Source organism: Vanessa tameamea, chromosome 29 (genome assembly GCF_037043105.1).
Source record: "Vanessa tameamea isolate UH-Manoa-2023 chromosome 29, ilVanTame1 primary haplotype, whole genome shotgun sequence".
Classification (NCBI taxonomy): Eukaryota; Metazoa; Arthropoda; class Insecta; order Lepidoptera; family Nymphalidae; genus Vanessa; species Vanessa tameamea.
Genome location: NC_087337.1, coordinates 2,469,889 through 2,758,246, shown reverse-complemented (window position 1 = coordinate 2,758,246; position 288,358 = coordinate 2,469,889). Strand labels below are relative to the sequence as shown.

Below are 288,358 nucleotides of genomic sequence, written 5' to 3'. Positions count from 1 at the left end.
ATCTTAATCAAATGAGGGCAGCTGTTATGTAACGCTGATCCTGAATGGTTTTGGGTGTGAGTGAAACTTCATTTCTAGTGCTCAGTGTTCAGGGATTTATGTAACTCAGTAGGTAACAGTGAATGTGTGAGTGGACCGCATTAATATTGTGAATTGTTCCTCGGTGTGAGTTTTTTGAATAAAATTCATACAAAACGAGTGATTATAATATGAAAATTTTATGTGTTTTTATTACTGTTACCTACTTAGTTATCCTTAAACTTTAGAACATTACTGATGTCTCTGTTAAGCAAGCAATACATAATTAAATAATTGAAACTTAAAAATCTTATATTGGTATTTAAATTACCTTTAATTTACAAAATCATCCCTTTATTAAATTGATCAACAAAAGAAGAGTTAAATGAAAAGTAATAGATTTTCAAGTGTTTAATATAATTCAAGTAAACTTACAATATATTATAAACATATATGATAATCAATTTTCTTAAATTATGACGCTTCTTACATAACAAGCTTTTTTTTTAAATTATCAATCTAAGGATATTATTATAATGTTCAAATAAATATACTTTACTACACATAGCATTAAAAAAAAATTAAATATCGAAGACGATTTTTGGGCAGTATCTATGAATGAATTGCTTACGTCATACATGAAATACGGATCCAGGATTGCGGCTGCGTGGTGACCGGTGACGTCAGATAGCCTTGAGTAGGTATGAACTTTGATCCTAAATTCTGAAAACATCAATTTGGCTATGTAGAGCTCAGTTCATACTGTGAGTTTAAAACATTGTTTATTAAATTAAAAGAACACTTGAATATGAACTCTTAGATAAATTATTATTATACATACAGATAGTAAAAATTATATATTTTATTCCAACCTGATCATACTTTCGTGATATATGCTAGGACTTAAAGCATATAACTCAATTAAATATGTACTTAAAAGATCACCTTCAATAAGTAGGTTAATTACATAGCATATTAAACTAGAAATCAATGTAGACTTATCAGTACTTTGTCAGTGTACGTCTTTATCACCAGACCAGGCGCCATTAGAATTTTAAGAGATCGATAATCACCTTAGTTTTTTAATGTCTATCATGATTATTATGGTGACTAGGGCATCCTTTGTAGATATTATTATAAACTTAATTTCATAGGAGAGATCTTAGAAATTATCATAATATATTGAAATATACTAGTAATAAAAAGGTTTTAATGATATATTGATTTGATTGGAATAATATACTAAATAAGATATTCTATTGACGTTTTTGCTTGAATGACTAAAAAACAATACTATTTACGCTTATTGATCATAATATAAATTATTACAAATAGGCATAAGGTCAAGAATCAAAACAAATAACATGCATATATAATAAAAGATTGTCTGTACGTGATATTGGCCTGTAAGACTGGAGATACACCATCTTTGCGTATCGATTATGCAGCCTAACGTAAAAAAAAAATTTCAAAACCGTTAGCAGCTGATCTCGTTTTTTTAAGCAGTCTTATTTCTATTATCCACGACGTATTGTCCGTGCGTTCGCTATTTTTTTCTATTATTTTGATTTGTTTTTTTTTTTATTTCGTCAGCATCATATTTGAAATTTTCGGATTTCTGTGGTTTTATAATTATTTTTAATTAGTTAAGCTAACTCTCTTGTTATGTGCCAATATCACCATTGAAGGAATCATGCTTGCTTATAAAATATGTGCGAAAGTTTGACTATTATACGTACTTAAGGCTTATGCGCTTTGTTAAGGCTGGATTCGCCATGTTGTATTGTATCAGGTGTTTGGTGGTAGACTATCTGATGTGTGGCAGATACCTACCCAAACAGGCTTGCAGAAAGCCCTATCACCACGTCGAGGCTGCTAGGCACTTCTCGTTGCCACTTTTTACTGTTCTAGCTTCCTAAAATATATTTTATTTATTATAACACAATTTTATCCATAATTAAAACGTACCGCTATCCTTGGCCTTGGTTAATCCGGTCCTGTAGCTAAGACTATTCTACTTTCGATGAGAAGTTGAGGAGCTTATTCCACCATACTCCTCCAATGTGATTTGGGGTTTGATACATTCATCCGACATAAGAATAACTCCATTTGACCTTTTCCTTTACCAATAAAAAAAGTAAAACAAAAAAAAGTCGCCATTACTTGACTCTACATTCAGGATTGACTCCAGACAAAGGAACTAATCAACTGTCAACGGCTTAGATATTAAACTTTGTAAATAAATATTTTATTAAAAATAATAATAGCGAAGGGTTTATTTTGTTTATGCGGACGTTGTGTGTTACTATGAATTGTTATTTTTGATTTAATCTTAACTTCACCTCGTCCAACTGTAGTCTAACTGTATGTTTATGTGCGTTAAGTTTTCTTTTTTTTTTTTTTATATCAATGTATTTAATGACTAAAGCCACGGCGAACTGCTAGTACTTATTTGACATATAAAATTATATTAAATAACTTATCACTTTTACTATGGTATTATCACGTAAAGTTATAAAACATTCAGTAAATAAACGTCACGGCCGTCGTTTGAGTTATATTTAACATGTCTTGTGTACCAAAATTTATTTGTAGTTACTAAGTCAAGATTTTTCGATACTTAACGAGTATGACGACCTCCGTGGTCGAGTAATGTGTACACCGGTTTTCATGGGTACGCCACTCCGAGGTCCCGGGTTCGATTCCCGGTTTTCTATGTTGTCTTGGGTCTGGGTGTTTGTGGTACCGTCGTTACTTCTGATTTTCCATAACACAAGTGCTTTAGCTACTTATATTGGGATCAGAGTAATGTCTGTGATGTTGTCCAATATTTAAAACATATTTAAAAATATTTTCTTCTCTTAATTTATGACGGCTTATTATACAAGTCCTATACAACCTTAATTTACGATTAATAATATCAAAGGCGAGATGGCTCAGGTTTTAGAAGGCTCGTGTCTTAAGCGATAGTTGTGGGTTCAAAGTTCAAACCCAGGCCAGAACTACTGAATTTTCATGTGCTTAATTTGTGTTTACGGCTGTATAAGAAAAAAAAAAACGAAAACGTAAAACTAACTAACTTAACTAATGTATACTATTTGATATTAAAAATTTCATTTAAAAGAGATTTCATCATTTTGGCGCCAAATGTAGATGTTACCTGCAGTTTACAGTGCAATGAAATCAAAACAAAACCCTATGACAGGTTTTATTTTTTTTTTTTCTTTTGAAAAAACGCGAAGTTTCGTGGGAGACCCCACCATATTGTGAGTACCCAAAGTAAACTAAATTGTCAAGTGAAGAGCTGAGCGTCAATTATTTACAATTCGACCGTCCCGCCCCAGCCTGTGTAATCCAGTAACTACTCGAAAGACGTCTCGCGTCTTGAGATTTCAAATAGTTTCCTTTTAACAACACTTTGAATAATCTTAGAAGTGACAAGACGGATTTTTTTTTATGTACGAATGACGTTTTCAGATTCAAAATTTGCGTGATTTTCCTTCGTTTAGTCTAAAATTAGGATTGGAAGAAAGAATTATTGTTAAATTTACAATATAACTCAAGTTAACTCCACTATTAACTAAGATGTAATTGAGTTAATTATTATTTTTCATGAGAATGATAAATCTTTTCAAAATCGTTATCGTTTTGGTTCAGCTAGGTCGATTTTTGGTCTCAGATTAATTTTGATATGTGGGTCTTATATGTATCGGCAACCAACCAACTTGAGGGCAACTGCCCAGGGCCTCCAAAAGAGAGGGCCTATCACAATAAAGAAACATAATTCGGTCGATTTCAATATAATATGCGAGTAGATGTATTAAATATAAAAATTATATGTATTTTAATTATATTTTATTTTATTAATTATTATTTTCAAAGTTACTGATACAGAAAGAAGAGAACGTAAAAAGGTCTTGCAAATAAATGATTCAAAATACTGACTAACAGAAATAAAATAATTTAATTTAATTTGTATAATATTAACCATACCACTTCTGTGTTGCCCCCGGGGCTTCTACACCTCTAAATCAAGCCCCGTCTATGTATGAGTGAAAATTATCGTCGTGGATACGAATCTACTGTTAGATATAAGGTGATTCGATTAGCTTGTGTGATACATCGAAACGTATGGTTTATGGAAATAATTGACTATTAATAATAATTATCTAAATAAAATATTTATTTTGAAGGATAAATCAAACCAACCAATGCGGTCTGATCATTTTGATTTAAGGGGATTTACCTTTAGATTATTAATAAATTTAAAAAATATATGTTCCAACTAGGAAAGCTGAAAATCTCGCCTTTTCTCTATTGTAGGATGCATGTTAATGCATATAAAACTTCCTCTTGACTCGCTTTGTTTATTGATGAAAATCGCATTAAAATTCGTTGCGTAGTTTAAAAGACTTACGCGTCGCGTTGTTTTATAGTATATTGGTAACAGAGTACTCCGGCTTACCCTACTAACATAGCCTTCTGGCGTAATGTCAAATATAATTCGAACTATTCAAAGACGATAAGATTTAGACATAGACAATTATACAATTTTTTTATGATTTGATATCTACCAAAAAAAAAAACATTTAATAAAAATCTGCAAGAAATATCCTGTCTTTAATTTCGTATATGCGTTTGATACGCATATTATTTTTGACGAGGACATCGAGAAGAACTAACAACATATAAAGCACGTTCCGACTAACTGACTTCTCATTAAACGCTCGGTTCGACGTTAGTGTTCATAATAATTCCTACTGAGTTTCTTTCGCCGGTTCTTCTCAGGTCTGAGGTGTTTATTTCCGAACCGGTGGTAGAATTTTCAAAATCAATTAGTGTAACTCCTATATCGAATGAAGATATTTGAATTTGAACAAGCAAAATGTCCACCTAAATTCAATTATTATTGCAAAAAATAAAACGCATAAAAAATCGTACACTAAATTAACGTCATACGATAAAATGTTATATAAACTGATCGTACAAAACTCCGGTTCAATACAAGTCGTGTTACATAACTTTGCTGCGGGGAAGGCGGCGACGGTTGGCAGCGCCGTTCAATCGATGGTTGCGACTGGCGAGGTCGCGACCTGGCGTACATATCCTATTATAGAAGACGTTACATAGTTGGAAATAAATGCCAACTTAATGCTTCTTACCGTTAAGATTACAGTTATTTTTTATAATACTTACAATTAAAAATTAGCAAAGGCTTTTGAGTATAATGCCACAGGATAATATTTTGGATGACGTGTATTTTTATATTAGTAAATGAGCCCCGTGATGGTAGCTCTCCATCACCCATAGACAATTACTTTTTAAGAAATATTAATCATTCCTTACATCGCCAATGCGTTACCCACCTTGGGAACTGAGATGTGTTGTCCCTTGTGCCTGTAGTTACACTGGCTCATTCACCCTGCATACTGGAACATATACTGCTGTTTGGCGGTAGAATATGTATTGTGTAATTTCAGTAGTTCGGGATGGCAATAAAATTATGTTTTTTACAATGATGCTCCAATCTCTCTATATATCTTTACAATCACTCACAATCCTCCAATTGTTTTCCTTATGACAGCTCAATCATTTTTAAAATAAGAAATAGTGCTACATGCCAGTATTAAATGTTATCCCATAAAATAATATTAACTAAAATTGTACAAATTATTGATCAATTAATTACAATAATAATTGTATATATTTATAATATATGATATTATTAATGATATAATTAATTATAATATCCTATGACGTAGCACCGTATGGAGGCTAGGGCTAGTCTCGTAACAATTGATACATTCAATTTTATTTACTTTAGTTATATTTTCATTGTATATAATACATAGAATCGATGTGACATTCAGTTAATCCTTTTGACATAGGTATGTTAGAAAAGATTATTAATAAGTAAAAATAACAGTACACTGGTACACCATAAATAGGGCGAATTAAATATAATTGACGTCTGTCTGTCTGTTAATAGGATTCTCTGACAGAGCGAGTGGTTAGAACGCATGTATTTTAACCGATGTTTGCGAGTTCAAACCAGATACGTACCACTGAATTTACATGTGTTTATATTTCGTTCTCGGAGGTAAAGGGGACGTGCACGTGTCTAATCGATTATATTCTGCATGTGTCTACAACCCGCATTGGAGCAACGTGCTGGGAATAGCTTCAAATCGTCTCGAAGGGGGGGGGGGGCTAAGCCCCGCGATGACACACCAACAGACCGTTACTTTATATACAACAGGTAATAATGAATCGCTTAAAGTAAATAAAATGCTTTGCTAAGAGAGGCCAATAATAATTCATATACTAGTGGGTCGCCCGCGAAACTTCGCGTTTATTCAAACGATTTTATGGGAATTTCGAAACCTATGACGGGTTTTGTTTTGATTTAATTTCATTGTAAACTGCAAGTCACTTACAATTGGCGCCGAAATTATGAAAACTATTTTAAATTAAATTTTTACATTACATTAGTTTACAATTTACTTAAATGTTTTTTACGCTCTTCATTTTTTTTCTTATACAATTATAGTATTGCTCTCTAAAATTAATTCTTTGTTAAATCGTATCGAGCCGAGATGACCCAGTGGTTAGAACGCGTGCATCATAACCGATGATTTCGGGTTCAAACCCAGGCATGCACCAGTGAATTTCATGTGCTTAATTTGTGTTTATAATTCATCTCGTGCTCGACGGTGAAGAAAAACATCGTGAGGAAACCTGCATGTGTCTAATTTCAACGAAATTCTGCCACATGTGTATTCCACCAACCCCCATTAGAGCAACGTGGTCGAATATGCTCCAAACCATCCCGTCAAAGGGAGAGGAGGCCTTAGCCCAACAGTGGGCTATAATAAACAAATACGGTTTATCATTTTGATTTTAATATAACATATAATTTATCTTAAAAATGGTTATTTATTAACGAAAGTTGAAAATAATATTTAATTTATTCAAAAATCCATTAATAAAAATGCATATTTTTAACGTTTGTCACGTGACACCAAACGCTCCTGATTGGTCGGGCTTATGATGACATCACTTGCTTGTTAATCTCGTTTGCCTACTGTATGTGGATTTTACATATGTGCCACAGATTACAATACAGGCAAGTGACGTCACCGACCCCATTGCAGCGCCATATTGTCAAAATAGTGTTTTCGCGCGCTATTTAAATATGGAATTTGTAATTTGATATTTTTCGGCAAATATGGACTAGAATTATAAAAAACAACTTTTACTGGGTTCCTTAACCTCTACTAAATAATATAAAATGAATTTTAAAAGCCAGTCAAATAGCCTATTATTGTAGTCAATGATTCATAGCATCACATTTTGACATATCACGCTCCTGTTCACCGGAGTTTCGAGTTTCTTGTTACAGAATACCAATACTGGGTTATTTTTTATAATCTTTGTTGGTAATAATTATTAAATAAAAGTTCTTTTACGAGGCTTACGGTTGAGTTGAACTTTCAGAAATCGTTACGTAAGGAAGGCGTTATGCACCTCCAGTCAAACTCTCCCTTTCCTGTTATTTTCTTATCATTTTACTTTAAATGGCTTATTTTAGAAGCCATTTTAAGCAATACAGCATTAATCCTCAGGGGCCATTCATTTATTACGTAAGACGATTTAGAGGGTGAGGGGGTGAGGGGGTTCAATCGTGTCTTATATTTTCTTACAAGGGGATGGGAAGGAGTCTCGATAGTACTTATGTAAGATAAAAAAAAATGCGCAAGGTTAAAATTACTTTAAAATGGTACGATTGTCGAGGTTCGCTCGGATGCGTATAGGTATAAAACGATATTTCCATTTTCATGGCAACGGGCGGGCCAAAAAAAATAAAGATTATTAGTATCTTTGAAATTACGAGTAAAAGTTAAAAAAAAAAATTCTTTGAAACAAACATTAAAATAAACCAAACGTGTATTAATTTTTTCCTTTAGATTCTTTCGTCATAAATATTAAACAGGGAGGGAAGGGGTCGGCCTATTCTTTTTTTTTCTTATTATAGGGCGAAGGCGTCAAAAACAAACGAAAATAGTCTTACGTAATAAATGAATGGCCCCTTATCCAATTAAGTACCTTAAATACATTATGCATTTAATATAGATGAATATAGCCCTTTAAAGCATATTATTTAAATAGATATTTTCGAAGATATTACAGATTTAAAACGCAAGGACATAGCGGTTTGTACTGTCTAATGACTGTTAAACTGTGAACGTTGTATATAAAGACATTCGGCAGTATGTTTAGTATCAACGTTGCATTTGTAGCCGTGCGAAGCCGGGGCGGGTCGCTAGTAAATACCTTTCTGCCTTATTTGATTTAACAATATAAGGAAAAGGGTAGCATGATTTTCCGCTAAACAACTAGAAAGTTATTAATTAGTGTTTTTTTTTAATGGTTGGCAGGCTTGCGTGGCGACGATCATTTTTAAAAGACAAAGCTGATGTCTCTTTTTAAAGGCGCTTGACTGAAATATTCCGATACACTTTTGTTTTGAATATCTATACAAATACTAATATTGTAAATGTTAAATTATTTGCATGTCTGTCTGTTTGTTTTAAGACAACCAAACCACTTAACCGAATTTGATGAATTTGGTAGGAACTTTTGTATGCAACTTTTATGCTTAACTCCTGACTACCAACCCCTAAAACTCAAACGAAGCTGCGTGCGATTATTCAAAATCAAAATCAAAATACACTTTATTCAAGTAGGCTTTTACAAGCACTTTTGAATCGTCATTTAACAAACTATATTAAGTGAAGCTACCACAGGTTCGGAACGTCGATTCTACCGAGAAGAACCGGCAAGAAACTCAGTTAATCTTTTTCAACATTTAAAAATACAATCATGTTAGTTAAATACAATTATATACGTATGTAATATATCCTGCCTGGAAGTCAACAAGCTTTAACTCCACGCTTTTTTATCATCTATATAATCTTTACTGATGTATTTTTTACAAATGACTTGAATCTATGAAACGGCAAAGTTAAAAATGTCTGCGGAGTTTTATTATAGAAGCGGATACCTTGCCCCAAGAATGATTTATTGACTCTGCGGAGTCGGAAACTTGGCGTTATAAGCTATTAGATTTTAGAATAACATTATAGTCGTTATAATTATGTTGTGAAAATATTATATTCTTATAAAGCTTTGTTTGTTTATACCCATACAAAGTATGCGAAGTGATTACTTGTAATTTGATCAGAATTGTCGGGAGTTAATTCTACTAACAAATTGTCGCTGGTTTTTATTGCAATCGAATCGAAGCGTAAACGTTACTGTTTAGCTGTTTTCCAATTATTAACGCAAGGATACAGTTGCGGTTCGGACGAAGTTTCCTCTGAATCATAACTGGAGGGAAATTCTACTAATCTATAAGGTTAACGATCCATTACGATCCAACTTCGATGATTCCTCACTAAAACAGGTACAGGCGTTTATTTGTTTTGAGTTATAAATTCGTAGAATTAACCCCAGGATGATTTCTCAGAAGACGTGTGAAGCAAGTGTTGCATTTCGACACGTATTGATAAAAGACCGGATGTTTTAAGTAATCTTAAAGAGTCATTCGTAAATCGCAACTCAAGTTCAAAAACTATAATAATGTACTGTAATTATTGTTTCAAAAGTTATCGATACAAGTAAATATATTACAGCTTACTGATTGAAATTAAAATATTAAAATTAATTCATAATATAATTATTAGGGTCTCCACACCTCTGTTGCTTTGTTGCTCTAGGGCCTTTAAATCCGCTTTCGATTACACCTTAACCTTCCTCATGAAACATTCCATTTATTCGCGAATACGCTATGAAAATCTAAATATAGATTTCGAATTTACCGCGTTCAAACAAATAGACCGCAACCAGAGGGGTTCTAGCCGTTGTGGCGCCCGCGTGCAACCAGTATCCTCTCGCTTCTGGAGCGGGGTCGAAATGGAATACCTGCAGTTATATTTTTAAACGGAAATTCGGGTGCAAATAGTGCAATTTTAAAATATATCGGGAAGTAAAAAGTGTTTTTTAGGAAGGAAGAGGTTTGAGTTTGTCTAATTACCCTCCATAGGGTTGAATTGTATTTTTCGTCATACTTGTGCGAAAAATTCAACTTGTGCCAAACGGGAGTGGGCGGAAATGTGAACATTTCGTACGAGTATGACGAACAAGTTATCATGTAGAGTAGGCAAAGAAAGAGGCAGCTCGTGGTGGCGCGGATTGCTTTGTTACCGCGCGCCCGGCATCGGCGGCAACACAGGCGCAGGGGCTTTGAGGGCGCCGGTGCCGCGAGCGACGCATCTTTGGAGGTGACACATTACAGGGCGCTCGGCGCCCCCTAAGACCCGGCGCCCTGCAGTATAGGTATTGTTATATACATAGGTGTATTGATAATATAATTTATTTATTGATATATAATTTGTGTATTCGATATTTACATCTATTTATTAGTGTTAGTTATAGATTCAAGTTATTTATAACATCAATCGATTAATTTAATTTCTTTTTATTATTATTAGTTTATATATATTTTTATTTATTTATGTTATGTTATTTTTGTTCTAACCTAACCTACACCGTCTTGCCTGGAAGAGATCCCTATGTAGCGATACGGTCGGTAAAATTGTACGCGTCTTTAGTTAAGGCTGTATCCATGTTGTATTTATTTATTTTCTGTGTGGTGTACAATAAAGTATAAAGTAAAGTAAAGGTAAAGCCGCCTCTGACCGCAACCTGTATTTTTTAATATGTTTTGATGTTTATTGGTTTGAGTGTAAATATGCTCGTCTTAATCCTGGGACGTTAAAATTTTGCAAATCGAAGTTATTACACCAAGTACGAGTATATTGTCTCCTTTTCTTATAAACTTCACGAAACGGTTGCAAAGTTATTCTTTACGTGTAATACGCTAGGTAGACATTTTATTGTTTTACGTAAGACATGGCTGTCTGCCCGAAAACAAGATGACGCAACGGGTGCGGGGTTTTCGTGGCGTTGCGTAAAATATCCCCATTGCAGTATATATTAGAATAGATCGTTTTATTACAAGCTCTTACTAGACATATAACACAATTTAGTTTAAGAATAGGGTATTGTCATTTCAGTAGATCAGGACGACAATATATTATACAACAAATAAATTCAAACTTGATAATAATCTCCAAGAAATATATTTCTCGTGATAGATCAATAATTAAAAAAAAAAAAAGCAATAAACGCAGTGGCGCCAGACTTAAATATTCTGCCACATAAAGTAGTATTAATTAAAGTATAAAAAAATATTAAAAAAATAATTACAAATCTATATAATAATATTTAATAATTAGTTTCGATTATAATAATTTTATGCAGTAATAATTAATGATGACATCCTATGATCAGTATGCAAGGGTGGTCATATCTTTTCATTCTATCAATAATTTATGTGTGCATGTAATGTATTGTTTATTATTAAAATGGTCACACAGTTCACATCATTTTTTATATCTAAATATATAAATTAGTATAATTGTAATGTACCTATAACATTTCGTTTACTATATAAGATTTTAAATTAACATGGTTATTTCTATTACTAACAGTATCTAAAACGGGATATTTACCATGTTTTTTATTTTTATTTGGTGGAGCTCGATATTTCGACATTATCTACGAATGTCTTGTTCACGAGACTCTTACTTTTATTTTTATTTTATTTTTACTTTTATTTTTATTTCGTTTACTATTTAATTCTGCTGTAAATTAGCGACCATGTAATCAATTAAACCATTTGAGCGACTATTGACACACCACAGTAACGGAACGACCGACGGCCAATTCGGACCTCGGTCCAAAAGTAGATTTTTAAGTCATTTTCTGCCTGACACAACCACTCTGTGGAATCAGCTTTCGCCGGAGGTTTTTCCGAACTGATACAACTTGGGAACCTTCAAGAAAAGAGCGTACTTATTCCTTAAAGGCCGGCAACGCACCTGCAAGCCCCCCGGTGTTGCTGATGTCCATGGGCGGTGGTATTTACTTTCCATCGGGTGAGCCTCCTGCTCGTTTATCACCTATAACATAAAAAAAAACTTCCGTTCTGGTATGGGGTCGTTTTACTACGCGGTGAGACTCGAGATTCTTAACGATGGCTCTGATGCGATGCGATATTTTTATAACATTGACCTCAAACTCAGGTTCGAGGTCAATGTTATAAAAATAGAGGCCTTTTTATTCACACAGCCCTCGAGGCGCGTGTATCTATTAAGGTAGGCTTGGTTGAGGTTTCCGGGCCTTCGGGCACTTTCTTCAACTAACTAACTTCAACCAACGGCCCAACCAACTCACGAACCGCCCTTGTTAGCAGTTGCCTATACATCGAGAGGTCCTCCCTTCTAAAGTACTTTAGTTTGTCACTATACGCAGTATCATATTTCAATTTATAGTAATAGTATTAACAAAAAGTATTTCAGAAGTTATACTTCTCTTGGCGCAAGGTGACAGGATGACTGCATCATGAAGTCGGTCGCTAAACCGTCAATTAAATGTCAACTCGCTCGAAATAGACAACTTCACACCGTATATTATTTTACAACGTTTATTTTATTACAAAATCAAATTAGAAATGTTTAAATTTGTTCGTGAGTGTAGTATTATAGACAGTAGTGGTGTAAAAAGAAGAAAATACGTTTATCATAATAATAATTATTATTTTATAGTAGCATGCTACTATTTTTTATTACTCCAAAGAAGTAGAACTTCTATTGTGTATATATGAACACGCACTTTTGTACGTCATATGGGTAGTTGAACTGGCAAATCGGTCTCCTGGTGGTAAGTGGTCACCCATAAGCATCGGTACTGAATGAAATTTTAGCATTAGTACAAGTTAAGTTTATGTAATATTTATTTTTAACCGTTTTAAAATGGAAAGGCTTTTGTGGTTTACCAATTTTATAAGTATAAGTTTTTTGTATAATACGATTGTTTTCTATTTTAGACGATGCACAATTCCTAAGTTACTGCGGACGGTTATATTTGTGTGTGTTTTTGAGTATTTTTATTATCTCTGGTATCTAGACTAAATCAATTACCAGATGTGGTCTGAGAGGGTGGAGGGGTTGTGTACTAAAGGTTATGACGGCCCTCCCCCCCAATCGTTCACGTGAAATCGATAAACCTTCTAAAAATAGAAAATTTACGAGACTCATTATTAACTTTTTAACATTAACAAAATTAACTTTACGTTTAAATCGTCTAAATAATTTATTCTAAAATAGACGCTGCAATGTCAAACATTTTCTATGTTAACACAGGCTTAGGTTTCTAAATAATCTAACTCCAAACATTTCTTATCTATTATAAACCGGTTTGTTGTGTAATGTCTCAAAAATTTACTGAACAATAAAGTTTAATTTAATAAATATAATCTCATTTAATCTATCATTGATTTACAAATATACATAAAATGAATAGAACACATTCATTTAAAAAAAATCGGATATTAGATTCTGTCAAACATTAAATTGTATGTAAGTTCAAAATTTTTTTATTTTAGGTTATTTAAAAAAAAAATCTCTATTCATAATCGTAAAAAAAAAAACAAAATTTGAAACCGATTAATCTCCTACGCGTCTTCTCTATGAATCAATGCATTTTTTGATTTCAGGAATTATCCATATTGTCAAATGTAATACAATAAATAAATATTGGCAGAATGTTTTGCGATCAACTAGATAAATCATCTCTAGATTCAAATAAAAAAAAACACACACACACAAAAATATTATATAAGTAGTAGAAGACTATAGAGGAAATTGTCGTAAATCGTAATTGTTTCTGTAGTACGACCTCGTTGAAATCGTTACATAATTTTGTCGTGCGACGCGTCATTGTGATGTATTGAGCCAAAGCAACTTTTATTATTAGGTGGAATTCTTCTTTATTTTGTATTTAAGTTACAATGTCACGAAACGTAATAAATAGATTTAGAATTAAACACGTGCGTGGATTTATATGTGGCGTTCATTGATTGTTCCATTTTTAACGAGTAAAATAAGGTAATTATTCTGTACATGAAATATAAACATACGCTCAGGGCCGGATTTAGGGGAGAATCGGGGCAACTGCCCTGAGGCCTCCATAAGACCCCTGCTATATATAGTACTATAGAGATTCACATAATTCCGACGTGTTAACAATTTTAATGCAATATACGTTTAGATATCTAAATATAGTCAAATCGAATTACTTTTTTAAACGTTACTGGTACAAAGAGTAAATAAATTATTGACAAACCCGATTGACCAAAATTAAAATGTTCAATAATTATAATAATAATAATAGCCTTTGTTTCAGACAGTATTTCTATTTAGTTTTTTTTTATATATTTAATTTCTATATCTAATACTAACACTTATATACAACAATTCTTATATTATTTCGCTTAACTTAAAGCAACGACAATTCCGTCTGTATGCCCCTTAATGGCCCTTAAAGGCCTCCTCCAACTTCCTCCATTCCTCTCATCATTAGTAACTCTCATCCATGTACCTCCTGCTACAGCTTTGATATCGTCCACCCACCTTCTGAGTTTTTCAATAATTAGTAAACTAATAATTAGGGGTCTCCCCTTCAACAAGTTCCGCGTAGTTTTTAAACTACATATTTAATGGTCACAATTGGTGACCATGCTCTAAAGCTATAAATTCTAATAATGTAGTACTAACCTATATTCGTTTAATTTTACTACATATATGAGAAATATATCTAGTATTTAGCCTCGTATATGTCTCCATAGATATATACTATATACCCGTATATTTGAAAAGGTATCCGGTTCAGACTGAACTCATACTTCTTTTCTTAATCCGCTACTTGGTCGTAGGGCTTTATGCAAGTCCGAGACATGATTAAAATTTCTTACAGTACTTATCAAATCAGTTGGCGAATTTGTCAGTCCGCCTGCCTATATACCATAGAAGTAGATCTTCTGATGTCCAAATTTCTATTACAGAGAATTTGACTACTTTTTTTATGATTTGAAATTGTTTAAACGTATTAAGTTTAATGTTAGAAAAAGCCGGTAATTGTTCTGGCTATAGACGCGCAAATTCGTTTTCCTATCGTTATCCAGGTTAACATTATAAATACGAAAGTTTCTTAATGCATTTTTAACGCCTCATTGCCTCCAACGGTGACAGGAGGGTTCGTTTTTTGTCCAGAGGAAAGGAATTGCGATTCAATGGGAAAGTGCTGCTAGCATTCTTGCCACCATTCCACGCGGTCAAGATTTACACAGTAACTATTTTTAATTCATACTTTTATATATATATACGTTTAACCATTCGGTCGATCATCATGAAATTATGAAATCACGTCATCAGGAGTATAAAAAAGGACATACAGTATTTAATACGACCCCCCCCCCCAAACACACATGCAAACTAGTATCGTATAAATTAGCTAATTTTCATATGTTTTATCTATACTAGTATTATAAATACGTAACATGTTTGTTTGTATGTATGTAATCACTTCATTGTTCTGTTCTGTAGGGTATTATATATTTATATTATATATAATTGGATATCATATTGAAACTTGTGTGCGAAGTCGGGATGTATCGCTAGTGTATAATAACTATTGTTACTTCGTTTGGATGTTAGGTGATCCGCGGTTAGTGGCTTATTTTTCCACTGAACCGCATCGATTCTTGCGTAATCAGTAGTAGGAAAACTAAAGCAAATCTCGTGTAAGCGTGACGTACCTGAAACACCAGGGCTGTCAGGCCGCGTATTTACATACAGACAATGTATAATATTTATATATGTATGTGTAATATATACGTGTTATTAACATGTTGTCTTGTATAATAACATACAATGTTTTTTTTTTAATTAATTTAAATATATAATTCCGTAAATTTCTCAGTCCAGCAAATCGTTTCGAATTCATAAAAAACAATCGTCGAATGAATGAAAATTATTATCATAATATTCAAGTCAATGTTACAAAAAAAATCAATGAATTTTTCATTTTTTTTTTTCATAATTAGATTAGACTGTATGATTTCAGTCAGCCAGTTGTATAATATAATTTTGTTACTGGCAACCCTACAAACAATAAGACCTAATAATAGTGTTAATTTTATCTATACGCTACGATAATATGACGCAGTGCGCCATTACATAAATCTGAAATACTTCGACTATCTTTTGCTTATCTTCACTTATCACTCACGTGTACTTGTTACAGGGAAAGATGATTAATCATTCGAATCTAAATCCGGAGACGTTACGTAACCGGACCGGACGGTACTGGTTTTCATTGAGAAAAAAAATGTTCCCATATAGTATATAAAAAATAAAAAAATAATTAATAATTATTTTTATTTTTAGAATGCTTTACAATTTTTAATGTTCTCCAATTAAACGTAATTCGATCATAATCTTTATTTAAAAGAAGAATACATTTTAAACGTATATGCACGTTTCGATTTTTTTTTTTTCATTTATTTCCATTTTGTTTAATATTAGAGATACTCCATTTGTGAATGCGGATTGTATGAAGGATCAATTGATCGTATATTTTTTAATTGTCTAAGCTTCAAGATTGTTTATAAGAATATCTTGCATATGAAGTTTGATACGTTCAGTAAAAATGCTTTATGACGCATTTTTGTTAAATATTAAACTTTTTTTTAATAATTAAAAATATATTTTTTATTTTAATTATCGTATTATTTTAGACATCTACTGTTGTCTCTATTCGTTATCATTAAACACTTCAACATTTTATACCTTATATTAATCTTGTGTGTCATTTCTGTTACGTGTCTTTGACTAAAATATTAAATAAAAAAAAAATCTCACCGACCAGGAGTTAAAAAGACTTTTTTAAAGAGAATACACTAATAACTATGCGTCTTTATAATAATAAATAAAAATCAACAATAATATGAATTACATTACTTTAAATTAATAATAAAAACCAACTAAAACGACAAAATTTCTATGAATCAGAAATAGTCGGTCCCAAGGACCCAAACTTCGCGCCAAATGTAAACATGTGACAGGCGACCGCGCACTCTTTTTTTTTAAATATGTAACGTTCCAAGGTATTGATGCAATAGGCAGTAATAATATAGATGTATATTTCGATTGAATCACGAAGAACAGTTAACGAACAGGTGAAATTGTAAAAATGTTGATTCCCAGTCAATGATAACTGTAGATACACGTCAGAAAAAGAAACTATAGAGATTTAGTTTCTCCTTACGCGGTATTTTTTAGTGACAATTATTACTGTCAAAGCAATATATATTCTGTTCTGAAATCGACTGTATTATGTTCAATGGAATACAAGAAAAAAATGTGTATTAATCGTTCTCATTTTATTACATAAATAAGCATTTGATGTCACGCTATAGAATGTTATTAAAAAATATTTATTTTTAGTAAAATAAATTGCTAGAAGGGCAACCATTTTGTTTTGACTGACATTTCTTTAAAATACAGACCAAATACAGACGACCTTAATGTCTTATCAATAGCGGAAGCTCATTTTTAACCGACTTCAAAAAGGAGGAGGTGATCAATTCTTTTGTTTTTTTTTTTTCTTTGTCGTATGATCCTAGAAGTCACTCATCGCAAATCCAACAAATAGCAATACTTATATAGTATTTTTTCCGGTTTGAAGGGTGAGTAAGCTTAGATTATATACTTATAATTTTATATGTATTGATAATATATATTTTGTTGATATATTATATTATATGTGTATTCTATGTTAATAAAAAAATATTTATTAATTTTAATTATAGATCAATGTTATTTTATTTAGTATTACAACACCACCCGTCTCATATTCTATGAGTTATCACATATAGCTAAGTATAATAATATACGATAGGATCGTTGAAATAGTACGCTTTTTCATTTAGGCTGTATACATGTTTTATTTATTCATTTTCTCATAGTGGTGTACAATAAAAAAAAAATAAGCAAGCCAGTAGTTCCCAAAGTTAGTGGGACATTGGTGATATGAGCAATAATATTTCCTACACCAAAAATTCCATTTCAAGTTCATTTGACAGTCTGCCTACTTACAAGACATAAAAAAGCATGATCGTCTCATCAGACATATTTTTCCTTGACAACAAGTGACAGTATGATAGGGCACGGCTTCTAAGCGTTTAACCTTGATTTATGATAACGAAATTGAGGTAAAAATAGGGCTGTGCTATTATCAAAGAGAATTTAATTACAATTTTGTTTGAAATACCAAACATGCATACATTTATTTAAAGATCGAACGTACTTTTTAATTACCGATTACCAATACATTATAAATGAAAAAGTTCATTATTTTCATTCATGCTAAATAAAATTAATTCTTCTGTATGTGTGTATATCACTGAACTCTTTCTCTAAACTGCTGTGCTGATTTTAATGTTTTTGTGTGATGTTCGGTATTGGTGGCGCTGGAATCAGTTTCAAGAATTTAAAAAAATATATCTTATTTGACTCGTACGATGTTGGTATCAGTACCTAGTTGATTATATGACAAACAAACTCAGAGTCTGTTGTTGTTGTTATAAAAATATTATAAATATTAAATTATATATTTTGAAATCGCTTTTTATTATGTCCGACTACAAGTTTTCCATAATATATAGTTCATATCAATTCAATCATATCAAGCATTAAACTTATTGATAGTCAAATGTTAACACTACCACCGGTTCGGAAAGGCGAAACAAATTAGTCGGTTTCTTTAGTAGGTAACTTCTTTAATATATTGCCTAGCTTTTCATTAAACATATTAAAATACAAATACTCTATTCGAACCGTAACAGGATAGAAGCCAAATAAACAACATTTGACAGAAATTGATGCGATATCAGTGGTCGAGAGCTCGATTCTTGAATCTATGAAAATCACTATGAATTTGCGAAAAAATGGCGTTTTGAACGTCGACGAGACGGTTATGAGAACTTTGAAAGTAAAATTAAAGTGGGTATAAGTAGTGTTCCTTCACCGCTGAGCACGAGACGTATAATAAAAACAAATAAGCCACGTGTTTAATTTGTGTTTATTACGATTTATTTGCAGACAGGCATTTATATTGCATTCGAATAATGTATAACAATTAATAAAAAAAATATTCAAACTTAAATTGTGTTAAATATTAATTAAAATAATGATGATATACACAAAACAATCCGTCTGCACAGCTACAAGTTTAACAATAAAAAAAAAAATTATTAACTTGTCTTTAAAATCAAATTGTTCTTAAATTGGCTTAAACCCGTGATGTACAATTATGATTCACCTGTTCACAACTACGCATATATATAATATATAGATAAATAGGTATCAACAGCAAATTAGTTTTTAATGTTGTAATCTCAGCCTAAATATAATAATCTTTGTAAAAAAAAAAAACTCTTGCAAGTTCATTATATAACCTCTTTATTTTAAAACTGTTTGACCTGAAGTGGTTGAGCGACCTTGTTGGTGTGCGTAGAAATATTGGACGTCCGCCAACGAGCCGCACGCGTTCCTACCGCCCGCTCTGTACATTTGGGCCAAAGATATTTAGGGTGCATTCATTGCCTTAACCTGCCAATGTTAGTTAAAAATAAACTATTGTCAACGGTTATTGGTGTACGATTTAATATTCTATTTTGTTGTTTAACAAATTGCTTTTTTTTTTTTTTAAACGAATTCAAATTTATTGTGCATCAATGAATATGTCTAGAAAATATTTTGTAGACTGTACAAACATATATTATTGCTTCCGTGAAATATCAAGTTAAAAACACTGTGCTAAAGGAAAGTACTTTAATAAATTTCAACGAACAATAAAATTATATTTGAGCTACCGAATTCGTTACGAGCGCGACAGTAGCGCCGTCTAGTCAATAGTGAAATAGCAAAGATATTGAAATGAAAATCTTAAATATCTTTGTTAAACACAAACATTATACTGATTTTATTTTAATAAAATGTATATATATTGGTTGCATCCAGAGGAAAATTGAAACGAAAGCGCGCCACCTAGCGGACGTCGGCTACAACTAGACACTACGTCAAACATCTCGTGATGTCGTCTATCATCTCATCTCGTTTTTTCATTGGATCCATAGGACCCTGACCCATTGGGTCAAAAAGAATGGACGCGGTAGCTAAGGCTACGGGGGAGGAACAGTCCGAGTAAGGAGGGCAACTTCGAGACCCGTACCCAGCTCGGCCATAGGCCAAGCAGGTTGACCATCACCACTACTCTTGTGACGTCGTTAAAGTGTGCTTCGACAGAGTCGTGGTTTTATGGGTTGGTTGAGTGATGCACATTCGTTGGCTGACACCGCTTCGATACAGACGCACAGAACTGTCGTGTTTCATTGCCGACCGGCTATAAATGCACCAAGATTGTCTTGAAGCTGATTAAAAATATTCTACTCCTTCGTTTCAGTAATACCTACTAGGAGTACACTACCCTCGTGTTTCAAGAAAATATACATATTTTTATTTATTTAAAAGTAACATTTATTGCTTACATCACACCAATGCCCCTTAGGAGCTAAGATGTTTGACAGAAGCGGCCTGTAGTTACACTGGCTCACTCACCCTTCGAACCGGAAAACAACAATATTAAATATTGCTGTTTACCGGTTGGGAATATCTGATGAGTGGCTGTCACCCATGGAGATGGGTTTGAATAAAGCCCTACCTGAGCGTAAGAAAATTCAAAATATAATTGTGTCTATATTTAAGTACAATTTATTCAATATAACACGTAGAAAGTGCTGCTGTCCCGATTTCATAAGTTAAAATCATTTCCTGGGACCTAAAGTTAAAAAAAAAATACCTCATATAAAATAGCTAGAATCTCCTTCTTTTTTTCGTCTGTTTTTATGTCGGTTAATATTTTTTATTATTGTCGATTAGTCCATGTATGTTTCCTGCTAGTGGCAAAATATATTACAAATAAAACTATGACTTATTAATTTAAACTAGATTATATTTCCATAAACATAATACGTATATTTATGACATTTATTTATTACTATTTTAAAATGAATATCAGTAACATAAGAAAAAGGTCCTCTACAATAGATATTTGTCATTTGTTTTAACGCAATGACGCGTAGAGGCAATTTTTTTACGTTGTTCTGTTTATTTTTATAAATAGTAAATTTAGAGGCACAATTTTCTCAATGCAACGCTGTGACGGAGCCTTATCCACGATACTGTTTGTCGTATCAATTATTTACAATTGTGTACATATTAATATGGGGTTTATTTAATATAAAGATGTGTCGTATTTCGTGTATGATATTTTATGAAAGTTTTTAAAACATCGGAGTAAAACATACAGTCAAATATTCAAATCAAATCAAATTCCATGTCGGAAGAATTATAAATAGTTTACATAATATATTTTTTTTTTTTATATCAATGAAGTAAAAATTAGTAAAATTGTCTATGTCTATGTTCATGTATATCTATGTCTAGTTTCATATATTTAGTGTATATTTTCTATATTATTTGTCAATACAACAGAAGGTATGTGTAAAGTTAAAGACTCTGAGTAGGAAGGGTAGTAGGATCAGTACGGTCTCTGGCCTTTCTTTCAAGCTGGAAAACCGCATTTACGGGTTCCCCCACATGGAGTGAGGAATGAAATGAAGTGGAATACTCACGAAAACACCATTGGTGCCCAAGATTGGCCTCCAAGATGGTTGGCTCGCCTGTGTAGGCCTCCACTCTTAGAGTTGCTCCTGAGTACAGTGATGCTCCTAGTGCCGGTGACGGTTACGGCGGATGGTAGCAGGTCACACAGCACCGAAGTCTCCTGGTCTCTGCCGATTATGGCTACGGGATGCTCCGACAGGATGACAGGATGCTCCGTATGTACTTTGCCTCCTGCTTCGCTATCTCGTCCAAATACTTAATAAACAGACCAGACCGGTAAGCACTTGTGTAGGGTACCTGGGCCTAGGAGAACTCTGACGTAATAATTACGTTGCTATATTGTGATTAACGATCAAGCAAGACTTAAATTAATTAATTTAACTCTTTAATGTCTTTGATATTTACATACCCTGGAACAGTTACGTTCTAAGGCAGATGTCAAATATGAATTATCGAATGCCATCATCCCTCCCAATTTTATTTGGGGTCGGCGCAGCATGTCTTCTTCCATACTTCTCTGTCTGACATCATTTAACAAGTAACATTATTTCCAGCCAAATCGTCTTTCACACAATCCACCCATCGTTTCTTTGGTCGTCCCCTTCCTCTATATCCATCCACGTCCTTGCTCAAGTCCTCACAACATGCTCATACCATGACAGCCGGCTTCTACATAACTTCTCAGTTACCGTACATTTGGTAATATGAATTACCAAATGTACAGTATTTAATATAGTAACTATAAAACTATATCATAGTTCATTACTAAAATATCTCGCTGCGTGTGGAGTGAGCTTAATAAAACATGAATTATATGACCGTATTACCTAACGTTTCCACGTGATTGTTTCGGACGTGTACTTGACATTTTTCGACTGCTTTCTCGAGATTTATTATTTTTACATTTATTTATTTTAGTTGCCTAAAGACCAACTATTTGACTGGTTTTTAAAATCAATTTTATAATATTTAATAGAGGTATATACAATTATATAATATTTAATAAGGAATACAGCAAAAATTGTGTTTTTTAATTCTAGTACATATTTGCTGAAAAATATCAAATTAAAAACTCATTATTTAAATAGCGCTCGAAAACGCTACTTTGACAATATGGCGCTGCAATGGGGTCGGTGACTTCACTTGCCTGTATTGTAATCTGTGGCACATATAATCCACATACAGTAGGCAAAAGAGGTTAACAAGCAAGTGACGTCATCATAAAACCGATCAATCAGGAGCGTTTTGTGTCACATGACAAAAAAAATGCATTTGTATTTATAGATTTTTAAATAAATAAATTATTATTTTCAACTGTCGTTAATAAATAAACCATTTTTAAACTCATAATATATACTGATTACAATAATTGACACTTTATTTTTAGCATTGTCAAATAGCCTATTGTGAACAGTGATTTAACTCAAAATAAAACGTCAACAACTTCGATAGTTTATGATATTTCGGTTAGGTTAGACTTTTTATAATCTAACTGAAATTTACTTCGATAGATTATAATCTACCGAAAAATAATGCGTTAAATTGTAAACAGTATGTTACGGTTCACAATATTTCGACAGCTCACAACTGGGAGACACATTATAGTTTAACGGTATGTACAATTTTATCGCGACATAAACGAAAACTATATAGTATATTATTATGCATGTACATAGAGAAACGTACAGCGCCTCTAGCGGATATTTAAAACATTTTTTACGCTGAAGTAGGTAATTGCGATAATTTTTCGCCGTTCTTCTTCGCCAAGTCAAAAAGCTAAATTAAAATCACTATTTAACTTTATCAGAAAGTATATATTTTTTTTTTTTTTTTTTGAAATTTAAAAATAATTTTATTTACATAAGAATTATTAACATTAAGTCCTTAAATATATACATATATGAATTAAAATAAGAACAAAAGGTAAAATTTTAATATGGGTTATTTTTTTATAAAAATCTTATATAGAATAACAATAGATGTATATAAAAGGATTTTTTATATTAATTTAGAGATGGCCCAGTGGTTAGAACGCATGCATCTTAACCGAACCGAACCGAACAGGCAAGCACCAATGAATTTTCATGTCCTTAATTAGTGTTTATAATTCATCTCGTGTCCAGCGATGAAGGAAAAGATCGTGAGGAAACCTGCATGTGTCTAATTTCAACGAAAATCTGCCACATGTGTATCCACCAATCCGCATTGGAGCACCTTGGTGATATAAGCTCCAAACCACGTCCTCAAAGTAAGAGGAAGCGTTAGCCCAGCAGTAAGAAATTTACAGGCTTATATTTATCGACAAATAAAAAATGACCATGTTCAATGACACAGTGACCTAGTTGTATTTCTGGCGTCCTTGACAATGCCTGAAGATATCCCTGGCGTAGTATATTTAACTCATCTAAACATACACCGTCCTTCTCTTTGGAGAGCTATTTATAAAGAACCATTAGCGCAAAGCTGTTAACCTACCTATTAAATTAAATCTGAATATCGTTATTTAATTTTACTTTAAGCATTTAAATGTAATTTAAATATTTTCTTTTTTGTTTCTAGAAAATGTTTAGTAAACGTAAAATCGAAGAACTAACTTATGACCCCAGACCATTTATTTAAATTATATAACAGTTAAACAGAAAAAAAACACTTTGTTATTCTTTGAACTAACAATTAATTCAACAACTTAATTTTGATCAACAATAAAGTAAATCTTAATATTATTTTAGACATCTATATAATAAAATATGCACAGACTTACGAAATGATAGATTTCTTTAATTACATAGAATTTTTATTCATAATATAAATTGTAGAATTGAATGACATGCTGACGATAAAAACGTCTAAAAAAACGAGCGCCATCTTTCGAATATAGAGTATAAATCCAGAAACTAGAAATTGATTGATTTCTTTTTTTTGGCTTTTATTTGTGCCAAGAGGGCACAGATGATTTCGTGTTATTCTATGTCACGTGCGATGGAAACTGAACGGTATTGTCGACATTGCAGGCATATAAATTATAAGTTACTCATATTTTCTTCAATGAATTATTCTAAATTATTTTACAAATTATTTTTTATTCGCTAATATCGTTTAGAAGATAGTAAATTTTTTTTAGGTATTATGTAAACAATAAAGATAATAATAATAATAATTAAATACAAATATATTTGTATTTTATTTTAATTTGTGATTAAGTTTAATTGTAATTTAAACAAATATATTTGTTTTTTAGTAAATTTTAATGGGACAACGTTATTTTATGGCCATGTACACTATAGCATAATAGTGCGTGTTCCTTGTCTGTGTATGGAGTTTAATTTTTTTCGATTTATTTTATTTTTAACGTGCTTGCATGTATTTTTTTTTCAGTCACGTGGCAGCATCACTTTCCGCCTTGGTCACCCGACCTAAGACATTTCACTTCGACACTTTTAACGAAAGTTAACATTAACAATTCCCTATAGGTAAGGATGCGCCACAATATATTAAATAAGATACTATATGTCCTATATCTGTAATTACACTGATCTACTTACCTTTTTAACCAAGTAGATACTGCATTTTGACAAATTTGCACAAAGCCGTACTTCTGATAAGATCGTTAAAACCATTATAATTTCTAGCATTTTTATTTGTTATTTTTTTTTTTAAATAAATGTTTTTGTAAAGCCATGTCCTTGACAGCGCCGCGGGTGGGAGAGCGCATTTGCGCGCAACCCCTGGATCCATTTTAGTGATTTTTAATATGTGATTATAAATCCAATATTACGGGTATGTACGATTGTACGTAACACGTGCGGAGCTCCATTCAAATGTATATTTAGCTTCGCCATTGGCATTGCCAGACTATTTGATTCGGTAATGTCAGAACATCGAATTTAAATATTTATGTGGTCAAGTTAAAAACTTTGAAAACAAAGCTTATTATTCTAATTTTATTATTATTATAATTTCATCTTTAATACAAGTAAAAAATAGATCAAAGACTGGCGTGTCATAATTATATTAATATAGTTTTATTTTCTCATTAATATATTTTCTTATACTAAGTACATACAGTCTTCACTTCACTGATATAGGGGCTGTACTTCCGTTTAGCCACTATGTACCTCAGATTGACCAGATTTTTTTTATAGTTAACTATTAAATAATACCTCAAATGTCAAATGTAAAAAAAAAAACGATTGGTGCTTTTGACTTTTATTGTTATAAATACTGATCTTAAGAAAATGCTTACCATTAAAGCTGTTGTACACAAATATTCAACGAAAATTATATGCAAGACGGACATCTTGATATGCCATTTCACTTACTCTTTACTAGATTTACCTAAGAGGGAGCAGTACAACCGATATGCCGACATAGATAAACAAACAAACATAACAGATGTAACAATAGCAGAAAAGATAAAAAATAAATTTATTTTAAATAATATTATATTTTTACAAAAATGCCGAATTTAATTCTTCAATAGTGTAGAATATATTCTCTCAGAGAACAAGTCGTCTGTGGACATACATTTTCTCAAGTAAGTTTTAAAGTAAATCTGTTATGTTAATCATATGCTGTTATAATTATTGTATAATCTACCTAATACCAGTATACTTGTGGCCTTTATTGAATAAAATAATTTCACTACAAAAGTCTCAGAGATAAACAGGGAAACATAAAAAAATCTTGGTAGGACTTTCTTTTAGCTCGTCTGGTTAGGTTCTCATCAGATATTCTACCAATGCCAAACAATGCCAAACAGCAGTACTCAGTATTGTTATGTTCCGGTTTGAACGGTGAGTGAGCCAGTGTAACTGCAGGCACAAGGGATATCTATCTTAGTTCTTAAGGTTGATGGCACATTGGCGATGTAAGGAATGGTTAATAATTCTTACAGCGCCATTGTCTATGGGCGGTGGTGACCACCTATCATCAGGTGGCCTATTTGCTCGTTCTACCTATACCTATATCCAAAAAACAAAAAAACTATCGTGCTACATCTGCGCGATCGTCTCAGCTTAATCACCTCCCCCTCCCGCTTTCTTTCCCCTTTCAGTCACTGCCATAATTATATTGAACAGCTTATCTAGTAGTTTACATATAAGTCAATGATGTCAAATAATAAAAATAGCGTTTCATTAATTTAAAATGATAGGATGGATTCAAATTTTAATGTCTTCAACTATAAAAACCAAAGGCTTTGACTTAAAGATAGCTTCGTTAGAGATTAAATTTTTTTTTAGATATGTATAATTAGTTCTTGTATACACTTGAAAGTAATCAAAGTCAATGATTATAAGGATTTAGACATAGACAAATTTGAATACTTTTATTAATAGTTATACTCCTAACAAGCAAATGTTTATGTTTTAAAATTAAACAGTTTTAAATTTCAGCTTTCTAGATTAGTAGTTTTAGCTGTATGTTGATAGTTTGTCAAATAATTAATAAGTATAAATTGGTTAAAATATTTACTTATATATTTGTATGTATCAGAGGGCAAAAAATAGTGCCTAGTGATTTAACTAGACACATATGTTGTCCCTTGTGGCAATAATACTGGCTCACTCCTCCCTTAATACAACAATGGAAGGCAAAAATTACTTTAGCTATTCAATAAATAAGGTAAAGGAATAAATACTTAGACTTCATTAATTTTTTAATACCAATAAAACACAATTCTGTTAACTAGATTTATTGGAACAAAGTTTATATTTATTTATAATTTAAATATTTTTTACAGAGATGTTAAACTTAAAAATTATATTTAATACATTCTTAATATTTGTTTGAAATGGAATGATCATTATATTTTTAATCTGCGCAATGCATTCCAGATGATAAGTCTAATTTAAAACTTGTCATATTGAAGTTATGCGTCCGTGATGGAGTTGAAGCTCCAATATTTATTTAAATTATTATAATCAGGATTAATAATCAAAGTTGTTTATTTGTAATCACGGCACACTTTTCCTTACATTCATCTTAGCTGAATGGTGTTGCTTATTGCTTGTATGATTTGCCCTGAAAAAAGAATAAGATTAAGAATTTAAAAAATATATTTTTCACTTTGGTTTTGCTAACTTTAAAACTGAAGTTGGTGTATTTTAATTTCGCTTTTAGGTTATTTCATCTAGCTACGCATGGTTTGAATAAGGGTCTACATATCACTTCAAATATATATTGACAGGCAAATTTACAAAGAAAAATTCCTATCTTTGCCAGGACCGTGGATGACGTATGCAAAACATCTCTTCAGAGTTTTATCAGAATCAGATTAAAGGCTTAGGAAATGCATAGTTTAATAACGCATTTTTTATTAACACTGGCAACACCCGTTGGTTCGGTTCAAAGAGGAATTCAGTTTACGACGAAAATATATAATTTAAGTAGTAAAACACAAGTTAAATAGTAAGGTCTAAAAAAAAGTTGTTTAGACGACACTCAAAAAGCCATTTATAACTTTAAAAAAGACAGTTATTCTGGAATCACAATTCAATTTTATTTATTTCTATAGAAGAATAAGTTAATAAATTAAAAAGTTAAATAAATTAAGATGTTTTAGTTTAGCTTTAAATTCAATGAATGATACCGAAAGATTCTTAATTTCAAATATTTCCACTGTTATATAGAAAAACAAAAAGACTGTTCAGCCTATAGTTGATCTGTCACAAGAATAAAATTGAAATCAGTGATTGAAATTATGTGTTTTCTTAAGTTAATATGGTTTTTGCATAACCAAAACATTTGTTAGTTTAAATCTTAAATTGTTTGTCCATATTCAAACCTGATAAAATTTTATAGCTTTTTTGTTTAGTCTATATCACTATTCTGAGTAATATTTGATGTAATGTTTAGTATTTTTTTTCAAAAGTAAACTACTTTATAATAATATATATTTGTTGACAAATTATCTCCATTTTCTAAAACATGTGTTAATAACAGAATAACTAGTTTTTTTATATGAATGCTTATTGGTTGACTATTCACCATCAACCGAAGTCCACTCAAATTATAGCCAAAATACTTCATTTTAATTTGAAGAGCATCTATGACACTCCAGCCTAGATTAGTATTTATATACTAGTAGAATACTAAATAAGTATTTAGTATTCTGCTTGTGTATTTAACTAACTATAACAATTATAGTGATTTTTTGTTCATCATGTTAGGTTACTAGATTTTGTATAAGTAAATAAAATTAAAGTATAAAAATACACCAAGACAAGCAGTTTAATTTTAATTAATTTTATTTTATCCAATTATTGTACTTAAAAAAATTATGACTGTTTTATTTATTTTATTTTAATAATAATGTTTACATACAGATCATTTCCAAGTTGATTTAACTGTACCCCTAGCTATTATTATAAATGCAAAAGTATGTGTAGCCTATTCCAATTAAGTTAAGTTTCATCGACGTTCAAAACACCATATTTTTGCAAATCCATAGTGAATATCATAGATTAATCAAGCTCTCAACCAATGATATCGCATCAATTTGCTGTCAAATGTTGTTTATTTGGCTTTTTTTCATCTTATGGTTGGAAAAGAGTATGTTTCTTTGTTATGTATGTTGTTATATATGTTATGTTCATGTAATTTTGTATACACGTTGACAGGGGTACAGAAAGGACATAGGGTACCTAACACCTACCTCACAAGTGAGCTAAGTAAAGGGAAAGCAGTACAACATAATACGATACGTACCCAAGTCTGTGAAATCCAGATAAGAGTCTCGTTGTCCAATCTGGGTCCAATGAGAGGGTTCATTTGCGCCATGTATGCGCACAGCCAGCTGGAAATTACATAAAAAATTTGATTAAATATCACATATATTATTATTATTACAGTAATATGTTTTAGCTCAGGATTCATATGGGGATAATATACAAGGAAACTTTTTTAATTTTTTTTTATTGAAAAGTGATGGGAACGTCAGCCTACAATTGACCTTGGAAATCCTTATAATCCTTATCGAATATAGGTTCATTAATAATTGTATGTTTATAAGTTATTAGACATAAGGCATTGAATTATGAGTAATCTTTGACATATAATGTAGAAACTACAGGATAAAAATATAAAATATATCTTATGTACATTTTATAAAGAGAAATACTTACAATAACCAACACGTAGCTGCTGTTAGCATCAATACCACTTGAATTATCCTGTAATATTAGAATATAGGGTTTAAAATACAACAATATCATAATATATCTCTAATAGGAGTTGACAAAAAGCACTTGTAAAACTTACCCTCTGTTGGGACCTTTAGGGGCGAAAAACGGGCAGACGATACCCACTACACCCCAGAAAACGGTGAAAACCGTGATGGGAACGAATGAGGCACCCATTTTAGGACAAAAATATAATTATTTTTATAAAATCTTTACTCAAACAAATATCAGCTGCCCTAAAATGGAGACTAAAAAATTAAGTTGGTAGAACTGAATGTCGTAAGTCATATGACAATGTTCGGATACTTGTAACTTACGAAATAAAAAACTTATAATATATTTTCACAATTTATTTTCGAAGAAGACGAGACCTTAGCCCGACAGTGAAAAAATTTATAGGCTACACCTTCACTGATATTACAATTTTAAAATTATTTTATATCAGTGTCACAGAAAAACAGATACAACTTTTCACATCATCATCATCATCACAATAATTTACTAAAATTCTTTCAATAATTTGTATATTTTTTAAATGCCCCCCTATTTTATTTGAAAATAAACTGAAATGAATACAAATTATTTTTATTATTCTATTAATATTATAAGTGATTTAGGACCTAAAAAATAACGTTGTTTTGCCATTGACGTATAATTGAGTTATTTTAAGACAGTAATCAATAATATTTCATTAAATTCAAAAATATTTTTTACTTTTACTATCGTCTAAATGCGTCCGGTGTACATTAGTAGTAAAATGAAACCTAAAATTAATAAAAAGAAATTATCAGAAAGAAAATCGAAGTTCTGTGGTCCACCAGGTATCCTCAAATCTGATATTGAGAAAATTAATAAAATTTTACGTAATAGAGTAAGTATGTTTATTTTCATTTTTTTAGGTGTTTATACGTAATTATATTTATTTCCTTTATGCCGTAATTTAAGTAAAGTAAATTTAATAATATAAAATAAACTTTATCTGATTAATCACGAAAACTCAGAACCCCTACAAACTTGAAATTTAGCAGGTAGGTTCTTTATATGGTGTAGATATCCGCTAAACACATTTACCGGGCATCCCATTACGGCCGAATTTTATTTATTGACTGCCCCGTTGGTCTATTTGGTCATAAGGCTGCATAATCTATATCTCTGTGCTAAAATTCTGGTTAAATAAAAACGCAATAGTAACTGAGAATTAAGGAAGTTCAAAGTGTTAACACTTCCATCGATCGGAATGCACGTAAAGTGTTACTTTCATATGATTCGTAATTGGCGAAATACGTCTCACACACGAGATGTGAATGCCATTAGTAAAAAAAATAAATCACGTAAAGCCAGTGATCGTACGACTGGATTCTCGATCTTTGCGGTCTAACTCATTGTAAGAATGAGTAGTAGAGTACTGCAAGTTTTGTTTGTGCACACATGTGTTCACTTTAATTTATGTCCTAAGCAGTTGGATAGTCACATGGCAGCTCCGATTGAAGTCGTTAAAGACTGCTAAAAATGGAAAAATGAAAATAATTAATTGCCTTTCTAATATAAAAGTAAAATGATAATTTCCTCGAACAAGACGTCCTTTTAAGTTTTAAATGTACTTATGTTGTGATGTTTTTATATACGTTTTTTTTTTTTTTTTATAGAAATTAGAGCTTGCAAGAGGCGGAGGGTCGTGGAGAGTAATGCCTAAAGATTCGTGTGAAGTTTACAGAGAACGACGTCAGCGGCAGCTCGGGCGCAATCGAGAATCGAGCGAGAGAGATAGTGATACAAATTATAAAAAAACTGAGAAAAAGATATCTAAAAGGCCATCGAGAAAAGGAAGATCAAATTACAAACCTGGGAAAGGAGGGTTGGTCGAACTTATTATATGTATTTTTATTAATATAAAGTATGTCGAAACGCTATTTGTTCAGCTTATCTTTTTTTTTAAACTCATCAGTTATTTTAATGTTGGACGAACTTTAAGAAGATTATTTGCAAAAAATCTTATTTAATGAGAGCTATCATGGCTATTAAATTCATAACGGGTAAAAGAGAGGGGGTGGAGCCAATTTGACATGATATGCGAGTTTATTTTGTAGGTCTCTTTAAGCTTTTGGAGCATATTTTATCACGCTGCACCAAATTCTAATGCTGGTGAAAATACACGTGCCAGAATTTTAGTGTAATATAAATAACATACATAACATAAACAGCCTGTAAATTTCCCACTGCTGGGCTAAGGCCTCCTCTCCCTTTGAGGAGAAGGTATGGAGCATATTCCACCACGCTGCTCCAATGCGTGTTGGTGGAATACACATGTGGCAGAATTTCGTTGAAATTAGACACATGCAGGTTTCCTCACGATGTTTTCCTTCACCGCCGAGCACGAGATGAATTATAAACACAAATTAAGCACATGAAAATTCAGTGGTGCCTGCCTGGATTTGAACCCGAAATCATCGGTTAAGATGCACGCGTTCTAACCACTGGGCCATCTCGGCTCGTAATATAAATGTTTTAAATTAAATACATTAAAACTTGGTGCAATATTCTGTTAGGGTTCACGTATTTCTAGCGACTGGGTCGTCTCGTCTCGTCTCGACGACTATAATGAAGTATATTATATTTAGGCTTAAACGGAGGCAACGTTCAACGTGTTCCTGTTGCAGTTCTCAGACACATGGTTCGTCCTCAACAGCAACAGACACATCTTAGCCTCGTAATTATACAAAAACTTGTGGCTGAAGCTGAATTAGTGGATGAAGATATTTTCCTTTCTTTTTTATGGAATTTTGTGAAATTATAAAAATTAAAATGGTTTTCGTTTTGTCATTGAATACTTTACGGAGTTATTTTTAATTTAGATAAGAATTAAATTATTGTAGGTCATATTAATATAGGTCGCATTCAATTAATTCAAAAACAAATTTTATAGAATATTTAAATCTGTCTGTATGTCTTTTTATATTGTACATAATATATATTGTACATATTTACTTGGTGGTAGGGCTTGGTGCAAGTCCGTCTGGGTCGGTACCACCCACTCATCAGATATTTTACCACCAAAGAACAGTACACAGTATTGTTGTGTTCCGGTTTGAAGAGTGATTGAGCCAGTGTAACTACAGGCATAAGAAACATACTTTAATTCCCAAAGTTGGTGACGAATTGACGATGTAAGGTATGCTTAATATTTCTAACAACGCCATTGTCTATGAGCGCTGGTGAGCACTTACCATCAGGTGGTCCATTTGATTGTCCACCTACCGATATATTAAAAAAACAATTTTATAATTATTAAAAAAATAATTAAATAATCAATTACATCTGAACAAATACATTAAAAACTACTTAACAAGATCTCTTATCTTAAATATATTTACATCTGGGATAGGTTTTCTGTATAACTTTCTGTTATTGGCAAAGTAATTTATGGGTTAAATTAATTTCGTCACTGTTATTTTACCGGGTAGGCATATGGCTCCACTCCACCTGATGGTAAGTGGTAGAGGAGTCCAAATGCGAAGGCGGCCAGTACAGTCAGGCAATCATGGCGGCCTCAAGATATTTCTTCACGCCACGTTTGAAGGAACGCAGTAATATAGAAGAAAACAATAAATGTATTATAACAATTTCATATTTATTTGTATATAAATTCTAGGCATTTGTGTATTATCAAAGACTGGCACTGAAATGTCATGCAATATTGCACCGTCTACAGAGAGTTCCGGTGTTTTGATTTTACTAAACGAATGTGATCGGTGTACACCGAGCTTTACCTATTCTTCTTCAATAATATGTTCATGGGTTAATAAAAATGCTGGTTGTTAACGCTTTGATGGTAGCGTAAGAATCAGACACATGCCATAAAAATGACAGTATCCAACACAAAATTACCGTGGTAAATTAGACTTTGAATAAAAATTTTAGAAATGTAGGTAGAAATTAACTGTGATTCTAATGTCTGGGCCGTTAAATTTTGAGGGAAATGCTTCTATTGATTGGATAGGTATCTTTTCTGTGTATATAATTCTTCTAACGGTCACGGCAATTGGAGTAATCTTTATTTTGTAAGTTCTCGATAAGATTTATTTATATAAACAATATAGTCGAATATATATATCCTTTTTCAAGTTTATCTATTTATTTATAAATTAAGTAAAGACCCACGGTATTTTTGGGCTTTTCTAATTATGTTTCATAACATAATTACTAAATAAAAAACAGGATAAAGTTTATCTGGTAGCATATGATTTGTAAAACGTAGAGATAATATTTTCTTTCATTTTATATTTATTTTATGATAAGTTATCAGAAGAATTTACATAGCTTCTTTTAACCTGGACAGTTGCGATATTTGATAATTATCATCATATTAATAAGCAAAAAGTAGTTAATTTTATAAGTAACTATTAATAGTGTTTTCGTATATTTTTTTATTTTCTTTGATCTAATTTACATGTCAATATCGAACAATGAAATCGATATTAATCATATTTTAACATCATTTAGTATTATTCTAAATTAATTATTAAATTAATGATTGTAATCTCTTTTTTGAGACTATTTATACAAAACAATATTTTTATTTATATTATTCAAGGACATACTTCACAACAGATTATCATTCATTTTAACTATATTTTATCTGTAATGTCAGTTTGAAAGTCAATGCCACTTTTGAACAGTAACCGTTTGTGTTTTGATTTGAAAAATAGCCTTCATTTCGTATTTGTATTATTTACACTTACTAAATTGAATACTTATAATGATATCAATAATATTGTGAGGTAAAAAATATTATTTATCCAAAATGGATGATACCGGAGCATCACTAAAGACTGCGGATGGCGCAGCGGCTACGTAAGTCTGAAATAACTGTTACAAAGAAGTTTTGTTAGGAATTCAGTAATAACTTCTTATTATTCATTTTGTATTAACTAATATAATTTGAGTACTGACTATAATCGCAAAGAAATTAAAATAGCAAATACTATTCTATCATAATATATTTTATTTATTGTTTCGTAAAAGAAATTATGAAACAATAAAAAAATAAAAAGATTGACCAATGGTAAATAATTTATTTTAGCTCGTTATAGAATTCCTAATTAATCTTTAATGTAAAATATCAAAGAAACTTCCGAGTACAAATTGATATAGAATACTAAGATAAAATTCAATTGCGCAGAATTCTCTATTGAATCTAGCATATTGGTTAAAATGTATCTTCATTTATAATAACAATAATAATCTATTATTTCAACCACAACACACAGACAATCATTACACATATTGGCAGACACTCAGGGACGGACCATGTATTTTTATCATTTAAAATTGGTAGTATAGACCTTATTGACCTTACAAAATTTCTTGTATTACTTTAAGTGTCTATGCAGCATTGGAGACCTCAAATGAATGTAAGGGCAAGTAGATAGAGGTCTGCAGAAAATGGGTAACGAATTAGGCTGTTGATTGAGTCGATATGGCTCACTTTGTTTATTTTAGTTATTTCAACAGCATAATATCCTATAGGATTCAGGTCTGCGGAAATACAGTCCATATCAATATGATCTTTGTGTTGCAATGTGTAACCCAGGTTCAAAGTTTCAGTAAGAAATTATCAAAATTAATCGATTGCAAAATTAAATATTTCTGTTAAGTACATTCTTGTTAAAGGATATTATAAAACTTATGACTTATTAGATGATAACTCAACTAGGAAATGAAATACTCGTTCGTCTCCAGGCCGTTAACAGAAATATACAAAATAATTGTATTGTTAATATTTGATATTTCTTTGAATAAATACAGAGTCTCTTTCGGTTATTCTCAGATCTACAATGTTTCTGAGGTGTTTCTGTACCAGTGGTAGATTTTTTTAACTATCAGTAGGGAAGTATAATAATGAAATATTGAATACAGATTTTTGATTCTTACCTTTGACTTGTGATTTTATGCAAATGTGTAAACATTCTAGATGTGTTAACTTGTAGTATACAAGTTTTTCAATAGATTAATTGGTAGGAGGAGTAGTAGTTGATGAGCTTTTTAAATAATAATAGGAAATAGGATTAGAATGTTACAAAATATACAAATTTTGCTCTAATTTTAAATAATTATTTTGGTATAAATAGCAACTCTGGACAAACTGGTATTAAAAAATATCTAGTACGTAAATAGAGTTAACCCATTGAATTAGAAATTATTGATATTTATAGCAGTAAAAATGTCTATTGGCAGAGATGATCACTATCTATCAGATAGGCAATTTGTCAGTCTGCCTACCTATAACATTCAACAACAAAAAACATTCCCCGTGAGACGAACAAAAACAGTATTCAAATAAATATCATATTTGCTAAAGTTTTTTCCACCACACTGCTCCAATGCTGATTGTTGGTTACACATGTGGCAAAAGACAAATGCAGTTTATTTCATGATGTTTACACACAAATTAAGAGCATGAACATTGAGGGGTGCTGGCCTTGGTTTGAATCATTAATCATTGGGTAGGATTGAGCTGTATCAGATCAGCTCAGTGTAATTTTTGATTTCGTTGGTAACTTTGCAATTACGATGTGGTTATAATAATATTTTTATATTTATATTAAGTATATTTAATTGACCATGGACGAAATGTGTAACAAATTACCTTGTAGAGAAGATCAGCTTAATAATCTGCTAGATATTTTCGGTGAAAGTGACGAACCTTTACCGGCAAGTTTGTTTGTTAGCGGGAGTATGGCTACAAGCAAAAGTTTGTGTTTAACAAGAGTTTTACAATATTTGAACTACAAACATGTTTTTATAGACTGTATTGAGTATTATTCAGCGAAAATTTTGTACGAATCTATTCCCCCTGGACTGTGACGATTATATGGACGTAAAATGCGATTCTTTGTGAGAATTAGTGAACAATCTTAACACATTAGGCAACCAGGTCAGCTCAGTGTAGCCATCTTGTTGATAAACATTTCGCTTTACAGTAGAAAACGCAGATCATCAATACTCAAAAGCCAGCGACCCCCACGGACGCCATTTTCAGAGTTGGAATTCAACGTAGCCACGCCCACGGACACCGCGAAGAGTCGACGTGTCAGTTTCTCACGGCGTACCGGCGTTGCGTAAGATGACTTTATTATTTTATTGCATTGAATGTATCTGTAGGTCGCAGGTTTGGATGACCACCCGTCGTAGTTTGCACAGTCTTCTAGCCTCAAAACATGACGTAAAAAGAGGTGCGTGTACTTATAATGTACGCGCATTAGAAGCACTTTCTTTCTGTTTATTCATTTGCAGCGAATACTTTCGAACCAATCACTAATTTCTATATGATGTAACTATTTATTACGCATACATACAACTTCAACGCATAATGCTGTAAGGATCATAAGTAGTCAGAAGTAAGATTAGGCAAATTCACATTGTTCTTTCGTTACGAATTTTAAACTTAACTTTTTTGAGTAAACAACTGTACATACGTATAAGTATATAAAGCAGTTTCGCAATTCTCATTTTTTGATGTCATTTCCGTTCCGACGTAAAAATTTTACTTTTAATACACCTAAGGAAGTATAATTCCAAAAATTTTTAATATTTAAACCTTAGTTTTTAATTGACTGTACAAGGAATTATTTTGAATTTTTTTTATATATAAGGTCAAAAAATAATTGGAGTATATCTTATTGATTTCAGTGAATTTGTTACGAATGAAGCAACAACGACTTGGAAGAACTTTTATGAAGAACATAATAAATCATTGGAATCATCAGGCAACGAATCAGCAGCAAACTCAGGCCGTCAGGTCATAGGGCACATCGGGAAGAGAATATTCGATCAGCAGTTTGAGGAAGTCGAGGTCGTAGATATCGGTGGTACTCTACAAACAAATACAGTACTTCAGGAGTTTCAAACATCACTAAATAATGTTAATTTAACACAGCAGCTAGCTGCACTCGAATGTACTGGCGATGATAGGAAGCTAACAGCTCCTGTTCAAAATTTCGATTTAAGTTCGTTTACTGATCACCATAGCAAAGTGTTTGGAGATGATTTGAGTATTCCAGTGATGAATGAAATGTCGAATCAGATTAATATAAATTTCTCGAATCTACAACCGTTAGATAACAGTAAGTGTGATGATTTAGATGAAATGCAACGCGATTTAGAAAGATCGAATCCATCAAATGTTGTCTGCCAGGGTCCTTCTAGAAGTAGAAGGGATCTATCGGAGTATATCGAAATTGATCTAAATATGACTAATGTTGGTGTTAGAAGTGATGAATGTGATATGTCCATCACTGATACAATCCAAAGTCCAAAAGTTCAGGAGGTTATGAAAAGTAATACGTCGAATGTTAATGACGATTGGGCGGTGGACAAAGAAAATATAGTCATGAACCCCTATACAACGCCTAAAGAATCACTAAACTTCGCCGTTAATGAAGTCACTGATGAAGTTCTCGTATTTGATGGAAAGAAACTAACAGTCCAGTCGGAAAAGAAGAAGGTCCTAGATCTAGATAGTCAAAATGCTTCAAATAATACACAAACTCCTAATAATGTCACTCCGAAGAGAAAAACAATAGTCTTGAATATGAATGATGATTTACCTAATTTCAATCAAGATGGTTCACTCGTGACAAGTCAAAGTTATAATATCCCTAAAGATAATGCACAAGAAAAGAAAACAGTCATATACAATGACTACGATTTGTCGATAACGCAATCGGTTGATAACAAAATTGAGGTGCCGAAACGAAAAACGATCGTATTTGAAGACGATATGGGAAACATATCGATCACTCAAGCTGTTCCCGCTAAAGTTATAATTCATAAAGAGGAAAAGAAAAAGACGATACTGTATGAAAATGATTTGACGAATTTATCAATAACACAAGCTGTTCCCACGAACATAATTCATGGTAACAAAAGTATGGCAGATAAAAGAAAAAGTACCGTTTATGATGACGGTGATATATCTTTTACACGTGCGCTACCTTCGAATTTAATTTTGAATGATAAAACTAAACCATCTCAAGATAAAACAGTATATTTCCAAGATGATTTAGACATGTCAGTCACGCAAGCGATACCACAGAACATTATATCTTCAGAAGTAGAAAATATCGAATTCACTAAGAATGATTTAACTAATCTTTCGATAACTCAGGCTATACCATGTAATATAATAATCAATGAAACAAAGAAAAATGATCCGGGCAAAACAATATTTTACGATAATAATCTAGATGCAGATATTGAAACAACGCAAGTCGTCTCTGATGACGTTGTTTTCTCCAAAAAGAGTAACAGTGATAAAAGGAAAACGATTGTCTACGAAGAGGATGCTGGAAATGTATCTATCACGCAAGCTATTCCCTCTAATATTATATTCAGTAGTAAAAATAACGTTTCGGATGTAAATGCATCGAAAATAGATAGTAAAGCAAAAGATACTCTCAAAAACACATCAGCTTTCGATACTGAAACAATATCTGAAGCTATAAAGGAACTAAATACTGAGAAAAGTTCTCCAAAACGTAACGTAACACTTTATGGAGATCAAGCTGAAGTGTCATTCACAAAAGTTATGCCTACTAATATTTTACAATCGAATCTTAATGAGCAATATGACATGGAAACGACTTCATGTGATAATGATATTTCTATGACACGTGCACTGCCTTCTAACATATTGTTGTCAGCTGAAGAACAGGTTAAAACTGAAGAAGAACCATTAAACAAAGAGGCTGATGTTACTATACCTAAGACAGATCTAAATAAAACAGAGAGTAAAGATATTTCAATGAATGCATTAGGTAATATATCGAGAATGTTACAAGAATCTAAATTTCATAGCAACGATTTAAGCAATTTGTCATTGACGAAGCCGATACCGACCGATATATTAAATATTCATAATGATTTTCCGCACACGTCCGAAATAGATGCTGATAAAAGAATATTCAAAGATAACAATGCATCGGTCAATCAAGATATTATGATATATCAGAACGCGGAACAGAATGCGACAATAATAAACGAAACCAATCATAGTAATTATCCAGTAGAAGATTTAAAACAAATGGTTTATGGTTCTATCAGACCTAATCATACATTAAATCAGAGTACAGTCGAAGAGCAGTCCAGTGATAGATCTAATAGTTACAGCATTAGAAAATTTGTCCATAATGAGGAGGGACTTATTGAAAGAGAAAGCTTGAAGGAAATAGAAATACTGCCAATTTGCTCACAGGAATCCAAAGTTATTCTTGCTGAACAAAATTCTAAGCCCAAAAAGTCTATTCTTAGTGAGCTCTTAGACATGTCGTGTGCTTCGTTAAACGAAGCAAATATAAGTGAAATGAAAGCGTTAACTGAAAATGAACGGAGTCCACCAGCGGTTGAGAAAGAATCAAGTGAGAGTCTCTTTTTGATAATAAGAGACAGCGGAAATTATATTAATGTAGAACATATTGGGGAAACTGTGAATAGTAAAAATGACAGTGATATGAGCAGTGACTTCCAAAAAATATCCTCACAGCTACAAGCGCACGGTACCGAAGAATCTGAACAGGATTCGTATTTAAAACAAAAGGTCGAAGAACTTAAAATAATTAATGAAGTCAATACAAAATCGTTAAACAGACATTATGAAAAAGTACTGAGCTCAGATCTCCGAAAAAGTATTGAAGACTTAGATAAATCTAACGTCACGAGAGGCAATAAATCGTTTAAGAATGCGGATGACACGGCTGAGTTGTTAGAAATGCTTTCAGATTTTACAGACGGACAATCTGATGACCAAGGAAAGAATAAAACATTAGGCTCAATAGACGTAAAAGGCTCCGAAACTCTAGTAAACAAAAGTAAGTTAGCGCGTTTAAGTTTCGTTCCAAAGAGGCAGTCTATCGCGTTTAGTCGAGAGGACTTGCTAAATAATATTTCAATGGCTCAAGCCGCATTACAACAGTCTCGATTCGAAATGGACGAAAGCGGAAGTACAGAAGACACACACGACTCACCCGAAGAAGAAGACTCCCAAAGCAATAAATCCCCAAAGAAATCAGTACGAATGAGTACAGAAGTAGTTAAAACATTACAATTCGAAGAAGACGATTCAATTGACGATAACAATTCGAATGCAGTTGTAGAAATATCACCATTAAAGAAAACAGCTTTCGGTGAAAGCACTTATATGAAGGAAGACAAAGCGAGAGTTATACCGACTTATTTGAAAGATGTCTCAGATGGTATTAAAGCTCTGATGCACGATTTGGTAAAGCCAATGGCAGACGTTCTACCTTACGAGACAACTGAACTACACAAGGCCAAGAAATCACCTTCAACATGCAGTACCCAGATACAAGCAAGCCTAGTGACATCGAGTCAGATAGATATCGATGTGGAATTACGATCGACTGCGGAGTCCCTTGATAATATAAAGTCGAATCAATCCACCGTGACAGAAATAGCCATGGGTAAAGAATCCGTGTCACAAACATTAAAAAAAATTTTTAATCCGCCTCTAACAAATATACCCTTGGAAATAAATCGTTTGCCAAAAATAGAAACGAAAATGAATACTTTAATAACCCATCATTCGAACACTGGGCCCGTTATTCTATTCGATCATCACAATCCACTAAACAATATACTATTGACTCAAACGGAATGTACGAAAGTTCACAAATATAACCCATTATCTAAAAGTATTTGCAGTGAAGATGATTCTGTTGATGAAATAAATAAAAATAAGAAATCAGATGTCGCGATGCAGAACACAGAATGCAGTGTTTCGATGCACTATAACGTGGAAAGTCGTTTGAGTCGTAACCAATCAGTATTACAACCTGACGAAAGAACAAGCGAACTAATCAGTAAGGGGTCAAATGTTAGTAAACCTCTGTCTGTCAATCGATCGACCGAAGGCCTAGGATTGGATATGAAACATACAGAAGTCAACACAGTTATCGCTATGAAAGTTAATCAGGAACTTCTACAATCGAGTTCCTCATTAACATTGGTGGATGATGCACTGGCTCAATCAGCGTTTGACTTGAAAGTCGATTTGATTTCTTCTGATGATGATCAAAGATCCTCACTAAAAGTTATTTACAACATGGATACCGATGAAGATCAATTACAAAATATCGATCCAGACAGCGAAGATTTCGAAAAGGAAGATGTTAATGAAAATTCAACCACAAGAAAGCGTAGCTATAGTCCTACGAAACAAGACAAAAATAGAGCGAGTCGACCGAACGTGGAAATCACTCCGAAACCAGTTAGCAAAATGCAAAAAATATCGAATAGTCCGCATTTAAAAAGCAAGGATCGAGAACAATTTAATATTGAAAAAAGTCCCGATAAGACGAAATCCCCAAAGAAAAGGAACAGCTCCAGGCCAGAAGAAGTAATAACTGTTCAACAATTACTATCAGAATGTTACAGGATCACGAAAATGGATCAGAAAAATAAACACGCAAATTTAATAGAGAGTCCATCGGTTACCTTAGATACGGAAACGATATCGCCAACCACTGAGAGCGCGACGAGCGTAGATACTGTGAACGTTAGTGTGAAAGAGAGGCAAGATACGAACAGTGTTGATACCCAAGCGGTTACAGTGGTGGGCAGCGATGTGTCGCGAGTGAACTGGCAGCCCGAAGTCGTTGACGAGTTGAGTTCAAAGAACTTACTAGTTGAATGTAGTTCGAGTGCCAATGTTGTCGCTAAAATCAACACTCTGCCGTTCATGGGGTGAGTTACATGTTTTCTTTTTCATTATAAAAGAGTTAATTAGTTCAAAGAATCGTTATGTATGGATGTGAATATTTTGTATATGCTATTCGTAACCGCATCAGCGGGCGTGGTCAGAGTATAAGATAATATCAAAACGACGTATGTACATTGAAGGAAAATGAAATAATTATTACATTTGACGTTGTCGTTCTGACCGAATTGACAGATTATTTTGTATGAAAGCGATATCCTAATCCATTCATTTTGCGAACTAGTAAAGTACGATATAGCTTTTATCTAATATTGTATCTTTGGTTCAGAAGCCGAGAGTGCGAATGGGAGTCTTCAGGTGGTGACATGTGGATGTTCCGACTCTTGCGTTCCCGTATTCGGTTGACTATCCGTCTCGCTCACTCGCATCACAACGCGTCTCGGTCGCGGGTCCGCGCAGATACGCATCTAGTCGCATTGATGGTGGACCCTGTACAAGGTTGGTGTCAAATAGTAAATGTTTTAAACGTACTGGTACGTAACAAGTACGAATACGTTTCACAAACAGTTTTAAGTATTTATATTTGGAGCTTAGCAAAGTTTAGTCTAAAAACTCGTGGCAATGCACGTAAAGCCGCACCGGATCTCTATTGTCCACTAAAATATCTCCCGTGACTATTCTCTCAGATTGAGCTTCGCGGTCGAAATTCTTTCTGTAGGATATCATTTTAACATCTGTTTTGTGCTAGATTTGTCCCTACCGAACCGCCTTAGGCCCCGTTTTCTGAAACTGAACTGATGTAATAACTACTATCGGTATTTAATACAATTCGTATTACGCGTCGTACTTCAGAAGAGAGCGACCCGCTGGCGGCGCTGTGCGTGCGGCTGGCGGCCGAGGCCATGCGCTACGAGTGCTCGCGCGCCACCAGCGCCGCCGACGTGCCCGCGCTGCTGCGCCGCTGCGCCGCACTCGCGCGCCTGGCGCTGCGCTGGGGCCGCGCCATGCGCGACGCGCGCGCCCGGCTCGCCTACTCCGTCACGCCCGACGGCGAGCTCACGCTCAAGGTGAGTCCGCGGTGCTGTGTGACGTCACAAGCCGCCCCACGCCCGCCTCGCCTACTCCGTCACGCCCGACAGCGACAGAAGATTAATTAATTGAATGTTACTTTCAATTGACGAATTTAGGTCCCCCTCGAGAAGAAAAAATTAATGATCTTTATCGTTGTGACCATCCCGCAGGTGGCGAACGTGCCGCTCCGCGCAGTGTGGGAGGTGCGGCTGGCGGTTGAGCTGGTGGCGGAGGAGCGCGGCGCGGCGTGGCCCCGCGCGGGACACGTGCGCGCCGCCTCCGTGCTGGCCGGCTCGCAGGCCCCCTCCCCCCCGCGCCTGGCGCGCCTGGCCGACAAGCTGCCGCGTGACTGGGGACACGCGCCGGCCGTGCTCTGGTCTGTATCTTTTATTTCCACTCAGATAAACATATCTCTTTTTCGCGAAAATCATCTTCCATCTCGTTCGCTCGTGCTTTGTAACCTAATATCAGTTCAGAGGAATGTTTATAATATTAATATCCGTTTATATTGCAGGAAGGTGTTCAAGTATTTGAAAAATAAGACGAGAGAAAACGATTTACTTGGGTTATAATTATAAAGGACGTCCAAAATTAGCATTTAATTATCTTAAGTTGTTAAAGACTGTAGTTCCAATCCACAAAGCCTTAAGTGACCTGACAGGAAATTAAAAAATAAATTCAAGAGGCAAATATTTAAAAAGGTTTGATATAATTGTAACTTGTGCAAAACTATACATATTGTCTATTTCAAATGCTGTTAAGATAGGGTCGTGCCAATCGAAAAAAGAGTATAATTTTTTATTTAAATATTTATAAATGCAATAATTAAACCTTGAAATAAAATAAAACTTATTTAAAACCTCTTTAAACTGTAAGCAAAGAAGAACTGAAGAACGATAAACGTCTAATCTTTCTACTCTACTTATAGCATACATCTCATTCTTCAAACGGTATAAAAAAAAAAAAAACTAAGATCGTAGCTGTCGGTAATTACTCATAATGACGTCACACTGATCGATTCCACAAGGTCTCCCAGCTATTTGAAACAGATAATACATCTATTTCAATTAAAAACTTTTATTCGGAACCACGTACAAAAAAAATAATATATTTTCTATGTTACGTAATAATTTAGTTAAAAACAATTAAATCAACGTAAGGTAAATTTCGTAAACATAAAAAAAATATTGTCGCTATATTTTTGTTAGCATGCCATCTGGGATATAGGATCCGTACGTGTTATACATAAATATTCCACTGAACTCCCTTAGTTCCGATACCGAATACCATTCATAACGCCATTTTTTCACAAATCCATAATGGATATCACATATTATTAACATAGATCTCGACCGATTAAGCCACATCAATTAAAGATCAAAGTTGTGAATTTATCTCTATTCCTGCCTTTGAAATAGGCTATAGTTATGATAGACGAGTTGTGAGCACCCATAGGCAGTGGTGGGGGTAAGTTTGCGCATGTACTCTTTCAGCCAAATAACAGTAGCTAACGAAAAGTCAAGACTCAAGTATCCAATAGGCGACGAGCATCGTCTAATGGACCAATCGCGAGCAGCCTCGGCGCCCCGACTCCTTCATTAATACAAAGAGACCTGAAATACTACTGCGCAAGTCAAGATTGTGCTAACGACTCATGCCTCTCACTATAAGTTTCATAAACCTAGATAGTACGCTTACAGAAAGAAAAGAAAAAAAAAATTGGATAAAAGTATTTACGAACATTATATTTAAAGAAAGAGTAGTATAAATTGAATTATTCCATGATATATACAAAAAATATTAATATTAAAACCTACTTTTCCATACAACCCAAACGTTCCACCGACAATCATTCATCCTAACATTTTTTATATGATTTACAATTATAATAAAAAAATGTATTCATACATTTTATTTGTAAAGATTTTTTTATTCAATTTACTGTTTTATTCCAACAATAACGGTCGTACTTGTAAATTGTATGTTGATGTGTGATGCTGTCCCCTTCTTTCGAATGTCTAATCAATTATGACGGAAAGAGCGTCGAGAGTTCGTGTTTAACTTGACAATCGGTGCAAAGCGTTACAAAGTAAGGCCGTTAGTCCTTAAAATGAATTTATTTCAATATGGCTGGTCTGACAAACTGACTAAGATTTCGATGTTCCTCAATGATATATGTAAATATTAAAACTTTTTGAACTGAAATTTCCGCTTTTAATTGTACGTATTTAAAGCAGACACGATAAAAGTTAAACAATACCTGTAAGTTTAGTGACTTACGGGACAGGGGAATGATAAATTTAAGGTAAACAATGTAAATACATGTTATTTTTTGTTAAAATTAATCGTGAGTGTAAACTTTAAACCAAGCGCAAATATAAAACTCCGTTGCTCAATCTAATACAACATTATACGCGAATATATTGCATTTGCGCGAATTACCTCTTCCATTTTCAATCAGGCGCTTATCTGCGCAAACTAGTTTGCACACGTAAGCGCGATATATGCACGAGTAAACGTTATGTATGTGCAATTATGTGATTGATTAAATTTCATCAAAGAAATAGAAGTTACGCTGTTTTATTACTTTTTAAGTTTGAAGTTATCGTTATGTATACTATACTATGTTTTTGAAATAAAATTTTATATTGTGTGACTAAAAAGTCGTGTTTTTTTACACAACGCACCCTGTTTTATCCTGTTTTACTGATGTATATTTTCTTTTTATTAGTACTCGATATTTAATAACCGATGGGATTTAAATTTCTAATTTGAAAAAAAGACTAACTTTTCCACAAACGCTGTAACAGCTGATGTTTTCTATAGAAATTTTCATCCCGAATTTCAAACTCTTGGGTGATGAATTGGAAACATTTTAACTTATGTCTTTTACTAATAAGCAGATGAATACATAGCAATTTCCATATTCCTTCCGTTCTGTTGTGTGCAACACACCCTTCTCTTTTATATCTCCGAGAAGACCTGGGACCAGTGGTGTAGCTAGGTGGGCAAGGGCCCCGGTGCATAGAAAAATAATCGGGCCCTCACCACCTCTTTCCACCGCCTCTTTAACTTATATTGCAGATCAAAATTATAGAATACAGGATACAATGAGTTGAACTTACCTTTTGTAGGCTAATCCTTACGACCAAAGCTCTTTTTAAAGCTTAGATTAGAGAGCCCCCTGAGCTCCGGGGCCCTGGTGCACTGCACCACCTGGATCTACGATAACTGCCACTGCCTGGGGCCGGATTTAAAGGTTTGGAACACTTGGGACAACAACGAAGTAGAGAACCTGCATATTGTTTACGCGGCTCACAGTCGAGTGAATTGGTAGACATCGTCAAGTAAAGAAAAAGCGTTACGCCCCCTTCAGCCTCGAATGAAAGAGATAAGACATTGATTGGTAAGAGTGAAAGAGAAAAATAATGTTCGAATTTCAAAATGGGTTATGATTGGGGAATGGATTGATCTAGAAAGAAAATAAATCCATTGTCATTTTTTGAAAGAATAAAATATATTACGTATAAAAGCTATTTTTATTTCCGAAATCTAACTTGTACATGTTTATCTGACACACAGGAGTTAATATAAAATACACAGTCTTTTTTCTAGCAAAATCTTTATCTTCAGCCATCTTTTATTATCATATTATGATTGTTACTTAGTATAATAATATGATTTTACTGGTACTTAAGACGGTTTGTATGTATCAAAGCCTTTTATTTATTTATACATTTTAAAGTTAGTCTGCAATTTTGTGTTGAGAGTTCCTCGTATAAATCGCTTGTCAACTTTTCTTCCTGTAGCCGCTATTTCTATGATAGGATGTGAGTTGAGCGGAGAGCCCAACGTACGGATAACCTCATATGTCGAACATGGGCGGATGATCTGCTGGAAATAATAAATTATGGGACAAAATATCACATGATATTATTATATATGTACTGGTGGTATTATTTCACTTATTTATTATACTTATTATTTCACTTGGTGGTAGGGCTTTGTGCAAGCCCGTCTGGGTAGGTACCACCCACTGATCAGATATTCTAGGGCCAAACAGCAACGCAGTATTGTTGTGTTCCGGTTGGAGGGCGAGTGAGCCAGTGTAACTATAGGCACAAGGGACGTAACATCTTAGTTCCTAAGGTTGGTGGCGCATTGGTGATGTAAGGAATCGTTAATATTTCTTACAACGCCATTGTCTATGAGCTGTGGTGACCACTTACCATCAGGTGGCCCATTTGCTCGTCCGCCTACCGATATCATAAAAAAAAATACAGTGAGTTAAGATTCTGGAAAGACGAATTGATTGTCATAGATATTACTTCCAGACAATTTTTTTCAACAGAAATCGGGTATTCTGAATTTACAAGCTTAGCAAGCATTAACTTATATATACCCACAAGCACCGCACGTGCTCCTTGGTCCAATTAAATAACGCGCGCTTCCCTGGATGAGTGTTACATACTTCCGTCCCTTTTCAAAAAATACTTCTACAGATTGCAGAAAAGCGAGAGGAATAATGTTACAGATAAAATAGATATATAGGTATAAATAAAATTAGTGATATTAGTTTTTTTTTAGTTTTAAAAAAACATATTATAATTACCCTTCCGAATACAACATTTTTTAAATCAAATTGTGGCAAAGGCTTGAACGTTATGTTAAACACTCCACACACGAGTTCGTCTGACATCACGCGCATCGAGAGCAACCCTGGAAAGTAAAAAAGATATTTCTTTATTTTTTTTAAAAAGTCAACAGACTAGCCCTGGTGTGCATAAAATTTACAATAACAAATATAAAGCAAATATTTATTAAACTGAACGCGCCTGGCATGGAATGTGAGAAATGATAGTTCTCAGCGGTGATGGGTCGCACTCGACCGCGCTGAGCGTAACATCCGAATCCGTTGTTATGCACCACATCACCACCGCTCCAATACAAGCCCGGAACTTTCCTGTTAACAGAATACATTATAGTCCGCGCGCTTTGGGAATGGGGCGGGACTTTGTCAAAGTATATCGAATCAGTTCTCGAGTGAAGGAGCGTCAGCGTAGATTCTGAAGAATAATTATTATCAGACTCAGGCAAAGTCAGACCGCGCCTGTCTCAGCTCCAAAAGGTCGGATTTCATTCCAAACGCGCGCAGATAATATTCAGTTCTATTCTTTGTGTATATGAGTCGACTCGATCAATTTATAAATTCGCCGGAAAAGTCCGGCATCATTAATTTCCGATCGTATCGAGCATTGAGTATCAAAGTTACTTTATAGAATAGCGTGGCAATTTTCTCTATCCATACTAATATTATAAGTGCAATGCAATGAAGGCATATTATTCGATACAAGATTATATAAATGATAAACAAGCGTGGAGTTAATGCTTGTTGACTTCCAGGCAGGATATATTACATAATTGTATTTAACTAACATGATTGTATTTTTAGATGATTGCAAAAGTAACTACTGAGTTTCCTGCCGGTTCTTCTCGGTAGAATCTACATTCCGAACCGGTGGTAGCTTTACTTAATATAGTTTGTTAAATGACGATTCAAAAGTGCTTGTAAAAGCCTACTTGAATAAAGTTTATTTTGATTGATTTATTGATTGCAAATGTTGCTCTATCAGTCTGTTACGTTCTCAGGATAACTGACCACTGAACCGATTTTTGTGAAATTTGCTACAAAGCAAACTTAAATCAAAAGGACGTTTATAGGTTTCTTTTTTTCAGTTTTAATGTACTGGCTTACTCATCCTTCAAACTGGACCACAATGAGACTAAGTATTACTGATTGGTTGAAGAATATTCAAATACATTTCAAAACATTAAAAATATTAACCTTACCCTGTATTTACATATTAGAAATTTACAAATTCGTTAAAAACAATAAAAAAAATATAAATATAATTTTGAAATTACAACATCAAAACTGAAACTTCACCAATCGGGCACACATGCTATGTGCATAAAAATTTTTAATAAATTGCCGGAAGTATTTAAGCAAAATATAAATGAACCAAGTTACCCAAATAAGTTAAAATAAATTCTTAAAAAAAAATGCTATTACACACTCGAGGAATATCTGACAGATAAAATTGTGATAAAACGTCCGTCTCTCTAACATTTGCTATGCCCTAGCAGGGTTTATTTCAAGTAAACTAAAGTTTAATTGTATGTGTGAGCATGAAACTGCAAATAAAATAAATAAATAAAATAAATATGTGATTAGTGGGTGGTACCTACCCATTACCCGACAGGATTGAACAAAGCCCTAGCTCCAAGTAAATCTTGAAATATTTAAATAGATGTTAACTCGGTTACTAGTCGGAGGTAATTAGTTCGTAGTCGAAATTATAAATGGAAATTATTAAGATCACATTTATTGCAGTTACGCACTCATGTGTGAGCATGCCGCGCATGTTGGTGACGCCAATGTTTTTGTTCTATTAGTCCTATGACTCAACGCAGCTAAAGAAGATTTAACTTCAAAAATAGATTAACTTGTATTAGTTGATAATCAATAAAAAGTTTCATAATATTGATAGGAAAACTTTGATTAGTGATTTATTAAACGTACATTTCGGAATATCATAAAATAATTTCCAAAACAAAGTAAGATTGAAGTTCACGGCTTCTTTTGCTTTGATGTTGAAGGCTTTGAAGCCTCTTGTCTTTCTGAAAACTGGTTCACAGCGTAGCAGTATTTTTCTGAATGATAAGTCCTCGATATCTGTGATAGCAACGGACTCCCGTGAGGAGAGTTCAACCAAAGGGACGCGTTACCCGTTTGGCCGACCATAGCTATGAACGCGATCAGCATTCTCGTATTCAGAAGGCCACGTTGAATTTGTGGTTGTTTTAATAAAGTCTGGAGGATGGAACCATCTGGCAAACCGTTAATTAATTCAAAGACACTTGACCCCCGTTCACCGATCAGCCAAGACGCAGCAGCTGGTATATTAGATCCTGTAGACCGGAGAGCTAAATCAGATTCTTCTAATGAAAAACCAAGGTCTTTTAGCGCAGCGATAGATTCAGGGTTCGGTGGCTCCATAATCCTCGTTCTCCACAAACGGAACTTCTCCAGGAACCGTCGCAAGTACTCGGCTCGTTTATACAGTTCGTCTCCGACTACCGGTGCTGTTGAAGCGCCTTCCGATTCGGGAACGTTGAGCCTGGCTGCTATTTCTTCAGGGGTTATAACTTGAACAAGAATTTGCTGATTTCGTAGAGGCTCGTCCAAAGCTGCGGAAAGTTGTGCTAATGTCAATTCGTAATTTCTGCCAGCCGCTGCTAATCTCGCTCCAGCTTCTACTAATGATATCAGAATTTTCCTCAATTCGTACGACAGTTCATTGGTCGAAAGTAAAGATTGTAGATTTGGTTGTCGAACGGTGTTTTGAGGAGTAGGTAGTGAAGCGGTGGCGGCCATGATGGCTCCATTTTGCGGAGCCCTGACCGCTCCCAAATCCCATAGAGTTCCAGCTTCAGGAACGCGTCTCTCTATTAACAGCAGCTCTTCGTACATGGCGATTTGTTCCTGCCCGAGTGTTAAGAAATCGTGTAGAGTTGTTGTGTCACAAACACGTACGATTTTATACCGACCGGTTCCGTTTTCGCCGGTCGGATAGAAGTAATCAATGGAACGATTCTTTACATCTTCAATGAGAGTGTCTTCTGGGAAGTAGGTAGTGAACATCTGGCCCTCGGGGCTGACGATTTTTACGAATATATCGCTGTTACCAGTCATAGCCGAGTCCGAGACTAGCATTTTGTTGCTGTAGCTGTTTTAATTAAATGTATTCGGTGACAATAAGTATTAGGAAAAGGAATATGCTTGTGAAAAATAACATAAGGCACAAAATAAGTTTTATCATAATTTTACGTCATTTTCGGTTTCATTTGTCATTTTTGACGTTTTTGTCATTGTTTGAAAAGAGGTTATATACGTTTGAAAAATTAAATTAAATTTAATTCTGCTTTATTTCAGCCAAACAGTATAGAAAAGAAAGTATTATATAAAAAGTCTTTTTGGGACCCAATTAAAAATCTCCCTTTGCCTTTTATGAAAACGAACGTGGACTGTCGAGCGTTGGACGAAAACTTGGTCACCCGGCAGTAAATACCTCAAAGTTGTGTTGTATCGCATGTGCCCAAATTTAGGACACTTTTTTCTTGCGTTTTTTTTTATCTTTTATGTATATAGACGTTTTTATTAAAGACTAAAACACAAAATAATCTATCATTTAATAAGGTGGCTGAATTCGGAGATACCTTGGGCTAAAACTTCAGAGCATAAAACAAATAAAAAATAGAAATTCCAAGAATAACAATGACTGAATTAAAATTACTTGCTTGTGGTAATTAACAACTTTAAAAAGCCCATATACTGACAGCATATTAACAACCTAGCATTTGCATTTGATATCATTTAAATTCGATTGCGATAAAGTAACAATTTGTCAGTAGAATCGAACTAAAAACTGACAAATTTCCATAAAACTCCACAAATCCACTCACTTATCGAATGGATTTCCAAAAAATCTTAGTTCTCATCTACGTTCCATAAAAGTCCAGTTTAGATATCTGTGAAATAAGTTGGTCAGTCATTTTGAAAGGAGATTACCTGAAAAATTGCGTGCCAACGTAACCATACCCCAAGCCGTCTCCGTCTAGCAGTTCCAGGAATAGTTGACAGGTAGCGGGACACACATCCACGAATAGTTCCACAATCATCGTCCCGATAATTGCGGCGTCACGCATTCGTAACGTTATATTCGCTCTACGATATTAACGATAAATATATAATTCAAATTAAACACTATTTCAAAACAAATTAATATGCACTAAAAAGTTAAAAAAATAATCGCGATTTCTTCTACAACATAATAACAAACTTACTTTTTCTACGCATCAATATGTAGATACGATCTATGTGTTTAGTAAGTAAGTGAAATTAAATGAAACACAATATTAGAAAGTCAATTTTTGACAAATATGTTGATTTCAATTTTATACAAGGATAATGCGACCCATTTAAACTGTAAGCCGTTACACAAAACGCTTTATGCTATGACATAACTTTTTAAAATAGTCGGATAACATTCATTCGCATTGCACATTGCAACTTATCAATAGAAATCGGTGGGGCTATTACGGTTATAGCGTAGCAATTGTTGCTGTCAAATCTTGTTACGGATTGATAAATGTTACAGTCGATATATCAGAATTATGGAATATTATGCTATTGCAAGGTCCATAACACTATTTTGATTTGATTTGATATCACCGCAACAAATATTTAATAACGACAGTTGCTAAGCTATAGCCGTAATAACGCTGTTAAAGAATGATCACATGGATGTTTCTCATACAAATATTACTTTTTATATATTAAGAAATTAGAAATTAACCGAGGCCGTTCTACTTCATTCGATGCTTTAAAAGCGACGTCTTCAATCGTCTCGAGTTGTTGAACAGGAAAAAGGATAAATTGATTCTTCGACATACGAATGATATCCTGTTTATTGCGCGTCCATGCTTTATTTAGAGCAGTCGTTGGTACCACCCGAGCGTTCTGGTGATTTGAACGAATCACATCAACAAATACAATCAAATATTTTATTACAGGTAGGCCCTACTTGGCAGATTTGCATTAAATACATAAAGGTTTCCTCACGATGAAGAATTAAACACATTTAAACACACGAAATATCAGTGATGCTAGGGGAAATGAGTGAATATGCAATCAAATTTATGAAGTCAGGATTTAACCTTTAGAAATTACTATTCGTGACTTTAAGTAGCAAATCTGGACACGCGGAAGCGTGTCAAGCCAAGTTCAAATAAAATAACTGGCGAGCAGCACCATGTGTAATATTACACGAACCATTTGGAGCCACTTTTGACCTCATAACTCAAAATCTATTTCATAAGTATATTCGGCAACGCATCTGCTAGCCCCCTGGTGTTGCTGGATGTCCATGGGCGGTGGTAGTCACTTTCCATCAGATGATAAAAAAATGTAGTCCATGTCCTTCCTTGAAGTTCAACTTGTTTTATACCAAATATAATCAAATTCGGCACATTCGTGAAAGCGTTACAGACAGAGTTACGAATTTATAATATTAGCATAGATTGTATTTACTAACAGTCTCCTTAATACGTTTGTATATTTCCTTGTTCTCACGGTTAACTACTTCGTACATACGGACTCTATGGTAGTGGTACTGGTTTCTCAGTGACGTCGGCTTCGACCAGTGGCTATCCAGCCAGCCCTGTGGAATTGCAGCTGTGACAAATTTTATTACAGATACATACATACAAATACTTTTCTACAGGTCATCGTTTGTTTGTATGTGTGTGTACGTGTAGAGTTCACAACGATGATTGATATACAAGCAGTCAAATCTGCTGGCGATCAGGACAATCATGTTGATCGATTCATAATTTGAGACGTGAAGCGTAACAAACACACAAACTTTTTCATTTCTAATATTAGTTTGGATAGAACGTAGATATGTACAGCGCAGCGAACGAATTATCATTTGGATTGTCTGAAATTATACACGTGACCTTGAGATCTGTATCCTAAGCGTGGGGAATCAATGGGGTAGTTTATTTACCTGAAGTACCACCCACTCATCACTTACACTACCGCCTAACAGCAATACTTGGTATTGTTGTATTACGGGTTGAAGACTGGGTAGCCAATGTAACTACTGGCAAATTCCTTATGCCTGTAGTCACATTGGCTTACTTACCTCACTCACCTTCTACATATCATTTTACTGCATAACATTTTAGTTTTCAAGGTCGGTGGCTAGTAAGGATTGTTAATGATGGTGACCACTTACCATTACCAGTCAGCCTTCATATTTCATAAAAGAAATATATCATAATTTCGTTACACACAGAAATCTTTATAATATACGCCTCATTATTGAAATATATAACTCACGCCATTCAAATAAGCCTTGACGATGGCGAATAATATTCTAATGTTGTCCAGATATATCTTCTGTATTCGATGTTTCCAGTCGCGTAGGGAGCGGTACATCTGTAACTCGTTGTAATACGGCGATGAAGAGTCAACAATGGCACGCACACGAGCTTCCTGATATTAAAATATCATTACTACCTTAGTTTTGAACAAAAAGAGGAGAATTTCTCTGTTTTCCTATTCTAGTACCACTTATGTACCACATATTATAACGCCAAACAGTAATACTCTCTATTGTTCTTATGGTTTGAAGGATGAGGCAGAGTAATTACAGGCACAAGGGATATAACTCAGTTCTCAAGGTTGGTGGCGCACTGGTGTTAAGAAATTTCGACACAATGGTAACCACTTTACATCGTGTGCCTCATTTGCCATCAATAACCATAAAGATCTGGCGATATTGGCCAGGGCACTTAAAAGGGACCAGTCTGCTGCGTGACACATATACCGCAAAAGTTTGTACTCGAACACAATGGCAATGTCTATTCACGAAATATGATGGACTACGAATGACTAATCCAGCATGACTGCATCTCTACAGTTCAGGCGCACCATCAACGTTTACGTCCTTTTCGAGATACGGTATTGTTTTGCCAACTTCGAAACTTTGGGCTACTACCTGCAGCCTTATGATTTAGCAAATAGGGTCGGCCGTCAGTTGCTACGCATTAAATTAGCCTTTCTATGGACCTTCCTTCATACCAAATTTAATCAAATTCGTTTCAGTGGTTTGATCGTGTTAGAGAAACAGACAGACAGAGTTATTTTCACATTTATAATATTAATAGGTATAGATTATTGTAATGATAATGTTAAGACCTTCACCTTCTTTGTTCGCTTTTTAATTTTATTTCGACGCAATAAAGTTTCGTCTATTTCCGGGGGTGGCGAGCCGTAATCATTGCCCACAGAGTCTCTGGACCGCACCTTCTTCAAGATCACACCCATTAAAGTCATTTTGTATATTTACTAACAATAATGTACCAATAAAGATATTTCTACGAGAATTTTGTGATTTGATATGAATTTATAAAATCTATAAAGCTAAGATATAATGACGGCGATGTTATATGCAATCAAAATTAAAAATAAGAAAGGTGACCTTGACGGAATTTAACGAGATTCAAAATGGCGTCGCTACTATTAACCTCACTCGCACGCTTTCGCATGAGATAGAGCGTGTGCAAGCGAGAAGTAAATAGAGGCGACGCCATTTTGAATTTCATTCTTTTCTGCATGGTTATTAGTTTTTGACAGGACAATCTACGATCGTTTGATATTTTTTATGCGGGAAATGATGACACAATAAGGAAATAATCATTTAATTAAAAAAAAGTTCGGGTTCCATCACAGGATACTAATTATTGTAAAAAAAACAGCATTGTAAATCTTAGTTAATCTGTTGTGTTGTGTTTCTTCTCGCTGGAAGCTGTTTTCCGAACCGGTGGTAGAATTTAAATATTGACGATTCAAAAACGCTTCATTGTGAAGTTTACATGTGCGATATTTGGATACGTTATTTCGTGAATACATTTTTTGTTGTCGATCATGGTCGCAATGAAACTCGTAGTTTGATGTATTTCGGTGCATTGGAACCTGTCTTGAACTTGGATGCGGTATAATTTTGTTACATAGAACTCAATAAAACTTTAGTGTGCGCTAAACGCAGCGTTATTAAACCCTAATAATACATTCATTGATAGATTTTTTGATAATCAAAAAGCAAGTGTAACGCTTCTTTTTAAAAAAAAACATGACTTGATTCTTTTATATATCTTAAAGTTTTAATCTCATTTCTTTATGAATTATTATTTATTAATGAATCAGATTAAGTCCGTCCTTAAAATAGTAAAGCGAATTAATGATTACTATCAAATTATATTTGTATATATTATATAAGTTTTTGTTTTTTTTATATGGTTTTTCAACAATGTTTGCACTTATTAAAATAATATAACATTAACATACACAGAATATAGTTAAATAAGAACACAGCATGCAGTATATATTCTTAAAATAATGATGTGTTCATTGTCTACAACATTCCTATTACAAGACTAAAATAAATGACGAACTAATTACTTGGACTTGAATTTTCGTACACAATTAACGTCTCTTGCGTTTTTTTCTAAAATTGTAAAAAAGTTTCTAATATATTTTTTAAAAATCGTTATCAATAATTCTCTGTGCCCTACTGCAACATTTTAACAGTAAAAAAAATATTTAAAAATGGAATGCGCCCGGAACAGATTTATAACTGAGTTTAAATAATATCGGTATTTTAAATACTAGCAACATTTAATTTAACTGCCAACTTAATTTTCTTGTTTTATTATTCAAATCTAATTAAAATAAAAATTGGTAAAGAACTTTCTTCTATCTAATCTAAAATTTGATTATTTATTTTTCTACATATTTCATAAGCCTGAAAACAATATCGTATAATAATGCCCGCATTCACTTAAAAACATTACACAATTTTAAACTATACTTGTGTCGCGGCTCTATCCGTAATCTAGTCAATAAAAAATAGCAATCTAGTAACTGCATTAACTACCACACATACTTTTTCAAAGAAATGATTAGAATTTTTATTATAGTTTATTTAATCTTTAAATTAATTAAAAATAAGATTAAATTTCTAATTCCATAAATTTCTTGGGCCCATTTTGCTTTTTTTTTTCTTGTACCTCGGAATAATAGTGCAAAAGCCTTCATCAAACGTATACACAGCGGTGACAGGAGGGCTGGTATAATTTTTTGTCTTGAGGATCGGGAGGAGGAGGGAAAATCAAAGGGGATTTCGCGTGTTTGATTTATACAAAATAAAGTTAAGTTATCATCGAGTTACTTAAACTAAATACTGAATTTTTTTTTTTGCCTTCAAAATGCATTTACAACGTTAAGTTTTTGTTTCATCAAAATCGGTTCAATCTTTCAAAGACGAAAAATTATAACAACTTAAAGTTTATTATACCCGTGTAAAGCCGAGATGATAGTTTAATATAATTCTGTAAAATTACAATTCAATATTAACAGCCTGTAAAGTTCCGACTGCTGGGCTGAGGCGTCCGCTCTCTTTGAGGAGACGGTTTTTAGCATATTCCACCACGATGCTCCAATGCGGGTTAGTGGATACACAGTCTCGCAGAATTTCGTTGAAATTAGACACATGCAGGTTTCCTCACAAAGTTTTCCTTCATCGCCGAGAGCGAGATGAATTATAAACACAAATTAAGCACATGAAAATTCAGTGGTGCCTACCTGTGTTTGAACCCGCAATCATCGGTTAAGATGCACGGTTTAAAAGTGCTCGTAACTCACTCGATTAAAGTATATTTTTGTTTGTTATTCACAATATTCGAATATATTTTATATACGGACAAAAGTACATAACTCTTTATGTGTAGTTATTGATAACTAGCGAGAGATACGTAACAGGTATAAAAGGAAGTCAACATAGTATATTATTATTTCAAAATGTGTAGATTTATAGTACTTTTGTTCGTACTTGTGTGTTTTCAACAAATATTGCATACTGTGAGCCATACCAGACAAAAACGGTGAGAATGTTAAAAGTTTGGAAGTGATTGCTTCTTATGGGAGTGTAAACCGCTTCGTTACGTAACGCGTTACGGGCGTTTCGACGCCAATTTGTCTGGTATCCCTTTCTCTTACGCATACGGAAGCCTATCGCGTTCCTCTCTCCCTAGCCAACGGCGCTTATATTTCGGACAGGTGTTTTTTAAAATTATTTTTTAAGTTACTTCAGCCCGAGACGCACACGTTTTTTTTTACGTATTGTATTAAGACTTATTGTATTTAAACAAGGTATCTTACTCTAGAAAGCCTGATAAGTTAATAAAGAGAAAAGGGTTTTCCAATGAAGCTTCGTACACATTCCACACATATAGTTTTTTCACAATGTTTTCCTTCACCGCCGAGCACAAGATGCAAGATAAGCACAGATTAAAAACACGAAAAATCATTGGTATTTGCCCAGCTTGAACTAACTAACAATTATTAAATACGTAACTATTAATTTGGTTTATTAAAAAAATATTTTATTAATTCTCGTGTCAATAAGTCATTGATAAATAAGGCATGTTACACAATACAGGATTATATTGAAGATAAAAAAGCGTGGATGTTTTTACTGACTTTAAAAAATGTTCTTTACTGACATACTTTGTATTTAAAATGGTGGTAGCTTACAGACAACATGATGATTTAAAAATGCTTCTATGAGCCTACTCGAATAAAATATATTTTGATTTTTTTAACTGTTTGTATTATAATGTGCCACATACTGCATGGAATATGTAAACCTATGGTTTGTGTGTTTGTACCTGTGTTACAGAACTATCGATAGTACTATCGATAGTTGACCTCGAAAACTATTTAGGATATCGATAGTATTATCGATAGTATCGTTTTGACCAATACTATCGATAGTATCTACTATGTATAGAAAAATAAATAATAAATATTAACAAATTCTGAGTATTTTGCTTATTTATTTTTCTACTAATTCTATTTTCTTTTATGGATTGGAATGCTGTGTTTGAAGTATTTGACGTCATACATTTATATATGTATATAGGTAACAAATATCGTGAACAAAAAAATCGATTTAAATCATAGCCACACATAAACATATATACGTAAATTAAATAAATTATATACTTAAATAATAATCAGGTGTACATACAAAATTGTTTTGCTACTTCTATCTTGTTAAAAAGTCCACCAATTGTGAAAGACTAATACATACATATCTACTAAATAATAAGACGTATTTTTTTTTTAATAAATAATTGAAAAATATACTAAATCAATATAGGTTAATAACTTTGCATGTGACCGTAAATCATGGTATTAATGGAAGCCAAGTTCAAAATGTACTGCATAATTTTATTAAAAATGAAATGGTGACAACACGTGTTTGGTTAAAATTAAAGGCGATGTGATTTTTTTTATAAATTGTTCAAGGAGGTTGAATTACGTTTAATTACTTTTTAGTTGTAATTTCATTTTAAATGTCAATTAAAATTTTGTACTGTTACGCGTTTTATCACATCAAATTAGAATATATTTTTTATCTATCTGAATATTTCTAAACAATCCGTGTCACGATTTCATCCGGCATGTGTAGGTTATCTCTATTTGGTTTTCTTCGTCAATTTCGAAATGTATCGTACTTAACTAATATAATAATTGCGAAAGTGATTTCGTTTATTTATTATATTTTCAGACAATTTCATGATCGGTCGAGTAGTTAAGGAACTGATCATGAAATTGTACAGGCACGTTGTCGGAGATACAGATAAGAACATCAACTCTACACCCCTCAAACGTGGACGGAAACAAATTATAAACAAAAACACTTGCATACACATTTGTGTTACCTGGATCCGAACTAAAGTTAATCCTTTAGCACTCCCTCCCCTTCCCGGACGCTCCATGCTACGTATGAATGAAATAAACCACAATACAATAAACATTATCTTTATTATACAAATTCTGCATTCCACAACACACAATACACGAATCAAATACATCATAAAAGGTATAACCTTTTCGTTGTTTCCGTACGTTTTCGACGGACACAAAATAATTATAATATATCAACAAAAAAATGTAATGAAAAAAAAAAAATTATGCCGTTGTTAAATGTTGCCACAGAAAATATTATGACACATAATTCATTATTAAAAAAATAAAATTAAATGAATTCGTTCACGATCGAATTAAAATACTAATCAATATAAATTCGATACCATAATGAATGCAGTCTGTTAATAATTAAATTAAATTATTTCTGCTTATTTATTATTTATTGTTTGCTATAGACATCGATAATCCAGTCCTCATATCTGTCAAGTAAATACGGATGGAAAATCTGAGAGAGACAATGAGATTGATGATACTGTATTAAAACGAGACAGGTATAAGTAACAAGCTTTCGACTAGGTTTTAAGTTGTGGTATGATCTTGTAAGAGACACATATTAAACCCGTAATTTACGGTTATGATTTATGTGTTTGATTTTAGTATATTTTTAATGATATTTAGTCAATTTATAAATACAACGAACATACTGCCATTTCTTGAAATGAATTTCTTTCTTTTTCTGAAAATAAAAAAAATATAAATGTCCAAATGACAGGCGAATAAGTATAAATCAATGAACGTAATTAATTCCACAGATTTACTTCAATTGAATTTCATTTTAAATCCTATTTATAATAAATTCAATAAAATAACTTTGGCACAATATTTGTATACGATTCGAGGAAATATTTATTTACAAAATATTTTAGTATAGCCATACGAATTTGTAACAATAGAATATACATAATTATTTGAAGGGGGGCGAAGTATTATGTAGCCGGAAATTGGCGCATAATGACGTCATCAGAACTATAAAAACCAGAATTCGTTCCGTCGTTTCAAGTCAAATTAGGGTCTTTTATTTAATACTAGGAACAAGAATAAACTTGTTACTCCAAGTACCCGATTACACAGGGTTAGTAACTCGTTTTTGGGGCAATGTATACGTTCTTACAACAGGATCCCAGAAAACGTTCAAAATTATTCAATTGTAAAATTAAAAAGAATCGTTAAAGAGCGTTTGTGTGCTAAAGGATATTACAACACTAATTACTTTTTAGTTGACTGCACACCTTGGGAATGACATCGCCTCCAGGCTGTTTCAAATAACTAAAATATATTTATTATTATACAAGTAACATGAAAACAAAAATATATATATATCCCGCTGAGTTTCTTTCGCCGGTTCTTCTCAGGTCCGAGGTTTAAATTCCGAACCGGTGGTAGATTTTTGACTGTCAATAAGCAAGTGTAAACACTTCTATATTGAATAAAGATTTTTGACTTTTGACTTTGACTTTACCAAACTGAACGTGGTTATACTTTGTCTATGAAGAAGAAATGTAATGACTACATTAAAAGAAAATATACATATTTTTCGCTGACATAATACTAGACCGACCCCCCATAACATATGTATATCAATATATAACACTAAGACAAATTAACGCACTTTTCACTATATAATCTATATTTAAGTATAAAATTTATTTTTCTATAAACTACTAGTAAAACTATTGTATCTAGCGATTTTATTATAAATTATAATTATCTACATTAATATATAACCTTAAATAATAATATATTCGGATAAAGTTGGCTCACGCACTGCAATGCGTCTTGCAATGACAATTAAAAAAATAAAATTACGTACTTATTTACTCCAAAAAATTAAAAGTAAAAACATTTCAAAGTTGTTCGTTATTAAATAAACAATTTGTATTATGACTTAAACCATAAATGCCCTGATTTTATTTGTGGTACCTTTTGTTAAAATAAAAATAAAAGCCCCACTGTCTGTAAAAATGTTTGTAATAGTCTTTTTGATTATGAAATGTCGTGAATGATTACGTCATGAGAAGTTTGAAAGTATAATCCGCGCGCCCAGACCGGATTTAGGGGAGGGCAACCGGGGCAATTGTCCTGGGGCAATCACAAGAGAGGAGCCCCCACAATGGAGGTTCCGACGAGTTAAGAATTTTGATGTAATATATGTTTAGATATCTGGATATATTTAAATTATAATAATATTATTAACTACTGTTTTAAAAGACTAATACAAAGGGTACATTAATTATTAACAAATTTTACTGACAAAAATGAAAATCTTCAAATTAATTTCTAAAATAATAATTAGGGGCTTCCACTCCTTTGTAGCCCTAGGGCATCCACTTCCAAAGCCTGTGCTGCCGAACGCCTTCTTAATAGGATCCGATGATTCCGATGTTTTGTAACTGAGACACGCGTTGAGGCGTTGCTACCAAAGTTACACAGTGCTCTAAGAATATATATCCTATTCCAATCGAAATAATAAATTAGGTATAAAGATAAACAAACCTTAGATTTACGTATTTCATGCGATTTGCTAATAACTCAGCTATATTGTGCTCTACTAAGAGTTTATGATTAATATATCTTTATTTATAATACAACACTATTACACTTAACCACTTATTTCCACTTTAATTTTACTTCCAAAATTCCGATAACGATTTCGTCGACGTTCAAAACGACATTTTTACGCAAATCCATAGTGAATATCATAGATAAATCAAGCTCTCGACCAATGACATCCCGTCAATTTGCTGTCAAATGTTGTTTACTTGGTTTCGGTCCTCTTATGGTTGGAATAGTGTATATTTAAGCTGTTAGCTAATTTCATGGAATACGTAGATCTAAATGTTGCTAATCCCTATGATAATAAATTAATAGAATTCGTTTGTTTGTCATAATTTTTATCACTACATATCATGAATAAATTATAAGAAATATTATAATATTTTTTTAAACCATATGCATGTCTTAAGGCGGGACACATCCCAAAAATAAATATTCCTGTTGACTGGTCTTTAAACTTCAATTAATAATAGTCAATATTGTATGTGTATTTAAAAATTAAATGAATAAATCTATACGTCAGCAAAGATACTACACTTTTAACTCCTTTTTCTAGTCATGTGAAATTCTGATCACGGTTTGAACAAGATTATGGGTTTTAGACGAAATTAAATTGAACATAATACCGTTTGGTTCGAATGTAGATTCTGTCTAGAATAACTAATAAGAACAGTTTAGGATGAATAGTTACAAATTTAGGATTTAGGCAGAATAATGACAATCCTTGGCCTCTTGACTTATATAAAAATTACTAGGACATATTCTAAGAGGTATGTTTAATATTTATACATTAATTAATTATATTACAAAAGTACATCACTATATATTTACAAACGACTAGCGGAACACGATTTATTTGTATTATCTTAAGACTAGATTATGTTTTTTAATTCTTCAAAAAAAGAACACTAAACTGTCATTTCAATTAGGGTTGCAAGAACTAAATATAAACCCATACATGCTCGGAACATTCTTTCTTAACAATTGTAATTTACGCATGTATTTTTATATTTATTTATTAAATGCCTTATATATAAGTATTTGCAGATTACAGTTGGTTTATTTTTCAGTGGAGTGAAAACAACCCGTTTGTGGTAGATAAGGGTTAAAGATAATTTAAAGCATGAACATCGTAGTACAATAAAATGAAGTTCCGTTCATTCCAACGTTCGGAAATATCCAATTGTAAAATTTAAAAAAGTTTAGGATCGTTTGTGTGTTAAACGATATTATAAAATATAGTAAATAAGAATATAGACATTAAACGATCGCCTCCATACTGTTTCAAAATATATAAAGTATGAGCAATAATTGTAGAAAAAAAAAACCGCTGAGTTTCCGTCTCTGGTCGTTTTCAGGTTATTCCCGAACCGGTGGTAGATTTTTGACAATCAATAAGTAAGTGTAATTCAATTTAATAATGAGTTTCAATTTATACATTTTACACATTATCTCGACTTTGAAATTAAATCAAATCACTTTTAATTGATTTTTAATCGGTTGTTTAAATCAAATATACCGTCAAAAGAACTTAAAAACAGTTAAGTAATATTTGCAAACATCCCACGGTTGGCAAATGCACTCCCCGTTTAAGTAACAAGTTTGAAGCCTTATATAATACACCACTCTACTGCGGCTTAGGGTATTTACCTGTTGTCAAATGCAGGTTTCCTGACGATGTTTTCCTTTACCACCGATATTGAGATCAATTATAAACACAAATTAAGCACTCCAAGGAACATTGGTTTGAATTTAAAAACTTACGAATTTCGTCTAACATAAGAAGGCCAAATCGACTCTTCTGTAAGAGTTCAGAAGCTGAGAAGTACTTATAGAAGTACTTTCTTCATTCTTTAAGAACTTATCAATGACAATGTATTTGGGGATTATAGAAAACACATATGGCAACCCTCTAACGAATATAAAACAGAACTACTTCATTATTACACACTTCAATACAAAAGTTAAATCTGCCTGTTAAACGGTACGTGTCGTGAGACATTTAACATGCATATCGCAACACACTCGGTAACAAAATCCCCCGATATTAGTTATAAAAATATTAATAGCACATTTGACTCACAATATAAATTTTGCAATTGCACAAAAAAAAACACAAGTAAAAATAATGTGCGTGCGTTCGCACACAGGAGATGTGAAACTTAATAATTAAATTAAGTTTTTTGAGTTTGTCTTTTTACCGTGATACTTTTTCGTATTATCGAGTTTCAAATCACAGCGATTCTAAAGAAGTTTCACTTCAAGAAATCTACCCGTACAATGCATGTTCCCCGACAGTACGTTACGACATGCATGCAACGCAACACATCACAATCATATACATGTTTTGTTAAATGTTAAAAATAAATCGTTTTTATAATAGTTGTAATTTAAATAATGAACACCTTAATAGTCTCAGAGCTCAGTACAAGTGTAAATAATATCTATCGATACAAAATCTACTCTACGCTTATATTACGCTACGATCTGAACGTGTTTCTTCTCTCTGGGCTCTTTCAGCACGTACGAAGTTGTTCTTCTTATAGTGCCGACCGAATCTGTAACATTAAGAAGATTAAAATAATAATCTCTGTTTTCAAGGTTAATGGTACAGGGCATGGTTAGTTACTATAGAGTACCAATCTCTATGGGCGGTTGTAACAAGTTGATCAATCTCAAATCCGCATATAATATTGAATAGAAATTAATTTAAAACACACGTGAATTACATCGATACAAAAGTAAAGCACGATGTTTTCCTTTACCGTGCACGGGATGTATAATTACGTAAAATTCATATGTGTTCGGATTTGAACATCGGAAGTGTGACGTCAAAAGTATATGTGCCTGCGTAAACAATTATAGGTCGAAAATGATGAAAAACAAGAGTGTATGTTAGCTAGTTTAGTGTACGTGTGTGCGTTTTTGCATTTTTTCGTGTACGTCACATATTTAATGTGCATGTGTGTACATCATGACGAAGCGTACGATTGCATGTGTGCTGTGCACATACGCTCATGCCCGCGTTACAAAAGTAATAGATAAGTAGTGTCAGGAAAATCTGGCTCTATGTATGAGTGAATATGTTCGTATGCATATTTAGATATGTGTGCATAAAGAGTGCGTGGTGTGTGTGGCGGCACTCACGGGGCGCGTGCGCGGGGCGGCGCGGGGCGGGCGCGGGCGAGGCGGGCGCGGAGCCGCCCCGCCGCGCCGCGCGCTACGACCAGCGGAGCTCCTTCAGCTCCACCGTGCTCGACGCGTCCGTCTGCACACGAGACACTTTACAATGAGTCTGGGACGTGATTAACGGTCGAACTTATCGTCCGATAACCTTATGGGTTTCGGACGATTTAAAAAATATATTGTACAATAGACGTTGTTATCCCGATTTCTGCTTATGCATAATAATAAATCGTGTTCTTATCGTAAGTAATTTGTTTAAGAAATAAATGAAAAAAAAACGTTTTCCGGACTGATTTTTTTTACAAAAGATTTATATAATATGACCTATGACTTTTACAGTACCTCGTATCTGGATGGTGCTGGTGGCACATGCGTTCCCGGAGAACACCTGGAACATCCAGGTCTCAGAACTGTTCTCGATGAACCTCCCCTCATTGCTGTTCTTAATTCCTGAATAATGTCAATAAATAGGATTATCACTAACATGACTAAAAATGATACTAAACGGCTGTTCTCTACATTACATCATTACATTAACAGGTTGTAAATATCCCACTGCTGGGCTAAGGCCTCCTCTTCCTTTGAGGAGAAGGTCTTGGAGCAGATTCCACCATGCTGCTCCAATGCGAGTTGGTGGAATACACATGTGACAGAATTTCGTTGAAATTAGACACATGCAGGTTTCCTCAAGATGTTTTCCTTCACCGCCGAGCACGAGATGAATTATAAACACAAAGCGAAAATTAAATTTTAAGCACATGAAAATTCAGTGGTGCTTGCCTGGGTTTGAACCCGAAACCATCGGTTAAGATGCACGCGTTCTAACCACCGGGGCATCTCGGCTCATGTTGTTCTCTACACTAGTTCAATAATATAGGTCTCGATGTTCTGAATTCAAATCGGTAGCGGCATTATCTGCTGTTCCTCGAAAAGCACGATCAGCCGTTGGTCCAGCGTGTCGCATTTTCATCACAACAGATTATGATTGTATATATGATAGTTTGTACACACAAATTTATGCAATATAGTATATTTAAGCAGTTGGCTAGTTTCCTAAAGAATGATCAGCGTGGTTAAAGCTATTCAAGGTGACGTAATAGTTAAAGTCGTTACAGACCTGACCCATTTCACTGCAGAGCGACTGACGACCCTGTGAGGCGTTTTTCCTCGTATTCCAGCAGAACTCCAAGATCGCTACCACAATAGCCAGAACCAACCCACATAGTAACGTCACAAATACACCCCCTGCAATTATAATGAGGATTTAATCGTGTACAATGCAAGAGCTACACTAAGCGTTGTACCATTTTTGAAAACCGTTAATACATTTTACAAGCCTATTCAAAAAGTGGTTTCTAGCGAAAAAAACCAGCAAGTATCCTACCATTTCTTTCGAGAGATTGATGTCTTAAAAACGTCGAGAGATTCCATTACACAGATACATAGAGATCGAGCCGATACAAGCGTGTAAAAGTATTATAGTTTTAGCATGTGATCTAAAGTACAGTTAGCACTCACCAATATTTTGCACACCTAAAGGATTCGCTTTACTGTCCTTTCCGTCCCTGTTGCAGACATCCCCCGTGTTCTTCCACCACTTGTCGTAAAGTATCTGTATCACGCCCTTCTCTTGTAACTCTAATATTGCCAAGGAAATCTTATCGCGCCAAGGACTGCCCTTCCATGTTGCTATACCGTAACCCTAGATAAAATAACAAAATATGTTATGTGATATTTTGTCACTTTATGTTTATTGTGCTCCTACCGTCAGTACGAAGGGTAATATTTATCGTAATATGCATCGAACTTGAGTTGCTTAGGATAGCCGTTTATCATTTTTAATAACTAAAAGTTACGTTTTCTACTGTATTTATATAATATATATAATAATTTTTACATGTACTTATTACGTCTATTTAGTGTTAAGATAAGTTCTTAATGACTTAAAACAAATAAACCAAATAATTATAAAATAAGACTAACTAATTAAATAAATAAAACTAACTGATTTTAAAATCCGGCTCGAAGGACCAATATTGTATGATTTACGCATAGATATTTATTTAGACAATATGATTTTATCTTTTATATAATTGTCTCATTTTGTATCTTACATCGAATGCAAAGTGATTAAGATAAAATAAAGGTTAAATCAATGACCCCAAAGTGGTTTACATCATTCGTAGAAGGGGTCTATGTGAGCGAAAATAAAATTGGGTGTCCGTGAGATGTAAATTCGGTGGATAGTGGCCGTTGTTTAAGCGGGTCATGTCTTTAACTTTTCATAACCAAATCGATCAACAACTATACTATAGTACTTGTACGAAAATAAGTTTATTTACAAAACCTACTACAGGTTTGTATGTAGTAGTTTTTGTAAATAAACTTATTTTCGTCTATTTAATTTTATAATATGAATCGCCTCATATATATACCTGAGAACATTTTATAAGTTAGTAGAATATTCGCTATTTGTTCACGATAGAATTTTCAGAACGAAATTGGCTAAGCTGAGAGTCTACTGAAAACCGAAAACTTGACAAGCGATCTACGTGCAAAAATGTTTCGAGATTTCTACTTTTAATCAATTTCAAAAACGTTCAAATGCAACGTTTTTACGTTAAACGATTTAGACGCGTAATTGTTAAACATAAAAAAAAATCATATGTACTGAGTTTTATAGGGATGTATCGTTAAATAAAATTAACGATTTTATAAAATTTATGAAAAACTAATTTTATTTTACAAAACATTTCACTAACCATCACAATAATCGAAAAGTCATTACCTTGGAATCTAGAAGACCTCCAATCTGCGTCAAATTGCAGTCTCTCTGTACTCTATGGTCTAACATGGTTGACTCCATAAGGAACGCATAATTCCCCATTAGAACTCTTCTGACTCCCTCCTCATAGGAGGAAACGAGCGCTGGTGGGGTCGCAGTCGACATGTGCTGCCACATCTTCTGGTATATATCTATGTTTGAGTCCTGAAAGAAGAAATAAATTTACGGCGTTATAAGAATGGCATAGATGACCCATTAACGCTTCCAGATTTTTCTAGAACTAAAAGACGTACACATAAAAAAATCTCTAAGTCTCCAAGTAACAAATAATAAACAGAACAAAAAAGAAAAAAATATCGCGCTAAGAGATTAATTGCAGAGGAAGAGTAGTCATTAACTAAAAACGGATATGTTAATTACTTCAAAAGACTTTCGTAACTCCCTACTCAATAATAAGCTTTACAAAATAATAATCTTTTCTAGCAGTATTTCTAATTTCTAGAAGTAAATTCCCCTGAAAGATACTCAGGCTACGTACGAGTAAGTAAAATGAACAGATGATAAACTGTACTATGGTTACAATCATCGCTCTATACCTTGTACAAGATAGCTTGATCTTTTTGACAGATGTAAATTTTTCTGATCGACATAACTCTGCAATGACGAACATATTATTTTCTTAATTTAGTGATTTTAAAAATATTAAAAAAATGCATATAACACAAAAGCCCCTAAAGATTCAAGCGTTATCAGAAAATTTTAAGACTTTTTATTGCTTCAATGTAAAATTTAAATATGAACACTGAAGATAATATACGCTTGTACAATGTTACATCGGTCGGACGGATGGCACACAAGTAACAGGCAGTAACTGTTACAAATATCGAATACAAAAATCATTATTAAAGATCATTGTTAAGTTATTGTTACAAACGGGGGTCTTTTGGTTGGGGTCTCTTTGGCTAGTGGTTGGGGCTCATTAGCTGATATAACTCTTTTTAAAAAAGTAATTGAATTCTAATTTGAATTACCCTATAATTTATGTCTACTGCAATGAAGAATTTCACACATAATACACCCATACCATCTGGTCACCGTTACAAGTATTTTAAAACGTTTTTTTTTTCGACTATTCGATATTTTCTGTTTCCCATCACTAGCCCGTCTGTCAAAAAGATCAAGCTAACTTGTATAGGGTATAATAGTAATCATCATCATCATGACCAAGTTACGATATATCATGATTCTTTTCTCCATAAACACCGACATAATTAGTGATATTTTCATTGTTATCACGTCACTAACGTTTACTGCATCTGATACTCACCCTAAAGAAGGTCATAGTAGACCCGCCGTTGAGGGTGCCGTATTGCACGCTGGTCTGCGCCGCGAGGTCCGCCGCGCTCTGTATGGGCAGCACGGTGCGTTCCACCGTGAGGAAAGCCGCCAGGTTCGCCGTGTACGACGACAGGATGATCAGCGTAAAGAACCACCATATTCCTCCTACTATACGCGTGGAGGTCGCCTATATAAAGAAAGCAGTTATGATATTCGGATTTTGACTAAACTGAATAAAAAATTCCAGTGATGAATATAAAAGCATCTTAATTCGTTAGTCTCATTAAATTATTGAAATGATTATAATGGTAGACACATTAACGGACTTTAAACGTGCAATTATAATAAAATTGTTTCAAAACTTGCCCTAATAAAATTTTATTGGGAAAAATGTTGAATAAATAATCACACTAATTTTGAAGAAAACGTCCAACTCGACAAAAACGGCTTATATCAAGCTGACACCATTTAAGCTGAAAACTTTTCATTCTTTACAAATTCTCTAAAAGTCCGGCAAAAACTTCCAGGAAACCGTAGAAGTTCTGAACATCAGCATTGTTAATCACGCTCTGTTCTTTTGTTCCTGAGACTAAAGAATACATTTGTCCAGCTGTTTGATGGTTACTATAAATTTCATCTTATACCTTTGGATTTAATCCAGATCCTTGCCTCAAGAAGGTCCCAGTTATGAACCAGAAGGAATTACAGACGCTGAACTGGTTCGTGAGGAGTTTCGTTTCATGGCCACAGACGTGTGTGCTCGACGACCTTGAATATACATTGAGAACATTGCAGAAGAATAAACATGATTTATAGAAGTAATTGTCGAGAAATTGATTTATAACTTTAAAGCTAGAATAAAGTCGTACTTGTGTTTTATAGAACACTAGTCAAAACCCGGTAAGCGCTTTAAATCCACTTTATTTAGTGGCCAGCTTATATAAGACACAGTTCGTTAGGTCCTGATTACTAACCCTATATGGGGCTATTAATAAAAATATTTGGTTAAACTTGATCCTTCACCTAAAATCATCCTGGTCGTGTTTAATTTCCCCCTCATAGAATAATGAAATAGAAATTGCATGTATGTAAATTATTTTACACTGAAATTAATGATGTAGGTATTTCCCCAAAACCCTACTAACTTTGGTACTAAAACTACTTTAGAAATGTTTGTTTCAATTTGTATTTCGAAATTGTCAGAGTAATAAGAACTTACCATTCATATGGAGAAAATCTCGCCATCACAAACAGTGTAAACGACACAAGGATGTAAGCAGCAAGCACGTACAACCATATCTCTATCGCCAGCGGGTTCAGGAAGCTGAACAGCCTCGTGGGTTGAGATGATGGCACCTAAAATATTTATTTCATATTTATAAGCTAAGAAAACATGTATCGGATGAAAATTTGCCACATGTATCCAACAATCCTTATGAAATAAACTGCAAACCTTTTCATCAAAAAGGAAATGAGGTTTTTGGGCAGTAGTGGCATATTAACAGACTGTTACTTGTCGACATTTGCCACAGAACAAGGTCGTGAAATGTCAAAAAGTTGATCACTTTTTGATTGTAATATTTATAACTATTAAAGGAGATACGCATCAAAGTATGGTAATGGGGTATATAAGTCGGTTTATATTTCACGAGTATGCCACGTCGTGATGAACCAACGTACCCTAACAGACCACTGCCCCAAAATCGTGAAGTAAAAATTAAACTTATATTGGATGGGTTTCTTTAAGTTTTTGTTTTAAAATAGGTAGACAAACTGGCGCTGGTGAGTGGTCATCCCCTCTGAAGATTGGCACTATAAGAAATCAAACATCCATTGATCCGTCAATGCGTTACCACTATTGGGAGCTAAGATGTCATATCCCTTGTGTCTGTAGTTACGCTAGCACTCATCCTTCATGCCGAACACAATACCAAGTATTGGTGTTTGGTGGCGAAATACGTTATCAGTGGGTGGTATCCATACGGACTCGCAAAAAGCTCTAAAAAAATATTTTACTTACCTTAAATAAAATTCCGATACCCAAATTCATAAAAGGCTTGGTGAAGTCTATGACTGCTTCCCGCGCATAGTTTATGGTCATAGACGCGACTGCTATATCTGCGTTCTATAAATTGCATCAATTCAATCAATCAATTCATAATCTGCATCAATGTTTAAGATGTATTTGAAATCAAAATTTTAACCAAGAATTCAAACTATTTAGAAAAACTTAAATTTAAACCTATAGTTTAGTTCGTTGACTTCATAACATAAGTGTAAGTTTATATACTGGAAAGGATCATTCAATTGTTTTGGACAAAAATATATTAAAAAAAAATATTACAATAAAAAGAAAGTAGGAGTACTGGTTTTTTTTATACAGATTCTATTCTATTCGAATCGGTTCCGCATAAATCTAATTGGGGTTATTAAACGGTCTCGCTGAATATTGTCCTATTCTTGTGAAATCTTTGTTCTTAGTGCTGCCATTGTTGTGGGCACAGGATTTGTCGCATATACAGCTTTTCTTAAACTGTCCCAAGCATGCTCAATGGGATTAAGATCCGGGCTGCGTACAGCGTGGGGTTGGGCATTATCTTGCATTACAGTAAATTTTTCGCCTATTAATATCATGTAAGGCACCACGTATGTAGCCACCATTGGGGCAGTGTGATAGAATAAGCCCAAAAACTTCTCCTTAAAGGAAGAAATTACATTTACCCAGCAGCGGCACATTTAAATTTACTATTACTTTAACGATATAGTATTAAAACAAAATAAATTAAGACGTTTTAATTTAAACAACCTATTGGCTATTCATATAAGCAAAGCTATCAATAGTCCAACTATCAATAAGGCTATACTTACTCTTTCCATCAACTCCTTGACTATTCCATTCCACTGCCCGGTCTCAGGGTCCCAAGCTCCGTACATGTTATCGGGGACGAGTCTCAACCGGTATTGGAAACCAGCTCTGGCGGCTACACGCGCTAGGAGATCTATGCAGAATCCCTCAAACCTGGCGTTCCCCTGGAGGTTCCAGCCTTCTTTAACCATGACGTAGGGTTTCTCCTATAGAAATAAACGTTGCTTATTTTTCAAGTTTAATGGTAAACTGCGCTCAGGAAGTGGGGGTCAAGACGAACCTGAACTATAACCTACAATCAATAGATTTATATTATATAGTCCATAAATAGGTTATACAGGCCATTTGGCAGTTATAAAATTAACTACCTAGTAGTTAGAAAATAAACACGGATATGGGAGGAACCGCCAAAAAACTCAACTTTTTGTAACAAAAAATAATGCTATTTCATATTTTTTCCGGCCTCGGGAAGTGGTATGCCAAATGGGCCACCTGATGGTAAGTGGCCCATATATATTGGCGAATTGGAAATTTTAACTATTTCTTACATAACCAGTGCTACACAAACCTTGGGAACTAACTAACTTGTGGCTTGCACAAAGGCTAACCACTGATAGATTTATCTTAAATATTTCCCTTCCCATATAAAAATCCGTAAATCCGTTCTCGGTACTTACTTCGACGGTCACGACTGTGAGAGTGACGTTGGGCGGCGGGTCGCGCCTGTAGGCGGCGGGGTCTGTGATCTCGAGGCCACGAGTGGGCGCCCACGCTCCCGCCTGCACCGCGCGACCTCCCTCCCCACCAGACAGACGCATCAGCTGCAGTTGAAAGCTAGTCCGGATACCGTCCGTGAAAGCGATGGGGCCTGTGAGGCCGTGTGCTTGGACCTGCAATATAAAATTATCGCTATAGAATTTCAGCAAAGAAAAAAAGTAAATAAAAGAAAAATATATTCAGGACACGGCACAATTGAGAAAACGTAAAAACACACAAAGAGGAAAAAGTTGACAAAGTATACAACACTTAATCTGAAAGACAACACAACAATAAAGAGAAGAAAAAAAGGAGACTTGAGAAGCAATGACTGCAATGGTGTCCTGAGTAGGTGTACCATCCAGGTTCCAAATCGGGTTCCAAATCCCGACGCTGATTTTGAATGGTATAAAACAAAAAAAAATAAAATATAATAGCCGAGAGTGGCTGTGAACTGTGCTCAAATATGCCATTCTCACCAAATATTGCCATTCTCATGTACTGAATCTGTTTATCTGCGGCGATTACAATGCTAGCACAAAAAATATTATACACCTATGTCCTAAAGCCTAACTCATATTAAAAAAGTAAGTTTGTTTGTAACGCTTTTGCGTCTTAACTACTCAACCGATCGCCATGACACAGAAGAGAAAATAGTACCTAACGGAGCCGGACCGTACTTAGGGGCCCACCTAAGCCATATCTGAACGTATTCTATAATTATTCTAATGACTTTAATGACTCGCAGGGCTGCAAACCATACGATCTGTTTAATTTAATAAAGTTATGGATTCTTTCGCGTTATCGTCTATTTTTGACTTTGACTTGACTTAGCTGGCGCCCCCTTGAATCCACGGGGCCCTGAGCTGAAACTCAAAAAGCCATATGGTAGATCCGGCCCTGGTACCTAACAACTGTGAGGGCACAAACATGTGAAATCGCGAGCGGAAACTAGTTCTGAAAAACTCGGATACTTTTCTCTTAAAATTATATAATTGCAGATCATATGCTATTGCTGAGAGTCCTTCCTTGAACTTCAAGCTTACTTCACACCAAATTTCCTAAAATCCGGTTCATCAGTTTGGCATACAGAAAAAGTTAGTTTTACATTTATAAAATGAGTATAAAATAGATCTCTAAATATCTCCGGCTACCTGACCGGCCCGGCTGGCCCTTATTTTGTAATATTTCGAAAATGGAGACATCGCTCTTCTTGAAAGATTTACAAACACTGTCGTTTTACAACTTACTTTATTAATATTCTCCAACAATGTCTTGCCGTGGGATATGTGCGTTTCAGTCTCGCAGGAGACATTGGTCGCGTGCACCTCCTTGGTGGAGGCGAGCGCGAGCGCCAGCACCTGCAGCGCGTCGTACAGCAGCGCCGGCTCCGTCTGGAACGGACACGGCGCGCCTACAGCATCACTGTCCGGGTAGACAGACGGGCAAATGGGCTACCACTGGCGCTGTTAGAAATACTCACTATTCCTTACATCGCCAATGCGGTACCAACCTTTGGAGCTGGTATGTCCGTTGTGCCTGTAGTTACAATAGTATTGCTGTTTGGAGGTAGAATATCTAGTGAGTGGGTAGAATCAGTAACCAACCCAGTTTTGCACAGAGCTCTACCATCAAGTAAGCCCGGGACTACTACAAATACAGCCAATATAATAAACATTACTGTAGAAAAAAAAATTGCCGCCCTTCAAATGTTACATTAGCAGCCTGTAAATTTCCCACTGCTGGGCTAAAGGCCTCCTCTCCCTTTGAGGAGAAGGTTTGGAGCATATTTCACCACGCCGCTCCAATGCGAGTTAGTGGAATACACACGTGGCAAAATATAAATTAGACACATGCAGGTTTCCTCACGATGTTTTCCTTCACCGCCGAGCATGAGAAGAATTATACACTAATTAAGCACATGAAAATTCAGTGGTGCCTGCCTGAGTTTGAACCCGAAATCATAGGTTAAGATGCACGCTTTCTAACCACTAGGCCATCTCGGCTCTTCAGTTGTGAAATATCGAAATTACGGAGTTCAGACGCAGGACCAACTTCAAGACCTCTTCGAGGCACGGGTTAGGTAATACTGTCAAGTGGTAACTACTTATACTGAATAACTTTTCTGATGGCTCGATTAAGAGACCAATAATAATATCAATAACTGTACATGTGCCTGTACATGTCCCACAGTTGGGCAAAGACCTACTATCCCTTTTAAGAAGAAGGTTTGGCGCTTATTCTACCCCATTTTGTGAGACACTTGTGGCAGAAGTTTATTGAGATTAGACACATGCAGGTTTCCTAACTAGTCTTACCTTAATATTTCCGCCACTTAGTATAGAAGCGCCGATCGGATGAAACTTTTCCATGACTTGTAAAGCGTCTTTCACTTTATCGGAATCGCGATCCACCAGCCTCCAGCCGCTCATGTTAACCCGGTTGTAAAGAAAGTCCTCCAGGTCGAAGAGTTCCATGTCCTGGAAGAAATATTAACGAAGCATTATTTATTTAATGTTACAGTTATGTGATACGTCCTTTTTTTACTTAGACGCACATTACCGTACTAACATAACATGGAGTACATGCCCAAGGCCCCCATTGTCAGAGGCTTATACCACAATTTTTTTTGTAACGTTAATGGCGGAGCGAATGGCGCCCCTTATTGAAACGATTTCCGTATATTATACAATTTTTAAATGGTACATTTAGATCGTTAAAAATTATAATAATGCACATTACATTATAATATACCTGACAAGGCGTTATTTTGTTATTATAGATATTTCTAGAATACTAGAACAAGCCAACGGCTTTATAAGTTTTATAAACTTTATAAAACTTCACAGCACATAAATCTTCACCCCCTATTTTACCCCCATACAAACATTGATTAATACCCGATACAAATTTCTTCAAACAATCAAAGTCAAACTATCTCCGTGATAAATTTCATCAAAATCAGCGGTTAAGTTTAAGGATATATTATATACATATATAATTGTATTTAACTTACATGACTTTGTATTTTTAAGTGTTGAAAAAGAGTAACTACTCGCATGTTCTTCTCGGTAGAATCTACATTCCGAACCGGTGGTAGCTTCACTTAATATAGTTTGTTAAATGACGATTCAAAAGTGCTTGTAGAAGCCTACTTGTATAAAGTATATTTTGATTTTGATCGTGAAGAGGTAACAAACAGAGTTATTTTCGTATTTATAATATCAGTATAGACATTTATACTTTGACGACCTCCGTGGTCGAGTAGTGTGTACACCGGTTTTCATGGGTACGCCACTCCGAGGTCCCGGGTTCGATTCCCGGCTGAGTCGATGTAGAAAAAGTTCATTAGTTTTCTATGTTGTCTTGGGTCTGGGTGTTTGTGGTACCGTCGTTACTTCTGATTTCCATAACACAAGTGCTTTAGCTACTTAAATTAGGATCAGAGTAATGTATGTGATGTTGTCCAATATTTATTTATATTTATTATTATTTATATACTTACAAAAGAAGTAAAAATATAATGGTAGTTCTCGTTGTTCATTTGCAACTGTAAGATCTGAAAACGAAGTTTAAATATCAGAAATATTTACATATTTACAGTAGAAATTTGTCCGTATAAAATAGTCAAATCCTATAAAATTTAATATGACGTCATAAAATGCCATTTGCAATTTATAAACATAGATACATTTAACATTGAATTGATAAGATATAATTGGTCGAGATCTTAAATAGTATATGAATCTATTTAAGTGGTCGAACGGCTTTCTCTCATCAGATATTCTACCGTTGTGTTCCGGTTTGAAGGGTGAGTGAGCCAGTGTAACAGGCCCAGAGAACATAACATCTTAGTTTCCATGGCATTGGCGATGTAAGGAATGATTCTTGCCCCAATGTCTATAGACATTGTCTTACCATCGGGTGGTTCATTTGTCCGTCCGTCTATGATTAATAAAAGATATTCAAGTCCTTGAAATGTTACGTTCTAAATATTCGTAAAATTGTGATCGGGAGTTTGGAAGGAAGATTAAAGTATGTACTCACAGCTCTGGACAGCTGCTTGAGGTGCTTCGGATCTGTGTCGACAATGACGTGCTTAATGTTTTGAGCTTTGAGCTGAGCGAGCGCCCGCCTGTAGTCCCGCGTGTCGACCCGTACCGCGTACATGTCGCGACCGTCCCGAGCCAGTCGCACGATGTTTAATTCACCTAACGCATTCATACAAAATAATTATAAAACTGTATTCTTTTAACAGAGCCGGAATGTCTCACAGGCTAAGCCCGTTTCTGATTCTGAAGAGGTTTAAAGCTCAATGTGGGTTGGTACTCGTAACAGATTATCGTTCGACGTAATATGCAGGTTTCCTAACGATGTTTTCTTTAGCTGCAGATGAATTATTAACATAAAGTACAAACAAATTCGGTAGTTCTTGTCCGAGTTTGAACCCAAAATCTTTGGTTAAGATTCATGTTTTGGTAGCAATAAGTCATCTCCCATCAAGTAAAAACAACAAGAAATATATTAACATACTAACTATTAAAAGTACTAAATATATATCATAATATATGACAACCATTGTTCATTCCACGAAACGAGCTCCCAAAGAACATTGTTCCTGTGCGCTCATTGGTTAATTGAGCATGACCGCCAAATCATTTCTCAGTATCGTCTTAAAGGCGGGATTCGTCTCGCTTATCACTGACCGCGCGCATCGACCAATAAAGCGCAAGTATTTTGTTCCCTAGGAGTTCGATTCGTGGAATGGAAGTACATTTCAATGGAAATACACTATAAAATTATAAATTTAAATTCGTGTAAAATGATTATTCATTCATTTGTGTCTCATCTTTTATATAGGGATTATCTATATTAATATTATAAAATTTGTATGTTTGTATGTAGGGGGTAATCTCGGAAACTAATAGTGCAATTCTAAAACAAATTCGACTGTTACAAGACATTATTCCTCAATGCTATGGGGTATACATTTTATTTACATATATTGTTTTATTTTCTTAATTAATAAATTGCGTGCGAAGCCGGGGCGGGTTGCTAGTATATATAATGTACCAACCGACTCCGTAGTCCTCATAGATGATTCCCATTCTTGTCCAGTTGAGGAAGGCCGTGAGATCCTTAAACGCTTGATCCATCAGTTCTCGGGAGGGGTACAAGTTGATCGTGAAGGAATCTGAACTGTTCAGCGCTGAGGAATAAACAACAAATGATTAAAACTCATCGGTATTTAATAAAGTTTATAAAATTAAAAAAAAAAAGCGATTTGAAATAATACATAGAAAAAATTAAGTATAAACTATCGTTAGATAGAAGTATCGTCAGAGACTTTCGAGTAATTTCCTAAAATAAAAATCACACCAAATCGGTTCATAAATGACAATGTTCACGAGCAAAATTCTACACTATTAAAACTATTATAATCAGTATCTCAGCCCTAAAGAGTCACATCATCGTTTTAAATGTAAAATCCCAGTATAAAACAAAGTCTTTTACCGTTGTCTGTCCCTATGTATGCTTAGATCTTTAAAATTACACAATTTGATGCGGTTTTTTTTAATAGATAGATTGATTCAAGAGGAAGGATTATGTCTATAATACATGCACAATATATCAGAGAAACTGACAATTTTAGAGGTTTCCAAAGAGATGTCGTAAATAAACACATTTTTTGCGCTTACATTGCAAACATTAGCTTAACCCTACGAGATACATCAAAATAATGTACTACAGTAACGAACATCTAGAATGATCTTCAAATAAGTTCCCGATGGTATATATCTATCTCTTAGGGATAACCCACAATAACAATGTTTTTTATCCTTTACTTTTTACGAGAAATAATGGCTTATTTTCGAAGTGATTTTAAGCAATACAGAAATAATCCTTTTCCAATTCAGTACTTTAAATACATTGTGCATTGTGTGAAAAACTGTGAACGTTGTAAGACATTATGTAGTATATTTAGTATCAGCATTGCACCCGTTCGAAGCCGGGCTGAAGTCGCTAGTTGTTAATATAAAATAAAAAAGATATTTCCTTTATATACGAATTACTCCATCCATGCAGGATAAGGGTATTCAACACAATGTCCATACTTACTTTCAACGAAATGTGGCGTCACAGTCAAATATGGAGCGTGCAGCGATTTACACATGGCCGATAGGGTCGACCCTAACAGCGGGCCGGCGCTGCTGAATATGGCTATAGCACCCGACTTGATTTGTGTACAGGCTGAAATAAAAAAAATATATACAGGTTTATTGGTAATTCGACGTATTCCCGTTAGGAGGTGATAGGGGTGACTATTTGCTATAATTTTGACCCCAATATGCATAATGCAAAAGTGAACCATTTTTGAGTCATCAAGTTTTTTAGATTTTTTCAAAATAAGTCAAAAATGCAACTTAAAAATGCATTTAAAAACATTTAGGTATCATTTTACATCAGATTTTTACCTTCTGACTTTTAAAAAAGATTAAACACTGGTTATTTATCAATATTAAAACAGTAATTATCGGTCCAAATTTATTTATTATTTACAGAAAACGATATTATTTCAATATTTTTTTGGATTTTCCTCAAATCCCTAATTTTTTCCATAAAAATATTTTAAAAATAAAAAAATTATCTTTATAAAACTTGTCTTGCAGATTAGATTTATTTATAAATATTAGATTAGATTTCAAAAACATTACCGTTTTCTTAGCTCACCAAAAATGTATAACAACTTGGAACTTTTTTCAAAGCAACCGAAACAAAATGACCACAAATGACGCTGGTGGACATTCGATCGATTCAATCAATTAGGATCTAAGGTTGGAATAGGCTATAAGATGTTATGACATCAACATCAACATGCAAAGCTAACTATAAAAGACAGTGATGTCAGACGATCGCGATCCCATTCGACCAAACATACTTTTAATTGCATTCTGTAAATAGTTTATTATATGCTTTTATGACACAGAAAAATGTTAATTGTATATTTGAGATCCTATATAAAATTTTAGGAAATTGAGTTCCATTTTTTTATAATGGCGAGATGGTCCAGTGGTTAAGTACGTCTTAACCGATGATTGCGTGTTCAAACCCAGCAAGCACCAGAGAGTTTTCATGTGCTTAATTTGTGTTTATAATTCATCTCGTGTTCGGCGGTGAAAGAAAACATCGTGAGGAAATCAGCCTGTGTCTAATTTCAACGAAATTCTACCACATATGAATCCACCAACTCGTATAACCTTCTCCTCTAAGGGAGAAGAGGCCTTAGCATAGCAGTGGGGAATTTACAGACTGTACATTTTGAGTTCCATATGCCGGTTCTACTCAGGTCATGGTATTCTCTTTTCCGAACCGGTGGTAGTGTTTAGTATGTCAATAAATAAGTAAGTGCAATACTCCTATATTAAACAAAGGAATTTGATTTGATTTGATACACGATTGAAGACATTTTGTACGATAGAAAAATATAGCACACGTTTCTAAAAAACATCAGATTTTCACTTGGAACTACTTTTGAAATCATATTTTATTGTTTAAAAAAAAAACATCGCAAAGTTAATATCGTGCTCAAAATTTATTAAACAAAGTGTTTAGGAATCAGTTTTACTTGCTTACTAAAATAACAATCAAATCAAAACACAAAGTTATAATATGCACTCAAATTGAGTTATTCCAGAGGTCAAGTATTTTGTCGTCGATAACGCGTCGCGGCCAATTGAATATAATTATATTTAATTTTCGTATCGTTAAAATTCTTCGTACACTTATCATTTCGACGTTAAGCATTTTCAAGCCAGTAAAAACTGTTAAGGGTCCTCGAATCTACCACTTCCGGTAGCCATATTGCGTTTCCGCCACTCGACATCCGAGAGTTTCCTGTTTCGTGCTCAGTATTATTTTAATATATATTTATTTTATGAATGTCATAGTTACGTACAATAATTTCAAGAATGACAATTGTTTCATTTATAAAATTGTTTAGCTTTAGAGTGAGTACTCAGTTCTATTTATTTTTATTTGAAGATTGGTAGATAGATTGGCAGAAGGGCTTACTGATGGTATGTGGTCACCGCCGCCTATATACTGTGGATAAGTAGCAATTTACCGTCTCTTACATTGCGTAACAACCAAGTTTTTATGTCTATTGTGTCCAAGTTACACTGGCTCACTCACTTTTCAAACCGGAATACAATAATATTATTGCTGTTTGACGGCGGAATATCCGTTGCACTAAATTGAATAAAGAGCTACCACTAAACAATCATCATTAAAATCTTATATATTAATAACGTAAACCGATTTTTGTCCCAGTGATTACGGGACGATAGCTGCATATAAAAAATCGGTTATGGTCTCATTTGAAGAGCTCCAGTCGTAGATGTGCAGAAAAATAAAAAGGTTTCTTGATTGCAATTTACAAAATTGTTACGATTTAACAAAGAATTAATTTTAGATTTAATGTATTGCCAGTTAGAGGTACTACGGGTGTATAAGAAAAAAGAAAATAAAAAACGTAAACGAAATTAAAGTAAATTGTTGTCGACGAACTCCAATTCTAACTGAACTATTTGACATTGAAAATTTCATTTAAAAAACGTTTCATCATTTTGGCGCCAAATTTGACTTGCATTGTAACGCAAAGTTTCGCGTGGGACACACTAGTATTTAATTTAAGTATTGTTACAATTTGATATATGTTGGTTTACCTTTCTTGTAAGTTCGGAACGTGTCCCTCGCCGTGGTGTACTGTATGTCGTACACGAGAGTACTCTCCGGTAATAAACTTCGTTCTTTGTTGATCCTGTATACCGCGTACTTGAAGGCTAACTCTGCGCTACCACCTCTCGACTCCTCTGTGAATATTGCACCTGGAACATACGTAAACGTATGCTAGAGATAATATGCTCGTGAACAAGACATTCGTAGATAATGTCGAAATATCGAGCTCCACCAAATAAAAAAATAAAAAAAAATAAATAAAAAACATGGTAAATATCCCGTTTTAGATACTGTTAGTAATAAAAATAACCATGTTAATTTAAAATCTTATAGAGATAATAATTTTACACGGGTATACGGCCTCATTTATTAGCGTTATTAACTTTATATAGGTTGTCAGTTGAGAGATGGCAATTGTAAGTATAAGACGGGCGCGTATTCGTTACACAGCCGACTGATGGAAATATAAAGATTTAATGGCGTATCTGTCAGTGTGTGTTCCTTTGTTCAGTGAGGCACTTGGTCTTGGGACAGCGTCAGCACCAGACGTGCGTACTGGCTGAATTAGTAAAATCAACATGTCGGAAGACAATTTGATCATTTAGATGGCTATCCATTTGAATCTTCCACATATATATATGTCGAAGCATCAAAAAGTTTATTTACAATTTATTTTATTTTTTATTGTACAAGCTGACAACGTCAGTATTACGTTAAAAAGAAAAGAATCGAAACGTGTCAGGGTTGATTGAATATGAAAAAAATATATGAACAAAAACGACGAGACTTATATTTTTGGAAATAAATATGTCTGATAACGAATTAACACCTATAATATATTGCCCGTTTGCCATATATATATATATATATGTACATAGATAGCATACGGGCAGGAGGCTCATCTGTAACACCGTGAGCTTAAAAGTGCCGACCTTAGAGGAATGAGTAGGCTCTTATCTTGAGGGTTACCAAATCGTATCGGAAAGTTGGTTCCACGGAGTGTGTGGATTTCCGGATATCGAGGTGATCTGGATGGAATTTTAAATTGGAATTTCAAGCCGCTCTACTTTTAATGGAAGAACCTGGTACTGGGCTAGCTCCCCAGTTGTAACTACTGAGTTCCTTGCCGTTTCTTCTCGGTAGAATCTGCATTCCGAACCGATGGTAGATTCACTTAATATAGTTTGTTAATTGACAATTCAAAAGTGCTTGTAAAAGTTGAATAAACTAGTATTTAGATTTTCTATTTAAAGTAGCCCATAGATGAGAGCAGTACGACATGTCGGGCCGAATTACTAACTAAATACATTCCGACTCGACCGCGGCGGCTGACGGCGGCTGACGGCGGCTGACGGCGGCTGACGGCGGCTTTCGATCGCTAGAATCCTAACATCATTCTATTGCACTGGTACAAATCAATTCATTCTATTCAATTCGATTATATTATTAATATTCATTGCTTGTTGCAAATAATTGTTTGTTTCTTTGTATAAATAAAATACTCACCAATTTTGACGACCGGTGACAAAGCAGCTACAGCGTTCAACGTGACCACGAGCCAGCGCCATTCACTCCACATATTGCAGCATCACGACTCCCGCCGACAGTCTTCACCACCTGAAATCATTGTCCAAGCCAAAGCTTTAGGCGGCCCATACATCTACAATAATATTGCACAATATAGTTGATTGTACAGTATTATTAGCAGTGTAGGGATAATATTGAAAAATTGCGCAATGATTGAACAGAAGTTTGAGCGAGCTTAAATTTTATTGCGCAATATTTTTAAAATATTAATATGTATTGAAAATATATATATGACTCCAATGGTTTGTCAATCTTATTGCTAAATCTTATTGAACTTTTGGATCCAAAGAGGGTATTCAATATTATTGCACAATAAAAATATAGTGCAAAATTATTGTAGATGTATGTAGGGCCGCCTTAACTTTTATTTCTTTCGAAATTTATAAAATTAAAATAACATTGAAGAAATATTTAAACTTTTAGCAAATCGCATGGAATATTAAATTTAAAGGTTTTTTTATATCTACTCCTCCGATTGAAATGGACTATAAATCAGACGATCGTTGCACTGTGACGTCATTTCCGCAAGCGGCGCCGTCCATCGCTTCATTCATTCGTGATTGATAGCTCATTACAAAGTCAGTAATGAAGTGAATCATGAATTTTAATAATTTCCAAAAATCTACGATCGGTTCGAAATGAAATACATTAGATCTGAGAGTATATTCCTGATTGACCTTAGCGAGTCCGGCTACGGGTCTAGGGATTTCCCCGTGACCCGGGGAATTCCTCAAACGTTGCCGCGGCGATCTCGTCATTTATGATAAGTAATAAAATAAATTAAATACACACAAAACAGTGTAAAGAGTCACTCCATTGTATGTCGACATACATAATATATATCTATGAACATCTATATTACATTTATTTCAGTAAATTATTATGATTCGTACGTTATTTTGTTTTCTATACAAATAAAAAAACTATAGAACACAAAATATATAACTTAACAGCGTCACATTTTATTGACTGGCTTGACTTTAGTAGTTGTGATTATACACGCATACGTGCTTTTATTTTATTTTTTTATTTTATGTAAAAGGCAGGCAGACGGGCAAGTGGGCCACCTGATGATAAGTGGCCATCACCGCCCATAGAAATTGACGATTTAAGAAATAATAACCGTTCCTTACATCACACCAATGCGCCACCAACCTTGGGAGCGAAGATGTTATGTCCCTTGTGCCTGTATTTACCCTGGCTCACTCACCCTTCAAACCGGAATACAACAATGCTAAGTATTGCTGTTTGGCGGTAGTGTAAGTGATGAGTGGGTGGTACCTACTCAGGCGGACTCGCACAAAGCCCTACCACCAAGTAACACGCACACGAGCTTAAAATGTGAAGTTGACAATGTACAGTTGATCGTTTGCGTAGCTAATTCATTGGTAATCCTTATTCAGATGAATATGTTAGTTGGGCATTTAATATCGATAAAAAAAAACTGGTAAATCTAAAAGTACACGACTCATAGCTCAATTTAGTGTTTTGAAGTTTCACTCTTGATTTTCTGCGGCTGCGACAATGGCTTCCAAGCTGCTACTATGACCACCGGTCGTAATCTGTTCAAGTTAAGTACCATACTTAGTTATGGCACTATTTTGTTTCAAATACGGTGGCAGACTGGGAAATGTTACGTGGTCACCACTTATATACATTGTAAACTTCGAAACTATGATGTTACGCCTGATCTTGTGCCTGACGACCTCCGTGGTCGATTAGTGTGTACACCGGTTTTCATGGGTACGCCACTCCGAGATCCCGGGTTCGATTCCCGGCCGAGTCGATGTAGAAAAAGTTCATTAGTTTTCTATGTTGTCTTGGGTCTGGGTGTTTGTCGTTACTTCTGATTTTCCATAAAACAAGTTGCTTTAGCTACTTACATTGGTATCAGAGTAATGTATGTGATATTGAGCCTGTAGTTATGCTGGTTAAAACGCAACACGACACTAACGAAACTGACCTGCGTCGACTAAATGATCCCTAATATTTATTACAAGAAATGGTCTTTTGAAGATTTAAAAGAATGCCTTGGAACCATGTTTTTATCATCCTCCTGCCCTTTTCCGAATTTTACTTGAGGTCGGCGAAGCATGTCTTCTTCTTCCATACTTCTCTGTCTGACGTCATCTCACAAGTAACATGATTTCCAGCCATATATATCGTATCTTTAAATAAATAAGCCACTATAACGGATATTATAAGTTCAAGTGTCAGTTTGAAAACAGCGAAAAATCCAGCTAGACTTAAATTGCCTAGGCATTTCACCTATGTGATACATCCTATACGAGATATCTTTAAAAGTAGCCACAAAGAGTTCGAAGTTTATAATGATGTCGACTCAGAGAGCTAAAATACTCGGTTATTCACTTCCATGAAAAACTTTATCACAGTCTATCTGTTCAACATCTTCCTATTCTATGCTATGCTATTTTAAGACAGATATATTGTATATAAATATGGTTTTGATTTGACTTTGTCGTACTGACATATATATATTATAGATAAGAATATTTTGATGTATGTCTGTAACTCAATCACGGCACAATGGCTGAATCTAGTGTTACGAGACTAGCCCTAGCCTCCATACGGTGCTACGTCATAGGATATCATAATTAATTATATCATTAATAATATCATATATTATAAATATATAGAATTATTATTGTAATTAATTGATCAATAATTTGTACAACTTTAGTTAATATTATTTTATGGGATAACATTTAATACTGGCATGTGACACTATTTCTTATTTTAAAAATGATTGAGCTGTCATAAGGAAAACAATTGGAGGATTGTGAGGGATTTTAAAGAAATATAGAGAGATTGGAGCATCATTGTAAAAAACATAATTTTATTTTGCCATCCCGAACTACTGAAATTACACTAGGTAAAATTTTGATACACAGATTATATTCTGAAATGGGACGCATGTTACTTTTTAGCCCAGAATAATAAAGTTAAACGAACCCACTCCGGCTCGCGTGCGAAAGTTTATTAATAAGTAAAAAAATCAACGAGTGTAGTCAAGTAATTTCGAGAGAGAGGAAAAAAGGTACTCGCCGGTTAGGGAGCAGTAACTACGACTGTATCAGAAAAAAAATGAGAAACGTAAACAAAATTTAAGTAAATTGCTATCGACAATCTCAAATTCTAACTGAACTAATGTATATTATTTAACATTAAAAATTTCATTCAATAAAGATAACAATTTAGGTCCCAAGATATATGGCACATTTGCGATGCAAGGAATGGTTAATATTTCTTACAGCGTCAAATGGTTATGGGACGGCGGTGACGCCTACTATCAAATGAATCGTCCAATTTCCTATACCACAAAAAAATAAATATTTTCTAAAAGACACGGTGAAAGTTAACAATATGAATAAAATAAACATAAGTTGTTTTGTTAATTAAATAAATATTTATTAAACAAATTGAACGAATATAGAACAAGTTTGAAAACAGCAAACCTAATTCGTATACAATGACTGAGTTCAAGCACATCGCTATTTTTTATCTAGTCTTTGAAATAGTAGACGTATTTCATTCATTACATACTTCACAATTGTCTGTCTGATTGATTTTATTTTAAAAAAAAGGAGTACTGCCTTTAATTAATTAAGGAATTCCTAATATTTCTATTTACCCCTCCTTTTAAGCTTACCACTTGTGTTAGGAGTGGGGACGACATTAGCCCAAGAAGTAAGAATCGATGGCGCGACTTTTAACATTACACTATTGAAGCACGTTTGACAATAATAGTTTAAATTGCGTTATTTTTGAAGGAAAATAGCTTAATCTTAGGCACAAGATACACATTTTAATTTACATATAACTTAAAGCTTGGCACACATTAACTGTTAACAGTTATGTGTAGAATGGTTAATATTTTTAACAGTGGGTGGTGACGGCTCACCATCGCGTTACTCGTTTGTCATTCCTATTTTAAATAAAAAAAAAGGAACTTGGCGCTTTAGCCGTCCGTGCATTATCAACTATATGCAAATATTTGCTCGTACATTCGGATTACATGGCGGATGGGGTCTCGAACATTAATATTTATGACGTCACTAATGGCGTCGAATATTTGGACGTACTGAGTGCTCTTAGCCCGATGATCCACTGGATAAATAGCTTAGTATCGCTTGAGTTATTTTTCAATTGTACAAATTTTATTTTAACATCATAAACTTATCAAAGATTCTTCAATTGGTCGATCTATTTATACATATATCTATGCGAAATATCATTACGAGATCTCCGAAACTGTGGGTCAAGATCGAATTCAAAGGTCTTGAGACTCTGGGGCCACAAAAGAGAGAAGGCCCTGACGCAACAGAGGAGTGAGACCCGTAATAATTATTTTACATATTAATTTGAACATTTTCATTTCTGTCAGTCAGGTTTGTCAATATTATGTTTATTCTATGTATCACTTAACCTCCCCTAAATCCAGCCCTGCGTTCGATAGACTTGAAATTTTACAGTCACTATGCCTTATTGTGCAACGGACACGTAAATCCTCGGGGACAAAGTAATGTAAGCCCTCCTGATAACACGATGATCGGTTGAGTAGTTAAGACGTGAAAGCGTAACAAACAAACAAACATTTTTTTTTTTATATATTAGAGGTGGCAAACGAGCAGGAGGCTCACCTGATGGAAAGTGACTACCACCGCCCATGGACATCTGCAACACCGGGGGGCATGCAGGTGCGTTGCCGGCCTTTCAGGAAAGAGTACGCTCTTTTCTTGAAGGTTCCTAAGTCGTACCGGTTCGGAAAAACCGCCGGCGAAACAAACAAACATATTTCGTTTAAAGTAAAATTCCATACAGAAATTAGGTACGATATATCGACGATGTTGATTCTTAATTTCAATCTGTAAATCAAGATTTGTGGCTGTATGTATTTATGCAAATTATAGCTTCACATAGCATCGAACGGTGAACGACAATCTTTAGAAATATGATATCACATTTATCTCAAATTGCGCAAAAAAAAATAATTCAGTTAACATTTTTGGGTTTATTTTATATCTTAGTAATATTAAAACTTGAGATTTTTGGACGTAACGTATACGTTTGTTACGTAATCAAGGGCGGACGGGACGTTGTCGCACTGAAATTTAGAAGAGAAGTTCGTCTTTGTCGCGTTGTATGCTATTGGCGATGCAAAGATTATCCGCGCGCCTCTGGCAGCGAAATTTAGAAGTTAAAAACGCCACTTTTTAATATAAAGTGGAGGTAACATAAGCATAACATAAGCAGCCTGTAAATTTCCCACTGCAGGGTTAAGGCCTCCTCTCCATTTGAGGAGAAGGTATGGAGCATATTCCACCACGCTGCTCCAATGCGGGTTGGTGGAATACACATGTGGCAGAATTTCGTTGAAATTAGACACATGCAGGTTTCCTCACGATGTTTTCCTTCACCGCCGAGCACGAGATGAATTATAAACACAAATTAAGCACATGAAAATTCAGTGGTGCTTGGCTGGGTTTGAACTCGAAATCATCGGTTAAGATGCACGTGTTCTAACCACTGGGCCATCTCGGCTCGGTGGAGGTAACGTTAAGACGTAATCAGATTGATCACGATTACACACAGATAACTGTTGCTAATAAAAGTAGAAATACGAAACATTGAGGCGTTCCTGAATGCAGTACTTACGGAGATTCGGTAATAAGTTTTCATTTGTTTCCAAAAAATTAAATTATGGAGAACAAAATGGGAGACTGCTTTGAGAATAGGCAAGCCTAAGAGACTGCTTTAAGATCGATAACACAAATATTGTCTCACCCAACAAGGAACCACCTAAATCTAATTTATATTTAATAAATATTTTTTTCCTTGACGTAAATTGTATCGAAACTGTTAAAATGTCGTTCTTGGACAGCCTCATAATTTTTACACTTGAAGTGTCAATTAGAATCTGCATCGTCTATAGTTTTGTTATAAAAGAAAATGCATCAGTCAGCTGAGTTGATTGATTGATTGATTGATTGATTGATTGATATGATAAATAATGAAACAAATTTCAATAATTATATACCATGACAAAATTGGTTCGATTGATACGAAGAAAACAATTATGCATAGTTTTTGAGCTTTCGTTGGGTTATTTTTTGGGTTTGGATATTAGAATGAATGGAGAATATTTTGATTTTGATATATGTGAGCGTATTATGGAACAAACTGCCCTTAGAAAATGAAGTGCTGCTCAGAAGTTTGGATTAAAAAAGTCCTGCGCGCTAGGCGGCTATATTAGTTATTGAAGTGCATATTTTTACATATCAAACAAACCGAGACTAGATTTTTTTCAAAGTGCCGCAGTTTATTAAAATAGTCAATTGTAGTTTTAATATTAATTAAATAACAATATATTATGGACTAGTGATCTTTATACTCCCAAGATATGCTGTCAACCATGAACTCACTAATGGCATAATAACCTTGCACAACAGACAACAGACAACAGAAGCGTTTTGAACGCTTTCTGGGATCCTATGGTAGAACCTTAACATTGCCCAACAAAAGAGTTACAAACTATGCAGTCGACTTACAATAGTAACAAGTTTGTGTCTGTCCCTTGTACCAATGCTATGAGTATCACATTTTCACACAAAACCATTAACATTTACCGTACATACATAACATTACAGGATATACATTGAGAAAAAACAGCTTAGTACAGTCTGACCCCAGTGGCATCTTGGTTCAAGCGTCCTTGGCGTTGCTCGGATTTATTGGGATTTTTGTATTGCTCCAACTCAAATATCAACTATTAATGTGCGGGTACACGAAAGTGTTCCTCACGCAGTTGTGGCAATCACTAGACACTCTACACCTGTGTCTATTACACGGACGATGGTGGCGACGCTATCTTCAGATTCATCGGCCGAGCGGTAAAATTTAATTAGAAACACTGAAAGTAATAGACGCTTGTACAATGTTACATCGGTCGGACGGTAGGGACGCGAATAGCAGGCAGTAACTGCTACAAATATCGATTACAAAAATCCTTATTAAAGATCATTGTTAAATTATTGTTACGAACAGGGGTTCCTTTTGAACTTGAATTCTAATTTCAATTACGCATTCCATCGTTCCATCGATGTTATATTTGTTATATTTTCTGTTTCTCATCACTAGCCCGTCTGTCAAAAATATCAAGCTAACTTGAACAGGGTATAAGTGCGTGTACTTACTGAACAGCTGTAGGTATATATTTTACGACGACGATTCCTTGGTCGGGTTACTTACTTGGATTTAAAGACTCTCATAAGAATATACACTGTTTACTTAAAATATTTTTTTTTAGAGATGTACGAAATGTTAATAAATACTATACTTTATAATCAAGCGACATCAGAATGGTATGGAAGCTTGTCAAAGCGAATCGAAAATTATAACTCTCGAGCGAAGCAGCGTTAGCAACAGAGTTCTGAACAACAATAATCCGACTCCGGCAAAGGTAGACGAAAATGATTTTAGCCGCTATATACATTTACTCCGTTCCAACCATAAGAGTTTAGATTAATCTGTGATATTCACTATGGATTTGCGAAAAAATGGCGTTTTGAACGTCGACGAAACCGTTATCGGAATTTTGGAAGTAAAATTAAAGTGGTTAAGTGTAATAGTGTTGTATTATAAATAAAGATATATTAATCATAAACTCCTAGTAGTGCACGATATAGCTGAGTTATTAGCGAATCGCATGAAACACGTAAAACTAAGGTTAGACATCTATGTATGTTCAGCATGTAGGAAATACTACGTTAGATCAACTTTTAAAAATGTTACCACTCCGTAGAGGTAAAATTCATATTAAGTCACTAACATTTACCCCCATTTGAAGTTGAAATTTTCAAAAATCCTTTCTCAGTTAGTAAGTCGCAAAAGGAGTAACTATGCTACAAGGTAATCGGGCCAATAGTTTCGGATAACTCGTGATAAGTGCCATTTAATAAATATCGGACAACATCACATACCTCACTCTGATCCCAATGTAAGTACCTAAAGCACTTGTGTTAAGGAAAATCAGACGTAACGACGGTACCACAAACACCCAGACCCAAGATAACATAGAAAACTAATGAACTTTTTCTACATCGACTCGGCCGGTAATCGAACCCGGGACTTCGGAGTGGCGTACCCATGAAAACCAGTGTACGCACTACTTGACCACAGAGGTCGTCGTAGTCGTCATAGTCGTCGCCATTTTGCTTATCAATTTTCTGAAAACTTCCAATTCACAGTGAATTTTTCTTAGTTTTTCTTTCAATAACAATTGCCAAGAAAGGATAGTTTACAAAAAAATATATTTTATCGGTAAAGTCGTTCTCAAGTTGTGGCTCAAACAAGGGCTGCGCAAGCGGTGCTGAGACGACCCCGATGATACGGGTGGGTACCGTTACTTCACGTAGGGAAAACTCGCGTTTAAACGTAGAAAAAAAAAAATGGCGTGGCCCATATAAATAGGGGTTCATATTTATATATATAGAATATTTACCTACATAATGCGTTCACATTGAAAGATTGTACGAAGAAAAATTGTAGTAGGTATATTATTGGGCCAGTAACCTCCCGGAGCTAACACAGCACCCCACTTGCCATCACAATCGGTTCACGGTTCAGGAACTCACAGACTGTTTATTTTTCTATTATTATTATATTAAAACGTAATTCAATTAAAAGACGGTTCATTAAATTGTGTCGGTACTGACCAGCTGACCACAGATTACATAAAATTGTAATTGTCCAACCAATATTATTAATCTGCATTTAATATTTTAAACGTATTGTTTATGATAAAACATAATCCTGTTGATGCGTAAGATGCAATTAATTTTTATTATAACAAGAATATTATTCTATGTGCAAAAACTCACGTAATTGTAATAAGTACTGCAATTGATATAAAATCTATTTGCTATAAAATATTTATAATTGACGGGGCATGGTGCGCCATCTTGTTTGTTTATACTTGTCCGAAAAGTGTTGCTATGGGATCTGGACATCGGTATAGTGATTAGTGATGCGTCGAGTCGCTGGTAGCGAGGCGGCCATCTTGGATCGACGGTAACATTTAAGTTTACCTGCGCTCCGCGTATATACGGCCACTGATTTTATTTTATTTTAGGGAAACAAACAATGAGATAATATACAATATTACATAAATCAGCTAAATTTACAATTACATAATTATTTAATCAAAATCAAAATATACTTTATTCGAGTAGGCTTTTACGAGCACTTTTGAATCGTCATTTAACAAACTATTTAAAGTAAAGCTACCATCGGTTCGGAATGTAGATTCTACCGAGAAGAACCGGCAAGAAACTCAGAAGTTACACTTTTTCAACGTTTAAAAATACAGTCGTGTTAGTTAAATACATTTATATATGTATGTAATATATCCTGCCTGGAAGTCAACGAGCATTAACTCCACGCTTTTTTATCATCTGTATAATCTTGTATCGAATAATAAGCCTTCTTTACCAATATATTTTTACACATTATTTGAAATTTACGAAACGGCACAGTTAAAAATTAAAATTAAACAAAGACTTAACATACATAAAATCAACTAGGTAACATTATACAATCAAGGAGATCAATAAACGTATACTAACGTAAAGCTTATAAGCTAATCTCGACTAATTCTTATATTCGAAATAAAATGTCCATATTCTAGGAAGTACAGCCTATATAAGGCCTCGACGAGCTGACCTCGGGGGCATTCGTTCGTTAGTTGTCGGAGGGTTCACTTGATTTTCAATCGTAACGATTATTATTATTCTACCTACACTGTTTAGTTAAAGTTAATCACCTGATGTTTATGTAAAAGAAACTAAAAGACCAATCGACCTCTTCTGATCTCTTACAATATATATTGTTTGGTTTACTACCTACTTTCACCTCAGGGAAAAGAGGCACGCAATTTGGCAACCGAAGATTCGACGCCGCGCCATCAATATTAATCAAACGCTATAAACAGTCCTGAAATATATTTATCAAATATAATATTGTGAACTGCTGTTCTAAAAAAACTTCAAGGAGATTTACTTGATGGTAAGGCTCTGTGCAAGCTCGTCTGGGTAGGTACCATTTATCAAATATTTTACCGCCAGCCGAAATATTTAGTATTGTTGTGTTACGGTTCGAAGGGTGAGCCAGTGTAACTACAGGTACAAGGAACATAACATGGTAGCTCTCCAAAATGGTGGCGCATATGCTATGTACGGAATGGTTAGTATTTCTTACAGGGCTAATGTGATTATGACGACCTCTGTAGTCAAGTAGTACACCGGTTTTCATAGGTACGCCACTCCGAGGTTTCCCGGGTTGGATTCCCAGCCGAGTCGATGTAGAAAGGGCTCATTATTTTTCTATGTTGTCTCGGGTCTGGGTGTTTGTGGTACCGTCGTTACTTCTGATTCTCCATAACGCAAGTGCTTTAGCTACTTACATTGGGATCAGAGTAATGTATGTGATGTTGGCCAATATATTTATATATATATATATTTATCTTTATCTTTATTTTTATAATGTTTTGTGATCAGTGATCACCACTTACCATCAGGGGCCCATTTTGCCGGCCGCCAACTTTAAAAAATATATATTAAAAAAAGAGAAATTCTTAAGGAACAAGGATTGGCAAGGTATGAAGCGCATGTTTCAAATTATAATTATATCGTTCGATCCACGCAAACCCACCCAATCCCAGTAAAGTGAGTTTAGTGAAAATAAATATTTACTTAAATTTAATTACACCGGGTTTGGCGAACGGGAATCGTCTAAATACTAATATTATAAAGTTATTTATTGATTGAGGAACGCGAACAAAATACTTGGTTAAGTCAAGCCTAACGACCATGACACAATTGACCAAATCATAAATAAACGCTTTATGAACGGTTATAAAAATCAAAGATTTTGTGTTTATATTATGTATTCCTGTGTTGTGCAATAAAGTATTTTAAATAAATAAAATAAAAGATTAGACATACTTAATAACTCGGCTCACATTAGCACTTTTGCTGAGTATTCAAAACAAATGAATACTTGGCAATATTTGAGAATTTCCTCATAATATATCAAATTTGGTTAAATAAAAGAAGCTTAAAGCGATTGAACGCTTGAATTTATTTGGAAATTCTTGCTGGGATTTAATATTGTCTCGGTCGAAATATTTTCATATGACTTTTTTCTGTTTATTGTCATATTTACAATCAGTCACAAGTACAAACGATACCCCAGTACGATGACTGATGAACCAAAAATCGCACCGGAAACGGAAGGGACGCTATAACATCGAAACGATCAAGAAACACTTTCGGCATTTTTTATTCAAAATAAGAGAAGAAAAGTTTTGTCATAATTTTATTCTTTCTACCTTTGTTTTTTTTAAACACACTCCAAACATTTTTTTAGTGATATTTGTTGTTGGACGAGTAATTGGGCCACCTGATGGTAAATGGTCACCAATGCCAATAGACAATGGCACTGTAAGAACCCATATTAACCATTGCTTACATCGCCAATGCGCCACCAACCTTGATAACCAAGGTGTTATATCTCTTGAGCCTGTAGTTACACTGGGTCATTCATTCTTCAAACCAGAACACAACGATACTCAGTACTGCTGTTTGCCGGTAGAATATCTCATAAGTGCGTACCTACCTCGACGGCCTTGCACAAAGCTCTACCACCACTTTACTACTAGTAACCACGTTTTTTTTTAAATCACCGATGTCACTGAGTGTTTATTATGAGGTAAATTTGAGTTTTTTGTTGTCACGTTAATAAATTCAATGCGTTTGATATTGCGATGCGAAGTTACTAATATGATAATATTATATTCTACACTCTATTCCAATGGGAATGGGAGAAATGATAAATAAACAACTTTGACCTTGAATTGACATGACATTTTAGTTAAGACTAGTGAGGAGAAAATTGTTGAGTGAATGGTTAAAGAATGCTAGAGAACGATATAATTTTATTGGTTCTACGTAATTTTTTAAATAAATTTTATATAAATTGCAAGAAAGGTACATATTCAAATTTTTAGATAGCATCATTTTTAGGCTTAAATAAAAATTAGGTTAGTTTTGATTTGGATCGTGGTTTTTCGCAAATAGCCTTATAACTTATAAAGAGGTAGTTATTTTAGTGATAAGTCATAGAAACACACTCACAATTTAATTTATATGAATAGATTTTTATTCCATCATTAATAAAAAGAAACATTGTATGTTTCAATAATGAAGCGGCATTTTCAAGACATATGACGTATTGTATAATACTAAGGTTATGAACAAATAAAATTTTATATATCTTTCAAAGAAACTCTTATTTTATCTTATATCTAAAACGACTTTGACCTTGAAATACATTTCTTAGCATTAAATATTATGAAAAAAAAAAAATTTAATTAAAAATAACATCTTAGTCTTAATCTTCAAACCGCAAAAAGTAACGTTCAATCAGCGTAGGCCGTGTTGATGGCAAATCAAAAGTCAGTAGGCAAAAGCAAAAGGTCGTAAATACAAAATCGGTTACAATTACAGTTTGCTTAAACAAAGCCAGGTCGTAAGAAAAAAACTTTTGTTCATTCCGAATAATATCTTACTTTTGTATTATTTTCAAAACTATAAAATAAGTGTTGCTTTGCATAAAACTGATCTATATTTTAAGATTTTTTATTTCTATAAAATGAATTAATTCTTTTAAATTGTATACCTTACTATATAAAACAATAACATTTTTATCGAACAATATGTAACTTTCTATATTATATTTCTATATTATATTATAATCCATATTATAACCAATTAAATAATTATATATTTAAAAAAAAAATCTAAACTATGTTAAAACTAAAATAATATTTCTTTATCTGTATAAATTTATTCATTCTCCATTCGTTTAGCGAACATCCTTAGTGGGGCCTCCATTTTAATTGTTCGTTCATCGAAAAATGGCGTTTTGAATGACGGCAAAAATATTTTCGTTACTTTGGAAGTCAAATTAAAGTGGATTTACGTAGTTAAGTGAAATATTGTCGTATTAAAAATGAAGATATATTAATCAAGAACTATTTGTAGTAAATCATAAAGCGGACTTCTCAACAAAACACTCGTGATATTGAAAAGTACGGTTTGTTTTGGTTCTTTCCTATTCCCATTGGAACAGAGTATAAGTGTGTCCTGATTTACAGCAGACAGGGTGAAGGCTTGGATAAACTGTGAATTATGTATACGTAGTTTATACACTTATATTTAATATCTAATTTCAAAGCCGTCTCAAGCTGTGCTGGGGCCCTTGGACACCCATAAATTTGGGGCCCTTTTGCTATATATTTTTTGGTTTAATTTGGTAAATTGTTGGTTCTTTGGGGCCCTCTCAGGATGGGGGCTCTGGGCACGTGCCCCATGTGCCCCATGGTAAAGACGGTAGTGCTTAATTTTGAAAAGGGTAACTTACAAAATTCTTGCTGGTTTTTCTCAGTAGAATCTTTATTCGAAACGGATAGTAAAGCTTTTAGACTCAAAAGTATTATTTAAATTTCTTCGGCATCGTCTCAAAAAACGCTGAGCCCGTAGAACGCCTTGTTCGAGGCAAAGTTGAAGGTATTAGACCTTGCGGTCGGACACCTTGGCGATGGACTGACGAAATTATATCTGTGGTAAGCGGACCATTACCTACGTGTACTAGAATACGAGCTGCGAGGATTAAAATCAATTATAATCCAAATATTCTTGATTCAAATAGGCTCATAAAATTTTTTTTGAATCGTCAAGGTACTAAGGTAAGTGAATTAAATTTAAAGCTTTAGATGCCACACGTTAAATAGCGTAACATAATTCTCTAGTTCATGACGACCACATATAATTATTTCGTCCTTAACAGGCATATTTGATAGAGCAACCCGGTCGGCCGGAACTTCTAATGTTATATCAAAAGTAACTTTAATAGCAGGTTCATCCCAAATCGGAAAACATCGACGGGCATCAGTTGCCTCAAATTGTGTGACGGCAGCATAGCGCTCTTCACCACCTGGAGTAAGGTACTTGCTACGGTAAAGACCTTTCATTTTATCGTTAATTTCACCAGTTAATTCACAATGCAATACAGCGTCGCCGACGGGTAGAGTTTTTTCAAATATTACAACTGCAGTTTCTAATTGTACTTCTACCGAATTAAGAGTATTAATTGAATCATCTTCATCGTATTGCAGTTTGACATTCGTTAATACCAAATCTAAACTTCTTAGCACTATTTCTTTGGTAGAACTTACAATCTGAAAATATACACGCCATTATAGCATTACATCTTGTACCTACACGGAAATAAGATGTTTCCAATAACGACAGAATGTGGTGTGATGAAATTTCCACTGACCGATAATTTCACCCAAGTCTTTCCTGTAAGTGTAAATTTTTCAAGATTTGGTACCAAATGTAGTTCATAATGTTTAGGCACGACATTTTTAGGAAGACGTTGAAACGGTTTGTTTTCTGGCATTGTCACTTTTTCTTTCAAAATCGTAAATGTGGGACGCGCTACAGAGACATATCGTAATGCCGCTCTGCCAAGAGCGTTAAGAAAAACATGTATTATTTAATTTAACTTATACTTATGAAACTAAGTACTTCTTTCTTGGTCAAATATAAGTAACATAATTCTGTACCGATGAGTTATATTAATAAATAGGATCACAGCTTCCGCACATTTCACGGTGACAAACTCAAAATTTATGCGCAACAATACTCGTTCCGTGTAGAGGCCTAAAAGGAATGATCTAGATTTTTTCGTTTCAAACACACAAATCTAGACATTATATACCGAAACAGACAGACAAAGGGATGTTTCACAAACAAAAAGCTTGCATAATGGAACAACCTGACTTTAGGCTGTTATAAAATTCATTCGAAAACCACCTTTATCTTCAAATAATAAGATCCAAATTTGTACGTTTATAAACGATATAATTCGTCAATATGTAAATTATAGGCTTTGGAATTCATGAAGACTTTAATTTATGCTTCAATATGGTTGAATGAATAGACGGCGTGGGTCGTTACTTGTTTGGAACAAACTAAATAATCATATCGGAAATATTTTGTTTTGTCATTAAACGTGTTACGCGATTTTGATATCTGCTGTTAATGTAAACATTTGACTTCGCATGTGCAAATCCCTTATCCTGTTCAAGTCCGTTGGGTTATTTTAAATAATCATATTGGAAATATTTTGTATTATCGTTGAACGTGTTACGGGAATTAGATATCTGTTGTTAGTATAAACATTCGACTTCTCATGTCCAAATGCCCCGTTCTGTTTAATTCCCTTGGGCTATTTTCAGACCTGGAGTAACAGTGGTATCTACAGACATGATGATAGATAATATTTAACGCTTTAATTGAGAAGAAAACGAGAATGAAGAAGCTAATAAGAAGAATGGAAATATCATTAGGACGTCGATAGTTTTATTTTTAAAACTAACATTGCTGGGATAAAAAGTAAACTTAAAATCATAAAGTCTAAAATTGTTAAGAAAAGAAAATCTTTTTGTTTGGACGATATCGACGTTTACTTCCAACGAGTTGTCGCCCGCGGTTTTGCACGCGTTTTAGGGGTAGGTAGTTAGGTTAGGTTCCAACTTGCTTAATACCAAATTTAATCTAATTCGATTCGGCGGTTTGGCCGTGGTAGAGCAACAGTCAGTCGGACAGAGTCACTTACGCATTTTTAATATCACTACAGGTCGCCCATTGGTCCAAAATCCGCTATTCGACCGATAATTCATTGCAAATAAATATCATTCATTCGAATGACACTTTGGAAAAATTAGGCTCAACAAGACGATACCTTATCACTTCTACAATAAAAAAAACAAATGTAAAACAAAATCACATTGGTGTTCATCTTTGACATGACGTCGTGGTGGTAGGGCTTTGTGCAAGCCCGTCTGGACAGGTAGCACCCACTCATCAGATATTCTGCCGCAAAATATTTTTTTTTTTATAAAGTCCAGACTGACTTCCAAATAAGTAACCTATGATCATTTAAGAGCACCGTGCAGCGTGTGTAACGTCTGACGGCGAAAACGTTTCACAGCTATCGCGTACGTGACTGGCCCGTACTGCACTTTTTTAATTAGCGCCATACTCATTTTGGTTACATTTTAAAACCTAACCTAAATAAAGTTCACGCTAATTAAAAAATGGAAGCATGACGCACTCGACCTGAAATGTAAAACAGGTAAAAAAAAACAACAGAGAAAACTGTGCAAATGTGCAATGTGATGTGAAACTACGTCTTAATGCATTTTATTATTACTAAACGTTGAATTTCCACAGCTTGGGTGTTACCAGATTTAAAATGGGCATAGATGAAAGTATTAGAATGCTATAGGCGATAGAAAGTTTCTAACTACCGCCTCAAGTGTCCGTCGATGACGATGACGACCTCCGTGGTCGAGTAGTGTGTACACCGGTTTTCATGGGTACGCCACTCCGAGGTCTCGGGTTCGATTCCCGGCCGAGTCGACATAGAAAAAGTTCATTAGTTTTCTATGTTGTCTTGGGTCTGGGTGTTTGTGGTACCGTCGTTACTTCTGATTTTCCATAACACAAGTGCATTAGCTACTTACATTGGGATCAGAGTAATGTATGTGATGTTGTCCAATATTAATTTAAAAAAAATATATTAATTTAAGTGTCCAAAATTGTGAAGCTGTCTAAGAACGACAGATTTGACAGTTTCGATAGAATTTACGTCACGGAAAAATGTATTTATTAAGTATAAATTAGATTTAAGTGGTCCTTGCTGGATGAGACAATAATTATGCTGTCAATCGCCTTGCCTATTCTTAACCAGAGTCCCATTTTTTATCCATAATTTTGTCTTTTGGAAACAAATGAAAACTTATTACCGAATCTCCGTAAGCACTACACCGAGTAACGCAACAATATTTCGTATTTCTACTTTTATCAGCAACAGATTTCTGTGTGTAATCGTGACTCATCTGACTATGTCTGATTACCTCCACTTTATACAAAAAAGTGTCGTCCTAAGACAATTTCTAAATGTCGCTGTCAGATGCGCGCGGATAACCTTTACATCGCCAATAGTACGACACGACATCACATCCGAATTAGGTACGCCTTCAAAATCATCAATATTTTTTTATTTCTTTCGCATACGTAATAATTTGTAATGTCATACAACCGAATACATTCGCTAAATGGACGACTTACATAACATCATTACATTAGCAGCCTGTGAATTTCCCACTGCTGGGCTAAGGCCTCTCCCTTTGAGGAGAAGGTTTGGAGCATATTCCACCACGCTGCTCCAATGCGGGTTGGTGGAATACACATGTGGCAGAATTTCGTTGAAATTAGACACATGTAGGTTTCCTCACGATGTTTTATAAACACAGATGAATTATAAACACAAATTAAGCACATGAAAATTCAGTGGTGCCTGCCTGGGTTTGAACCAGATTGTGTCGTACGACACCGAGGGCAGATGTGCTGAGAATAAGTATGATATCAATTAAATATTCATTTTATTCATAAAACTTCTCTGACGCGCTCGAAATTGCGCGAACCAGTTCGAATAAAGATATCGATGCTGAAAGAACAATTTAGAAGGGGCAGACTTACAAAACTGAGCCAAAGGGCCTAGAATGCGTGCATCTTAAGCGATGAATACGGGTTCATACCCTAGCAAGTAACACAGGATTTTTATACTCTTAATTAGTGTGCGTGGTCGATGGTGAAGGATAACAGAAGATACACATGTCTAATTTCAATGAAGTTGTGCCATATGTGTATCCACCAACCCTTGTTGGAGAAGCGGGGTGGAGTAAGCTCTGAACCATCTTCTCAAAGGGAGAATATGCCTTAGCCCAGCAGTGGGAAATTTTGCAAGCTGTTACTTTAGACAAATAAAACCCGCTGACTGGCAAAGTTACATTTGTTATCTGAGTGGAATTGTGTTTAAGTTAGGTATTTTTCCAACAACTGTCTTTATAAAAAAATGTAACAAGTCTCGCTATATGCGCGTTTTGAGTGCATATAGTCGTTAATCAATCAACTGTCATTCGACATAGATTCTTCTGGCCAGTCTATCTCCAAGGTAATACAGGTAACTACCCTAGGGCCTGATACGAAGGCAGGTTCAACATAGGGAAATAAGGTTTTAAGATTGGCAGACTGGCAGACTAAAAGTAAATAAACTAATAGTTGAATTTCAATAACGCTTTAAAATTCCGTTATTAATATTAAATGTTCAAATTTATAAGAAAATAGCCTCGTTGCTAAAGTTGTGTTATGGTAGGAAAAAATATATTCAAGGAAGAAGAAGAAATAAAGGGCACTCTTACGGGGATATGAGCATTGCCTAGGACCCGGCATGGTTAATCCAACCGTAGGGACAGTTAATAAACTACGATTTATCAACATCGGTCTTATTTACGTAACCCTTAGCAAATATAGACTGAAACGATTCTCTTGAAAATTATTTTATTCTAAACAAAGTTTTACGACTTTCCTTTGTGTAAGACAAAAGTTAACAATAACTTAATTTTCTTTTATGGATTCGTGCATCCGATGAAAATAATGTCCTTTGTAGGATCATTCTCGTGTTAGTCTGTTCGTCTGCCGCCGCCAAATTTAACCGCCAAATTTTATCCGTATGAACTGGCTTTATTTTTGGGCAATGTGTCTGATCTTGTGCATTGTCAAAGTCAAAGTAATACATGTTGCGTCCAGGGGCGATTGTTGGCTACATATATATATTTATGGCATTGGTCGACGGACGAGCATATGGGCCACCTAATGGTAAGTGGTCACCACCGCTCATAGACAAAGGTGCTGTAAGAAATATTAACCATTCCTTACATCACCTATGCGCCACCAATCTTGGGAACTAAGATGTTATATCCCTTGTGCCTGTGATTACACTGGCTCACTCACCCTTCTAACCGGAACACAACAATGCAAAGTACTGTTATTTGACGGTGGAATATCTGATGAGTAGATGGTACCTACCCAGATGGGTTTGCACAAAGCCCTACCACCAAGTAAAATAGATTTATTGGTATTCCAAATTAAATCAAATCAAATTCATTTATTTAACATCGAAGCAATAAACTTACTGATTGATTGTCAAACCAAACACTGCCACCGGTTCGGAAAAGATAACACCCTGTCCCGAGGCGAACCGATGAAAGAAAATGAGCGGGTTTTTTTATCAACAATCTCTATGTTCTCTGTTATGATTCTCCAACCATCATGTGTACAAGAATAATGCTGAACAAGCTTTGTCTTTGAAAACAATTTAATTCTTTATAATCCAGTGTTGCTTCGAGACAAAATAATTGAATTATTGGAACCAGGCAAGTCCTTTGAAACAAGCCTGAACTTTAAAGAGAGACCGGACGACAAAGGCTTTGTCCGGGCTTACCGGTTGTAATGGCAACCCCTGGATTTCCTCGTTAAAACTCATTTTAAATATGTCATATCAGTACTACAAAATGGAAATTCAATTCAAACAAAAATAATAAACGAGAAATATGAAAATCAAAACGATAGTAAATTTAAAAGGAAAGAATGATCACAGATCACCTATAATTGAACGTCTAATTTCCAACTTATACCTAGAAATGCATACATATGCATTTCTAGAATTTCTAGCGCTATAAACTCAACACCAGGTACAAGACCAAAGATGTCTTAGTTAAGGTCTTTAGTGCCCGTAATAATATTAACTCTATTGCTCTATGGGTGAGTATGGGGACAGAACATTGTATGAGTATACGCTGGGAACATATAATTACGTATTTTCTACGAAAATTTTAACAAATACTGGGTCGGTCCCACCCATTCATCAAACATTCTACCGCTAAACAGCAATACTCAGTGTAACTAAAGGCACAAGGGACATCTTGGTTACCAAAGTTGGTGGCACATAGGCGATGTTAAAGGAATGGTTAATATTTCTTACAACGCCATTGTCTATGGGCAGTGATAACCACTTACTATCAAGGCTCATATGATCGTCCGCCAACGCCAAAAAAATCCATACATAATAACGAAATAAACATCACTTGTCGCGAAAAACACATAGGTACAACACTAGGTATGACAAAACATTAACATAACAATAGTATTAATTCCGCACTAGAGTCTAATGATAGCTAGTTTAAAAGCATACACCCATTTATAGGCGTATTGTAAATGACAAAATTTCCAATAAGCAATACTGAATGTAAACCGAAATTTGCAAATAATTAACACTTCGCAAATGATGTCCGCGTGAAATGGCCGCAATTATCTCAGTAGTATTTCAGCGCTGCACGGCATTTCCGACGGACGACGAAATGAACAGATGAAAAGCTATTAAATTTTTGAGTGATGCGTAGTGTTTTGAGATGAATATGGTATGTATTTGTTCATCACGAGAAGATGACCACCTCTTTAAAACCCGAGTTTATGAATCAAGCCCCCGAGGCGCTTGCTAAGGCAGGCTGTTTGTGCGCAAAGATTTGCGTTGAGGTTGTCTTACACGTTATGAGAGCGGTCTGGAACATTTGCAATGGCCATTCAATGTTTCAATGGTAGTAACACAGGTGCCCAACTCAACCGCTGGGCATTCGTGGTAGCTGGCACAGAGCAATCGTAAAGTAAGATATTAATATCCCCGTCAGCATGATCGTCGATACTAAAGATCCCATTGAGGGGCGGCTCAAAGAACTCATGTTTCAAATCTCACTCCAACTCAATCGTAGTCGGATCCAGCACACTGGAGCGTTAGTAATGCCTACACCCGTTTTGTTACGGCTTTGGAGTCAGTTTAGCCCACACCTACCTTTCCTTGACCATGCTCTCAACACGTTTAAGAGCAGTAATTCATTGCTTCTGTTGGTACCTTTCTTCTGAGATCCCTCATCGTTGCATCGCCAATGAGGGATCACTGTGATTTTTATAGAGGTTTTCTCCGACTCAGTTCAGCCAGTTAAGATAAGACAATCAGACTTCTTCAAACTTCTTTTATTAGGTCAAAGGGCTTGGTGCAAGCCAGTCTGTGTAGGTTACTTACTAATTAGATATTCTGTGACCAAGCAGCAGATTTATCTTTGTAATATTGGCATTACGACGTAATAAATAAACCAAATAAATACAGAAGATAATTCAAAGTCAAACATACAATAAATTCTGTGTCTAGCTTCTGTAATTTTAACAAGCACAACTAAACGGAAAAGACCAAAGGATTAGAATGTTAGCCTCAATATTAACCAAGATTACAGATTCAAACCCAAACGAAAACTAATAATGATCCAACTTACATTGGAGAAGTATAGTGAAATAAGCTCAAATGTTTTCCTCAGAGGCAGAGGAGGCTTTGGCTTAGCAGTAGGACGTATATCACTTCCTCGCACAACCTCTCTGAGGAACCTGAGGAGCTTTCGTCGGTGGTTTTTCCGAACTGATTTGATTTGGGAACATTCAAGAAAATAACCTACTCGTTTTTTAAAGGTCGGCAATGCACCTGCAAGCCTTCCGTTGTTGACAAGGCCAGTTTGTTTCCAGAGCCTTCCACCTGTCCATGGGTGGTGGAGTTTCTAAAACTCATGCAAAGCTTCAGACGACAACTAGTATTCAATATATCAAAGAAATTGCCAAGACGCGATCGTTTCATTTCCAAGGTGTTCCATGAACTCTAATAAACCCTAATTATTTATAAAATAGCCTTTTGCACAAAAAACGTTATTTTAATATATTTTTTAAATTTGGCAACAGAAGCGTTTTGATTAAATGTACTACAGGAAGTGCATCGTGTGTCAGTGCCCTTACAAGTTTAACTAACAAGTTGAAGTGCAGCAGTGCCATGTTACAATTCCCCTCGACACGAGAGCTCTTTTGACGTTTGCGGGAATTTACGTTTGTATTTTTTAAAGTGTCAGCAAAAAGAAGTCGCTTCAGAATTTGATGTTGTCTTTTCTTATAAACGGTTCGTCCGTAACTGAAGAGCTTTAAAGCTACTTCAAGTAGCTCCGGGTATGTTGTCATAAATAACTATCATAGATATTTTAATTACATCAATTGTTAGTTTTTTATAGAGTATTTTAATTTCGTTTGTTGGTTGTAACAAAAACTACGATTCACCGAAGAAGTTTTAACACTTTAGTTCACTTTCGATTTATTATTTGGTAAAAAATATTGTCGTTATCAAATCAACGAAACACGGCCTTAAATTATAAGAGAGAAAAGTATACGCCTTTAAAATAACTGTCTGTTAATGTCACACTGCTTGGCAAAGGTCTCCTCTCCCTTTTGAGGAATTTTGGAAGTTACTCCACCACGCTGCTCCAATGCCGGTTGTTGGATACTAGAGGCAAATTCTGATGTTTTCCTTCACCACTGAATACTAGATAGATTATAATTACAAATTAAGCATATGAATTCAGTGGTGCTTGCCCCGGGCTTGCATTCAGAATCAACGCCTAAGATACACGACTTGTAACCACTGTTTACATCATCAGACCATCACTGTTTGCCATTTAGTATCAAATATTATTTCTTCTCAACCAATTTCACTATTAATATATAAGATTCTGTCGTTAATACACTTAGTAGTACTTACTAGTAGTGACATAAAAATATATCTTTTAATAGTATAAATACAAAAAAAAATGAAGTACTTTTCCTCAAACGAATAAAAAATCACCCCAATTTATATCGGTAAAGTTTTTATTGAATTATTGGAAGGAAATTCGTTTTGTAGCGAACGAGGATATTAATTTATTTGAAAACTTATTTAAATGCTCAACTCACTTGGACTCTGAATGCTGATCGCAGCTTGGCAGTTTCAGAGCAAATCAAATTTCGAACGTACGTTCCTGTTTATGTTTTCTTTTTTTCGAATTCTATTTCTTCGTGGACTTAAAAATTCGCACAATTGCTTTTAAAAACCTCTGCTGTGACGAACAGTGGCACACTCTCAGTGATTTATTTTTGCACAGGTTTTTTTATATAGTTAGGCGAATAAGCAAATAGGCCACTTGATGTTAAGTGGTCATCACCACTCGTGGACATATTAGAAATATTAAACTTATCCTACGTTACCAATGTGCCACCAATCTACGGAACTAAGATGTAATGTCAAAATAAGTGGTACCGACCGGTGGATTACATCATAATCGGACGAATAACTTAGGAACTCATAATCAAAATCAAAATCAAAATATACTTTATTCAAGTAGGCTTTTACAAGCACTTTTGAATCGTCATTTAACAAACTATATTAAGTGAAGCTACCATCGGTTCGGAATGTAGATTCTACCGAGAAGAACCGGCAAGAAACTCAGTAGTTACTCTTTTTCAACATCTAAAAATACAGTCATGTTAGTTAAATACAATTATATATGTATGTTATGTCTCCTGCCTGGAAGTCAACGAGCATTTAACTCTAAACTTTTTTATCATCTGTATACATAATCTTGTATTGAATAATATGTCTTCTTTACCAATTTATTTTTTACAACTGATTTGAATTTATGAAACGGCAAAGTTAAAAGTTATAAGCTTTTATGCATCTATTTGCCAATTATTATGTCAATTTCTAACGGGTTGGATGTCCCGCTGATTCTCGGTGACGTTGCAACCTGGGTTACCATATTATTCAGATCAATAAAGTCACATGAGACTAAATTTTTAATCAATCGGACTGTAATGTTCACATGTAAGGTCGAGTTACCATTTAAATAAAATAAGCATTATATTTATTTATCAGCTCGCTGTGCACACAAACCGTCTCCGCGCGCCCATTTAATATATCGTTTTTTCCCGCGCTTTCGCGACATCTGTCACTCGAGATGACAAATGCATAAATACACAGATAATATATATTTATATAAGATATAAATCTAATACTAATGAATATGTTATTATAGATCTGTTTACACTACACATACCATGCCAGACAAAAAACGCTACTGATCTTCAAATAGCTGAAATTTTTTCCTTTAATCGTAGCTATGAACACTCTCGGTGAGGTCACCTTTCAAACAAAAATAAATCAAAATTGATTCATTGACGATTATACACAGACACACAGATAAATACTACTTTTGCGTCGGTAAATAAATAAAAAAAGAAAACTCAGAAATGTATTTATCAGCAAAAATACTAAGCCGTAGCAATAAAGACAAACAATTTTAATCACGACGATGTATTTCAATTGTCTCCGATCTAAAACTTGCTGTTGAATAACTGTAACAGCTATGTAGTTCACAGAAATTAACGCGAGTACACGCGTGTAGTACCGGCATTATGATAAAATAATCAGGGAAGTTCGTGTCAGGCCATACAAAGTCAGACGCAGGTCCCCTTAGTCCTGCAAATTACACGAAACTAACTTATTTGTTTAGTCATTCGGTTTGTAATTTGATTGAACAGAGCTGAAGTTCAACTTGGGGTACGATATACTTGTATCTATGTTTAGTGATAGAATTCTGTCGGGCGCAGGGACGGATTTGGGTGAGGACAAGACCTCTACCTCTGGGGCCTTTACAATGTTTATATATGTATATTTTTATGACCTCATGCGTAATAAAATACCGTTAGTGAAACAGTGATTTATTTTACAGTGAACAGAAAATACGAGGCCGAGAGTCTTTGCTTGATTCTTGAATTCAATGTTATGTCCGAAAGTACAGTGACTACTCCAACAGAACGCGCTATTTTATTTGGCTTTTATTAACCATTGAGAACATTCTTGAAAATAAATAGAACAATCAAAACACGACTTTTTTTAAACGATATAACCTATTTTAGTTTGCATGTCTAACGGTTGTTGACTTTATCGAACTACATGTTGTTTATTGGATTTCTATTCTAGATCTTTCTTGAGCGATCAATAGAACTCATTTAAACTATTTAAGCGTTTTTATAGAATATAGGAGTTCAGCACTCCTGTCCACTATGTGGCTGGACAAATATTGATGAATGTTTTTGTATGTGGGCGGTGTGTGTGAACCCACGCTAAATACTTTAAATTGTGCCTGGTTCGTTCTATCAAAGAGAAAAAGTGCCCAAACATTATCATTATAAATATATTAATAAAATATATTTTTTCGTCATTATTCTGAGCGTCCGAGCTTTAAATCCGGCCCTGGACTGGCGAACACATTTCACCTCTGAAATTCTGTATTTGAAAGAAGGGGTGAAGATTACTTATTGAACGTCCTATAAACAAGAAACCTAGAATTCTCAGTAGAATCTACATTGCGAAACGACGGATGCTTTCTTAATGTCAATCTTGTAAAAATAACGATTTAAGAGTGCTCGCAAGAGGCTACTTGCTTTAATCATTTATATGTCTACCAAATCTGAGAACGGGTCGAAAAAATAGTGGCCAACCGTTGGCCATTAGTGGCCAGTACATGCACACTAATAAAATAGTATGACGTTTGACGAGAGTAGCGTGTCTCGAAGTCATATAAAGTCAAAGTAAAAAATCTTTAGTCAATACAGAAGTGTTACACTTGTTTATTGATAGTCAGATATCACCGGTTCGGAAATGAACATCTCGGACCTGAGAAGAACCGGCGAAAGAAACTCAGCGGGACTTTATTTTAAAATTGTCATTTTTTAAAATTTTATCGTTATTTGAAACAGCCTGGAGGCGATCATCTGATTCCCAAGGTGTCAACTAAGAAGTCATTAGTTTTGTAATCCGTCACGCAGACCGAGATAACAAAGTTCGCTCGTATGTTTTAGTACTTTTGTTGTGCAAACTCTGTCTAGATATGTATATTTAGTCTAAGTATACTTAAATAAAAAATGTTCAGACATTTTAAATAAATACTGGCAACAAAATGCAAGAATGGTTTTCTTTCCATTTGTAAAAACATCATAATAATATTTATTTATGTTTAAGTTTATAGTTCTCATCCATCCCGTCCATTATACCTACGCTTTAAAATAAACCGGCGGTTTCGCTCGCTTAGAATTTATTTATTAAAAAAAATGCTTCAATAATTTACGTACTATATTTCAAAAATCCCTCTCAAAATTTGAAAATAGTAGACTATGTCCGTCCCATTGGTTCAAGCTTGCTTCGTACTAAATTACAACAAAATCGATGTTTAGCCGGGAATGAAAAACAGATAAACAAACAGAGATACTTTCTCATTTATAATATTAGTGCAGATCTTATCTTTACGAACTTATGGTACAATTCACAAAACTCTTAAGCGGCTGGACCAACATATTTTGACGAATTATTTGTGTGTTTTATCCGCAGTTTGTTTGTTATTATATTTATTAATTGATCGTTGAGATTTGAACACGTCTTTGCAGTGAGAAAGCACGACTAAAACGCATATTTTTTACATTCACCACATGGCACGGAATTATTCACGAAAGCATTTGAAAAGATTTATCGCGGTCAAGATTTATACAGTAACTGTTTTTAATTCATATTTGTATACATTTAAGCACTTAATGTTATCAATTCTTAAGCAAATAAAATATATCTTTAGGTACTAAAATAGATTTAGAAATGTTACCACTTAAAAGTTTTGGATTGGGCGCACATTGGCCGGTAAGTTGGTTTCAGTTGGTAAAGCACATTGGCCTTGATATACGACGAATGCGGGTCTTAATTCCAACGTGCAATTAACGATAATCTTTTAATTGAAGTGCATTAAAAATGCTTAATGGCTCTCCATCTGTCTCTTCTAATCTTTCTAATCTCGGCTCTTGTTTAATCGTCCGCCTAAACCGAAAACCATAAAGATACTTCTTTTGCAAATATAATATACAAAATGGTATATACTATAAACAGAGGTTGAATTTAATTAACTTTTAGGAGTTTTTAGTTTTGTTTAACACAGGTTTTTTATACGCGTTAACTAGATATGAGCCGAGATGGCCCAGTGGTTAGAACGCGTGCATCTTAACCGATGATTTCGGGTTCAAACCCAGGCAAGCACCACTGAATTTTCATGTGCTTAATTTGTGTTTATAATTCATCTCGTGCTCGGCGGTGAAGGAAAACATCGTGAGGAAACCTGCATGTGTCTAATTTCAACGAAATTCTGCCACATGTGTATTCCACTAACCCACATTGGAGCAGCGTGGTGGAATATGCTCCAAACCTTCTCCTCAAAGGGAGAGGAGGCCTTTAGCCCAGCAGTGGGAGATTTACAGGCTGCTAATGCTAATGCTAACTAGATATACCTAAAATGTTTCGCCGATGTCACTCATGATGGAAACAGATTAACAAGAATAGTTTGTTAACGTATTTTAATAGATTTAATAAATAGAACGTGTATTGTGTGTTTTGAAATTTAATTTAAAAAATAAAATCCTAAAGTCCGATGACGCTGGAATAGAGGCTTTCGACATTTGTTTAAAAAAAAAAAAAAATGTCATTTCGAGAGATTGCTTAGAATAGAAAGCAAACGACTCAAGCTTCAATATTGTTTTAGTGGTAGTATTGTTCATTAGGGCGTCACAATGTCCTCGTGTAGCGTGTCCTTGTCTTAATTTGACCAAATATTTGCTGTACTCATCGATATTACAAACACAGCCAATTGATACTGGCGTATTCAATATTTACTCATACACGGAATATGGATCCGGGGCTATAGGTCCGGGACTTGATGGACACGTGCGATTTTCATCCAATACGACGTCGTGAAGTTTTCGAATTCGAATGCGAGTTCGAAAACAAACAAGTGACGTTTGTTTTTTAATAAGCTGAGATTTGTAACGATTATAAATATTAAAATAATATAGGCGCGTTCTCCGTTTATAGACTTCGCTTTAAGAGCGTAGTTTGTAAGCGTGGGAATTTATTTTAGAACACACACATAGGTACTTTCCAATAACACAGTTGCATTGTGCAGTGTATCGTACGCATCCCCGGAGACAATTAGTTGCTTGTTTTCGTTGCAACGAATAAATTAAATTTTCATTGCGCGTTCATAACGTAGGGTTTATAAAAATACATTTAATTACGAGTAATGTATTAGCTATAAGGTTGTCACTCGCAAACACAATTATAAATTATTTGTTAGCATAGGGTGCGGTCAGAGTGCATTAAGATGCTTAATATACTTTATGATTTCATTTTTATAAAAAAATAAGTGTTCCTTTTACAAATATACGAACATTACAGATATATAAATTACTTTTGTAAATCTCTGATGCCCGGTCAAAATATATTACAAATTATAAAAAATACAATACTTTAAGATATATAAGATTTTAAATTAACATGGTTATTTTTATTACTATAATTATTTGAAACGGAATATTATGTCGAAATATCGAGCTCCACATAATAAAAATAAAAACCATGATAAATATCTCGTTTCAAATACTTTAAGATATATATTCAAATTAATAAAAACTTAAAAAGAAAAAAGAAAAGAATAATTACCATTACAAAACAAAACGAAAAGTTTTTCTTCTGTTTTACTAAGTAAATATACCTATATTTTTAGTTTATTTTTTAGAGCAGTTATAGTATTTTATTTATGAAACGTGTATTCTACGCAATAGCCACAGTCGGGCTTAGGCCTCCTCTCTCTTTAAGGAGATGGTTTTGAGCTTATTCTGCCACGCCCCAATGTGAGATTGTAGATAAAACTTTTGCAGAATTTCGTTGAAATATAATTCATTTAGGACCTCGAGATCTGCGGCCTTATATATTATATAAACAAAACAGTTCAGTACCTTTCCTGTTATCAACAAAAAAATTAGAGTAGTGAGTTCATGGTTTATAGTACGCCTTGGGAATGCATCGAATTTCAACCACTGATTAAACTCTAATAAAAAAAATAAGATTCATAGTAGGAACAAATGATTTTAATTGATTGTACTTTTAATAGACTAATGTAAGATTAAAATTTAATCACTAATCTAAGATACTTCGAGTATCAAAAAGGTAAATCTTTATACAATTTGTAGATGGAACGAATATTCTTGATCGTTTTTTACTTTTCGTCTGCCATAGCATTAGCCTAGATTAAAAATTTAAAACTTTATTAATTATTTTTTTCATCAATAACTTTAAAATATTATTTCTATTTCTAATGGACGTTCTTTTGAAGGCGATCCTTGAATATTATTCGTTTAATCGTAAAGGGAAGATCGAAGACTGACACTGCATTAAATTTACAACTATTCCGCATCTCTGAAAGCTATTTTTGATCGATTGCAAAAATGGAGGCATTAATTTTTTATTTTCAATGTTCCTTTTCTCAGAACTACGTCATTTATGAACCGATTTGGTAAATACTTCTTTGCGTGGTTTACTCCTCGTTTGGTCCCATTTAAATTTACAGAAAAAATACACGGATCTATTTTAAGGGCTCGAATTTTATTTATAATTTATTTTCTCGGAGTATTTAATATGTTTTTATTTACAAACCACTAATAAAAGTTTTTCATCATCGTGATCACCTTATAATTATAATCCTATGCATATTATTATTAAGCTATTTCATAATGTAAACAGATTTACCTTTGGTATAAAAATGTATTTATTATTAATCTTAATAACTTTTTATTTTTTTTTATTTTAGTGTTGGTAGTCTGTGGGCTGGAATATTTCTGCACTACACGCTCCAATTGCACAAAAGGTGGACTTAAACTGCATTCTCAACCAACCTCAAAACGCTCGCGAGAGTTGTTAGTGAGCGTGAAAAATTAAAGTAGTTTATAATTATATATTTATATGTAATCTGTATGTCGTTCTATTCAAGTATTTAGCTAAGCACTCATTTGTTATCAAAACAAATGAGTTCCGTTTGTAAAAAAATATATTATTAGTATTGTACATAAGAGATTGGTCAAAATTTGCGTGCGTTTGTGATTGCGCAAAAAGAGATTGGTTATAAGTTTAATGTGTCTGTGTATCTGTCTGTGGTATCCAGAGCCGTCTCAAGCTATGCTGGGGCCCTTGGACACCCATGAATTTGGAGCCCTTTTGGTAGATATTTATAATTGCAAATAATTTGCTTATAGCCTTAAGTATAATTTAAAATAATCGGTGCGGTAATTTTCGTAAATTCGTAGGAATCTGATTGGTTGTACAATCTTATGGCTATAGTATATAAGCTATTTCTATCATGAAGAGCACGTCTCTAGCTTTCTACTTTTAATATCGACTGTCGTCACTAGCCTTTTAATAAATACGTTAGTTATTTCTTACAAATATGACTATTTCGAAAATGTAATGTATAGCAGTCAATACAGTTTGTTAATTGACGATTCAAAAGTGCTTGTAAAAGCCTTCTTGAATAAAGTATATTTTGATTTTGATTTCTTAGCTATCGTCCCATAATCGCTGGGACAACAATGGTCTTACGCTATTAGTATATAAGATACGTACGTAGGTATATATGTATGTATATTATCCAACATTAATAATAATAAAGCCACTCGCTTTAGTGATGCTTCAAATTTAACAAAAGTTTAAACATTTGTCTGTCAAACGTTCGTGGTAAATTCATTACGTTAAAATTCTATCATTTCACGTTTTTTCAACGAAATCTCTGGTTAAAACTTTTGACGTCGTCACAGTCGACTGAACGCGTAAAATGACAATATGACTAATTTCATATTCATTGAACGAAAGAATTACGAATTTAATGAAAAGTTTTTACTTGGTAAGAAATTTTAGAAAATTGGACTCCGATGTACTTTAGAAGCCCAGATGGCCCAGTGGTTACGTGTGCATCTTAACTGGTGATTTCGGGTTCAAACCCAAGCAGGCACCACTGAATTTTCATGTGCTTAATTAACGTTTATAATTCATCTCGTGCTCGGCGGTGAAGGTTCCTCACGATGTTTTCGTGAGGAAACCTGCATGTGTCTAATTTCAACGAAATTCTGCCACATGTGTATTCCACCAACCCGCATTGGAGCAGCGTGATGGAATATGCTCCAAACCTTCTCCTCAAAGGGAGAGGAGGCCTTTAGCCCAGCAGTGGGAAATTTACAGGCTGCTAATGTATGTATGATACATTAGAAGCACATGGACTAAGTTTTTACATTTATTTCGAATTCTCAAATCAACTTTCTCTTCGAAGAGATCAAATAATTCCGGGACTGAAAAGAATTTTGATATTGTTGAGGCAATCGCTTTGAAAAGCTACTGACGGTAGGGACTATTGGTATAATTTGCGCGCGATCAGAACAGGATGCTAACTTTTGGAACTAAGACAAACGTGGTCCGCGGTTGGCGTAGCGTCGGCAAACTCGCGTCCATGCTCGACACGTTTCTTATAAGTGTGGAATTATTGCTCGTGATTTCTTACTGCATTACTTTATAGATTTATGGCAGTACGATTATTTTATTATTATTATTATATTTGCTAACATCAAGGGCGTTCATGATGGTCTTAATGTTCATAATTATTATGTATATGAAATTTGTTTATGCCTTGTGATTAAAAAGTTTATTAACATAAGAATTGATAACATTAAGTGCTTAAATATATACAAATATGAACAAAAAATAGTTACTGTACAAATTTTGACCGCGTGGAATGGTGGCAAGAATGCTAGCAGCATTTCCCCGTTGAATCGTAATCCGATCCTCTGGGCTAAAAATGAACCAGCCACCACCACCAGTGGAGGCAATAAGGCGAGGTGTTTGATGAAGTTTTTTGCACCATTACTCCAAGGGCCAAGTGTTTCGACAGCAAATGGGACAAAAAAGTTAATTTGACAAATAAATCACGATAATAAGTAGAACGAGAGTTAAAGTTTAACAGTTTTGAAAGGTGTTCATACGAGACTAAATATTCTTACACAAAAACTACTCTGCTGTCTGTTTAGGGAGTGAATCTTCTGGTTTTTCAAGTGTTTGCTGTTTTATAGGCAGCCGTAGGTTAGTGGTGGGTGTAAGTACAAACCTGCAAATGTTCTTTTGTTTCTTAATTACTTCATCGTCTTTATGTTTCGTTCTTTGAAGTCCAGGGTGTTGACATAACATCTTTAAGCTGATCCTTCTTCGATAAACTAATATTGTTGATATTACTTTTAAAATTATGTTCCCGCATTTTAGATACGTGACTTACGTACAAACACTTACAGAGTCCACGAAGACATTTGCTAAAATCTTATCACCATTTTGGCTTTGTCAAAGATAATCATTGATCAAAATTACTTTGCTAACGCTCCTTCGCTCGAGAAATGACATTTTCGACATTCTTCGACAAAGTTCCGTCCCATCCTCATAGCGCGCGGAATTTACTGCTTAACATTAATATTTTGTATTGCCACGTTTCGGTTTGGAGCGTGAATGAGCTCGTATAGGCTGGCAAAGGAATACCAATATAAATAATTTCATTAAGATATACTTCTCAAGTTGTCAATTACGTCCAATGTAACATCTGTTACGACACAAACATTGCATGGATAACGAACCAACGTAAAGTGATACGAAAGTCTCTTATAGTACAATAATGACGTTTATTTGCGAGTGAGGGGAGGGAATAGAAATTTGTCTTAAAAATTAAGAAAAAAAAACTTAAGTAAAAACAGTGATTTGAGAGACGAACGTATAAAAGCAGTTGGAACGAGACGCAGAATCCGTATAGTCTACGAATATTTTTCATGAGCTTAGATCGCAGCTGATTTATTTACTTGTTGGTTTTGCTCAAGTTCATTTGGGTAGGTACATTGGATATGCTACCGCTTATCAGCGATGCTTAGTATTGCTGTGTTCCGGCTTAAAGGATGAGGGAAGTGCAACTACAGACACAAGGGACATAACATAGCTCCCAAGGTTGGTGGCACATTGGCGATGTAAGGAATGGTATGGAAATTAATATGTCTATGGGTGAGCACGTATCATCAGGAGGTCGATTTGTTCTGAACCCATATGTAAATACCTATAAAGTCCTGACTCCAAACCTCCAGGTTGAACCAATAAAATTTCACTGGGTTTTATTTTCGATAAATAATTATCGGTACCCACCCGGCTTCTGCAAGTTGGAAATGTATGTGCTTCAGGCCACACGTTAAGAAATTGGTCTGCATTTGAACTCTCCCTGAACTCTAAACTTTAATGTCCCACTTACCTACGTAGTTTTGGTAATGAATCTATTTTTTTGGATGTATGTTCTTTTATGCGGCGTTCCGAAGTATGTACTGGCAGATATCATCACATATGACAAAAGCGTTACGGCCGGCAGGCGATATTTCCCTCCCTTTCTCTTTCTCTCTGTCTCTTTCTTTTATATAAGACTAACGAGCTTTTTTATAATTGGGTAACGAGCAACAGGGTCACTTGATGGAAAGCGACTACCAGCGCCCAAGAACATCGGCAACTTATTATTGTAAAAAATTTTATAAAAATTTTGTTTCTTATAATTTAATCATTCTCGAACATTGTTAATTTATATTATTTTGTTTGTATTGAATACATAAAATATAGACTAAGCAACATCATTCCAACCAGGTCTCCCAATTCTCCCATGAAACCGCTATTTTTAAATACTCATTCGATAAATCTTCTAAACTTCATAATAGGGACGATCGATTTCAATCATTAAAATAGAAAAATCACGATTACGTGAAAAATTACAACGCTCCCTTTTTTAATTTTCTTCGAGTGAGATGTTTTGTTACATCGCCTTTATCAAATTTAATTAATCATCTATCATTTCTCTACTACTGGATGTAGTTGACATTTCTCCCTCAATTTTTTTTTTTGCGTTAGCTTATCGTCCTACAGTTCCTATTATAAATAAAAGGCTTAAATTAATGTATCGGTTACGTGCTCAAGCTTTTGATTATGATGTCGGATGCAAACAGTTATTATATTCCACTCGTCACAAATTTGAGATAGCGTATTTCGTCGCCTTAGCTCGAGACAGGAAACGTGGAGTGAGATGGAGGAGGCCTATACTCGTCAAGAGGTCCTTAGTTAAAATTATATAAAATCAACAAACTTCCAACTTTCAACTAAATTCCAAACACCAAATTCTTTGGTGTTTGCCGAGTGTTTTTGTTAATAACATATTTATAAGTAATTTGTTTTAGGTTTTTGAAGTGATAAACTTCTTATGGTAGGGTAAAACGCTTCGTTACGTAACGCGTTACGGCTCCAGTCTGTCTGACTTCCCTCTCTATCATACGGCAGAAGACAGGCAATAATGACACTAATAATGTACATACACAAAATTCATTACATTATCATATTAATATACATAAAATAAAATTAATAACCTAAGCTTCAAACAATTTCAATATTAAATAGTTCAACTTATATTAGTTTTAGTTACCACTTCTGTCAGGCGTTTCGTGACACACATGTTTTGTCTTTTGAGGTAGCTTATTGTTCTACATTAATGTGAGACTTGAATTAATGTATCGGTTACGTGCTCAAGCTTTTGATTCTGATGTACAATACAACCAAGTTATTGTATTCCACTAGTTACGGAATCATAATAGTTGGAATTTCCGATGAGGGATTCCAAAATTTGTCGAGTGTTTTTGTTAATAAAATATTTATATTACTACAAGTATTTAAAACGGGATATTTACAATGTTTATGTTATTTTTATATGGTGGAGCTCGATATTTCGACATTATCTACGAATGTCTTGTTCACGAGACTGTCTAACATATTTATAAGTACTTGTAATATCTATAAGTTTGCAAATAAGAGACCCATTAAAAGATTTGATTTTGAGCATGAGGACATTAGTTATATTCTGATGTATCTTCGCGTAATACAGTTTCAGTCGTAACAACCCTGCTTCGTTTGTGAATATTGAAGTAAGTATGTTCCGGTTTGAAGGGTGAGTGAGCCAGTGTAACTACAGGCACAAGGGACAAAACATCTTAGTTCCCAAGGTTCGTGGCGCATTGGTGATATACGAAATGGTAATTTTTTCTTACAGTGCCATTGTCTATGGGTGGTGGTGATTTTTTAGTTGTTTGTCCGTCTACCGACATCATAAAAAAGAGATACATTTTTTTTTGTTAACAATAATTTAACGTACGGGCATATGAGACCCATAATGGTAGGCCGCCACTACGCATAGATAATAAAGATGAAATATTAACCATTCCTAACATCGCCAATGCGCCACCACTGTTGGGAATTAAGACATTATGCCACTTTTGCCCGTAGTTACACGGGCTCAAACTTCAAACTGGAACACAACAATATCAAATATCGCTGGTAGGTAGTAGGTATATTATGATTGGGTAGTACCTTCACAGACTTGCACAAGGCAGTACCATCGAGTAAAACTTCTAAATTTCATGCCCATTCTTCTTCATTACTTTCAAAGAGCCAACCAGAATTACGAACATTTTCATTTCAACTCACAGTAATTCATGACCTCTTACAACAAGCCACATATATACTCCGTTTCAAGAACATAATAGACTATATTGACGATAGAAAAATTAGCTCGATATCGTAACGTATACATTATTTGTAGTAACAGTCTCTACGCCCTACGGAATCCCTACAAGTATCGTGTCAAATAACGCGGTCAATCCCTTTTTGATTATCAGCTGTGTGTTTGCGGAATTATCGATAGTTTGACTATCGATGGTTGACCTCGAAAACTATTCGGGACATCGACAGTACTATCGATATTATCGTTTGATCAATACTATCGTAAGCAATACTTTTGATTAAGGCGATACTGTCGATATTATCGATAGTATTGACACGTGAAAATACTATCGATAGACTATCGATAGTGGACTATCGATATGCAACACTAATCAGCTGTGTTGAAAAGTATAAAATGTGACGTTTAAGTGTAATATTATCGACGTGAACATGAAATTCGTTCGACGCTCGTCATGTCAATAGACTGAATTTAAAGCGAGTCAAACTGCGAAGCGCAGTACTTATCTAATAATATGATACACTGAAAACATTCTCCATAACACGCTGCACCTTCTGGTAACATTTTATGTTTGAGATTTAGTAGTTTTTCAAACTGGCAATATAAAAAATAAAGATCAGGATATTACCCTACGGTATTATTTATTGAGTTACGAGTATTAGAATACTTACGTATAATTAATAAACAATACGTCATACAAAACCGTATAATATATCGATTTACAATATACAGACAAAATGGTGATGCCCGAATTCAGACACGGTGACCAATTTCACATCCACATGTGTATCCATCAACCCGCATTGGGGCAGCGAAGTGGAATATGCTCCAAAAACCTTCTACTCAAAGGGAGAGGAGCTCAGCCCAGCAGTGGGAAAATTACAGGCTGTTAATGTGTGTCTATGTGACTATTTTCAACGGAAAACAACTGCCGGAGAACATAATCTCAAGTGTGTGCACAAAATTATTGACACTAAGCCGAATGATTCTTATTGGCCTCTCCCGGTGTTTTAACTTAGGATCTCAGGTTCTGCACACCTTATAATCAAGCCAACAAAACAATTACATTAAAACATAGACATAATTTTAAGTCAAGACTGCGTGGAACGCAATTCAGTACTTACAAAATCATCGCCCTTGTTATCAGTGGAGAAAATACTAGTGTATGATATCTTTAAGACTGTTTTAAACGTCAACTGAAAACTATATAACAGAAGGAAAAAAAGCCGAAGCCATTTTTTTCAAACGTCTGCGATACTTACGTTTTCTTTTCTGATGATAAACGATAAAACTAGCAAGATTATTGATGTTCTTCTAAATTAGAAACCATACGTTGAGTCAGAATATATTACTAATGAAAATACTCCAATAAAACAACGATTTTTTCTCGTCCTTACCATAGGAGCACTCACGTGGACTCCCAACATGGTCAGACTCACCGCGTTACAAAAAAAAGACCAAACTCAAATATAAATTTTAAGTATTACGAAAAAATTTAACCGAAATCTTCTATTTAAAATTTCCCTGATATTTAATCTAGAATTACAATTTTATCGTTTCACGATTGTGATCTGACCTATTTCTGAGTTTATGACCGACCCAGCATTAGTATTTGATTGGCTTAGAATAATCTGCCTATTTAAAGTGAACGGCTATGTATGTGATAAGCCTTAACAACGGATTAACATAATTGCTACTATGAACAAAATTTCAAAATATTCGCCAGACCTTATTTACGAAAATAAATTGAACGTCACTTTGATTTTCATATAGTACGCTCAAGTTATAATTACGGTCATTAACAGCCTGTAAATTTCACACTGCTGGGCCAAAGGCCTCCTTTCCTCCTTTTTAATGTTGTTTACACCTTTAAAGACGTATCACTTTGTATGTTACCCGAGTCAGATATTAATTTTAAGTGCTTATTAATAAGTTGATGGTGTAACTTTTCCAATAAATAAATAAATAAATAAATAAAATTTCCCTTTGAGGAGAAGGTTCGAAGCATATTCCACCACGCTGCTCCAATGCGGGTTGGTGAAATCACACGTGGCAGAATCTCGTTGAAATTAGACATATGCAGGTTTCCTCACGATGTTTTCCTTCACTGCCGAGCACGAGATGAATTATAAACACATATTAAGCACATGAAAATTCAGTGGTGCTTGCCTGGGTTTGAACTCGAAATCATCGGTTAAGATGTACGCGTTCTAACCACTGGGCCATCTCATTACGACAATAATACCAAAGAAAATAAATATTGACAGTCCCTCATAATATCATGTATGCGCCACCAACCCTGGGAGCTAACTGGTACCCAGATACTTGAGACTCGCACGCAGTCCTACCATCAGATTATGTTATGAAAACATTATCATCGTCCCTTCGGGATGTTTTCAATGTCATCATCCTCCTGCTCTTGTCCCAATTTCATTTGGGGTCGGCGCAGCATGTCTTCTTCTCCCATACTTCTCTGTCTGACGTCATCTCACAAGTAACATTCTTTCCAGCCATACCATCTTTCACACAATCCATCGTTTCTTTGGTCGTCCCCTACATATTCGGGATGTTTTCAATAAAGTAGAAATCACAGTTGCCTCATAATGTAATATTTTATAGTACAGTAGCATTGTTTACTTTGATAGAATCAGTGATAATCATTGTATGAACACATGACGCCCGGCCTCCGGTGGCGGACTCGGAGGAGTTCGTCACATCACGGAACGGAGGCAGAGAGAATGGCGCGCATTCAATGTATTCAGTCGCCTTATGGCGACTGCTGCTGGCGGGGCCGCGATGGTAAGCCACGAGCGTTCCCGTAGCCCCACCATTATACGGCGCGGTGGAAACTCGAGGAGGGTTTAGTGGGTAGGACGGGGCACTAGGCCTCGGGGAGTCCCAAATACCCGATCCAGTCCCCCGAACGGGCGGCATGCGTAAATGCATTTCTTCCTCATAAAACTATAAAAAAAAGGTAGTTGGAAGTGTGAACACGCCCATCCTTCAGCCACGTAAAGCCGTTTGTCCTGCGACTGAGTTAAACTGTTATTATTATGTTACTAGACAAAAACCCGACTTCGCTCGGATAAAACGAATAAAACTAAACAATAAATATAATAACATCGTTTATCACTTATTAATAATTTATTGTGAATAAGTTTCCATTTTGTTTACCGTAGACCTGCACGAATTTATTATTTGGAACACACTTACTTACTCAACGCACCCTTACACGTCCAACATGGCCGCCCGTTGAACTGTCATATTTTTTAACGATCTATAATTGTAGATAGATGTGCAAGTATACTATTGTAAACTTAACAAAATATTTCCAAAATGAAACTTCGTATAGTTCACAATCATATTCTTTAAATTTCCCCTGACTTTTCATTTCTTTTGTTTTTCCTTAAACGCTCAAAACCGAATGAATCAAATTACCGTATCCTCCTTCCCCGCACACATTTTGTTGCCATTCACAAAATATAATTCCCGGTAGTCAATAATCTTTTATTGTTAATAAAAATATAAAAATAAATTGAAAAATAATAATTTAAAACATGAAATAAAAGTCGGCTTACACTATTTACAAATGTTGTTACATAAAATATGACGGTTGAGAGAGTGCAATATAAAAACACAAAACAAATTATGTAAAAATATTAGTGTCATCTCGCACACAGCACGAGTACGGCGACGTTTGATTAATTTCATTTCATACATGTTGTATACCAAAACAAAATTAAAATAGATACACAGATAATAAAACAGAATCTACATAACATAACATAATCAGCCTGTAAATTTCCCACTGCTGGGCTAAGGCCTCCTCTCCCGTTGAGGAGAAGGTATGGAGCAAATTCCACCACGCTGCTCCAATGCGGGTTGGTGGAATACCCATGTGGCAGAATTTCGTTGAAATTAGACACATGTAGGTTTCCTCACGATGTTTTCCTTCACCGCCGAGCACGAGATGAATTATAAACACAAATTAAGCACATGAAAACTCAGTGGTGCTTGCCTGGGTTTGAACCCGAAATCATGGGTTATATACATTGCTCATTTATATATGTCTAAACGTATCTGTACGAGATTACCTAACCTCAGTAGATCGCTACAGGCTATTATTATTTTTTAGCGACAAGGGCGGGAAATATTTAATCAATAAAGTAAAAAAAGGTATATATTGAATCACTGGTTAGGTAGCCTTTGACCCCCTTTCTGAATCTCTGACAATGTGTATGGAAATTTCATGACCAGTTGAGTTAATTACGATGTACACCGCGTAGAACGCGGAGAGGCAAATCCTGGTCGAGGTTAGACGAGACCTCACCCTGCCAGGGTGCCTTTCCGATCAGTGTCAAGGACGGCCTTCGCAGTGGTTTCCTGGAATAGGAATCTCACATAACCCGATTTACTCCCAGGGGCCTGGGTACCTTTTTTAAGGTTTCCACTGCGCAATAACAAACTAAATGGAATTCACTTTCAGATTTATAATATTAGTTAGTATTTTTAAACGTTAAACCATCACATGCTGCGTTAAATTAAATGTCGAGCTGCCACCGATTCGGAATGTAAATTCTGTGAAATAAAAAATGAAATTTAAATATAGAATCGTGATATTTGGAACTTTTAGTTTTTTTTAAGTAGTTTATAACGCAATGGTAACAGGGGAAGGGAACATTTTTACTTTTGCCAGAACTTGGAAATCTAAACCAAACATTCTTAGCAATAGTATTAATTACTAGCAATAATTAACCCTCTAAGAGTAATTTCAAGGCTCACTTAAATTTCCTTAGAGACGTAGTGACTCCATGGCATACATACATATAGTAAATACTCTTTGGCAACATTAGAATTGTTGTCTACGAATTAAATGGACGTTCTGTTGGGTTTGTGCCGAGTTTTTAACGAATTTGGCGCCTCGAGCGAAATTCGTTTAAGACGTACGGCGAATTTAAACTAGAAGCCTTGATTCAGTATATATATTATATATAGTCTATTCCAATCCAAGTAGGAATAAAGATAAACAAACCTTATATTTACGTGTTTCATGCGATTCGCTAGTAACTCAGCTATATCGTGCACTACTAAGAGTTTATGATTAATATATCTTTATTTATAATACAACACTATTACACTTAACTACTTACATCCACTTTAAATTTACTTCCAAAATTCCGATAGCAGTCTCGTCATTTTTTCGAAAATCCATAGTGAATATCATAGATTAATCTAGTTCTCGACCAATAATATCGCTTCAATTTGCTGTCAAATTTTGTTTATTTGGCTTTTCTCCTGTTATGGTTTGAATAGAGTATATGTATGTACAATTAAAACTAAACTGTTATAGTATGTTCCGTCTGTTTTGAGACCTTTGACCTTGGGACATTCTAGCTCTTTAAGACAAATATGGAGATATTTCTTCTTCATGTCTTTGCAAAAATCGTTTAGAAAAAAAAGACTTGTACGCCAAGAGGCGATCTGGTGCTCTATCTACAGCAGAAAATAAAAATCACAATACACTACATACAGTTTTAATTATTTTTAACAACTTCTATTATAAAAAAAAACTGTTTCGTTGGCCTAGTTGTACAGAAGGTTGCAGATCTCTAGGACTTAGGATCAAACTCTGGGTAGCAATAAATCAGTGCTCAATGTTAAACACAATCAAAGGGCTACGTTTAAAACTAATAAATAATTTCAATGCTTATATTGAGTGAAGATTTTATATTAAAAAAAAAAGAAGAGTGCTTAATAAATATTCAGGATATTAAATATTCAGATACGCTGAAGGTGTTGTACCTTCAGCGTATCTGAATACCTCTGGGGAGATATTACCAACATGTAATTAAATTTTACAAGCGTGGCCTTGAGATCATGAGATTTACAACCACATAGATATTTGCAGACCAAACCAAAAGAACAAGAATACATATATATATATAATCATAGAATATGCTCTAAGTTCTTATTTATTCGTTGCATAACCTTCTCAGTTTCCAAGAAACTTGAGTATGACCCAAATTCTAGATCCAAATGAAAATTTTTATCGAGAGTGAATACGAATCAAAATGAAAACTTTGTTACCTAATTTTCAAATCTATTACTGAACTACTTCTCTATCGATCTCTACTTATCTACTTTGTAGTAGGGCTTTGTCCAAGCCTATCTGGGTAGGTACCATCCACTCATCGGCTTTCTGCCACCAACTATGACCTTTAGCTTCGTGAATTCTGCTCTGTCTAGAGATGGAAAACAAATTTAATAAAACATGTAACTATGCTGTTATGAGTTAATTCCATTACGCTCCTTTATAGCAAATTGTTGCTACGGATTTATGAGAATTTCTTCAGCAACTTGGTTACCTTATGAACACAGGAAACCCTCTGTGAAGCTTGGCACGACTAAGTCTACTAATAACTGGGCCATTCGTGTCAAATCTTGCAACCGATTTCGTTCAAACATTTTGTACACACTCGTATCAAAATATATTAATTTTTGTTTATCGGTTAAACAAAAGCTTATTTTTTGGTACATCATTTAATTTGGAATGATTTTTTAATGTTTTCTTGTGTGCGTTTAACGACTTTGATTTGATGAGGTGTTATTTGTATTCTTGGAATTCTTGATTCCTTGGCCGGTCTGATTACCTAGCATTCAGCCAGTCTGTTTACTACGGAACCGTCTCTATCATGGATCTCTCTTATATCTTGTCTGTATAATATAGGTACGAATCTTTTCGTCCGACGCGATATTGCAACCACTGCATGGGATTAGGATTTGACGGAATCATTTTTATTTCAATATTTCACTGTAACTCTGGGCTGGGTTAAGGGGGAGAGCGTTCGAGTCTAGAGCTCCAAGGCCTCCGAGGAGAAATTACTAAAAAAAACTCAATGTCGTTGTCGTCGTAAATATTGCGTTGCGTGTAAAAATAATAGTATCGACAATATATTTATTTGATTAAAACTTTTTCTTTTAAATAAAAGAACGACATAAAAGTTGTTTGTTTTTTATTTTGAATTCACAAGGGAAAAATAGGTTTAAATTAATTTTGAAGACTTCGATGTCCCAGGTCTTATCTTAGCTCCTACATCCTGCCCTGCTGTCAATAATGTTCAAAGTTAAAAATACATAAGTTATACCTTAGCTGATATAAACATCGAAAAAGGCGCTATGCAACCCTTAACCACATCTGCGCTTTAATCCAACGGCTGACATTGATATATCTCTTGGAAGCTGAAAGTGGTCACAGTTTGTGAAACTCTCGTTTTAAACGACAACGATTAATTTGTTTAATTAAATTTAAGAGACGCCTGGAGATCGTCTATCTTCAACGATTGAGAACACGTTCATTGTTCAAAACAGATATTTTCAGTCTTTTGGATATTAAAAAGTAAAATTGAACTGTTTCTTGGCAGTTCTTCTAAATTGAATCTAATTATAATCTTATTATTCTTGTGTCAAATTATTTTTTTGTACAATTTGCTGTCGAAACGCTTGGCCCTTGGAGTAATGGTGCAAAATGCTTCATTAAAAGTATAACACCTTCGCCTTATTGCCTTCACTGGTGACAGGAGGGCTGGTTCGCTTTTAGCCCAGAGGATCGGAATTGCGATTCAACGGGGAAATGCTGCTAGCATTCTTGCCACCATTCCACGCGATCAACATTTATACAATGACTATTTTTAATTCATATTTGTATATATATTTAAGCACTTAATGTTATCAATTCTTATGTTTATAAATATTATAAACGTAAATTGATAATTGAAAATCTATGCATTGGTCTGCTTGAATTTGTTTAAAGACTTGCTCGATTGAATATGTTAACCTCAACATAACCTTAATCTTTAAATAATATTAAAAAGAGGAAAGATTTTCTTTGTTTGTAATTGATAAGCTCTGGAACAACCGAACCGATTTTAATTCTGTCAAATTCTGTCAACATTAGAAAGCTCCTCATCCGTAACTTAACATAGACTATATGTATGTTGTTCTACTTATATTAAGGTTTCAGATAAAAAGGATAAAAAGTTACTAACGAAAACTAGTTACCAAGTCATATTTAAATTTAATTTTGATCTGATTTGATACTCTTAACTTTGCTTGTACCTACCCGTCTGGGTAGGTACCATCCACTCATCAGATATTATTCTGTTCCGGTTTGAACGATGAGTGAGCCAGTGTAACTACAGGTGCAAGGGACGTAACATCTTAGTTCCCAAGGTAGGTGGCGCATTGGCGAAGTAAGGGATGGTTAATATTTCATACAGCGCCATTGTCAATGGGCGGTCGTGACCACTTACAATCCAAAAAAAATACTCTAGAAATTTTTTCCACGGAGTAAATCAATTTATCAGTTGGTATCAAATGTTTAAATAAAATAACAATAAGCAAATCTCACGCGAAAAAGTATTACCATCCAGCGCTTGTTCTTTTTTAAATTTATTATTGAATGTCAAACGTGATAATGCATTATTGTAATGCATCTTCGCCCTAAAACACCGTCAATGTGCCAAATATGGGATTCAACATATGATATACCGTGCACATATTTGCACAAGCTTTAAACTAAGAATGACCCATAAAAATACAACTTTGATATTACGAGGAAAACAGTAACTACCGAGTTTCTCGCCGGTTCTTCTCGGTAGAATCTACATTCCGAACAGGCGGTAGCTTTACTTTAAATAGTTTGTTAAATGACGATTCAAAAGTGCTCGTAAAAGCCTAGTTGAATAAAGTATATTTTGATTTGATATGAATGAAATATACCAATATGACCAGCATTAGAGAGATGTAATACATCAAAATGGAATTAATTTATAATCAAAGAAAATCCATGAATAAATAATATATATATATTTATCGTTTGACACCCGGACGAACACTATATACATTTTACATACATTAACAGCCTGTAAATTTCCCACTGCTGGGCTAAGGCCTCCTCTCCCTTTGAGGAGATGGTTTGGAGCACATTCCACCACGCTGCTCGAATGCGTTGGTGGAATACACATGTGGCAGTATTTCTTTAAAATTAGACACATGCAGGTTTCCTCACGATGTTATCCTTCACCGCCGAGCACGAGATGAATTATAAACACAAATAAAGCACATGAAAATTCAGTGGTGCCTGCCTGGGTTTGAACCCGAAATCATCGGTTAAGATGCACGCCTTCGAACCACTGGGCCATCTCGACTCTCATACACTATATATTATGTATTAAATAACAGAAACAATTAAATAAACTAATAAAGTTTGACATTATGTAAATGACTAGATGTCAACCTGACTTTAATCTAAAACTAAACTAATATAAATATACCAACTACCGTACGAAATTATTGTTTTGAACGCACTCTCTGAACGCACCCGTAAACGTCAAACATGGCCGCCCGTTGAACTGTCATGTCATTGAATTTAATGGATATAATATCGATACATCTCGATTGTACGAATTTTGCGGACATATGTTGTCGACTATATAATTTAATCTTTTATTACATAATTGTGGATAGGATCGTAGAACTTCTCGAAATTAATATAGACCATAAATAAAATTATCATTAAAAACCCGTGGAATTAAAACAATAACCAAAAATAAGTTTAAATATTGTTATTATTGAACCAATGGTGAGAGAGAAAAAGGTCGTCTGGAGGAGGCATGACCCTTTCTCCTTAAATGACGATTTCTGCCAGTTCATCACTGAAAAACGTAAAAGAACTTCATTCGAAAACAATAAGATAAATCAAATCAAAATATACTTTATTCAAGTTGGCTTCTACAAGCACTTTTGAATCGTCATTTAACAAACTATTTAAAGTAAAGCTACCACCGGTTCGGAATGTAGAATCTACGGAGAAGAACCGGCAAGAAACTCAGTAGTTACTCTTTTTCAACGTATAAAAATACAGTCATGTTAGTTAAATACAATAATATGTATGTTATGTCTCCTGCATGGAGGTCAACAAGCATTAACTCCACGCTTTTTTATCATCAATATAATCTTGTATCGAATAATATGCCTTCTTTACTAATGTATTTTTTACAATTGACATGAATCTATGAAACGGCAAAGTTAAAAATGTCTGCGGAATTTTATTACCGTAGTAATTAAAATCTACTGTCGTTAGTATAAAAATAAAATATTTCGCTGATATATCCATGTGTGCGTAACGTTGTACGTCATACAACCAGTCGGTATTGAGAGGTACTTAGTTTCGTCAATAGACGTTAAACATCAATAAATATACAAAATCATACACAAAAGGCGACGTTATCCCAAGAGCGATCGCTTTCAGACAACCCTGACAGAAGTAATTTAAAGTTAAATAAAACCACCCGACCGGTACAAATGTACTAAGACTGTGTCGAAAATTTATTTCTAAATTGTCAGTATGATACTCAAATACAGACCGACGGTAAGAAATTCGACCTAAATCGTAACGGAGTTTTCGTCGTTTGTCTAAAAAAATATCCAAAAAAAATAAATATATAAGTCCTTAAATTTACACAAATATGAATTAAAAATTGTTACTGTATATATCATGACCGCGTGGAATGGTGGCAAAAATGCTAGCACCATTTCTCCTCCTCTAGGCAAAAACGAATCAGCCCTCCTGTCACCAGTGGAGGCAATAAGGCGAGGTGTCAATCTTTTAATGAAGCTTTTTGCATTACTACGCAAAGGTTCCAACAGCAAATGGGACAAAAAAATAACTTGACATAAGACACGAATATTTCGATCGTTTTCTTTTTAGTCTTTTGATTTTCACCTTTCGGCTTCGGTTCCGGCACTGGCCGGCAAATAAACTATCTCCAAAAGTAACACTTACACGGGCAATTATTTTTGAACAATTATTGGTCAGCAATACGTCTGGATCAAATCTAGAACAAAGCAATATCTATCAGCAATCGTTTGACAATATTGTTTCCATTTACTCCGTATTGCCTGATATCGCCGAGACGAATTGCCGAATATCCATTGGGCATAGATAATTGAGTCAATTTTATATTCGCTTGAACTTATCTGTCAAGCGGCTTAATTACGTCTTGCTTTCGCGGAGGGAGAGAGAAAGGGCTAAAAGTTCAGAGAAAAATAGTTTTTCAACTCGCTCGTGTATCTGATGGGCATATTTTCTATATTATTTTTAGCGTAGGAGTTGTTCTTTATCTTAATTTATGCTTATTCACGTTGCCGTATTTCTTATTTCTTCATTGTCGTTTCCGTTAACCGCTTGAATTTTTTTTTACAACAAAATCGCCATTATTGCTCATAAGTGAGCATCAACATCACAACATGTACAGCCTGTAAATTTCCCACTGCTGGGCTAAGGCCTCCTCTTCCTTTGAGAAGGTTAGGAGCATATCCACCACGCTGCTCCGATGTGATTTGGTCGATTCACATGTGGCAGAATTTCGTTGAAATTAAACACATGCAGGTTTCCTCACGATGTTTTCCTCCTCCGCCGAACACGAGATGAATTTTAAACACAAATTAAGCACGTGAAAATTCAGTGATGCTGGCCTGGATTTGAATCCGCAATTATCGGTTAACATGTACGCGTTCTAACCATTGTTCGAAATGATGCCGAATTTAATTTTTTTTAAACACATGCCCGCTGCTCTTTATTCTTTACAACAGCGTGTACCATTCTAAATTATTATTTTTTTAAATATTATATTATATAAAATATATTGGACAACATCACATACATTACTCTGATGCCAATGTAAGTAGCTAAAGCACTTGTGTTATGGAAAATCAGAAGTAACGACGGTACCACATACACCCAGACCCAAGACAACACAGAAAACTAATAAACTTTTTCTACATCGACTCGGCCGGGAATCGAACCCGAGACCTCGGAGTGGCGTACCCATGAAAACCGGTGTACACACTACTCGACCACGGAGGTCGTCAAAAATGTAATAGTATTCAGTACTATAGTGATTTACTACTAATTTAGTACTAACTGATTCTTGTTTTGTCGAATAACTTTTAAAGTAATTCTGTGATTTTAAGGTGGACTTAATTTGTAATGACGGAAATGTTTGGTTTTTGAACACGCTAAATACAAAATCCATTTGACTGGTTTGAAATAAACATACAAAAGCAAATTTTTTAGAAAGATTGTATAGTATTATTACGCACGGGCTTGAACCCCTTAGTCACCCCCCCCCCCCCCCCATATTAAATCCGCCAATACGCACTTAATAATATAATAAGGAACGTTTCTCTGTTTGTTCAGTAAGCGTTTCTAATCCGTTTACCTTTTTGAGTTGAATCTTTGACTCAAATTTATCGTTGACTTACCTGAATATATCTGTCAAATATACTGTGGCTTGTTACTCGTTTGTTAGCTGTTTACAAACATAATTGAAAATGGCGCTTTAACGTACGAGGTAAGGTAGATCTATGCGATCACGAAGGCGCGCCCCTCCTCATTCAATTATCAGCAGCGCCAGTCTTACTCTTGCTTCCAAGATGTCTTTGTATGTGTGCTGGCTAAGATTAAAGGTAGAAGAAATCCAAATTAAATCATAATTGTTAAGTTTAATTTATTAAATCAAAATGAATTTACCGAAGAGGACGGGGAGGGACTGGATCTATTACGGTCTGTAATTGGTTCATTGCTGGGCTCTCTTTGAGTAGATTTTAGACTTTATTCTAGCATGCTGCTTTGTTACGTGATTTTCATTAAACCTTCAATTTTCCTCACTATGTTTTTCTACAGCGCCGAGCACAATGTCAGTTATTAAAATATTTTTAGCAAATTCATTAATGCTTGCCTAGTTTGAATCCGCAATTATGACTTATTTACTTTTGATTAGGAATATGTCAAAGGGTCCTTAATTCCTTTTATTAGGTAGTATGTCAAACCTACGCCAGTAGTTGATGCATGAATCGATTCTTAACCGGATACCCTTACAGTGATCAATACGTATACTTCGATCGCATTTTCGGGATTGGTATTCAAGTGTCAGGTACAAAAAAGCGTAAGACATTTTTTGGGGCTTAAGTTTGCTTCATAACGAATTTTACCAAATTCGATTCAGTGGTTTGTCCGTGAAAGCGTAACAGACAGACAGATAGACAGAGTTACTTGTGCATTTATAATTTAGTATAGTTTAGTAGGTAATCTAGAATGAAGATTAATTGTGATAACAATACCTCTACCAATATTTATATGTTAAAGTGTGTATGTTTAGATGTTTGACACTCAATCACGGATAAACGGAGGCACGGATTCCTAATAAATTTGAAAAATAAATATTGACGAGATATACCGCGGGTAGAATCTAAATAAAGTAACTTTGTTTAGGTATTCTTAAATGATATTATATTTTGAAGTACTATTTTTAATTCAGCATTTTCACATCCGAGTGGTGTTAAGTTTAAAGTTTAAAAATTGAGTCTGTCATTCTACAAGACCCTCGTATATTCAAGACAATACATGGACGGAAACTCGTCCACTTCAAGAGAAAGGATTTCCCGTGAACGAGAACTTTTGCTGTAATTATTTTTTGTTCTTTATGTTCTGGAAGTACATAATTTTATACCTTGAGCTTTATAACGAAAGCTGTACAAAACGGGAGGTTAAATAGACTTACATATGTACATAAGCATTATTATATATTAATTTAAATTGTAGGTGATTGACACACCGGAAATATGTTTGTTTGTGATATGTTAAAATGCTGTAATAAAAAAATAAAATATACATTAGTGCTGAAAGAAATATTGAAATTGATTACATGGCTAATGCGCCAACAACCTTGGGAGCTAAGATGTTATGACCCTTGTGCCTCGTACAATAACAATCAGAATCGGTACAGAAAACTTGGTGGTTATTTATCGAGTGGGTTGTATCTGTCCAGGCGGGCTTGCACAAACCCCTACTACCAAGTAATTTTACGATTATTAATATTACTTAACTAAAGAAATGCCCCGTCTTTCACGGCACTGCAATTTATTAATAAAGAAAATTATATGATATCTACTATAAACCCTATAATACTCAGAAATAATCTAGCTTTCTATCAGAGAAAATTTTTAGAATACGATGTTTCTTTTTTCGAATTCGTGATTATCCTTCCATATAAAATAAAGAATTTTATTTGTCCTCAATTCAAATTTTATGGAATATCTTATTGGTTTTATTAACCATATAATAGTTTAAAAAATATATATTATACTTTTTATCTCTAATCATTGCTTATATTAAATTATATTTCTAATATATATTGTGCAATATGATAGTGAACGGTGAGACTACCTGTAGTATAGCAGTAAGTAGTAGAACTTTTGCCTTGATAATTTTAAAAAGATTTTTTTTTTTTTATTGTTGTAATGGAATAGGCGTTTGTCTTCCATCTCACGTGACGGAAAGTGTAGATGAAGACGAAGGTTTGTTTTGTTTGTATTATTTTTTTTAATTTTGTCCTAATTAAACTATATAAATAAATAGTCTTATTATACTCGTGTGAAGCAGGGATAGATAGCTAGTATTAATTTAACTATAACTAAACAACTATTTGATTAATATTATCGTGATTGTAATACGTTCGAGGTTTCCGCGTCAACAATGATTACGTTAAGAATGATTGAATTAATGAATTAATTCCCCGTTTAGGTGCACTTATACGGGCATGAAAGATTAACATTGTCACAAAACATCCAGTTGCCCCGCACTAGGTAAGCCTGTTTGATGTTTGGGCACCAATTACCGGTTACAATTTCGCACGTTTAATCAATAGCTCGAACGATATACAATCCCGTAAATAATTAAATATTTATATTTCAATTTAATAATAATATGATCTAATAATGAGCCGAGATGACACAGTGGTTAGAACGCGTACATCTTAACCGATGATTGCGGGTTCAAACCCACTGAATTTTCATGTGCTTAATTTGTGTTTATAATTAATCTCGTGCTCGGCGGTGAAGGAAAACATCGTGAGGAAACCTGCATGTGTCGAATTCAACGAAATTCTGCCACATGTGAATCCACCAACTGGCATTGGAGCAGCGTGTTGGTATATACTACTAACCTTCTCCTCGAAGGGAGAGGAGGCCTCAGGCCAGCAGTGGGTCATTAACAGGCTGTTACTATTATTACTATTTATTCATTAGAACAAGGCACGGGAAGCGTATGAATCAAAGATCTTTTTACTCCTATATTCATCATCATCCTCCTGCCCTTATCCCAATTTTACTTGGGGTCGGCGCAGCATTCTTCCATACTTCTCTGTCGGACGTCATCTCACAAGTAACATTCCTTCTAACCATATCGTCTTTCACACAATCCATCCATCGTTTCTTGGGTCGTCCCCTACCTCTATATCCATCCACATCCATTCTCAAAACCTTTCTCACAACATGGTCCTCATTCCTCCGCATAACATGCCCATACCAAGACAGCCGGTTTCCAGGTAGCTTCTCGGTTACCGGTGCCACTTTCAAACTTCCTCTTATGTACTCATTCCTTACTCTATCCATTCGCGTAACACCACACATTCCTCTCAGCATTCTCATCTCCGCCACATGCAATTGTCTTTCAGTCATCCCTTTTATAGCCCAACACTCTGATCCATATAGAACAGCAGGTCTGACCATGGTCTTATAGATCTTCCCCTTAAGTTTAAGGGGAAGATTACTCCTATATTAAAGTTCAAAATAATACCTTAAATGGGACAAACGTCATTATCAACCAAAAATTGTTACTAACACTATCGAATGGTGAACTAAAGGTCTGTTTTTTAATGATTAGAAGTATTGAATTTTTGAAAATCAATAAAATCATACCCGAGAATTTTTATTACAATTATTTTTTGTTATGTATGTTTCTAAGATATTTTGGCCATATTGCCCGGGGAAACCAGACAGTCTGGATAAACTGGTTGTAGTAGGGAAAATCGAAGGCAAAACATCACGCGGTCGACTACCTACCTGCTGGACCGACCAGAATAGAAAAATAACGGGACTCAATATTACGACTGCCCTGAGGTTAGTCGAGGTCAGAGTGGGATGGAGGAAGCTATCGACAAATCGGTGCAAGCATTTCAGGACAAGCACGACCTTCAGTAATGAAGCACACGAAGAAGAAGAAATTATATACGTTGATGGACGAGTTAATGGGCCACCCGTTTGTAAGTGGTCACCACCACCCATAGACAATGGCGCTGTAAGAAATATTAAACATTCCTTTCATCGCCAATGCGCCACTAACCTTGGGAACTAAGATGTCCCTTGTGCCTGTACTTACACTGGCTCACTCACCCTTCAAACTGAAACACAACAATACTGAGTACTAATGTTTGGCGGTAGAATATCTGATGAGTGGGTGGTACCTACCCAGACGGGCTTGCACAAAGCCCTGTCAACAAGTATAATCACAAAATCCTCATAATTTCGGATTAAGCTATCCTCGTTCAATTGAAAGACTCATCCTGTATACAGATAACAAAAACTTATTCATGGCTGAGTACTCAATACACAATAGTTTATAAACATCAACATGATGCACGCTGTACCTTGCAATATATTAATAATATACCTTCCGGTATACTTTAATCCCGGAAAATGGGAGGGCAAAGTTTTATTATTAGGCCCAACGCAAACGCAGAGTTACCCATCTTTTTAAACACGTTATAATAACGTCTATATTTTAGCCCATTACAATGGAACTAGGAAAAAAGATAAACAAACCTTAGATTCGCGCATTTCATGCGATTTTCTAACAACTCAGCTTTATTGTGCACTACTAAAAGTTTATGATTAATAAATCTTTATTTATAATACAACACTATTACACTTAAACACTTTAATTTCGTTTCCAAAATTTCCGATAACAGTTTCGTCGACGTTCAAATATCCACAATGCATATCATAGATTATTCAAGCTCTCGACCAATTATATCGATTCGATTTTAAAATGTTGTCTATTTGGCTTTTGTCCTCTCGTTGTTTGAACAGGTTATTTACACTATTAAGAGCATTTTAACAATATCAATATCCTGCTCAGCTGTAATGTGGTTGATATCACCCAAAAGACCAAAATCATAATCTTTCAATGCAAATTTAATACAAGAAAAACATCCGGAACGAGAATCAGTATTCTCTAATCGTGTAGGTACATACTTTCGTTTCACAATTATTTCCTTTGTTCCATTTGACCCAAATTTAAGACTTGTATAACGATCCAACAATTCTTAAAATTACTCCTCGTAAATAGAAAGCATTCGAAATGAAGAAACTTGAAAAAAAAAAACATCTACATTCAACATTGCGAACGATAGAAATACGAAAATGTCGTTAGTTTAAAACGGTCGTGTAAAAGTCAAGGTATAATACGGCACTACTGATAGCAGACCACCAAAATTTAACAAGGGATCACCACGCAATACTTATACATAGACAACAAATGCCATCAGTAAGCTAAATAATAAAAAAGCCGAATTGCTAGAAAGGCGCTAGAACACATTCATGTTAACCTAAGATCAGGTTATGAACCTGGACTTTGAGAACTCCTCTAAAAGATAGGCCTCCATATTTTCCAGACCGCGTCGCGCCTCCTTCGAGGGGCAATGTAATTGAAAACATTACATTACATTAGTGAATATTGTACTATAAGTAAAAATATATTAATCTAGAACAGAAATCTGCCATTAAAACATATTTGTAAATACTTACTTATCACGCAGCCTTCGTTTTGATCAATTCATTTACGAATCTGTATCCAATGTAAAATCCTCACAAAAAACTATTTCACTGGCACAGGCATAACGAATTAAACTTAAGTTTGAGAGTGAGCTGAATAAAAAGCTGCCTCCGTTCAAAGCTGTTCCGTTGTGACAGTCACAAAGCTTTGGTTTCACTGACGGATTCTTTGAGAAATCTGACGTGCCTTTAGCCGACTGTCGGCGTTTTGAAAATATGGAAAATTAAACGCGGATTAAAAATGTTTCTCAGAGATGGTTGTGTGGGTTTGGACTGGGTTTCTTTTTTAAACTTCCACAAAACGACATGAAATTCACGCTTACGTTCGATTCGATCGACCAAGTTGGGCCCTTGGTCTATTTGCCAGTGACCAACAGTTTTAAAATTAAAAAAAAAAAACAATCATTCGTTCGAAAAGAAACACGAAAGTAACTCAGAGAGATAATTCTATTTTATATTATCGATGTGACAATTATAATTTCCCGTAAAGTCGTCGTTGAGATGATTAGATCTTATCTTGATGCAGGATATAATCTCGAGATACGAGCTAAGGGCGTTAACGCTAAATGGGGACAAATTTCAAATCAACTAACTTTTCAGTTTGTATTGTTACATGTATGGGAGAAGGCCACATCACTTAACCCCTCTATTTAGTTAGAGTTGATAAACGTCTAAATACTAATAAATACACCAGTACATAGAATATTTTTTATTATTTGTTTAATTTAATAAATCTCATAATCCTGAAGTTAAAATAAAACCCAATTGACAAAAATCTCCGATTCTAATTTGGCGCGGGAAGACATCTTATGTTATTTTTTAAAGGCTTGCGAATGACGTTCTGAAATCGATTACACTTATTTTTATGAAATCGGTTACAATAAAAAAAATATGAGTTTATTAAATATATAATTATCATATGAATGTAACTGCTTAAATAAATATTTCTAACAATACCAATTGGAATTTTAATATAAAACCTATAAAATAACTCGTGAACTGCGATCCCACTACGAAGTTTCTAAGACTTCTCAATTTAATTTCTATAAAATAATTTTCTACTTATTTATATTACGTAAAATAAATAGGTTAGAAACCCAATAAAATGTCAAAAAGTTGGTCTCCTCGGTCGAGCTTTGGGTAAGTACGTCTGAATAGGTACCACCCACTCATCAGATTTTGTATTTTTTTTTATGTGGTGGCAAACAAGCAGGGATTGCAGGTGCGTTGCCGACCTTTCAGTAAGGAGTACGCTCTTTTCTTGAAGGTTCCCAGGTCGTATCGGTTCGGAAAAACCGCCGGCGAAAGCTGGTTCCACAGACTGGTTGTGCGAGGCAGAAAATGTCTTAAAAATCGCGCTGTTGTGGATTTTCGGACATCAAGGTGGTGCGGGTGATATTTGGAATTTTGCCAAGATGTCCGAAGGTGAAATTCAGCATTAGATACGGTCGAATGGAAGGAGCTGGTACTGCGGAGCACCCGCCCAGAGGTGAGAGCAGTATTCCATGTGAGGCCGAATTTGCGCCTTGTATAGTCTTAGACGATGGGCCGACGTGAAATACTGTCTTGCCTTGCTGAGAAGACTTGAAGACTCGATTTCAGACACAAGTTTGTTCCGGTTTTCTTCGACGTTTTCCCGAGAAATATAAGCACGGCCGGTGTATGAGGTGTCCACGGTGCTGTCGTCTGCATAGCAGTGAATGTTACTGATACAGATATTGTACCGCCAAACTTCAATACCTAGTTGTTTTGTTCCGGTTTGATACACAAGGAACATAATATCTTGGCTGCCAAGATTGTTGCCGCATTGACGATGCAAGGAATGTTTAACGACGCCTGTCTATATGTGGTGACCACTTACCCACAGGTGGACCATGCTGCACGGTTGCCTAAATGTATATTAGATCATATTTTATATGAGTTTGTTAGGTTTTTTGATATTAGAAGTATAGACGTAAACTATGAATGGTTTATTTTATTTATTACTAGCAACATGTCCCGGCTTCGCTCGAATAAAATAAGGGAATCATAAAACGAATATAACCGTTTCATAACCGGGCGAAGTCGCGGGCGGAGGTTATATTTTTAGTTTGTATGTAGTATGAATTATTTTGAAAGAAATTACTCGCGAAGAGATTTGTCGCACCGCCAGAAAATGGAACTCTCTACCAGCATACGTGTTCCCCTCCTCTTATAACCTTCTAACGAGGCGTGCAGAGGCATGTCGCGGGCTGGCATGCAGCTCATTGCTGACCGTACTAATTGTCTACGCGTTTGGACTCCACTTTCGCTTACCATCAGTTGAAGTGGAGTCAGCCTACCCGGATAATATAAAAAAAAATCTCCGAAACTAATAACACAATACTATTTTTTGTTCTCTGGTAGTAAGCTACATTATTTAAATACTTTTATATAATTTTCTTTATTTATAAATTGCACGCGTACAACAGAATAAGCATTATTAAAAAACACGACGTCATGACAAGATTATTTTTGCGATTATTTATTATGATAATCAAACAACTAGTTTACTAATAAGAATCATTCAAACAGACAGACCTATTTAGATACCCTATGATATTCACAAAAAAACCTTCAACGCGCGTCTGACATGCGATATACTCGTACTGAAACCTTCAGCAAAACAGCTGGATCTTCTTGCAAAAGTTTAATATATATAAGCTTAGTCATTGATACGGATAACATATTCAAAACCTGTTTGGATTCCTGTTTATGATATTAAATTATTATTGAAATTAAATTAGCTGATACTTACTTTTGTTTGACGTACATATTTTCTTGTCTGAACTGTATTAAATATAAAACTAATACAATATAATAAAATGGACGACAGAAATTGTATCATTAAAGTTATTTAAAAAAAAACTGTTGATGGTAACTTTAATGTTTTTTTTTTTTTAATATGACCTTTGATGAGGGTAGTAATTTTTGTGTTTAAATATAATTAAATGTTTAAGTTATTGGCATATTTTAAGAATAAAAAAACAAGGTCATTTTAATGAAGATAAGCAGCTGAAGTTAAACATTCTTAATACTGTAAATTGTATGTTTTTTTTTACTTTATAAAAGAAAAAGGTAAAGGAAAAAATGATTCGTTCAAATCATTAAATGTAACTTTATTAAATATTTATATCTAATAAAATTTAAATATCTTTCACTGAATAATATTAAATTAAATATGTTTATCATATGAGTTTTGATTGTAGCATATGACGAAGATATAAATTATAACGTTAAAAAAAAACAATATTTATACTAATACATTTATAATCTACACACAAATAATAAAAGCCAGACATCGTGTTGCGCCAATCAAGAAGTTACAAATCTAATTACGGCCGCTAATTATCTGACGAAAATCCAGTGAAAATGTCTTTGAAAAAAAAATGTCGGACACAATACAGTCGACGTTTAAACTTACCATTAATAATCTTCCTTGTAACATCAACGACATCAAACCATTTATTTTTCAACACTCTTACATTTTTCATAGTTGCTCGATTAAATTATCCCACACAACGTTAAACATCGCACACATAATAAAAATCGTAAATACATACATTATTTCACGTTAAAATACACACGGAATCGTCAGTCTGTCAGAATCATAGTCGTTTTTAGGTCCGAAATTATTGCAATGGACACACAGTCCGCACGGCAGAGTAACTCCTACTGATTATTTCATAGAAATACATAGCTATTATTATGTAAAATAACATAAATTAGAAATAAACAAGCGAATATGACCCTTAAATAAATACGGGGTGAGTTAATGTTGCTATGAACGAATTCCGGTAGTGGTTTCTCGCCCCATCTATGGGGCGAGTGCGAGGGATGCTTCGGGTAAATTCGCCTAAACATGACAGAAAATTATTCAGTTTGACATTAATAATGTTTTCTTTTGTTTTAATTTTTGAATATCCATGCATATAAAGTTTCGCTTGTTTTATTTCGTCAAAGGAAAAAGGAATTAATCCAAGTAAAATTATTAATCTGGTAACGATACTATTAAAATATATGTGTTTAGTACTTTAATGCATTGTTTCAATGTTATTGTAACAACTGATTATATAAGATTCAATTTTTAATAATAATATAAAGAGTAATGATAAACATTATACTTAAATAAAAAAAAATAATAAGGTATTGTTTAAAATAATTTAATAAAATATATATCTGACTTATAAGAAATGACAAAATGTTAAAAAAAAAATTAACACTTTCCAGTTCGTACATCACTAGTTCGCCCTTCGGTGTTGCCAAATGCAAAAAAATCTATTCAATTAAAATGCCGCTATTGTTTACATGAATAGCTATATATACACAACGTACATACAGCATAATTAGGGCAAATACAAGAGGCTTTCATTTCTGTTCAGGGTTGATGAGGGTGTTATTGACCGAATATAAATTAGTTAAGGTTAAGTAGCTTTATTGTTTCGAATAAATTGTCGTGAAAATTAACTTGTTACTACCCACTTAATCTTTTCGGAGCTTAATAATACGTGCCTCAATTTATTTTTTGTTAGAAAATTTAATTTAACGCCAATCATAAATACAAGATTAGAGCTTCAAATATTTTTTTATTTTGATACTAAAAGCGTAAAGCGACGGTAGAATTATACAATCTTATTTGAGTGCAAAAAGTTTGTAACGCAAAAAGGTTTCACTTACATCACGAGTGTTAGTTGCACGTACTTTCCTGGATCACGATGATTTATTCCAACATCGTTATGTTTCAGTCAATCGACTAAAAGTAATATTTATAGACCATACTAATACATAAACCATGAGTAATTATAAAGCTACACCTTTCTCACGAATCACTCCGTTTATTGTTTTAAACCACATCAACCCCTTCGGTCGTTTTTTGATATATTACGTTCAGACAGTCACCCAAGGAGAAATCTGTTTCTAAACTAGTCTTCTTCCGCAGCTTCACTTGCTTTGGGGGGGGGTCTTAGTACTTTTGTTCGGCAGTCTCAGATAGTATAAATAAAATAAATAGGTATAAAAAGTAGCCTATGCCCTTCCTTACACTCATTAAGCATTTGGAAATTGTGATGTTCAGATTATTAAATACAAATAAAATTATTACTGAGGTACATACATACATATACATATATTTATTTTGGTATTCCTTATCTAATTCTTCATTTTAGATTTAACTCGCAGAGATATATTACGTACTTGGAAATATAGTTTCGTGTTTACCATCAATGTATGTATCTGCTGAATATTTATGCCATATTATATTTGCTATGGATTATTGTGCTTATGGATATGGATTATTAGTGGTATTCTTTTTATTATTATTAAATAATAATAAAAAGAATACCACTTGCATAGAGCAATTATTTATTGATATTCAAAATTCTTTATTATTATACTTTTAATTCATACTTGTATATATATAAGCACTTAATGTTATTAAATATATTACTAATTCTTATGTTAATAAATATATTATACTTTACTTATTAACATAATATGACAAAATGTATGGAAATATAAATGATAAATGTAAATATTAAAGATGAATATTTTTTTGAATTATAGACTAAAATTCTAACATAATTTGAGTTAATAAATAACCAATTATTAAGCTGTATGCTGAATTGCATTTGCTTTGTTCTAATTAGAAAAAAATGGATATAGTGTGACATATGTCAAAATAGAAAATAACCTTTTCAATAATAATAAACTTATATAAAAGGCATATATTGTTGTTATAATTCATATATTACCTGTTAAAATATTATAGAAATTTATTGAAATTTTTAATACATATTTAATAATTTATTATGAATATCGCTCGCAAGGTCTCTTCAATAATACCGTATCACAATGTCCGGAAAAATGTGTACCGAAAATTTCGTTTTTCTGCTTCAAATTTCGACTCCTCAGCTCAATCACAACCGCAAGTTAGGGAAGAGAAGTTTGATTTCGAAGATTTAAAAGTTTTAGAGCGCGTTGAGCGCCGAAATGCCCAAATTTCGCCATTTATGAAAGATGTTTTCATGTCGATTTTCAATAAAGATTTACTCGCATATCCCGAAATTTTGAACAAAGAAGAATCTGCGGCTTTAGACAACAGAGTTGCTGCATTGGAAAGCGTGTTTTCTGATCCTAAAAAAACAAAAGATGATCGTAGAAATGCGTTAATACAAACAGGAATGTACGGCGCCCCGGCAAGCCTTACAAATGGTGGCCTAGCGATGAATTACACAGAAAGTTTGAGGTATTTAGATGTGATATCAACGGATCTAGAACTAGGACTAGAGTTAAGTGACCACTGGGTTTCTTTAAATGTTCTTAAATTGGGTTTAAACGCAGATGTTTATCAGAAGTTAGTTAATGACCTAACGTCTGGGGAAGAAACTATTAGTATATGCATAAGAGAGAAAATTCCGGAAAGATTGATGCAAGCTGATTTCAGAACTACAGCCGAAATGGATGGGAAGGGTCTGTGTTGTATTTTTTTATCACTTTATTACTAGTTAGAGTTCGCTCAACGGTTGAACTTTGAACATGATCAGTGATCAAATCATGAAAATTTAAGTATTAAAGATTTCATGTTTCGAACATATTTTTATTACTCAATAAATTTTACAAACATGAGTAAAAGGTACTGAACTGTTTTGTCTTAGCCTATAAATATATAGACACCAGAACCGGTGTTTTAAATAGTTTTCAAAACTTTTTAACAGATATATTTTGGTCACATATACTTTTTTGAATAATTAATATTTCACATAACATCATTTCGAAAAGCAGCCACCATTGAGAAGAAACTGTGAGAATCTTTAATAGTTCTTTTTAGATAAGCAGATTTACAATTGTGTTAGTATTCACAATTATTGTTTAATCAGTCCTCGTACTCAAGCCTAAATCTAGATATCTTTATCCAAGAACATAATATGAGCAGTTAATTGAAAGTGTATTAGATCTAAATGATTATTAGGTATATTCATCGAGATCTGTCTGTATTGTATAATATGACATATCTAGTAACAAATCACATGGAATATGTTGATCATAGATTTATCTGTTTGCAAGTGAAATAAGCAATACATAGTTATTCCTTGTATATGTAATTACATATATTATACATACAATGTAATTTTATGTCATAAGACCTGTATTTAAGACATAGAATTATTGTTTAACAAATCGTTACATATTACCTTCTACATATAAGACAACTATTTATAGTTTATTTGATAACTAATTTCTATATTTTGATTATCGTTCTATCAAACATAATAATCAATCTCTACGCTGTCTCGATCCAATATGATATTGTCGAAACAATCTGTGCCTTATTTGTACAACTAAAAGCAATTGTTTCTACATTTAAAATACTTTGGTAGACCGGTAAACAGACCACATGATGGCAAGAGGTCACCACCACTTGTAGATACTAGTACTATAAAGAATATAAAAAATTTAAAGCTCATGTCAAAAAAACAGTGATAAATAAGGTATAATATTACTCAACGCAAGATTATATTGCAGATAAAAAAGCATGGATTTATTGACTTTAGGCAGGATATATAAAATATGTATTAATTGTCGTTTACTGACATACTCTGTTATTAAAATGGTGGAAAAGTGTAATGACTCAGTTTATTGCCAGTTTCTTCTCGGTAGAATTTACTTTCCGAACCGGTTATGGCTTTCAATTTAATTCAATACTGTAACATGATGATTCAAATGCCTTTACTACGCAAAGGATATTGATGCTTATAAAGTTGAAGAGTGATTTTAAAGATTGCTAACAACAATGCTGCTGTTCCGAACGCTAAAAAACTTATCCCAATAAAATGGCACAAAATTCAAATTTTCTCAGAAGCACTTATGAGATTTTTAACTAGCCTATACGGACTACACGTGACTTATAGTGCACAAGTTTGTGCGTAAACACAAATACATTCAAAATTCCTTCATTCTCGTCTATTGGAACAGCAGTTCTGACACGACTCGACCAATACTCCATGGTCGAGTAGTATGTACACCGGTTTTCATGGGTACGCCACTCCGAGGTCCCGGGTTCGATTCCCGGCCGAGTCGATCTAGAAAAAGTTCATTAGTTTTCTGTGTTGTCTTGGGTCTGGGTGTTTGTGGTACCGTAGTTACTTCTGATTTCCATAACACAAGAGCTTTAGCTACTTACATTGGGATCAGAGTAATGTATGTGATGTTGTCCAATATTTGTTTATTTATTATTATTATTAAAAATACTGATGTCTAATGATGTTACAAACTCTCCTTTGCAGGTGTATGGCATTTAAATGGTGAAAAGATATGCACGAATTCGACCGGTTACTTACTCGTCTTGTGTCTCGTGGAGGAGACAAGGTTCAAGGCATTCCTTGTGCATCCGAGAGCGAATGGAATTAGTAGCAACAAGAACTTTGTCACATTCAGACAGACACCTGGTAAGTAATACTATTTTATCATGAGACGTTACAGTAGAATATGTTATCTGAATTCATTGGGACCGATACTTGTTCGGATGATCAAAATGTTTGGGACACAATCGAACAAAAACAACATCGTTTCACGTAAAAACAGCAAAATTAAATTTGACTTACATATTAACATTGTAATACTTTCGTAAAAAAAAAAGTCAAATGCAATTTTTTTATAAAATCATCAAATCATGATTGACGAACGACTGCAACGCGTTTGCGTGCGGCTAAGTCTTGCAGCCGTTTGAAAGGGAGAAGTTGTGCCAATCGTTTATGTCATATTTAATTATTTATTTTTATGTCAGTCAACTACAGGCACAAGGGATATAACATCTTAGTTCCCAAGGTAGCATCGGTGATGTAAGGAATGGTTCATATTTCTTACAGCACCATTGATTATAGGCGTTGGTGACCGATCAGGTGGCCCATTTGCTCGTCGGCCTACCTATATCAATAAAAAAAAACAATATATATCCTGTATACTCCCACAGCCGGGCTTAGGTCTCCTTCTTGAGACGGTTAGATATTGATCGACCATACGCTGTATGCCCAATTTCGTGACGTCCCTTTAGTCATATTTTTCTTCACCCCAAGCACGAGATGAATTAGAAAAACTTGAGGCGTCGTGAGACACACGTTTGGGACAAAGCGGATTTCGCTTTATCTGTATTCAATAACAGACAATAAAATAAATTAAAAACATTCGAAAATAATTAGATGTCAAAAAAAAAATTATAATTAAATCCCGAGTGAATTGAAAATTAAACAAGAAATACATTTTAATAATATTATGTTTAACAGTGTATAACAGAAGAAGGTTGGGAAGGTCATCTTGATGGCGTAACGCGTTTTCCTCACGTGACAATTTTTTGGCACTTCACTCTTGACAACTGCCTTTATTTTTTTTTTGCGTTCAAAAACTTCGTTCCAAAAATGTTAAGATACAATACACTGTCTGAAATATTTCGATAATGTTAAAAATATATATATATATATATTAAATTTTCAGCCACACCCTTAGACGAGATCACAGAGGAAGCGTTGTCACAAACACTCGCAGCATCCCGACTGTACACGGCAACTCTGTGTAGGAACAGTCTCAAGAAATCTATGCACACTTGCTTGGAGTATATAAAACCAAGGTACTTTTCAGGTAACCACCATTTTAAATATAAATTAACTAATATGTACTTGGTGCTAGGTAGGTGTGACGAGTGGTCTGCACCTACCCATAAGGGCTTGCACACAGGCCTACCGCCAAGTAAAAAAAAAAACATATTTCGAAAAGGGTTGCAGATGCTATGAATCAAATAACCGAAAATGGAAAAGATACGCCCGTGCCTCGGTTAGCACGCAAAGCCAATGGTCCCGCATCAGAACTCCCCCTCGTCGTGTCGTGCAGAAACACGTCTGGTCTACAATATATCTTAGGTATATTTAACAAAAAATATATGACACGGTTTCAGGTAAACCGCTCACTGAGGTTCCGACGATCCGCGCCGTCGTAGGCGACACGCTGCTCAAGCAGTACGCCAGCGAGAGCGCCGAGTACTTCACCGCCGGAATACTCGACGGCTACTTGCAGCCGGACGCCGAACTCGAGATGGCAATGTGCAGGTTCGAATCGGAATGTTCTGTTTGCAACCGAACCGCAATACGAGAAGGAATACATTCCAGCGAGAAGAAATTGCGGAAGTGCAAGTGGTCACCACCACCGCCACCGGAACTTCGTGAAAGTACATCGAAGGTGACAGTAACCGCAGGAGCGTTAGCAAAATAGTTCCGTGTATTAACTATTCGACTTGTGCAAAGTTGTGTAAGTGTTTGTATGTTTGTTTGACTGCTGGGAATTGTCACGTGATCGACTTTTCAAAATTTTACCTCGAATTTTTTTTTGTTTATTATTCTTGTATTTATTAAATACCTGCGACGTGACGTGCGTATTGACTGGCGACCACAGAACACCAGCGTTGAAACTCATTTTACAATGATTTCAACATAAGATGAGGGGTTTATCAATTTGGGCATCACATTGTCTGTGTCTTTTGTTATTTTGTATGATCTGTAAAATGTGTATGTCCAAATAGAGACTTTTTTTTTTATTTGATTTGATTTGAAAATTAAAAGTAAAGTAACAAGCCTTCAAATGTCCCACCGGTGAGTTAAGGCCTCCTATCCGTTAAGGACAAGTCTTGGTGCTGCAATAACGGTTGACAACTCTCTGTCCGCTCTTGATTAATGTTATCACGAAAATAATCTTACCATTAAATGATGTGGTTACAAATCGCACACAAAATCCAAACTTCAACAAAAAAAAAACAAAAGCTTCGACGCGAGTTTGACGACGTCACCGCGCCTCTCAGATACAAAACGACGTATCGATCGCGCACAGATTATACGCGTGTGGCAGAAGACGACGGAGAAGAATCTGGCTCCGTACACACAATATTCGAGGAAGCCCAACCGGAGCAGCAGGCGTTCTCTTAAATTCCGGACCGTCAGTGAAGTTATGTTTAATTTCTAAGATCTTTCATTCGTTTTTCTAGAAACTTCATAGCAAATCACGCGCAGTACCAGCTGCTGCAACTCCTCGCGATACCGGGTATGGAGATGCAGGATCGATGTCTGGAGCTGATGGAAGAGATGAGGCTCCTGACGTTGAGGGGCGAGAACACGGACAATATTAATATGTACATAGGTAAGGCTTTGATTGTTTGTATGGATATATTGTCAAAGCGTCGAAAAAAATAGTGTCCAACCGTTGGCCAATAAGTACACGCACACTAGTAAAGTAGTTTGAAAGTATGACGTTTGGTGAATGTCAAGTGTAGTTGTTCACAAGGAACATAACAATTTAGCTCAAAATCAAAATATACTTTATTCAAGTAGGCTTTTACAAGCACTTTTGAATCGTCATTTAACAAACTATTTAAAGTAAAGCTACCACCGGTTCGGAATGTACCTCTCTTACAGTGCCATTGTCTATGGACAATGATGACCATCATTTGCTCGTCCGCTTACATATATCATAAAAAAAATACTTTATTGCCAATATCAGGATTATACATGGTCTATGGTAAACGATTATTTACAAATTCAATCAAATTACAAGTCCTTCATTTAACGATTTTTTTTTTATGTAATAGGTAGGCGGACTGTCAAATGGGACACCTGATGGTAAGTGGTCACCACCGCCCATAGACATTGACAGTGTTAGAAATATTAACCATTCCTTACATCGCCAATGCGCTACCAACCTGTGGAACTAAGATGTTACGTCCCTTGTGCCTGTAGTTACACTGGCTCACTCACCATTCAAACCATTACACAACAATGCTAAGTATTTCTCTAGAATATCTGATGAGTGGGTAGACAAAGCCCTTACACCAAGTACTGTTCAGTTAGTCCTGTGTTGAAACCCGAGCCTAAATCAAAATGTCTTTCAAATTGAATCCAAAAAATATTAATTAGTGATAAATTACACAGATAAATTCACAATAGTAATTAACATAGATTCGTTAATATTTTACACAAACATACAAATCACTGTATCTACTGCAAAAGAATAAATATAATGTCGGAAGTTGGTTATTCGACGCAGACGCGGTGCGCGGGAAAACTTGAACGTAACCGTCGATACAAGATGGCCGCCCAACGATTCGACGCTTCGCTAGATCGCTGTCCGAATCCGTAAATAAACAAGATGGCGTACGATAAGCCGTCGCATATTATTTTTAATTATGATAAAGAATATATTATAATTAGATGTTATTTAATTTCCAGCGCTAAATGGGATACATCACGCCGGTAAATCGATGGCGACCGAAATTAAACAGATGCGGAATCCAATGTTTAATCCTTCGTTTATTTTTAAGAAAATTCTTACTGACAGACATCAGGTAAACATTAAACTTCTGTTATACTCATGATTATTTTAGTTCGTTCGACAGCCTCGTTGGTCTAGTGGATTGATATAGAACCTCAGATCCTGAGGTTCTGGGTTCAAACCCCAGGTCGTGTCGATAACAAAATGTTTTTTTTTTTCCGGTTCGACTTTGTAGAAACATTGAAATCCAGTGTTAAGATTTGAGTAAATTATATTTGGATTCAAAACTATTATAATTTTTCAGGAGAGAGATAATCCGAAGCTGGACCTCTATTTATCGGAACATCTGCATCCAACGCTCAAACAGTCCGCTGAGAAGCTGGAGTACTGCGTGCTGAGGATGCGTTTCACCTGCGAGACCTTGATGAGCAGACACGGCCAGGAAATAGGGAACGCGTTCACGTGAGTTAGAGTTGGAAATTAAATTAAAACACATAAAAGTAAAGAAAATAACATTTTCTTTGTAAATGTCGCGCTGTTGGGCGAAGGCCTCCTCTTCCTTTGAAGTTTGGAGTTTATTTCACGACGTTGCTCCAATGTGGTTCGGTGGATACACGTGGCAGAATTTTACTAGTCAACTTAACAGAATTAGACTCATGCAGATTACCTTACGATGTATTCCGTCAACGCCGAATACGAATGAATTATCATAATTAGTATTCAGTACATGAAAATTCAGTGGTGTTTGTCTGGGTTTGAACCCGCAATCGTCAGTTAAGATTACATTAACATTAGGCTAAGGCCTCCTCTCCCTTTGAGGAGAAGGTTTGGAGCATATTCCACCACGCTGCTCCAATGCAGGCTGGAGCATGTGGCAAATTCCGTTGAAATTAGACACATGCAGGGTTCCTCACAATGTTTTCCATCTCCGCCGAGCACGAAATGAATTATGAACACAAATTAAGCACATCAAAATTCAGCTGTGCTTGCCTGGGTTTGAACCCGCATCGGTTAAAATGCACCCATTCTAACCACTGGACCACTGCTGATTTGAAACCATTAACTGAGGCAGAACTCGAATAATAGACCGTCATCTCACTAGTTTTTAACTAAATAAATAATAAAGTATAATCAAAAAACTCTTAGAGACCAGAACTGCTGATTTATAAGGAACTGTGTTTTATTCCAGAGAACTAACAAGACTCGCCGAAGCGGCGACTGAAATTTTAGCCATGAGCGCTGTGTTGGCCAGAGCGTCCAGGTAACGTTACCTGTTAATGGTAGAGACTGAGAATCTCGCGGAGCTATTTCAAGGGATTAAGAGATATTTTTTAATATCCTGCGGAGTATGTTAGATTAGTTAAAAAAATAGTAGTTGTCTATGGGGTTGTCTTTATGGTATCTATATAATTTGACATTATGTGTTAAGTTTGATTCTGTCGGATACCCGTATAGCTATTAATATGTCACTATTAATACAAGAGTCATTTATTTTAATACAAGGAAGACTTGATCATTATAGTTGAATGATAAATTATAAAGAAAAATCTTTCATTTTCAGTTTCACGAATTAATTTAAAGAAAAACATTTATGTTAATTAATAATACAATTAAGTTTTTAGTGAGTAGGTGTTAATTTACCTCTGGAAACCCTCTCAGGTCAAGACCTCTAAAGCTTTCCATTTCTCTTGGGCTATTGTGAGCGACAATTTTTTTTTATATAGAGCGTACTGCATCGGTCTGCGTAACGGCGAACTAGAGATGAAACTGTCTTCGTGTTTCGTCGAGAAGTCCAAGGCGAGAGTACAGAAGCTACTATTAGAAGTCAACGATGGGGAGTACTTGAACACGGACCACTTCCGGATCCAGTTCGGAAAGAAGGTTCTGGATAATAAGGACGCTATCGTCGAAAAACCAACAGCGAGAGTTTTTTGGTAAAATAAACTTTGTTAAATAAAAATAATTGTTTTATTTACATTTATGGCAACATTGGTTGACGTATTAAGATATTTATTGGGGTTCAAATGAAAATACATTTGCGTTTGTTTAAATATATTTAATAAAAACTTTAATTATCTGTACTAATATTATAAAGTTTTTTTTTTTTTTGTTTATATGTAAAGAGTATTCTCCGAAACTAATAATAATACAATTTTTTTTTTTTTTTTCACCGATACAAACTATAAAGCTACATTATTCTGAGTGCTATAGGACTTAAATTATATTTATATCATATCATTTTCTTTTTTAATAAATTTTCGTGCGAATCCGGTACGAGTCGCTAGTTAAGTATATATCGCTGTGTTATATATGATTATACATAATCTTTGGTGCGTCTATTGTTTAAAATATAACGTTACTTCTACTCGAAACAACAAAATTGTTGATATACACAATGCCTAAAGGATTTTTTAAGGTCTAAAGCCACCCCTAGGATAAACACTAATATAAGAGACACCCTTATCAGCTGGCTTAAAATGATCACCGATTGTGACATTTTTAATAATGTTGCCACCCTTTTTATTCCTCTTTCGTAACTTGGCAACACTGTCCGCTATCTTTTTGGGTACTTTCTTCGGTTTTACGAAAGCTTCCGTCTTCTCTATAGTTGCGTCTATGGCTTGGACTTTATTTTTTTGTTTTCGTTTGTAATAAAACACTTCCCACCCCAATGTTATCATGGCCAGTCCTAGACCGAATAATGTTGCTATAAATACTCCTCCTGTAAGAATATTAAACTTGTTATTTTTTCTAACATTATGAGCAAAGAAAACATACTGATTTTACATTTTTTTAGTGCTGGCAACTGACTTTAAATATAACTTGGCTAATTTTCTGCTAACTTTACATATATAAGACAAAAATGAATACTAAATTATTAAGTTTGATTATTTTTAATTAATATGTCGGCGGAAAATCACGTATTTAAGAAAAACACGTGTCCGGAAATTATTGTTTTAATTATTTTAAATAATTGATAACTGATTATTAAATTAATAATATTTAGTGAATTTTGATATGCTCAATTAGTTTGAAATATTTCACCGTCCAGAAATACGTGTTATATTGAGTGAATAGTGCCCCCACCCATTTTTGTTATAAAAGGCCGAACGACCGCCGGTATCGAGTTTCCCCACCGACCTCGTTCGGAGCCGAGGTGCGATCTCATAGGAGACACCCTCAGGACGAACGTCACTCGAGCCCAAAAGGGTTCACCTCAAGGCAGAGTTTTAACACTCGCCCCAACGTTCGGTGACGCTGTAAAGGCCAGTAGGGCCAACAGCACTACTTCAAACAAGATACAAAAAAAAAAAAAACGGTATCGAGGCGACCGGACCTCATAAGCTTGGAATAAATCAAAGAAGAACTTTCCACTTTCTAATTTCATACCTTCGAGGATGGATAGGAATCCAAACCCTGCCATTCGTGACATCAGCCATGCTGACGTCTGTTTTTTTAAAAACAAACCTGGACACGCCTACTTCGTCATATATAGTCTTTCGTTTGTTAAAATTTTCTCTCTTTGGACAAGTATGCGCCGAATACCGAAATTCGTCGAACGATAAAAAAAATTACGATTATTGCCGAACACCGAAAAATAGCATATATTGTCGGCACTAAGATGTTATGTCCCTTGATCCTGTTGTTACACTGGCTCACCTTTCAAACCGGGACACCACAACAGCAATGCCGTTTGACGATAGAATATAAGATGTGGTACCCTTGCTTACCCAGACGGGCTTGCACTAAGCTCTACCATCGAGTAAGATTCCGAACTTTGAATAATAATTGTAAGCACTGACCCAAGCTCTCGAGCGTGATCCCTTCAGACTCGTCGGCGTCGGGACACGCCTGTCTCGCGGATTCGTTCCAATACCTTCAGATCGATTACATTATATACTAACTATATTTACATAAGAATTATTAACATGAAGGCTCTAACTATATACAACTAAGTTATATATATATATATAATATAAAATAATTATATAATGTTACATAATGATTTTATTCAGAGAATTTAAATTTACGTTGTGTGAATGTATATTGTTGCGTGTATGGAAGTATGTCTTATGTAACGTTCATGATAAATAATGACTTCATACAAAAAATAATATTCTAAAATCGACATACTTCGAAGCCAGCTGTTCCAAAAAGCGTTCCTTCTGCAGATCCAGGAGAGTCCTGGACAGGTCCTCCTGGAGTCTCGATCCTTGCTGCACTGCGATGGCGTAGGGCTGTTCCGCGAACACTTCTCCGACTTCCGTGAGGTTACAATTGCGAGTTATCTCATATCTGTGCAGAGGTTACACTGAATTGTCACGTGACTAACAATAATACGTCATAAATATATTAACGGTGAATCTTGATCGATTCAGAACTCTGCGAACATTATTAAAGACTGGACTTACACAGTACAAAGAATATAATTAAAAATAGTTGCAAACATTTTGCACTAGAATATATTCGTGCATTATCTTGGAGGGGTTAGTGCAAGGCTGGTACACCCCCACTCATCAGATATTCTACCGCCAAACAGCGATACTTCGCATTGTTGTGTTCCGGTTTGAAGTGTAAGTCAGCCAGTGTAACTACAGGCACAAGGGACATAACACCTTCGTTCCGAAGATTGGTGGTGCATTGGTTATGTAAAGAATGGTTAATATTTCTTTCAGAGCTATTTACCTAACTATACCATCAGATACATAGTTTACAGGGCCGGATCTACCATATGGCTTTTTGGGCTTCAGCCCAGGGCCCCGTGGATTCGAGGGGGCCCCAGCTAAGTTTAGTCAAAGTCAAAAATAGACGATAATGTGAAAGTGTCCATAATTTTATTAAATTAAACAGATCGTACGGTTTGCAGCCCTGCGAGTCCTGCGATTAGTCAAACCCATTCAATTAATTTAATTCAACTCTACGTTCAGATATGTCTTAGGCCCCTAAGTAGTGTTAGGCCAGGGCCCCCTAAAATTACGGTCCGGCCCTGATAGTTGCTACTTGTACACTTATAATATATTATAATATACTAATATATAGTTAGTCAATCAAAATCGATCGAGTCTCGGAATTAATGAAAAATAATCATCTCACTTAATTTCAGCTGAGTCGTGTATGAACGCGAAATCGGCTTCCGCGTGCTCGTTGACTTGCTCGAAGCCGGTTCTCGCGTCCGGTACCGGCCCTACGCGATATCATGTTTATTTATTTCAAATTCATCTTAAATAGTAACTAATCACAACACGACATGTCTATATGGGTATATATATATATATATAATAAAATTGGAGTGTCTGTTTGTAATATTAAAGTAAATACAAAATGCATATGTATGTACACACGGTACATATACCAAAGTAACATGTTTTTCAATTTTTGTCTGTCTGTCTGTCTGTTTGTTCCGGCTAATCTCATGCTAGCTCATGTGATAAGGAGCAACTAAGGCCGCGGATACAGCCAGTAATATAATGAAATTACAAACCTGACGCATTGATAGCTAGTAGGATGTGTCCGTACTGTTCACGAATGGGGTAGTCCCAAACCCGGTACTGCGCTTGATCTGACGTCGCGTTTAACGTTATCTCCTTCCAGACTCTGGTGGGAAATACATTTTTATTATTTGCATTAATAGCCTGTAAATTTCCCACTGCTGGGCTAAGGCCTGCTCTCCCTTTTGAGGATAAGGTTTTTGCAGCATATTCCACAACGCTGCTCCAATGCGGGTTGGTGGAATACACTCGTGTTAGGAAGGACGACAATAGTCCAATGGTGGAATATGCACCAACAACCGTCTCCTCAAAAGGGAGAAAAGGTCTTCGCCCAGCAGTGGGAAATTTACAGGCTGTTACTGTTGTTGCTGTTGTTACGGGATGTAAAATGTCGCATGTTTGATCGTGACCCCTTGGGCTATTGCCGTCCTTCCTAACACGAGTGAAAAGCTTGTAGCAGCACATCTGTTTGTCGTTACGACGCTAGCCACTAGATAGCCACTCCAAGCGTATACAACATCTGCACGCCATCATTACGTGGTAAATAACTCCACAGGCTACTCCGAGCGCATACCACATTTATGCACAAAAAAACTGCGTATTTGAAACAGATTAGAGACTCTGGAAGGGGTCGTTTTTGCTACCGAAACTTTTGTATATATACCCGAAACATTTGTCTAAATAAACGCACATCTTCATTCATTCATCCATTGCATTCCACAATAATGCTCTCTACAAATCAGTCGTTTTATTATAATGCCATACCTCCTCTAAAAGCTTAAAAAGCGTAAATAGGTATATTGGTAATTCCTTAATTAATTTTGGGCATTTCTAGTATTATAATTAAAACAAAATCTCACCTGTAAAGTGTGTCTTCAGCGAACTTCATGTTGATGAAGTATTGATGTATCGTTGAACTCTCCACGACCGTGTAGTTGATGCGAGACTGTCTCGCCAGCTGTTCCAGTGAGGATACTGGCGTCTGAAAGTGACTCAATTATTAGTGGTATCTGAATCTTTTGCGTAATCCTCTCTCAAAATTCTGGAGCAACCTGCATCGGTGCGGAAACAATATATTTATTAAAATTTTATTTTCTTTCTTTAAAATTTAATTGTACTTTTTGAAGGGGTTTGATGACTTATTTGTAATAATAGTTATTATTATTATTACATAACAATTCTCACTAACATAATAACACCGTAAGTGAGTTGAGAGAAATATAAATTGTTGGGGTCAATAAAACGCATAGTTTAACTAACACCTGCCCCCTTTCCCCACGGGGTTAAACCGCGGGCGGAAAGAATGGTTTTTTTTGTAAGGACGCCCAAACAATGAATGGTAGAACTTTCGTTTAAATAGGCAGACAGACTGGTTAAAAAGTTAGCTGATGGTAAGTGGTCACAGCCACCTCCAGCTAAGTGAATATTTAACAGATCAAGATAAATTCAATGAAACATTTTCCAATAAAAACTTATCTTATTATTATAAATGCGAAAGTCTGTCTGTAAAGCTTTCATGACTTAACCGCTCAATCGATTTGATTACATTTTGATGTGATGCAAGATTGAACCCCGAGAAGGTTTTAGGCGACTTTTTTGTACCCAAAACACGACCCTAATACACGGGCGGTACCGCGAGCGAAAACTAGTATCTTATATGTTTAAAAATTAAAAAAGAAGTACCTGCATTCTCTCGACCGTCAGAAATGCAGCTAAATTAGCGGTAAATGTAGCGAGCATTAGCACCACGAACAACCAATACGCGGCCACTAAAGTTCTCCCTGAGAGCGCTTTCGGGGCCTCTCCGCCCCCTTGAGGAGTGAACGATGTCAGAGCGAACCAGAAACTCTCTTTTAAGGTAAACTCTCTGTAATAATATACTTAAATAAGTAGGCAGACTAACAAATGGGCCAACAGGTGGTAAGTAGTTACAGTTTGGCTAGACTAGACTAAAATATTATGTCTCGTGCTTTCAGTTACACACACACAAAACATACACAAACGCAGGCGCGCCCACAACCCGCACACTTTCGACTTCTGTCAGCCAACGAGAGACAATCATATTTACATATACTCTACTCCAACCAGAAGAGGAGAAAAGCCAAATAAACAACATTTGACAGTAAATTGACGCGATATCATTGCTTGAATAATCTATGATATTCACTATGGATTTGCGAAACAATGGCGTTTTGAACGTCAACGAAACTGTTATCGGAATTTTGAAGGCAAAATTACAGTGGAAATAAGTAGTTAATTATAATAGTGTTGTATTATAAATAAAGATATATTAATCATAAACTCTTAGTAGAGCACAATATAGCTGAGTTATTAGCGAATCGCATGAAATACGTAAATCTAAGGTTTGTTTACCTGTTTCCATTGGAACAGTCAATGCAATTAATTTTTACTTCATTAATATTAATTTATTTATTCATTTTAATTTAAAGACGGGGTTAACACTAATATTACTTTTTGAGTGGTAAGTGGCCGCCACCCATAGACACTGACACTATAGGAAATATTAACAATTTATCGCCAATATTCAATTAAGATGTCGCTGGTGCCTGTAGTTACACTGACTCACCCTTCACCGGAACACAAAAATAAAAAGTATTGCAAATGACGTAAAATATGATAAACATTAATCGATACTTTCAAACTTCACTTACCTGCACGGATAAGGATAAGCGTCAGGGTTATTCCTGGCAGAGTACGGGGAGTACTTCTCCAGCAGCCAGATCATGAACCCGGTAAGAAGCAAAGCTGCAACAATACTCAACCACACTTCGGTCCGTAAGACCGTCATAAATTTGAATAGGGACGTTTTTCGAATCGGTTTCCGTATAACTGGAAATAATTACGGTATTTTATAGATAGAACTTTCTAGAGTTTTTCTAGAGAGAACTTTTTAAGTGAAGGGGGCGTCTTTGACAAAAAAGGCCAAAGAGAGTTCTAGAGTTAAGTATTCTGGTGAATATTCCAAGTTCACGAACTTGAAGGAATGCCGCTCGCGTCGCCATCTTTCGATAATCGAAGCAATTTTTCGATATATCTTCTCTCCAACGCCATGGATGTTCCAAATTATTCCAAGTACCGTTTTACCAAGATGGTGACGCACACGACATTCTCCTTGATTTGATTTATGCCAAATCCTATCTACCTAATGACTAGATTATTCAATCAATAGAAATAATGCTAATGGATTTTTGTTACGTGAAACCTATTTATTAAAGGTATTTCATGATGAATGTTTTGTAGTCTCTCTATTTGATTTTATAATATTTATTATAATTTCGCTTACGTATTGCATCTTGTTCCCTTAATATCTGCATTAATTTAATATTGGAATCATGTAGTTAAGTTTAATTGATGTTTCTTATTTAATTAAATGTTACATAAAATTTGTTTCCAAAATGAACACAGTGATTATTTCCAAACTAAAGTCAACCTTGATGAAGTCATCCCTTACACGTATAATATGATAAATACGAAACTAAATTCGTTTGTTATGTTTAAAGCACGTCTTAAATATTCAAGCGAACATCACAGACGTTTACACAACGTTGCCGAGGTAGAGAAAACCACACAGGCCACCCAAACCCGGAACTACTTTAAATTCAAGTGTATGATTATTAAATAATTTTAACTTAATTTTATTATTTAGTTCAAATACCAATAAGTATGCCAGTCTGTTCAAAATACGGCGCTACAAAGTCCACTACTTCTTCCCTTTCAGCGGTCATCGTTAAAGCGGCGACTGCGATATCCGTTTCCTGTGTTAAAATGACAGATCGATTATTTTGTCAAATTTGCAGTTGAAACATTTGGACCTTGGAATAGTAGTGCAAAGACTTTTATTAGAAGTATAACACCTCGCTAAATTTTCTCCACCGGTGCCAGGAGCGCTGGTTCATTTTTCATCCAGAAGATCGGAATTGCTATTCAACGGAAATCTTGCTGGCATTCCATTCCACGTGGATCAATTAATTTTCCGAAAAATGTGACAATAATTGTTTATACACGAGAAATATGGCAAATTTATGAGACAACTTTACCAACTCCGCCAAATCAATACATCCTTCTTTAGGCAAGAATTTCCTTTATTATAAAATCCTAAAATAACTTTTTGTCTATGGGTGATTAAGACCACTTAACATCAGGTGGTGCTTACTGTACTGTACACGTATCATTTTCCCGTTCGCCTATCTATATTATAAAAAAAAAATGTTTTGAGTTATACAAATTAATGTTTTATATATAAGAATATAAAACATTAAATCCTTAGACATACACAAACATTAATTCAAATGAGTTACTGTATATAGCCATAATACAGCTCTCAGTGGACGTCTTGAACGATCTTCGTCATATTGCAACCAGTTTTTAAAAAACCTTGATTAATTTTACACGTGATTCATTCCATCCAGGCTGAAAGGATACACCACTCATACTCACCCCAGTCATCAAATCCCCGACGATTCCATCCCAGGAACCATTCGGCAATCTTCTACCGAATGTACCAGATTTCGGAGTTATTATCTCATAGTCGAAGCCCATCTCCTAAACAAAAGTATGCATTCAATTTGACTTCATAAAAAATAATCCTGACATGCGCCTTTTGTAGGAAACATTTTCCTCGAATTAATAATAAAATTAAAATCTTTTTTTTTAGATTAGACCTTGCAAATAATAACTTCGGGTATTCAAACTCAAACTCAAATTCCTTTATTCAATATATAAGCATAACGCTTACTTATTGATAGTCAAATTAAACACTACCACCCGGAAAAGAAAGTACCCTGACCTGAGAAGAACCGGCGAAAGAAACTCAGCGCGTCTTTTTTTTTGTCAAATTTATTAAATACATATATTTAATATGAATAGAAATAGCCAGGAGGCGATCGTTTCATTCCCAAGGTGTGCTATCAATCATAAACTTACTAATTGTATAATAACCTTTCGCACACAAGCGTTCCTCAACGATTTTTTTAAATTTGGCATCAGAAGCATTATAAATGCTTTAAGGGATCCTTTCTGGGATTATTTCTATCATAATCGTTATCCGATTGGACTTTTCGAAAGTATATTGCTACGAATTTGTCTAACTATATAGTTATTGAGCAGTACGTTAGAAGTCTATATATAGTGCGTCAGATACTAGTAGTTTATTTTCTCATGTGCACGATACGGCAGTCACCATGCCGTCGAAAGTATGTCTGAGGTAATCATACATACTTTCAGACAAAGAACGGCGACGGAGTATGACGTGCGCTTGTGAAAAAACACTGATTCTAATAATAATAATTATTATTATTATTATGTAGTAGAGGATAGACAGGTAGACTCTTATTTTACACACACATTTGCACAATGCCAGCCTTAATGGAAATAATGCCGCTTAGTAGACATTTCTGTGCAATAGTATACAAATATGGAATTATGTATCACAGTGCTGGCTCCGCATCCTGTACCTTGACGAAAGTGTTTTGTCCAGCTGTAAAATGTTAAATTTGTTACTCACCTCAGCTATTTTGTCAATTAGGTCGATACAGTAACCCTCATATAGAGGTTCACCATCTTCCGAGAACATCTGTTCCCCTGAGTCCGGGTCATACTTAGGTAACGTCCATGGAACCGCCTATGAACAAATAGCTTGCAAATTAGTAATCATTGTTTTCTGAAATTTTATAATATTGCACTCTAGTTTCAGCTTAATATTTTCTATAGCAGTGTTAAATGAAAAACATTTTTTATGAAAGAATTACCGGAGAAGTTCCAATTCTGAAGAAATCCCTCAACGGTTCCAGAACCACGCCAGGCAGCAACTTGTACTTCTCATCAGCGGACCAGGTCCCTACTTTCTGAAGACCAGTTTCCGGTGTAAAAGTGGACATGATGAAACGTGACCGCAAGAACAAGCCAGACCTGTATTGAGGGAGGTATAAGGGTCTCTCAGCCAGTAAGTGTCCCACTAGCACACATCTTGTTTTGGAGCCTATTCCATCAGTTACTCCAAAGTCGGCTGGGAATATTCACGTGGATCCTATCAATTACGGCAATTTAAAAAAAACGTTACCAATAACATCCAGGCCCATCTTAACTGTCTCGCTGATGATGGAGTTTTGGACTAACGTTGAGGTGACTTAGAAGATCAATTAAATAGGTTTTAGGGAAGGGGGGAAATCGCCAGAACACTGCTTGCAACGTGGCCGATCATACATTTCAGACTAAATTGTCGCCACGACGACAAATCTCAAGGACTAGTACACAGCACGAAAATATTATAATCCAAAACTGTGTACCTACACAAACACAGACTCAGACACCTTCCCTCACTGTCCCCACCATAAATATTTAATTTTACCATTTTACTTTCTTCTATAGTATTGGTACCAGGACCCTAGTAATAAGTAGCCACAAAGTACATGTACGGGATATACATTGATGCTGTAAGAAATATTAACGATACCTTATTTCATCTTAGAAGATGAAACACTTGTACCAATTATATACGTTTATAGAGGATGGTAAAACGTGTACACATTTAATATTTTTATTTCAGTTTCAGGCGACAGTATTAAAGGTTTAATCCGCCCCGGATCGACAGACACTGTCGCCCATGAATTATATATACCAAACCATTTTCTGACACACTCTGCATCTATAGTACAAGTTTTATATATATTGTTTTAATAGTTTTTCAATTAGATAGCACAAAAAACAACATCAAATCTATTATTATAGATTACCTTTCAAGGTCCCAGAAGAATAATGTGCCGTTATCAACTAAATCTTCTTCAATCATTTGATTGAATCTCTCTTTTGTTACGTTCATCTCACCACTCGGACTCTCGCAGTTAACACTGACGATTTTATCCGTGTCTAGTTTCGATAATGTTTCTGCTACGTAATAGATTAAATTGTTGACAATATATTGTTTCTTCTGGAAATAATATTGTCACATCAACAAGATACATCGTTAATGGCTTGCGTTCTGTCGCCGTGCATGTCGTTTTTATTCTAAATGGCAAAACTACGATTTTTGTATTCGTGGGGGGTAAATAGAAGCTATTTAGGGATACTTAAGGCTTTATAGTATTTACTCGGTGTTGAGACATCTTGTGAATCAATTTTACATTGAATGGTCTCTTCCTGACCGATTTCGGTCACGGTGGTTAACCTCAAGACCGACCATCCAACTATACGGAACATATTATAATACACAAGTGTTCGTGCAAACACCGGTGCACTCTCTGTTCCCTCCTTCTCATAATCCTATAAGACGGCAAAACCGACACGATCAGACACGAAAGAGTTCACGTTCTTTCCAAAGTACGACATTGTACACACTTCCAACATCCAGACTCAGTGCTGCTATTGAGAATTTGACAGAAATCGCAATAATTTTTTATAGACTCGACCTGGGGTTTGATCGCAAAACCTCGGGATATGTCACCTTATATCTTAGCCACTAGCCCAAATATGAATCTTATATTCATATATTTATGTACTCACCTCCAAAGTCATTACACAACTGCAACCCTCGCTGAGTCCTAACAGCTTGCAGCATTCAGGTACATCAGCTTGCATCACAACGGTCGGTAGTATAATGTTAGATACATCAATGTTCTCATAATCCGTAACAATTAAATTCCAACGATATCTCCGCTTGACTAACTTCTCTTTAACTGCCTACAAGAATGCACTATTATTACACAATTTGCTTCTAGATCTTTCAAATATATTTCTATAAGTGGTAACGCTTTGTGCTAGCCAAGCTGGGTACGTACCACTCATACATAACATATTTTGCCACAAAGCCACAAAAAAAAAATCGGCAAAATAAATACGTTTTCTTGCCGTAAATTTAAATTAAATTTTAAACCTTTTCTACTCCCGCAAAAACGCCGTCAGACATTTTGGTGACCTAATATTTGTCAAAACAACTTTTATGACTCAGAGTATTTAATTATATTTCAACATATATTTTTATTTTTATCAATTTTCATAATTTATTTTTGACTACTGAAAGTACCCTTGAAATAGTTAATTGTTGATTTGGTCCTTCGAGCCGGATATGTCTCTCGTTACGCCCCGCGTCCCTCGTTCAGATACGAGTAGACATTTATACCTCTTATATTACAACGAGAGACATAAAATCTTACATCCCAAGCCACTGTAAGGAATAGCAGCTATATTAAGTACTAATAGGAAAGGGATGACTGTATTCTCTTCAAAATACCATGCCAGACACTTAAACTACAGATAATAAGCTCAAGGTTTGACCACAGTCTAAAAAAAGTTCATTTCGAAATTCACACGGACAATGACACAGATACAAATTTTTAGGTTGCATGGGTGCAATTGGTAAATTAAAACCTAGTAGAATAATATCAAGAATGATGAAAATATAACGGAACCAAAGAATATCTGAAAAATAACGATCCAACTCTGGCAAAGCCTAAAGAATAACAAGACTTTTACTGATTAGGTTTAAGTAGATATACTCGTATGTTCAATTGCAGGAATTATGACGTGACTTTTCAAAAGTTTGCCCTTCATTCAATTTCTTTATATTAATCTAATGATCTTTTCACTAAAATAATCGTACTACCATATATCTTTGCAATAACGCAGTAACAAATCACAAGCAAAGATCCGCACGAACGACTAGCAACGTCTCGAGCTTCGACGCGAGTTTGCCGACGCGCGTCTCAGTTACAAAACGATGTATCACATTCTCATCTTAAATTATTATTTTAAACTATCTTTAAAATTACCAAAATCTTATTTAACTAAGTATATCTGCACAAATATTTTATTTAATACGCAATAAAGTTAATTATGGATATTGGATACATACCCTTTTATATGTCGAAGTGACGAAAGCACCGCTCCCTATGATTATATAAAAGTTGGGTTCAGGTCGCATGCCTTTAAGGGCTTTAGCGGAATCCCTGGTCAGGCCAGCGTGCACCCACACACGCACATGTGACCTACCGAGTAACTCGTATAGAGTTCTATCGACATCTGTACGAAGTAAATTAAAATATATATAAAATATGACTGGAAAAAGTACGTGTGCGTCTCGGGACGCCCGACTTAAGTGATAACTGAACTGTCCATTAACTTAATAACTTCTTGTAATTGTGATTTCCCTTTAAAAATACTGACCTATTTCGCTCTCCAATATTATAGCAGCATCCGTCGCATTCCTCGTTTCCAAATAACCATCAAAACCTCCTATAAACTGCTGAGATCCTAGTAACGAGCGCACAATCGGTACACCAGCTGACGATGACAGCTCCTCAGCCATCTCCCAGGGCGACCAGGAAAGGTCTATGATAAGAGAGATTCCCTGGGATACGGATGAGCATACTAAAAAAAGGATTTAAGATTAATGTCAATACAATTAATGATTCAGTGCTACTGCTTCTATCTCTTTCTTTCTTTGTTTTCTTCTCTCTTTCGATTGATACTTCGTTGCAGCACAAACTTCATCTCTCTGTTTGTAGATTGCACGTAAATCATATTCTAGTATATTGAACAGCACGCGTTTTTTGTTTGAATTTACATTATTTCACGCCATTCTCAAAATGTAATGCCGATAGCTAGAGTTTAGTTGTTGCTCCTATAAATTTTATAAATGAGCAAACGTTTGTTTTTGTAATGCCTAACAGAAAAAAAAATACTAAACGCAGCTCGATTCGGAGAATGTTTTAGAACAAAATTTTATTGAAAAGTGACGGGCGTGTTCATATTTCGTGCATATATAATGTAATTTATAAAAAACATATTCTAATTAGGCCTTCCGACTTTGATAATCTGTAATATTATGGTTTCAAAAACAATAATTACCGATTTATTCATTTATATTTCTGAACAATATTCTTAGTTATTAGAGAAATCCCTATTTCACAGTTATCTACATGAATTAATTCTTTAAATATTACGAAGTCACAATGCTTATTAATTCAATATTTTGTGTATTACATTTATGGTTTTGTGCTTAGTTCAACGGTAAACATTTATTTATTTTTTACCCTAGGTGGCATTCATATTTAAATGCTCATTACGCGCTTTCTAAAAGCCCGCCAAAATTACTTTATTACACAGATAAAAAATCTTACGTTCTGTCAACTCAATTAGAATCTGAATAATTATTTTTATAGAATATATGACAATATCAGCTGCTTCAATAACAGTTCCTATTTTTTAGGATATTATGTAATCGCAAGTAGTTAGGGGTAAAATGTAGCTTAGATCATTCTAGACTAATCTATATTATTCTATATTAACATATTTCGACAAATTATTATTATTGTTAAAAATTTATTCTGTTTTTTATTCATGTACGAATAACCGTAATAAGCTATATTATCCCTAATATTTAATTATTATTTAAACCACGCTTGGATATTTTCGTTTTATTTACTTCTTTTTTTATATAAACTCTTACACTGTCTATAACTTTCCTCTTCATTCTCTCTGTCCAGCTGAATGATGTCATCACTAATAACAAGACCCTGTTTGGTTTCTTCTGCTTGTTTAATGGCAAGTCCCACTTGCTGGGGCACGTCATTTTCATGAATTTCTGTTATTATTACTGAAAAACATATTATTATTGTTAAAATGTACATTATTTTTCATAAGAAATTAAGGTTTTTTGTTGAAATTAGAACGTTATAATTAATTTTCTCAATAGTAAGTAGCAACACGGCTGCAGATCCTAAGGCCTTGGGTTGATTTCACGTTTGAAACCTTAAAACTTAATCAGTTGTTTTGACAAAACAATCTCAGTACACGGATACCGGAGGATATGCCTACAGTACGCGGATTGTCTCGCCTCAGATGCGGTCAAACTGATCTTAAATGTCCAAACAGCGCCGCGCGCTAGATTTTATCGCTTTACAATTACCGAAGAAACTATAGAAATGCAAAATCTTAAAAATACCGAATTATTGTAATCTAAATTTTTAAAAATGGAGTAAGTAATTAAATTTTTTATATATTTTTAAAATTACTTTTGGCGGGCGATTTAAAGCTCCGATGTCCTTAATAAATAGTGATGCGTAATGAAGTGTACCGAAATTTTATCGATTCATTCCTGTGTTTCTAATATGATATTCTTAAAGTCGTTTGTTATAATTTATACATTGTCATATAAATAAGTCAATTTATTTTCATTTTCATTTTACTAACATGATATTGTATAATAAATATTTAATTGCATTTATATTACGATTCATTTAATGAATATTAATGAATACTTTTTTTAAAAAAATTTAATTACTCTTATAAATGTAGATTTTTTTTACAGGCGAATTGGAGATGGAATTTGTCAAAATTGGACTTATTACAAAAAAAGTACTAAATCATAACGTTCATTGATTTCTTTTTTAATTTTAATAAAAATGTTTTCCTTACCAAACTTCAAGGTCAGTTCAGAAACTACACAACTGATGTTTACCAATATAATAAATAAAAATAATGCCGGTATCTCCATTTTAAAACTTCCCGCAGGATCTACATTTATTACAATTACCTACTTTACTTATTAATATTGCTGAAATGTATTCTTGCAACAAATAGGGTATGAATAACGTTAATAAAACATAAAACAAAATTCTTAACTTTTCAAACATATTCAAACTAAATCATAATTGAAACCCTTAGCCGTTTAATTTTATTCTAAACATATACCGGTAGACAAGTAGGCTGACTGTTATTGACAGTGATAAATCAAAGGCGCACTGCCTGTTAAATTATTAATATTTTAAAGGGGTAAACCGTATATACTCAAACAAAGCAGCCTTAGATATTATTAGGCATAATAAGTTTACACACAGTACAGTCAGAGTGAAAATTACTTTTTTTTTTTTATTATTTTATGCAATGATACAAATCTGACTGATAATGCCGCTTATATTATACGTACATATTCATAATTAATAAGATTACTATAAATATTTCTATCTCTTTCTTATATGGAGCCTTAAAAGGAAAGAATGATTTTTTTAAAATTAAATAAAGACATTGTTCACAACGAATACGGTAACGGAAATATTTATTTTAGGAATAAGAAACATCACATTTCAAGGACAGACACGAAGTGTAAGCTTAAGATAGCAGCACCTTGGTCTTTTAACCAAAAACAAAATAACTCGGTTATTACGTACAGATACGATATTTGTAAACATATATATTTTTTATGTCATAGATAAGTGGATGCTCAAATGGGCTACCTGATGGTAAGTGATCAACTCTACCCATAGACATTAATAAAAATAAAATTCTAAATAATCTATTTTAATAATAAAACGTAAATGTTGCTATTATACCTTGTTACTGGATTACCCACTCATAAACAATGATTTCTCCATTACTAATTTAACATTTGAGAGAAAGACAGAGCTTCGTTTAACCAATCACATCTCGACTAATATTTAAATTGAAAACTTATGTTGCTGTCAATCCAAGTTATAAATTATTAAAAGTTGACAGCGCACGAACAGACTGATTCCTTGAGACAATCGTGAGAACCGACATGAGGTTGTGCTATGAATAATAGATCATCGTATTCGGTAAGGGGGTTACACGCGATTTCAGACTATAATTTGTTTAGTTTCAAAACAAAAATTTACTATATTAGGCTTACTTATAATAGGCTTTTACAAGCACTTTTGAATCGTCATTTAACAAACTATTTTAAGTAAAGCTACCACCGGTTCGCAATGTAGATTCTACCGAGAAGAACCGGCAAGAGACTCAGTAGTTACTCTTTTTCAACATCTTAAAATACAGTCATGTTGGTTAAATATGTTATGACTCCTGTTTGTCAATATTGTTTTATAATTTAACTTTTGTACTATCCTGCATAGCCGGATTTAGGGGTTGAATGCGGGGCTAGAGATAACAATAATATACAGGAATGTAAATTTTAAGCAACCATCATTTACAAATATTGTAAATAGCATCCTACCAAGTTTAAGATCAGGTCACAGGTTTGATAAAAAAGTTATCTATGACAGGGCCGGACCGAGAGTTTAGGGGGTCCTGGGTTAATAATACTTAGGGGCCCACTTAAGACACACCTGAACGTGGACTTGAATTAAATTAATAGAATGGGTTTGATTAATTGCAGGAAACGCAGGGCTGCAAACCATACGATCTGTTTAATTTAATAAAATGATGGATTCTTTCGCATTATCGTCTATTTTTGACTTTGACTTGACTTGACTTAGCTGGGGGCCCCTTGAATCCACGGGGCCCTGGGCTGAAGCCCAAATAGCCATACGGTAGATCCGGCCATTATCTATGATCATGACTGTAGGAGTGTAGGATTGGACTTAGGACACGAGGACACGAGGTTCGGCAGTTCAGTCGTATTGCTGCCGTGGCTGAAACCGATCAGAACTTAGTGGTATCTGTTTTACTATGTATGACTGTTACGTTTATAAGACTAGCGTATAGACCTTAACGCCGTCCCTGGGCACCGCAAAATGACGTCACATCGAAATCAAATGGTCGAAAAAATCATCATCAATAATCATCGAAACAATATTTAAGAAAATTTAGAATTTCAACTTTAAGGTTGATTTTGGGTAGGTTCCATGCGATCATCATTCCACCACCTATCAGCAGTACTTAGTATTGTTATGTTCCGGTTTGAGGTGTAGTCTACATGCACAAGGGACATAACATTTTAATTCACAAGGTTAGTCGTGTATTTGTAAGAAATAGTTAATATTTCTTACGCCGTCAATATCTATGGATGATGGCGAGCCCTTACCATCAGGCATATTTGTCCTTCTACCAGTTTTATAAAAAAAAATTATAATGTCACATTAGTTATATTGTACGTTATATTATTATTTATATCGATTATATTACGTCTGTTTTTATTTCCGGAAGATTAAATCGATATTTGAATTATTTTTACGTCAGATGAAAATTCCGATTTAAAACCAATTATCTGATAGGCAGACGTGACGAAAATTAAAGGAAATAAGTATAAGAATCAAATATATTAGAAAAAAAATAAACCTACTTCAAAATTAAAAACGAAAAAGAATAATAATAACTATACAATTACTTACCTATATTTTCTTACGAGTAATTTACCTATATCTCTGAAACTACTGGTCCGATTTTAATAAAACTTAAACTGTTCCCTAAGTTGAAGTGTACCTAACTTGAATTAAAAAAATGATCATATCGATACGACTTTTAGTTTTCGAAAAATTCGTGGACAAGCATACAAACAAACATACACTGAAAAAATTAAGCACACGTGCTTGGAAACCTAAATGGATCACCAAAATCAAATATTATATGTTACATACATACACGTCGAATTGATAACTTCCTTTTTTTTGAAGTCGGTTAAAAATCAGTAAGTACCAAAAATTTATGTAATAAATATAACGTGGACACCGTCCGCTCCGTTTATCTGAGACCCCCAAGCACCCAAGATTCCTCAATCGCATCGCTGACCGCCACGATCGTGATTTTTGTTGCGCGAAAATTGCTTATAATATATTGATATTGACTTCTTAAATATTGATTTAAATTTTTAAAGCGTATACAGTATCAATGTGTACAAAATTAAATAAATCGATCATCGATTCCTAAAAAGATGAGAAATTTACGTGTGTAATGCTTCTGCAACATCTGCTGATAAAATTGCTACTGCTTATAAAAGTTTTCAAAACCATGAATCGAACACTATCGGACATCGTGTTCAAGCAGGTCTTAGGAGATGCCAATCAACATAAGACCTGGGGACTCCACAAGATGATATATTTATACAATTAAAAAATATCCTTTCTATCATAGTGAAAAATACATTACAATTGACAATTTTTTAAATTTATCATTGTTATTTTAAGCATGGATAAATTAACATCTGCTAAAAAAAGTTCAAAAATAATTTGGAGCCTCCAATTCGTGTTTGTCCTAGGGCCTCCGAGCCTTTAAAGCCTGCTTCTTATGTTCAGAAACTTGGTTTCAATAACTTTGGACACCATTTTACACAAGGATTTGAATTTGTTTCGATTAAACATACCTACAATGGACGCAAGAGACTTTTCAGGGAGACCATTTAAGCCGATGTACTTCTCCGCCTGTCACATCCTTGATTGGTCTCCACGACCTGAGCGCACCAGCCATTTATTTTTTTGTGGGACTGCCTGATGAGCTAAATTAAAAATCTAAGCAACTCAAAGCAAACTATTCGTAATGCAACTCATAAAACCTTAATTTTATAAAATAATATTGTATATTTAAATCAAGAGCGTCGCCCTAGCGTACATTCGTTAGGCAAACATATATTTGTCAGATAATAAACCATTTATTAACAGTAGTTTAATTCTCTTTTATTTTATTTGATTTTATGCTCAAAGTAGGATATACCTCGCCGGCGGGCCACCACATATTTATTGTTTTAGATTGTAACCCATATGAACTATGCCCTCGGGATCTACGGCATAATACCGCAACATTTTTTTTAATGATGTAATGAATGCATACGACATTGCAACGCGAGGGACCTGCTGGTGCGTTGCCGGCCTTTAAGTTAAGGAATGTGTAGGCTCTCTTCTTGAAGGTTCCAAAACTAGTTCATAAATGATGACTATGGTCGTACCATACAGCATTAATAGCCTGAATATTTCCCACTGCTGGGCTAAGGCCTCCTCTCACTTTGAGGAGGTTTGAGCATATTCCATTCACGCTGCTTCAATTCACCGCCGAGCACGAAATGAATTATAAACACAAATTAAGCACATGAAGTCATTGGTACTTGCCTGGGTTTGAACCCAAAATCATCGGTTAAGATGCACGCGTTCTAACCACTTGGCCATCTTGGCTTTTTACCATACTTCGTACCAAATTTTGTTAAAAGTTATAGTTAAAGATATATATTGGGTACAATACAAGCGGCGGTACAATCCAAAGCAGTTTATTATATTTAAAGATTATATAGTAGTTTCGTAACTTTAGTGTCAATCCGTCTACCTAGCAAGAGGAATTTTACTTAGTTTTTACCCCAAAGGTCTTTGGTAATGATTAAGGTTCTTTTATTCAATATACATACTCGCAAATCTAAGCCATCAGCCAATCAATAGACGTGCCTAAAATTTGCTGTTTACTTACTTAAATTTTAAATATTTCTAGGCCGAATTATTAAAAAAAATCTAAAAATATTTCGAAAACAAAATCCATAATAAAACAATTATTTAGGCTTTTATAAAATTTATTATAGTTTATTCGTTCTCCTGGCTGCGGAGACGCGCGGCGGCGTTAGTGACTCTGATACTGAGCTGTTGTGCGCGTTCCACGATAGTCTTTCGCTTCTTAGAAGACACTCCGTGAGCTATTTCTGCGCAGTATTTCCTGTTCTGCATCATGAGGATTTCCAGCTCGCGGACATTGTGGACGAGGACCTAGAAAAAAAAAACAATTATATTGTTTTCATCTGACAAATTCACGAAATTTTAACATTTAAGTAATAACTGCACACTAAAAATACAACGGAGTTTTAAACAGATACTCAGAATATAATTTCCTGGTTAACAAAAGTTCTGCCATGTGATATAGGTGATTAATTTTTTACAATCTAACTAATCATTTGACAACTTTTTTCACATCTACAATGATTGAACTACTTCTTTAGCAGTTTGTTATATTAATTTAAGCACTTTTGCTTCTATACTTATAAGACATTTTAGTAAATAATCTGAAATATACATTAATTTATACAATGTTTAAGAGAACCATTACAGGTTCTTAAATAATATTCAAAAAGTTTTACAATTATTAATCCTTAGTCGGAATATTTTTAGCTAGGTAAACTACTTATTATTAGGTACAATAAGTCTGAATTCTGATCATGACCGAAATGTTTATAAGATTTTGTTTTTGGTTAATTTCCCTATTGACAGAGCAACATAGCAGCTAGAAATATGAAAAAAATAACTTAAATTGTGTTTACAAGATGTTAATCTTGAAATAAATTACACATGGATTATAATTATATAGATTTTATAGTAAATAGAAGGAAGTAGACATTGCCTACCATGGATTGTAGACATAATAATTTCATTTTAAGTCTAAGTATAAGAAAATTATTATTCACTTGTATCTATTGTGGTTAGAACGCCTGCATCTTAAACGATGATTTTGGGTTCAAACCCAGGTAGGCACCACTGAATTTTCATGCGCTTATTTGTGTTTAATTGAGATTGTGTGTAATTCATCTCGTACTCGGCGGTGATGGAAAACATCGAGAGGAAACCTGCATGTGTCTAATTTCGACTAAATTCTGCCACATGTGTATTCCACCAACCCGCAATGGAGCAGCGTGGTGGAATATGCTCCACACCTTCTCCTCAAAGGGAGAGGAGGCCTTAGCCCAGCAGTGGGAAATTTACAGGCTGTTAACGTAATATAATGTAATGTATCTATAGTTTTGTTGTATTTTAGTTTAATTTATTTGGATTATAACTATCATTATGACTAAATGACTATAATTGAAGTCATCCAGAATAGGATATAATAGTATTAATATTGCAAAGTTACAAATTGCGAGTATCATATCGAAAATGAATAACACAGAGTGCCCTTGCGTTGGAATACAATGTATAATTGTATTATTTATATGACGGCAGTCTTGTAAACACAATTTAAGTTCTTTTTTTCAAATTTCACGCTAATTTGATAATTGCAAAATCAACTTGATTATAGCAGAACTTACAGCTTTTGAACTTTTTATGTTATTGTAGAGTTTTGTGAATGACACAAAAGTTAAATTTATAGATTTAACAGATGTGTATTGTATAAATTTAAATATGATGTTTTAAAGATCACTAAGAACTTAACAATGGATGTTCCTAAAAAAATTTAGTTTATTTTTCTTTTCCATTACTACAGTAAAACCATATTATTCAATATAAAATTGAATAAAATATATAATTTTATATTGAATATTTTGAATTTACTCAAATATTTTCACCATAGTATGTCCTGTATATGTTGAACTATTTAAAGTTTAATACATATTGTTAAATATATATATATATATAAGGATTTGGTAGTAAAATATAGAAACAAATTGCCTGGCATGCATTGTAGGTATTATTATATTTATATTAAATCTAGAGAGCCACACCGGCTACGCTTGCATGCATATGGTACAGGTGTACCTGACATGCACTAAGGAATGCTATAAATTTGTACAGGTGTTTTTTTTTTTTTAGAATTCATTCAATAGGATCGTCATTACTCCCTCTTAGTACAAACAAAATTTTTATTTACTTATAATATTAATATAGAAGTAGATTGTTTCTCACCTTGCGGAAGCCATTGGGGAGCATGTGACGGGTTTTTTTGTTTGAACCGTAACCAATGCTTGGCATCAAGTATTGGCCCTTGAAACGCCTACGCACTCTGTTGTCAATACCTGTAATTTTATATTTCATTATTATATTGATATTTTATTTTTTATTTGGATTGAATAATATATATATATATATGTATACAAAAAAAGAATAGCACATATTTTTAAGCCTTACGTACCATGTGTATAATTATTTCAATACGTACTAATGTATTACAATCTCTTTATAAGAAGTCAAGTAGAAAGAAAACTAAGTACAAGTATGGACTCAATGTACACAAATATATAAGTATAATTTATTACTTATATCTATAGTATTGTTGTCTTTATGTTTAAATTAATTGTGTTAATGTTACTATCATTATGACTAAATGACTATAATTGAAGTCATGCAGAATAGGATATAATAGTATTAATATTGCAAGGTTACAAATTGCGAGTATCATATCGAAAATGAATAACACAGAGTGCCCTTGCGTTGGAATACAATGTATAATTGCAATTGCTTCAGAAGTCAACTAAATATGAAACTTTTAAACATCGTTCGTATAAAATCACATTATGGTTATAACCTATAAGATTAATGTTTTCGAGTTATTTCACGTTGATTGAAGTTAATGCAATAGTTGATTAACTATAATAACGTAGCAAATAAACTTTAAATTACTTTTAATTTATTTAAATTTACAATTAAAGTTATAAATTGGTTAAAAACGGTCCAAGAAGATTTAACATACCTCTCGGTTTACGCCAGTTGCGTTTAAGTTTGTCATATCTATCCGATTGATGTCTGATGAATCTTTTCGTCCTCTTTTTGACGATTTGGGGCCTGTACACAGGTCTGATAGCCATTTTGAAATTGTTTCTTTCACGAAACGCGGCTGCGAACCACGCGGTGACACGGCCGCACGAAAAGGAAGAAGGAATAGACAAGTACAAACATTCCTAGACTTTGTGCGTTTTCACTGTCAGTTTTGTTGTGTCAATATTTTTTTAAAAATAAAAATGTCTATGGTCTTTTTAAAAATCTTACCTTACTTATTTTAACTAAATCAGGCCACTGTCTTATTTATAAGCAATTTAGTAAATTGTTCGTTTAGTTTTTTTTATACTACATTTCAATAATTTCTTTATCATCATAATATATATACGTTGTGTAGGTACGTTATTTGCACTGATTTAACCTAATATTTTATTTGAGAATATCGTCGAAAAATATGTTCACAAAATAATTTTGTTGATTCGAAATATAAAAACGATAAAATGATAATATGTAAGATTAAAGAAATTTCTATAATACAAGAAAAAATTACTTTTGTGCTTCGTCAGTTAACAAAAAATACAATGACTTATGGACAACAAAAATAATTAATATTTTGCTAAAAACATTACAGAAAATATAGAAAGAGTGTAAGAAAAAGTATAACGTCATAATATTATTTCCTAGAAAAGATCACGCTACGAAAGAGCAATAATGCCAACTAGGAGTACGACTACGAATAATATGCAAAATCTATTAACAATAGGAAAGTGACGACGCCTAAACTACATAAAATACCAAATGAAATATTTTGATGAATACTATAACACTTAATATTAACTATATTAGTCAATAGAAATATGCAATAAAAATAAGTGAGTAAATGACTAAATTATTTATAATTAAGCCTTTAGTTCAATAATTTTAATTGTGATAAAACAAATCTGAGAGTGCCAATTCATTTAATTTTTTTCATTTTTTATTTAGTTTAGCCCATTAAAATATTTTTTGCCTGTGATTAGCATAGACAAAAGAAGGTGACAATTCAAACGATGCGCTCCGCGAAATTGAGAACAATCCGATTCTCTATGCCACAGACGCCAAATGTCGCCATCGATCAATGACATTTTGAGAAGTTGAATTTATTGATATAAAGCGTTAATGTAAATAATAAACAATTTCAACATAAACGTCGGCTTTCAGTCGATATGTATGCCAAGGGCAAAGGCTCTACGGTACCTTCGGACGCTCAGGCTCGCGAGAAGTTGGCCCTATATGTCTACGAGTACTTACTTCATGTCGGGGCTCAGAAAGCGGCGCAGACTTTCCTTTCAGAGATACGATGGGAAAAGAACATAACACTCGGCGAGCCGCCCGGGTTCCTCCATTCCTGGTGGTGTGTTTTTTGGGATCTGTACTGCGCCGCTCCAGAGAGGCGAGATACTTGTGAACACTCATCTGAAGCAAAAGCATTTCACGATTATGGATTTGTTAATTCTGGATACGGTGTTAATGGGATCGGTCACAACGCTGGCCCGGCACCTCCAAATGACGGTACGATGTTTATTTCTAATGTAGATTAACCATATAATCTGTTTTCTTGCAGTGTGGCACACTTTCTAAGGAATATTTTTTCTTATCAACTTAAGTAAATATGAATGTGCGAACGTGTTAGAAAGTAGATCACTATTATGTTCCTTCGTACTTCTTAGCAACGTACTAATCAACTACTTAATTGTTAAAATTAATTAAAATATATATTGATTGATTTTTTATAAAAAAAATCTTGATGAATATTAGTAACATTTCAAATAACCTTAGCAATTACTCAAATAAATTATAGAATTACATTATTCACAGAATACATAACTATTAAGGTTAATTAATATTTGGTTACAATAAAAAACAAAATGTACTGTATTAATATACTTTTAATATATGAGAAATTGCTTAATTTAGCCTACTTATAAAAGAAAATGATGAAATAAGGATGTTTTAATATTTCTTCAGCAACAATGCAAACCAATAGATAGATTTTTTAGCACAACTAAGTAAAAATAAACATTAACTATGATAAATTAGATTTGAAATACATTTAAAAAATAAGATATTTAATTTCAATAAAAATATCTATTTTAGGAATGGGTGGAGGTGGTATGCCACCTGGTTTCTTCCCAAACTCTTCACTCCGGCCATCACCGCCTGCCCCACACCCTGGATCACAGCCCTCGCCTCACGGACCTCAGCCTCAGCTAATGGGAACAGGACAGCCGTTCATTGGCCCTTGGTACTCTGGTGGACCACGATCAGCAGTTAGAATGGGCATGGGAAATGATTTTAATGGGCCTCCAGGTGAGGTTTTAAAATTCCTATCAGAATTAATATGTTTTACTATTAATAAAGTTAATTTTAAGAAACTATTTCATGAAAAATATAATGCATTATTATAGGAAATTTTAATTTGAAGTTACTATGAACTACTAGGGACTACGAACTAAATATTTTTTATCCATATGACATTTGACATCACTATTGCACTTATAAGTTTACCTGTTGATGGTGATTTACTTTAATATATATATATTATTAAGTAAATTTTGTAAGCAACATATCCAATAAAGACATCATTCTTCCTAATTTGAGGTTTGTGACCGAGATTGCGGCAGAGACAATATTTTTTTTCTTTATTATTATTCCCTCTTGCACACATTCCGAGTTAATCCGTCATTTTCTTCTTCGACATTCAAACTTATGTCAAAATGATAATATTCAATATAAGCACTTAATAGTCAAAAATATAACATGTTCAGACACAAATATCTGAAAGATTATTTCAAGTCATTGTTTACATTGATATATATATAATAATTTCTTTCTTTGAGAAGGCATAGAGATAATTGTTTTATTCCTAAAGTGTGTTATTATCTGTTAAGTAATATGACAAAACTTCTTGTTATATGACTTTCATTAATTTGAACATTTCTGTAATTAAGACAATTTGCTAAGTACTTGAGAGGTTCTACTAATCTATACTAATATTATAAATACGAAAGTAACTCTGTCTGTTACCTCTTCACACTTAAAACACTGAACCAATATAGATGAAATTTGCCATGATAAGGTCATAGGTCTTTTTAGTTCACCCTTCGGTGGGGTAAAATGGGGGTAAAACGACGGTGATGATTTTTGTGCTAAGCCGTGGATACAGTTAGATAGTTATACAGATTTTTTTTTTCTGGAGACTTTTTATATAGATAAAGTTAAAACATTATCTCGATACAAATCTTTAGAGTAAATTCTAACTTCTGAATATTATTTGATTCAAATAAGATTCCTTCGTCATATACAACTTGTGAATATACATAAAGTGTGAATATTTTGTCTCCAGGTCAGGGTATGATGGGCAATTCTCTGGAGCGCGGCGGCGGGGGAGGCGGGGGCGGCGCAGGGATGCTGGGCGGGCCGCGCATGACGCCACCGCGCCCTGGAATGGGCCCCATGAGCCCCGGGGCCTACGCGGCCGGCATGCGCGGCCCTCCGCCCCAGGCTCCAGGTGAGGACTCATGTCATGATGAGAATCTAAACAGCAATATATAATGTATAAGATTGAAATAATGATTTCAACAAAACATATTCAGCAATTCATTCAAAACTCATAAACAGGTATGCCACCAATGGGGATGGGGCCGAGGGGCGCGTGGGCTGGGGGCAGCGGAGGCGCCGCCGGGGGTTCCGCCCCACTCAACTACAGCGGAGGCTCGCCCGGAGCGTACGGTGCGCCGCCCGGCTCGAACGGTCCCCCTGGTCCTCCCACGCCGATAATGCCAAGCCCCCAGGACTCATCAAATTCCGGTAAGATTTTTAAATGGTGATGGGTTTTTGGTTATTATTCCTATTACAAACACATTGAATAAATAAATATATATTTTTTTTTAAATATAAAGTGTTAATATGTACATTGAAATACTTAGAAATATTCACATATACTTTAAACAATAACTTAGTATAATTTTGTTGTGTTCTTTTTATTCTCAGAAAAAAACATACATTGAATATAACCAAAAACCGTCCTATATAATGTTAAATATAAATAAAATTTGGTAATTGTTAATTTCTTAGTATATAATTCATGTTAATAACACTTTTGAAGAGTGCCCATGTGTTATTTCTTTATATAAAATGGTGCCATTTTTATTTAATTTAAAATATTATGTTGTATCGTATAATGAGTAATGGGTTCTATATTATATTCCAATGCCAGGAGTACAGATAAACACATAACTTTAGATGTTCATAATGTATGTGATTTGTTAATGGATCTGCTATGTTATCCACTACAAACAGTTCTCGATTAATGTAACTTTATATATAAAACAACACTATTACACTTAACAACTAATATCCACTTTAATTATGCTTCCAAAGTATATTATCATCAGATATTCTACAGTGAGACAGCAGTATTGTTGTGTTCCAGTGTTGAAGGGCGAGTGAGCCATTGTAACAACAGGCACAGGGGACATAACATCTCAGTTTCCGAGGTTGGCTGGCGCAATGGTGATGTGAGGAATAGTTAATATTTCTCACGGCGCCATTGTCTATGGTGGTGACCACTTACCATAAGGTGGTCTATTTGTCCATCACCCCTTTTTCACCATGGATTATTTCAGACCAATGAAATTGTGTCAATTCAAGGTCAACTTGTTTGTTTATCTATACTCCTTGTGTATATATATGTATATATTTATTGTATTATATTGTCCCTATTCTTGTTATTTCAAAAGTGATTTTAACGTTAAATATTAAGATTTGCAGGTTTTTTTTTTTTTGTTAATTACAACACTAAACCAGGTATTTGACTGTGGCACAATATTTGATGTTTCATTCCGCTGATGCGTTCAGAAACGTGTAAAGGATTAAAATGTCGCATTTCTGAACGTCATATTTATAAATTTATGTTAAATCTTTTTTTTTTTTTTAAATAAACACCTATTTTTCTTTTCGTTCCGCTTGCTTCATTCTCGCTTGTATCCGTTCACGCTTGGGGTCACACGTGTATATGCTTATTACGTATCTGTACTGTGTCTTTAAAATTGAATGTCATAGACATATATAAAGAGTGCGTATCATATGATATATTTTCGACCCTAAATTTTTTTTTATATGTTTTTTGTAACTTTTTTCCATGATCATATTTCTTGTTTGTACATTTAGATTTTCATTTTATTTTCTGGTCCAAGTGATTTCATGGAAAATATGATGTTTTCTATAGTATGTATTAGAAAATTCATAGCGACTTAATGTGACATATTATATATAAATCCCCGGTTGGAAGTCATAAAACATAATAATAATAATACTTCTGTATAAGGGGACGATTCTTTAACAATTTTTTTTTACTAGTAATTTTTTTTATTCGTCGTAGTGCCTCATTACACTTGTATTGATTTCAAGCGGACGACTAAACACTACGTAGATTAGATACTCGTTAAGTTAACATTTTTCTAAAAAAATGGCAACATCGAAAAAAATTGTGTTTCTTTAATAAATGAAATCATATTAAATTGAAATGATCACCTATACACAAAAATCTAACCACTCAGAATTCAAAAACGGAAAAGGATATTACTAAAAAATAGAATATTAAAAAAAGTACTTTTAAAATTATTATTTATTAACGTTACTTACTTCATCTTTAAAATTTAATAATGTAATCATTATAATAGTAGTTTCTCAGCGGAGAGACTTTGGCATCAATGAAATATTTACAAGAAAAAAAAATTATGACTTCTGATCTGGTTCTGTAAATAAATAAATTTAATATAAAAAAATAAAAAAAAATATTTGCATTTTGTGATTAATATATTAAATGTATCTAAAATCTTTAACGCAAATATTTTTGTCTAAATGTTAGATTTAAGACTTACGTAGATGTACTTTGATTGGATTTTGTTATTTCAAAATTAACTTTAAAATTAAATATATTTTCCGTAAAATCGATTTCAAATTAAATATAAACTGTGATATAACATTAGTTTTAAGTTAAAAAAAATATCTGTCGTAAAAAAATGGGTTAAAAAAAGTAAGAAATGGTGACGCGTAATATTGCGCGGCAGGCGGTGACAACATGTACACGCTGATGAAACCCGTGGGCGCTGGCGCCCTAGGGGCGGAGTTCCCGCTCGCCGTCGAGCACGGGCCCCCATCGCAGCATCTCCCGCAGCCCTCTGCAGCCGAAGGTGCTTATGAATAAAATAGGGACCCGCCTTAATTAATTATTAAATAAAATTAAGAATCAATTGTACTTCAATGTAAATTGTCAAAATTCAAACTAAATTTCACAATACACACGAAAAGAAATTAGTAATACATATTAAAAAACGACTATTTAAGTTTTAAAAGCAACGATTTGTCAATGTATGTAATAAAAATAATTTTAACGATTTTAAAAACACGATTTTTTCCCGCGTTTTTTGACAGTTGTCTGTTCAATGACAGCTTTTTTTTAAATTTTGTTTTTGTATCTGAAAAAATTGTTACGTTTAAAATGTCAAATTGAAAGAAAATAATGGGGATACCAGTGCAAATAAAAATATTTTTTTAAATAAAATTTAGAGTAATATTTAAAGTATCTTGTCTACGTAGTTAAGTCAAATCGGTAGGAAATCGTCAATTTTGTTTTCATCGAAGCATGTATTGTTATTAGCGATGCTTCATACCATTTACTATCACAAGTCAAATACCAGATGTAAGAATTGTATGTATAATGTATAATTGTATAACTCCGTTATGAGAATGAAGCAAATGAATTAATGTTACGACCCCAGTAAAACGAAAATGTATGTGGTGACGCAAATTTTGCGTGTGAGAGACTTTTATAAATAAAAAAAGATTTAACGTAAACAGTCGAGTGAAATTATTTAATAGTGTTATTAAAGTAATTATTATAAAATGTTTTTTTTTATTAAAACATTTAACTAAAGTATATATATTTATATAAGAAAAAATGGCACAAATTAAAAAAAAACCTAAAGATATATAATTACGACTAGGCTGTATAACCTCAACCCTTCGTCTATCTTGAATATGTTAAATATAAAAAAATTATATATTGAGAAGTATGGGCGCTATTTTTAACAATATATACGATATATTTTATTAAATTATTCATACTTACGATATATCTAAATTGAAAAAAATAAAACAATCTCTGAAATACCAAAGTTTGCGTCGCCAGAACAGCATCACGTAAACACAATAATACCATATCGACCACAACACTTGGCCCAGGACTCGGCGGCGTGGACGGCATGAAGTCTTCACCGGGCGGCGTCGGTGGCGGAGGGCCAGGGACACCCAGGGAAGACTCCGGATCGGGAATGGGCGATTACAACTTAAGTAAGTGTATTAAGAAACTATATTATGCTTATGATTAATACATTTTTTTAAACAGGAATTTTGACAAGATTTTATATGGTCATCACTCGTAAATTGCCACTAAGAAAAATGAATAAGAACATAACCTAACTGGTCAAATAGATTATTTTTGATCTATTATATATTATTGAGTAGTTTGTCTCTAAAACAAATTTTACCACTAGATGGCGCTTAAATATAAATATAATTATTTCTGACGCATATATTGTAAATAATTCTGGTAAATAATTGATATTAACCGACTTGAATATAGCCAGGTTCTCTGTTACATGCGTATTTTTATATATGTGCAACTACGCTATGTCACCATTTTATTCATGGGGGGTACTGATCTATATTTATATAATATATAGGGTACCTATACAAAGCTATGATTAATATAACGAAGTATTCTTATATATATTTATTTATTTTTGATTTTTTCTTTTTTCAAAATATATTTTGCCATAATTATTGCATGTAATTACTTGTGGTTAATATTTGCCAAAGATTATAATCTGATCGAATATTTTAGTTTAGAATAATTTAAATGCAATATTTTGCGATTTCTTTTTATAAATAAAAATAATGCTTTATTTATAAAAATAATAGAAAAAATAGTTAATGTGTACAAAAGTTTGATTTATTTCCCGTAGGTTTCGGCGGACCGGGCGGCGACCAAAACGATCAAACGGAATCAGCGGCCATTTTGAAAATAAAAGAGAGTATGCAGGAAGAAGCGAAACGGTTCGAGAAAGATCCAGATCATCCGGACTATTTCATGCAGTGAATACATTAGAAATACGTCGACTCGTCTGTGCATGGTACCCCAACGGTGGTAACCAACCTCGGGCCCCTGTGACCGAGACGCAGTGACGGGTTGACGGTTTATTTGCGTTCCAACGATCTGATGTTCGGATTTATTTAAGCTTCTGTCGTTCGCAAATTATTTATTAGTTTTAATTAATTATCGATATCTTTTAATTATTTTTTTTGATGGTACTTTTATTGTTTTAATTGATTTGTAAACAACATCGATTACTTAATCGTTTTATCACGGCATTATAGTGATATACTTTTGCCTGACATTAAATTGGAACATTAAAAAAAATTGTCAAATGTCATATGTCAAGTGTATATTTAGTCTGTGCCGATCAATCTGCCTACGTGACATAAGAGTCCGGCTGCTGAGAGAATGTATTTCTGATAGGTCCGTCATCATACAACATTGAACCGACGACGAATTTACGATAAAAATGTTATATCCTTCTTAGATCTATTATTAAAAAAATGATGAAATATTAAAACCTGTATTTAATTTAAATGATGTCAACTGTTTTTTTGTAGAGTTACTTGTAGTATATGTCGTTACTAACTAACGTCAGAGTCAATCTCTCGGCGGCCGGACTTTAATAAAATTATAATTAATGTTACCTCGACACATTTAAGCAATTGGAAATCTTACAGTTTCACCTACCCTAAGCTGCCATATTTCGTCCTCAAAGTACTTACAAAAGCAGTTTAATGTTTTTTTTTAAATATATTTATACTAGAGTTGCACCGAATATTCGAACATGTAAATTTTATTCAGCCAAATATTCACCATTAAATTTGATTATTTTTTTCACGTTTCTATTAAATAGAAAATAAATTGATATAGTTTTAATAAACTGCAACCAATCACAAGATAGTATTCTGAACAGATACGGTTGAACGATTCTTTGCAACTCTAGTATTTATGTATGTCGTCATAAGAAATTCAAAATGGCGTTCGATGTTTGTATTTTTTTTTAATTAGTTTTATGAAAAGTATCATCAAAAAAGTTTTCATATATAAAGGCACTTGCAATGTGAAATCGTGAAAAAGTTATTTTTTAACAATACGCCCATACTGATTAATATCATAAAATAGATTTTTCGAATAAATTATATTATAATATGTATCTATACATAGAATCACATTATAATGAATTGATATTTTTTTATTTTTATGTTTTAAATGTAAAATTTTATATGTATTTTCAAATTGAAGAAAAAAAAATAGACGTTCAAGAAATTTTGATATTTTCAAAATTTAGTTTTTAATAATCGTTTGCTCCTAATTTAAATCATGTTATATTTTGTCTAGTTATCATATCTAACAATATTACAGTGGAATAATATCTCTAAGACGATACGCACCGATTTCTAACGACATTCGTGCGTTAAAACAGTTGGCTTAGACATGTCGCCGATGCAATCGAGAATTAGTATAAATGTATATAACGAACTTTTTTGTCCAAGTGACCGTTTGTTTGGTCATTGAGTGTATAGGTAAGGAGACGTACCTCATATGAATAATGGTTCCACAATATGCCGGAAATTATCATTTGGGATTTAGAAATTTGATTAACGTATTTAGTTACATCGTCTAACTCAGCACGTCGTAAATTTAAGACATTTTAATACACAATGATGATCCTTACCTGTACACTCCGTATTCGATATATGTTCGTGGACCTATCAAAAGAGGTTTTAGAAATATTAACGTACTCTTGTTTTGATTCATCATACGTTGATCTCGTGACTCGTCTAAGCTATGATGGACCAGATACAGAAAGTTTTTAAGAATGAGATGAATTTGTACAACTCGGTTTATTTTTTTCGGTCCGATTTTTTTGTACGGAGGTTCGCTGCTTTGTAAAGAGTTTATGGATACAGAAGAGTGCGCGATCGGATGTTTAGTTTTTTTTTTTTTTATTATATATATATATATTGACAACAAAGTATTTGAATCTGGAATTGAAAATACCAACTGTAGATTATGTCACACTACAAGGGTATGTACCAAGTGAGTAACAGAGGTGGTGACGTCATTATGACATCAATTAAAGAGCAATTTTTCAATGACGTAAAGACTGGTGGGTAAATGACCTTCCTCACCAAGTGGGTCCACTACATGTAGTCTTCCTCGCTAAGCATAAGATTAACTATTGTATTGAAATTGTGACGTCACGGGAGGTGGGGGGGGATCGTGTAGAGTGGTGACGTAATTTACGGATGGCTCGTATTTGTCTCGTCGTTTCGTGCACTCCTTTATTAAATGTATTATGATATTTTAGCAGTAATTAAAAAAAAAACTTCCATTTGTTTTTTAAAAATAAATTATTTAGCGTACATTTTGATTTAAGCTCTAATGTTCCTAGATTTGTATCTTTATTTTAAGTTCAGTGATTTTTATTTTTCGTAGGATATCGGTGCGTCGAGTGTGGGGCCAGTGTGTATTACTCATTGAAAAAAAAAAACAACAGAATGTAAAATTTTCATTGTTTATTTATTTTTTATGGTAACTTTTACACGGTATGTTATTATAAATTATTTATTATATTTCTAAAATTAAAAAAAAAAAAAACAATAATGAGTAACTCTCAATTTGGTCGCACTCAATATTTAAATTTCGAATAAACGATAGAATTATTTTGATGATAACAATTGAATATAATTCCTCGTTTATCCGAGAACGCATTTATTCATGTTAAATAATGATTTTTTAATATTTATCACGCGGTAAAAAATCTTAGAAACGTTAGTAAGGTATCTGTGCCCAAAAATTACTTTTAATGTTTAAGGAATGTGTATTTCGTACGAGGTCCGCGCGCTAGAGAGAGACAGCAATATGTGAGGGTGTTATCCGATTGTCGTTGGAAGATATTTTTTACGTAATTCTTGGGCACCGCGAAATGTCAGATTCGAAAAATTTTTATGCAGTGAAATTTTATACATTGAGATAGACGTAATAGATATTTTTTTTTCTATCTGGTATCTTTATAGAATAGGTTTTTTTTTTTCGGGGTGTATGGAAAATTGTATAAATTAGAATTATTTCTTAGCGAGATTCGGCGAGGTAGGCTCTAAGGGGGCGTCGCCCTGTCCAAAGCTCTGCGAATACTTGGCTCCTTTTGGTGAAGATAAATTAAAAAAAAAACTTTTCAAATTTAGAATCTCGACTGAACGTACATACTCTTTCGTTCTTCGATGTGTAAATAAAATTAAATTGGACATTCTTATTTTTTTTTTTCAATAAATTGATCATTAAATATTTCTTAGCGAAAGTCGAACCTAAAAGGACCCAAAAATGTAAATTACGCAGAGTTCAAGATTAGATTAAGATTTAGTGTAAACTTAAAAAATATAGATTTCCACGATGCGAGTTGTAAAGGGAATTTTTTTAAAGATAAAAAAAAAAAATATTTTAAATCGGTTTTTAATTTAAATTAAAGTACGTGTAGCGTGAGGTTGTATGTTTTTAAGGTATATTATTTTTATGTTTCCTTAATTTTTTCGTGAGTTAGGTAAATGAATTATTTTTTTCATTAATGTACGTTTATATACACTTACTAAAATAGTTATCATATATTAAATAAGTTGTTTTATTGTTAATATTAAACCCTAATAGATCCCCATTTAAAAGATTTATCTTTGTGTATACGAAACGCGTGATCGGAATGGAATGGGACCTTTTGAAACTGAGTTTTTATTGCACGCACTGTCCGCCCGCTAACGTCCCGGTAGCGTCGGCACAGTGCGAGTTTCCTGTTAGTTCTATAAATTTTTGTATTCTTTACGTGATTTAATATTGTTTTAGTGATTAGATTAATGAGTTGAAATAGTATTAAAAAAAAAAATCATAAAATTGAAATTAATCATACACACCTTCTTGTTATGAACTTCTTTTGCTAACGCTCCTTCGCTCGAAAACTCATATTCGATACGTATACTTCGTTACATTTCTTTCCCATTCACGATAGCACGCGGACTATATATGAGATCATTCATATTGTCTCGTAAAAAAATATCTTGTAATTCTCGGGACGCCCGACAGAAGTTATAATTTAAACTGTCCGAAATATGGGTGCCTGCCCACCGCTGCCGTATGCGTAAGAGAAAGGAAAGCCAGACAGACTGGGGCCGTAACGCGTTACGTAACGAAGCTCTTTACCCTCCCATAAGAAGTTGTCACATCAAAAATAACTGCTTATAAATATCCTACACCTGGGCCAAGTCCTCCATTTGAGAAGTTTGGAGTTTATTACACCAAGCTGCTCAAATGCGGCTTGGATACACTTAGCAGATTCTTATCCACGACGTGCGGGTTTGCCCACGATGTTTAGTGATGATGAAATATAAACACAAATTAACATGAAAATTCAGTTGTGTCTGCTCGGGTTTGACCTCGGAATCATCGGTAAAGATTGACGTCTAACTATCGGTAAAATGGTCTAACGAATTAACCAGCTGTCCATTGAATAAACGGGACTTTATACCTATGAAATGTGTTTTGGACAGTTCCGGATTGTTAACTGTTATGGAGTGTAAGGAGGTAGGGAGAAGTAAGTACCGAAATTTATGGAATAACAATTTAAGAAATTGCTGCAAAGGCGCCATGGCCGGATTTAGGTGAGGGAAACTGCCCTGGGGCCTCCACAAGTGAGCTGCCCCCACAATAGAGGTTCCGAGGAGTTGAGAATTTCAATGTACCTAAAACATGTTTAGATATCTCGATATAGTCAAATTATAATATTATTACTAATAACTGTTTTAAAAGACACTGATGCAAAGAGTAGATAAATTATTGACAAATTTTACGGATAGTAATGAAATTGTTCACATTAATTTATACAATAGTTATTAGGGACCTCCACTCCTTTGTGGCTCTAAGGCTCTCCCAATCCGGTCCTGAACGGCGCTACTGTGGATAAATTAACAGTTATCGGAGTGAAGTATGCTGAACGAGAGACATTAGTAATTTAAAATATAAACGGATACAGTTTTTGTACAAAGAACTAATAACGTAATCAATTAGTTAAGTATTTTTTTTAATGTTTGGATGAGCAAATAGGCCACCTGATATTTAGTGGTCACCACCGCCTATAGACATTGGCGCTATAAGATATAATAACCATTCCTTACATTGCCAATACGCTACCAACCTTGGGAACTAAGATGTCATGTTGAGTCTATAGTTACACTGGCTCACTTACCCTTCAAACCGGAACACAACAATACTGGGTACTGCTGTTTAGCGGCAGAATATCTGATGAGTGGGTGGTAGCTATCCAGACGGGCTAGTATAAAACCCTACCAACAAAAATTTAATGAGTTCTGTGTACGCAAGGTCGAAAAAGACTTTAATTTTTTTTATATTCTTGCTTTTACAACATTTTATGTAGGACCTTATTGAATGTCAGATTAGTTTAAATAAAACAATTAAAATAATTTAATTTGCCGAGATGGCCCAGTGGTTAGAACGCGTGCATCTTAACCGATGATTTCGGGTTCAAACCCAGGCAGGCACCACTGAAATTTCATGTGCTTAATTTGTGTTTATAATTCATCTCGTGCTCGGCGGTGAAGGAAAACATCGTGAGGAAACCTGCATGTGTCTAATTTCAACGAAATTCTGCCACATGTGTATTCCACCAACCCGCATTGGAGCAGCGTGGTGGAATATGCTCCATACCTTCTCCTCAACGGGAGTGGAGGCCTTAGCCCAGCAGTGGGAAATTTACAGGCTGATTATGTTTATGTTTAATTTGCTATTATGACCTGAGACTAAGTTCTAACGACAATAACCGAAAATCTTTAGCATAAAATTAAATTGATGAATGAGATTAAAGGAGGCGATGACCCAGAAAACGTGAATTAATAAGACTCGCCCCACTATTTTCAAGGGGAAAGCAAGTGCGGGAAGCTCAATTCAACTCCGTTAGTCACGATTCTTGAGTCCACCACGGGTTCGTGTTCCTCGCTAGTTTAATTTACTTTGCCAAATATTAACGGACATTGAGTCAACGGGAAAATTGCTCCAATTTTTTGAGATCATTTTATCGTTATCAAATACACACTTTCCTGTTATAATCCAATATTTTTAACTAGAGCCCCGGCTCCGCTCGGATGCAATGTTGATACTAAATTTACCGCAGAATGTGTTTATATACAACGTTCACGGCAGCGTTTTAAAAATAAAAACGTAACAAATAAAATCTTTGCTCTTAGTCCTCTCACGCACACTAACACATCTTGTAACGTCGCCCACTAACACTAATGCACGCTGATTATAATCCAACTTGGAGTACGCCCCTTTGTAACTGAATAGATATAGTGAGGATTTCATCGGAAAAACCTAATGCTTTTGTAATAGCCTAACTCTAGGTTTAAACCCGAGACCTCGGGATTGGCAGAGGTACAGGCTAGCGACATAAACTCTGCGGCTACACCAGCTCCCCCTACACACACGGACGAGTATAAAATAAAATAAAAACATGTTCAGAATGTTCCAATTATATTATATCCAGTATATATTATTTCCATTTTATTTAATATCAATTTCATTAATTAATTGCATTGATTTTTTTTTTAATTACTTTAAAATATTATTATTCCTAAAACATGCAACTAATCTTTTGTGGAAGTCGCCCCTTTGGCGTAGGCCCCCCCAGCGTCTACATTACAGCTACACGGACGACTAGTATCGTTAAAATGACTTATTGTACAAGTAATGTTATGGGCATTATTTGTTAATCGTGCGTGTTTGACTTCGCGTGATCGCACGTAATAAGTTTTCCTTTGCCGAACTACTGTCATAGACGGAGAGTGTTATGCGTTATAGTCTGAAATAAATTTTATTTAAAAAAAAACTTTTTTATTTAAATAGTTTAATAACATATATTTATGTAATAAAGGAGATTGTTCCAGAAGGTATGCTTTGTATGAGTAGGGGACTTTGTAATAATAATTATTAGTATTTACTGAAATTAGCACAGTTACTAGAAGCCTTCCGATCAAGCGATTACTTTAGTCCGTGTTCGTATAATTGTGCCGTTATAAGCTGATAAAACTCTTCTAAGGCCAATGGAGCATGCGAAAGCGAACCCGTGGCGCCCGCCGATAAGACTAGGTAGTACTAGTAATAAGTTTTCTAGTGGGTATTCCGGTGTACCGGGGCGCACTCGGCATCCAGGGCACCGGCGAGTGTCAGATACCCCTCCCCCTCTTCCACGTGGGGGAAACGCGTAACGCGTTTTTCCAGCGAGAACAAAGGTATTAACTACCGTCGATAAGTAATTTTGTTGCTCAAACAGCTGTATGGCTGGGGTGACGTCATCGTAGGTATAAAAAAGACACGCTCGGTGTTTAGGTAAAACGAAAAGGGAAATTTTCTTATAAATTATGAAAGGAGGTTTTATTACTTTTAATTTATAATTTATATTTTAAATGTTTCCTGTTGTAACTTCAACTTATGTTTTATTACATCTTTTATCTCACCAGACTAAAGGGACCTGTATATCTTTTTTTATTACTTTCCACTTGAATATTTCTAAACACTCGGTTTTGAAACTATATAATGTAATGTAATTTTTACAAGATTATTGATCGTCTAGCTAAAAAAATAAAACACAACACACAACAAACCACAGAAAAAGGTACTAAGGTGTTTTGCCTTTGCCTGATTATATATAGACCTGTACAGACACCTAGGGGTCTTCTAGGAAGAAAAAATGCAGGTAATTCAGGCCCTTTGTAATTAGACGTGGGTTTTATAATGTCTTTCTCGTGTAGATACTTGTGTCCTTAGAAATATTAATTAATGTTGTTATTTTAAATGAAAATTTTAAGCTATGAAAGTAAAATTTCTAGTTCGAACTTGAGCGTGTTTTATTTCGTATAAAATATATAATTCTATTTTAAAGCAATTTTATTTACAATGTTAGGAACTTATACTGAACTTAATGGAGAGTTTGATTGCCTCAGCTCATGGCAGTCGTGGCCGAGTGGTTAAGGCGTCTGACTCGAAATCAGATTCCCTCTGGGAGCGTAGGTTCGAATCCTACCGGCTGCGAGAGTTTTTACATGAAACGTTTTAAAATTTTTACGTGAAAGTCTACTTATTTTGAAGAATAATTTTAATCAAAAACCGAAATTCTCTGTATGAAATACACAATATTTTAGTATAACAAGTTTTCATCTGCGGAATGGTCCAGTGGTTAAAACACATAACTTAACCGAAGAATCCGGGTTCAAAAACAACACCACTGTTTTCATGCGGATAATTTTTTTTTTTATATAAGTCACGTCGTGTCTGACAGGGAAATAAATCTTTTTTATGCTATACCTAGTTGTCAAACGGGCAGGAGGCTCATTTGATGGAAAGTGTTCGTGGAAAGGTTTATATATATTGTTTATATAGATAATGTGCCGCAGTGGATTGGTGAGGAATAAACTCGTAGCCATCTCCTCAAACTGACATACATTACTTAGCGGAGGACATTATAGGCTTCTTATTATTAAAGTAAATATATAATTTTTATTTTGTACTATGATTGTTACTTATCTTGTAAAGTCTTGGTCTGGGTTCAATCCTATGGTCCTCTAAAAAGGTAGGTTTCTCATTAGCAATCTGGAAGTTGAAGTTGTTTAGACTATGTTTTCGTGCCTCGGAAAGCACATTCCTATGTTTGGTGATTTTCCGTGCCGTCAAATTATAAGTTATATATTAGAGAGTTTAATTGTGTTTGTGCGTCCACTTGCACAGACTTGATAGCTCCCATGTGAATAGCCGCTGTGGTCAAGGTCAGGTTTACATATATTTCTTTAAATAAACGTTAAATATTTATGTCTAAGCTTTAATTTCATGTGATACGTATGAAACCATTCACAAATGTCAGATCATTGGGAAATTCAAAGGTTATGATTTTATTTTTTACGATGCACGCGCCCGTACCAAGTACGACTCGTTAGCTCACGTAACTAGGGTGTTCTAAAAGAAACAGTCAAAAACGAGTCGAGCTCAGATACAACGTGTTCCGTATCACAACAGTTTCTATGACAGCTATATTAATAAATCAGTATTACCAAACTGAAATACTACTAAACGAGTAATAAGTACACCAGTACACAGAATATTTATTTATTATTTGTTTTATTTTATAAATTTTATAGTTCTGAAGTTAAATGTCCAATTCACAAAAATCTCCTATTCTCATTCCACGCGCGCCCCTCTTTTATTTTTTTAATAATCATTTTGCGCGGGAAAACATCTTGTATTATATTTTAAAGCCATACGAATGACGTTCTGAAATCGATTACACTTTTATGAAATCGGATACAATAACAAAATATGACTTTATTAAATATATAATTATAATATAAATGTAACTACATAAATAAGTATTTCTAACACAAGTATACATGATTTCGTATTAACGTGCTAACATTTCATTAGATGTTAAAAAAGAGTAACTACTGAGTTTCTTGCCGGTTCTTCTAAAGAATCTACATTCCGAACCGGTAGTAGCTTTACTTTAAATAGTTTGTTAAATGACGAAAAAGTTCAAAAGTTCTTGTAAAAGCCTACTTGAATAAAGTATATTTTGATTTTGATTAGAGATTAGATGAAGTCTGACACTTGAGTGTGTTTTCAAAAGTGCTTTGTTAGTTTAATCTTTTTAAATAACTATTTAAAAAACATGAAAAATATATGTATATTTTTATATGAACACCTTCTGAGACTGTAAACGTCTACGGACTATCTATGTATTGTACTGTCCATGTATTTTAAAGAAAAGTATTTAAATTCTTAAAACAAAACATCACTAATTTCAATTAAAATTCAATTCGTAATTTGATAAAAATATTGTACAGTAAATTTAAATTAATCAGCCTGTATACACGACAATGTTCGTCTGCTGTCTCGATATACGAAAATCTATGCAAAATTGCCATACCGAGGGCGTAACTTGCATCGTATAGACTAGGTAAGTGATCGAAATTTATAATATCGTCGTTTCAAATGAAAATAAAAACCTACGTGAGATTCGATTTAATATAAAAACTAATAAATTCAGTAAGGAGAGTTTACTGTTTATATACGCTGCTTAGATATACAGGTTGGTGGATAGGGTATCAGAATAAATTTCGACACATGGAGAATGCCTCACGATGTTTTCGTTCACGAATTATAACAACATTAACAGCCTGTAATTCCCCACTGCTGGGCTAAGGCCTCCTCTACCTCTGAGGAGCAAGCAATGCTGATAATTCAGTGTTCACCACTAACATACTGCATCACAATCAAATAATTTTCATTGTTCTCGCAATCCTTTGCGCCCTTAAACGGTATTTAGTAAGTATAATGATGTAAAAGGGACGGCTGATAAGTCACCGGCATAAGGTACTTGATGGAAGAAAATATATATTTTTTCATTCGTAATTTATCTGTGTAATAAGTACGATAATAATCTGCCTCTACACTTTGCCGTTAATTATTTTATTTTTATTTTATTTTATTTGGATAACCAACAAAAGAAAACATTGTTACATTCATTTCATTATAAAACTATTAACAATAACTTAAATGTCCTTTTAATTATAGGCTATCACATCATGCAAAATATAATAATTGTAGTGTATCAATATTTAAATTAAAAAACAATAATAATAAATTCAATAAAAATTACAAAATAATCAATAACATTGACATAACTAATAACATTATAACAGAAAATACAATTAGACATTTCAATATAACACAAAGTTTTAAAATATCACAAAATTAAATTAAAAAATATATATATATTTTATTATAGTTATTTTAAAAAAAAATGCATTATGTGTAATACTAAAATCAATCAAGAAGAAAATATATATTTATTGTTATACTAGATGAAAACCCAGCTTTTCTCGGGTCAAATAAATAAAACTAATCAAATATAAATAATTAAATGTACTGACTACCGTCGAAAATATTATTTGGAACACACTTTCCGAATGCACTCATAAACGTCAAACATGGCCGCCCGTTGAACTGTCATGTCATTGAATATCATGGATTTAATATCGAAATATCTCGATTATACGAATTTTGCGGATATATGTTATCGACTCAAAAATAATTATTTTTTAACGATCTATCATTGTGGATAGGTTTCGATCGGGTCTATCGTAGATCTGAAATTATGAATATAGATTGTTTTAATTAGAATTAAAGAACAGCCGCTAAACCTTCCAAGGTTAAGGTATTAAGTCGTTTTTTTTTAATGTACACAGACGTACTTTCCGTGTCGTTGTCATATCATATTTTCGTATTACATTATTAACAATAATTATGTTATTAATGTTCTTGCATTTTTTTTGCGAGGTAACATCACAATTGGAATTTTTGGACTGCAAATTGATGTTGCAAAGTTTGCATTGAACTCTACAATGACGAAGATGTAATGATTAGATTATTCCAGCAAGCTGCTCTACTATTAAGGTTTATATAAATATAAGATTCGGCCTTCGTTCCGATTGATTCATTCGTTCATCGACTATCTTCACATCACTATATCTTGCTTATAGAAGTGAAATAGATTAAAAAAAGAAACCAAGAATTTAAAATACTTAAAACAATTTACTAACAAACCAAAAATATCACCAAATCATACATATTGAAGTAAACAACTTACTCAGTTAAGCTTAAAAATCCAAAATAAAACAACGAACAGTTTTAATAAATTACAAGTCGAATCAATACCGACCTTATGTCCGCGCCAAAAAATAAAATGACGTTTAAATTTAGTTTCGCGCGCTTTTGTTTTATTTGTTCTAGCTAGTTGTGTGGTTGCGTCTTTGTATCGCGGTAAACTCAGAAACGGATTTTCAAAGTTATTCACGAAATTTATGTGTATATTTCTGTCAAATTATGAGTAAGTTTTCCGAAAAGTGAGGATGATTTTTGATGAGGTCGGACAAATCTTACCGACTGGAACGATTAAATAACGATTTAAATGTTTTGTGAAGACCAATTTTCTACCCATGTAAAGCTTAAACGAGTACCTAGTTTATCTAATAAATGTTAGGAATACATCATATTCGTAAAAAGTAGTAAAATTGTCTATATATGTAATCAGAATTGGGAACTTTTCCGCAGGGGCGTAGCTACGCCAATGCAGGACAAAACGGTCGCAAGCCTGACATAAGGGGCACAGCGGGCCACAGATAATACTTTAATTTCAAAATACTTTTTCAAGTAGGGCCCTGGAATAAAAATTAAAAAAAAACCGCAAGGAAAACGTGTCCAAAATTTCGGCACATGCTTTTAAAACTGCATTGACTGAAACGGAATGGGACCATACCTATGTTGCTCACCTTTTTTTACTAAATTTTAGTACTCGTGAGAATTAAATGTCTCGATATTTTAAATTTTAGTTGCTTTCTTTATCAAAAACCCACATCGAGTTTACTGAGATCACGAGCTGCACTGTCCATACAATGTAGCTAAGGTGAAAAGTCGAAACGTTGGACTCCAAAGCTCGACAGTTCACATTCGTTTTCATAATACGGTAAACGGGGCCCCGTTCTTCTTACATTGCAGGCTCGAAAAGGCCACTGGTATTCCGTAAGTCTCCGCAGTAATAATAAGTGTATAGACTAAATAGTAACTAAACAAGAACTCAATAGTAATAACTATTTAATAAACTAAATAGATATACAATGGAATATACAATAGATAGATATTCTACCGCCAAGTAGAAGTACTCGGTATTGTGTTCCGGTATGAAGGGTAAATGGGACAGTGTAACTGCAGGCCCAAGGGACACAACATCTTAGCTCCCAAGGTTAGTGGTAATTGGCGATGTAAGGAATGGTTAATTTTTCTTACAGCACCATTGTTTATAGGCGGTGACCACTTACCATCAGGTGGCCCATTTGCTTGTCCGCCTACCAATGTCATAAAAAAACAAATGATACGTGTGTTGAATTGAGTTTTATCAAAATAGTTTTAACTTTTTTAATCAGGTTTAAAGGATTGAAGATGTCACTGAAAATACTCCACTCTGCACCCCAAAGGCCTCGTAACATACACTGCGTCAGGTTTTCCGGAGATGACTTACCCAAGTTTAAATCTATGGTAAGAAGTGATAATAATTTAATTTAATTTAATAACAAGCTCTGTGTTAAATTTCGATTTTACGTTTTGTTGTTTTCCGGTCTTAGAGCGGGCATGAGCTATTTCTCAGAAACAATAACTATATCTATATTAATATTACATATTTGTTACTCCCTGCCAAACCACTGAACGGAATTTTATGAAAGTTGGCGTCAAGGAAGCTTGAAATCCAAGGAAGAATATAGGCTATACCTTTTATATCTAGCACCTGATGACCAACCCCTAAAACGAGGAGGGGTCGAGGACAACTATATAGGATAAGAAAAGTACGCAGGCTGGTAAACTGTCCACCTTCTGATAAGTGGTCAAAACTGCTCATTAGCAGGCTGTAAACTTCCCACTGCTGGGCTAAGGCCTCCTTTTGAGGAGAAGGTTTGGAGCATATTCCACCACGCTGCTCCAATGCGGGTTGGTAGAATACAAATGTGGCAGAATTTCGTTGAATTTAGTCACATGCAGGTTTCCTCACGATGTTTTCCTTCACCGCCGAACACGAGATTAATTATAAACACAAATAAGCGCATGAAAATTCAGTGGTGCCTGCCTGGGTTTGAACCCGAAATCATTGGTTAAGATGCACGCGTTCTAACCACTGGGCCATCTCGACTCAAAACTGCTCACCAATGCACCATGTAAGTGGGTAGTACTTACCTGCTTAAGCGTTTATCAAATATTCCGTTGCGTTCCGGTTTGAAGGTTGTTTGAGTCAGCGTCGTTACAGGCGCAAGGGACGTTCCCAAGGTTGGAAGCGCATTGGCGATGCAAGCAGCGCTTAAAATTTCTTATAGCACCACTGTTTATGAACAGTGGTGACCATTTACCACCAGGTAGCACATATACTTCCAGTTAGCTATTTAATATAATAAATTTTGAAGATACGTTTACGTCGACATATTAAAAAAAAAAAAATTCACTACATATAATTTTAAGATGTTACTTTTCTTGGCCTACACAGGATACCCCAGACCCAAATCCTACATATGCACCGCAGTCGCTCCTCAGCCTGGATTCGGGAGCTCCGAGCCCGGATAATGGATTCCAACCAGCCGCGCAACGATATCGCCTCAACGAGCAAAGTAAGATAAACATGTACTTACACAAGAAATATGTCAAAATATGGAATTAGCTTTCATTATTTATATACCTAGATAGACCTTCAAAACTGAAAATACATCAAAACGAATAGTGGCCAAGGCTTGGTCACTAAGTACAGGCACACTAATAAAGTACGCTTGATTATGGTATTAAAGTAGAGAAAAGCCGAGAACTTCAACTTTGTTCTTCAATATAATAGTTTATATATGGACCATTATTGTACTTCTATTTTCAAAATCAAAATATACTTTATTCAAGTAGGCTTTTACAAGCACTTTTGAATTGTCATTTAACAAACTATATTAGGTAAAGCTATCACCGGTTCGGAATGTAGAATCTATCGAGAAGAACCGGCAAGAAACTCAGTAGTTACTCTTTTTCAACATCTAAAAATACAGTCATGTTAGTTAAATACAATTATATATTTATGTTATGTCTCCTGCCTGGAAGTCAACGAGCATTAACTCCACGCTTTTTTATCATCAATATAATCTTATATCGAATTATATGCCTTCTTTACCGGTGTATTTTTTACAAATGATTTGAATTTATGAAACGACAAAGTTAAAAATTTTATTATAGAAACGGATACCTTGCCCCTAGAATGATTTATTGACTTTTCGGCGTCGGAAACTTGGCATTATAAGCTTATCCTTACTTCTTGTGCACATACAATGATTATCACTGATTTTATCAAAGTGATTAATGCTACTGTGAATATACATAATATTGTTTTAAATCTATTGTGACGAAACAGTGAGTATTCCTACTTTGTTAAAAACATCCCGAAAAGAGTATAATATTATTTTATCTTTTGAGAGACTTAGTTGATATTTGAAAGCAAGTAGAACTTGAATGACTGACGTGATTTGTTCAGGAATTAAGCTCCTCACCGCTATCAATCAGATAGTGCAACAAAGAGCTGACCTTGAAGCGAACAGAGCAACTTTATCCAGCATGTTGGAGGAGCTGAAACGGAAGCTGAAACGAAGGGTCGAAGAGTGTCACTTCGAGAAGAAAGAGAAAATGAAGGTCCATATATATTAATACGCGAATCAAAAACTTTGTGTGTTTATGACGGAGGGGTATAAAATTTGTCACAGTTAAATTTGATCTGGAAAATGATATTTAAGATTTTATAGGAAGAAAGCTTTAGAAGAAAGCTCTTTGCAAGGTATTGTGTTGGCTCGTAATTATTTATGCTGGTTGAAAGAATATTTAGACGGTCGATGGTATACTAACAATCTTGCCAAATACTCCTGCCACCTTGACTTTTTTGATTGCTATCGCGACAAAAAACGCGTCGTTTTCATAAAATTTACTATAGTACGACACAACTTTATGTAGCATCGGCCAAATTCGTAAAACCGATCACATCCGAATTTAAGTACGCCTTCAACATCGCCGATCTTTTTTTTTTTCCTATGCGAAAATGATCTTTACGCAAACGTGATAATTTGTAATGTCATATAACCAAAAAAACATTCGCCATATTGACGGTTGTTTTTTTTTTAATTTGTCGCTCCTACATTTAAATTGTGTCGTACTATACCTAGCTAATTTTACGTCAAGTATTCGAACCAGATTATTTACACTAAATGTGCAGTAAGACAATCACTATAACAGGCTTTAAAACAAGCAAATCAACGATTAGAAAGAGAGAAATTCAGCATCGTGACAGAGATGGAACACCTTAAGCGACACTTGGAGAAGGAAGAGGCACATCACTTGCAACACGCAAGGACTGCTGTAGCACAGGTACAGAGTATTTAATAATACAATTTATATAATACTACAAGTACTTTTAGCTCAGGATCTTGGGTTCTGTAGTTTTATTAGTCACCTACTCGACAACATGGCAGTCCAAACTATATACTAAATTATCTTATATTAAAGAGTGAATATACTTTTAGTTTTTCTAATTGCTGTTTAAGTGCTGGATTTAGCTAGAAAGTATCCTGGCCACACAATTTTTTAGCGACAATTAAATTTTTATATTATTATACTAAGCCCTCCACGGTTTTTCACTGCGAAAGACGCTAAAGTATAAAAGGTGTTTCAACTAATTTATTCTTGGGTCAGATCTCAGCCAGGGCCCGATAGAGGTACGCATTTTACCCAGCAAAAGACAAAACGACATGTTAATAATTTTAATGTAATATATTGTATTACTAACTGTATTTAAAACGGGATATTTACCATGTTTTTTATTTTTATTTGGTGGACAAGACATTCGTAGATAATGTCGAAATATCGAGCTCCACCAAATAAAAATAAAAAACATGGTAAATATCCCGTTTTAAATACTGTTAGTAATAAAAATTACCATGTTAATTTAAAATCTAATATATTGTATGTTTTGTTATCTAGTATAGTCAAATTATAATATAATTACTAATTACTCTTTTAGAAGTAGCTGATACAAAGATATCGACAAACCTTATTGACGAAATGGAAAATTTATTTTGTAAAATAATTATTAGGGCCTCCACTCCTTTGTGGCCACAAGGTCTCCATATATTTAAATGTATATGGATGAAGAACACTTATTATTTTCAGGCGATCCAGGGTGTAACGAGATCATCCGATTTATTTACGCCTTGTTCCGTGGCGGAACTTCCGAACATCGTGAGCCGTAACGTCGCGAAAAACGCACCATCGAGAATTGTGAGTTTCCTTGATAATAATTTTCAAGTTAGATTTCTCGGTCGAAAATAAAACTAAATGACAGGTGGATTTAAAATAAACACACCTTAGATTTAAACATGCCATGCAATCTAATAATATCTACTGCACTACAAACAGTTCTTCATTGATATATTCTTGTTCATCCATCTTGTTCCAAACATCCATTTTACGTTCAAATAGCAACTTCGAGGACATTAAAAATATGGAGCAATAATTAATATGACGGCGCATGGTGCGCCATCTTGTTTTTTCATCCATCTTGTTTTAGCCGGCTTAAATGCACGGTTACATTCAAGATTTCCCGCGCACCACGAATGCGACGAATCACTAATTACCGACAGTTTCTTTATTCTTTTGTAATAAATTCAGTGGTTTATATGTGTTTGTGTATATTATATTTTAACGAAAACGATATTTAAGTCTACTGTGCTATTAACTATGTATTTGATTTGTTCAATTAAAAACCTATTGAATTTGTGAACAATAATTTGAATATACGCCTGCTAGCCCGCTCGACATGAGCAAACCTGATATTGGCAATAAAATCTCTATAAATACTATAGAATACTCGTTTGCTTCATGCAATTATATCGCGTCAATTCATATTAAAATAGTTTATTTGTATCTTATATAGTTTTAGTTAATTGTATTGTTTTAAGCGTACCGTTGACAAGATCGATACGATGTCCTTCTAGTGAATTAAACAATAAAATACACCAATATTCAGAGCCGTCTCAAGCTATGCCGGGGCCCTTGAATTCGGGGCCCTTTTGGTAGATATTTACTACCGTGTACAAGTAATTTGCTTATAGCCTTAAGTATAATTTAAAATAATCGGTGCGGTAATTTTCGTAAATTCGTAGGAATCTGATTGGTTGTACAATCTTAAGGCTATAGTATATCTATTTCTATCATGAAGAGCACGTCTATAGGTTTCTACTTTTAATATCGACTATCGTCTCCAGCCTTTTGATAAATACGTTAGTTATTTCTTACAAATATGACAATTTCGAAAATATAATGTATAGCAGTCAACGTGAGCATAAACGTGTGAAACAAATTGTTTCTTCGGGGCCCTCTCAGGATGGGGGCCCTGGGCATGTGTCCCGTGTGCCCATCGTAAAGACAGTAATGCCAATAGTGTTAGCAAAGATGAACATTGAAAATTCAAGGTCGAAGTTGTTTATCTAGTCTTCGTGCCATATTGGCATATTTGCCATGTAGTAATGGCATATTTGTATTAAACACAGGCTGACAACAAGCTGGCTGCCGCGCGGTTGATGCGCGACATTGCTGAGCTGAGGCAACGTGTCGCGCAAGTTGAAGCTAGACTCGCGAACGAACTAAAGGTAAATTAAACATCACATTGCTTACATTTTAAGCATAGAATGTTGTAATTTTCATTTAAATTAATCTTTACATCAGTGAGAATCAATTTCGACTTAAATTTGTGCAATCCTCTTGCTAAATGGTCTGGTTAATATGAAAATGACTAACAATACGCGTAATTTAAATGGGCCAGTCCGCAGTTAGTTTCTCCGCAACGTTGAAGTACTTCAATAAAAACGTAACTTTAAAAAAATATTTTAACTGCACAAGATTCAACGATATCTAATTTACTAAAGTCCAGAAGCGTTGCGTGCCTTGGTATAAAAATTTGTTGGGCCTTAGGAATGGTAAAGATTTCTCACAAAAAAACATTCTCACGATCAAGTATAGTTTGCGTAAAATTGCTTCTAATGGAAACACCGTTAACCCATGCAAAGGAGTACGATTGCTTTGACGATCTGCTAACAACAAACAGAAGTGGCAATACGTTTGTTTAAACCATTAGAACACCATAACCATGGTCTTGGATTTTTTATGCCTGTCTCATTGACATATGAATAATAGTAGACAGAAAAAAGTCGTTTACTCTTTGAATATTTTGGAAACGGTCCTTGTAGTTTAAATGGACCCAATTTAAAAAATATTTTTTGTTCGTATTTAAAAATTATACGGGGCCCCCGGGCCACGGGGGTAATTGATACGGCAGATACTGGTAAAGCCTCTATTAATACTTGAAATACTGTTTGGTAAGTTTAAATAAAGTGCGCACGTCTTAACTTACCAATATATGTATATAACCAATCTTTACGCATATCGTATACTTATATACTTAATTTTGTGGAATACGTTAAGAATAATACATTAGTGCATTTCCAGCGTAAACGGCAGGCTGAAATCGACATTGTTCGACTGAGGAAGGAGCTGTCAACTACAAAGAGCTGCGTCGCGTCACTAAGGCTCCCCGCACAACGGAAACCATGCTCGAAATTTGTTTAAAACAAAAAAAATAAAAGTTAACCAAAATGTAACTCGAAAAATTTTGAATATTATAATGAATAGACATGACTCTGAATTTCCAAGTAAAACTTATATTTTTTATGCATTGTCTCATTTTTTAGTAATTGTAGCATAGATTCTAAGTTCAACTGTCTATGGTACTACATGTTGTATACAATCTTATTCCTGTACAAAGCGGGGAAGTGCTTTAAATTTAAAAGTACTTCTCCACCTACAGCCTATCTCAATCGAAGTAGGAATAAAGATAAACAAACCTTAGAATTACATATTTCATACGATTTGCTAATATCTCAGCTATATTGTGCAGTACTAAGAGTTTATGGTTAATATATCTTTATTTATAATACAACACTATTACACTTAACTACTTATATCCACTTCAATTTTACTTCTAATATTACCCGATGACAGTTTCTGCGACGTTCAAAACATAATGTTTTCGCAAATCCGTAGTGAATATCATAGATTAATCGAGCTCTTGACCAATGATATCGCGTCAATTTGCTGTCAAATGTTGTTTATTTGACTTTTCTCCTGTTATGGTTGGAATGCAGTATAGTCGATCGTCAATTCCGATGTTGTTGAGGAAAACGATAGGATTGTTTATCGTAACACAAACTTATTATTAAGTGTGACTTGCAACACCAAAGCATAGCGAAATGACAAAGCCCAAATTATGACGACATCAAGCAGAAGCACCAAGAAACATGCATGTCTCGAAGGCAAATAAATATACCAATGATATGGTTGTTAATAACGGAAGGGCGGAAGCAATTCCAATGTCACGGACGGCAGGACTCGTAATCTGATTGGATTAACTACCTCACTCATAAACTCGCTGAAAGAGGAGGTTATTTTAATAGTCTGTTGAATTTACTAAGAGATTGTGTCCATTAGTACAATTTTAATCAACCATAATAAAATAATTATATTTTGATGACGTTTCATTAATTTCCAAAAAAAGGCCATAACGGCCATCTTCAATGAACAACTTAAAACATTACAGGAGGAATATCATAGTGCCTATTTATGTGCACAAACACAAGAGCACTCTAGCTGGGGGAGCACTCTATAGGTAGGAGCACTCTATGGGGGGGCACTCTATGGCGTGAGCACTCTAGCTGGGGGAGCACTCTATAGGTAGGAGCACTCTATGGGGGGGCACTCTATGGCGTGAGCACTCTATGGAGGGAGCACTCTATGGGGGAGCACTCTAGGGGGGGAGCACTCTATAAATGTAAGGGACTACATTCATGTAGTCCCTTACATTCCCCATGTTTGCACCCCATTGTTTTACTCGCTTTCTTAAGCACAAGTATTTAAGCACGGTCAACTTACAAACTTCGAGCTGCTGTATTCGAGGAGCAATAAAACGTAATCTAAATAAAAAAAATAAGCAATAGGGCTTTAATAAACAAAAATATAAACGTGTTAATAAAAACAAATAATAAATAATGTTCGCAAATAAACTTACAGATATTACAAAACAATATCAAAATTTTCAGTAAGAAACTTTCCTTCCAAGACAATCACAGAGTGCGCTAAAATATAGAATCAAAAAGCAGAGCGGTTGAAAGGAGTATTTATATCTCTGCTTTTAATCTATAATTGTACATTTTGCGCATCCCAAGCTTAACGCCATAGACAACCGACAAAACTCTTCACTTTTACTTGCCATGCGTCAAATAATGTGTCTGAAATAATCTTTTCCCTTTAAATATTCGCATACACACATCACAGCGGTATATCGGCTGGCCGGTGTGTGTTCGCATATGTCTCTCTAATAGCTCCTTCGTCTTCAAATCTTTGCCGCAGACTGCACATAGACAATGTAAGCTGTTTTTATGCACACTGCTAACGTGCTTGGCCAAGTTTTGAGCCATTGTGTATTTTTTTGTACATTGGCTGCATTGATATTTCGGTTTCACAAAGATTTCTTTTTTCATTGTTTGTGAAGAACTTTTTGGAAAATTGCTGAGCCTAAAACAATGAAAAATTATTAAAAATCTTTGACAAACAAAAGAAAAAGTAAACATTCGGATTGGATTTTCTTTACTCGATTGGATAAATGACTGACTCGAATCGTAATATTTTCAATTAAAAAGCTTTTATTACATACTTCTCCATTTAAAAATATAACCTATAAACTATGTTACGGTATACCGGTGCATTTTAAAAAAAAAAAAATGTTACGAATGCCGAGAAACTGACTCTAACTAAATACATCACGACTATCCAAGCCAAGTTGCGCCGTGAACAACTGACTACCAGACACACACTTTCGGTTTTATAAAATTACTAAGTCAAACTGGAATAAGTCATAAAGCCGATTTTTTGGTAGGTATTGTTAAAATAAATGAAGAAAATGTCCTCTACCCAGGCAGAACTAATGATCATTTATATTCCTTAAAACGAAAGAACAAACTTATCCGGTAGTTAGAATTTTGCACTTGACTAACTTGTTTTTCCCCAGTAAGGAGCTTTATTCATTGAGCACGACGTCCTACCGGTGCTTAAATGAATACCAACTGTCACGGCGATCAGTTAAATAAGTTATGGCAACAGTCAGTTGAGTTCAGAATAGATAATATAAAAACCTCCATGAAAAATTACATGTGGCAGCATTAATGTTGACTGATCCAACAGTGTCGAAGTCTAATGATCACAATCAGGGGTCAATTCTACCGATACGTTGACGATTCTATGCCGATCCAACTTTGATCGCAACTGGATCGTTGCATTTGTACTCGGTTTAACGGTAACGATTCGATTGCGACGAACTGTCAATTTGTTCGTAAAATTGGAGATCAGATCAACGTCAATCTATCTAAAAGATTAATTTCTACTTAAGTGATCTAGGAAATTCTTGCCTGTTCTTCGATTTTAAGTCAGATTTCACGTGCAGTTCAAGATGTTCTCGCATCGTATTCGTAGGAACCATCGTATTACACTTCCTACAAAATATTCTACGCGGCTCGCAATTCTTCTTACATCGTGAGCATATGAACTTTTTCCACCCTTCAAATGGTACCAACATTGGGTACCTCTGTTTACACACAGTACATGCGATATTCATCCTTTTGACTTGAACATTAGAGTTCATAATCGATTTACGTTCAATTAACTTTCGCTTCTTCGGCGGATTTACCATGGTACTCTTAGTCAACTTTTTGTACAATTCCACGATTGGAGATTTCGGTACGTTCCTATTTTTTGGACGCGCAAAGCCTTCGCCGATGCCCAGGTGTGATTGATTCGTTGAAACTATAATGAAATCATGTAAATACAATTATTAAACTGAATCATTCAGTGATTGAAGAACGGTAGTCGATTAAATGGGCGATTTGATGGTAAGTCATTAGAGCAACTCATATATAAAGGCATTTGTTAAGTTTGTAAACTTCAATACTGACATTCACTGGGCGGTTTTGCAAAGGCGGCTTGCACGAGGGCTCGAAAACGCTGAGTATTACGAAGTTGACGTATACAGCGCTCGCATATCATGTCATCTGTTTGAAGAACCTGAAACGACCATATTTTTAGGAATATGTCAAATCAACACCACTGGGCCAATTAGACCCTGACCCACTGGGTCAAAATTACTACTGGGCTACCGTTTAGGATACGCCCAGGCAAGGACCTCGAGGCCCGTTTCCGGCTTAACCTAGGCCAAACAGGACGACCACGATGGTGATGTCAAATCAGTAAATACTAGAAAATTGTCATTGGTAAATCATTGTCCTTAAAATTTCAATTTTAACTTTGACAAATTTGCGCAAATATTTTGAATATACATAGGCTTAGAACCTCTCTAGCGTAAATTGCAGCAAAAATATCCTAATATTTTACTTTCTATTTTACGGTCAAAAGTGAAACAAGACTTGGTTTAAAAGTTGTTTCAATAGCCCTTCTATTGGAATATTTAAATAACTCCTAATAAAAATGAACTATGGCATAGCTCGATATATTTTTTATTTCGTTATAACAAAATTTATAGTCATTTAATAATTATGTACCCGAACTCCAAAGCAGTCATACAATAGTTGATCATAACGCCCTTCCACCCCTTCCCACACGTAAGTGTCACAAAAGCAGTGTAAATTAACATCTCCTCCACATAGATGACAGCAACGTATTGGAATGCGGGCATCGCCTGACGCATGCGCTGTGGTTAGTTGAATAGAATCCTAAAATATTTTTATAATGGTTGTATTAGAATAGTGAAGTTAGTTTTGTAAAAAAAATATATATATTTTCTTTAAAATTACTTAAATAAAAAATTATGCATTTTTAATTCAATCTTTTCATGTGTTAAATCAAAGTTAATTGAGCAATTATAATAATCGCTTACATATTTTAAAATTATATATACAAACTATACTGACAAAAACGTCGAACGTAAAAGTATAATATTTACAGGAATTTTGTAATAATATGATAAAATTATAATTTAAATTACTTACTTTACTAAAAATCTTTTGCAACCTTTCTTTTGACCACAGCAAATCCATTTGATCCAATACTTATTATCAAGAAATTTTGGTAAACTCGAATAATTTTGTAATTTTAGGAGCGTAACGTCACACGAATTGTCAATTGAAAAAAAATACATCATCTTTAGTAACATAAAGTTTTAATTGCTACCAATAACGCTAAACATTTTAAAATAGAGCTTAAATTAACAAAAGAAAGTTTTGAATATTGCTTTATATTGGATAATTATGACAAAATTAGTATTTTTTTCTTTTACAATTACTAAACAATCTAATATCGGTAACTGAAACTAACCGAAGCAATAGGCATGATGACAGTACCTAAGAATCACTGAAATTATAATTTTAAATAACAATATAGTATAGAGAGACTCTAAGTAAATCATTTACTTTTAAATTACATGTGTGATTCTATTTATTTTAATAAAAATACAAAACAAGAATCCGCCATATTAGGTCAAACACCAATCAGAATCGCGTGACGTCACGCTTTTGTAATATTGTTTTGATTTGATTTTTATATCGTTCGAACTTACCTTGTGTTTACTCGTTTCGATATTAACGTCACCGTTTATGTGATATTGCGTTGTTAAATACTATTATCTCAGTTTAAAAAAAGTACAGCAAAGAAACGTTAGCAATGGAACAAGGATGGGCGGATTTTTTGCATCAAATAATGACTTCTGCTCCGCTGAATTCCGATTATAATAAATATAAGGAACAATCCTATGAGACATTCTTAGAAAAGATTGTGCTGTCTAATCAAACTTGCTCAAATAGAGGAAGAGACCAGAGAACAGCACCAAAACAGCCTTTGGTTTGAATTGAGATATGGTCGAATCACAGCATCAAAAGCATTTGAATTCAGTCGGTGTAAAAAGAATGACGGAAGTCTAATAGCTTTAATAATGGGAGGCAGTATACCAGACACACCAGCCATGAAACGTGGTAGACTACTGGAGAGTGAAGTGCGAAAAACTGTCAGCATTAAACTTGGCATAAAAATTTGAAAGTGTGGACTCATGCTGTCTCAAGAGTACCCAATGATAGCAGGATCACCGGATGGGATCTGTGAGGATGCTGTCATTGAGATCAAGTGCCCCACAAGTGTGAAGACATATAAAAATTATGTCAACAATGGCAAACCAACTGAAAAATGTAATGCACAGATACAGATGCAAATGTATTTGACAGGGCTACAAAAGGGTTACTTTTGTATAGCTGACAGTAACTTCAGCATAAATAAAAATGTGGAAATTATAAGTGTGATGTTTGATGACACATATATGTCTGATTTCCTTAAACTTTTAGCGGGTCTGTGGAAAGAAAAAATATATCCAATATTGTACCAAAGTATATTGTAATCTTTATTAAAAATAAAATGCACAAATGATAATTTTTGTAGTTTTATTTAACTAGAGAGTCTTGCAAATTTATAAAAGCACATGCAGTTACAACAACATCATCAAGTACTTTTACAAAATTTGTGTTTAGACATGCATGGGGCTTTAACATATTAAATTCTCTTAAACGTCTAATTAACCTCTCAACATGAATCAAACTAGCTATCTGCTGTTTCCTTTACTTCACTTTTAGATAACTTGGCTCCAGCGACAACACTTGGGGGCCGTACAAGTTGTACTCTCTTCTTACGTAAGTATTGTTCTACATGCTTGAACTCTCTGTCAGCCATCACACACATATCAGGTTCTAAACAGTTGATAAAATCACAAGTCTTGACCAAACAGACACATGTATGTTACTCTTCCTCCATAGCCTGGTGAAACATAGTTTACTAAACCATTTGGTATACAAGACACTAGATATTTAACGGTATTAGCCTTTTTGTATTCTGACCATGATAGAGCTTGATTGACACTTTTTGAAGGCTTTTGCACTTCAATTTCAAAACAGTCTATTATACAACTTGTGTGATAAAATTTATGTCTGAAAGCCATGCGCAAAGTACATTTTATCAAATCTTTGTTTAATTTGACAATAAAGGGTCACATTACACTGGCTATCACTGGTTTACTTTTAAAAAATATTTTGCTTGCATATGTAGTGGTCATTGCAAAATCATCAGCAAGCTCTCTAAATGGATTATTTAATCTTATTTTTTTTAAACAAAGCAGTAAATGGTTATTATTATTAATAAATAACAACAGCTTTTGGAAGACCTAAGTAAGACCTTGGGTTTTTCATTATCTTAAGTATTGTATATTTGAGAATGTTTAATCATTCTTCTTTTTTTGTCTCCTCAGTTAATTCACTGCAGTCTGATGTTGATTTCATTATAAGAGATTGTATTGATGGTGATGTTTCTCACTGACTCACAGATGGTGCATATGAAATATCACTGTCAGATTGATCTTCTATACACATTTTTTTTCTTGATAACATGCTTGACACCACTGCTTGATATCACTGGTTTACCACAGCATGGTTTTACACAAATGGAGATGTAGTGATTGAGCAGGAATAGGGTTTCAAGGGTGATGTTAACTGGCTTACTAGCTTAATTTTGGTCTGGAAAGCTTTGCTTCTAAATTTACGTGTTATATGTACTTGTACAGATTTATCAACTGATTTTCGATAGGTAGTAAGCCCTTCTTGATTTTCTTCAATTGTGTGCAAAACTAAAATATAAAAATAATTAATTAAAAAATATATATAAACCAGTGCCTTATGTATGTATAGTTCTACAAAAATTTTGTAACAAACTTTGTTATAATAGGATTGTTTTATGTTCTCTGTTATTGACAAAAGTAATAGGCAGATTCAATCAATATACACTTTAACCCAATAAAACAGAAACTTATTCGCTGACATTATAGTGTTGGTGAGTACCTGAACTTTCTCATGAAATGCTTGCAGGTTCTAAATGTTTTGTAGGTGTACTTTTCTCTTTTTCACTTTCTTCAATTAGTATCCTTCTTTGTTTTTTAAGAATATAGGGTCGCACTGTAGTATTAGAAGTTCGTTTTCTTCTGTCCGATTGGCATTCAAATCTTGTGGGCATACACACTGACTTCATGCGCATTTGCGAAACTGAACCCATCACAAGATACTGAATATAATTTTCCATATCGTTTGGTAACTGAAACAAGAATAAAAGTTTTAGGTAAGTTCTAATATACATAGAGTATCGCAGTAGTAATAAAGGAATGGAACATAACCTGAAACGTGATCGCCAATATTATTGATAATTTTCTCTAATGATCTCAAGTTAACTTAATTATTATATAGTAAATAAGAGAAAAACTTACGTCGAAATGGTCTTCGCAAAAATAAAGTACAGAACTTGAAGATATAGCTGTTGGGTCTCGTCGTGCAAGATTTAGCCACATATTTCTAACTTTTTTCTTCAAAGGTACATTAATAAATAACTTCTTCGGAGTTTTTATAGATGTATTTTTACATTGAGGAACCGCACACCATCGATACACATTAGAATTCATAATTTTCGTATGAAATAAATTAAATTATGTACGGATCTAAATAAACATTTAACGAACTGTCAAATGTTTACGAAAGCGTGACGTCATAGACCGACGCCATTAGTATTCTAGCGTTTTTAATATAAAATTTATTTTTAAAAGATCATTTTTTCCTAATAAACTTTATTTTTTGTATAAAGTAATAACGTAATAACATGGTAGTGTAGTTTTTCAAAGTCTGACATCATGCCCATTATGGATAAATTGTTGTTAAAAGGCCGAGATAAAAAGGAATCTGATGATCCTAAGGTAAGTAATTAATAAAAAATATTTATATAAGCCTATTAAAAGCCTTGTTTACAGAGGCACTACAGTTAATGTGTATTTGTTAACTACGTCTATATATGTATGTTTGTTTATTAAAGAGTTTTCTCATTTTATCATAGCACTGCCTCAACAAAGTGTGCTTAGTATTGTGATTGATGTGCACAAAAGCGTTATAAACTATGGTTATTAATTTAACTGTAAAAAATATCAAAAATAATATTTTAAGAAAATGTCAATGTAATAAATCAGCTATTTTTTATAACTAATATCATCTATTTTTACAGTTAATTTTTACTTTCTAAGGTCGAGCGCAAAATAGTACCCGTGGAAGAGACAACGGAGCCTACAACTTCTGGTGTAGAAGCAAATACCAATCCAATTCCAGCGACCTTGGCTAGAAGCGATTCAAGTGAGTCGAATTATCCACCAAAGAAAAAGGTAAAACGCTTAAATAAATTTAACCCTCTTTGTCTCGAAGAACCAGATTTCTCAAGCTGGTTACAAAAAGATTCGAAGATGAAAGATGGACATGAGTTGGCAAACTGCGTTCTTTGTTCGGTGTCAATTATAGCACATAAAAGCGACTTGATTCGTCACCAGAACTCGGACCGCCACAAAAAAAACACTGGAAAGCAAACAACTTCCGAAAATCTCTACTTTCTTACCAGCGACAGCTTTAGACGAAAAAGTAAGGACAGCTGAGTTAAAGCTTGTTGGTGCTTTAGCTGAACATAATATTCCTTTATCGTTTATGGATACCTTAGGCCCATTGTGCAAAAGCATTTTTTTTTCGATTCAGCCATAGCAATAAATATTAATTTACACAGAACCAAAGCCACAGCTATTGTAAAGAATGTTATAGGTAACACATGTATAGAGGATGTTAATAAAAAATTAAGGACACAAGGAAACTTTTTTTCTTTAATAATGGATGAAACCACGGATCAGAGCAGTAAAAACCAATGCTGTTTTACCGCTATTCTGTATAATCAGGAAACGAATAAAGTAGAACATTTATTCCTGGACATGGTTGAAATATCATCAGGGACTGCATCTGGATTGTACGACTGTTTAAAGCAAATGCTTCAAAACAAGAACATACCCATTGAAAATATGGTTGGATTCTCTTCAGACACTACAAACGTAATGGTCGGCGAACATTGCTCTGTATTTTCTTTTCAAGAAGGACTTACCTTACATTGCTCTCATTAAATGCTCCTGTCATATGACACATCTATCTTCATCCAAAGCTTGCCTCAAATTACCGCGAAACGTTGAAGATTTTTTACGTTCCGTTGGAGCTCACTTCAGCCGAAGTTCGCACCGTCAACTTAAATTTCAAGAATTTCAAGAGTTTTGCCATGTAGAAATCCATAAAATTTTGGCGCCAGCTCAAACTCGATGGCTTTCTTTAAAGGCGTGTGTTGATCGAATCCTAGAGCAATACATTCCATTGAAAGCATACTTCACAGAATCAGTATTTTCAGATCCATCGAAGACTACGGAAGTCTTGGTATACCTAGAGTTCATGTCATATGTGCTGTCGTTGGGGACAAATTTTAATACTATGTTCCAGGCAGAATCGCCACTTTTGCACCGATTAAAGCCAGAAGTCGAAAAACTATTAAAGGCACTGTCTTCAAACTACCTGGCAATGAGTTACATTAAATCCTTGAATGATATTTTAAACGCTGAGTTCAGAAACACCAAATATTTACTGGATTTAAAGGACATCTACATTGGAATAAAAGCCTCACAAAGCATGGCAGAATTAATAGATGACAAGAATGTACCCCGTTCAGCTACCACAGATTTTATAAGACGTGTCAAGACTTTTTCATGGAGTTAACATCGGACATTGCTAAGAAGTTCGATTTCAGAGACTCACTGTTCAGAATAATATCGATTGTAGAACCATCAGAAGCCCAAAAATTTACTATTAAATCTTTGACGCTTATATTTCAGCGATTTCCTATACTGGAAATATTCGTAGCAGCCCAGAATTTAGATGATGAATGGCGAGCTCACGCTATGCTGGATTTCACTGAGCACGGGCTTGATGTGGACAATGATGCTGAAAGCTACTGAAGAAAAGTATTCTCTTTTAAAAACTCCGCAGGACAAGATTTGTTTCCAAATTTGAAAAAAGTGATCCAGTTTTTATTCGTGCTTCCATTCCGTAATGCACCAGTCAAGAGGAAGTTCAGTGACTTAAAAAATATTAAAACATTAAACAGAAACAGACTACACACAGACACGATAGTTTCCTTAATGACTAGTAAAGACGCAATAAAAAAACAAGGCGGTATTGTTAAATTTATACCTTTGAAAAAGATGTTAAATTGTAAGGTATGGCAAAATTCTTAATAAATACAAATGAAACATAAAACTGCTTGATTTTTTCCTTTATTTTTGTGTGGGGAATTGGGCATTTTTTTCCCCTAATTTGGGGAATTTCGCTTTGATTTTTGGGGAATTAGGTGAATAGGTATTGGCAACCCTGACTCTGTGTTAATACTAACAATTGCAACACTTTATGACATTAGGAGCTTGAGATGAGTTGACAGTGACATTCATGTATTTTCTTTTTATCGTTTGTGATCTGTGTTGTGAAGTTAAATTGTTTTATAAATTATATATTTCAATAAATAAAAACAGTGTATTAGACATAAGAAAGTTTAACATCATATTTATTAAAAAAAAAAACAAACAAGCACTGCTATCAATTTAGTTTAATTAAAACAACAGTGTAAAATATCGTTATAAGTATTTAAGTTAGTAAAAAATAAATAAAATTCAAAATGGGAAAAGCAGAGGTAGGAACTCCGAAGTACATGGCGAACAAAATGAAAGCAAAAGGGCTCCAGAAGCTCCGCTGGTACTGCCAGATGTGTCAGAAGCAATGTCGTGATGAAAACGGGTTCAAATGCCACACAATGTCGGAGTCACATCAGAGACAGCTATTACTATTCGCTGACAATGCTTCCAAGTACATCGATGAGTTCTCCAGGGAGTTTAGTGATGGTTACCTTGAATTATTAAAGCGTCAATTCGGAACTAAACGGGTACATGCAAACAAGGTGTACCAGGATTACATAGCCAATCGGTAAATATCTTTATACATCCTGCCTGACAGATTACCACTAATAAATCAGATATATTTTTTTAAGTTACACTTAGATACATTTAGGGTGTGTTAAAATGAACAGTATGTTATTTATGATGTCCGCATGCAGGGTTAAAAATTTAACGATGGAGTTGCTTGCTAAACCGTCAATTAAATATCAAGTCACTCACAACGTCATACTTTATCTTATTTTACAATGTTTATGTTATAATATATTTAAATTTGTGACTATTGGTGAAACTTATCTCTAGACAAAATTTCAACTTAATCTTTTCAGAGGTTTACTTAAATATCTTTTGTTGAAACATTTTTATATATCAAATATTCATTTCTAATATTTCAGTGATCACTTACACATGAACGCCACACAATGGGAGACGCTAACAGAGTTTGTGAAGTGGCTCGGTAGAGAGGGCAAGTGCACCGTTGATGAAACAGAAAAGGGATGGTTCGTCACCTACGTAGACAGAGACCCCGCTACAATTGCCTCACAACAGGCTAAAGTTAAGAAAGAGAAGCTGGATAAAGATGACCAGGTACTAAAAATTTATATGTTATTTCTTTTTATTTCTCACTAACACTAAACATAAAATCCTTTTTTGGCCTTTATTTATGCCAAAAAGGCACAGATTATATCACCAATGTCATGCAGGATGGATAAGACACAAATGAGATTGATCAGTACAGTCAAGATTATATGTCTCGATAACTTAATTTCCATTTTAATTTACTTTCAAAGTTCCTGGAACTTTGCAGACATTTATAATGCAAATGTTATAAAAAATAACAATATTTTCCAATATAACTATTGAGATGTACGTACTATTAAAACTTCTTTGTTAAACTAATTCTTTGATGTAACATTACTACTAAAGGTTCACAACATATGTTAAAAGTTTTCGATCGTTATTTTAGAAGAATTGATAAGAAATGTTTATTTTGCTAAACAGAATCTAATAACTTTAAATTTACATATATTTAGGAGTATCAGTTTTAATACATTTAACATTTAAAGGATTAAATGTAATGTTTCTCTTCTCTTAGTATTTTTACTATTAACTTTTTGTTTATAAAATAATGTACAATTTTTAATATTCATTGTTCACATAAAAAGATGGAAGATCTCTTTTAAAAAAAAATTCAACAATTGTCATTAGAGAACAATACTATATTGCAGTGTAAACATAAGATTGATCATTTATATGAACAAGGAATAGAAATGGTCCATGAATATGTCCTTGTGGGATCCCCGTATTTGCCCCGGGAAATTTCGAGCCATTAATATTGCGATTCGATTGCTTAGGTCATGACATCATATCAGAAGATCGAGTTCGGCTTCCTTATTGCCGTATTCACGTAGATTCCTGACTAGAATTTCATGTTGCACGTAATCGAATGCCTTAGAAAAGTCATAAAATTTTCATATAGCCTCCAGTAACTCCTCCCAGGGCTTTAATATTCTCTTTAAGTCAACACCAGCATCGGTTGTAGAGTTGACATGACAATAAATTAAGAACAAGGTAGAATCATGTATTATGATTTATTTACAGGAAAGAATGTTGGAATTTATCCAACGGCAAGTAGAGAAGGGTAAAAAAGAGTCTAATCAAGGAGAAACATCGTATACAGAGTTCAAACGAGAGAGCAGCCAAGAGAGACTCACTTTAAATCTCAACTTGAAACGGAAGCCTGAAGGTAGGAATCTCTATTATTCTACAATTCTGTAGCGTAATTATTAATTTGTTATTATAATAATTATTATATTCGTATAAAAATAAATATTGTAATTGTAATAAACACAAAATATAAAAATTGTAAAAATATATAAATTATATTAAACTTAATATAAATTAATTTATTATTATGTAAGGCGGACACGCAGACATCAATTGTTAGTAGTGAATTGATAGATCGGCCGCAGCCCGTTCCCATTGTTGTCACGTAGCTACGTCACGAGGGGCGGCGCTTGCGCCGATGCACCGGCCGACCGGCAGTCAGCTGTACGCTTACAAGCTATCAACTAATATTCTTACAAATCGTATCCACCGCGCATTGTTTAATCAGTTTATATAAACCCATTAAATACTACAATTCTATTGGTTAAGGTACACCTGGCGGGCGCAGCTTCCAATCGCATTAGAGATTATGGAACTTTTTCTTGTTGTTAATGTTTTTCGATTGTGTTCTGATTGACTAACACGACAAGTAGCAGAATTACAAATTAGTACAGCAACAGCCTGTAAATATTCCCACTGCTGGGCTAAGGCCTCCTTTCCCTTTGTGGAGGCTTGCAGATTATTCCACCACGCTGCTAATACACTCCTGGACACAATCCATTTCCTTGATGAGATGTTTTTCCTTCACCGCCGAGCACGAGGTGGAATAACAAACACAGATTAAGCACATAAAAATTACAACACACGAAAATAAACATTGGTTAAGATGCACACATTCTAACCACTGGGCCATCTCGGCTCATTACAAATTGCGATTTATTTCATTAAATTAATATTTCCATGGACGTATTGTTCGTACCTGTGATCTTTTGATTCACGATTTTTTTTATTTTATGTAACATCAATACTTTTAATTTATTTATAATGATGACTGTTGAGTTGTTAGTTTCTAATCAAAGACAATGAGATTTAGACAATTTTACTGTTTTTTGCTTACTAGTGATAAAAAAAAAGAATTTCTATCAGCATTACTACAGCTTTAATTGAACCTTAATTTTGTACTAATTTTTGTTACTTTACACCAGTACCCTATTCTCCACACACGTAGGCGATAAATAGGCGTTTATATTTGTATAGACTATTCAAATCGAAGTAGGAAAAAAGTTAAACAAACCTTAGATTTACGTGTTTCATGCGATTCGCTAATAACTCAGCTATATCGTGCACTACTAAGAGTTTATGATTAATATATCTTTATTTATAATACAACTCTATTACGCTTAACTACTTATATCCACATTAATTTTATTTCCAAAATTCCGATAGCAGTTTCGTCGACGTTCAAAACGCCATTTACTCGCAAATCCACAGTGAATATCATAGATTAATCGAGCTCTCGACCAATGATATCGCGTCAATTTACTGTCAAATGTTCTTTATTTGACCTTTTTCCTGTTATGGTTGGAATATAGTATAGTTGTCTATGTTCCGTGTGTGTATTTTCACTTACCATCAGATGTCCAAAATTGATGGTCTATTGGCCTATTAAAAAGAAATCCATCTAAACTTAAAGAATGATACTAAAAATCACAATATTAACTCAGTTATTGCAGATATAAAGCCGGATCCAATGACGAAGACGGCATTCAATTCCAAAGTAAAGGAAGAGTCGACGACCAAGAAACCAAAGACGGAGAAGAGCAAACACTCCGCCTTGGACGAAATAATGGCGATGCAGGAACGTGCGAAAGAGAAAGCGAACAGGTTAGTCGAGATACTGAGTTCACATCGGTTATAGCGGCCGTTCCACTAGCCAACTTCGCTGGAAGTGTTGTCGTGGTCAAGTGCACATTGTTTTTCGTCTCGGTTTGCCATGTGACTTGTTGGTGGTCACCATTAACCAGAGACAAATTTAATGTTAATATTAATCATTTCTCACGTCACGAATACGGCGCCAAGTTCGGGTGCTAATATGTCATGTCCCCTGTGCTGATTTGAAAGGGCATGGACATTTTATGCTTAGACACAAAAAATTAAAAAGTCTTTTTTTATGATGAACGCGCACAGAATACTAAACAATGAAGATGCTTTATTTTTTTTGAATATTGGTGCTTTTAATTCTATTCTTAGTTAACCTTCGAGTATTTCAGCAATTAAACTGATTTAGTCGTAATTTTTGAACCATTTTTGATTTAATTTAGCGTGCAACGATGGGGCCGAGATATAGCCTGCCTATAAAGGCTCCTTAAAAATACTAGTATAAAAAAAAAGTTAAATTGATCACTAAACCGCCAAGGTTCAAGCTTGCTTCGTTCAAAATCTTATCATAATCGGTTTAATGGTTTACTTTTGTAATATTAGAATGAATTTTTGGTGGATTTTTGGGACACTGTATGTATACAGGCAGGACAACGTCGGCCAGGGTATACTGGTAATTGTTTACCAGGGGAAATGTTTGTTTACAGAAAAGACTATTGGCTGACCGAAGGAATAATAGTGAAGATAGTCACGAAGTCCCTCGGAGACAAGTTCTACAAGCGTAAGGCGGTCGTCGAGAGGGTCGTGGACAAGTACGCTGCACACGTGAAGCTCACCGATGAACCCGTTAAACTCAAACTAGATCAGGTAAGCCTATTCTCACTGGGCAAACCCATTACGTGTTTCCCCCACATTAAGTGGAGGGGGGGGGGGTACTGTGAGACCCGCCGGTGCACAGGACACCGGAATACCCACTAAAAAACCAGCGGTGCCCTCCCCGTCTCTCACGCTAACATGACGTAGATCAGGTAAGCCTGCAGGCATCGACTTAATATATTAACTTAACTTGAATCCCCAAGGAAGCCTATTTATTAAGGCGACTCTCTAACGACGAACCTGTGTGCGAAAACTAGCATATAAATATATGTTTGGTTGTCTGATCTTCAGAACCATGTGGAAACCGTGATCCCGTCCCCGGGCCGCGCCGTCCGGTTCGTGAACGGCGCCTACCGCGGCCAGACCGGCCTGCTGAAGGCGCTCAACACTGACGAATTCTGCTGTGACGTCGAGGTCAGTTCCACCGTTATTTTTAATTCATTTCGGTGAAAGAAAGCTGTAAAAGAAGCGGTGTTTGCCCACCAGTAGGATAACGGAGTCATCATCATCCTCCTGCCCTTATCCCAATTTTTCCATACTTCTCTGTCGGACGTCATCTCACAAGTATTTTTTTTTCTAACCATACCGTCTTCCACCCAATCTCTGGTCGTCCCCTACCTCTATATCACCACATCCATGCTCAAGACCCTCCTCACAACATGGTCCTCATTCCTCCGCATAGTCTCTACAAGTCTCTCACGTCAAATGTGACGCCAAAATGATGAAACTTGGTAATGAAACTTTTACTTGGTGGTAGGACTTTTGTGCGAATCCGTCTGGGTAGGTATTACCCACTCATCCGATATTCTACCGCCAAACAGAAGTACTCAGTATTGTGTTCCGGTTTTAAGGGTTAGTGAGCCAGTGTAACTACAAGGGATGTAACATCTCAGTTTCCAAGGTTGGTGGCGCATTGGTGATGATTTTATGTCAACTAGGTCATGTCATAAGTTCAGTTAGAATTGGAGTTTGCCGATAATAATTTACTTTAATTTTGTTTACATTTTTAATTTTTTTTTTCTTATACAGCCGTAGCACCGCTCTCTAACCAACCAGTACAATTTTTTCTCATGTAATTATCTAATCGTAACAATTTAGTAAATTACAATCAAGAATCCTCTTTATTTTTCTACACATCGAAAGCTAGAGCTCTTCAAAATGAGACCATGACCGATTCTTTATGTGCAGCTATCGTCCCGTAATCGCCGGGACAAAAATCGCCTTACGCTATTAATATATAAGAATTGACATTGAATTGAATTTGAATAGTCTATAGTATAAATATAGATTCGCGAAAAATTGGCGTTTTGAATGTCGGTGAATATGATATCGGAACTTTGGAAGTATAATTGAGTTGGATATAAGTAGTTCTTCTTAGAATAGTTCTTCATAGTGCGTAATAATAGTTGAGTTATTAGAATATTTAATCTATCTAAAGATTATTCTTTGCTTCCTTCTTGGAGTGTTTTGGATTTTACGGACACACAGGCGTAAAAAAATAGTGTTTGTTTCGGTTTAAGCAACTTGCAAATAGTCTCATTTAATTGGAAAGGGTATTTTTAACAGACGGACACTTCAATTTATGTTATTTATTACAGATTTCCGAGGGATTGCTCACGGGGAGATTGGTTAAAGGCGTTCAATATGAAGACATCAGCAAATTGGCGACGTTATGAAGATTTGTAATGAAAACAATAATAAAGTATATTATTAAACTATATTTTGTTTCATTATTTTTCATTGTTGGCAATACCAGACGGTATTGCTATATAATAAATATTTAAGTAATATATTTTTATACTTCGTTTTTTGAGAAAAATGTTTTAAATTCATATGATACATCTCGTATGTTTATGTACTGATACTATTTTTCATTGTTAGCTTTTCGATTGTGTCAGAGGTCGATCGATAATTAATTTATATGAGAATAACACTTACACAGATTTACGATGATTCGTGAACATTCTTAACTTTGAAAGGATGTAGTAATCGGAGTATAAGTCGATACTTATTCTAATAATTCTGCATTTGATTCTGTAGTATACGAAAGGCTTCTAAATGAGCTAAAAAAATAGGGTTTTAAAGTTAATTCAAAGAGCTAAAGAGTGCTCAATATGGAATCGATATTCTTCTGGATGTGGTTTCCCACAAGGATCAAATTTAGGACCTTTTTAATTTTCTAGTATATATAAATGATTTTCTATTCTACGTTAAAGGTATTTGAGAAATTTAAGTAGACGGAACAAAATCTAAATATGATGGTGGTGTAATCTAATTATGATAATAATTTAGTTTTAAATGCTAAATAAACAAAGTGTGTCATTTTTATCCGGCCGTATATTACAAGAAAGCAAAAATATAATATAGTCTTAGAAATAAGACCAGAAGTTATTTTTTTTTTAAATACAAATTTATTACTACCCTCAAGAAAACAATTTACAAAACCAATCTACTTTGAAAACAATTAAATTTAACAAACCAAAATGAAATTAAACAAAAACTAAAAAGGTACGACCTCTGAAACTATTACAACAATTACGGAATAATCTAACGAAAAACCCAACGGACAGAATGACGTTGCCGAGACGTTGACTCGATAACAGCCGAACAGCAAAGAGATCGCGCCGGGTGCTGGCGCTGCTTTTTATATGGTTTCCCCACTCTTCTTCCATCTTCTACAATAGTATAATACAAAAATGATCTTTATGTATTTGATGCTACAATGTTTTCGGTATCACATTCGATTCAAAAAATCTGTGAAATCATTTATCGAACGTAACAGGGCGACTCAGCTCCGCAGCGGTAGAAAATTTGTACAACTGTATACTATTTACACTGCTTGCTAGTATATTTTGGTTATCTTTACAGTACTGTCTTACGGCATATTTATATATTTAAGGTAAACTTTACGATAAAACTTTTTTGAATCTTCAATATTTAAACTCTACCACAGTTTCGGAAAGCAGCATAAGTAGTCGAATTCCCTGAACATTAGGCTTAAATTCTCGTTCAACTTTATGCAATCACTTAAAGCAGTTCTAAGTACACTATATAAAAAAATATCTATTCGAACTATACTATATTCCAACCATAACAGGAGAAAAGCCAAATAAATAGTATTTAACAGCAAATTGACGCGATATCATTGGTCGAGAGCTCTATTAATCTATGATATTCACTATGGATTTGCGAAAACATTACGAACGAAGCTGTAATCTGAGATTGGAAGTAAAATTAAAGTGGAAATAAGTAGTTAAGTGTAATAGTGTTGTATTATAAATAAAGATATGTTAATCATAAACTCTTAGTAGAGCACGATATAGCTGAGTTATTAGCAAATCGAATGAACTACGTCAATGTAAGGTTTGTTTATCTTTATTCCTACTTCGATCGGAATAGACCATGCAGATTTGTTGTACAACACTTCGTAATTGAAATCAAAGTGTTTGTTCTACGTTACTACTAAGGAATACAGAAAGAAAAGAAAATCTTAATTGCACCATATATATATTTATTATAAATGTGACATTGTAAAACCGTATATTTGGTACAGAATAAATATATTTAAACACCTTTTAAATAATGTTAAAATACGAATGTTAAAGTTTAAAATATTCGAAATTTAAATTACATTGACAGCTGTCACGTTGTCAATCAATGTTGCCGTAAAACTACGATTACTCATAAAAGGTTAAAAAATACTTAGTAGGTAGATTGGGATTTTTAAACGGAAGAGCACCGGTGTTTTTTTTTTTAATATAATAAGGCACGACTTGGACAAGGAACACAGTGCATTCAGACATTAATAATTTACTCTAATCTATAAAAGAATCAACAATGTAATAATTATGTTCTTATAAATGTTTTGATAAAAATAGATTTATCTAGAATTGCACGATTTTTTAAATCACTTTGTGATTATAACACGAGGCGTAATATATTAAAAAGTACAGGTTATAAAAGAGCAATGTCATTTAAAAAATGAACGAATGGATGACAAATTTAAAGATGGATCGAACTTGTACGATTGAATCTTTTTTTATAATCTATAATAACATTCATATACTACAATGACCTCATATACTATATAAATTGCGTAAACAACAATTAGCGACGTATAAAAAATGTAAATTAAACACGTAATTAGGGATGTGGCGACATGTTTGCCTTTCCAACAAAAATTGTTAATGAAATTTGACTGATAAAAAAAAGACATTTTAAGGGCTTATACACGTTTTACCAACATTTGTCATTGGCGCTGACTGACCAGCCGTTTTTGTGCACGCTGCAAAGAGTTGTCGCTCTATGCCCATACGCTTTTAATGGATACTGATATTACTATAAGTATTTGAAACGGGATATTATTATTGTTTTTTATTTTTATTTGGTGGAACTCGACATTCTCGCGAGTCTCGCGAACAAGACATTCGTAGATAATGTCGAAATATCGAGCTCCACCAAATAAAAAAATAAAAAACACGGTAAATATCCCGTTTCAAATACTGTTAGTAATAAAAATAACCATGTTAATTTAAAATCTTATATAGGATACTGATATTGTTCAAGAGCTAATATCTTCATAGTAGCTGATGATATTCATGAATATTAGGATTTTTTTTTTAAGTTCATTAAAGATAGATTCTTGTTATTATATATCTCGTATAATACGTGCTGTATAAATATTTATTAGATATTGCTAACCAATGCCGAATGAAGAACGCCAACGTGTTCAGTTGTCTAATATGATCCAGCACAACAGCCCAACGTTGGCCTAACTTGTTGGCCAAAAGTGTACTGGTGTGTGTACTGGTTTACTCATGTTTTTTAATTTTACAGATGATTAAAACGCAAAAAACGTCTCTCGCAAACAGTGGCAAACGAATGTTGCCATATAAAAAAAACACGAAATAAGTACTGTAATCTCCTAATCCTACTCCTAAAGCTAAATTGTTAACGCAACAAATGCATATTAAATACTAACAGAAAAAACTTTAAACTTACGTAAAATTGAAAAATATTTTATACGATATTAAGCTTTCACCGCGAAATTGTCATAAATTGTAGTTATGGCAGTGTTGCCTGTCGTCTTCTAATATTTTTTACTTTTACTACTTGAGGAGTTTCTCTTCTTCAGGATTTTTCTCGAACTTGCCGCGAGCTTTGAATTTGGAGTTGGTGTTTGGGCTGGCTGATATTGGTGGTGACTGAAATAAAAAAAAAAATATATAATTTAAATTATTCGGTAATACATTTTACAATAACAATGCATTCTGCACAGCGTAGAATCCGTCGTATCTGAGACGCGCGGTTACGTCGACAAACTCGCGTCGATGCTAGACACGTTACTAGTTTGCTACATAGATAAATAAATAAATATTGGACAACATCACATACATCACTCTGATCCCAATGTAAGTAGCTAAGGCACTTGTGTTATGGAAAATCAGACGTAACGACGGTACCACAGACACCCAGACCCAAGACAGCATAGAAAACTAAAGAACTTTTTCTACATCGACTCGGCCGGGAATCGAACCTGGGACCTCAGAGTGGTGTACCCATGAAAACCGGTGTAAACTCTAGACGACCACGGAGATCGCCATAGATAAATCCGCTAAAATCCATTGGTTGTGTCAGAGTCGGAAACTCTTTGCTAACGCTACCGAGTACTGTCATTTTTAGTGTACTTTGATAAAGTTGCAGTCCATTCTCTCAGCGCACAGACTACACCTTTACTTTGCCAATAGATCAATAAGATTCATAATAATAACCCTTATACCACACAACGATACCTACCTTTTAACATTAATATCTAGTTTTAGGAACGTCCAATGTCTGACAGCATGAAAAACAAATATTTATTTTAATTATAACATTGAATAAACTCTCGTCACGTCAAGTTTAAATTTAAAGCGAGTCAAACAAAGCGCAGCTACTTATGACAACAGTATGTACAAAAACCTTCTCCGAAACACGATGCGTTTTCTGGTATAAGTTTCATCGATATTGGTCTAGTAACTTTTTCAGTTACATATAAATCTCAAGTTATATATTGGATCGCCACTAGTATATATATAAATATATTAATACAGTATGTCTAAATAATGTTACCTGTTTAGACGGCGATTTCTCGTTTTGATTTTCAACGATCTCATCGAGTTTGTCGCCTTCGCGGAGTAACTGGAACAGAATAAAAATATGTTATTACTCAATTGTTATGTACTCGAACCGCCTCGTGTCGCCGAAAACCGCCTCAAGTTTGGAACTTGGGACTCGAGTGCCTCGTAAAACTCGTAATGGTTGGTTCTGCACCTGATTTCCCTGTTCTGTTGGTAGGCCGACAGGCAAATGGACCATCTAATGGTGAGTGGTCACTACCACAGATAGATGTTGGCGTCGGTATTAAAAAAAAATACATTACTAATGTACCTTTTAGATCACCAATATGCCTATGGTTACACTGGCTCACTCACCCTTCAAAAAATAACATAACAACAGAAAGTATTGCTGCTCGGCGGGATAATACCTGATGTCCCTACCCATAAAGGGTTGCACAGAGCCCTACCACAAAAAATACTTGACTTGACCGATAACGCTCGGCCAACCGAATCTTCTTTGCGATACACCGACTCTGCGCACTGGAACATCTCGACTGTTTTATAAATGTAAAATATGGATTTTAAAATGGTCACCTTATCAACTTCCGGCTCGATCTGCTCGTTCGTGCCCCCCTTGTTGAGTGCGCCCTTCTCCATCAACGTAGCGCGCTTGGCCGCTAAGTACATTGATCTGAAATAAGTATCGATCGATTTTAAATTAAGGTCATTTTTATTTAAAATAAATATAACTAGTTACCGCCTGCGTATGAAGGGGTATGGGGGGGGGGATTGTCGGATTAGGGCATGTTAGCTAGCCTAAATCCTATTCCGTATTTGTATTATAGTCATTCTTTATTTTTAATGTGCTCAACTTTCCAAAAATGTACATTTATTGGACAAAACTTTGGTCAACGTTTGAACAAGAACCTTTACCAGTCTTAACAGTTCTACACTGCTTAAGGAAAACTTGGAGTGATTGTTAAATTACTTTTAAATAAATAAATATTATAATTGGCATAAATACTTTTTACTCCATAAGTTTCGATAACAGCTTCGTTGACGTTTAAAACGCCATTTTTGCGCAAATCCTTAACGAATGTCACGTCTATTCGCTGTCAAATGTTGTTTATTTGGCTTTTGTCTATTTACTAATAATATTTGATACGTAGTTAACGAATAACAAAGATTTAGACGGCATGTCAATCCAAGGTCAAACTCCCGCTCCATACCTTTTGATGGTGAGGTAGTACAGCTCGGCGATGGCGCGCACGGAGTAGTCCGGCACGAAGGTGTGACGCAGCATGGAGTCCATGTTCAGATTCTGCAGCGAGCCCAGCGTGGACGGCGCGGGTGACTCGGCTGAAAGGAGAAAATTTAAAGTATACTGGCTGCCTGTAATTGTCACCCTAATGGTGACCTGAGAAGGTCAGAAGTTCTTGGAGAACCAATCGTGGAGGTTACGAGGTTAATCCCTGATACCCCAATAGGGATAGGTTAATACAAATGTCGCCAATTTTCACTCAACATATTCAGATTTCCTCACAATGTTTGTACCTAAATATTCGTTTAAGTTGAAGGTGTTAAAACCACTGAGCTGTTTCGACTCTATCCGAATGCGACGAACTCGAAAACTACTGAACGTATTTTCGTACGCTTTTCTCATATGACCGGGGCGATTCATGAAGAAGGTTTAAGTTTATAATTCATTATGCTTTTGTATAAATCAGTCAAGATGGCGTAATGGTTGCGTGCATCTTAACCGATGATTACGGGTTCAAACTCAGACCAGCACAACTGAATTTTCATCTCGTGCTCGGTGAAGGAAAATATCGTGAAATCTGCATGTGTCTAATTTCAACAAAATTCGGCAACGTGTGTATCTACCAAGCCGCATTGGAGCAGTGTGGTTGAATAAAGTCCAAACCTTACTAAAAATTACTTTCATAGAATTGGATGTTTGTTACCTAATTTGAAACGTTTTTTCATAAAATAATTAGTGAATCAATTGAACTCACCGAGACCGACGTTCTGAGTCAACGCCTGCACTCCAAAGTACGTGAACGGTCCAGCTTCGAACACCAGGTTCTCCCGCCCCACTGTCACCTCTACACGACCCTCTAGAATCAGCACGAAGTAATCCACCTGGAAAACGGGGGAAGGGATTTTTGTCGTTGAAATTGCTTTTGGTAAAAGTCGATCGGGAAATAAATTTCACATGAGACAGGATAAATTACGTCAAATCCCAACTCACCGATTTTCCCTCCTGGAAGACGTATCTCTTGGGATCGTTCTTGTCCTCGTCACCTCGGAGCTTGATGTGCTGGATGACGTCTTGCTTGAGCAGACGACGCAGCACCGTCTCCGAGATCATATCCGCCCGGAACGGATCGACACCTATTATCGAAAGCAATTTTATTTATAAAATTAAAACAAGAGTCCATTTTGACGTTCATAGCGCAGTCGCAAGTCGATCCTGATCTTTTGGGCTATTGTCGTCCGCACTCCAAAAACAAGCTTTAAGCCTGATTGGAGGGGTAAATAGGAACATTAGTAATTCCTTTAAATAGTGGTACTACACTTAAAAAAAGAATCTCCCTTATTTAAAGAGGTTAACAGCTTAATCAGCTACCGTACTCCACTGGCAAAAATGAATTACACGTGACAAATTTATACATTGGAGCAGCGTGGGGGATTAAGCTGCAACATCCCAATGCTGGGCGAGTCTCCTCGAAAGGAGAGGGGACTGCTGCCCAGAATTGGGGCGGTATTTACAGACTAGCGCCTAGTTTTAACTGAACAATGAGACGGGCGACTGACTGGTGCTGAGGAACTGGAAGGTGGCGAGCACGAGCTGCGGCGACACGTGCACGCGCTGGTGCTGGTGGCCGGCGAACGACGCGATGTCGTGCAGCTTGTTCATGGGCCGCATCAGCCGCTTCTTGGTGCGGTTGTCGCCTGCGGACGTGGACCAGGTTATAATACCGGCTGAGTACAGCTCGCTCTATGCCAGGTGCTTTTTAAGCATACAACTCGGTACTCACTGATGACGTCACTCTCGTCGACGATCTCCGCCTGGATCATCTCTTCGATGACGTCCTCCAGCGTGAGCAATCCTATCGTTTCGTACACTGGGTCACCGTCGCCTTCCTCTATACGTTGGACGAATGCCATATGTCCTTTGTGACCTGAAAAAAAAACATATTTGATATCTGACATTAATTGTGAAATTGCGTTTAAAATATATTTTATTTTTTACCAAAAGTTGATATCAAGCATCCAAACAACTATTATAAATTCGGAAGTCTGTGTCTTATTGTGCGTTTGAACCCAGTAACTACAAATCAGCGGCGTGACTCTAACCACGAGACTACGCATAAAAATAATACGTTTTGGCATATTTTCGATTCGAATATTTTATGGGGTATTATCTATAAAATTATATGGAATACAGGTTGGGGGGGGGGGGGGGTTGGTGTTTCAGGTATTAATTATTTTATGTTCTTTTCTGTGTGTGCAAACTTTAATGATAATCGATTAACAAACTCACTTTCCCATCTATAATATTAGTAAGGATATCGCATGTCACTTTGTAACACTTACAAAATAACTAATCGGTGTACTATTTTAAATGGCGGTTTGTTAAATTTAAAACAATATGAAAAAGCATTATCTCTGGTAACAGTAACCTCGACTTCCGCAGACGCCGCAGACGATCTTGCATAAATAAACAGGCCGACATATAAAAGATAAATCACGGTGAAACGTGTTATTTTTCATTCCAACATCTTTTGGCACGCTCCGTGATATTTTAGTAATTAGCAATTCAAAAAAAAAAAAAAGGGTATAGCCTGTTTTTTCGGCACAAAGTATGACTTTTAGAGGATGCAAAGTTTTTTATGAATTACCGAAAATATTCAAATGGTTTTTTTTGTGTTGTTTTTGTTTTAAAATTTCTCAAGGAGAGATGATGTAATACAATTTTATTTAAGCTTCAAATCAGATCACTCTAAAATAATTATGCCAAATAAAATTGAGTTTCAAGACCTTATAATTGTTTTATTACAATTTCTTAGAAATGTGGGGGGGGGGGGAATAGAACAACAATATGGGAGGTAAAAAAAAATAGTAACTTTAACATCGTATTGACGCGATATCATTGATCGAGAGCTTAAATAATCTATGATATTCAATTTAAATTCGCCAATAAAATGGATTTCAATATCGGCAAAGCTGTTATCGGAACTTTGGACGTACAATTAAAGTGGATATAAGTAGTTAAGTGTAATAGTGTTGTATTTTAAATAAAGATATATTAATCATAAACCCTTAGTAGGGCACGATATAGCTGAGTTATTAGCGAATCGCATGAAATGCGTAGATCTAAGGTTTGTTTAACTTTTTTCCTACTTCGATTTAGAACCATTAATCAAAATCAAAATATACTTTATTCGAGTAGGCTTTTACAAGCACTTTTGTATCGTCATTTAACAAACTATATTAAGTGAAGCTACCACCGGTTCGGAATGTAGATTCTACCGAGAAGAACCGGCAAGAAACTCGGTAGTTAATACAATCATGTTAGTTAAATACAATTATATAAGTATGTAATATATCCTGCCTGGAAGTCAACAAGCATTAACTCCGCGTTTTTTATCATCAATATAATCTTATATTGAAATACGCCTTCTTTACCGATGTATTTTTTACAAATGTTTTAATGTACAACTTACCTTCCTTAAACTGCTTTAACATAACATCCAGGGTGACGTCCTCGAAGACGAAGTTGCAAGGGTTCTGGTAGTACTGGCAGAGCGTCCTCAGCGGCGTGTTGTCGTCGGGGTCGACGAAGGCCAGGTCCTTGATGAACAGCACCGTCACTATGTTGCCGCGGTTACCCTCGTACACCGGGATTCGGGAGTAACCTGGAGATTTACGCCTTGATTTATATACACTGTTTGGGTTCCTTTTATAATGTACAGTATATGTTTATCTGTCACATATAATTAACTTAAGCAAGATTATAAAGGGGGGGGCTACAATCCCCACCATTAGAATATCTTTCATAAAAATTAAATTAAAACTTTTTACTATACTTTCCACATTAAATATATTGTCGAAGATTAACTGTCACTAATATTATTTTTGCATCATCACAATCAACATATTCTGTCTGTTTGTTGGTCCCACTACTGGGCTTAGAATCAACACATACAATTGTAAGAGATTTTTATCCCACATGTTTTCATTCATCGCCGAGCACGAGACGAATTATAAACAAACATTAAACATGAAGTTCGAACGGCCCTTGCCCGGATTTAAACCTGCAGTCTTCGTTTAAAATTCACGTGTTCTAAGACCTGAGCCTTATAGTCAGAACATAGAGAAATAACTGCATCAATATTGATAGAACTTCACCCATTCATAGCTGTTTCACCACGTCGGGTTATTTTTAACATTTATAAAATCACAGCTTAATGGGGTAATGTTCAGTCAGGGTACAAGGGCAGGGGTAGAGGCGGGAGGGTGCAGGTCAAGGTTAAAACTGTATGTTACAGTTTATATATCTTTCATGTCATGAAACATCTATATGCTAATGGGCTAAGACCATAAAGTTCTTGTCTGTTTGTCAAACGAATTGTTGTTTTTTTACTAATGACTATCTTGAAGATGGCCAACTTTCGATTTGCGAAAATATCGACGAAACTGTTATCAGAATTATGGAAGCAAAATCAAAGTGGTAATAAGTAGTTAAGCGTAACAGTGTTGTATTATAAATAGAGATATATTAATCATAAACTCTTAGTAGTGCACAATATAGCTGAGTTACAAGCAAATCGCATGAAATACGTTAATCTAAAGTTTTATCATTTTTCCTACTTCCATTGGAATAGGCAATAAGTCTTTGAAAGTGTTAACAGCATTAAACAGTTTTGCACGTACTTGCACACTCCCATAAGCAATTGTCTTGTTTTGATATTGACTGAGGCCTAAATACGGTCGAAACAACGTTATTATTAAATAAATAGTAATATATCTGACTCCGTTCACTCACCAGATTTTACGATCTCAGTCAATGTTTCGAAGTCCATCACACTGTTTATGGGCAACATGTAACAGTCCTTGAGCTTGGTCATCACGTCCTTCACTGTTTTCTTGCGAAGGTCGAGAGCACCAGAGATGATGTTCACTTCTTCTTTATCCAGATCGTTCACGTGGTTAGTTACCTTGGGTTGAGAAATACACATTAGAACAAGTATCAAGTGTGTTCAAAGTCCTCCTAACTTATTTCAAACTCTACTCTTTCTCTATTCGTTTATTATTTCAAATAGATAGGCTTACTGGCAGGGCCGGACCGTGAGTTTAGGGGGCCCTGGTCTAGTACTACTTAGGGGCCCAGAAAGAACAGGGCTGCAAATTAGGTAATTCTTTGACATTATCGTCTATTTTTGACTTTGACTTGACTTAGCTGGGGCACTGGGCTGAAACCCAAAAAACCATATAGTAGATCCGACCCTTCTTACTGGGAAATAGAGAATCTGGTGGTAAAAAATCACTACCCATATACATTGACACTGTAAAAAATATTAACCAACCCTAACATCTTCATCAGATGTTGAAACAGAGTAACTACTAAGTTTCTTGGCGGTTCTTTTCGGAAGAATCTACATTCCGAACCGGTGGTAGCTTTACTTTAAATAGTTTGTTAAATGACGATTCAAAAGTGCTTGTGAAAGTCTACTTGAAACGCCATTAACCTTGAAAAGCGACGTAAGATGTTATGTCCCTTGTGCATGAATCTCCGAAAGGTTTCGAAGGGCACATGCAGTGTTGTAGACTTTTCTATGGAGTCTACAAGTTCCACTAAACCATACCATACATTATTTTTTATAAAACTTTCAGAGATTTAGAATATAATGATAAAAACGCCACAGAAATACGCCCAAACGCCAGTGCTTTCTTCGAATAGCAAGACGTACAGACATAAACTTCAGCCTTTCGATCAATATAAATATTAACACGTATTAATATACAAATACCTATTGAATTTAATTGTTATCTGTCAGAAATTTTAAGTGGAACCTCATTGGACGCTGTAAAAATAATAACTCAAGGTCGAATTGTGATGGAACGCCGCTATGTATGAAGTTCGACTTGAACATTTTATATTTGTGTACTAGAAGGACAATGTAACTTGTTTTTTCTTTTATAACCCTTTGTTTAGTAGCGGACGAAAGTCCATCCTTGTACAAGACAAGTAATTACAGATTAATATTCTGCCCCGTCTTAATATTTATAATTTCTACTTAGTCTATACATATAATAAAATTGGAGTGTCCGTTTGTAGTATTAAAATAACCGTTTTTTACTAAATGCATATGTGTGCACGGTACGTATACCAAAATAACATTTTTTACAATTTTTGTCTGTCTGTCTGTTCGTTCCGGCTAATCTCTGGAACGGCTGGACCTATTTGGACGGAACTTTCACTGGCAGTTACTCTTTAATAAGGAGTAACTTAGGCTACAACTATGTATTTTTCGTTAAATTCAATCGCGCACGAAGTCGCAAGCAGCTAATATAATATAAAGTCCCTTCCCAGGATAGAATGGTCTATAGGAAGGTTAGGGTTATTTTAATATGAACGTTATTATAACAGTCATATTTTAGTAGACATAAACCATGAGTTTCAACTTTCCTAGCACGAAAAAAAAAACAAAAAAAAATCTGTTTATATTTCTCATCCATGTAAAAGTTTTATATAAATCAATTTTATTAAAAAAATACGTCACGATCACGAGATGAACTGTGGGTGCGATGGGCTGGAAATTTAGTATGGTGTTTACAAAATACGCAACATTTTTAGGAAAATTCATCTTTAGGGAGGTAATTTTATAATTTTACCCGTATGAAGCGGGCACGGGAGCCTGCCCCCAAAAGAGGTTGGAAGAGTTCCCTGCAACTGATAAAATCTTTGCATATTTTGTGGTAACTTGTTTTTTTAACATTTTTGTATATTGTGTGCAATCAGGACTAAATGAATACACCCCAAAGTCTGTACGCATCGTGGATTTGACACTATTTTTTATTTACGTTCTAAGTATATCTCACACAGAGAAAAAACACGACGACCTTAATGTTCCGTATACTTTTTCTTTACACCATCAAATCCCTTCAGAACTTCCGAACCCTCTGTATCTCTGTCTATTATTTGATGTCTTCTTATTTTTATGTCCCAGCCAAATCACCTAATACTTAAACCCTTGGCGTTTCTCGATGACAAATCAAACATTTCATTCTGAAAAGATTTCGTTATAAACTTACCTTAACAAGTTCCTTTAGCCTTTCTCTGTTGTAGTGTGTACCGATCTCTTCACCTAAGAAGTAGTCCAAAAGTTTGCTGGTCGGCCAAGCCAGTGGGGCGCATATACCCATCACGATCTGTGAACACATGACGTAGATAAGAATTCATTCATAATTCACTATAGATACGCCATCGCAAACAATTTTGACGATGCATTTACCCGAATATCTTGGATTGAAAGCCAAGATATGCTGGTTTTAATCATATAAACGAAAATTAATTTAGAACAATATTCAAACGTCATCTTGAGCAGAAGGTCCGACAAAAAATCCAATTATCATATTTATTTAAGTCGCAGGTTCGATCCGAACCCCTTGGGCTCTTATCGTCCCCACTCCAAGCACAAGCGTTAAGCCTTATTGGAGGGGTAAATAGAAATATCAGTAATTTTTTAAAATGGGCCATTGTTACTTATTTTTAAATATAAACGGTGGAAATCTATCATAGGATCAGGAATCTATTGGTACCAACCTTCATTATCCAAATACTCTTCGCACCGACCAGCAAACCGTGTCTCGCGCATATCGCCTGCGGCGTGATCTCCGCAATGAACACGATCGCCAGAGTCGAGCCAATAACAGCAACCAGACCAGATGTTAAATCGTCCAGAATCACAGTAAACGTACTGTTCACGGCGACGTTACTCAGCAGAATCGTACAAAGGAGGTAGTTTCCATGAGATCGTACAGGCATGATCGCTCTAGCGTACTTTCTCTCCTTATCCGTACCCGTGTTCGCTATAATCTTCAACTCAGTCCTGTCCAACGCCATCAGACCAAGGTTCAATCCAGAGAACAGTGACGCCAACATGAGTAAAATCACAATTAAAATCAAGGAAGCCCATAGAGGTAACAGTTTGTTGTGGGTACCCAAAATCTTCCACTTCTCCTGGCCTTGATGGACGAAGTCTTCGTTGGGTGATCTCTTCGCGCAAATATAGAATTTGTAGTCCTCCAAAGGAGGTGGAGCGATCAATTCGAAGAGGGCTGAGTTCGTATCCGCTAATTTAACCTGGAAAACATTTCACATTACAAGCTCACGAGTTGTAATGGTCCAGTGGTTGGTCTACCAATCTTAACCGGATATTATAAGTTGTCACGTGTTTAATTTGTGTTCATAAATAATCTCGTGAGAAAATCTGTCACATGTAACTAACTCCATCCACTAAGATTGGAACAGCGTGATATAACAACTCCAAAAGCATCTCATCAAGAGACACTTTTGCTCAGCAATGGGTCGTTAAGTGTACTTTTACGTCAGCTCATTGAAAACCTTATTATGTATAAATAGAGAAGAAAATAATTAATATTTATATTAAGGATTCATTGTGACTATTAAGAACCGTTAGTAGAGCAAGGCTAACAATAAAATATTGAGTTAAATATCTTAATCAAGAATAATTAAAAATATCACTGACACCAATTTAACTTTCAAAGTAAATTAATTATATAATTTAAAATGTTTTTAGTTCAACGGATAGCGACACTCGAGAAATACCTAACTTGATGTATAAATCTTTATAAAAACTAAACTAAACAATAATGCTGCAACTATGTACGTATTTTTTTTTTTCAAAAATCGGTGTTAGTCTGGAAAATAGACCACCTGACGTCAGATCATATGTGGCAGAATTTCATACAAGTTTGATTGCTTCACCGTCGAGTGAGAGATTAATTCTAATACATTTTTTTATAACATTAACAGCCTGTAAATTTCCTACTGCTGGGCTAAGGCCTCCTCTCCCTTTGAGGAGAAGGTCTGAGCATATTCCACCACGCTGCTCCAATGCGGGTTGGTGGAATACACATGTGGCAGAATTTCGTTGAAATTAGACACATGCAGGTTTCCTAACGATGTTTTCACAAATTAAGCACATAAAAAATCTGTGGTGCATGCCTCGGTTTGACCCCGAAATCATCGGTTAAGATGTACGCGTTCTAACCACTGGGCCATCTCGACTCTCCTAATACACGAGGGCACTATATTTAACCAAAAACTTTTTTTTGTCTATAAAGACGGGACGTATAGTGACGCTGTTCGGGATATGTGAGGCTTATATCACAATGAGGACACGATCGTTAAGAATTCAGGTGCTGGGCCTACAGCTTAACGTACGTTCGGAAACACGAAAATATAAACACTGCAAAATCCATGAAATTTCGGGGCTGAATCTGAGAATTTCTCAACAGAAAAACCCGATACCATTTTTTAATTGGGCCACTCGGGGTTTGCAACCAGAAGTTTATAACAAAAATCATGTAAAATTCATTAATAAATTGTTACCAAAACTATCAGACAATTATTACCTTATACTCTCCGTTTAACAGGAAATGGCAAGGTGTACCGTAAACTTCAGGCACGTGGGTAAACGCTATAACAGTCTCGTCCGTGAACCCTTCACCGAACAGCCTCATCGTGAACAATGTTTCTCGCAGAACACTCGGTATCATTTCATCTACGATCTTCGGTTCTTTCTTAGACTCCTCTATCCTCAAACCCATGACTTTAAGAGTCGTATTACTAACGACCTTAACTTTAGCACCCAGGCTAGATTCTGATGCAGTTTCTAGTTCTGGTGTTGTCGCATTGACGTCTTCTTCAACTTGTCGTCTGATCCTAGCAAATTTGCCATTGGGATTCTCGTAGGAGAATGTTTCGACGATAACGTCCTCTGCTGCGTCGCCATATTTGTTCACGGCTAAATCTCTGTAAAATGTCTTAGCTTTTGCATCTTCGATGAGATCGTCTACCTCTCCACGAGGCGTATCTTCGACTTCATTGTCCGATAGCCTGTGAAAAAAAAAACCTTTTAATATTCCACAATCAATAACGGATCTATTTATATGGGCAACATATAAAATTTAATCAATGAAGTGATCACCATTGCTAGTGGTAACAATTCTGCTAACTGAGAGACTTTAAAAGAAAAGTGGGAAAGAGACGAAGCAATCGTGGAGACCGTCTGTCTCATTTTGGCTTAATAATTACAGACGTAATGAAAGAGGACATATCAGCTACACAATCAAGTTGCCTCTTTCAAGAATGATAAATTTTTAACGTTTTTCTTTTATGTTATCGGTTGGCGGACGAGCATATGGGCCACCTGATGGCAAATGGTTACCGTCGTCCACAGTCAATGGCGCTGTTAGAAACCTTGGGAACTAAGATGTTATGTCCCTTGTGCCTGTAGTTACACTGGCTCACTCACCCTTCAAACCGGGACACAATAATACTGAGTTAGCTGTCTGGCGGTAGAATATCTGATAAGTGGGTGGTACATACCCAGACGGGCTCGCACAAAGCCCTACCACCAAGTAAATTATTTATATTGATAGTTTTATTGTACTTATTGTCAAAAGAATCATAACAGGATAAAACTCTAGCTAAAATTATTCAGTTTGTAATTCTATTCTTAAATAAATCCTCCTTTATATCACGAAACCCGTGCCACTGGCTGGTATTCGACGATTTAATCCTATTAACGCAATCGCACTTAACCTGTATAATAATTAAAACGTTGCTTTGAGAACAATTGACACAGTTCCGTCTGTTTACTATACACTTATTGATGAAAATTAATGATGTTGTGTAATTGTGTGTGTTAAGAGAGATATCACGTAAATCGCTCTGTGATAATACTTAATTATTACTTATGTCGTTTTTCGAATAAGAAAATAAATTTGAATTAGTTGTAATAATAATTAAACAATTATTAAATATCGGGTACGCCACCCTGGTTTCGATTCCCGGCCGAGTCGATGTAGAAAAAGTTCATTAGTTTTCTATGTTATCTCGGGTCTGGGTGTTTGTCTATGGGCGGAGACCTCTCGCTGCCGAGCATCGTCAACGAAATGCTCGGTAGCGAGACGTGCTGGTCGGAGATCTCCCCCCGCCTCAATAGGCGTCGCAGGGACTAGGGGGGTCTCAGTACCCCGAGAACGCCCTGTAGGTATTGGAGGCCCGCACGGGCGGGCCGATCGTCAAAGCGTCCGCGTACCGCTGGTTTTTTAGTGGGTAAACCCGGCGTACCTGGGCGCACTCGGCGTCCAGGGCTCCGGGGAGTCCACCCCCCACTTCCCATCACTTGGGGGAAGCGCATAACGCGTTTTTCCAGCGAGAAAAAAAAGGGTCTGTGTGTTTGTGGTACCGTCGTTACGTCTGATTTTCCATAACATAAGTGCTTTAGCTACTTACATTGGAATCAGAGTAATCACTTTAGCCCCAAAACAGAAAGGGGGTGTTAAAGGTTTTTGTATCCGTGTGTCAGTCTGTGACATCGTAGCTCCTAAATGTATTAACCAATATTAATTTAGATTTATACCTATTTACCGAAGTGGGAGTAGTCAAGCTTTTAGACTAATCAAAGTTATCTATACACTAGCTGAACCTGCGGCTTTACTCGCGCGAAATTTATAATATTTTATAGCAAGCAATCCACCTCACATTTTACTCCCTCGAGGGGTGAATTAAAAAATGTAGCCTATGTCCTGCACCGGGACTCAAACTATGCCGTTTTCCAAATTTCATTAAAACCGGTTCAGGTTCAGAGGTTGCAGACAGAATTACTTTCGCGTTTATAATATTAGTAGGGATTAATAACAACGCAAAGTAAAACTTAGCACCCTTAATTGTTTTAAGTACATCGCGCGCACGGAGGAGTGTACGATTTGCCAAAGTTAGGATTTATATGGGGAAGCTGTGAGGCAGCCTAAAATGTATTTATATGTAATACATTATATTAAAAAAACTGTTGTTATAACATTTTAAATGATTCGACAAATGAAAAATCACTTTTTATCTCAAATATATAATAGTTTTAGCAAGTCACCGTATACATCGTGTAAAAATGCTTGTACCCTTTTCGTCCACATGAAGAGGCTATATAGGAATCAACGCCTAAGAAACCAGCGGTAAACACTTCACCTTTTGGGGGGGGGGGGGTCACGGGATCTCCTGAACAAACTGCCGTACCATTCCGTCTGCTAGCGCGACTCCATTCCTACAGGGATTCCCGGGTATGAACCACCAAGTCCCGGCAGCGAGGAACGGCAACATATACCCTTTACAGTAGTTTCAATACAATACACAGCAATACAAGGTATGTCTGTATGTATTGAATGGTGAGTGAGCCAATTTAACTACAGACATAAGGGACATAACAATACCAAAATAGGCAATGCATTCAAGATGGTGCCACTTACAGTGCGCAATGTCTACTTGCCAGTGGTGACCACTTGCCAGTCTATCTATCTATTTGAATTTAAAAAAAGAACCAACCCATTCCATTTCCCTCTGAGTAAAATTCTTATAGTCGCCAAAACAGTTCCGTGCTACGCCTACTGTTGGAACGAGATTAATTCCAAAATGGACGTCCGTACATCGCGTGACTTCTAAACATTTAGCTTATTGACCTGATTTCTTTGACGGCCAGTAAAAGCCATGGACGTTATCATTATGTAAACACTTTATGAAAAATTATTTTCGGTTAAGTGATTGCTATTACTTAAAAGCTTAAATTATATTATTGAATAGCTGTGCCCGCGATTTCGTACGCGTTTGAATTTAGAAATTTTGATTTAGCTTTGTGTGGTATAAAGTGTTATAAATTTCACGTAGGTTCAGCTAGTAGAATATTTTTTTTTTTTTAGTCCCGAATTTTGTCTGAATATTAGTCGAAGTTAGATCGGAAAAGATACTATAACTAAGATTATAACAGTGTTCAGTGTTGAACATGGCACTATCGCTGCTCTGAACGTGTCATTTTTGACGTCATATCCGTTCCAACGTCAAAATTTTCTCAACGCGCCTTAGTAAGCATAAACCTTTATGATATTTTTTGAAAAGAAAAAATACCACGCCGATTCACGTTCAAAAGTACTTAAGCACTGGGTACGTCAAACTAAATAAATGTCTACTCGGTCTTTCAATTTTCACATAGCTTGTGGTAGGGCTTGAGCAAGCCCGTCTGGGTAGGCACCACCCACTCATAACGAGATAGACCGAGCCGTGACGACATCAAGTGAAAGCAAACACAAATACCACAGACTAACTACATTCGAATTACACTCCAGCGTAACTCTTAAAATACCATCTGTGACGTCTGCCTTATTGGAAGGTCGCCAAGCTGTGAGCAGACGTTACTCGGTCTCCGCGATAACGTGATGTGTTCGACGTAGGAGTGACAGAGACGGCATTACCTTTATGACTTTTATTAAAAAAATTATAGCCTCTTATAGCTCTGTTACGCACTACAAACAGTTCTTGATCAAAATATTTATTTATGAACCATCCGTCCCATATTCACACGGGTACAACTTTTATATTGAATAACAACCATAACAAGAAAAAAAAACATTTTTTCCGAAATATTGAACTCCTCGGTTTTTCTCTATAAAAACCATCCTCTTGAATAGCTCTGTTCATTAATGAAAACCGCATTAAAATCCGTTAAGTAGTTTAAACGATCAAAGCGCACATATGTACGTAGAGAAGCGACTTTGTTTTACAATGCAAAGATAACACAACCCTGTTCTACTTAACTACTTATATTCAGTATAATTTTACTTACAAAACTCCGATAACAACTTCGCCGACACTCAAACTGTATTTACCATCAAAAATACCATGACATTATTTATAAATTATATCGTCAATTCAATCTTAATCTTGTTGATTTCTCTGAAGATGGAATAGGCTTGTTATAATCATTCATTTATTTTCAAATTACCTAACAGAGTCGGATTTAAAGGTCTAGAGGCCCTGGGGCCATAAAGGCGTGGACACCCTAATATTATGAATGAATTAGAATATTTTGATTTAAATCAGTAAGCTATATCTGTTATCTATCTCATGTGGAAGCCCGAGGGCCCTGGTTCCCAAAAATCCGACCTTGCTAATTAATTGCCGGCATACGTTGCGATGCCTTTAAACTTATTTGTAAACTATTATTCGATACAACTTGCGCTAACACAGTCATTATGCTCAAACGTATACCATTTATTATGATTATCGGTTGAACGGTAGGTATTTTGGATAAAGACGCCTGGATTTAGGCTCGGGCTCCACACAGGGCTGTTTTAGAACATTAATCGTGAATATCACCATTGTAAATCTGGTTATTTAAAAGAGTAACTATACGAGTTTCTTCTCACTGGAGACTGCTTTCCGAATCGGATTTTTTTTTATGTTAGGGGGCAAACGAGCAGGAGGCTCACCTGATGGAAAGTAATTACCACCATCTAGCGGCGTTTTACAACCGGAATAACAATAGCCCCGCAAATCTTGGTCGAAAAATTCAAGTTTTGCTTCTGCTCTTTTAGCTTTTCTAGGTATCTTCTACAACATAAAAAAATTAGCTTGTTAATTTCATTTTCATTTTTGAATGTATGTAATGACTGGTTTATATACTACTTATCGCCTGCGACTTCGTTTGCGTTTTCGTGTTTGGTCGTCAGATGTTAGGTATAAAACGTAGTCGTTAAACGTAGGAGTTAAAGGGTGCTACATAGCAAATCTCATCAAATTCAGTTCGGCGATTTGACCGTGAAAACGTAACAGACCGACACGCAGTTACTTTATAATATTAGTATATAGGGTTGGTAGACCCCACCATCAGATGGAAATGATAAATGCCACGGAGAGAGAGAGAAACAAAACTAGTATAGATAATAAAAGGACAAAGGAAAATAGTTCTTGTTATTTTCGATTTTGTTTAGTAGTTATTGCCGAGCTTCAGTGCATAATAAAAACTCTTTATAAAAAAGAAAAAAAAAAAATCGAAACATGTATATTCAAGAACATTATCTTTCATTTAATTACTTTTATATCAATAACTTCGTGCAGGTCTACAATTGAAACCTATACACAATTATAGATCGTCGACAACATATATCCGCAAAATTCGTATAATCGACATATTTCGATATTAAATCCATGAAATTCAATGACATGACAATTCAACGGGCGGCCATGTTTGACGTTTATGGGTGCGTTCAAAAAGCTGTTTAGAAAATGATTATTATTAGTTTTCACCACCTACATAGAAAATATAAATGTGACGGCGCATTCGTAATCCCGGAAGCCAAGTTGATTATTTCGTAATAAATTGAGGGTAGTTTTAGCGCCTTAGCGAAACGAAGGTTACTGACAGCTCGGTTAGGTGACATCTCGCTTGACGCAACTCGGGGGACTGGCGGCTTTGGTGCTCGGGTCGGTAAAATGGTCCGGTCATACTCGGCGCATGCGCCACGTTGTCCGCGGAACGTCTAGTGATTTCAGTTAATATCAAGTGTGTTAAATCAACTATTTGAATCATAACGTCGATTATTACATAAAGTGTTAATTATTTTCTCCTCGCCCGTTAATCCACGCCACTATGGAGCAAAGAAATAATTCTGATATAGGCCAAGTCCCTATAAATGTTTGATAATCACAATATTGATTATAAAAATAAAATGAAAGTTAATAATATACCGTATTTGTTTAGTATTACTTATTACCCGAGCGAAACCGGGTTTTCAACTAGTCAATAATGATACTAATAGTAATACAGCTCTCAGTGAATATTTCAAATTCAGGTATCATAACAAATATATCTAAGTATTGAAACGCGAAACAATACGAAGATAACTGTCACATATCGTATGGTGAATAAGTGACAATTAACTCGAAGCCGAAGCCAACTTTACGATGTACAGTCAGAGTAAGAAAACCTTCGTCAGTTTTCAAATTCATTCCTTTATCAAGTCGTAAACTTTTAATACATTTTGAAACTAAAGCACTAAACAGACAACTGCACATAAAATTAAACTAACATAGTATGCTAACTAGGTTCAAAATAGTGTACATTGCGACGCAATATGTCATACTCAATCGGTAAAGCAGGTTATCGCTCATACTGAGCACACGAAAATAGACCTTAAGGTGTCGAACCTTTTCTTAACCCGACTGTACATATATTTAGCGTACAAAAGTGAAACAGATTTAAAAAAAAAGCAAGTATAAAAATTACTTAAAACAATTTACTAACAAACCAAATATCAAACTTAGAATTTATCTTAACATAAATAAACTAACAAATCATACATATTGAAGTGAACTACTTCCATCGTTAAGCTTACAAATTAAAATAAAACGCACACTTTTAACAAATTACAAGTCGCGCCAATATCGAACTTAAGTGTCTGAACCCAAGAGAAAAAATAATGGCGGTTTCATTCAATTTCGCGCGTAATTGTGTTCTTTTTTTTAATTCGATCTAGCTAGTTGTATAGATGAAGGAATCAAAATCAAAATATACTTAATACACCCAGACGGACTTGAACAAAGCCCTACCACCAAGTGATGCGTGTCTTATGAACCCGAAGTACAAACTAAGAGTATGGGAAGTCTTACTTCATCGGCGTAAATATTTTTATAGTTTTTAATTGCATTTTTTTTTATGGCATTTATTGGCGGACGAGCATATGGGCCACCTGATGGTAAGTGGTCACCACCGCCCATAGACAAAGGCGCTGTAAGAAATATTAACCATTCCTTACATCACCTATGCGCCACGAACCTTGGGAACTAAGATGTTATGTCCCTTGTGCCTGTGATTACACTGGCTCACTCACCTTTCAAACCGGAACACAACAATACAGAGTACTGTTATTTGGCGGTAGAATATCTGATGAGTGGGTGGTACCCACCCAGACGGGCTTGCACAAAGCCCTACCACCAAGTAAATATTGCACTACAATAAAATAATAATAATCTACTTATTAATAATAAAATAATTATTATTATGATGAACGTTTTTTCCTTTTTTTTTGACCGCTACTAACACGAATTTAAACATTTATATAATTTGCAATAAAACAAAACATTGTAAAATAAGATTAGGTGTGAAGTTGTCTATTTCGAGCGACTTGATATTTAATTGACAGTTTAGCGACTAACTTCACCGTGTAGTTTTCGCGTCAACCTGTACACGCATCATAAAAACACACACTTTCAAAATTTTTCACGCGCCAAAAGAAATATAAAAATATTCAAGACGTCATTCATACAAAGATAAATTAGACTTCACAGAATGAGCAATCAAAGACGTCATTTCATATTATAATAAAAGAAATACGGCATTATACCCGTCTCCCTCACGCATATCGTTAATCACGATTCGTAAATAGCACAGACCGTTTTATATCCCCGTCGCAGACGGAGTTTATGACGGGTATAAAATTAAGATGGCGGGTTTAGCGCGAGATGGCCGCTGGATACGATCATATTTTTTTATTTCCACTTTAATAGATCATCTCATTTACTGCCATCCTGTATTTAGGTCAAGTTTTTGTTGTATATAAAAAACTAAATATGTGTGCCTACTGTCAAGTTATTAATCCAATAAAATGCTCATCTTAAATAAAATCTCATTTTAAATGTATAAAAAAAAGTTATCGACCAAGTTGGAATCAGATTGGATGCAGTTATTAAAATTCATATCAAATAAATTTTATTCAAGTAACTTCACAATGAAGCGTTTTTGAATCGTCGATATTTAAATACTACCACCATATCACCACACCACCACCACACCACCATATCGTATCATAATAATCATCATTATTACATAGTATAAAACAAACTCGCTTACCGCTGTCTGTCCCTATGTATGCTTAAATCTTTAAAATTACACAACGGATTTTGATTTTTAAATAGATAGATTGATTCAAGAGGAAGGTTTATATGTATTATACATGCACAATATAGTAGAGAAACACTGATAATTTTAAAGGTTTCGAAAGTGATGTCGTAAATAAACACATTTTTTGCGCTTACATTGCAAACGCTGGCTAAACCATACGAGATAGATCAAAAAATGTACTATAGTATTGTACACCTTAAAAAGGTGGTCAAAAAAGCCCGCGGTGGTATATGTCTATCTCTTATGAATAACCCACAATAAACTTTTTTTGTTGTTTACTTTTTACGAGAAATAATGGCTTATTTTCGAAGCGATTTTAAGCAAGACAGCATTAATCCTTACCCGATGAAGTACCTACATTAAATACATTGTGCATTTAATATAGATCAATATGGCCCGTTACAGCATGTAATTTAAACGAATATTTTCGAAGATATTACATATTTAAAACGCAGGGACGAACGTCTGATAAACTAAGAACGTCGTAAGACCTTATCTAGTTATATATTAAGTTGATGCTGACATTGCTGACTTTGCACCCGTGCGAAGCCGGGGCGGGTCGCTAGTATTTAATAAAATTGCAGTATGATATATTTACCCCCACTTAAATATTTATCTTATTATGTTTTTAGTATTTGACAGAAATACATAATCTGTAAAAAAAATCAAGTGTCTAACTATCACGGTTCATGAGATACAGCCTGGCGACAGACGGACGGACGGACGGACAGCGGAGTCTTAGTAATAGGGTACCATTTTACAATTCGAATCTAACCTAACCTTAAAAAAAACGTCCGTTATAAAATAAGTATGACGTCATAATTTCAAACATGGTCGGCGCTAGATCTTTGCTATATCATTGGATAGACAAACAATCGGTTTGCCGTTTTAGCAATTCCTCATTTAATTTGTGATGTCATTGTTATTTGTGTTTTAATATTGAACTTAAGATAGTCAGCCTGTAAGTGTCCCACCACTGGGCTTACCTCGTGGTACTCCAATAATGGATACAAACACTTTCCACTAACAAAGTATCCTTTTATCGCAATGGAAACGTAATCGTTACCGCCCAGCTGTTTCCTCGAACGCAACGATCCAATTGCGTTTCGGTAGAAGATCGATCGTAATACAATCGAGATCTTATCGGAATCGATATAAATAATTAGAACTGATCCTCAGTTAAGATTAAGGTATCGTCGAAGTTGGATCGCGATAGAATCGGGAACGTATACCTTCAAATTAATTGGCACCAGGTTTCCACCGCGGGATGAGATATTAACACAAATAAAGCACATGAAAATTCAGCTTTTTTCCGGTTTTAGCCAGTAATCGTGGGTTTAAGATGAGTGGAACGTCGCGGTTCGGTCGTTTTAAGAAATTCATCAATTAAATAATGATGTCATTGTTATTCGTGCTTATTATTAGTGCGCGTAAAATAATTATCTTTTTTCAGTATCACGAGACGTCTTGTTAATCTGAGTATGCCACGATGTAGACTCATCGCCCTGTCTAAACCAGTTAATCTAAAGAAAACAGACGTACAAAAATTGGAGTGCATTATTTTATGGACTTCCTGGACTTTTCTGTCCCGACTTCGTACGTGTAAAATTAATAACATACTTTATTAAAGTATTATTTTACGAGCACTTTCAAATCATATTATTTTTTTAAGTAAACAAACAAAAAGGTAATAATTAAATGTCTCGGGACGCTCGACAGAAGTGATATAAACTAATCTATACTCTATTCCAACCATAACAGGAAAAAAGCCAAATAAACAAGATTTGACTGCAAATTGACGCGATATCATTGGTCGAGAGCTCGATTAATCTATGATATTCACTGTGGATTTGCGAAAAAATGGCGTTTTGAACGTCGACAAAATCGTTAACGAAATTTTGGAAGTAAAATTAAAGTGGAAATAAGTAGTTAAGTTTAACTTCCATTGGAATAGGCTATATTTTGAACTATTTAATGTTGAAATTGTTTAACTTGAGAAAAGCTAAGGTTATTGATTAAATCTTATGTATATTAATGTGATAATGTAACAGCCCGCGAACGAACGGCCCGCTGCTGGGCTAGGGCCCCCTCTCCCTTTGGATTTGGAGGCTAATTCCACCACGCTGCTCCAATACTGGGCTTGTAAATACACATAGAATTACCAATCAGTTAATCAATCAAAATATACTTTATTAAGTAAACTTTTACGAGCACTTTTGTATCATTTTACAAACTGTATTAAGTGAAGCTACCACCGGTTCGGAATGTAGATTCTACCGAGAATAACCGGCAAGAAACTCAGTAGTTACCCTTTTATAAGTTATGTTAGCCAAATAAAATTATATATGTATATAATATATCCTGCCTGGAAGTCAATAAGCGTTAGATTTCTATTAGCTATATCAGTAGTTCCCAAACTTATTTTTCTCGTGGACCACTTTCAAAATTTTACTGATTTCGGTGGACCCCCCATAAATGCTGCTACATTTCTACCACATTCTTAAAATCGCCAAAAAATAAAAATTGTGTCGCTTCTGAGTTCTGATCCTATATTCCGATAGGTAAAATAAAAACGATAAATGGTACATTTTATAACATTTTATTTATTAAAAGAATAGAATTACAAGAAAAAATTAATAAGGTAATATAGGTTCGGGTCATAATTTTAATTAATGGGAAGGATGTATTTGATGGAGTGTCAGCAAACGATCAATGTTTGGATTTATTTTTGTGAGCAATAACCGCAAATCCCCTCGCTCTGTGATGTTTAATTTGCTCCTTTTTTTTGTTAAGAGGTTTGTAACGGCACTAAAACCCCTTTCGACAAGGTATGGCGAGGGAAAATCTATTAAAAATTTCCTTGCGATTTCCCACATTCCAGGATATTTTTCGGGTATTTCTGCTTGCAGCCAAAATGTTTGGTAGCCTTTTCTAAATTTCACCTTCAGTTCCTCATTGGTGCTTAGCTCGAGCAGCTCCTCTTGTAATACAACATTGGCCACTTCCGTTTCATCAAATGGATTTATGATCCATGGTGGTATATCCATCGTCAGCATATCTTCAAACCTGGTTTTGAAGTCATCATGCAGGGCACTTAAATGTTGACTGTAGGTATGGATATCCTCATCAATACATTCTACCTGCGACAAGTTTGGAAATTGAGAGAATTCGCGCCGACTAATGTTTTGCTTCATAAATTTCAATTTCCCAAGAAAAGCCGAAATTATACCCTTTGTTTTTATTAAATTCAGGTTGTCACCTTGTAACTGCAAGTTAATATCATTAAATTATTTAAACAAATCTGTCAAATACGCAATGTCTGCTTTGAATTTGATCAAGTTTTCTTTTAAATCTGGATCTCTACTTTCTAGGAACTCTAATACGGAATCAAAAACAGAGTAAAATCTCGTTAAGCATGCACCTTTCGACAACCAGCGTACTTCAGTATGTAAGAGCAGTCGTTGGAAGTCTTCACCATTTTCGTCGCACAATTGAGCAAATAAATGCGTATTCAATGCATTGCTTCTGATTTTGTTGACAGCTTTTATTACAAAATGAAGAGATTGATTCAACCTGTCACTTAAATGTTTTGCCACAAGATGTTGTTGGTGGATTACGCAATGAATAACTGTAAGTCCTGGTATAATTCTTTTGAGATGACTTATAAAACCCACGATATCGCCCGACCATTGCAAGAGCTCCGTCTGTTGCCACTGAAGTAATGTTTGTAAATGAAATCGATTTTTCCGTAAAAAAATTACTCAGGATTTTGTTGCAATTGTTTGTCTGCCTCTGGTGGAACAAAACCATATTTCAAATAATCGACATTTTTTCTTTGCTGTAGCCATGTTTCGTGTCAGTTACCTTAACTGTAAAAAAAAAAAATTTTTTAGTAACCAAGTTTTTTCAGAACTTTTCTTAGTCACCACGAGGAAATAGAATTACAGCTTGTAAAGGGACCAACTAATAAACCGCTAAGACAAATACAGACGTGTTCACAAAACGGTATCAATTTTAAAGTACCTAATTTACCACTAATTTTTAATAGTACAAATAAAAATTGGTGTACTCAGTATCGAATACTGATCACATTTGTGTAGGAAAAAATAAAAGTCGAAATCCAAAAATTGTCCATAAAAACGATAACTAATATTTTATCAAATCAATGAGTTCACGCGCTCCGTGTATTTGCGTATTTTTGTCTGCGGCTTCATTGTTAAAACGTGACAAACTGGCATCGAAGCTCAAGCCCCGCTCTTTTCCCGTCGCCCGCGCACCGCTCGCTCTTTCCGAAAAGGAATTGTTTTGATAAAATAGTTACTTCAAAATCATTTAAAAAGATTGTGAAATTACTGTTTTATAAAATTAGTAGTTATTTGCAAGAAAAATTACAAAATTAATTGCTCTGCAATATTGCTTATTCGGCCTTTTTAGAGAGGTAGTGCTTCTCTCGTGAAAAAACAATTGAATATAACGTGCTGTGTTTGTCTTCAAATCGAAAGAGAACAATTAAAATATCTGTAAGTTACTAAGTTACCTATCTATACAAGCAGTTGTGATCAACCGACTAGTACACGTAAACAAAATACTTAACTACTATAACAAAAAAAAGGTAGGTACTTACTTTTCTCCGGCACTAGCAAACACTGATATAAATTTTCTCACACCTTTTTTTCGAAATTCCGGAAACAAATAAATGATTTTGCCTTTGGCATCAAGTATTTATAGTGGTGATCATGTTCATGTCTGAACAAGCATTAAGCATTGTCGGGCGGATAGCGCTTTGAAAGTCTGTACACGAAATTGTACGTAATATCGAATACGCAAGTTTGGACAAGTAACAGTTGCTTGCCTTATTAATATATTATCTGTTTAGTTAAAACAATGTAGGTAGGCCCGTATGCTTACATTTTTGCTCTTTACTATCAAAAGTAGATAAATTTTCGTGGACATTAACATCTGATGGACCCCCATTTTTTATTCACGCCTACGTAGACCCCCAGCAAGTCTCCCGTGGACCCCTGGAGGTCTTTTGTCTTTTGTCACTTTGGGAATCATTGATCTATATAATCCTGTATTGAATAATATACTTTTTATATTAATGTTTTTCTTACAAATGATTTGTATTTATGAATCGAAAATATCTGATAAATTTCAATTACAATAATCCTCGTTAAAACCATTACGTTTAAATATATATTTAATCCAACAAAACAATATAATAAAAAATGATAAAACTGTCTGTCTGAACGAAATCTAAATATAAAACAGACGCTTACGATCGCCATTAAATGCATAAGTAACGACAGCATAATATGCACCGATAATACCGCGACCGAAGATGCGTGGGCGCAACTAGATTGAGTCACAAACACGTCACTAAACAAAAAACCATATCCATTTCGACGTAATGTTGTAGAAATTTAGCACATACGAGTAGCCATTTTTTTTTCACGCTTGAAAAACGCGTTACGCTTTCAAATAAAGTGGGGGGGGTTTTGGGACGCTCAGCGCGCCCTGTAACCACCGGTATACCCACTGAAAAACCAGCGGTATGTAGAAATATTCTTATTGCACGACTTATCAAAATCAACATCAAAATATACTTTATTCAAGTAGGCTTTTACAAGCACTTTTGAATCGTCATTTAACAAACTATTTAAAGTAAAGCTACCACCGGTTCGGAATGTACATTCTACCGAGAAGAACCGGCAAGAAACTCAGTAGTTATGACGTAATATTGTTTGCATATTTCGACTAGTGTTTTTGTGTGTAATAACAATATAATAATACATTATATTGTTATTTATACACGGAATGAAGGTAGTACGTTTTCATGAAGATAATTTTATAGACCAATTTTGTTTCATAAATTCAAATCATTTGTAAAAAATACATCGGTAAAGAAGGCATATTATTCGATACAAGATTATATTGATGATAAAGACTAACATGACTGTATTTTTAGATGTTGAAAAAGAGTAACTACTGAGTTTCTTGCCGGTTCTTCTCGGTAGAATCTACATTGCGAACCGGTGGTAGCTTTACTTTAAATAGTTTGTTAGATGACGATTCAAAAGTGCTTGTAAAAGCCTACTTGAATAAAGTATATTTTGATTTTGTGCTTTTCAACAATTTATTTTAATGTAATAGAAACTCAAAAGAACATCAAAATCAACTATAAACCTTTTCCAGTCAATCAGGGGTAAATTCACGAAGAGTTTTTTTTTTTTTAATTCGATTCAATAATTGTGGCTAAGTCCTTTGAGAATATCTCTCACTAGTTGTCGTTTAATATAAAAATAATTATATTTAATATAAAGACTAATATTGTATATAATATGTATTTATATATAAATATACTTATCGATACATTTTTTTTTTAATCTATTGAATGACATTTATGAGTCGTGCACTTTTAGATGTGTCTATGTGCGTTGAGGATGTGTACAATTAATTTAAAAACATAATTATTTTTATGACGAAAACGCTTTTAAAACATATTCTTTAACATGCTTAAATCTTACGCGTAATCTTAACATTGTCACTTCAATTTCATATCAAACAACCTCGAATCATCCATCTTTTATCAATTTATCTAAACAAAACAGCTGTGCACGTTAAGACCGGTCTGAAAACACTTACATAAGACCATCTGTTCAAACAATTGAGACGGATCAACAATTAACATTTTAATTATTTATAGTCTGTCGTACATTTAGGGATGCCAGTTAAAAAAAAATGTTTATAATTTTCTTAAACGGTCACGTGAAACAGAAGGTGGTCCAGAACAGCGAAAGAATTGTTTTGTTATAAACAATATTTATTACGCAGGCAGAGTAACCACCATATTTTTTTCTTTTCTTTTCTCGCTGGAAAACGCGTAACGCGCTTCCCCGACGTGATGTTAGGTGGTATGTGGGACTCGCCGGTGCCCTGGACCCACTAAAAACCAGCGGTACCCTCTCCGTCCTTCGGCGGGCGCCACGGGATCGCTTACGCATGCTACCGTGACGCCCTGACGGTCGGCCCGCCAAGGCGGGCCTCCAACATCTAGGGAGGATTCCCGGGGTAGAGTAACCACCCTGCTCAAGTTCAACATTAATTATAATCGTTCATTGCAAATACATTGCCATTATACAAAATTCAAATAACAATTAATGTCAGTATACGGTAGATGTAACAATCACATCACGAAATCAAATAACATTGAAACAAAAATTACAATCAACCTCAATAAATATAAGTTTCAAAATATAAATTCTAAATTATATAAGCATCGGTCGAAGCGACGAGTTTAACACACACTAACAAATTTAAATTGGATTTTCTTCGATCGTTTTTACAAAAAAAAAAACCCATATTGATAGATAATGTAATGTCGGTCTTAAATAGTTAAACCTATGGTATCGATCGTATATCATCCGCGTAGATAACACAAATTTCGATGATAGCATGCGTGTGCTGATACCGAACACGCAATCATTGTTCAATTGCCTAACAGGCATACATCCTAATTCCCAAACACGCTCGAAGCCATGAACGATAAATTAATGAAGACATTTCACTGAAACATTTAACCGTGAGTGATCGAAGTTCGTCTTGCAGCTCCGACGAGACCTGTATACCCTTTTCTAATACAAAAATTAAATAAGTCAAACAATATCATGTGATTTGCTAATAACTCTGCTGTTTTTTTTTTTTTTTGTTTTGGCTTTTATTTGTGCCAAGAGAGCAAAGATTATTTCATTATGTATTATAAAACAGCTACTATTATTTTTTTTAAATTAAGTATGCTGATGTTCAAATGGGTCACATGATGGTAAAATGTCATCATGACTGATAGACTTTGACGCCGTAAATTTAACCACCCCTGTTTTTTTTTTCGCTTGCGTTAGCTTTGTTTAGTGAGATATCTGTGATTTTATAATAATTCTGTGTAATTCTTTTATAAATTTTCAGTGCAAATAGTTAATTTTTATGGTTTGTGGGTTTTACTAATTTTTATTTAATTTTTATTCGGTTACGGTGAGTTATTTTTTTTTCTTATAGATATATATTTTTTAAGTTACAGTAGTTAGTTTATAATGGATGTAGACCCTCCTCCCGAACCGCCCGATCCCGGCGGTTAAGAACTACAAATTGATCCCTTAAAATCCTCTTCTCTCTAACGTTCCGGGGATAAGTCTTCTTATTCTCCTGATTCCTCTGCAAAGAAAACAGTAGTCCACCCTACAACCGCAAGTCCCTCTATCCAAACTGTCTATGTAAATCCTTCTTTTATCGATGGCCCTAAAAACTATACGGATGACGACAAAGGTCCCTTCATTGTCCATGTCTCTCGTGAAGTTGCTGATCCAGCTGCAGGGAATACTATACGAGCCATTAAATTTGGACAATTTTTACACAAACACAAGATTGGATCTATTGTGAATGATGGTCACAAAAATGTGGGTCGAAATAAAATGGAAATCCAATTTTCATCAGCGCAAGCAGCAAATAATTTCTTAAAAAACTCAACTTTAGAGCTTTGCAAATACAATGCTAGTATACCTACCTACAATATTACCAGAATGGGTTTAGTTAAAGGCATCCCGGTGGACTGGTCTATGGAGGATCTGATGGAATCAATTGAGCTTCCTCATGGATGTGGGGAAGTAATAAAATTGAGACGTCTTAACCGCAAGACTATTAACGAAGGAATTGTGTCCTGGATCCCAACTCAATCGGTAGTCATAACTTTTTAAAGGTCAAATCGTACCTGGCAAAATATTTTCTTACATTCATCCCTTCCTGTCGAAACTTACAATCTCCCCACTATAATATGCTTGAACTGTTGTCGTTATGGCCACATTAGAACTCAGTGTAGATCCACTCCCAGATGCTTTAAATGTTCCCAATTTCATACAGGTGAGTTGTGTGAGGATTTTAAAGATAATGCTACATGTTTACACTGCTCTGGCAAACACTACCACAGATAAGGATTGTCCGGAGTATTCACGACAGCACTCAATTAAAATTGTAATGTCTCAGGACAATATTTCTTATATGGAAGCTGCCTCTCGCTTCCCTAATGTCCGTAGATCCTACGCTGAGGTAGCAAAACAGTTGTTCTCCGTTCCTACATACATCCCATCTAACCCTAGTCCTTCTAAGTCCACCCCCTGTCCTAGTAAATCATACAGACAAACCATTGTCCGCTCTCTCCCACCTAGAATCCTCAAGGGAAGGGTTATGATAAGCATGCCCATCAAGCCATAGTTGTCAATTGCCCTTCCTCGTCTCCTAATGGTTGTGCCTTAAATGCTGCTAACCCATCCCCTCCTAATTATAATCCTAACTTATTGGAATTACTTACCAAAATCCTCCTAAATATCCTTAGCACATGCAATTAAATCCCTTTACCGTCCAACGTTGCCAATGACTTAAATCAATTATATAACATCCTCCACAATGGCCCCAATCAGATTCCTTCAATGGAATTGCAAAAGCGTCTGTCCTAAGAAACCTGAACTCCTCTCACTTATTAATTTGTATAAACCTGTCATTATTGCCATCTCCGAGACATGGTTGATTCCCGGTTCTCGATTTCGAATTCCGGGTTCCTCCTGTTTAAGGGATGACAGAAGTGATGGGTTTGCAGGTAGTGCCATCTTGATCAGGCACTCCATTCCTTTCTCCCAAATTCTCTTACCTCCTCTTAGCCATCACATCAATGCTGTGGCTATCAAAGCCTTCAATATTTCCTTCTTATCTATTTACATCCCCCGTCCTAAGCCTTCACTTGCTCCTGAGGTACACTCCATTTTATCTTCCCTGTCAAGTCCCGTTGTTGTTATGGGGGATTTTAATGCCCACCATACATTATAGGGTTCCTATTTCTGTAATGGATTTGCTCCCTTGTTGGTAGACATCGCTGATGATGTAAATTTTTGCATTCTCAATGATGGTTCGCCGACTCGTAGAGTTTATCCTAATCAGAATCCTAATTCTGCTGTTGATTTATCCCTAGCAAATTCCTTCCCTATCTTCCCAAATATCTTGGAATATCCTTCCATCGACATCTGGAAGTGACCATTTCCCTATCCTTCTTTCATTAAACAACAGATCCATTGCTCCCTCCAAATCATCCCCTCTTTTAAAATACAGGCTTAAAAATGCTAACTGGTTAGACTTGCATCAAAAATACAAAGTATTACTTGGCGGTAGAATATCTGATGAGTGTGTGGTACCTACCTAGACGGTCAAAAAGCCCTACCGCAATGTGAATAAATAAAATATTTATAATACAACACTATTGAACCTAAATACTTATATCCACTAATTAAAACGCCAATTTCGCGAATCTATAAAAATATCACAGATGATTCAAGCTTTAAGCTCGACCAATGATATCGCTTCAATATCAAATGTTTTTTTTTTCCTTTAACAATACCTATTCTACACATTATCGTACGAACGCTCTCGGATTATAGCGAAAACGGATTCACTCACGAGTTCCATTCTCGCAAAAGATCTCGTGACATTTTTTTTTCTTTTTTTAAATTATTTTTTTTCCATTTGACTTTTGCTTCTATGCCTTTACAGTCTACCTTTAACTAAATTCTTTATAATTTCACCAGAAACATAAACATTAGAGACATAAGAAATACTAACCATTCCTTACATCGCCAATGCGCCACCAACCTTGGTAACAACGATATAATCCAAGTTCCAACCGTATTGTTGTTTGGCGGTAGAAAACGAATCACGAACTAGGCTAAATAACAAATATCTTAATTGTAACTTAGCTACTGAACTGTTTATGTATCTAAATTTTATTTTAAATTTGTATTAAGTAAGTAAGTTAAGTAAATAAGTAAGTTTTTTTACATTGGTTATTATTTTAAATCAATTTTGTGGGAATTTTAAAGAGCGGCCTTTAGTACGAATTCGATCTTGTTCTAATACGAATTTCTACCAGCGTCCTTTCTGATCATTTTATTTCGGTTGCTTTGAAATAAATTCATAGTTTTCATACATTTGCGGAAAGCTAAGTTAACGATAATGTTTTTAAAATAATCTGCAGAATAAGTTTCAAATGTTTTTTTTTGTTTTTCAGGCATATTAGACTAAAAAAAATATTGAAATAATATCGTTTTCCGTCTCGCATTTTTAAATTTGGACCGATAATTATTTAATTTAAATATTGAAAGATATCCAGTGTTTAATCGTTTTTATAAATCAGAAGAAAAAAAATAGATTTTAATTGATATTTTTTTTAAATAAATTTTTGAAGTTGCATTTTTGACTTATTTTGAAAAAATCTAAAATACGTGATAACTCAAAAATGGTTCACTTTTGCATTATGCATATGAGTAAAATTATTGCAAATACTTATACTTTACCTCAATATATTATATTTTTAATACAATAAAATAAACTTAATTGTATTTTACTTAAAACACTAGGAAATTACTAAATGAAACAGACTGCTTTGAAGATTAACTATTTCACATGCAGAAATCACCACTGAATCTAGCAGGTCGACTTGCACAAGCGTGTGGCAACATGAACTCAAAGAATCTAAGTCTGCCGGTAGCTGTTACATAACTGTATTCATAACGCTGCAATTTTTTTTGTCTCCAAAACTTCTTTTCGTGTCGGTTTTACTTTACTGCTCACGCTAGGAGGTCTGATCAGAGTATGTCCATGTTGTTGTAGCAAAAGTGCAATATTTTTAAAACCTCTGTCTGCTAATACTGCTGATCCTCCAGGTAAAGTTTGCAAAATATCACAATCTTCAAAAATTAATGAATCTGTTACTCTGACGCCATACCCTGGTGAAATAAAATTTATTAACCCGTCTGGTGCTATTGATATTAAATATTTTATTGTGTTACAGTTTTTGTAATCCGACCACGTACGAGCTTGCTTTACGGCATCAACAGACTTTTCAATTTGAATCTCAAAACAGTCGATAATGCTTTGAACCTAATTGTATTTTTTTCTAAATGGAATAGGTAGATTCATCTGGACATCGGATGCAGGTGGAAAATATACAAGTGATTTAAGTACAGATGCTATAGCCGGAACAGTAACCCTTATGATTTTAGTAACAGAACTAGTCGACAAACCAAAATCCAAGGCCAGAATAGCATTAGGCTGATACAAGCGTATTTTTTTTAAAGTTATCATTATATTTCGCGGAGTACGTTTTGTTGTTTCAGATAACATATTAATACAAAAATAGCATTCTTTAGGCAAACCTAACAACAATTGTGGTTCTCTAGATATCGATAAAAGAGCAGCCTTTTGCATAGTTTATGAAAAAAAGTGTTTCGCATTCTGGATCCGAATCTGAATCTTCATTAGGATTATTTGATTCTTGATCAAGGTTAAACACACATTTCACATGAAGAGGCGTTTGAAGATGTGTCGATCATACTACTAAAAGATACTGCATCTGGTGAAAATATTATTTTACTCTTTTTTTTTTAGATATTTGTTAACAGTCGTGGTTGATTTATGGACACGTTTAGATTTCAGGTTTACTTGCACTCCCCTACTTTTTTTTGATATTTCTAAACACTGATAATTATTTACAAAACTTTATGTATACTTTGTCTCTATTTCTATTTCGTATTCACAACTAGCAACAAATATCTCTTCAGGTTTTTCTAACTCCGAAGTTTCATCTTCATTTAATAGAGTCTCAAAATATTCTATACGACGACGTTTTTGCACAACAGATCTCTGAGGTTTTTTATCTTCCTTTTCCTGTTGACATTTGAATTTGTGTGGAACTTTACCCTGTTTTAATTTAATTCTTCCCCCGACCAACTTATATTTAGTATAGTTCTCCATATCATTCTCAATCTAAAAAAAGAAGAAATCGTATTAGCCATCTACACCTAGCCTACGCCAGCAGAGCAGTAGGCACAGTCTCGTATAGATTAGAACTTATATAGGAAACAATGGATAACGCAAAACTTGATCATACAATCTCAAGATAATATAAAATGTAACACTATATAAACATAACGGAAAGTTCTGACACCAAAGGTTTTGCATGCAGATTTTATATTTATAGGTATTATATAAATGTACACTATAAAAGATTAATAGTAATGTCTTTGGTATTAACGAACACTGTATATTATAATGAAACCATTTTTAATCGGATTAATCGCAACCTTATTGATTTTACATTTTTCCCGCCAATGTAAAATCGATAAACACGCGATTAATCCCGTTAGAAATTGATTCATTATAAGATGAAGATAATTATTATCACTTATGTACAGTCGGGGTAGGAAAAGGTTTGGCACCTTAAGATCTATTTTCGTGTGCTCTGTACGAGCGATAACCTGCTTTACCGATTGAGTATGACATATTGCGTCGCAATGTCATTATAAGTCGCATCTAGCAAAGCTTTAATAATAACAAGGAGAAGCCGTCAATCGGTATGATAATTAACAACTTTTCACGAAACCCCATAATCCTTCGTGAATGCTCGTATAACATTGGAGATGAGGACATTGTCTTGTCTCTTATAAAAGAGAGTGCATAGTAGTAATCCTACTTCCTACTAATATTATAAACGCTAAAGTTTGTGTGTATGGATCTGGCTGATTTCTCTGAGGTATGGATGGATGTTTGTTACTCTTTCACGTAAAAATTACTGAACGGATTTGGATAAAATTTGGCACACAGATAGAATATGTACTGGAATAAAATATAGGATACTTTATATCCCCGAAAAATATAAAATCTCTCGGGAACGCGGGTGAAACCACAATACGAAAGTAGTAAATAAAATAGTAAAAAATAGTAATTATGGTAAAATTTATTAATTTAAATAAATCTTATTTATTTTATTAAAAACAAGTATATCCGCCATTCGCATCAATCACAGCTTGTAGTCGCTGTCGCATTGAGCCAACAAGGCGAGATCATATGTCGGTTCCTCTGAAGCCCTCCCAGACAATTCGGCAATGTTCTACGACAGCTGCTTTGGTTCTATCGTTATTATTTAACCACCGCTGCACCATCAAACCCCATAGATTTTCGATAGGGTATATCCGCCACTTTTGCAGGCCAAGGAATCACCACCACTTCCCGGTGCCGATGAAACCACTGATCACACGTCACCTAATTACATTAACCGTCACTTAAAATAACGGCCGAATAATATTACAAGCGTTTTAATTCTAAGATTGCAAGATATTGCAAGAAAATATATGACACTGACAGACTTTGACAATTGACAATTAAGATATCATTAAGATATCCACAATATAATTTAAACCTTGTAATGACTAATTAGGCCATAAAAAAGTTTTTATGTTGATATGATACTAGACGTAGTCCAAAGATGTTACACTATTTTGAACCATGTTATCACACTATGTTAGTTTAATTTTATATGCAGTTGTTGATTTTATATGTTAGTGTTTTAGTTTCAAAAGGTACTAAGAGTTTACGACTTGATAAAGGAATGAATTTGAAAACTGACGAAGGTTTTCTTACTCTGACTGTACCATAAAATATAATGTACCAATGTAAAATATAATCACTATACTTATGTCAAAATTATCTTCACAACAATAAACTGTACTTTTATCTAGTATTTAGGTATAATATCGACAGCACGGGGGCGCCATCACGGGCGGGCTGAGTGAGCCAGACTGAGCGTGTTGTACAATGACGTCACACCGTCACCGGCAGCCCGCGTCGTGCGGTTACAGCTTGTTTTACTTATAAATCGGAAACTAATTGACGTATCGAATTAATTCTTTCATTATTATTTTTGACAGAAAATATGGAGTGCTAATAATCAAAATTAGTTAACATACTTCTTTTCAAGGTCACTGAGTACACGCACACTAGTAAAGTAGTTTGGCGAGTGTCACGAATATCTGTCACGCACACCAATACAATAAAGTTAACTCGTTTTCAGTTCTTTTGTAGTGCGATACTCTATCTAAGATCAATAAATAAATGTAGTTATCCTTAAAATTATCAACAATGATTACTGTAGAATTTCGATCACTCTGCGAACATTCGTTAGGACAAAATCTCTTTAGCGTTTATTCCAGATAAAACGTAAGCTGTAAGCAATCTTATCAGATAGGTTTAACTGACGAGTGTAATTTATAATAACTGACTTTATTGCACATATTATGATAGCAAAGAATATATTTTCGGTAGATACGATAAACAAATACCACGTGCAATTAGTGACACTTCCAGACAACCTCGGTGAGAATAATTGAATCTACGCTTATATTACAAAGAGGTAAGGAGCCATTCATTTATTACGTAAGACTATTTTCGCTTGTTTTTTACCCCCCCCCCCCTATTATAAGAAAAAATAAGAATAGACTGACCGCCACCCCCTCCCCCTGTTTAATATTTATTACGTACGAAAAAATTATATATAAAGAAAATACACGTTTGGTTTATTTGAATGTTTGTTTCAAAAAATCAATTTTTTGAAATTAATTAAATTTGCGCATTTTTTTTTTATCTTACGTAAGAACTATCGAGACTACAAGGGGGTGGCCCCTTGTAAGAAAACATAAGACATTGTCGAGCCGTAGACCCCTCCCCCTCCCCCTAAATCGTCTTATAATAAATAAATGGCCCCTAAAAGTTGTTAATCTCCAAGACTAATGAGCCGATTCTAAATATTTTTTCACTTATAAAAAGCTACATTGTTCCCGAGCGCTAAGCGATAGAAATCATATTTATATCATTTTATTTAGCGAGGACTACGAAACTTTGCAATCAGAAACATTACACACAATTTAACATAAAAGTTTTTATGTTAAATTGTGTGTAATGTTTTTTAAATTGCATTTAAGGTTTTTGCCGTCTGTTAAAAAAAAAATTGAAAGTAAAAATAATTCTATAAGGTAGTTTACTGCTGAGCACCTCTGCTCTTGTACAGGTTCAGAAATCATTCTATCGTTACTTCTGTGTGTGTGTGATGTAATAGTATCACCCTCCTCCCCATAAAAGATGGCACTGCATGAAATACAAATCACTCCTCGAAACATAGGAAAGCGAAATATCAATCACTGATTAATCACGAAATCTCAAGAGTTGAACAAACTTGAAATTTGGTAGGTAGGTGCCTTACATCCGCTAGGAACGGATATCACGAAACTCCGCCCCTAAGAGGGGAAAACGGGGGGGGGGGAGGAAGTTTGTATAAAAGTTCAATAATCCGGCACAGCTAGTAAACAAAAAATGCTTTGATATTATGTAATAGACTTAAAAAAAAAAACTGCAACATTACGAGCGCAGTGCCTAAGATGTCACCTAGAGTGTGAACTGGCTTATTATAGCTCGTATCGCTGACCTGTAAGTTATAGTCTATCCCAACCACAAGAGGACAAAAGCCAAATAAACAACATTAGACAGCAAATTGACGCGGTATCATTGGTCGAGAGCTCGATTAACCTATGATATTCGATATGATTTTGCTAAAAAATGGTGCTTTGAACGTCGAAACTGTTATCGGAACTTTGGAAGAAAAATATAAAGTGGATATAAGTAGTTAAGCGTAATAGAGTTGTATTATAAATAAAGATATATTAATCATAAACTCTTAGTAGTGCACGAAAATTCAGTGGTGCTTGCCTGGGTTTGAACCCGCAATTATCGGTTAAGATGCACGCGTTCTAACCACTTGGCCATCTCATCTGTACTAATATAATACTATTATTATACTATATATAATAACGCGAAAGAAACTCTTCTTGTCTATCTGTCTGTTACGTTTTCAAAGCAAAACCACCAGATTTTTAACCCCTCTTTTTTCGCTGGAAATACGTATTACGCGTTTTGCCCGCGTGAAGTGGGGTCGTGGGACTCGCCGGTGCCCAGAACTAGTACACCAGATATACCTACGAAAAAAGCAGCGCCACCACGGGATCGCTTTTCGAGACGAGATTTTTAAGCCCTAGCTCGGACTTGGGCTAACTTTTTCGAGGAGTTAATGATGGTGATAAAGGGTTGAATACAAGTTCAAAAATTGAATTCCAAGCGGGCGAAGACGCGTATTCGTCTAGTGAATATATGTATAGCAATCATTATATTTTTATACGAAAAAAAAATTAGAAAGTCACGACGTAATCTAAGGCGCAAAACAATAAAATTTCGTTAAAAAAATCGAATTCGTCACGGCTCGTGAGATTTCGAGTTCAGCTCTAACAACGACGTTGATTGGTCAAGAGTGGTTGATCTCGACGGGTCAGTGTTATGTTGATACCAATATTTTCGAAAAAAAAATTTATTTATTTAAATTGGTTGAGCGGGTGTTATGACGACGGGGTACATGTCAGTCACCTCCTCGTGGTGTACCCTGGGCAACGGGGCCGGCTTGAGCTTGCTCGTCGGCCGCGGCTAAGACTGGCGGGAGGGATGCCGCGGGGCCGCTCCTGGTACGTCCCTGATCGGCGTCAGGGCGGACCATGTGAGTGGCCTCGTTGGCTAGGAGGGAGTGGGAGGGCTCGCTACTCGAGCCTCCCAGGTGTTTTACACCGGCGGTCAGCGGCGGAGCCCACCATCTTATCCGCCGCAGGGCGTCAGCTTCGTTGACGCCCAGCCTCCAGTGGCGGACTCGGGGGAGTTCGCCACATTCCCACGTGGAGGATGAGGGGGAAGGCGCGCACTAGGCGCGCTTTCCATGAATATTCAGCCGCCTTACGGCGGCTGCCGCTGGTGGGGTCGCGGTTGCATGCCCTTGGCGATCCCGTTGCCTCACCACTCGGCGGCATGGTGGAAACCTGAGGATGGTTTTAGTGGGTAGGACAGGGCATTAGCATCAGCGTGCCCTGGCACGGGGCATTAGGCCCCGGTTGAGTCCCACATACCCGTCCCGGTCCCCCGACCGGGCGGCATGCGTAAATGCATTTCCTCCTCGTTAAACAAAAAAAAAAAAAGGGTGTTATGACGACACCCTTCTACTGCCCTCACCTGAAGCTTATGTAGAACTCACTACTAAGAAAGCAGCAGTCCCCTCTTCGTATTGGGGGGACGAACGGGATCTCTTGCGCAAGCTGTCGTGACAAATACGTCATTAAATCCAAGAAACGCATAAGTTTCAATTATTGGTGAAAATACGTTATCCGTATGAAAAATTGCACATTGACAAGGACTAAAAACTGCACCAACATCTCTCCTCTAATCTCCAAAAAACAGATCGCGATCCAGGTCCAAATATTATATACGAATTATGTCAAGTGAACACGACAAACTGCGCGTTGATCGAGCAACTTTGGGCATCTCCTTCTTGAAGAAGTTGGATGTACCAACTTCTCTAAGAAAGATATAATCACATTTGTGAAATATCACTACATAGTATAAAACAAAGTCGGTTCCCGCTGTCTGTCTGTCCCTGTTTATGCTTAGATTTTTAAAACTACGCAACAGATTTTGATGTTTTTTTTTAAACAGATAGTGTTTCAAGAGGAAGTTATATATATATATATATATATAATGCATGCATAATATAGTAGAGAAACACTGATTATTATGAAGGTTGTTAAGGTGATGTTGTTAATTAAAAAAAAATATCGTTTATATTCCAAACGCTGGCTGAACACTACGAGATAGATCAAAATAATGTACTACAGTATTGTACACCTTAAAAAGGTCTACAAAAATGGTATATGTCTAACTCTTAGGGATAACCCACAATAACCATTTTTTATCCTTTAGTTTTTACGAGAAATAATGGCATATTTTCGAAGCGATTTTAAGTAATACTGCATTAATCCTTATCCAATCAAGTACCTTAAATACATTGTGAATTTAATATTGATCAGTATGACCCTTCACAGCATGTAATTTAAATGAATATTTTTTAAGATATTACAGATTTAAAACGCAGGGACATAGCGGTTTGTCTAATGACAAAAGCTATGAACTATGTATATACGTATAGTATATTTATTATCAGTATTGCACCCGTGCAAAGCCGGGGCGGGACGCTAGTAACCTATATAATGAAAAAATGCAAGTGAACGCGACTAAAAACCGCTAGTTAAAAATAAAATATTTGGCACACGTGACGAATTCCAGATTGAAATTTTAGCAAATCCGAATGTCCTTTACGACGCTTTGGAAATACGCCAAGTAGACTGGACGAAGACATTAATATTTTATTAAATAAACTTATTGAGAAGTTCTTTACGACTCTTTAATGAGACCATAAAAAAAATTAGGTCATTCATATTGTTGTTAAAAAAAATGGGCAAATTTTTATTCTATTCCATAATTTGGGAAAAACTTACAAATCTCCACATGACTCAAAAGAGTTCATAATAAAAAATATGTCTAATAATTTAATCGTGTAAATTTATCATTTATTATTGGCAGGCTGAGTGGCAAATAGGCCACTTGATGGTAAGTGGTCACCTCCGCCCACAGACGTTGGCGCTGTAAGAAATATTAACCATTCCTTACGTCGCCAATGCGCCACCAACCTTGAGGTCTGTCTTGTCTTTTATGACACCGCTAGCTCACTCACACTTCAAAACCGGAACACAACATATACCAAATCGTGCTGATTACCGGTAAAATATATGATGAGGAGATTGTACCTACCCAGACAGACAAAGAACCTCCATCACCAAATCAAAATATACTTTATTCTAGTAGGCTTTTACAAGCACTTTTGAATCGTCATTTAACAAACTATTTAAAGTAAAGCTACCGCCGGTTCGGAATGTAGATTCTACCGAGAAGAATCGGCAAGAAACTCTGTATTTACTCTTTTTCAACATCTAAAAATACAGTCATGTTAGTTAAATACAATTATATGTCTCCTGCCTGGAAGTCAACAAGCTTTAACTCCACGCTTTTTTATCATCAATATAATCCTGTATCGAATATAATGCCTTCTATCTCTAATTAATTAGAGATTCCTGTATTTATTTTCTGATCTCTGTTCGTCTCTTGGTTTGCTCGCGAACATAAAACAAAAGATCCAGAGATCCTGTTAGTAATAGTCATTGGGATTTCCATCGGAAAATTCTCACAAGCAAACCGGCAAACACTTATACACAATAACATGGCCAGACTCCCAGATTAACCGTCTCGGCCAAAAGCGGTCAATTCTGTTTCCCAACCAATTCGCATTCAAAACATGTTCTAAGTGAGATATTCAACACATAGTGTCATATCCTGTATTTCCATAAAAACAAAGATCAATGCAAAACTAAATAATTCGCAAACAGTAAATTTAGCACAACATTCGTACCGGTTAGCAACATGCGTGTAAATTGACACTAAGAGAGCCAATGTTTGAATGAATGACTAATATTAAGTCTATATATGTATGTAGTACTAATGACCCTTCGCTTCGCACGGGTGCAATAATGATACTAAATATACTACAGTATGTATTTTTATACAACGTTCACAGTTTTTCAGTCATTAGAGACACAAACCGCTATGTCGCTGCGTTTTCAATCTGTAATATCTTAGAAAACATTCATTTAAATTAAATGCTGTAAAGGGCCATATTGATCTATATTAAATGCACAATGTATTTGAGGTACTTTAGTAGATAAGGATTAATGCTGTATTGCTTAAAATCGCCTCGTAAATAAGCCTATAATTTCTCATAAAAATGATTATTATGGGTTATCCCTAAGAGATAGACATATACCATTGGGGACTTTTTTGTAGACCTTTTTAAGGTGTACAATACTGTAGTACATTATTTTGATCCATCTCGTAGGGTTCAGTGAGCGTTTGCAATGTGAGCGCAAAAATATCTGTTTATTTACGGCATCACATTAGAAACCTCTACAATAATCATCATTTCTCTACTATATTATGAATGAGTTAAACATACGATCTATTAAAAAAAAAAAACTGCATCAAAATCGGTTATGTAGGTTTGAAGATCTGAGCATACATAGAGACAGACAAACAGCGGGAAACGACTTTGTTTTATACTATTTAGTGATTATCAAAAGGATAGATTTGTTGTATGTATGTATACGAGAAATTCATAATTATTTATATTCATAATGAATCCAGAAGTTACGTATATAAGTAACAATAAGGATGGATTAAAATAATGTTCTACAGTATTGTACGCCTTAAAACGGTCTATAAATTAGTCCGCGACGGTATGTATCTCTTAGGGATAAACCACAATAACCATTGTTTATTCTTTATTTTTAAAAGAAATTATAGGTTTAATTACGAAGGGATTTTAAGCAATACAGCATTAATGTTGTTTTTGGTTAATCCTTATCCAATTAAGTACATTAAATACATTGTGCATTTAATATAGATCAATACGGCCCTTTACAGCATGTAATTTAAATAAAAATTCTAAGATATTACAGATTTAAAACGCAGGAACATAGCGGTTTGTATTGTCTAATGTCTGAAAAACGTTGTAAGACATTCTATAGTATATTTAAGTGGCAGCATTGCACCCGTGCGAAGCCGGGCGGTTCGCTAGTACATAATAAACTTTTCGGAAATATGCTAAATATATTAGTAACCGAGTATCGTGTCGCCGGCCTATTGTAACAGTCGCCGCTGTGCCGCGGACACAGATTAGCCAATCAGTAGCCACTTAGCAGATCTCGTCGGTCAGTCGCTTGTGCGTTGTATACTGTGAACAAAAACGCAGTCCGTCTCAACATTAACACTACGTCTGAAACCCTGATTACTGACGGCTGCTGACTTTACGCTGAATGTGAAAGGTCAGTAACTGGACCAGCCACGTAGATCGTAGCGTGATGATAGATATAACCTTACTCAATAAATGAGCTATGTCATACGAAAAGATATTTTAAGATCAGCTATATAGATTCCAAATTAACGCAACTTCTCTGTGGGTGGGCTTTGTGCAAGCCCCTCTGGGTAGGTACCACCCACTCATCAGATATTCTACTAAACAGCAAGACTTAGTATTGTTGTGTTCCGGTTTGAAAGGTGAGTGAGCCAGTATAAATACAGGCTCAAGGGACATAACATCTTAGCTCCTAAGGTTGGTAGCGCATTGGTGTAATGTAAAGAATGCTTATGGTACAGTGTCAATGTCTATGGGCAGTGGTGACCACTTGCCATCAGGTGGCCCATATGCCAGTCCGCCTACCTACTACATAAACAAAAAAGCGCGTTCGAACTAACATGCCTGCTTAAAGAGGATGAGTAAGCTAGTGTAACTACAGGCACGTGGGACATAACATCTTAGTGCCCAAGGTTGTTGCCCAACGATGTAAGGGATGGTTAATATTTCTTACAATTACTATGGGAGATAGTGAGTATTTAGTATACGGTGGTCCATTCGAACAATAAATAAATAAAGTCGATTTTGTCTACAGTAGCATTGACTAATAAGGAGTTTGCATAGATTTAAACCCATGATCCATAGATATTTATCCAAATTGTTTTCAGGAGAGGAGACACCTTTAGAAAGGACCAGAATGTAGACGGCAGCAGTTAAGGGTCTATCAGGCATGACAGACAAGATTCCTAAGTTAGAGGGAGAGAAGATCCTTGACTGCTATCAGACTGCAGGTGGCTGCCGCACTCCTTAACCCTCAACTTCATAATGTGTCTATCTCTCTATGGAGTCAAATTTATAACATTATTAGCGGTATTATGTGGAATTCTTATCTCCAAAGATCACCTGAAACATGGTCTTAAGATATAAAGCATCGGTGGGATCTTCCATGACCTTTTCTTATTACTCGCTGGAAAAACGCATTACGAATTCCCCCCACGGTGGCATGTGGGACTCGCCGGTGCCCGGGACTGCGTCCTAGTAAACCGGATTACCCACTAAAAACCGAGCTGTAACCTTTCCGTCTTTTCAGGGGACGCCACAGGATTGCTTTTGCATGCTTCTGTGACGGCCTACATTATCTAACAGGGCTTCTCGAATCAAATATTCACAGGAAATTTATTTAGGAACGCCTTGTCAATTAAACATTTCTACTCTGCTCTTAATTTTACAGAGCGCTACTAACATCCTGCTGGCGCCCCTCAATTATACTTCGTTATGGCATTGCGCGTTTAAACATAAAAACGTTTCAATCAACCGCAAACCCGAATTGACGGGGAAACAGTGCCTGGTGGTAAGTGGTCTCCTCCGCTCTAATATTTGTTATGGTCGATTTATTTATTTAAAATAATCTTCTCTGCGTAGTATAAAACAGTCGATTCCCGTCGTCTAAACGCGAGATCTTTTAAACTACGCAACGGGTTTTAATGAGGTTTTCGCCAATAAGCAGAGTGATTTAAGAGTAATGTATCATGCACTATTTATAAAATATATATATTATAGTAGAGAAAAGACAACAATTTCAACTTTCTTAGCCGGAACAAAAGAAGATTTTTCCAATTTTTTGCTATTAATAATTCTTGATTAAAATATCTTTATTTAAAATACAAAATTATTACGCTTAACTACTTATATCCACTTTAATTTTACTTCCAAATTTCAAAGATAAACAAACAACATTTGACAGCAAATTCGATATGGATCACTCACTATGGATTTGTGAGTATCACATATTAATCAAACTCTCGACCAATGATATCGCGTCAGTTTGCTGTCAAATGTTGTTTATTTATTTTTTTCTTGTTATGTTTGGAATAGATTATACATTAAAATATTATACAGCCTATATTACTAAATACACAGATTATCTAACGCACCAAAAATACTCGAACAGCAGTGGTGGTTCTTGAAATTTACGTGTTGAGTCGTATAAACTAATAAACTTTATAATATTAGCTTAGGCAATTTATTAATATACAATTATGTAACAAATTAATGAATCCTAATTATATCGTAACTCTACGAATTCAATTTGGCACCAAGATTTTCATTCATTACTCAATCACATTGGTTAAAACATTTGTACCAATGTTGTTTCAAATATGTTTATTTGGTTTCACAATTGGTTCCAATTCACGTTACGTTTGATAGTGATTTCAATTTATTATTTCAAGTATTTTTCGTAAATAAACATGTTTAAACGTATGTATATCGTCAGTGAAAAGAGAGAAAAACTATGCCGCCAAAATGGTATTTTAGGAAAATGTGCTTTATAACTTGTAGGTAAATTTCATTACCGAGAAGTACAATTTTGGCAATTTTTCTCTTTCTCCTTTCCACTGACGATTTGTAGATCTAAATCTGCTACTTTATAGAAGGAGCGTGATGCTGGTTACGAGTTGGACCAGTGACTAGAAAACATTTATCTCAAACGGAGATTGCAGGATCGACTCGTTGAGTTTTCATCATTTGCTTTAATTCATCTGATGTTCAGTCTACAGGTGCCGGATGAAATTCTGATAATTACGTATCACAAACCGCCTTTGGAACAGATTAGTGGTATCAGCTTCGAACCATTTCCTCGAAGAGTAGGAGGGCTTTGCTCACCAGAGAAATATTTACAAGCTGTATCACCAACTACAATGACTTTTTCCAAACGTCCACATCGAATACCACGTCGCAAGTCATTGGCTTCACCTACACAATCAAATGACTTGCGATTTCGTTTCGGAACCTTCGAAATACCACCAGTCCTCGTATCGGCCGTTGATCATAAACTAATTTTAACGAAGCCGTCTGTCTGTCTGGGCGTTAGCCAATTCTACGAGCACATGATACTTGTCATTCAAAATGGCGCTTATTAATTTATTTTTATTATTTTAAAATATAAATAAAAAAGAGAGCAAAAAAAAACGTAAAATAAAAAAAAAACTCAAACTTAAATTGTGTTACGCACTACAAACTGTTGGATTAATATTATTTACCGACTAGTCGACGCCTAGGCGTACGACGATGAAAGCACAAATGTCATCATCATGGAGTCACTCCTCCCTCCCGTCGACGGCGCCCTAAGCCGAGGTCCGGCCTCACAGGAGGCACTGAGCCCTTAAGTGGGTTCCCAACATCCAGGCTCGAGTAATTTAACTCGCCTACCCCGCCCGGTGAGGCTGTACAGGCCATGAGGGGCAACAGCATTACACATTTAAAAATAATACGAAACCATATTAATTTATTTTTTATTTTATGGCATCAGACGGGCATCACGGGTCTTTAGCGCCATATGACCAACCTTGGAAGGTTGGTGGCGCATAGATTACGTAAGCCTGCTGCGTAAGACTGCGATGTCACGTCCCTTGTGCCTGTAGTTACACAGCACTCACCCTTCAAACCGGAACACAACAATACTGCTTGGCGGTACAATATTTGATGAGACGGAAGATTCCACCGACAGAACACAGAACCGACAATAACTTCAATTTACGTAGTAGTTAACGTACAAACACTTTTGTGTGGCGGATATACCCATTATTTCGCCTTGCCTTTTATAAATAATAAAAAAATGGCGTAAGCATTTAAATCATGAGAATTTATTTAAGGAACAGCGAGATAAATAACCTTTAAAAATGTAATAAAACAAATTTCCTCATTTCGTAATCTTGGGGAATACCCGGCGCATGCACACATGAGGACAGATATCTTTAAATTCAAGAAAGGCGTTCATGACTTTGCATATTGGATGAACTTGAAGTGTTTCTTGACTGCGTGCTTAAATTTATGAAATTTATCTTTATTGCTTGAGGTTATAAAAAAGATATCACTTTGATAAAATCAGTGATAATCATTGTATGTGCACAAGAAGTAAGCTTATAACGCCAAGTTTCCGACTCCGCAAAGTCAATAAATCATTCTTGGGGCAAGGTATCCGCTTCTATAATAAAATTCCGCAGACATTTTTAACTTTGCCATTTCATAGATTCAAGTCAATTGTAAAAAATACATTGTTAAAGAAGGCATATTATTCGATACAAGCGTGTAGTTAATGCTTGTTGACTTCCAGGCAGGAGACATAACATACATATATAATTGTATTTAACTAACATGACTGTATTTTTAGATGTTGAAAAAGAGTAACTACTGAGTTTCTTGCCGGTTCTTCTCGGTAGAATCTACATTCCGAACCGGCGGTAGCTTTACTTTAAATAGTTTGTTAAATGACGATACAAAAGTGCTTGTAAAAAAGCCTACTTGAATAAAGTGTATTTTGATTTTGATAATATTGGATCAATTACAATTTATGTAATAACAAAATTTAAGTATCGTTACACTGGGAAAGGAAGACTTGTCCTTTGGGATAACGCAGCCGCTAACACGACATTTGCGATGCAGAAGTTATTGATTTAATAGTTAGTTAGACTGGCAAGTGAACCACCCGCCAGTAAATGGTTATAGACAAGGGCACTTTTACTAATATCAATCCACCAATGATTAATCTTTGAAACTAGGATGTTATTTCCGTTGCGCCTGTAGTTACACTGGCTCAATCACCCTTCAAATCGGAACACAACAATAGCATTTCCCAGACGCCGTTAATCCAGGATTCGAATGCTGAACTCCATTTGATCAGCCGCCGTTAAAGCCCGCCACTCAACCATTGCGGTAGTAACACGCTAGTAATTGCCGATAATATATATCGCTAACATATCATATATTAACAATGCAATAACAAATCACGTAAAATTCATTTAACATATAATTTACAACTGAACGTTAAATCGTAACGAGCTTTAATGCGTTTTGAGCGACACGTAACCTGCTCCTATTTATATTTACTATTGTGTATGTGTGTAGTGTATATTATACTTCCAATCGAAGTAGGAATAAAGATAAACAAACCTTATATTTACGTATTTCATGCGATTCGCTAATAACTCAGCTATCTTGTGCCCTACTAAAAGTTTATGATTAATATATCTTTATTTATAATTAACTACTTACATCCACTTTAATTTTAACGTTCAAACGCCATTTTATATCACGAAAAAATTACGTTTTGAACGTCGACGAAACTGTTAACGGAATTTCGGAAGCAAAATTAAATTGAAAATAAATAGTTAAGTTTTTTTTTTATTATTTTATTTAAGTGTAATAGTGTTGTATAACAAATATAGATATATATTCATCACAAAGTCTTAGTAGTGCACAATATAGCTGAGTTATTATGGATATATAGATTTTTTCCCAATTCCATTGAAACAGGATACAGGTAGTCTTTTAAATAGACCACCAGATGATAAATGAACACCACTGCACAAAGACGTTGGCACTGTAAAAAATATTAGCAATCCTCGCCAATGCGCCACCAACCTTGGGAACTAAGACGTTATCCCTTGTCGAATGTAATCGAAGACACGTCTAGTAATTATTAAAAAAAAATCACCGTTGAGTCGTGTTCGATGTCTTAAAACCAATTAGACAGGCCACTGATAAGTTTAGATATTTGAACAATAAACCCGTAATTGTAAAGGTTTTGGTTATAAACAATGAACACCATCTTTTATAAATTAGATAGCCGAAATAATCTCTGCCTTATTGGCACAAATGAAAGCAACATAAAATAAATCCTGCCAGAAATATATCAGATATAGCGTCTGCTCAAACGTAAAAAGCCTAACAAAGGGCACTCAAAAATAGTAACATCGCTTTATCCTTACGTCTGGCAACCCCATTCCTACCTCTCTAAGATTGCCGACGCCGAAATTCGGAAAATACATTGGTCGTAATGACCTTAAAAATGTCACAAATTATATCTACACGTTTTCGAGATAACGAATCAGATAATTTACGAGCATTCTTTACGTAAAACGACAACACTATTGTAATTCGTCTGAAACGTGTTAAATCACTATCGTTTTAAACTTGATTTATTGCCTCGTGGTTGAAACTCGACTGTATTTCTACAACATGTTGTCTATCGCGACTTCGATCGAGATTTAAGAGTTCATTGTCAGGTTTTAGACATAAAAGTAACCTATTGCTTGTAGTTCAAGCTCGCTCTATGGCAAATTTCATCAAATTCGTCTCAGTGGTTTGACTTTCGCATTTATAATATACATTACATTTTCATGTTCGTCAATCAATACCACGAATCTATCCGAGTAGAAACGATAATGTGGATAGAATCGGTCACGAAATTCGGCCGGACATTCGGTGAAAATAAAAAAAAATTGGCCGAAAATCCCGCCGAAAAGGCCGCCACTAAAATCAGTACCTAGGAGGTTATTAATGTGTTCCAAATATTCCTGTATATTGTATAATATATCGTAGAAGATAATTAAATTTTTATCACATATTCAGTTAAGGTTCACTTGTCCCTACTAAACAAATGTAAATGACCTTGAGTATATAAAGGCCTAATTTTATTTTACAGTTATTGTAGATAGTATAATATCCATTAATTGCAGTCAATATAGTGCAAGTAGGTATTTTATTTTACTTTATTCTTGCACCGAATGTTCGGCTTTTGAACTGAATTTCGGACGAATGTAGAAATTTGGTCCAAGACCCAGTGACAAATGAATTTCAGTCCACCCCAACTATTAATATATAGACATGCTAAGGATAAACTGCTACTTTTTTTTATAAAAAACTGTCAATGAAACTGACGTTTAATCTGTGTAGATTCAATGAAAATAAATTTAATATGAAAAAAAAAAAACTTTATTCCGATCAGAGTGCTGATAGGAGAATATTAATTAATCGATAATAATCTTACAATTTATTTCGAACCTAATTACTTTTATTACATGACGCTTTCCTTTACCACTGAACATACGGTCTTATAAAATTACTAGCACAAAAGATCCATACTCAGAGTTCCTTCTTACATAAACTTGATTTTCCAAAAAAAAAAAAACGGACGTTACACGACTTTCGTATTCATTACATGACAACACAAGACAAAACGTCGGGCGAAATGGTTATCAGCGAGAAAGTTAAAACAATTCAATTGACTTCTTTTTAAGTTACAATTTAAAACAATTCTAGCTATCTCCCTCTTACTCACACACACAAACAGCCGAATACATGACAGTCATATTTTTTCCACTAACAATATTCACAAAACGAATATTGAATATCATTATTATTCATGTAATCTTCTGATTTTGACATTCTCAGGTCCTAAAATATAGTTGTGTATTTTAAGATTATTCTTTGCATATAGTACGTGTGCACACGTGCTTTGCACGCGTTTTATGCTGGATGTATTTCTCTTAACCAAATGTAAAATAAAACAACTTATAGCCTATACCAATCGAAGTAGGAATAGAGATAAATAGGCCTTAGATATGCGTATTTCATACGATTTGCTAATACCCCGGCTATATTGGTGTGCAATTCTAAAAGTTTATAATTAATATATATCAATTTATAATACAAAGCTATAACACTTAACTAATTATATGCACTTTAATTTTACTTCAGAAATTCCGATAACAGTTTCGTCGACCTTCACAACGCCATTTTTTCGCAAATCCATAGAGAATATCATAGATAAATCAAACTCTCGACCAATGATATCGCATCAATTTGTTGTCAAATACTGTTTATTTGGCTTTTCTCCTGTTATGGTTGGAATAGAGTATATCTTTAACTTGTAATACAATGACAAGCGGCATTTTTTTTAATTAAAAAATATCCGTACAACTTTAAAAAAATAATTCGATGTTTTACATTCTAAGCCAGATTCTTATTAGAACGAATTAAAGAGAGATAAGGTCAAAGAACAATCTAATTATCTTTTTTTTTTATATGTACAGTCATCTAAATTATCTCTCAATAGTGTAAAAAAAAGTCGCTTCCCGCCGTCTGTACACTTAGATATTTAAAGCTACGCAGCGGATTTTAATGCAGTTTTCATCAACAAACAGAGTGAATTCAAGAAATATTGTAGTAGAGAAAAGCCGAGAAATTCAACTTTCGTAACGGAAAAAAAATATACCTACATTTTTATGTATTTTCTTCAACCTAAAAGTTTTATATATATAAAAAGTTTTATATATATACAAAACTATTATTAATACTTACAATTCTTTAGTATTATGCATAACTCTAATACTGTATTGTCATATTAGGAACCAACCTAAACCACTAAGTAATTATTTTGACAAAAATGATTTACGTTGACCCCATTGGATTATTCGCTTTCACAGTGAATGTAGGCCAATTAGAAAAGCAGACATTTTGATTTTCGAATAAGAAAAAAGTTTGTTCTTTATTGTTTCTAAAATATTTTCAGATACGTCGTTATGTTAAAAATATATGAAGTTTTTCGTAAGTGTTTCCTGCAAACAATGCCCCACTGCCCCGTCACAGATATCCATCCTGTTTGTATAAAATGAGTTTTTACTTTTAAAAATATCTCAAAATTTCTAATCTCAATATATGACATTAGATAAACATTTTTCGCGGGAAATTTTCGCGTTAACCGATATTCAATAACACGTTTAAATAAAGAATACTACAGATTCTACAAAGCCAAAATTATGTGGGTAGCAACGTAACATTTTTAAAAATGGCGATCACTTTTGCAACTTTGAACTTCCATATAAACACACGTAATAAAAATAATCTTTAAAAGGACTGAAGGAGGAAAGAAATATGAATAAATGGCACTCACATTTATTTATAGGAGCTACTATTTTTTTTTTTAATTAAAAAGTAAAAATATTTATGGCAAAGGCACGAAGTTCAAAGTTAACATAAAACAGTAATTAAAACGTACAAAATTATTTACAAAATGACGCATACGTCCAGACCATTTAATAGATATGAAACTGTGATTCATATATTTATACATTTCAGTTGATAATTAATTTCATCTCTTTATTTACACTAGGACGTTACGTTAAATTAATATTATTAATATGAATAATTCGTAAGTTTTATTTAATTGACATTAATAACTGCTATATTTCTAAAAAAAAAAACAAGTATTACACTAAAAAAGTTTTTACATAATTTTGGACGGTATATTTCTGCTATAAAAACTTTTGATTACTGAATAACTCATTGATTTGCATTGAATACAAATTATCAAGGTTCCTTAACTCGGTCAAAATGCGAATTTGATTCAATTCAATGTACTCACCGTTCCTTACGCGAGATGACGTCACTGCCACCCAAATAGAATTCCTGCTGGTACCACCCACCATCATCACCTTCCGCACAGAAGTACAGCGTTTGAGACTTATCAACTTCTAATTTAACATCAATACCAACAGGATTTATGTTTGAAATATAGAAACACAAATCGCCCGGCTCAGAGGTTAACGACCAAGAACGAAACTCCCCATTCACTCGCAACAAATAATCACATACGATTTCAGAACACGTGTAATTTTTCACATCGACAGATAATATCCATGGCGGGGACACGGCGAGCGTATTTTGTATTAGAAACAACAATAAAATTGCACCACTAGTCCGTAATACGCGCACATGAGCCATGTCAACCTCGACTGTTGATGAATGAAGTAATGAACGAGTAATCGCTGTCACAGGGATTTTGTTGCCATGTACTTTTTATAATTAACCCAGATTATAATTACAATAAAAAATTATCTGATTATAATATAGTCTTTCGTGTATACGCTCTATAAGAGTTTATCATTATCATTAGCTCATTAAATTATCAATGAGCTTAAAGTAACAAAATTATCATTTTATTTTTCGTTGAGTGAGTTGAGTCATTTTTCATGACTTATAACCAAATTGCAAGATAATTTTGCGTACAGCCTTCGATAACATTAATTATTCTTAATAATTAGTATTGATTGTGCTAAAACCAAATTAAAACAAAGTTAATATGATAAAAAATATATCAATTAAACTAAAAAATATTAAATGTAACTAAAGCATTTAAATAAAACTTTAAAAACGAAAGAAAGTATTTTAAATGTTCCTTGTATCTGAGCAAAAGATTAACATGTGGCAACACCGTAACCCAAATAGCTAGTGATGAGCACAACATATCGTGTCTCGTTTATTGATTGTCGACTCAAAAATGTATTTTATTTTTATTAATGCTTATTGGAGATTGAGATGAAATGATTCAAATGTATACGGTTACATAAACATTTTTTATCATATTTGCAACGCACTCAAAATACACAAGGACGGGTCGATAAGATTTGAGTGTCAGATAAGATTTATCATATTATTATTTTAATGTATTATATAATTCTTGATACAGATTAAAATGCCGATAATCACGCAGAATTTTCTAATTAATCTCTGATAAATCAAAATCAAATATTTTATAAATAATAATGATGATAACTCTATTTGCTACTTATCAGATTTTTTCTATTTTCCACTTACTTCGTTTGATTATCAATCATTTTCTAAAATTTAATTCATTACGAAATGAATAAAACATAGCTACTAAGTGACTATACCTTTGTATAACTAACACATTCTAAAATTTTATTTTTTAATATCACTGTTTGTTTCGCTAATTTATTTGTTTGGTTTTACCAGACAGAACTAGATCATAAAATAACACTGAAATATTTGTTATACATATTTTTCCACAACAAGATTATTATGAAACTTAAATTTATAAATGAAATATTTACATATATGTACAATATAAATATATGATTCTTTATCCTCATGATCATACATACTTTTTAAACAATGTACCTTATCATGTAAACATTCAATTTTCACAAAAAGTAATTCTTCACTGGTGTTTTCGTTTAGGATCTCTTACGTTTTAGATACATAAATGTTTAACATGACTCGTAAAAAGTGACAAGCATTTATTTATTTTGTAAAAAATAATCACCTATAAGATTCCGCAGTATAGTCGTGTGTGTTCTTTGATATAGGAATAAACATGACATGCTGAATATTTTCGTAATCTACTGTAAATAAATGTCTATGGCATATTTCGACTTTGAACTAATTATTAAATTTTTTATTAAGTAGTGCTGCACACTCTTGGTATACAAATTCTAAGGTAGAGACGGTGATGGACATTGTATTTAATATTTTGTGACTAATAATTTATTTTATGAGATACTGGTATCTACCCACAGCTTGGACTGCCTGTTAGAGGAGAGTGGTCAGGTGTAAGATACGTCCTTTTCTTTTGACAATGTATTGGCATAATTTTATGATGTTCGGTTAAATAGTTAAACCGAGGAAACGAAACTAACAAACAAATAAATAATTTCATTCTTAAATATTTTCATTTAATATAAGATTGTTTAATTTATAAAGTATTACAAAGGACAGAAAAAAATATTGATAAATCCAAGCTCTTAGCGCTACGACACTTGTAAATGGTAATTACCTTATATATCCTTAGGAAAGTACATTATTCGTTTGAAGCACCATATAGATATTTTAAGCAATTGAAATCTATGTTAAATGATATAATGTCAAGATACATATAAGGATAAAGCTTATTTTAAAATTTAAATAAATTACTTTAATCGGCTTAATAACATTAGCTTAAGATCATTGATATGGAATAATTATAAATATATGTAATGAGTCATATTTTTTGAAGATAACTAGATAACTTAAATTTATTGATTAAATTCGTTGTTTCTTGGTACGTCTTTAAATTGATGTCATCAAAGCAAAGTAAAACATACACAGTTAAAACATTGCGCATGTTGTTGATACTAATAATAATCACTTATTGGCATAAACTGCAAATTCATAAATTCAAATCATTTGTAAAAAGTACATTAATCAAAAAGCATATTATTCAATACAAGATTATATAGATGATGAAAAAGCGTGGCGCTAATATTTGTTGACTTCCAGGCAGGATTTATTATTTACATATATAATTGTATTTAACTAACATAGCTTTGTTGTTTATTTTACATGTTGAAAAAACGTAACTACTGAGTTTCTTCTCGGTTCTTCTCGGTAGAATCCACATTCCAAACCGGTGTTAGCTTCACTTAAAATAGTTTGTAAAATGACGAATAAAAAGTGCTTATAAAAGCCTACTTGAATAAAATATATTTTGATTTTTTGAAACAGGTGTTATTGTAAAGTCTTATACACTTCGCTCATTACTGTTACGAAAATTCATATTTTTAATAAAATAAATAGTTTAAAGTAGAAATTTGAATAATTTATATAAAATATATGAACATTTTATCGATAGCGTAATGAATAGCATCACTAGTCTTTAATTATGGATAAAAAAACATTTCAGTTTCTGCTCCTTTGAATTTATGTTTGTAATTTGTATTAATGACCTTCAATTTTTTTTTCTAATGGTCTTAAAAAATAAATGTTTTATTATTAACAGTCAGAAGGCGAGCCATTATATTTAAATACATAATATGATAGTCAGTTATTGTCTTTACCATAAAGGCACACGGGGCACGTTCCCAGGGCCCTTGCCACCTCAGGGCATCCCGTGGCCCCGAAGAACCAACAATTTCTCTCACACGTTGGCTGCTATGTATATTTTCAAAATTGCAATATTTGTAAGAAATAACTAAGATATTGATTAAAATGCTAATGACCATAGTCGATATTAAAAGTTGAAAGCTACAGACGTGCCGTAAGATTGACGTGTCAATCAGATTCCTAAGAATAAACTAAACTTTATACCGAAATTATTACTACATGGTAGACGATTTTTTAAAGTTAAAAATAAATTGTTTCATTGTTATTTTGTTAAATATTTTACTAGAAATTTAATTTTAGTAAATATCTAGCAAAGGTGCCCCAAATTCATGTGTGCCTCAGCATAGCTTTAGATGGCTCTGTGCTTACGGTTAGAGCATAGCAACTGTTGCTGTCGAATATTTATTGCGGATACATAAACGTTGCAGTCGATAAATCAGTATTATGGATTATTATGCTACTGCATATGTCCATAATACTGGTTTGTAATTTATTGATTTGATATCCCTGGTAAAATCAAAAGTATTATTTTAATGAACAATAAGATTTATTATTTAATTTAGTGCTAATAAACTTTTTAAATGGTAAATTGGTTATATTTTCCGATATCGTATTATATATGCGAATACCATTGCCCAAAAAAGTTTTCTGTACCGTATGTATTACAAGTTTATTCTTTTTGTAATAGTAGCTTTTATGGAATATTTTTGTATATGCTTCTGTAAAAACATTATATTACCATAAATATATTGTGAAGCAACCGTTAATACACCTATTTCTCTAATTTTTTCGCGTAACGGTGTCCAAGAACTAATATTGTAAATAGTTCGAATAGCTCTTTTCTGCAGAATAAATACTATTTCAATATGTTGCATTATCCCATAACAACATTCCATATGACATAAGACTATGAAAATTACCAAAATAAACTAGTCTAGCAGTACTTATGTCCGTGAGTTTTCGAATTATTTTTATTGCATAAATGGCACTACTTAGTTTCCCTGCATACAAATGGGGGCCCACTGAAGTTTGGATTTTGCCGGTTGCCAGTCAGCTTCTCTATGTATAAAAATATATCCTTGTAGATTTTTCAATGTAGACTTCTTGGTCTTTCTAGAGTTCCGATCAATTACTATAGGTATTATATTATTGTAGATATTCAAATAAGGATTCCCGTAATTTATAACGACAGTACTATTTGGCATATTAAATTCGGTTGCTATTATTATTTATTTAGTTTATTTTCCTTAAGATTATTTCCAAGTCACTAGCTTACTATGAAGGGGGAACACATTCCGAACTCGCACTGGTATATTGTGAGAAGGCGAGAAGTGACTTAGTATCTCACTCGTACGTAGCACGCACTGAGTTTTAATGATGGTGGGTATACTCTATTCCAACCATAACAGGAAAAAGCCAAATAAACAACATTTAACAACAAATTGACGCGATATCATTGGTCGAGTACTTGATTAATCTATAATAGTTACTATGGGTTTGCGAAAAAATTGCTTTTTTAATTTTAAACATCGAACTGTTATCGTTATTTCGGAAGCAAAATTAAAGTGGAAATAAGTAGTTAAGTGTAATAGTGTTGTATTATAAATAAAGATATATTAATCATAAACTCTTAGTAGTGCACAATATAGCTGAGTTATTAGCAAATCGCATGAAATACGTAAATATAAGGTCTGTTTATCTTTATTCCTACTTCGATTGGACTAGGCTATAAAGGTAAGCCTGCCTTATATCCGGTCTTCACCGAAATGTATCAATTAATAGTACCATAAAATGCCAGAATAGCGCTACTGTGTCTAGAATGTATTATTTCAAATTAACACTTTTGCGTTAATGAGTTGAGATTATATATTATATTTTCTCTCTTTATTTACGTTTTACTGTACCAAGTATCGACGCGTTGCTTAATCTTTTTTCTACGTAATGATACTTCTCGTTAGCTCAGCACTCGATAAGTTTAAAACTACCGAAATATATGACGAATAGCTCGCGTTATGATGTTACTTATTCGTTAGTGTGGAGTTTTGCTCGGAATTTGCTTCTGAATTAATTTAGAGATTTATGATCGTACAATTATTTTAGTGATAAGAATGTTGTTTCTTTAAATTATGTAGGAATCAAATGTTTGAAAAGTCAATCACACGAATAATTCTTGAAGTTGAATATAAGCACATATAAACATCAACATAGGCTTAGTCTCTAAAATCTTATGACCCTATTTGACATAGCTAGTCAGAAAATAATTATTATTATGTCAGAAATTCTTTACTAACGCTCGCTAGAGAACAATTCTCTCAAGAATTTTCGATTTATTTTGGCAAAGTTACGGCCTATTCCCACAGCGTGTGGAATATTTAACCATCACTTTTTTTTTTTAGTAATTTTATCTTCTGATAATAGATTGAAACCAAAAACTCACATCAAAATGTGATGGAACTAACTGACCACAGATAATATATGATGACTATTTTCACTGCTTCTTAAATGTTATTATTTATCAGAAACTTCCGACTTAAATTGTTAACATTTCTATTTTCGTATGTAATAAGTTTATTTAACTTTATTTAACAACTTCAAAAGCGAAGAGATATTTATGCTGGTTAGCAATAAAATGCAGATATATTAAAAAAAAACATTAATAAATTTTGAATATATACTAATATTACAGATGCGAAAAAAATCAGTCTGTTACCTCTTCACGCTTGACCCGCTGAACCGATTTAGATGAATTTTTTTATCAAGTTAGTTTGAGACCCGGGGTAGGATACAGGCTACTTTTTTTTAATTCAGCTTTCGACAGGATAAATGGGGGTGACGGTTTGTGTGCTATAGGAAGTTTAATAAATTTCGCGCGAGTAAACCCGCAGGTTTAGCTAGTAATATTATATAACAAGCTCAAAATAAAACACAAATCACAAATAGAAATGCAATATTTATTCATCAACATTATGGTATATTCGCCAAGTAGTCCTTAACGTGCGCGGGCTCCAGTCTGCGGAACCCATTCGAGTCGCAGATACCTACTTCTATGTTATCGGCCGTCATTTGACCTTCAAAGCCTTCTTTCAGTGTTAAGATAGCGGTGTGCACTGCATCATCTAATTCCAACTCCTCGGTATATCTGGAAAAATTAAAATTTAAAAAATAATATAGAACCTGTTTTTGCGGAAGGCGTGAAGGTGAGTGTACTTCTGTATCCGCATTAGATACTTCTTTATTCGAATATTTCGTTTATCAAAATCTATAGATTGAAACGAATAACAATATATTTTATGCATATTTCTTTTAATTTTTGTAAATCATGCAAAGTATTATTTTACGAGTAAATATACTAGAACGCTACTGTCTTCGTATAGTCGTGTTTTGACGTCTTTTCCCATTCTACGTTTAATATTACTCTCAAACTGACTTAAGAAATAAAATGTCAACTTTAAAATGTAACGTAAAAATAATAAAACAGGTTCGAAACATAACACTGGTCTTTCGATGTCATTGGTCGATTTTCAATGGAAGAACGGATAAAAAGATATTTTAAAATAAACTGGATTGAATTCTTTCAAAAATTGGATTTCCCCATTAAAGCTCAACAATTGTTATTAGTCTATCTTTAAGTTGGTAATTTTTTTCCAAACACTCTGACAAGTAAATGCACTGTGACAACACATTATTAGCGCTTCTGGATATTCCCAACAGAGATAAAGCAACTACAGTGATATATCACAGTCCGCAGTATTGATACACCCATAATTCAATGGGAGATAACTCAGACATGACTGAGAAAATTCTGGTGCTGGGCCAATTGCTTTCTATGGCATGGTATTGGTGAGCTGTTAACACTGTCCAAAGTCCAAATTGTAGAATTTCTTGAGAAAAAACTACAGTAACTTTTATTGCTCCTATACGGCAATAACGCAAGGCTTTGAGATCTGAGATTACTTGGTGGTAGGGCTTTGTGCAAGCCCGTCTGGGTAGGTACCATCCACTCATCAGATATTCAACTGCCAAATAACAGTACTCTGTATTGTTGTGTTCCGTTTAGAAGGGTGAGTGAGCCAGTGTAATCACAAGTACAAGGGACAGAACATCTTTATTCCCAAGGTTAGTGGCGCATAGGTGATGTAAGGAATGGTTCATATTTCTTACAGGACCTTTGTCTATGGGGGTTGATGACAACTTACCATGGCCCATATGCTCGTCTGCCAACCAATGCCATTAAAAAAAAAATATGCCTATAATCTTCGTAGGCATTAAGCCAATGAGGCAGTCAAAAATTGAATAAGTAACATTGTAATAAAACCTTTTTTCTAAAAATGTTTTCCCATTATTAAAATTCTTTCCCATAGCAGTGGCCTTCCAAGCAAAGTAAGCTCCAGACGGATCACATTGGAACAGGTACGGGCGATCGCCGTCCCAGCCGCAGATTAGTAGTGACACTCCAAAAGGTCGGACACCTCTGTAAATTGACATCAATTGCACATATATATTAATCTATTTTATTATGTATTTGTTTATATAAATCACTTTACTTCAGTCGATAAAAAAATATAAAACGACCATTAAAAAAGCACTTCAAGGTACACATTATAAACATTTAGGCATCAATAAAAAATTAGTTCTCCATTGTACCATGAAGATTATATTTTAAATCCTATGATTCATGAACCAGGTGCATAAGATATATTCTGGTACCTAAATATTTAGTGTTTTCAGGAACATTACACAATTATTATTATCTGTGAACTTTGTGAACACACAATTACACTTTTTGTACTGTTTATGTTGTCATACTAACCTTAATGTATAAAATTAATGTTTGGAACAGTTTAATGAACTCTATTATAACTATTTGATGTTGAAAAAATAGTAATAAAAATAGTTTTTACTTATAATAAATAAATATAATGACCACTCATATAGAAAATATTATTTTAAAGAATTTCTTTAACATGTATTAAGACATAATTATAGTTTTATTGATTTTTTAAACTGATAGCAGAAAATTAAATCTTAAAATCATTTTGAGAATCCAATAAAATCAAAATAACATTTAAATATGATGTTACCCTGATTGCGTGTACTCCTGCATCACAGTAGCAACACGCTGCACCAGCTGTGCGGTCGGTATAGGCTCACGGTACATGAGGAAGTACTGCTGAGCCATCTTACGTGCCTGAGTCACCAGCAGCCTATAATCAGGGCCCATACCAGAGTACACCATCCCTGAAAATTGTCACGAAAATTTCGTTTATATTATAACTAAAATTATAAATACGAAAGTGGATTTGTTATTTATTTAAGCTTAAGTACTCAACCAATCACTACACAATTTGGCTAAAGATACCTAACACATGCACCTTACATGTGGGCAAAGTTAGTATCATTATAAACAGGTGTGTTTTAATGATACAGGTAGGCGAATGGGCCGCAAGATGGTGAGTGGTCACTACTGCCTATAGACATTAGTGCTGGAAGAAATATTAACCATTCCTTACTTCCTGCATGTGCCACCAACCTTGGGAGCTAAGATGTTATGTTCCTTGTGCCTGTAGTTACATTGGCTCACTCAACCTTCACAAAGAAACTAAAGGTAATCTATATTTAAATTGGATGAGTGTAACAGCTATTTATCTATAAACTTTTTTTGGGTACTCGAGATGGGCTTGCACAAAACCATCAAGTGAAGCCTTCCGAAACGTCTGGTAGAAGTTTTATGTATATTGGCATAGAAGTTTTTCAGTTAGGCAATACAAAAAATACTTTTCTTTATTTATTAGTATATATAAAAAGATGAGCCATTGTATTATTTGGACTTACCAATGTGTCCCGTAATCATCTCAACCTTGTTGACACTGTGCTCATCATACAAAATACTCTTGTGTTTGTTTTCAGTTGCAATCACGACTCCATTGGATGCTGAAATTTATAAATAACTTTTTTATTTCACTTTCGATTATATTTAATTACTTAGTTTGGTTAGATATGTAAGTATTGCATTTTTACCCATTATAATAGACGTTACGAAAACAATGAGAAGGAAAAACTACCTAACCTTTTATATCAAGAGTATAATTTTTTTACCTTTAATACCGACGGAAGTACCGCCTGCTGCCACAGCTGCTAGAGCATATTCAATTTGCACCAATTTACCAGACGGGCTACAAAAAATAGATGATAATTACAGCATTTGAAATAATTTACACTTTTAAAGTTTGTGTAGTCAAACACCGGGCATAAAAGGTTTTTACGTAACTTTATGATACAAAACTATAAATAAGGTTAAATCATACACAAATATCATTAAATAAGAAGTTACTGCAATGTAAAATAATAAAATTTACCTAAAAGTTGTTAGAGAAAAACTATAGCGTTCGGACGCCATGATTACAAGGCAAATTGTCAAATTCAATGAGAAAGTCAAAATCGCTCTATCATGTTGTCGGCTTTGCAAAACAAAATCCGTTCAGAAATAAGTTATATCATAAATTTTATATTATACTCAAAAAAAATACTAATTATAACTAATAAATTAATTAAGGTTTTTAATATATTTTAATGATTGCAATTTAAATTCACTTCACAAAATATATTAATTTGTTAAAAAAGCAATAAAGATAACAATGAAACTGTATTTCAAATATCATTGGTTAAACAGTAGACCAATAGCGTGCGAGAGTCTTCGCTCAATATTTTGACTATAGCACTGGATCGAAACCATTTGTGCTATTTATAATTTTACATACTTTAAACAGATTTCTATTTGGTAATAAATAAAGTAATGATGTCAAATCTTCGGGGCGTCTCGCCCTTATCAGAAGCAATGTCCGACACGACGCTAGAAAGAAATCGTGGAGAAAAGGCGTTGTTAACCAAAACGCCCTCTCAAAGCCAAGTATTTTTACATAAAACAACAAGTAATATGCTTAAAAATTACTCTGATAAAAATGGAAACGACGTTACGAAGACTGTTCATAAAGGCCGCAAAACCTTTGCGTTTTGGACACTAGTATGCCTATTATTTATATTGGCTATCGGGAATCTGGTTCTCACGTTCACCATTCTCGCTGTATTAAGACTTGGGCAAGGTAAATTGGTATTTGTCTTAATGTAAATATATATATATATACTTATAATATAGGAAAGATTCTAAGAATAATTTTTAAATATTTTATCTTTTTAGGCCTTGAAAGTATGGAATTTCTCCCAGAGCACAACGCTATCAAATTCTTCGGATTAACAGATTTAGATCATATTTATAAGAGAGACGGTTTGATAGAAAGCTTCAGAGACACACCCATGAGTATAACGAGTGAAAATGGTTCTGTACTCTTCAATTTGCAGACCAGGTATTCAATTAAAATATTTAGTTATTATTAGAGTGAAACTAAATGAAGCTGTCGGTCATTAATTGATTCTGTGTTGGTAACTCTTGTAGAAATATTTAGTTGAAACATTACCAGATCATATATAATTATGACATTTATATTATTTATTGATGAAAAAGATTAACAGAGATTTTTGCCTCTCCTCGGTGGAATCTACATTCAGGACCAGTGGTGCTATACATAAAAAATTACCTTGTAAAATGACTATTTAAAGTGCTTGTAAGTATCTCAAAAAGTGTTTATCAGATATGAGAAATAAGTGTATAATTTTTTTGTATTAATTATAGACCTACAATTAGGTATAAAACAAAAACTATTTGAATTGATTTTAATATTATAAAAATCCTATCCTATATTCATGGAAAAACTCCTTGTATAATACACATTTTGTAATCATGATAAGTTGTAATAGTAAAAAGTAAAGCAACAGCCTGATAATGTCCCACTGGGCGAAAGGCTCTCATTTTAAGGAGCAGTCTTGGTGCTTCCTCCACCACACTGCTCCGATGCAGGGTGTGGCATGTGAAAGATACATCCGACATCATGCAGGTTTCCTCACAATATATTCCTTCAGGGCCATCAATATTTATTTTGTGTTTATTATATGTATATCTTTTTCTATAGTTTTATATATAACTATGTATATTTTTGTGTATTGTCAATTATTAATCGCCTTCATGGATTTCTGTTTGACTTAAAAATTGACGGGTAGAGAATGCCTTCAGGCATTAAGTCTGCCTTTTGTTCAGTTGACTTTGTGGTGGTAAATAAAGTCTTTAGTAATAATAATCATAATAACATGACAACTACAATTTAAGTGAAACAAAAAGTCATTACTTTCTTTTAATTAAGTTTAAGAGAGTTAGGGTGTGTTTTTTGTGTATTTCATTAGTATAAATTGTAATTAAAGCATTTTTATTTTGATCACAATTCCTCAAAGACAAATAGAAGGAGAAAATTATTGTTAGTTCAATAACATACAGAAAGTTGGTGAATATATTCCAAGATATGTATCTGGTAGTATTGGAAAAATATTTCTGTTTATTTTATGATGAAGTTGAATATTTATTGCTTTAGTAAATTTTTGCTTATCAGCCATTAGCCTACTTTTCTTATAATTTTTACAGTATCGGTCAGTCAACAGGCGATGGCGCCCTCTGGTGATAAGTGGTTACTATTATGTGGTCCGTAGACATTAGTGCTGTATGAAATTTTAAGTATTTAATATATATCCATTGCGCTACTAATCCTGGGAACTGAGATGTTAGTCCCATGTACCTGTGAACTGGCTAGCTCACTCTTCAAACTGGAACAATACTAAGTATTGCTGTTTGCGAGATGGTGGTACTGGTCCAAAGCCCTACCGTCATGCACTCTGTATTCTTAGTCAAAGAGTGAGCTAGTGTAACAGATGTAAGAACATCAACTTTGTTTGTGGTTCATTGTAAATTGTCATTATAATAGTGTAACGTTGGTGTATACTTGTTGTTACCACAACCATTTGACACTTAACGTGGTTGTTGCTTGTCTGAGTTAAGTGTATTTACTGCAACCACTTTCAGATTATCACGCACGGATACAAAACTGGTAGTGAACACGTCTGGAGTCTTCATCAAAGGGGTTAACTCCCTCGAACTGACCGACCCTGATTCCGGCGAACGGGTGTTCAGCACCGCGAACCCGGAGATCACGGTCACTGAAAGCATTAATAATTTGAATGCTAAGGTAAGAATATGTCCAATTATTTACTAAACTTGTGATTGATGTGATTTTTTATGAGTTTTTCCTCGGTAGAATCTACATTTCGAATCGGTTGCAGCTTTAAGTTCAATTTAGAACAACTGTAAAACTGAAAACTTGTAAAAGCCTACTTGAATAAAGTATATTTTGATTTGCTATATTCGAGAAGGGTCTATTCTGGATGACCTTATAACATTAATTATCTATAAATATTATTGACACATAACACTAGACACATAGTGTGATATATAGATGTATATAGTTACAAAAAATGGTCCTCGTAACCGGATTTGTGTCAAATTCTCATGTGTTATGTAATATTCTATTAAACTAACATAACTTTGTATTTTAAATGTTTGAAAACTACTGAATTTCTATACGGTTCTTCTCGATAGAGTCTGCTTTCCAAACCGGTAGATTTACTATATATAGTTATGTAAAATGGCGATTCAAAAGCACTAGTAAAAGCCTACTTGAACAACGTATACTTTAATTTTGAATAAAGGAAACGAAAGTGAATTTTAAACCTATAGTATATCTATTCAAATATACTGTTTTTTTCTGCTTTTGATTCAAATGAGTTATAAATATTCGTTCAAACCGTTCGTAACAATCGCCGTCTAGATGTTTCTTTGTCATATCAAAAACTATTCGCAACTTCGATACAGGGTGTTTAATAAGGTGAGTTTCTTACCCTGGTTCTGGTCAAGTCTGGAAATGTTCTTTTGCGAACTTGTAGTCACATTGATTACCAATAAGTGATTATTTTATACTGTATAAAAATAAATTAGTTAAAATGAAACATAAATCAAATCAATGGATTCGAAAAAGCTATGACAATATGATGACGTACATTGTTTAAGGCCTTTGCCTTTATAATTTAGTCCAGCTGAGTTTGGTATTTGTAGATTGACTTATTTGACATGCTTATCCTTTAGCACAGAAATTAGTTACATTAACATTTTAAGCCTGTAAATTTTGCCCTTTAATTATTATATTTTATATATTTTTAGCTGCTGGGCTAAGGCCTCCTCTCCCTTCGAGGAGAAGGTATGGAGCATATTCCAAGGAGTATTACCACGCTGCTCCAATGTGGGTTGGTGGAATACACATGTGGCAGAATTTTGTAAATATTAGACACATGCAGGTTTCCTCACGATGTTTTCCTTCACCGTCGAGCACGAGATGAATTACAAACACAAATTAAGCACATGAAAATTCAGTGGTGCCTGCCTGAGTTTGAACCCGAAATCATCGGTTTAGATGCACGTGTTCTAACCACTGGGCCGTCTCGGCTCTTAATTAATTACATGTTAGTCAAACTTGCTTAGATCTGAAAGCACTTAAAGCTATTAGAATTGGTCATGAACTCTCTCTGGTCGTGTTAAATTTCTATCCCATCGGACTGACAGTACACAGCACACATACATACATATATACTAACAGAACAGACTCAATGTAGAGTGCACAGAGTTAGCACAGGTCTGTATTATAATATTTCCTGCTTAGATGACTTGATTAGCCATCTTAGTAGGAAATGCACTGAGAACCATCTTTATCATGAAGAAAACAACATATTTTTTCAAATTGTAATATTGTAAGGCAGACTGTCATGTCAATGGCATTGCCAGCTACCTTGTGAACTGAGACATTATGGCCCTTTTGCCTGTAGTTATACTGGCTCACTCATCCTTTGAACTGTAAAGAAAATCATGAGAATTGTGTAGAACTTGTACAAAGCCCTACCGAGTAAATCATTAGTAATGTCTCTACCTTTCAGCAAGTATCAACGAAACGCATCTCATCACCAGTTGACGAGGATCTCACCTTCCGTTCTGAAACATCAGCCTACCTCCGGGGAGCGGAAGGCACTCACATGGAATCGAAGGAACTGTTCTGGAGTGCTGACCAGGATATTTACTTGAAATCGATCAACGGTTCTGTTGTCCTAAGCGGTAAAGAAGGTGTTTTCATCGATGTCAGATATTTACCGATAGCGATACCCCTGAACAAAGATAAGTTCCATGGCACGGGGCAGTTTAAAGTGTGCGTCTGTATGCCCCAAGGGAAATTGTTCAGGATAGCAGTTCCCAATGGACAAAAGATCACGTGTTCTCATGTTAATATGACCGGGGAACTGAATCCTTGTATGTAGTGGAGTTCATCATATATATATTTGTGTAATAGCTGGAGATAGTAGTCATATAAATGTATATTTTATCTGTATTATAATTACAATATAAATGTGTACCAGAATTCAGTAATCACACTGACTCTATTCAAACTGAGAACATCAATCTAAAGTTTTTTGGGAGTAAAATGAGTGGTTGGTATCAACACAAGTTGTTGTGTTATGATGATTTAAATAGTGTAACTGTGTTTGCTTATTTGTGCCTTCTCAATACCCCCCTTTTTTTCGCTGGAAAACTCATTGCGCATTTCATCCACGTGAAGTGGGGGGGGGGGGGTTATCCGGGATTCGCCGTT

General features: G+C 34.6%; 15 protein-coding genes, 1 non-coding gene and 2 pseudogenes across 19 annotated transcripts; 8 read left to right on the top strand and 10 right to left on the bottom strand.

The window, feature by feature from the left end:
* Positions 1–27,407: 27,407 nt before the first annotated feature.
* LOC113395259 (V-type proton ATPase subunit e 2-like) lies at positions 27,408–30,194 on the bottom strand. The gene is made up of 4 exons (XM_026632826.2): positions 29,991–30,194; positions 29,855–29,902; positions 29,439–29,526; positions 27,408–27,752 (listed from the first exon to the last, which is right to left on the bottom strand). Exons 1-4 carry the CDS (start codon positions 30,086–30,088, stop codon positions 27,732–27,734), a joined length of 255 nt encoding a protein of 84 aa, XP_026488611.1. The 5' UTR covers positions 30,089–30,194; the 3' UTR covers positions 27,408–27,731.
* A 3,598-nt stretch (positions 30,195–33,792) lies between these two features.
* LOC113395264 (uncharacterized) lies at positions 33,793–44,638 on the top strand. The gene is made up of 7 exons (XM_064219862.1): positions 33,793–33,969; positions 36,892–37,029; positions 37,601–42,670; positions 42,973–43,142; positions 43,497–43,711; positions 43,886–44,091; positions 44,230–44,638. Exons 1-7 carry the CDS (start codon positions 33,860–33,862, stop codon positions 44,285–44,287), a joined length of 5,967 nt encoding a protein of 1,988 aa, XP_064075932.1. The 5' UTR covers positions 33,793–33,859; the 3' UTR covers positions 44,288–44,638.
* A 2,615-nt stretch (positions 44,639–47,253) lies between these two features.
* On the bottom strand, positions 47,254–55,738 carry LOC113395263 (uncharacterized). The gene is made up of 8 exons (XM_064219790.1): positions 55,549–55,738; positions 54,682–54,837; positions 53,873–53,998; positions 53,135–53,298; positions 52,348–52,503; positions 48,551–48,678; positions 48,328–48,434; positions 47,254–47,606 (listed from the first exon to the last, which is right to left on the bottom strand). The coding sequence occupies exons 1-8, from the start codon at positions 55,678–55,680 to the stop codon at positions 47,442–47,444; spliced, it is 1,134 nt and encodes a 377-aa protein (XP_064075860.1). The 5' UTR covers positions 55,681–55,738; the 3' UTR covers positions 47,254–47,441.
* LOC135194382 (ubiquitin-associated domain-containing protein 1) lies at positions 50,326–51,542 on the bottom strand. The gene has a single exon (XM_064219789.1). It carries the CDS (start codon positions 51,490–51,492, stop codon positions 50,347–50,349), a length of 1,146 nt encoding a protein of 381 aa, XP_064075859.1. The 5' UTR covers positions 51,493–51,542; the 3' UTR covers positions 50,326–50,346.
* A 9,240-nt stretch (positions 55,739–64,978) lies between the features above and the next one.
* On the bottom strand, positions 64,979–140,837 carry LOC113395260 (glutamate receptor ionotropic, kainate 2). 2 transcript variants are annotated; one of them, XM_026632827.2, is made up of 21 exons: positions 140,597–140,837; positions 83,910–84,020; positions 82,391–82,552; positions 79,785–79,916; positions 78,742–78,873; positions 77,712–77,875; positions 77,170–77,223; positions 75,983–76,144; positions 74,915–75,058; positions 73,586–73,798; positions 72,911–73,114; positions 72,063–72,167; positions 71,262–71,398; positions 70,687–70,810; positions 70,032–70,229; positions 68,708–68,908; positions 67,438–67,621; positions 67,037–67,164; positions 66,262–66,369; positions 65,881–66,001; positions 64,979–65,291 (listed from the first exon to the last, which is right to left on the bottom strand). In XM_026632827.2, exons 2-20 carry the CDS (start codon positions 83,980–83,982, stop codon positions 65,954–65,956), a joined length of 2,673 nt encoding a protein of 890 aa, XP_026488612.2. In that variant the 5' UTR covers positions 83,983–84,020; positions 140,597–140,837; the 3' UTR covers positions 64,979–65,291; positions 65,881–65,953. The 2 variants fall into 2 exon arrangements, with proteins under 2 accessions (XP_026488612.2, XP_064075937.1); XM_064219867.1 differs by lacking the exon at positions 64,979–65,291 and having other exon boundaries at positions 65,933–66,028.
* Positions 140,838–142,838: 2,001 nt separating this feature from the next.
* Egm (Enigma) lies at positions 142,839–151,438 on the top strand. The gene is made up of 9 exons (XM_026632821.2): positions 142,839–143,640; positions 145,455–145,616; positions 146,659–146,802; positions 147,116–147,266; positions 148,196–148,347; positions 149,433–149,548; positions 149,780–149,937; positions 150,665–150,736; positions 151,200–151,438. The coding sequence occupies exons 1-9, from the start codon at positions 142,980–142,982 to the stop codon at positions 151,411–151,413; spliced, it is 1,830 nt and encodes a 609-aa protein (XP_026488606.2). The 5' UTR covers positions 142,839–142,979; the 3' UTR covers positions 151,414–151,438.
* Positions 151,439–151,837: 399 nt separating this feature from the next.
* LOC113395253 (glutamate receptor ionotropic, kainate 2) lies at positions 151,838–166,613 on the bottom strand. Its single transcript, XM_026632820.2, has 18 exons — positions 166,395–166,613; positions 165,427–165,573; positions 164,142–164,345; positions 163,831–163,997; positions 162,483–162,659; positions 161,717–161,910; positions 160,733–160,892; positions 160,489–160,605; positions 159,423–159,527; positions 158,641–158,740; positions 157,637–157,814; positions 156,648–156,831; positions 155,825–155,946; positions 154,958–155,070; positions 154,570–154,660; positions 153,610–153,771; positions 153,279–153,352; positions 151,838–152,197 (listed from the first exon to the last, which is right to left on the bottom strand). Exons 1-18 carry the CDS (start codon positions 166,471–166,473, stop codon positions 151,887–151,889), a joined length of 2,685 nt encoding a protein of 894 aa, XP_026488605.2. The 5' UTR covers positions 166,474–166,613; the 3' UTR covers positions 151,838–151,886.
* A 4,588-nt stretch (positions 166,614–171,201) lies between these two features.
* LOC113395255 (large ribosomal subunit protein eL32) lies at positions 171,202–174,301 on the bottom strand. Its single transcript, XM_026632822.2, has 3 exons — positions 174,102–174,301; positions 173,318–173,427; positions 171,202–171,412 (listed from the first exon to the last, which is right to left on the bottom strand). The coding sequence occupies exons 1-3, from the start codon at positions 174,214–174,216 to the stop codon at positions 171,233–171,235; spliced, it is 405 nt and encodes a 134-aa protein (XP_026488607.1). The 5' UTR covers positions 174,217–174,301; the 3' UTR covers positions 171,202–171,232.
* An 891-nt stretch (positions 174,302–175,192) lies between these two features.
* Positions 175,193–185,943, top strand: LOC113395256 (single-stranded DNA-binding protein 4). Of its 3 annotated transcripts, XM_026632823.2 has the most exons (7): positions 175,193–175,678; positions 176,264–176,476; positions 177,513–177,677; positions 177,788–177,976; positions 180,241–180,363; positions 181,415–181,522; positions 182,197–185,943. In XM_026632823.2, the coding sequence occupies exons 1-7, from the start codon at positions 175,333–175,335 to the stop codon at positions 182,328–182,330; spliced, it is 1,278 nt and encodes a 425-aa protein (XP_026488608.1). In that variant the 5' UTR covers positions 175,193–175,332; the 3' UTR covers positions 182,331–185,943. The 3 variants fall into 3 exon arrangements, with proteins under 3 accessions (XP_026488608.1, XP_026488609.1, XP_026488610.1); XM_026632824.2 differs by lacking the exon at positions 180,241–180,363 and having other exon boundaries at positions 181,367–181,522; XM_026632825.2 differs by lacking the exon at positions 180,241–180,363 and having other exon boundaries at positions 175,195–175,678.
* Positions 185,944–190,336: 4,393 nt separating this feature from the next.
* Trnas-cga (transfer RNA serine (anticodon CGA)) lies at positions 190,337–190,418 on the top strand. Its single transcript has one exon. It is a non-coding gene; the product is annotated as a tRNA-Ser (tRNA).
* A 4,944-nt stretch (positions 190,419–195,362) lies between these two features.
* LOC113395262 (tropomyosin-like) lies at positions 195,363–201,638 on the top strand. Its single transcript, XM_026632830.2, has 7 exons — positions 195,363–195,470; positions 196,465–196,585; positions 197,482–197,636; positions 198,231–198,362; positions 199,164–199,271; positions 200,543–200,641; positions 201,498–201,638. The coding sequence occupies exons 1-7, from the start codon at positions 195,375–195,377 to the stop codon at positions 201,615–201,617; spliced, it is 831 nt and encodes a 276-aa protein (XP_026488615.2). The 5' UTR covers positions 195,363–195,374; the 3' UTR covers positions 201,618–201,638.
* Positions 201,639–204,480: 2,842 nt separating this feature from the next.
* On the bottom strand, positions 204,481–206,228 carry LOC113395261 (uncharacterized). The gene is made up of 4 exons (XM_064219590.1): positions 206,102–206,228; positions 205,655–205,825; positions 205,052–205,160; positions 204,481–204,902 (listed from the first exon to the last, which is right to left on the bottom strand). The coding sequence occupies exons 1-4, from the start codon at positions 206,147–206,149 to the stop codon at positions 204,481–204,483; spliced, it is 750 nt and encodes a 249-aa protein (XP_064075660.1). The 5' UTR covers positions 206,150–206,228.
* Positions 206,229–206,771: 543 nt separating this feature from the next.
* On the top strand, positions 206,772–207,660 carry LOC135194278 (uncharacterized; annotated as a pseudogene).
* Positions 207,539–209,634, bottom strand: LOC135194439 (uncharacterized; annotated as a pseudogene).
* A 3,018-nt stretch (positions 209,635–212,652) lies between these two features.
* Positions 212,653–219,053, top strand: LOC113395279 (DNA/RNA-binding protein KIN17). Its single transcript, XM_026632852.2, has 7 exons — positions 212,653–213,004; positions 213,369–213,561; positions 214,576–214,720; positions 216,306–216,465; positions 217,167–217,326; positions 217,627–217,749; positions 218,934–219,053. Exons 1-7 carry the CDS (start codon positions 212,700–212,702, stop codon positions 219,009–219,011), a joined length of 1,164 nt encoding a protein of 387 aa, XP_026488637.1. The 5' UTR covers positions 212,653–212,699; the 3' UTR covers positions 219,012–219,053.
* Positions 219,054–222,148: 3,095 nt separating this feature from the next.
* LOC113395276 (unextended protein-like) lies at positions 222,149–273,842 on the bottom strand. The gene is made up of 14 exons (XM_026632848.2): positions 273,436–273,842; positions 234,102–234,585; positions 232,267–232,806; positions 231,756–231,872; positions 229,486–229,657; positions 228,164–228,355; positions 226,475–226,618; positions 226,251–226,388; positions 225,685–225,827; positions 225,449–225,575; positions 224,663–224,792; positions 224,028–224,124; positions 223,447–223,515; positions 222,149–222,539 (listed from the first exon to the last, which is right to left on the bottom strand). Exons 1-14 carry the CDS (start codon positions 273,792–273,794, stop codon positions 222,444–222,446), a joined length of 2,808 nt encoding a protein of 935 aa, XP_026488633.2. The 5' UTR covers positions 273,795–273,842; the 3' UTR covers positions 222,149–222,443.
* A 5,819-nt stretch (positions 273,843–279,661) lies between these two features.
* Prosalpha2 (Proteasome alpha2 subunit) lies at positions 279,662–283,186 on the bottom strand. The gene is made up of 6 exons (XM_026632855.2): positions 283,088–283,186; positions 282,828–282,904; positions 282,564–282,662; positions 281,813–281,969; positions 281,047–281,202; positions 279,662–279,870 (listed from the first exon to the last, which is right to left on the bottom strand). Exons 1-6 carry the CDS (start codon positions 283,126–283,128, stop codon positions 279,696–279,698), a joined length of 705 nt encoding a protein of 234 aa, XP_026488640.1. The 5' UTR covers positions 283,129–283,186; the 3' UTR covers positions 279,662–279,695.
* Positions 283,187–283,414: 228 nt separating this feature from the next.
* Positions 283,415–288,118, top strand: LOC113395280 (uncharacterized). The gene is made up of 4 exons (XM_026632853.2): positions 283,415–283,831; positions 283,927–284,092; positions 285,694–285,856; positions 287,652–288,118. Exons 1-4 carry the CDS (start codon positions 283,525–283,527, stop codon positions 288,024–288,026), a joined length of 1,011 nt encoding a protein of 336 aa, XP_026488638.1. The 5' UTR covers positions 283,415–283,524; the 3' UTR covers positions 288,027–288,118.
* The last annotated feature ends 240 nt before the right edge of the window (positions 288,119–288,358 follow it).

Bases quoted from the DNA above. Each gene is read 5' to 3' on its own strand.
- Prosalpha2 (XM_026632855.2), bottom strand. From the start codon at position 283,128: ATGGCGTCCGAACGCTATAGTTTTTCTCTAACAACTTTTAG. The intron at 282,905-283,087 runs GTAAATTTTATT...TATTTTTTGTAG, and splicing joins TTTTCTCTAACAACTTTTAG to CCCGTCTGGTAAATTGGTGC. The intron at 281,203-281,812 runs GTAACATCATAT...GTCAATTTACAG, and splicing joins CAGGAGTACACGCAATCAGG to AGGTGTCCGACCTTTTGGAG.
- LOC113395253 (XM_026632820.2), bottom strand. From the start codon at position 166,473: ATGGAGATACCGGCATTATTTTTATTTATTATATTGGTAAACATCAGT. The intron at 162,660-163,830 runs GTATGTATCCAA...GCATTCTTGTAG, and splicing joins TCACTTCGACATATAAAAGG to GCAGTTAAAGAGAAGTTAGT. The intron at 156,832-157,636 runs GTAAGTGAAGTT...ATATTATTACAG, and splicing joins GCTTATCCTTATCCGTGCAG to AGAGTTTACCTTAAAAGAGA.
- LOC113395256 (XM_026632823.2), top strand. From the start codon at position 175,333: ATGTATGCCAAGGGCAAAGGCTCTACGGTACCTTCGGACGCTCAGGCT. The intron at 180,364-181,414 runs GTGCTTATGAAT...CACTTGGCCCAG, and splicing joins GCAGCCCTCTGCAGCCGAAG to GACTCGGCGGCGTGGACGGC. The intron at 181,523-182,196 runs GTAAGTGTATTA...TATTTCCCGTAG, and splicing joins AATGGGCGATTACAACTTAA to GTTTCGGCGGACCGGGCGGC.
- LOC113395280 (XM_026632853.2), top strand. From the start codon at position 283,525: ATGATGTCAAATCTTCGGGGCGTCTCGCCCTTATCAGAAGCAATGTCC. The intron at 284,093-285,693 runs GTATTCAATTAA...AACCACTTTCAG, and splicing joins CTCTTCAATTTGCAGACCAG to ATTATCACGCACGGATACAA. The intron at 285,857-287,651 runs GTAAGAATATGT...TCTACCTTTCAG, and splicing joins TTAATAATTTGAATGCTAAG to CAAGTATCAACGAAACGCAT.
- LOC113395264 (XM_064219862.1), top strand. From the start codon at position 33,860: ATGTCTGGGCCGTTAAATTTTGAGGGAAATGCTTCTATTGATTGGATA. The intron at 33,970-36,891 runs GTAAGTTCTCGA...TTCGCTTTACAG, and splicing joins ATTGGAGTAATCTTTATTTT to TAGAAAACGCAGATCATCAA. The intron at 37,030-37,600 runs GTAAGATGACTT...TATTGATTTCAG, and splicing joins TCACGGCGTACCGGCGTTGC to TGAATTTGTTACGAATGAAG.
- LOC113395261 (XM_064219590.1), bottom strand. From the start codon at position 206,149: ATGGATTTGCTGTGGTCAAAAGAAAGGTTGCAAAAGATTTTTAGTAAA. The intron at 205,826-206,101 runs GTAAGTAATTTA...AAAATATTTTAG, and splicing joins TGCAAAAGATTTTTAGTAAA to GATTCTATTCAACTAACCAC. The intron at 204,903-205,051 runs GTCAGTATTGAA...ATTTCATTATAG, and splicing joins TGCAAAACCGCCCAGTGAAT to TTTCAACGAATCAATCACAC.
- LOC113395276 (XM_026632848.2), bottom strand. From the start codon at position 273,794: ATGGCTCATGTGCGCGTATTACGGACTAGTGGTGCAATTTTATTGTTG. The intron at 226,619-228,163 runs GTAAGTTGTACA...TTTTTTTTTCAG, and splicing joins GTTAAAGCAGTTTAAGGAAG to GTCACAAAGGACATATGGCA. The intron at 224,125-224,662 runs GTATGGAGCGGG...TACTTATTTCAG, and splicing joins TACTACCTCACCATCAAAAG to ATCAATGTACTTAGCGGCCA.
- LOC113395279 (XM_026632852.2), top strand. From the start codon at position 212,700: ATGGGAAAAGCAGAGGTAGGAACTCCGAAGTACATGGCGAACAAAATG. The intron at 213,005-213,368 runs GTAAATATCTTT...CTAATATTTCAG, and splicing joins CAGGATTACATAGCCAATCG to TGATCACTTACACATGAACG. The intron at 217,327-217,626 runs GTAAGCCTATTC...TCTGATCTTCAG, and splicing joins TTAAACTCAAACTAGATCAG to AACCATGTGGAAACCGTGAT.
- LOC113395255 (XM_026632822.2), bottom strand. From the start codon at position 174,216: ATGGCTATCAGACCTGTGTACAGGCCCCAAATCGTCAAAAAGAGGACG. The intron at 173,428-174,101 runs GTATGTTAAATC...ATAAAATTACAG, and splicing joins CAACTGGCGTAAACCGAGAG to GTATTGACAACAGAGTGCGT. The intron at 171,413-173,317 runs GTGAGAAACAAT...TTTTTTTTCTAG, and splicing joins TCCCCAATGGCTTCCGCAAG to GTCCTCGTCCACAATGTCCG.
- LOC113395263 (XM_064219790.1), bottom strand. From the start codon at position 55,680: ATGACTTTAATGGGTGTGATCTTGAAGAAGGTGCGGTCCAGAGACTCT. The intron at 54,838-55,548 runs GTGAAGGTCTTA...TTTTAATATCAG, and splicing joins TTAAAAAGCGAACAAAGAAG to GAAGCTCGTGTGCGTGCCAT. The intron at 53,999-54,681 runs GTGAGTTATATA...GCAATTCCACAG, and splicing joins TCAAGGCTTATTTGAATGGC to GGCTGGCTGGATAGCCACTG.
- Egm (XM_026632821.2), top strand. From the start codon at position 142,980: ATGAATATCGCTCGCAAGGTCTCTTCAATAATACCGTATCACAATGTC. The intron at 143,641-145,454 runs GTCTGTGTTGTA...TCTCCTTTGCAG, and splicing joins AGCCGAAATGGATGGGAAGG to GTGTATGGCATTTAAATGGT. The intron at 145,617-146,658 runs GTAAGTAATACT...TTAAATTTTCAG, and splicing joins CACATTCAGACAGACACCTG to CCACACCCTTAGACGAGATC.
- LOC113395260 (XM_064219867.1), bottom strand. From the start codon at position 83,982: ATGTGGAGTGAATGGCGCTGGCTCGTGGTCACGTTGAACGCTGTAGCT. The intron at 70,230-70,686 runs GTATAAGATGAA...TTCTTTATATAG, and splicing joins GATCTGGATTAAATCCAAAG to GCGACCTCCACGCGTATAGT. The intron at 66,370-67,036 runs GTCTGTAACGAC...GACATTATTCAG, and splicing joins TCTGCAGTGAAATGGGTCAG to GAATTAAGAACAGCAATGAG.
- LOC113395259 (XM_026632826.2), bottom strand. From the start codon at position 30,088: ATGGGTGCCTCATTCGTTCCCATCACGGTTTTCACCGTTTTCTGGGGT. The intron at 29,903-29,990 runs GTAAGTTTTACA...CTAATATTACAG, and splicing joins CCTAAAGGTCCCAACAGAGG to GATAATTCAAGTGGTATTGA. The intron at 27,753-29,438 runs GTACGTATCGTA...TTCTTTTTTCAG, and splicing joins TCTGGATTTCACAGACTTGG to GGCAAATCATACAAGCAATA.
- LOC113395262 (XM_026632830.2), top strand. From the start codon at position 195,375: ATGTCACTGAAAATACTCCACTCTGCACCCCAAAGGCCTCGTAACATA. The intron at 196,586-197,481 runs GTAAGATAAACA...TGATTTGTTCAG, and splicing joins ATATCGCCTCAACGAGCAAA to GAATTAAGCTCCTCACCGCT. The intron at 197,637-198,230 runs GTCCATATATAT...TCACTATAACAG, and splicing joins AGAAGAAAGAGAAAATGAAG to GCTTTAAAACAAGCAAATCA.
- LOC135194382 (XM_064219789.1), bottom strand. From the start codon at position 51,492: ATGCTAGTCTCGGACTCGGCTATGACTGGTAACAGCGATATATTCGTA.